Source organism: Cydia amplana, chromosome 4 (assembly GCF_948474715.1).
Source record: "Cydia amplana chromosome 4, ilCydAmpl1.1, whole genome shotgun sequence".
In the NCBI taxonomy this organism is placed as follows: Eukaryota; Metazoa; Arthropoda; class Insecta; order Lepidoptera; family Tortricidae; genus Cydia; species Cydia amplana.
Genome location: NC_086072.1, coordinates 6743855 through 7007409, shown reverse-complemented (window position 1 = coordinate 7007409; position 263555 = coordinate 6743855). Strand labels below are relative to the sequence as shown.

General features: G+C 40.4%; 5 protein-coding genes and 1 long non-coding RNA gene across 7 annotated transcripts in view; 2 read left to right on the top strand and 4 right to left on the bottom strand.

Annotated features, from left to right (window-relative positions):
- LOC134647506 (insulin receptor-like) overlaps positions 1 to 34388 on the top strand; it is a 136140-nt gene extending 101752 nt beyond the window's left edge. The window contains 21 exon segments of the mRNA XM_063501857.1: positions 1 to 100; positions 103 to 116; positions 1081 to 1242; positions 2738 to 2894; positions 3749 to 3893; positions 5174 to 5385; positions 6113 to 6287; positions 7008 to 7207; positions 8235 to 8414; positions 10820 to 11010; positions 12504 to 12660; positions 13392 to 13586; positions 14323 to 14477; positions 14937 to 15107; positions 16214 to 16462; positions 25050 to 25138; positions 26562 to 26793; positions 28460 to 28678; positions 29164 to 29244; positions 30500 to 30746; positions 34171 to 34388. The exon segment at positions 1 to 100 is cut by the window's left edge and continues 18 nt beyond it. Coding sequence (XP_063357927.1) covers positions 1 to 100; positions 103 to 116; positions 1081 to 1242; positions 2738 to 2894; positions 3749 to 3893; positions 5174 to 5385; positions 6113 to 6287; positions 7008 to 7207; positions 8235 to 8414; positions 10820 to 11010; positions 12504 to 12660; positions 13392 to 13586; positions 14323 to 14477; positions 14937 to 15107; positions 16214 to 16462; positions 25050 to 25138; positions 26562 to 26793; positions 28460 to 28678; positions 29164 to 29244; positions 30500 to 30746; positions 34171 to 34388 — 3549 coding nt within the window.
- An 823-nt stretch (positions 34389 to 35211) lies between these two features.
- Positions 35212 to 37037, top strand: LOC134663227 (uncharacterized). Its single transcript, XR_010098130.1, has 2 exons — positions 35212 to 36749; positions 36958 to 37037. It is a non-coding gene; the product is annotated as an uncharacterized LOC134663227 (long non-coding RNA).
- A 2171-nt stretch (positions 37038 to 39208) lies between these two features.
- LOC134663224 (gamma-glutamylcyclotransferase-like) lies at positions 39209 to 41347 on the bottom strand. The gene is made up of 3 exons (XM_063519612.1): positions 41218 to 41347; positions 40428 to 40561; positions 39209 to 39635 (listed from the first exon to the last, which is right to left on the bottom strand). The coding sequence occupies exons 1-3, from the start codon at positions 41341 to 41343 to the stop codon at positions 39227 to 39229; spliced, it is 669 nt and encodes a 222-aa protein (XP_063375682.1). The 5' UTR covers positions 41344 to 41347; the 3' UTR covers positions 39209 to 39226.
- A 7389-nt stretch (positions 41348 to 48736) lies between these two features.
- On the bottom strand, positions 48737 to 145301 carry LOC134663170 (voltage-dependent calcium channel subunit alpha-2/delta-3). Of its 2 annotated transcripts, XM_063519526.1 has the most exons (26): positions 144573 to 145301; positions 123281 to 123362; positions 105783 to 105893; positions 74601 to 74820; positions 68339 to 68470; positions 67397 to 67674; positions 61703 to 61816; positions 61269 to 61464; positions 60746 to 60882; positions 60459 to 60539; positions 60101 to 60181; positions 59946 to 60020; positions 59847 to 59861; positions 59507 to 59617; positions 58998 to 59211; positions 58519 to 58564; positions 58166 to 58338; positions 57634 to 57724; positions 56623 to 56655; positions 54260 to 54373; positions 53483 to 53741; positions 52718 to 52969; positions 52220 to 52334; positions 51318 to 51612; positions 50824 to 51010; positions 48737 to 49650 (listed from the first exon to the last, which is right to left on the bottom strand). In XM_063519526.1, the coding sequence occupies exons 1-26, from the start codon at positions 144668 to 144670 to the stop codon at positions 49546 to 49548; spliced, it is 3615 nt and encodes a 1204-aa protein (XP_063375596.1). In that variant the 5' UTR covers positions 144671 to 145301; the 3' UTR covers positions 48737 to 49545. The 2 variants fall into 2 exon arrangements, with proteins under 2 accessions (XP_063375596.1, XP_063375597.1); XM_063519527.1 differs by lacking the exon at positions 56623 to 56655 and having other exon boundaries at positions 144573 to 145299.
- Positions 145302 to 147305: 2004 nt separating this feature from the next.
- LOC134663169 (protein patched) lies at positions 147306 to 184531 on the bottom strand. Its single transcript, XM_063519525.1, has 16 exons — positions 183624 to 184531; positions 174984 to 175176; positions 160365 to 160510; positions 159706 to 159917; positions 159321 to 159525; positions 157697 to 157966; positions 157474 to 157608; positions 157237 to 157366; positions 156864 to 157111; positions 156353 to 156544; positions 155980 to 156123; positions 155016 to 155894; positions 154184 to 154366; positions 150642 to 150884; positions 149834 to 150142; positions 147306 to 149323 (listed from the first exon to the last, which is right to left on the bottom strand). The coding sequence occupies exons 1-16, from the start codon at positions 183774 to 183776 to the stop codon at positions 149021 to 149023; spliced, it is 3945 nt and encodes a 1314-aa protein (XP_063375595.1). The 5' UTR covers positions 183777 to 184531; the 3' UTR covers positions 147306 to 149020.
- Positions 184532 to 230539: 46008 nt separating this feature from the next.
- LOC134663214 (ubiquitin-protein ligase E3C) lies at positions 230540 to 256839 on the bottom strand. The gene is made up of 20 exons (XM_063519602.1): positions 256615 to 256839; positions 256408 to 256535; positions 256002 to 256205; positions 255386 to 255505; positions 254851 to 254977; positions 254374 to 254527; positions 253354 to 253571; positions 252158 to 252539; positions 251435 to 251724; positions 248668 to 248894; positions 247180 to 247372; positions 244975 to 245089; positions 243987 to 244105; positions 242197 to 242308; positions 241583 to 241715; positions 234770 to 234982; positions 233252 to 233346; positions 232690 to 232850; positions 231654 to 231784; positions 230540 to 230713 (listed from the first exon to the last, which is right to left on the bottom strand). Exons 2-20 carry the CDS (start codon positions 256531 to 256533, stop codon positions 230546 to 230548), a joined length of 3288 nt encoding a protein of 1095 aa, XP_063375672.1. The 5' UTR covers positions 256534 to 256535; positions 256615 to 256839; the 3' UTR covers positions 230540 to 230545.
- Between the last annotated feature and the right edge of the window lie 6716 nt (positions 256840 to 263555).

Below are 263555 nucleotides of genomic sequence, written 5' to 3'. Positions count from 1 at the left end.
TGCCTCGGCGGCTGCGACGGCCCCGGCCCGGACCAGTGCCGCGTGTGCAAGGACTACTCGCTCGGCTACGGCAAGAACCGCAAGTGTGTCAAAGACTGCCCTCCAACATGTATAAGGTATAACTAAAATTATTCTTTAAATTATAAGGTGCACTCAACTTCGATAGAGCGATTATCGCTAATAACTACCAACTCAGAAGCTTTTCATATTTTGACAATACTTACGCTACTACAACGCTAAACATGGCCTTGCTTACTGTTACCCACTGACAATCCAACCTCTAGACTGAGCTTAGGCCAATTCTTTCATGAAACCGATGCTGCCAAAAATACGGGGGTGCGGGGGGACGAGGTGGGCGAATCCCGTGCCGTGATTGGTCCGTTCAAAGACACGGACCAATCACGGCACGGGATTGACTCGAAGATGGAGTAACGCTACCGTATGTATGGCAGAGGGGGTAGCGCGACTATGCTATGTCTAGAGGTTGGATTGTCTGTGCTGTTACCCTAGTAAAAAGTGCTTCTAGTTTAGTAGAAAACAATCCACCTCCAATGCACCTTACCAAGGACTACTAACGAGCTAGGTTACGGCAAAAACTGCTTACTTTTTCATCAAACTATGACAGATAACAATAGAACTGAAAAAGGAAAGGTTTTTTCAGAAATCCATTGATCCCATTTACTTCTTGGGCCTAGATCCCGTGAGCGTTTTCCAAAAAAAGTGTACAAGTCATTCATGTCTTCAAAATATTGACTTCTTGGGCTCATTTTACTCAGAATCATTTGTACATTCACGCCTCATACATAAAAAAAATGTGTCCAAAAATTTCCTTTCCTGATCGTCACATTCTTGTATGAAATTTTTTTTATTTGTATGAACGTGACGCACTGGAAAAAAAATTTTTCATACAAAATTTTGGGACACATTTTTTCATGTATGAGGCGTGAATGTACAAATGATTCTGAGTAAAATGAGCCCAAGAAGTCAATATTTTGAAGACATGAATGAAATGTACACTTTTTTTGAAAAACGCTCCCATACATTTTGACCAGAAATAATGTAAACAAAATGTACTTACAGCTGTATCGCCGCTGCGTGAGCGAGTTGGAATGTCGCGCCATGAAGCCGCTGAACGATGACGCCAGCAACCGGCAGGAGATCAACATCCTGGCGTACAAGACGCTAAACGACTCGAAAGAGGGCGCCAAGTGCGTCTACATCTGTCCCAGCGGATTCCAGGAGGTATACACGATATATTATAAGATATAAACGGTATTTGCGTCAGCCGTATCCATTACATCAAGATAATAAGGGCTAGAGCACATCGGCTGCGTGTGCGTAGACGTGCACGGGTGCGTGCGCTAAAATGTTTGAGCCGCGCACGCACACGTCAAGCAAGCGGTGTGCCGTCTCTCAGGATCTATATATTATAACGCTCACTTAGTTTACTTACTGGGCACTTTCTGCAAATCCTTACCTAACCCCAGCTCATCCACAAAACCCAGCTAAGTTTTCAAATCTCGCGTAGTGGACACGGAGACCCGTGGCGCTTAGCCCTATAGCAGGGAGTGGGGCGCTATCCAGGCGCATTAGGAGCAGGCCATCCTTCAGTTCGTAACGCGCCTCTCTTCCCGCGCATGCATCACGCAACTCTGCACTCTAAAAAAAATTTGGATGGTCCTATCAATATCTTGACAGTCGTAATCAAGCATCTTGATTCCATACGAGCCTAACAAGAACTTAGACTCATCAAATAAGGTAATTCTGATTGCTATTACTATATCTATGTAACTGAACCAATTAAGATCTTGTTCAATATTTACATGAAAAATAATTATGCTAACTAATTGATCCTAGCAAGATCAACTAAGAGCTGTTAAGGACTGAATCAACCTACGTTACATAATTATACCAATAAGTTAATGATATATGCAAAGTATACAATTGTTAGGATTAATAACATACCTACTTTATTAGTTCAATCACAGATACACTTATTGTTTTAAGTAATCAGCTTTCTTTGATTTATATAAGATCGTTATTGTTGTAATTAACTTAACGTCAACTAAGAGAAAACTGCTCTTAGTTGGTCTTCATTTTTTTAGGGTTCCGTAGCCAAATGGCAAAAAACGGAACCCTTATAGATTCGTCATGTCTGTCTGTCTGTCTGTCTGTCTGTCTGTCTGTCTGTCCGTCTGTCTGTCCGTCCGTATGTCACAGCCACTTTTCTCCGAAACTATAAGAACTATACTGTTGAAACTTGGTAAGTAGATGTATTCTGTGAACCGCATTAAGATTTTCACACAAAAATAGAAAAAAAAAACAATAAATTTTTGGGGTTCCCCATACTTCGAACTGAAACTCAAAATTTTTTTTTTCATCAAACCCATACGTGTGGGGTATCTATGGATAGGTCTTCAAAAATGATATTGAGGTTTCTAATATCATTTTTTTCTAAACTGAATAGTTTGCGCGAGAGACACTTCCAAAGTGGTAAAATGTGTGTCCCCCCCCTGTAACTTCTAAAATAAGAGAATGATAAAACTAAAAAAAAAATATATGATGTACATTACCATGTAAACTTCCACCGAAAATTGGTTTGAACGAGATCTAGTAAGTAGTTTTTTTTTATACGTCATAAATCGCCTAAATACGGAACCCTTCATGGGCGAGTCCGACTCGCACTTGGCCGCTTTTTAGAGTGTGTCGCGAAGGCTTAAATGACCGTTGTCCTCAGTCTGGCGACACGAGAAGGGCGGAGTGCGTGCGGTGCCCCGCGTCGGGCTGCAGCCGGCAGTGCAGCGGCGGCAACATCGACTCCGCCGCCGCGGCCGACCGCTTCCGCGGCTGCACCATCATCAACGGGGACCTCACCATCACGCTGCCGGCCACCGGTGAGACCCTGTTCTCGAATACTTTAATAGTATTTTATGCAACCGTTGTTTAAGAGGGGTCAAAAAAGGGGAGTGGCGTGAGTAACAATTTGAGGCGAAGCCGAAAATTGTTAATAAAGACGCCACGAGTATTTTTTGACTCGTTTAAACAACGTTGCATACAATACTTTTTCTACGACCAAGGACTTACTTTGAAATAAAATTGTAAATTTAACAAATACTTTTAATTCAAGAAGTAGCAAACATGGAGGGTACGGGCGGGAAAAGAATGAATGAATGAAATTAAAAATAAAACATGTCTAATCATGTCACTTATTTGTCAGAGATGACATTTAAAATAAGGTTGGCAACACTGTATTTCATTCAATATTTTTAAAGTGGTAATTACACGAAGTATCGTAAAATCGCCAAAAAGATACTGCGTGTATGCACAAATTCTTTTTTGGGGCATAGACTAAAGACTTGTCTTGACAACTATAAGGTAGGGTTTTAAAGGTGTGTGCACGACCCTTTAAATGACAAATAAAAGTACGGGAGTAGAAAAAAGTATTATCCGATTATCACTATGACGCCGCTCCGATGTGTGAACGTGACAGCGTTATGTACGTACTCGTATATAGCAGAGTCCCGCGCGTACACCGAAGCGGCGTGTGGATCCGCATCCAATGTGAAAACCGCCTTACACTTATTGCCATGAAACAAATTAGTACCAATAGATTGATTATATGTCGGCTTCGCTTGCCTTCTCTCCAGTATCGGTTTAATAGTCTCCGAGTAATCCGAATACAATCCAATGAATTGTAAATCGGTTGAAATATCCATAAATTACTTGCTAAAGTAGTATTTTATCACAGGTAACATCGTGGCTACTCTGGAGGCGGCCATGAGCGACGTCCGTGAGATCCGAGGACGGCTCAAAATATTCCAATCTATGCCCCTTGTGTCGCTCATGTTCCTGGACAAGATCGAACGGATCATAGCCAATCCTAAAGCTAACAGGTGAGTGCGCTAAACATGAATCTAGTATAACTGGATTGGGCATGAGTGGTGGGGATAACTGACAGAACGGGATAGTCTTATGTATCTTTCAGTAGGAGTAGCAGCGAAAGCGCTATTATTGTTTGTCCTTGTCACAGTCTCACATCTTGTTTTATTCCCCACCGTAAATTGACCACTGTGATTGGTCGAATTCATTTGTTGCCCACCATAACAAATAAATTCGACCAATCATAGCGGCGCAATGCGACGCTATGATTGGTCGAATTTATGTTTTGTCCCTCACGGAGGCACGCGTAGACCACTTCTATAGGATGCTACCTTCTATGGCGCTAAAGCTCTAATGCTCTACCAGAATGTATAAATATTATGTAGTCTGCTAATTGGGTACAAAGAGTAGCCAGCGGTCTCAGTTTTTAAGATTTTTTACCACACCGGCTCGGAAAGGCTTACTTTGCACTTCAAAAACGGATAGCAAAGTTGCACTTTGCTATCAGTAATTCACATGTGAGGCAAAGTAATCAAATGCAAATTTTTGAGTTGTTTTCTTATGTTTGCTGGTAGAATTGACTTGATGAGATGATGATTTTGGGTGATAAATATTTAATAACATTCATTTGAATTTGATTTGGTTTGATTTTGTTTGATATTTTACATTTATTATTTGCTTCGGGTTGGTGTGGTGAAAAATTTTGTGTTTCACTCGGGGGCAAATTTTGTTTAACCCTCGTGCTTTGAAACCCTTGCCACGCTCAAGATTCTATTTTTCGAATCACTCGCTACGCTCGTGGTTCAATTTTGGAATCTTTCGCTTGCTCGGGTATCAATATTAGCACGACCAGTTAACAACTTTGCCCCCTTGTAAAACAAATAACTATTACATAAAAAAAACATCATAGCCGTTTTGTTGCCATCTCTTACAAGTTGTCAAACATTTCACATTTTTTTTTAACGTACGTCAAACTATAATTACGAGATTAATGCGCCGCCGCTTAAATCGAATTGTTATTATACTTATTATGTATTTGCCCGTTGGGTTTAATGTGCGTACCCAACATGGTTGACTTGAATTGAAAGTAATTCAACCTTCTGAATTAAATGTTCACATTTGAAAACATCTCTAAAGATCGGTTTTCCTAGGATAGCGGTGCCGTCATATAGCGGCCGTCTCCATACTAAATAATACGGCTAAATATGGATGTCGTAGTATTTGTATGGAGACGGCCGCTATATGACGGCACCGCTTTCGGAGGAAACCAAAGCTTAACGGTGTCATTTTTCAGCACCGAAGCGTTATCGATATACAACAACCGCAACCTGGAACTGCTGTGGGATTGGGAAAAGCGGAAGGCGGAAAACAAGACGCTGGAGATCAGGGGGACGGTGGCCATACAGTTCAACCCCAAACTGTGCCCCAGCGAGATCAATATGCTCAAGAACATCCCCTACAAGAACGAGCCTAATATCGAAAACGATAATGGCGATGAGGCGTTTTGTAAGTACATATGTAATATACGCGTAAAGTAGGTACACACTTTAACCAGAGTCGCGCGATTACTACTCACATTTTCCTTAAAAACTAATATATAACTATATTTTTTTAGTTTCTTAATTGTGTAGTATTTGAGTTAGAGAAGAAACTAAGTGGGACAACACAAAAAGAAAAATGTTAGTTCAAGTCTGTCATATTATGCCAGCTTAAGTTGTTATTCAGGCGAGTTTAGAAAGAGACAAATGAATTGGGTCTTCGTTATGACGGTACGTCTACTCTTACCACAGATCACCTCAACGATGGAGCATTAAGACAATTTGGAGGTCATCGGACGTAAAAAGTACAAAAAATGTTCTTGGAATGAACACGGGCTGTTTTAGCATAAAATGGTGTAGGCTACCACTCGGTGCACTGTGGTGCTCTTGAACTTGCATTTTCCGAATAAAAATATTAAATTTGCACTGGTGATATCGCGATCATTTATTTATTTCTTTAACAATAAAACATTGTGTTAGAAAACTTATGAACTAATTACATGCTTAATAATTTAATTAAACTTAGTATGATGGGACATGTCAGCAAATAAATAAATTTTAAATAATTAAAATTAAACAATGAATAACAAGTGACGATCTTCGGAAACACTTTTTTTAAAGGTGGTATCTGTGTAGTCTGTGATTGCAACAGTGATATCGGTATCGTGCCATATTGACGACGCATTCCATTACAGGTAACCAGGAAGTCCTCACGTTGGCGCCGACCCGTTTCGAAACTGACAGAGTGGTCCTCAGCTGGAACCCGTACTGCGTCCCGGACTCTCGTAAACTGCTCGGCTACTCGCTATATTACATCATGACCGACCGTAATGTCACGCTTTACGAACAGCGCGACGCCTGTTCTGACACGTTGGTATTTTTTTGATTTTAAAGCTGGTCAAGCAAATCTTGTCAGTAAAAAGAGGCGCGAAATTCAAATTTTCTGTAGTACCGTAAAATGGGGTGAGTAGGGTCAAAACTGAAATTCAAACCTCGATAACATTTTATTTTTACATATGAAAACTGAATGGTGTATATAATAAGTGTTCCGGACGTTTGTATTTTAGTTTTTATTTTATTTTGGGTAGTTCCATTTCATAACTTTGACGATAAAGAGGAAAACCCACCTCACCCCGTAGTGCCTCGTATTTGGGGTGAGAGGGGTTTTCATACAAAGGTGATTTTGGAAGATTGTTGGATCGATTTTTTTTTATTATGCGTATTACTATAGCTCCATTTTAAATTGGAATACATTATTTTTGTAGCAGTAGCCTTAAAATCCCTTCTCACCCCCCTCTCAAACCTTCTCTCCCCATTCATAACCCACCTCTCCCCGCGAAACCTACTCACCCCGTTTTACGGTACGATATCACTTCGCGCCTACATTTTTCAAATTTGCCGCCTTTTTCTACAGACAAGATCTGCTTGACCAGCTATATATCCCACTTCTGATATTTGAATAATGATCTCAAATTGTTTAAATCAACTTGTGTTGCCATTCTGTCCCGTTGTCCAGGGGATACTAGTGACACAGTTTGTTAGAAATGTTGTACTACGTTCTACTAACATGCTTGAATGAATGTTGCTTAGATGGAACGTGATCGACTTCGCCATTGAAGACAATCGCACGTCGCCTCTGAGCGGCTGCGACCGGCAGATGCTGTTCAAAGTAGTCGCCAACCTCATACCGGACACGAGATATGCGGCCTACGTGAAGACCTTCACCACGCGCATGGATAACACCAAGGGGGCGCAGAGCCCTATCATATACTTCAAAACTTTACCCGGACGTAAGTTTGGTTTAAACTTTAAATGAAAATTTTAAATAAATAGAAACTGCATATATGCTCTTAAACTGCTTATTAATACATAGTTCTGTTATGTCTGATCATACTATGAGGGGAATAGTTAGGTCATGGGCGTTTTTTTGTTGTTGTCCCGTACACTTTTTTTTTCAAATTTGGGATTTTTTATGTTATTTCTACTCAGAATTACGAGCTCTTTCTATCCTAATAGGAGAAAAAAAGTGTCCTAAGGTTTTTATTTCCATTACGTCACCATTTTTCATAGACTTTGTATGGCGGTCGCGGAATGGAAAGATCGAAAAATGTATGGAAATTTTGGGACACTTTTTTTCTCCTATTAGGATAGAAAGAGCTCGTGATTCTGAGTAGAAATAACATAAAAAATCCCAAATTTGAAAAAAAAGGGTAGGGGACAACAAAAAAAAACGCGCTCATACCCTCATAACAAAGGTTATGGATTGAAGAAACTCTTAAGATAATAATCGTACCCTCAAGTTTGACACCTGAAGTGTGCATGCACTGTATACGGTGCCATATTATGTTTTGTGGGGACGGGAATTGTCAAACGTCACGTTATCACAGCCATATTTTGTGGGTAATCTACTGAGCTTTACCATAGAGAAAAAAATACATTTCATTTTATGAGTTCATCAAACACATTGTAAAGCCATAGAGAAAAAAAATACATAGAGTGCTCACTCCATACATCAGTTTTAGTACCAAAAAGACTATTGGCATCTAGCATCGAGTAGCGGAACTATCAGTACTGCTACTTGACAATAGATGTATGTTGAATAGATGTGATGTCTTATGCTGTTGAGATAAGACTTTCCGGTCGGTGCTACCTCTATTGTCAAGTAGCAGTACTGATAGTTCCGCTACTCGATGCTAGATGTAGACACTGAAATTAATAGTCTGAACTGATGTATGGATTAAGCACTCTATGTATTTTTTTTCTCTATGGCTTTACAATGTGTTTGATGAACTCATAAAATGAAATGTTTGATGGCAGGTCCCAGTCCGCCCACGGTGAGTGTGCGCGAGGACTCGCGCGCGCAGCACAACGTGACCGTGGTGGTGTCGCCGCCCGTGCGGCCCAACGGCACCATCATCGAGTACGTGGTGGAGGTGCAGGCCAACAGCTACAACCTGCCCAAGATCATGGCCAGCAGCATCGACTACTGCAGCAATCGTGAGTTTGTAATGTGACGCCAGTACTAGTAAAACGAAAAATATTTTTGATCATTTAATCCTTTTTAATTCTGAATACAAGTGTATCATGGTATAATAATATACTCCGCCTGGTACTCTTTTCCGAGATTCGCGAATGACCTAACTGTCACTTGCCTACGTCATCATGCTGTTTACAGGTTCTCAAACTTTAAAATGTGGGAGAATTTTAACCAACGGTGAAAATTATTTTAACGGCATTAATTTTAAGTTATTCATGTAGAAACATAGTAAAATAAAACAAATCTATACTGCACTTTTAGATGATCAAACGAACTTCTCGAGCGAAGTTCGATCACTATTATATGAGTCGTTTCATTCGAAGATATAACATTTACCAGGTAGTCCTTTAAACCTACAGGCGACTTTTGCACTATATTAAGAGACAGTCATTTGACTATTGAACTGATTTTTAGTTCGTTCATTCGTTCCCCTACCCTTCCCGTTCGTTCCACCATCATAGCTGCTCATTATCTTTAGAGAAAATGCAAAACTTTAAAATTTGGGGTCATATTAGGGTGGGAAGGGTTATTATATCTTCGAATGAAACGACTCATATAATAGTGATCGAACTTCGCTCGAGAAGTTCGTTTGATCATCTATTATATTTCGTTCGTTTCATTCTTCAGATATAACATTTACCAGGTAGATGTTTAGAGTCTTAAAGTTTTGCTTAGGTGGAATGAAACTATAGATAGGTTCAAAATCGTATTTTTATTTAATTTTTCGACGTGACCCTATTAGTCAGTCATCTAATATTAACATTTATTCGTATTAATAAATAATCTAATTATGATCAATAATCTTATTATTTAAGGATTGTCACTTGTACTCGGCAAGCAAACAGATCTCGCAAAGAGTCCTTCATCCGATAGTGGCCTATTATAGAACCGCGCAAACGACGTGGACGCCGCGGTCCAGCCCGCGGTGCGGCGGATAGTGTCGACGCTGACGCCGGCGCGGCTCGCGGCCGACGTGGCGGCGTGCCGCGCACTGTGCGCGCTAAACACTCTCATGTCAATGCCACTTTCCGACAAAACATTTTTAATCCATCTGCTGATGGTCTGAGAAGTTGCAGGCCTATGTGGAGGTTTGTATGTCAATAACAAATTTCCTATACTATCAACTCTCATATTTTTTGTTACAAAAATATAATCTCTGAGAGTTGTAGCAGGGCATATAGACACGTTATCTTTAAAATATGGAAGGAAGAGAACGGGTTGTTCTCGTCCGGCAGCTGATGTTTTAATTATGTCAGTAATTCCAATTTTGACACCGTTTGGGGAAATAACAATATTTTCGATTTTTATAAGCGCTAATGTTTGAACCCTATGCGCTGTGCATATGGCCAGTAATGTCACTATTTTTTTCGACAGTTTTTCACGGTAATATTTTAACTTGTCTTTAGCTGTGCGCTTCGACATTTTTGTAGGTAATAATGTCGTAGCCGAGGAGCTAAAGGGCGCGTGCGCTCGTCGCCGTGCACGAAAAAAGAATGAGCAGCTATGATGGTGGAACGAACGGGAAGGGTAGGGGAACGAATGAACGAACTAAAAATCAGTTCAATAGTCAAATGACTGTCTCTTAATATAGTGCAAAAGTCGCCTGTAGGTTTAAAGGACTACCTGGTAAATGTTATATCTGAAGAATGAAACGAACGAAATATAATCACTCCTACTCTTACAGTTCCGAATAGAGCAGCCAACCATTTTCGCAACAAAACATTAATTACCAAGCTTACGACGTGAAAAGTTTGGAAAACACTGCGACTGCTGACACTGAGCGAGAAGGAAATAACAATTAACACGCGTTCGACAAGGATGACGGTCAGGGACAAAATGGCGGATTGTCAAATGTGACAGCGCTATCCTGTGTTGCCAGTAGTGTAAACAGAATTACCCGAACGTCTGAAATTTCTTTCGTGAATCGGAAGATATTGCTAACGAATAATTAAAAATGACGTGTTATTGTAAAACTTAATAAAAACATATAAATACAAACATATAAAAACATATAAATGAAAATTATAAAATTATAAAGAAATATTTTAACTTATTAACCATAGATATAATGTACCCATGTAACATGTTATGTTGAAATAAAGTGGCAATGTTATTGTGACGTAGGCAAGTGACACTCTGGGAAGAGAAGACCATGTTTTATTAGACCATGAAGTGTATGAACTTTTCCGCACAAATACCTATTCGTCCTTTTTGAAATCTATAAAAAATGTTTGTTCCCTTTGTCATAACATAGAAACTAGTGGATTGAACTTCATGAACACATACAATCGTACATACACATACCTAGACGGACCTACATACTCTAATAATACGCAGTTCGACTAGAATACCTTCATTTTTCCAGCGAGCCTGCTAGCCAACATCATAGCCGCGAAATCCGAAGTGCCCCAAAAGGACGAGACGTCGATGACAGGCGACGCGAAGAACGGCACCTGCCAGTGCCGCGAGGAAACCGAGCGCTCCACCAAGTTCGACTCGCGGGCGGAGCAGGAGCGCATGGACACCATCGCCTTCGAGAATGATCTCCAGAACTTGGTATGCTGTAACTTCGAACTTTCGACGACCGGTCTGGCCTAGTGGGTAGTGACCCTGCCTGTGAAGCCGCGGTCCTGGGTTCGAATCCCAGTAAGGGCATTTATTTGTGTGACGAGCACAGATATTTGTTCCTGAGTCATGGTTGTTTTCTATGTATTTAAGTATTTGTATATTATATATATCGTTGTCTGAGTACCCACAACACAAGCTTTCTTGAGCTTACCGTGGGACTTAGTCAATTTGTGTAGTAATGTCCTATAATATTTATTTATTTATTTATTATAACTTTATTATCCGCAAACCAAACTGACGACTGGGGTCGTGAAACTTCAGTGGTCGTGGCAAGAGAGAGATATGACTTCGGTCACAGGTTGGTTGGTGGCCACTATCATAGAGAGACAAGACAAGAGTGCTCACTCCATACATCAGTTCAGACTATTAATTTCAGTGTCTACATCTAGCATCGAGTAGCGGAACTATCAGTACTGCTACTTGACAATAGGTGTAGCACCGACCGGAAAGTCTTATCTCAATAGCATAAGACTTTCCGGTCGGTGCTACATCTATTGTCAAGTAGCAGTACTGATAGTTCCGCTACTCGATGCTAGATGCTAATAGTCTTTTTGGTACTAAAACTGATATATGGAGTGAGCACTCTATGTATTTTTTTCTCTATGCCACTATAGTCAAATTATTGGCACCTCTTTCATATAGGGTGTTTGCTCTATAAGCCAAAACAGCTCAATGAGCAAGATACAAACGAGCTGTGCTTTTGTTGTTTAAATAATTAATCGCCATTACATGGTTGACACGCAAAGTCGTGGTTGACCGGATTTTTCAATATATTTGATTTTTCAGTCAATGTATGACTGCTAAATACATTTTATATAACATCATAAACCCTGTATGAAGCGTCAAAACCGCTACTTATGGCCAGCATAAAGATAAACTGTTTTCTTAGAAAAAAATATTTTCCAACTAGCTGTAAAAATTATAAACTGAAATAGATGTCATATATTAAAGAAAAAGCGACGAAGCCCTCTAGTGGTGAAGACCGGATTCGAACCGGCGTCTAACGCCTTGAATCCCTTAGTTCTTGGTTATATAATATATCACATCTATTTCAGTTTATAATTTTTACAGCTGGTTATAAATATTATTCTTCTAAGAAAATAGTTTTTCTTTATGCTGGCCGTAAGTATATATTTAATAAAATAATTTGATTTGTTCCCAAAGTAGCTGTAAAAATGTTAATAATAACGTCAACAAACCAATTTCATTCAAATTTTAATTAAATTTGTCTCTAGGAAAATAATCTATTGCCGCTGTTTACCTTTTCTTAGTCGCTATGCTCTTTGTAGAATACCTATTGTGGTAAACCCCTAAGCTCAGTTAATAAATTGAATATTGAAGAGGCTCTTGTGCATAAAGTATTTTGTTGTAAATTTGTTTGTAAACGCGTACATATAATAATTATTTATTATTATTCCCAGGTATACGTCAAACAAACGAAAACGACAAAATCCAAGCGAGAGACCAGGATTCGGCGGTCGATCGACAACACCGTCGTGAGCAGCATGCTCGTCCTCGTCACGCCCCCTGAAGGCGGTCCCGACACCATCTGGAAGAAAAATAGCACAGACCCCGAAGGTAACTTTACGTAAATCCAGTGACGTAAAACCCGTCGCATTAGAGTCTTTTCTGCACCGTTCTGAGTTCAAACTTTTCTATTGTTGTGATTGTAGTTTTCTACTGTTGTGGCACAATCTCACGATTTTACAGCATCGGAGGTGATCATCGATATGCTGACTGTTTTGAATGAGATTAAAGCTATTTTCGGTTCACCCTACCTTTTACTTTACTTTAGTTTAGTTTAGTTTCTTTATTGGTAAAAAGTATTTTACAGGTCACACAGGTACAATTGAAATAAGATAGTTATTTACAATTCTAGATAAAAATAATACATTGGTCAAAGTTTACAAATCTCTAAATAATGAATAATGATCGTGCAATAATTGTTAATATAGTAAAATTTACATATTCTCTTTCATAAAGTCATCAACAGAATAACATGCTTGGTCTAGAAGTAGACATTTCAGTTTTTTATTGAATATTGAGTCGCTTTCTGTAAATTTAATGTCATTAGGAATTTTATTATATGTTTTTGGCCCGATAATACTTAAAGACTTTCGGGCCTTCGCGAGTCGTTGTGTAGGAGTGACTAGCATGGGCAATCTGCGGCTGTTTGCGTCGCGGGTGCAGGTTTTTGTGTATGTTTCAAGGTTTGCCCTAACGTATTTGCATGCTTCTAATATATAAACGGCTGGTAGTGTTAGTATTTTATGGTTTACTTTCTACATAAAATATATTGTTGTTCAAAGGTTTTCTACAGACGCAACACTATTCACTGCCGGGCTCTACGCGCGAGTTGACCATCGAGAACCTGCGTCACTTCTCGTGGTACACCGTCAGCCTGTGGGCGTGCCGCGCTCAGCACCCCAACGAGACGCTGACGGAGTTCAAGAAGACGCGGTGCTCCGATCGAGCCTTCTACACCTTCCGGACCACTGAACTCAGTGAGTACGCCGGTCTGTTGGTCGGAAACCTGCGCGACTTATCGTGGTACACCGTCAGCCTGTGGGCGTGTCGCAGTCAGCACTACATCTAGACGGTTGTGGATTTCAACAGAACATACTGCTCCGGCCGCGTCTTTTACACCTTCCGAACCACTGAGCTATGTAAGTCTGTTGATCGGAAACCTGCGCGACTTATCGTGGTACACCGTCAGCCTGTGGGCCTGTCGCAGTCAGCACTACATCTAGAAGGTTGTGGATTTCAACAGAACATAACTGCTCCGGCCGCACCTTTTACACCTTCCGAACCACTGAGCTAAGTAAGTCTGTTGATCGGAAACCTGTGCGACTTATCGTGGTACACCGTCAGCCTGTGGGCCTGTCGCAGTCAGCACTACATCTAGAAGGTTGTGGATTTCAACAGAACATAACTGCTCCGGTCGCACCTTTTACACCTTCCGAACCACTGAGCTAAGTAAGTCTGTTGATCGGAAACCTGCGCGACTTATCGTGGTACACCGTCAGCCTGTGGGCGTGTTGCGGTCAGCATCCCAACAAGACGCGCTGCATCGACTTCGAGTTCGAATGAAAAAACCTAAAAGTTCTTAATGTCTTTCACTGGCTTCACTTCACTGAAGAACGTAAAATGATATAATTTATTTGTAAATAATAACTCACCTCGTAACGGACGTATGTTTTACGCTCTCCTAGTCTTTTCTAACATTTCAAAACCTTGCAGCATCCGTGGACATGGTCAGCAAAGTGCGGGCGTACGAGCTGCCGTCAAACATGACGCTCCCGGATGTGAACGTGACGTGGGACCCGCCCGTCAACCCCAACGGCTTCGTCGTGGCCTACTCCGTGTACCTCGTGCCTGTGGAGGACAACACGAAGGTGAGACTTGCAGCTATTGTTAACTTCCTCAGATAAGAGCGGGAAGTCGAGATGCCGTCAAACATGACGCACCTCACGCTCGTCATAGAGAAAAAAATACATAGATTGCTCACTCCATACATCAGTTTTGATACCAAAAAGACTATTAATTTCAGTGTCTACATCTAGCATCGAGTAGCGGAACTATCAGTACTGCTACATCTATTGTCAAGTAGCAGTACTATATAGTTCCGCTACTCGATGCTAGATGTAGACACTGAAATTGGTATCAAAACTGATGTATAGAGTGAGCACTCTCTCGTCTTACTATATTCTCTATGCGCTCGTGGAGGAAGTAAAACATTATGAGAACGCTCAGATTCTTTCCTCTACACGAAAGGACTATCATGTAACGCTATATGATGATATAGCGTTACATGAGATATATGATGATGCGTTATATGATGTGAGATGTCACAGATGCAGTACGGGGTGAAAAACCAGCGTTGCGTGCCACAAACGGACTACGAGAGTAACGGGCGCGGGATAGTGTTCCACAGCATGTCGCCCGGGAACTACAGCATTACAGTCACGCCCATCACCGTCAGCGGCGCCGGGAACGCCTCGCATCCAGTGTACTTGTTCATTGCGGTAAGTGGCTTCTTTGTATTTTTAAATAAGTAGGGCTAAGATGGCCGGCTCTTTATCATTTGTCACCATGGCTGTCACGTTCTAACAAATATGGAAGTGCGAAAGTGACGCATAGCGTGACAGGTGATAAAAATGCGACCATGATAGCTGGTCTGGGAAACTGAAGCTTTATTGGCGGTACGTCTTTAGCTTCCATGTCTTCTTCATTTTCTTCGGCATTTTGCCACGACTCATGGGAGCCTGGGGTCCGCTTGGCAACTAATCCCAGTAATTGGCGTGGGCACTAGTTTTTACGAAAGCGACTGCCATCTGACCTTCCAACCCAGAGGGTAAACTAGGTCCGTATTGGGATTAGTCCGGTTTCCTCACGATGTTTTCCTTCACCGAAAAGCGACTGGTAAATATCAAATGATATGTCGTACATAAGTTCCGAAAAACTCATTGGTACGAGCCGGGGTTCGAACCCGCGACCTCCGGATTGCAAGTCGCACGCTCTTACCGCTAGGCCACCAGTGCTTACGGTACGTCTTTAGCTCCCATGTAAAATTTCAATTCCAGTAATATAATATACTGAGTAGCGTAGTGCATAGTTTAATTTCAATCTAAAATTCAAAATTTAACACAATTTCGGGATCAGTTTACCTACTCGAAAACAATGTTACATACAAATTCGTATTATTATTGACTAGCGAGCGGCTACGCGCGGGTTAACAAATTATACATAAACAATCCTCTTGAATCACTCTATCTATTTAAAAAAGCCGCATCAAAATCCATTGCGTAGTTTTTTGAAGTGAAAACTTTAGCGGCGCTGTGCACTTTTTGAGGTGGGGAAAAAATGTTAAACTCGCGACAGATCACGTGACCGTAAGACGGTCAGTGATGTGCAGGGGTTTTAAGTAATGCGACGAAATAACGCTAGATGGCGTTAACCTCAATTGTACATAGTGCTGCAGACACTTTGCATTGAGTTTTCACTTCTGCCGGCACTCCCGGAGTGCAACCCGTTGTTTTTTTAAAGATCTAAGCATACATAGGGACAGACAGACAGTGGGAAGCGACTTTGTTTTATACTATGTAGTGATTTCAATTTACTTTCCCTACAGGAGCGTGCCGCGGAAACCGGCTACGAATGGATCTGGGGAGTGGTGGGCGGTATCCTTATAGTGGTGGTGGTGCTGGCCGGCGGGGCGTGGTACGCGCGGCGCGGCCTGCTGCTGCCCGCCGACGGCAACAAGCTGTTCGCGTCCGTCAACCCGGAGTACGTGTCCACGGTGTACGTGCCCGACGAGTGGGAGGTGCCGCGCGCCAACATCGAGCTGGTGCGCGAGCTCGGACAGGGATCCTTCGGCATGGTGAGGACTGTTCGCATACATAGTGGTGGTGGTGCTGGCCAAGGCAACAAGCTGGTCGCGTCCGTCAACCCGGAGTACGTGTCCACGGTGTACGTGCCCGACGAGTGGGAGGTGCCGCGCGCCAACATCGAGCTGGTGCGCGAGCTCGGACAGGGATCCTTCGGCATGGTGAGGACTGTTCGCATACATAGTGGTGGTGGTGCTGGCCAAGGCAACAAGCTGGTCGCGTCCGTCAACCCGGAGTACGTGTCCACGGTGTACGTGCCCGACGAGTGGGAGGTGCCGCGCGCCAACATCGAGCTGGTGCGCGAGCTCGGACAGGGATCCTTCGGCATGGTGAGGACTGTTCGCATACATAGTGGTGGTGGTGCTGGCCAAGGCAACAAGCTGGTCGCGTCCGTCAACCCGGAGTACGTGTCCACGGTGTACGTGCCCGACGAGTGGGAGGTGCCGCGCGCCAACATCGAGCTGGTGCGCGAGCTCGGACAGGGATCCTTCGGCATGGTGAGGACTGTTCGCATACATAGTGGTGGTGGTGCTGGCCAAGGCAACAAGCTGGTCGCGTCCGTCAACCCGGAGTACGTGTCCACGGTGTACGTGCCCGACGAGTGGGAGGTGCCGCGCGCCAACATCGAGCTGGTGCGCGAGCTCGGACAGGGATCCTTCGGCATGGTGAGGACTGTTCGCATACATAGTGGTGGTGGTGCTGGCCAAGGCAACAAGCTGGTCGCGTCCGTCAACCCGGAGTACGTGTCCACGGTGTACGTGCCCGACGAGTGGGAGGTGCCGCGCGCCAACATCGAGCTGGTGCGCGAGCTCGGACAGGGATCCTTCGGCATGGTGAGGACTGTTCGCATACATAGTGGTGGTGGTGCTGGCCAAGGCAACAAGCTGGTCGCGTCCGTCAACCCGGAGTACGTGTCCACGGTGTACGTGCCCGACGAGTGGGAGGTGCCGCGCGCCAACATCGAGCTGGTGCGCGAGCTCGGACAGGGATCCTTCGGCATGGTGAGGACTGTTCGCATACATAGTGGTGGTGGTGCTGGCCAAGGCAACAAGCTGGTCGCGTCCGTCAACCCGGAGTACGTGTCCACGGTGTACGTGCCCGACGAGTGGGAGGTGCCGCGCGCCAACATCGAGCTGGTGCGCGAGCTCGGACAGGGATCCTTCGGCATGGTGAGGACTGTTCGCATACATAGTGGTGGTGGTGCTGGCCAAGGCAACAAGCTGGTCGCGTCCGTCAACCCGGAGTACGTGTCCACGGTGTACGTGCCCGACGAGTGGGAGGTGCCGCGCGCCAACATCGAGCTGGTGCGCGAGCTCGGACAGGGATCCTTCGGCATGGTGAGGACTGTTCGCATACATAGTGGTGGTGGTGCTGGCCAAGGCAACAAGCTGGTCGCGTCCGTCAACCCGGAGTACGTGTCCACGGTGTACGTGCCCGACGAGTGGGAGGTGCCGCGCGCCAACATCGAGCTGGTGCGCGAGCTCGGACAGGGATCCTTCGGCATGGTGAGGACTGTTCGCATACATAGTGGTGGTGGTGCTGGCCAAGGCAACAAGCTGGTCGCGTCCGTCAACCCGGAGTACGTGTCCACGGTGTACGTGCCCGACGAGTGGGAGGTGCCGCGCGCCAACATCGAGCTGGTGCGCGAGCTCGGACAGGGATCCTTCGGCATGGTGAGGACTGTTCGCATACATAGTGGTGGTGGTGCTGGCCAAGGCAACAAGCTGGTCGCGTCCGTCAACCCGGAGTACGTGTCCACGGTGTACGTGCCCGACGAGTGGGAGGTGCCGCGCGCCAACATCGAGCTGGTGCGCGAGCTCGGACAGGGATCCTTCGGCATGGTGAGGACTGTTCGCATACATAGTGGTGGTGGTGCTGGCCAAGGCAACAAGCTGGTCGCGTCCGTCAACCCGGAGTACGTGTCCACGGTGTACGTGCCCGACGAGTGGGAGGTGCCGCGCGCCAACATCGAGCTGGTGCGCGAGCTCGGACAGGGATCCTTCGGCATGGTGAGGACTGTTCGCATACATAGTGGTGGTGGTGCTGGCCAAGGCAACAAGCTGGTCGCGTCCGTCAACCCGGAGTACGTGTCCACGGTGTACGTGCCCGACGAGTGGGAGGTGCCGCGCGCCAACATCGAGCTGGTGCGCGAGCTCGGACAGGGATCCTTCGGCATGGTGAGGACTGTTCGCATACATAGTGGTGGTGGTGCTGGCCAAGGCAACAAGCTGGTCGCGTCCGTCAACCCGGAGTACGTGTCCACGGTGTACGTGCCCGACGAGTGGGAGGTGCCGCGCGCCAACATCGAGCTGGTGCGCGAGCTCGGACAGGGATCCTTCGGCATGGTGAGGACTGTTCGCATACATAGTGGTGGTGGTGCTGGCCAAGGCAACAAGCTGGTCGCGTCCGTCAACCCGGAGTACGTGTCCACGGTGTACGTGCCCGACGAGTGGGAGGTGCCGCGCGCCAACATCGAGCTGGTGCGCGAGCTCGGACAGGGATCCTTCGGCATGGTGAGGACTGTTCGCATACATAGTGGTGGTGGTGCTGGCCAAGGCAACAAGCTGGTCGCGTCCGTCAACCCGGAGTACGTGTCCACGGTGTACGTGCCCGACGAGTGGGAGGTGCCGCGCGCCAACATCGAGCTGGTGCGCGAGCTCGGACAGGGATCCTTCGGCATGGTGAGGACTGTTCGCATACATAGTGGTGGTGGTGCTGGCCAAGGCAACAAGCTGGTCGCGTCCGTCAACCCGGAGTACGTGTCCACGGTGTACGTGCCCGACGAGTGGGAGGTGCCGCGCGCCAACATCGAGCTGGTGCGCGAGCTCGGACAGGGATCCTTCGGCATGGTGAGGACTGTTCGCATACATAGTGGTGGTGGTGCTGGCCAAGGCAACAAGCTGGTCGCGTCCGTCAACCCGGAGTACGTGTCCACGGTGTACGTGCCCGACGAGTGGGAGGTGCCGCGCGCCAACATCGAGCTGGTGCGCGAGCTCGGACAGGGATCCTTCGGCATGGTGAGGACTGTTCGCATACATAGTGGTGGTGGTGCTGGCCAAGGCAACAAGCTGGTCGCGTCCGTCAACCCGGAGTACGTGTCCACGGTGTACGTGCCCGACGAGTGGGAGGTGCCGCGCGCCAACATCGAGCTGGTGCGCGAGCTCGGACAGGGATCCTTCGGCATGGTGAGGACTGTTCGCATACATAGTGGTGGTGGTGCTGGCCAAGGCAACAAGCTGGTCGCGTCCGTCAACCCGGAGTACGTGTCCACGGTGTACGTGCCCGACGAGTGGGAGGTGCCGCGCGCCAACATCGAGCTGGTGCGCGAGCTCGGACAGGGATCCTTCGGCATGGTGAGGACTGTTCGCATACATAGTGGTGGTGGTGCTGGCCAAGGCAACAAGCTGGTCGCGTCCGTCAACCCGGAGTACGTGTCCACGGTGTACGTGCCCGACGAGTGGGAGGTGCCGCGCGCCAACATCGAGCTGGTGCGCGAGCTCGGACAGGGATCCTTCGGCATGGTGAGGACTGTTCGCATACATAGTGGTGGTGGTGCTGGCCAAGGCAACAAGCTGGTCGCGTCCGTCAACCCGGAGTACGTGTCCACGGTGTACGTGCCCGACGAGTGGGAGGTGCCGCGCGCCAACATCGAGCTGGTGCGCGAGCTCGGACAGGGATCCTTCGGCATGGTGAGGACTGTTCGCATACATAGTGGTGGTGGTGCTGGCCAAGGCAACAAGCTGGTCGCGTCCGTCAACCCGGAGTACGTGTCCACGGTGTACGTGCCCGACGAGTGGGAGGTGCCGCGCGCCAACATCGAGCTGGTGCGCGAGCTCGGACAGGGATCCTTCGGCATGGTGAGGACTGTTCGCATACATAGTGGTGGTGGTGCTGGCCAAGGCAACAAGCTGGTCGCGTCCGTCAACCCGGAGTACGTGTCCACGGTGTACGTGCCCGACGAGTGGGAGGTGCCGCGCGCCAACATCGAGCTGGTGCGCGAGCTCGGACAGGGATCCTTCGGCATGGTGAGGACTGTTCGCATACATAGTGGTGGTGGTGCTGGCCAAGGCAACAAGCTGGTCGCGTCCGTCAACCCGGAGTACGTGTCCACGGTGTACGTGCCCGACGAGTGGGAGGTGCCGCGCGCCAACATCGAGCTGGTGCGCGAGCTCGGACAGGGATCCTTCGGCATGGTGAGGACTGTTCGCATACATAGTGGTGGTGGTGCTGGCCAAGGCAACAAGCTGGTCGCGTCCGTCAACCCGGAGTACGTGTCCACGGTGTACGTGCCCGACGAGTGGGAGGTGCCGCGCGCCAACATCGAGCTGGTGCGCGAGCTCGGACAGGGATCCTTCGGCATGGTGAGGACTGTTCGCATACATAGTGGTGGTGGTGCTGGCCAAGGCAACAAGCTGGTCGCGTCCGTCAACCCGGAGTACGTGTCCACGGTGTACGTGCCCGACGAGTGGGAGGTGCCGCGCGCCAACATCGAGCTGGTGCGCGAGCTCGGACAGGGATCCTTCGGCATGGTGAGGACTGTTCGCATACATAGTGGTGGTGGTGCTGGCCAAGGCAACAAGCTGGTCGCGTCCGTCAACCCGGAGTACGTGTCCACGGTGTACGTGCCCGACGAGTGGGAGGTGCCGCGCGCCAACATCGAGCTGGTGCGCGAGCTCGGACAGGGATCCTTCGGCATGGTGAGGACTGTTCGCATACATAGTGGTGGTGGTGCTGGCCAAGGCAACAAGCTGGTCGCGTCCGTCAACCCGGAGTACGTGTCCACGGTGTACGTGCCCGACGAGTGGGAGGTGCCGCGCGCCAACATCGAGCTGGTGCGCGAGCTCGGACAGGGATCCTTCGGCATGGTGAGGACTGTTCGCATACATAGTGGTGGTGGTGCTGGCCAAGGCAACAAGCTGGTCGCGTCCGTCAACCCGGAGTACGTGTCCACGGTGTACGTGCCCGACGAGTGGGAGGTGCCGCGCGCCAACATCGAGCTGGTGCGCGAGCTCGGACAGGGATCCTTCGGCATGGTGAGGACTGTTCGCATACATAGTGGTGGTGGTGCTGGCCAAGGCAACAAGCTGGTCGCGTCCGTCAACCCGGAGTACGTGTCCACGGTGTACGTGCCCGACGAGTGGGAGGTGCCGCGCGCCAACATCGAGCTGGTGCGCGAGCTCGGACAGGGATCCTTCGGCATGGTGAGGACTGTTCGCATACATAGTGGTGGTGGTGCTGGCCAAGGCAACAAGCTGGTCGCGTCCGTCAACCCGGAGTACGTGTCCACGGTGTACGTGCCCGACGAGTGGGAGGTGCCGCGCGCCAACATCGAGCTGGTGCGCGAGCTCGGACAGGGATCCTTCGGCATGGTGAGGACTGTTCGCATACATAGTGGTGGTGGTGCTGGCCAAGGCAACAAGCTGGTCGCGTCCGTCAACCCGGAGTACGTGTCCACGGTGTACGTGCCCGACGAGTGGGAGGTGCCGCGCGCCAACATCGAGCTGGTGCGCGAGCTCGGACAGGGATCCTTCGGCATGGTGAGGACTGTTCGCATACATAGTGGTGGTGGTGCTGGCCAAGGCAACAAGCTGGTCGCGTCCGTCAACCCGGAGTACGTGTCCACGGTGTACGTGCCCGACGAGTGGGAGGTGCCGCGCGCCAACATCGAGCTGGTGCGCGAGCTCGGACAGGGATCCTTCGGCATGGTGAGGACTGTTCGCATACATAGTGGTGGTGGTGCTGGCCAAGGCAACAAGCTGGTCGCGTCCGTCAACCCGGAGTACGTGTCCACGGTGTACGTGCCCGACGAGTGGGAGGTGCCGCGCGCCAACATCGAGCTGGTGCGCGAGCTCGGACAGGGATCCTTCGGCATGGTGAGGACTGTTCGCATACATAGTGGTGGTGGTGCTGGCCAAGGCAACAAGCTGGTCGCGTCCGTCAACCCGGAGTACGTGTCCACGGTGTACGTGCCCGACGAGTGGGAGGTGCCGCGCGCCAACATCGAGCTGGTGCGCGAGCTCGGACAGGGATCCTTCGGCATGGTGAGGACTGTTCGCATACATAGTGGTGGTGGTGCTGGCCAAGGCAACAAGCTGGTCGCGTCCGTCAACCCGGAGTACGTGTCCACGGTGTACGTGCCCGACGAGTGGGAGGTGCCGCGCGCCAACATCGAGCTGGTGCGCGAGCTCGGACAGGGATCCTTCGGCATGGTGAGGACTGTTCGCATACATAGTGGTGGTGGTGCTGGCCAAGGCAACAAGCTGGTCGCGTCCGTCAACCCGGAGTACGTGTCCACGGTGTACGTGCCCGACGAGTGGGAGGTGCCGCGCGCCAACATCGAGCTGGTGCGCGAGCTCGGACAGGGATCCTTCGGCATGGTGAGGACTGTTCGCATACATAGTGGTGGTGGTGCTGGCCAAGGCAACAAGCTGGTCGCGTCCGTCAACCCGGAGTACGTGTCCACGGTGTACGTGCCCGACGAGTGGGAGGTGCCGCGCGCCAACATCGAGCTGGTGCGCGAGCTCGGACAGGGATCCTTCGGCATGGTGAGGACTGTTCGCATACATAGTGGTGGTGGTGCTGGCCAAGGCAACAAGCTGGTCGCGTCCGTCAACCCGGAGTACGTGTCCACGGTGTACGTGCCCGACGAGTGGGAGGTGCCGCGCGCCAACATCGAGCTGGTGCGCGAGCTCGGACAGGGATCCTTCGGCATGGTGAGGACTGTTCGCATACATAGTGGTGGTGGTGCTGGCCAAGGCAACAAGCTGGTCGCGTCCGTCAACCCGGAGTACGTGTCCACGGTGTACGTGCCCGACGAGTGGGAGGTGCCGCGCGCCAACATCGAGCTGGTGCGCGAGCTCGGACAGGGATCCTTCGGCATGGTGAGGACTGTTCGCATACATAGTGGTGGTGGTGCTGGCCAAGGCAACAAGCTGGTCGCGTCCGTCAACCCGGAGTACGTGTCCACGGTGTACGTGCCCGACGAGTGGGAGGTGCCGCGCGCCAACATCGAGCTGGTGCGCGAGCTCGGACAGGGATCCTTCGGCATGGTGAGGACTGTTCGCATACATAGTGGTGGTGGTGCTGGCCAAGGCAACAAGCTGGTCGCGTCCGTCAACCCGGAGTACGTGTCCACGGTGTACGTGCCCGACGAGTGGGAGGTGCCGCGCGCCAACATCGAGCTGGTGCGCGAGCTCGGACAGGGATCCTTCGGCATGGTGAGGACTGTTCGCATACATAGTGGTGGTGGTGCTGGCCAAGGCAACAAGCTGGTCGCGTCCGTCAACCCGGAGTACGTGTCCACGGTGTACGTGCCCGACGAGTGGGAGGTGCCGCGCGCCAACATCGAGCTGGTGCGCGAGCTCGGACAGGGATCCTTCGGCATGGTGAGGACTGTTCGCATACATAGTGGTGGTGGTGCTGGCCAAGGCAACAAGCTGGTCGCGTCCGTCAACCCGGAGTACGTGTCCACGGTGTACGTGCCCGACGAGTGGGAGGTGCCGCGCGCCAACATCGAGCTGGTGCGCGAGCTCGGACAGGGATCCTTCGGCATGGTGAGGACTGTTCGCATACATATGGGACATTATCTATGAAAAGGGACCTTATTGTCGATGGCGCTTAAGATCGGTTTTCCTAGGATAGCGGTGCCGTCATATAGCGACCGTCTCCATACTAAATAATACGGTTAAATATGGATGTCGTAGTATTTGTATGGAGACGGCCGCTATATGACGGCACCGCTTTCGGAGGAAACCAAAGCTTTACGCCGCACAGTGTCGCACGACATTATATTTACATCGGAGCTTCTTTAATAATGGCGTAAGCGCCATCGATAATAAGGTCCCTTTTCATAGATAATGTCACATATTATTGGCGCGCCGAGAAGTAAAGATTAAGTACAGACGTGCATAATCCTTTACCATCGTATTTTCTCGGATACGTTCGTCAGTCAACTGCAGTATTTTTGTACTGAGACTGACTGAAATAGCATAAGTGTAATGTAAGGCCTGAGTGGACGCTCGAGTTGGGCGTGCCGCGGGGCGGGGCGTGCGGCGTGCATGTTAAACAAATGCAAACGTATAGGAGCGGCCTTAGTACACGCTGCTCAAATTACTTGTGAGCCCGACGCCACGCTGCACGCCTCGCCGAACGCTCCGCTTCGAGCGTCCACTCAGGCCTTACACTAACACGTTCGTGAATTTCCGTGATAATACGATGGTTAAGGATTATGCAATACATCTGTACAGTCGGTGCCCTAAGTGTCCACTTTTCTATACAGTTAGTACGGCGACGTGGTTATTTAGGGTGGGGCGCTTACTGTACGTGCTAACATTAAGGACTATAGTTGCCTTGATGAGGACAGAGGATATGGAAACACAATTTCTTGCAGTCGAAACTCATTTCCCAAACGCATACCTACCTCACTAAGACCTAGTTTTCATTTCTAGATTGGAATGTCAAAGGGCCTATCTATGCCAATTTGCTATCGTCTGAGACACTATGTATTTATATTTTTGTACTAATTTAAGTTTGGCTTACGGGTCCAGTTATTTGTATTAATCTCGTTATTTTTATTTTCAGGTATATGAAGGCATAGCGAAAGGCATTGACAAATTAAAACCAGAAACTCGATGCGCTGTGAAAACTGTCAATGAACATGCCACTGACAGGTATTTATTCAAAATCTGATATCTATCTAATCTATCTAATACCTTTAAACGAGCAATTCTTGTATATTTATTTATATATGTATATATTTCGGGGATCTCGGAAACGGCTCTAACGATTTAGTTGAAATTTGCTATATGGGGGTTTTCGGGGGCGAAAAATCGATCTAGCTAGGTCTTATCGCTGGGAAAACGCGCATTTTTGAGTTTTATATGTTTTCCGAGCTTTGCTCGGTCTCCCAGATATTAGTTATTAATTCGACATGAGCTATGTGTATTCATCAGAAAAAATGCATATTTTCAATGATCTATGAATTTTACCATTTTAAGGACAAACAGTTCAGGAAGACCAATAACAATCGAAACATTTCTCGTTATACATCAGATTCCAGGGGGCAAAATTTAATGACAGGCAGGGAGTTCCTATATCGATAAATTTAATCAGCTCAGCTTCGTTTGTAACTGTAAATTAATATTATTACGCGACATTCTGCGTAGGGGGCGCCACTACCACAATCCATCACAATCTGAGGGTCTATCACGAAACAAGAAAAATCGAAATTTCGTTGTCTAACCTCTCTATCACTTTTGCATATTCGAGCGATAATGAGGCAGATAACTAGATTAACGATATTCGATAGGTATAAGAACTCCCTACCTGTTATTAAATTTTTGTTCCTAAAATTCCGTGTCATTACGTGTCTCGTCTGGTATGAGTTCAAGGTATATTTCCTCGTAGACGTCAGCGCCACTGTCAGAAGAAAAGGTTATTCTCGATTCCCAACAGTAGAACGTGTTATGCACAAAATATATTCATAAGACGTGCCTGCAAACTATTTAACGAAAATGACAAGCTCTCTAACATAGATATATTTACTTGTTCCACTAATACTTTAAAACGTGCTTTTCTTTAGGTAATAATGCATGTTTTCCTTTCTTTACGCTCTCAAATGTTTAGTTTTGGGTAACATTTAAAATTGTAATCTTTAAAAAAAAACAGACTGTTGATTTTATGTAACAAATGAAACTCTAGGTCTAAACTTAAGCAATATTGTATATATAAGCATAGAGAAAAAAATACATAGAGTGCTCACTCCATACATCAGTTTTAGTACCAAAAAGACTATTAGCATCTAGCATCGAGTAGCGGAACTATCAGTACTGCTACTTGACAATAGATGTAGCACCGACCGGAAAGTCTTATGCTGTTGAGATAAGACTTTCCGGCCGGTGCTACATCTATTGTCAAGTAGCAGTACTGATAGTTCCGCTACTCGATGCTAGATGTAGACGCTAAAATTAATAGTCTGAACTGATGTATGGAGTGAGCACTCTTGTCTTACTATATTTCTCTATGATATAAGTACTGTTTGTAAACGACTGTATGTTTCTAAAATATAATAAATAAATAAATATATTTGTACAGGGAGCGCATCGAGTTCTTGAACGAGGCTTCAGTGATGAAGGCGTTCGACACGTTCCACGTGGTGCGGCTGCTGGGCGTGGTGTCCCGCGGACAGCCCACGCTGGTGGTGATGGAGCTGATGGAGCACGGGGACCTCAAGACCTACCTGCGGTCGCACCGCCCCGAGTCCGACAACTCGCTGCCCAAGAAGGAGTCGGCCGGGCCGCCGCCCACGCTGCAGAACATACTGCAGGTGACATTTTGTGGATATTTATTGAGTTTCGTGGGCAACCGGTGGCCCACATGGCGCTGAGAGTCACTATTTATTTTTCACCTCAGCAGCTCGAACAAGGGTACTTTGCTACTTAAAAACAGAGAGCAAAATCGCATTTTGCTCACTGTTTTTAAGTATCAAAGTACCCTTGTTCGAGCTGCTGAGGTGAAATAGTTATTTGTACAACAAGAGATCAAAGTTTGATATTTCTTCGAGTGCTTATTTTGAGTCCCGTGCAAGCGAAAGATTCTATACTATCTAATTTAGAATCTTGAGCGTAGTAAGGGACTCAAAAGCGCATCACTGAGTGAGACAAAATGAGCAAAATGCGATTTTGCTCACTGTTTTTAAGTAGCAAAGTACCCTTGTTCGAGCTGCTGAGGTGAAAACTTAATTGTTGGTATATTTTAAGAAAACATGAGTGAATAGGTAAGTGATGAAAAAGGAATACATTTTTCGGGTTCTCTAATATGTTCTCACTGCTGAGGTGAAAAGTTGTGTGAACTAAACGAGATCAAAGTTATTTACATCTCGTGCGCTTTTGAGTCCCTTACTACACTCAAGATTCTAAATTAGATAGTATAGAATCTTTCGCTTGCACGGGACTCAAAATAAGCACTCGAAGGAATATCAAACTTTGATCTCTTGTTGTACAAATAACTATTGTCGGCATCAGAGTTGAAGTCACGCATAGAACAAAATGTCACGTAATAAAATAAATAAACGAAATGTACCTAATGAAATGACAGTAAAATAAAGCTTAACTACAACAAAGCATCTTGTGACGAATCTGCATCTTAAAAAATGACCAAGGAGACATTTCTGTGAAACTGTCAAGAAAATCGCGACTTATTGTAACCGATCAAGACGATTTCGTACAAAATCCTATTTTATCACCTTTTTAAATCTTCTACAATGCCATGTCGTCAGCATACAGTTTTATATGTCGGCGGCCGATCGTAAGATCAGGCATATTGTGAAATTCCTAAACATATCGTGAAACGTGAAAATCTTTGACCCGTTCCCTGGGTCGACGGAGCGCCGGCTCCTATTTCTGGGCAGTTTGCCCTTCGGGCATCTAAAGCAACCTATCCTACCTATATATTGGTTTAATGTCACTATCGTCAACACATTACACAGGAACATTATGATCTGCCTGATCTTACGATCGGCCGCCGACATATACATAAATGTCTACGACACAGGTCACACAGGACAGTGGAACCATATGGCAATGAGGACAACATAAGAAGGTGATTAAATATAACTGTGGACAAAGTCGCCCTGAACCTTGTAAACAACCTTTTATATGTTTTGTATTTCGCGGTCGGAGGTCGCGGGTTCAAACCCCGGCTCGTACCAATGAGTTTTTCGGAACTTATGTACGAAATATCATTTGATATTTACCAGTCGCTTTTCGGTGAAAGAAAACATCGTGAGGAAACCGGACTAATCCCAATACGGGCCTAGTTTACCCTCTGGGTTGGAAGGTCAGATGGAAGTCGCTTTCGTAAAAACTAGTGCCCACGCCAATCACTGGGATTAGTTGTCAAGCGGACCCCTGGCTCCCATGAGCCGTGGCAAAATGCCGGGACAACGCGAGGAATCTTCATCATCTGATGATGATGTTTCGTATTTGTTTCAGATGGCTATAGAAATAGCCGACGGTATGGCCTACCTATCGGCCAAAAAATTCGTGCACCGCGATCTAGCGGCGCGGAACTGTATGGTCGCCGGGGACCTGACGGTCAAAGTGGGGGACTTCGGCATGACCAGAGACATTTATGAGACTGATTATTATAGGAAAGGCTCTAAGGGCCTGCTACCCGTTAGGTGGATGAGCCCCGAGAGCTTAAAAGATGGGGTGAGTTATTTTAATTACGTGAACAATCTTTTAATATTGTGTGTTTTTAAAAATGCTTACTTATGGCATTTATTTATTAAGGACAATGATGAGATTGTCGATTGTCAGGAAGTAGATTTAAACTCACTGTAGTATAGTTTCAATAAAGCCACATAAAATCTTAATTTCAGTTACAACTGTGTGTTTAGACATTTAAATTTGTAGACTGTGAGTCTGACCACGCTAACATTGCACACATTCCATACTTGACGTAAAGTGTCATCCAATAGAACTAGCTAACTATGTAAACAAAAGTTACTAGTAAATTGACATTTAGGGTCAATTTTAGTATGGCGGTTTGTTTACATAGTTAGCAAGTTCTATTGAATGACACTTTAGCACTTGGCATGAAAACTTAGCGTGGTCCGACTTTAGACCGACAGCGTCATTGCTTTTGATTTTAACTAAATAAATGGGTGTTTAAAACTATTTTGTTAATATTTCAGGTGTTTTCAAGTAGTAGTGACATTTGGAGTTTCGGGGTCGTCTTATGGGAGATGGCCACGCTCGCCATGCAGCCATATCAGGTATTTGCGAACATAAAAACATATAAATATCCCTGTCCCCTACTCGATTTCGTAAAAAACCGAAACGTTAAATATAGCGCCGGCAGCTGCGTGCATACGAAACTGTCAAAATTTCCATACGAGCTAACTATAACGAATTACAATTACGTAGGCAGGTACATGCGCTGGCTATGTGCAGCTTATTTTGACAACCTCACCCGCTTAACTACTTCTGTTGCACCCCTAGTGTGTCGATAATGTGATTTGATCTTCTAAGTCCCACCGTCCTCTGGTGCTAATTACTTTAGTGCAGCGGTTCTAATAAAAAATTTGGACGGAACCCTTTTGGAAAGCGAAATACTTGATGGAACCCTACAATACGGTGGCGGCACAGTAAAATTTTTCGAGGCAACTAAAGCATAGTGCTCTAAATTCTTGCGGTACCCGTGCAGGGGTGTCGCGGAACCCTAGGGTTCCGCGGAACACACTTAAGAGTATGGCTGCTCTAGTGTGATCTAAACCATTTTTAACAGAAACAAATTCAACCTTATTTTCTATAGTATTGATTTCAAATTCAATAGGGATGATGACACATGTTGAATTGTATAACAGTAAAATAGATAGCAAACGAGCAATTTATCACAATAATGTGGATATTAAAATAAAATATTGAAAAATTACAAAAATACAGGACCTGAAAGTTTCCAAATTTAAGTGTTTTTTTTCCAAAAACGATAAAAGTAAGGATACCATTCGATTCCTTACATTTCATCCAAAAAAATATTGTATAGCAACTATATACATAAACGCAATATTTCACCGACAAAAACGCAATTTTCTTGTTTTGTCCATACTACAACGTGGGCGATGACGTCACGGCCTCTGGCCGTTTTGTATAGGGCGTTTCGCGAGTGAAGTGCGACTGTCGGCCTTCGACTACAATTTCTGACTTTTGTGTTACTTTAATGCAATGGGTCCCATATAGACATTTGATCCTAAAAACAAACCCGATCGATTGATACCATAAAAAAAATTAGTCATTTAGCCTATTGCCTAATAGTCTCGTACGAGCTTCATGAGGGTAAAGCCCTTGCTACACGGTCGCCGACAAGCCCCTCAGACCGCGTGACCTTGGTCTGGACGGACCGTGTAGACAGTTGTTTCCAACAAAATTTGACCAATACTGACCAAGGTCAGACCAAGGTCAGACGGTTAGAAGGCTTGTCGGCGACCGTGTAGCAAGGGCTTTAGGAATATAATCGGTGTGCGTGTACAGGGTCTGTCGAACGAGCAAGTGCTGCGGTACGTGGTTGAGGGCGGCGTTATGGAGCGGCCGGAGCACTGCCCGGACCGGCTGTACGAGCTGATGCGCGCGTGCTGGGCGCACCGGCCGCAGCAGCGGCCCACTTTCCTGCAGCTGGTCAACGACCTCTGCTCCACGGCCGCGCCCTACTTCCGACACCGCTCCTTTTTCCACACGCCGCAGGGGCAGGAGCTCTTCGCGCTGCAGCGGGCTGCTCAAGGTCAGTACCTGGGCGTTTTTTTTTGTCCCCTAAACTTTTTTTGAAGCACGAGCTCTTTCTATCCTAATAAAAAAAGTGTCCCAAAATTTCCATACATTTTTCGATCTTCCCATTCTGCGACCGCCATACAAAGTCTATGAAAAACCGGCCAAATGCGAATCGGACTCACGCGCGGAGGGTTCCGCGCCATCAACAAAAAATAGAGCAAAACAAGCAAAAAAACGGTCACCCATCCAAGTACTGACCCCGCCCGACGTTGCTTAACTTCGGTCAAAAATCACGTTTGTTGTATGGGAGCCCCACTTAAATCTTTTTTTTTTTTTGTATTTGTTGTTATAGCGGCAACAGAAATACATCATCTGTGAAAATTTCAACTGTCTAGCTATCACGGTTCGTGAGATACAGCCTGGTGACGGACGGACGGACGGACGGACGGACGGCCGGACGGACGGACGGACAGCGGAGTCTTAGTAATAGGGTCCCGTTTTTACCCTTTGGGTACGGAACCCTAAAAATGGTGACGTAATGGAAATAAGAACCTTAGGACACTTTTTTTTATCCTATTAGGATAGATAGAGCTCGTGATTCTGAGTAGAAATAACATAAATGATCCCAAATTTGAAAAAATAGTGTAGGGGACAACAAAAAAAAAACGCCCACCTACAGTACCGACCTAATTATTTATTAGTTTTGATTCAAGGGTCACAGCTCTCGTGCTTCCTTTTCGCGGGCAGGATTTTATGGTCATTATCTCTCCCACTTATTTTCCCCGAACCAAAAGTAAAGGCTTGTAATAGTAGACCTTCCGTCACATTCGATTCCTGCTGATCGCTGAAATTTATTATTTATTTTAAGCCAAAATATTAACTATATCGTGCATGTTTTTGACAATCATGTGGTCATGGAGTGGGTTGTATAATTTGTTATTAGAGTTAGATTTATAGAATGCGTTTTTTATTATTACATGGTTCCAGTACAATGAAAAAATGTATTTTTACTTTATACAGAACTAGCGACCCGCCCCAGCTTCGCACGGGTTAACAAATTATACATGAACCTTCCTCTTGAATCACTCTATCTATTAAAAAATACCGCATCAAAATCCGTTGCATAGTTTTAAAGATCTAAGCATACATACAGACAGACAGCGGGAAGCGACATTGTTTTATACTATGTAGTGAAGTAAAAGTGCAAAACCAAACGACTGAATTCTTGCTTAAAAAAAAACATATAGCTGGTCAACCAAACCTTGTCAGTAAAAAAAGGCGCGAAATTAAAATTTTCTATGGAACGATATCCCTTCGCGCCTACATTTTTAGGGTTCCGTACCCAAAGGGAAAAAACGGGACCTTATTACTAAGACTCCGCTGTCCGTCCGTCCGTCCGTCCGTCCGTCCGTCCGTCCGTCCGTCCGTCCGTCCGTCCGTCTGTCACCAGGCTGTATCTCACGAACCGTGATAGCTAGACAGTTGAAATTTTCACAGATGATGTATTTCTGTTGCCGCTATAACAACAAATACTAAAAACAGAATAAAATAAATATTTAAGTGGGGCTCCCGTACAACAAACGTGATTTTTGACCGAAGTTAAGCAACGTCGGGCGGAGTCAGTACTTGGATGGGTGACCATTTTTTTGCTTGTTTTGCTCTATTTTTTGTTGATGGTGCGGAACCCTCCGTGCGCGAGTCCGACTCGCACTTGACCGGTTTTTTTTAAATTTGCCGTCTTTTTCTACTGTCAAGATCTGGTTGACCAAGTATACATCCAGGTCTGACGAACGCTTCCCGAATGTGCCTGCGAATGGCTCGCCAACTGGGATAGTTCAACTGATGCCCAGAGCGGTTCGCAAACCGCCAGATCTGGAAGAACCTTTAAAAACAAAGTAAAAAATGCTGATTCGTTCTCTTGGCCAAAATCGCGTTTACGTAGAGCGCTTCTTTTTTCTCACGTCATGCCTCAGAAGGCTCCGAGCAGGCCCCTTGCTGATCTATCGTAAGTAACTATATTTGCATGGCGGTAACGACGCTCACTATAGCAACTATTGTTTGATAGGCTTGACTTTCCCCTTCTCACACATTTTACTAAGCAATTAAATCAATAAAGGATATTTGTATTGCTTAAATACGATACGCTATATATACTAAATTCATTGGTAGTCAACCCTGTCGAGTTGACAAACAAGTCGAACAACGGACAATCTGAGGATCTACCGCGAAAACCGTATTTCGCAAATTGCGGGAATTTTCCTCTGTCACTCTAATTACGCCTTCATTGGAGTAAAAGAGAATGATCCCCGCAATTTGCGAAATACGGTTTTCGCGGTAGCCCCTCTGGAGACAGTTATATTGGATTTGTTTAATTATCATCTATAGACGTGATGCCACTTTTTTATTTATAAATCAAATACTTAAATAATTTGTGTTTTTGATATTTACTAGCAAGTGTGGTGTATCGGTACACGCAAGTGGTCACTTGGAATTTGCTTGATGTATTTTACTAATGTGGACGCATGTTATATGTGCCACCATCATATCTGTTTCATTATTATTTGCTAGTATATATTCGCTTACTTTCTAAATAGTTGTTTCTAATTAGGGCTGTGTAATGTCACATCATGTATCTAAATCACAATTGAAGAGCCCTCGTTGCGTTTTATTCAATATTTATTTTTAATCGAAAAATATATTATTATGTTATACGTTAAATATATTATTATGTTATTTCTAATTAAAAAAAACAAACGAACATGTTTGCAAACGCAAAGTACAGATGTAGTGCATAATGGTTTTCCATCGTATTTCCTCGGAAACGTGCGTATTTATCATGCTTCAGTAGGTATTTTGTGTACCGATAATGACTGAAATAGCAAGACACGTTCGTAAGTTTCCGTGAAACGATGGAAATAGTTATTACAGTACATATGGGGCTACTTTTCCGCACTAGTGCGTAAAATAGCACTTTTCGTGTGTACCTATGTCAAAAGTTTAAAGGGCCATATGTACTGTAAAACGTTGTACGATACACGTGCGAATAGGTAATTCGCAACTTGTGTCGATTTAAAACACTCCCTTCGGTCGTGTTTTAATTTATCGCCACTCGTTTCGAATTTCCTTTTTTCCGCACTTGTATCGTAAATAACGAATGCACTACATACTACATCTGTAATTAATGTCACTGCAAACCTTACGCCATATACAAATTTCTAAAGGTGACATTCCATTCCCAATCACAGCTGCACTACTGTTCATTTTACTATGGAAATTGATAGTAACAGCGACGCGTTCAGTACCAGTAGTGCAGCTGCGGTCAGAAATGGAATGTTACCCTAATATGGAACGTATCTCCGGAAATGTGATACCTGGTTACCTGTATGTTGCGAAGTTCCAACCTGTAAATAGTATGAATGATGATTGTTGTGGTGCAGACGAGGAGCAGGAGCTGCCGGGCGTGAACGTGGGCGCCGTGGCGACGGGTTCGGGCTCCAACCTGTTCGGCGTGTCCGGCCGCCTGGCCTCGTGGGTGCGCGAGCTGTCGTCGCTGCGCTCGCACGCGTCAGACGACGCGGCCGCCGAGCCGCTGCAGCCGCAGCCGCCGCTCAAGCCGCAGCCCGGCCCCAACGGCGTGCTGCGCGACGGCTGCTAGCGCCACCCCGACCCCGCCCAACCGAATCTACCTCCGGTCCGTCGGCCGAGCCGACCGACTTCGAATCCTAGCCGTAAGCGTAGTTAGCGAATTATTCGACGAGCCGCCGAACCCGCGAGTGCGCGTCCCCGTCGCTGTATATATTTTTTAAACGATCGTCGATTGTGCGCGTTTCGAGCCGAGCTATTATTATTACTGATGTCGCGCGTCGCGCCGCCCGAAGCGGCCCGCTTCGTGTCGCGCGAACGCTCCCGATTTACTTTTATTTATAGTGTAAATTTATATATATTTAAGGGAAATTTCTTAAATCTTCTCTGCATTTATAACTGTAATTTATTGCATACGGAGTGTGCCGACTTGCAGAGGCGACGTTATCTAGAATAAAATCTAGTTAATTATTTCGTTAAGGTTTCGTTACTGACGCGTCGACCCGCGTCTGACGACTCGTTTTCATATCAGGAAATTAATATTTTCGGCGATATTTACGCCGGTCCGTCGACGGACGCGAATCCTATATAGTTTACCTCAATCAATAGTTGTATCGGTGTCATATTTGACATAGCCTATTAATGTTAAGTTTATCGAGTAAGATGTAATTTTTATATTATTGTGTAGGTGTAAGGTGGTGTACGAGTTGTGTTATTAATTTCCTGATATCGAACACCCGGCCGCTGGCCGCCGTGCGCGATTGCCGCGACTCCACTAAGTATAATTATTGCCTCCACATCTTTGGGATGTTTCTTGTTACGTAGTACATCATTATTTCTGCATCTTGTGCTTTTTGTTGTTATAAGTGACAAACATTTCCCGCCCATACTGACAATTAATAGAATATTCAAGATGTCACAAAACGTTTGTTCAAACAAATTGTTCTAATAATTTAATATTGTAATACTCATTGTCTGATCCTTAGTTTTTCATTAAATTAATGGTATCTATGGAATATAATGTTATCAATCGGATTTACCAGTAAAGACTTGAATTATAATTGAATTCTAAATTTAGCCTATCTAATTATTGTTACTTATTATTTGTTATAATAATAGTTCAAATTATAGCCGTATGTATTGACATGAATAAATCTACCCATGTAATTCTTAATAATTTCCAGGCTAATACTATATACAATTATGTAAATAATTACTATGAAAACAATGTGTTCTATATCAATTATACAATAAACATTATTGTAATTTATAGTCATCTTTAAGTAGTAATTGTGTTATTATTGTTGCATATGAAAATTTACATAATGTATAGTAAAGTAAGTCGCATCGTGCAGCACTAATGTAGTCGTAAACAACTCGCTCTCTGCTCGGAACGTGCCAACAGAGCGTACTCTTTGTTGAGAGGTACTACGACATTAACTATACTCGTATAATATATATCGCAGCTGTTTCATTCGCACGTTTTGAGCAGTCTACTTGTAATTTGTAGTCGCGCGATGATCCTCCGTTTCTCGGATATTAACTTAATTAAGTGTATACGAAATTATAAATCCGACAGAACAGAGGACGGCCGCGTTAATCAATGTTTGTATCTGAATATAATGTGGACTTGCATAAATGTAATTTAAATAGCAATGCAAAACAATGCAAATATCTATACTTATAGTAACTTAAATTACGCAATATTATTGTGTCATGGTTTTTTATAGGTGTCAAGTATATACAGGTCTGAAATTATTGAAATGAAACAACATAGTATTCCAGTGTAAATCCCGGATTGTACTTAAAGCTCGCAAGCGAGGTGTCGCACGGCGAACCGAGTGCCTTCATACGTCCAGGAGCGGACGCGGAATCGCCACCGTGGCCTCACGCGGGCCTCCGGTTATATTCAACACGTTTTATACTTAATTAACTAGTTCAAAATTTCAACATTATCGGTAATCACGCCACAAGTTAAAATATAGGGACATCGGATGCAGCGCCTGTGAGGCGCTGTGCTAGTGTTCTAAGTGTAAACGAGTGCCTTGAAACATCCAGCCTTAGCGGAATGCAGGTTGGCTGAGTGCGCGGCGCGACCGCGCGGTCCGGACCGTGCCACGGGAATACTATTCAGTAAAGGTTGGGTGGGCATGGGGCATATGTAACGAATGGCTAGCAGTAAATATTGTAATGGTTTATATGATTCCGTTCGATGCACCGTGGCCTTTCATATCGCACCCGCGCGATATGGCGGCGACGGCGAGCGTGCGTCTTTGTCGGGCTCAAGGCACGTTGCATTCGTCCTAGTTTAATAGCTCACAAGAGTTTTGATTTCAAATTATTTTCCAAAGTTGAAATCCAAATAATTGTTTAATTTTAGAAAGTGCATAGTGCCTTTTGCTCAATTTATGCAAATATTGTAGGTAAGGTCAATGTAGCTAATTCCTTCATAGGGGCTATTCCGTCCACGAGCGTATATTTCTTTGATTTTTAATCCATAAAAACACCTGCTTGATTGCTGAAACTAAAAGCAATCGCTGCTTTGTCGATGAAATTATCAATTTTGTTCGTTGTTCGAGAATCGCTAGTATAGACGGAATAGTCCCTATGACGGAATTAGCCATATTGACCTTACCGATTAGCTTAGTGGTTTAAATGTAGAGCCATGTTTTCGTTCCACCTTGTATTGCCGACCAGAGGCGCCGCGCCGGCGCGAACCGACGAGTGGCCCGAGCCACTCCGCCTCTCTCGCTCCAACGCATGAACGATCAGCGCAGGTACAGGTACAAAAAAGAGTAGAATTTAAAAAGTGGCAATACTGTATTGTCGTCCCTTTCAAATCAATCTAAGAACACACGGGGCGACACTACAGTGTTGCGACTTTTTAATTTCTACTCTTTTTGTCAGACTATAAGGTAGTGAGCGCTGTTGGTTGCCGGCGCCAGAGGGCGGAGTGGCCGCGCGAGCTCGCACAACGTTGCCTCACACCGCGTCCCCTGCGGCCTGTCTTAAGCGGGCCACTCACACACCTGCCGCAGGGGCAATATTGGAATTGGACCCTTAATTGCCTCCTTAATTGTGATGTGTGTGTAGAGAAGCAGGGGCAATTTTTAGATTGGGCCTGCAGCAGGGCGGCAGGGGCGCAAGACCTTCCTAGCTCCCTAGATTGTATCTACCGCCCTGCTAGGTTGTTACATGTGTAGTACGATTGGGTCAATTCCAGTCAGTTCATTGGCGACTACCGATTGCTTTGATAACACAGGAGCCATTCTCGTCGACGTGCGTTCAGCGGGACTATCACTTACACACTGAGTGGCAGGCTAGTGTGTAGAAAACAGCCTAAAATTGCTCCGACCGCCGTGCGACCGGTATTGCCCCTGCGGCAGGTGTGTGAGTGGCCCGCTTTATCAAGTTATCACTTGCGCTCTTGTTTTCGACAGTATTTGGTATATTGTGATCCACCTTTTATCGTAGCTGCTGTATACATACCTCATTTTAGTAATTATATTATGCGCATAAATTATTGACTGATAATTAATATGATAAATATTTCCAAATGATTGTGTTCCTTGTGTGATGTGTGTGTGTTTGTGTAATAATGGTGTAAGTGTCGGGGTAGCGTTGTGCTCTATGCTCAATTTAGATACAATTTCACCAAACTTTTGAGGTAGTGTTCGATGAACGGGTCATTCCGCCGATACGGAAGCACGACGAGCGTGTCTGTGTCTGCTCTTATAGACTGAGCGCCTACCGCGAACCACGTTCGACGTGTTGCCTCCCTGTCACACTTACGTACGAATTCACAAGTGCGACAGAGAGCCAACACGTCGAACGTGATTCGCGGTAGGCCCCCTGAATTAGAGTCGCGTATCTGCCACTCCGCACCATTAACATTATCTGTGGCGCTGATAATTGAAATTATAATGAGTTTACCTACCGATAGTTACACACTACAAATATAAACTTTACTGCCGCTTTAATGGATTCTTTTAGTTGTTAGTTACTTTAGACTATAGGGATTCGATATTTTATTTATAAATGGAGAGACAGCAGCTTATTTAACTTTAACGATTATTTTTAAATAGCCTAGTTGTACGCATTTGGCAGCGCGGGTTTCAGACTGAATACGACGAACGGAAACTAGTATTGTGCCCGTAACGGTGGAATGACACTTATTATTATTATACCTATTTAATTTAATGACAACCGAGTACCTATTAATAATAATTTTAATATTTATATTAATAAAAAAGTTGCTAAAATAATTGTTGTTTTCATTATGAATTATGGAAGGGAAGTAGGAAGCGCTGGTGGCGGAGGTCGCGGGTTCAAACCTCGGGTCGTACCAATTAGTGTTTCGGAACTTATGTACAAAAAATCATTTGATATTTACTTACCAGTTCCAGTGAAGGAAAATATCGTTAGGAAACCGGACTAATCCCAATAAGGCCTAGTTTCCCCCCTGGGTTGGAAGGTCAGACGGCAGTCGCTTTCGTAAAAACTAGCGCCTACGTCAATTGTCAAGCGGCCCCCAGGCGGAAGATTATGAATTATGATTGGACCCAAACTTGTGTATCATGAATATGCTATATCACATTGACTAGCAGATAATAAAAAGAAAAATAGCACAGTACCTATAGAATCCGCTGGGGGGACGAGGCCATAACGTTCAACACTATAGGCGCCCGGTTGTGCCTAGTAGGTACGCTCATTCAGTGAAAGAACCTGAACTCACGGCGGCGCCTTATTGCATGTAACAAGTAAAAAGTAAGTAAATAATAATAAGTTGGTAGGTATATTGTAGTATCTATTATGCTGTTTTGCAGAGTTCATAGAGTTTAAAACTTATAGATCAAAAGAGAGAGAAAAATTATCTTTTTTGTTCCGTGTTCCACCCAAACAACTTCCACTTCAGTCTTGTTTTATTATCTCAGAGGTCCACTTAAAATCTTTTTTAAATTTATTAACCAGTTTCAATGGTTCCCTTGGTATACGTCCCGGCACTCTGCACTCGCACGGCCTTTGGCGAGCGTAGCGGTCCAGGAGACACCAAGTTCTGATTGCCCCCTCTTCCCCGTTATGTTTCAAACGCTTCAAATTCTTGATGTAGTAGTCAGGCAACCCGTGTTCCTTGGCGCCGTATATCATGATTTCCTTCAGAGCCCAAGAGGGCCACCGCTCGATTGGGATCTCCTCGTTATCTGCTCGCGGCAGAGGATTTATTCTTTGAATGTAACAGCGGCATGTGAAGTCTCCCATGTGAGTTGTATGGACTAGGATATGGTTTACGTAGTATTTTTTCACTTCTACACCTTCTTGACTGTGAAGGAAAATAGGTAAATGTTTTCAAAATACGTCTCTTCGGACGACAAGCATATATACTATATATAGGCTAAAAGATAAAGACGAACGACTATTTGGACGACGGAAGACTCATTCCTTCTGGATAACTAATCGTCCAGCTCTGTTAAGAATATGGAATAACAATGCCACTCATACAACTGGTTTTCTCTGTGGAAGAAATGGTCTACATAGTCACCAGTTATCAAACTTGGTTAACTGGGTGGAGCAAAGGGATTCTGAAGAACTATTATGACAGGACAAATATTAGCGCATTCCAAATGTCAGACACTACTTCCCGTGACCACTATAAGCAGGACTAGTCCTGCTTAGTGGTCACATCTAGATGTGACCGAATATTCATTATTCACATTTTAGGTATTCATCTTCATCAGCGCGCACGTCTTCATGCTTTATCTATAGCTTTTTAATTGGGTTGATATATACTTTTAGCTAAAGTTAGGTAGTATGTATGTATTAGGTATTTGCCTATTGATTGCTTGAAATAATTTTATTTTGGGGGTAAAATGTCTAATAGGTCTCAGTGGTAACAAAATTGAAATAATTAAGCCAGGGACACACTTATCCCACGTACGCAACGTATGCAATGCATTATGAATCCTGGAATTTGTATGCTTAGAAACATACTTGTCATACGCAACGAAACGCATCACAAGTATGTTTCTAAGGCTGATCTTATAATAATAAATTGACTAGTATGTGACATGCATTTGTTTCACTAACATCATAGATATGTCTGAGCTTTACGTACTGATCGAGGTGGGCCAAGTCGTCTTTGTGTAATCTCCACATTACGCCCCAAGTGTGAGCATTAGCCGTGGGCACCAGTGTTGCCGTTGGTCCGCCCCAAAAAGACGAGTATCTTATGAAATCCACGCGGTAATTCTGTGCACCAAAACGTTCTATTTATGTTCTATTTATTATTTATGTATATTATAAGTACTATAGAAAGCTGAAGCAGTTGATTTTAATGAATACCTAAATTTTATTGGCAGTTAAAGCTTAGTCATCATCATCTTCGCGTTGTACCGGCTTTTTGCCACGGCTCATGGGAGCCTGGGGTCTGCTTGGCAACTAATCCCAAGAATTTTTCGAAAGCGACTGCCATCTGACCTTCCAACCCAGAGCGTAAACTATGTCCTTATCGGGATTAGTCCGGTTTTCTCACGATATTTTCCTTCACCGAAAAGGGACTGGTTAATATCAAATGATATTTCGTTCATATTAGGTAAGTTACGAAAAACTTAATGGTACGAGCCGGGGTTTGAACCCGCTACCTCCGCATTGAAAGTCGCACGCTCTTACCGCTAGGCCACCAGCGCTTTATCAACATTCAAAGCTGTAAACTTGCGTACCTATGCTCAGTGCTTTATACATGGATCCATATAGTGTAGCCACAAAAAGTACCCCTCTAGCGCACATCGCACATAGGTACAACAATGTAAAAACACTTGTATTACAAAAAACGAAGTATTTGATAAGTAGACTCCTTTTTCATGTTTGTGTATTTGTTGTATTTAATATAGGTAACAAGTCCTTACTGCGACCCATCCTATAGTGACAAATTCTGCTGAAGGGTTGAGCATATGGATTCGAAAAGCTAGCATATTACTGCCGTACGCGAAGTACAAAAATGTGTCAGGCTTCTTTATTTCAGACTTGATCATTTGGAATAATATGTAATAAATGATGTTGAATTAAACCATTAATTTATTAAGTAAAACTAAAAGATAATTAGTTGTCATCTTAAGTATGACATTCAAAGTAGGTATGACATTGTTGTGACCAAAGAAGTATGGAGTGTAGAGGAATACAAAGAGTTTATGACCAAGAGGGCAATTCGAAGGTACTCGTACCTACACTGAGATCAGAATCATAGAAGGTAGGATACTTCCTATAAAAGTGGTATACGCGTGCCTCCGTGAGGGACAAAACATAGGCAATGCGACACTATGATTGGTCGAATTTATTTGTTGCCCACCCCACCATAACAAATAAATTCGACGTTATGGTGGGCAACGTGGGCAACAAATAAATTCGACCAATCATCATACTATTACAATTTATGGTGTGGAATAAAAAAAAGTGAGACTGTGACAAGGACAAACAATAATAGCGCTTTCGCTGCTACTCCTACTGAAAGATCCCGTTCTGTTAGTTATCCCCATCACTCATGCCCATAGACTAGGAATCCTCTAGACTGAGTTTAGAGCAATTATTTCATGAAACCGATGCTGCCAAAAATACGGGGGTGCGGGGGGACGAGGTGAGCGAATCCCGTGCCGTGATTGGTCCGTTCAAAGACACGGACCAATCACGGCACGGGATTGACTCGAAGATGGAGTAAAACTACCGTATAAGTGGCAGAGGGGGTAGCGTTACTATGCGCAGTCTAGAGGATTCCTAGTCTATGCTCATGCCCAATCCAGTTTAATACTAGATTCTTCTTCTTCCTCGCGTTGTCCCGGCATTTTGCCACGACTCATGGGAGCCTGGGGTCCGCTTGGCAACTAATGCATGATCCAGTTATATACTATACTTGGTCAACCAGATCTTGTCAGTAGAAAAAGGCGGCAAATTGGAAAAATGTAGGCGCGAAAGGATATCGTCCCATAGAAAATTTGAATTTCGCGCCTTTTTCTACTGACAAGATTTGGTTGACCATCTATAGATTCTTGATCAGAATGCTATCTGCCAGCGTATTATGGATAGCTTTATCCATCTTTATCCACGTGATAAAATAACTGTCACTGTTTAACACCGTGGGAAAGAAAGTGACGGACACCGTTTTATCACGCTGTCACGTAGACAAGAACGACCATCATATCCGTACTGAATGCCATTCATTCCATTGTCATTCGTTATCGTGCATTTCGCTCGTACCTTTCGTACATGTAATGGCGTAAGCGAGACCCACGATAACATAATGAAATTATTGAGATATTATTCTGTTTCAGTGTAGGTACATACTCAAAGCCAATACCGAAGTAGGTAGGTAGGGTAATGTAATGGACCCTATAATGGACGTGGAACCGGTAATGGGACATAAAACCACAAATCCTCTAAAATAAGTATCTAAAAGTAGTTTATGAACACTGGCAATATTTTACCATAAATAAGAGTCATAGAGCTGTTTAAGTTTGAATTTTTATTAATTTCGGTTACTTTTTAAGAAATTGGCGTCAACCCAAAAGTTGTCGTGTCACCGAAAAATATAACTAGTAAGAATTCTTAACAACTTCGCTAAGAGAGGTGAGTTCATATATTAAATTGTAATTAATTATAACTTGGTGTAAACTAGAATGTGTTTTGTTAATTGCATTTACCATGAAATAAGGTATACAACACACTATTTTGTATCTCTAGAGATGTATAAAAAATAATGGTATTTTGCCCAATCCCATTATAGGAGCTCTAAAACTGCATACCTCCTATGATGGGATAACTTACAATTTACATAATGATGCTTGCCATGGCGTAATTTCATGTTTAAATAATACAGAAGTAGGTATAATGTAGTTACGAACTATGTCAGGAAGTCTTCTCGGACTTCGGATATAGTATTTTATGCAACCGTTGTTTAAGAGGGGTCAAAAAAGGCGAGTGGCGTGAAGCCGAAAATTGTTAATAAAGACGCCACGAGTATTTTTTGACACAGTTAAACAACGTTGCATACAATACTTTTTCTACGACCAAGCACTTACTTTGAAATGCAATGAAATAATAATAAGAATAGATGATGATGATTGTTTAATGTCCTAATGTGATAGGTTATTCAGTGCGTGGGATTCTTAAGGGGAACGAAAATTTTATTATTTTTGCGCCACGACGCACGGTTTAGGAGATACAGCCTTATAAATATATATATATATTTTTTTGTTTTTTTTTTTAATATTAATTAGGGGTTTCTTACAGAGGAATGAACATTTTATTATTTTTGCGCTACGACGCACGGTTTAGGAGATGTAACCCATAAACATTTTTCTTTCTTTTTTTTTTTTTTGTTTTGTTTTTCGTGTTTTTTTAAATATTACTTTGGGGTTTCAAAGGGAAACGAAAATTTGATTATTTTTGCGCTACGACGCACGGTTTAGGAGATACAGTATTATAAAGTTTTGTTTTGTTTTTTTTATTTTTTTTTATAATATTAATTAGGGGTTTCTTACAGAGGAATGAACATTTTATTATTTTTGCGCTACGACGCACGGTTTAGGAGATACAGCATTATAAAGTTTTTTTTTTGTTTTTTATTTATTTCTCTTTTGTGTTTTTTTTAAAATATTAATTAGGAGTTTCTTACAGAGGAATGAACATTTTATTATTTTTGCGCTACGACGCACGGTTTAGGAGATACAGCATTATAATTTTTTTTTTTGTTTTTTTTTTATTATTTCTCTTTTGTGTTTTTTTTATATTAATTAGGGGCTTCTTACAGAGGAATGAACATTTTAATATTTTTGCGCTACTACGCACGGTTTAGGAGATACAACCCATAAACATTTTTCTTTCTTTTTTATAATTTTTTTTTTGTTTTTCGTGTTTTTTAAATATTACTTATGGGATTCAAAGGGGAACGAAAATTTGATTATTTTTGCGCTACGACGCACGGTTTAGGAGATACAGCCCTATAAAGATGAAAACTGATGATGATGATGATGATGTGACCAAAACATGTCTATGGTTCACTCATCTGGCAGAAATGACAATTAAAATTAGGTTGGCAACAATGTATTCCATACAATATTTTTTAAGTGGTGATTACACGAAGTATCGTTAAAGTGCCAAAAAGATACTGCGTGTATGCACAAATACTTTTTTGGGGAATAGACTAAAGACTTGTCTTGACAACTATAAGAGAGGGGTTTAAAGGTGTGTGCACGACCCTTTAAATGACAAATAAAAGTACGGGAGTAGAAAAAATTAATATCGTTTTTACAAAATTTTATTTAACATGCCTGTTAGTTAGTGTGGTTCAAATCTTGGAAGTTGAATTTGAGCCACTTTCGGATTTCCGATTGAGTTGAAATTTTGGATACGTAAGCAAATCGGATGACAATGCAATATTATGATAACATGGACCTGATCTCATGATGGAGACAGGAGGTGGCCATGGGAACTCTGTAATAAACGCAACCTTATTGTGTTTGGGTTTGTTAGAATTGTCTTGATGAGTATTAGTTGGCTGTGAAAAGAAAAATACATTCTTACATAAAAGCTTATACCAAATATGACTAATAACTAGTTTTTTGCCAAAAATTTATTCCCTGTTCCAATATCTTATACTGATAGGGTATGTCCATTATAGGGGGCCCATTACTGGATCCACGTCCATTACCGGGGTACCATTACTGGAGCTTTGGTGTCCATGACTGGAGAAAAAAGGCATAGTTTTAATTTGTAAATTATGTGGAAACTAATTGCAGTATCTTTGATATAACACGCCTGAAACATAAAAGATGGATAGGATTTTCATCTTTAAACACGCTAAGCGGTAGAACTTTTGCCGGTATCAGGGAAATATCACAAATACTCCAAATTTCCTCTTAAATGTCCCATGACTGGTGCTGTTACTATATACAGGGTGATTCAGGACACGTGAGCAGGATAGCGTTAGAAACGATAGGTTTTTTAAACTTCTCTATTTTGCAATATACAGGGTGTAATCTAAAACGTGATACAAGATAATCAAACCTGAATCATTTCATGATTTTGAACAACTTTTACTATGGGGTCAACTTTGTAAATTAACAATAAAAAAAATCTTTGCCATACATTTTTGTCTACCTCTCCTTGACCATTTCTATGGAACAGCTCAATTTTTTTTTTTATTAAAATTGACCCCATAGTAAAAGTTGTTCAAAATCATGAAAAGATTCAGGTTTGATTATCTTACACACGTTTTAGATTACATCCTGTATACTTAATTAGGAATTTAAACAGGTAGGTCAAGGTTGTACGTCTAATACCTATGTTTGTTACTACCATTGACATTGACACTGTTAAATTATGACATTTGATTTTTCGATTTAAACCGAAAAAATCATTTGTTTTTCCGGAATTTTCATCTCTACAGAGCGCTTCCTGTAACAGGAGCAATAAATTAAACTGTAGGCTGTACTCCTCAAACTGACCAACATTTGTTCAGCAACTTTCGAAAATAACTCATGTTTTGATTTTTATTACACTTTAAAGTTTATTCGAAGACGCAATGTATTGCAAATTTTGTTATGTTTAAAGCGTGACAAGCAACGTCAAACACACTGATGTCAGCGTACATTGAAGGCAATATTTATTTTGTATGAAAAAGAGGAAGACTAAAGGATTCATAATTTTTAAAAGTTGCTGAACAAATGTTGGTCAGTTTGAGGAGTACAGCCTTTGGTTTAATTTATTGCTCCTGTTACAGGAAGCACCCTGTATACTGCAATGATACTGCAAATAAAATAAAATAAATTAATACTGCAGTATACTAGTCCCAATAAGTTTTTCATATATTTGTATTGTATATATAGTCTGTGGGTAGAGCGTAAGTAAAAGAACCAAAGGAAACAAAAAGGTTAGGTTCAATAAGACTCATGATCACAATGTTTATAAGAGAACTTTATTGTTTTAATTACCGTATATCTATAGCATGATCTGGCAATTAACAGAAGAAGAGTAAGTACTTCTCTAAAATTCCACTAATGAACCATGTTCACAGAGTGGCCGTGCCCAATATTAGAACTATACCAATCGTACAACTTATTACGTAAATACAAGAAATAATATTAAAAACAGTGACTTCAAAATTGTTGGCCACGTGCCTATTTCTAAAACAGATCTAAAATAATCCTTAAAAGTTTTGTAATAACTTCAATTAAAATATTATAATGGGATAAAGGAAATAATTTTATAAATCGAGATAATGTGAAAAACAGCTTTTCTTTTCCGATCAAAACGTACAACACCGATAATGCGATACGTAAAAGTGGCATAGTTTTTGAGATCACTGTTCCACTTGTAGGTAAACTTAACTTAGGTATTGAATAAATCACATAGAATAAATTAGTAAATTGCTTACACTATAAGTTTCATTTGGTGCCTGAATTGATATGTTCGAGAAATAAACGCGAAATAATCACAATTCTGTCTAGCTATTTACGTTTTGCGTAACTAAACGAGGTATTCGTTTTGTGTCTATATTCTCGTAAAACTAAATCCCGCCAAGTGCCAGTAAAAAAACCCACTCCGCCCTGCGCCCGGCGGGCTCAGCTATGCTATGTTAAGTATACGCTATATTATTATCGTTTAATACTTAGACGTTATAGTAAACACTCGAGACGCGTTCGACTGCTATGGAAGACTCGACGCTTGCTAGAAGCAATTCAATCACCAGTCGTTCGCCATTCGCCACTCACCCGTACAACAAACCTCTACTACGCCATTATATCGACTCCTTACTGTATTATTTATACAAAATGTACAATTTCTCAAAATCGCCCTCCAACAATTGTCTTTATATTTTGAATATGTGTATGTTACGATACGTGATATGACCGATCTAGTCGATGATACGTTCGTGTCGTTCTCAGCCACCTTGCTTCACATACCTACCTTAATATATAAATTGCCAATTTCTCTTCTTGGTACTTACTTAGCACGGAAAACATTCAACGCATTCGAAGAAAAAACGGTTAAAAGGTAGGTTAGGTAGGTAGGTAGAACAGATCGCTGTGGCCAACATCTGAAGGACAAGTAGTCGCTCACCATTGTCCTCGGGATTAGCAACATGGTCAGCCTTAACATTTGGACATTGTCATAATCATAAGTACCATGTCGCTTTTAATTATTTAATATGCATATTTAAATTGTATTGCCGTGCTGCAGCGACAAAGTATCTACATGGTATTTACAATATCCAGGGTGTTCAGGATTTCCAAAGATGATTTATTCATAATGCGTAAACTCACAGGCGCCGTTTTTTAAACCCCTGTACAGGCGTTTGCAAAACTTTCACCAGCATTCACTCAAATCTGTGATCGGAAATAAAAGGTATAGACTGTGGTTTGGCACTTCCAGTGTTTTAACTATTTTATACATGTCTATGGCTTTTGTACTATTTCAAATGTTTGGAATTATACATACAACGGACAATAGCAAGCTGCGTACTCGTGTACTAGATTATAAATATATGTGTACTATTTGATATGATATATAAAATGTCTATATCCGATAGGTAACTAGGTATACGGGATCTCAACTTTAATTCTATTTAGCTTCACATTTATATCAAATACAAACAAGTGTAAGTATGAGCTTATCAAGTTAAAATACTGCCAAACGTCAATCTTTGTATGAAAGTAAAAAGTGCTGATTTTGAAAAATATTCTTGTCATCAGAATTACGGAATAAAGATGAAATGAAATGACGATGTTATTATGCTACATTTAGCATAATAATTGTACTGTATAATCCATTGATTATACAGTACAACTTAAAGTGGGTACGTGATAGTCGAATCGAAATGACGTAGTTTCATTAATTTAATTATCGAACGACTTAAATCTTAGCAACACACGTTCTAATTGTAGTAGGCCATTTAAGTTAGTAAAATATTTACAATAAAAATATGGAACTGTTTACAGATTTCCCAATTACAGCATTATTTGAAGATTAGGCGAGAAAATCACTAACAACTAGATACTAGACGTATGAAAGTGGGCCCATCGCAGTGTCGAGGATAGCGCCGGCTGCGGCTCGTGACCATTTCATCAGTCTACAGCAGAAGAAGCTAAGCGGATGAAGTGTTCACAATGATCTGAACACAAACTTTGTTCTTAAGAGAAAGATCCTGTGCAGATTATTTTGGACACCTATATCGCTTAGCCACTTATGTGACAGTAGCCGTACGTTTATATAAATTAACAAACCTTATCCTTGCATTAAAGGTAGATCAAAAGTTACATTATATTAAATGGACTGCCAGTGCTTTAACTGGTACCACATTGTTTCACGGGGCCTAAAGAAGCCATTTTGGATTTCACAAATTACAATCAAAAGCGGGCTCTACTAGTATGCAATCACGTAGATGTAATTTTCTAAAATAGATAACAACAGTCACTATACCAGCGTGTCCTCGACACCACGACTAACAGGTACCTAACACGCAGAGGCACACATAAATTCAGCAAAAGAACTGCCTACAAATAAAATATTTCTTATTTACATCAACCCTATGCAACTAGTCAATAAGTTTAGCAATATAAATATGTGAATGACAGATATCAAGAAATAAATCGAGTTTCGGATCAACATAGGTAAATTTTTCTAAAACAGTTTTAAACCATATCTTTATTTTACATTAATTTATCTTTCAATATCTATTAACATTAGCTATAATTTGTAAGATCTTCAAGTTTGTGATAATCTTCGATTTAAATTTAACAAGATATTCGTTACCTACCTATTACTTCACGCGGCGGCGTCGGCCGCAATATGAAAAGTGACAACTTAACCGAGAGGGAGAAATATTTTATTTATTACCGTTTCCTAAATCGAGTTTCGTCCTGTCTCAAAACAAGGTCAAAAGTTCATTTGGTCGGACCAAAACTTCAGTCAGTAAAATAGATCAAAACACGTGGTTCCGCGCGACGTACCTTAGGAGAGCTCGAGGGCGGAGCCGCGGTACTCCGCCGGCCCGCCCGGGAGCGTTCGCCAACTGTCCTCACACTGGAGCACTGAACAACAATACCTCGAAGCTCCCGAACGAGTTGAATGTGCGTTAGTAGGATATAACAAAGGGGCTGGAACATTTAGCGGGTTTGTCCGAAGAGCTCGTGCTCCGGGCTCGCGTTCTAGCAAAGATGTAGTTAGCGGGGGCGGGCGGGCAGTCACGTGCCGCGCGCCAGCCACCGCAGCGCCGTCACCGTCGCCAGCAGCAGCGCCCAAGGCGCCCGAGTATTCGAGCCGCGCCCGCACGAAAGGATTTCGATTTCCTGCACATAAAGAAGTACATAATGTTGAATTTTGATAAGACACGTATGAAAATTCTTCTGTTAGAACGGTGTCAAAAGGTATGTCAATAATGAATTGACACTGTTATCTGCAACCTGTGAGCAGGCCATAAGGACAGGGGTAAGTACCTATGTAGTAGTAGTAGTAGTAGTAAACTCTTTATTGTACAAAAAGACATATTAAAAATAACATACAATTAGTAAGAAGTACAAAGGCGAACTTATCCCTTTGAGGGATCTCTTCCAGTTAACCTTTGAGTAGATGAGAGGAGAAAGTGAAAAGAGGGTGAAAAATGCAGCAAAATGTACAACAAGGTACCAGAAAGATAAAGGATATAAATACATACAAAATGTATAGGATAAACATACATATATTACACAAAAAGGAATGGGGAAAATACACTAAAAATTGGAAAGAATTAGAAAGATATAAAGCAACTATACAATAGAAATATAGACAAATTAATCAGTCAGATCAGATAGCCATAGCTTCTTTAACGTCTCCTTGAACGACGCAACCGATTGTGCCTGCCTGAGCGAAACAGGCAGCTCATTTCACAGCTTCACTGGACGCACTGCGAAGGACTTGTTGTATCCTCGAGATTTATGAGGAGGGATGGCAAGTGATAAATTCGCGCTCGAACGCAGACGGTGGCCACTGCCTTCAGCCAGAAATTGAAATTTTTGAGAGAGGTATAAAGGAGAAGAAGGTGTAAAAAGAATATTAAGGAGAAGAGAAAAAGTGTGAAGATCTCTACGGCGGCGGATTGGAAGCCAATTGAGTTTTTGACGATAGTAAGACACATGATCGTACTTCCGTAGGCCGAAAATGAATCTTATACAGACATTCTGTAAGCGCTCTAACTTGTCCAGGAGTTCTTCTGTCATGTCAAGATTCACAGCGTCGCCGTAGGCATGTTAATTAATGTTTCGGAACTTACGTACGATACATAATTTCAATGTTTACCAGTCGCTTTTCGGTGAAGGAAGCAATCATGAAGAAACTTAACTAGGTAATCCCTGAGCTGGAAAGTTACATATATCAGTCGCTTTCATAAAAACTATATTATTGAGATTGTGGTCGAACCCCCAGAGTGGTGGCAAATAGGCGGAACAACGGTGGAAGACGGCGGTAGGAAATACGCATTGCCGTACCTCTGGGTGATATGAGACGCAGTGCCTCGGGCGGCGGCGCATGGCGTGCGCGGGGTGGCGGCGGCACACGGTGCGCGGCGGGGCCTCGCGCGCGCGCACGTCCAGCCGCTTGGCGCCGCAGGGGCACAGCGTGTCCACCACCAGCAGGATCAGGTTGCTGTGTGGGATCTTTTGAACGCTGAACGGTCTGGGGAGAAAAAAGGAGAGAGCGCGTTATGGATTTGACTATCGTTTAATGATCGTTTAAGAAAGAAAACTATTCGTAGGTAGTTGAATGGTTTCGCCAGTTGTAATACTACATTTGTAACTTATTTGGCCACGGTTGTCTCACACTTACAGGTTATGCTAGTTAGGTATGCTTTGTTAAAATAGTCATATGTATATTTAACAGATAAATTTTGAAGAAGGACGCCGCATGGCAAAGGGTCGGGTACGTCTGTCATGTAATACCTATATAGTACGTTGAGGGATAGGTATCTGGTCCCGGTCCGTACCTCTCGCAGCCGGAGTTGTGGCAGTTGGTGAGCTTGCCCTTGAGCGGCTGCGCCGCGTTGAGCCGGGTGGACTGCAGCGTGAACAGCTCGGCGCTGGTGTCGCAGGGGCGCACGGCGGCGGAGCGCGCGGCCTCGCGCGGCGGCTCGCGCGGCGCGCCGGGCCGCTCGGCCGGCCTGATGTCCGCGCCCGAGCCCGCGCCCGCGCCGTACCCGTCGATGATGATCTCGTACTTGCCGCGGTCGCGCTCCTCCTCGTCGGGATCCAAGTCACCATCATGTTCGTAGTCTTCGTAGTCTAAAATAGGGCAGCGTATTTATGTTAATATTGAACACGATCGCTTTTTTTCGCAGACATTGCTTTTTAACTAGCAATACTTCTAAGGTTTCTACGCGGTTTAATATCATCAATTTGGAAAGTGTCTAAGATAAAGCGGTCTAGAGCTTGATTGATGTTTTGTTTGATTGATTTTCTGATGCTTCCGACGAACTTTGTTTTGTAACACTATGTATAGGTTACTGAAATACATATAAGTATGGCACTAAATAGCTTTAACATGTTATTCAATGACTGGTAGTGTGTAGTGGAAATTATTCCATTGATTTTATTTTACCTTCATTAACCGATGTGTCAGCTACAAAAAATTAACGAAGCTGTAGTATTTATTATATGAATAAAGCAAGACTGACTACCAGCGGCGGCGCGTCAAACATATCCATAGGCAAGCCGGGGCTAATTTGGCTTACATATTTCCTTTACAACTCTGCTCAAACGTCCAAAAACAGGCAAGCCGGTGGGAATTGGCTTTTATGGACGCGCCGCCACTGCTGACTACAAACAAGTCACATAAAGTCCACAATATTGACTCCACATATTATAAAATAAAGATGGTAAACCAACTTACCCATATCATCGTCTGCGTAGGGGTGACCGTGAGCTTTGGCCGACTGCCACAGCGGAAACCAGACCGCTATTAAACTGGTGAGATATCCTCCAAGCCATGATAGAGGCTTAATCGGCTGCAATAACAAAATAAGATTAATATATGTATTTGTATAGACTGTCTATGTCTGTTGGCGACATTACTGTGAAGCGTCAGGGCCTTCAGGCCATAGATAATACTTAACACATTCAGTGCCAGCGCGAGCTACGCGCTACGAGCGTAGCCGATAACGCTGGAAAAACCGTATGTAGCGAAAAGCGCCTACGAACAGTGAACTCCCCTAGCGAGTCGCTAGCAGTTAATGTGTTTTGGTCAAGCGGTGATTAACTTATTAAATACAATTGACCATTAGGTAAATAGTGGCTTATGGCTGTCATACGAATAAAAACATTGTTTATTTTTAAAACAACCGATGATTAGGTACACTACCCAATGTAACTAGTACGGATTCAAGCTTACCGTCAGTTTATTTCCATCTCCACTGAAAGGATTCCTGGAGTCCGGGCAGCGTCCCTGACGATCATGAACTGTCACTTTCTTGTAGATGCGGTCCTGCACGAGCGAGTCCATGATAGTGCCGTCCACCTGCCCGAAGAACAGGCCGGTCTGCGCCGCGTCCTCCGACAGGATGATGAAACCGTTGTCGTCCAGGATGTAGCAGTCGAGCGCGTCGCCTGCGCACGTCTTCTTGCAGACTGTGCCCGCTGTGCACTGAAAAGTCGTAATAATGCAATTAAGGTTTACGTTGTCACTATTATTTTAAACACTTGGTTATATAATAAACCGAAATTAATTTAAATTTTTACTGAATGGGGTTTAGGTACTGAGCAGCAAGTACATACTAAATTGTAAATGGTCGCCACGCATACGATATACTCGTAACAAATCTAATTAACGCCTTTAAAGTCATGCGCGTAAATATCAATTTCATTTCATTAAAAACCATCCCAAAAAAGTGAAATAGGTAGCGGAGGTAGTGACCTGATGAGCACGGTAGCAACACGACACCCCTAACAAGGCAAGTGAGGTACTTATGTCGGTTACAATTACAATAAAGTACGTACCGTGGATCGTTTAAAAAGGGCTTGGATAGCAAGTCCAGCTGGAACCGGCTGACGACAGCAGCTAGGACGCAATGACCAAACGACTCCGCTAACAGGACAGGGCAGGACTAATAGAAATGTATCCCAGGTGTAGTACCTAGCAATGCATGTATGTACGAACCGTGGATGTAACGTTGAGGAAGTGCTTAGCGAGCGAGTCCAGTTGGAACTGCAGCCCGACTACAGCCGCAGGGGCGCGGTGTCCGCGCGACTCCACGAACACGGCGTGCGTGGCCAGAACCAGCGGCGGCGCGGCGGCGTCGGCGCCGTCGCGGAACGGCACGGAGAACACGAAGCTCTCCGGCTCTATGTTGTGGTGCTCGACGGCGCGTCGGTACCACTCCGAGTCGTACGCACGTGCATAGCGCTCGCTGAAGTGGCTGAAATTAATGTAGGCACGTTATTGCAAAGGCTGGGAAATAAATCGTAAACTCAGTCCTTAAGGTATTCAAAATGCCCTGCACGCGCTTTATTCTATTAAAGATAAATGTTCAGAAAATTTCGAACACCTCGCTCGTTTTGTAAGTGCTGCTATTGCCTGAGCCTACCTACTAATTACAAGAGCGGCCGTCTGATAATAGCTTCAATAAGGCTAAATAAGACATGACTGTCTATAAAATTGTTAGTTTAGCACGGGTGATTCCGTCTCATTTACACAGTAAAAGGGCAATAACGAGAGGTTATCTTGATTTTGACTGATAGTGAATTGGTAATGAAGCTACATAGGTATAAAAAACATAACATATTCATACAGTAAGGGCAAATAATACATTCTGTGTCTATGTAGGGGTGTTTTGATCAAGCAGCAGCTTGTCTCGATGTCTTAACATTTTCACAACTGGATGTTGGTACACCACTAATTCGATATGAAATAACCCAACTGTGTAGCTTAACGTACGGTTCAGAGGTGTCACCAGTCCTCGTGCTGTTGTTGTTGTCCGTCCACCGGAAGAGGCCGCTGCGCGTGGCGATGAACGACATCGAGACCACGAACTTGTGGAACCGCCCTTGCCTGCAAAGACGAGCTACGTGAGACAGTGGTCGAATTGGGATTTTAGTAGGTATTCGTCTTCGTCGACGCGTCGGTAATGTACAGTCCGCTACAGAAAGAGGTCACCCCTCATGCATAGAAATTTGTTTGCAAGGGGGGTCGACTCTCTCTGCAGCTGACTGTACATCAAGTACCTACACGATTTTTTCGAAGGCCAGGGTTTAATTGCGAGAGACTTAGGTGACTAGAAATTAAATGGATAAGGAGGTTTAATAAATCTTAAGACTTCATTTTAACATTTGGCGACTAAATATCACAGGAATCAACAGGTAAATTAAAAATAATTTGTGTCCATCTTTCCCTGGGTGTCATTCTGAATCCCTAACAACGTTTGTCCTAAAGTCACTTGCCCTAACTGGTTTGTCCTAATGGGCATGTGCCCTAACGATCATTTGTCATAACGATTATTTTCCATAATGTAAGGTTCTTGAAAATGGTTAGGTTTAGAACTTGCTGCCACAAAAGTGGGTTAAGTTAGGGTTAGAACTGCGACCCTCGCAAAAAAGAAAATATGCTTAATAACATTAGGATAAACAATCAATAATTAGGGAAACCAAAATTAGGGTTTTTACTGTTAGGACAACTGATCATTATGACAAACAATATTAGGGAATGCAAAGATAGGAGAAAAGACTTTAGGGATTCAGATATAGATCCCTTTCCCTCCGTCTTGACAAAGTTATCTTGCTTCTTTGCGTAATTTTCCGAAATATTGCGTAAAATCTTAATTAACAATTACATGTGTTGATACGTTACAATATTGTTACTTATTTAATTATCAAGCATAGCACCCGGGTTAGCACACTTGTATGTATTACACACTAGTATAGGTGATCTAGCAATTACTACTCAAAGTACAACCTAGGTACTTATATACAAGTCTGATAATGGGAAAATATGTGAACAAATAATGACAATATGACGTTAATAAATCTGCCAGACCTGGTGCTACGCAGTTACAATGGCTGCAAGTTGCAACAAAGGACCCTTATAAATAATCCTCGGAAGCTAAATGTTTGTTATTACACGATTACTTATTACCTTTATCCTTGTTAGCGTGTACACGATTAGTCATCACAGGAACGGAGATGAGATACGATATCGATATAGGAAAGGTATAAGTTTGAAGCAAGAACATAGAGGGTATCATTCAATGGTTGAAGTTAAAATGATGTTTTTAAATTAGGTATTACATTTTCACCTCAGCAGCTCGAACAAGGGTACTTTGCTACTTAAAAACAGTGAGCAAAATCGCGTTTTGCTCACTGAGTGAGACAAAATGAGCAAAATGCGATTTTGCTCACTCAGTGAGCAAAATGTGATTTTGCTCACTGTTTTTAAGTAGCAAAGTACCCTTGTTCGAGCCTCTGAAGTGAAAACTTAATTGTTGGTATATCTTAAGAAAACATGAGTGAATAGAGGTAAGTGATGAAGAAGGAATACATTTTTCGGGTTCTCTTATATGTTCTCACTGCTGAGGTGAAAAGTTTTGTGAACTACACGAGATCAAAGTTATTTACATCTCGTGCGCTTTTGAGTCCCTTACTACGCTCAACATTCTAAATTAGATTCACTCGCTACGCTCGTGAATCTAGTATAGAATCTTTCGCTTGCACGGGACTCAAAATAAGCACTCGAAGAAATATCAAACTTTGATCTCTTGTTGTACAAATAACTATTATACGCCTTGGATAGGTATCGTATCTCAGTAGGTATCCGTTAGTTAGTTCAGGTTAGTTACAGTTTATCTTAAAGTAAAATAAAAAACCGTCCACTCGTTTACCATATCATTAGTTACATTAGTATCTTTTCACATACATAAACGATCAATTACAGGTATTACATACTGAATGTACAGACTTCAATTAGACGATTTTTTATTTTACACATTTTTAATAAAAAAAGAAAAATATATCAAGCGTCATAAGAGACAAGTAAAAACATGTAAAGGTGTTGTAGCAGTGGTATAGCAGATCGTAGCGTAGCGCCTATTATATAAATTAGTAGGTACCTTGCTAATTCAAAAACATACATAAAACAATCGTTTTATCCGCCGCTTGGCTACTTCTGCGCCATTTAACACGGTGACTCGGTGCTGTTTGCTATATTATATTTATGACATCATGAAATGTAGTACGACCATGTTGGCATGTAGCAGTATGTTACTCTAACATATCTACTGTCGTTATGAATATTCTTTGTTACTGTACCTTGTCAGCAGTGCCATTAAAGTTGCTATCGGGCTATTTGTGTGACAAACACATTACACATTAGTGATCAACATAAAATTAACATAAGTGCGTAAAAGACTTAAAATAATTAGTGCAATATTATTTTGAAACGTGTGAAGTGCTAAGATTGGGCTTTTTGCGTTTTTATTGCCTGTCTTTTCCTTTAGCCAATTATTTGACCCTATCAAATTCAATTACTTACTCGGGTTAAGTCCCGGGTTAAAACCCGGTTCAATGTGTTTCTTGGGACTCATGTACAATGTAACTTTTTTTACCTATCGCTTTTCGGTGAGGAAGACTCATCAAAATAAGACCTACTGCCGTAATTCGAACTTAAAGATATTCACAAAAGACGACACGTACTAGATCCATTCTAGTTACGTATAGTTTAAATTTCAACTAGTTCTCTTTTGCAGCGCAATTCGAGCAACCAATGTCACTTTTACGTTAGATAGTGTATCTAACACTATCTAACGTAAAATCTGTTAGATGTGAATTGGATCTCTAAGTCATATCTTGTGGAAATCGTTCAAGAGTATCTCCAGAATCGCGGAAATGTCAAATTTGACAGGTTAGATCTTAAACATATCGTTATCGTATCTTGGTGATGTCTAAAAGATATCTAATAGATGTCTATTTCGAAATCCGAATCGGGCCCCTAGTTTCCCATTTGGGTTGGAAGGTAGGACTGCAGTCGCTTTCGTAAAAACTTTTGCTTTAGACCAATTCTTTGGATTCGGTTCCTAAATCGGACGCCGGGGTCTTTTAGGATACAACCACGAAAATGCTTCTATGAGAAGGAATTGGTGGAGGATAGGTATATGTCAATCATTTTTGACCAATACTTAGTGTTTCCGTGTAATTGAATTTAATACAATCAACATTATGTAGTTCAGACCCTAGCATTTGTTTTTACCCAGCTGCACAACACTTTAACCGGGTTATTTTTTATGTGCCATTAAACATGCTTGATATTAGTCGACTACTTACTGGTTGTGGTGGCTCGCGTGTCCAGTGTGTGCGTCCAATTCTTTTATTACCATAGCATCTCGTACGAGTGACTGAACTAAATTCTTGTCACCTGAAAATGAGAAAAATAGGTACCTTTAGTAAAATATTGCTTGGTTGAACCTACTACCAACGATTTATTGATTGTCGAACAATTGTTCGATTGTTCAATTGTTGTTACTGAATTCAGTAAGCACAGAATATTATATATGACGCTGTATAGACCCATCTAGTTCATCTGTCAAACTCGAAGGCACGATTTTTTTTTACATTTTATACTTATCTTTTCTACTATTACTCTAAGGAGTAATAGTAGAAAAGACCTAATTTGTATAATACATATCTTAAACTTAATATTAAGATATTAAGTTTAAGATATTTTACAAATTAGGTTTTCCGAAATTCTAGGATAATGAGAACTGCCGTGCATTATTTTGTTAACGGGTGTCAGGAATGAAACCCTGCCTAATGTTAGTACCTAATAGTTACCTACGTTAGTAGGCCAGTCACTTACAGTAGTAGGAGTCCCTGTCCTGTTTCTTGTGCATGTTGTGCAGCGTGAGCGCGCGCGGGCGCAGGCTCATCCACTTCCAGCCGGGGCGGCCCGCGCGCGCCAGGAAGTGCACCAACTGTTCCTCTGCAGAGTTGAATGTCTGCTCGGACGTAGATGCGTATTCGCAGTACACCCTAAAAGTAATAATAATTTTAGTCTCAAACGAAATAAAACTTGATTTAAATCTAAATAGCAAACTCCCCTTAGGGCTCTGACAAGAGACTGTACGACTTGCTTGCTTGCTCTAAATACGTAATAACGGGTATCCGGTTCCAAGAACTTAATTTACTATACTATAAATTTAATTTACTTACCATTCTGGGTGAATTTTCCAGTTATCTCCTTTAAAATATTCGGTAACTGAAAGCAAAACAAAGTTTTTATTTGTCGTATTTAAATAAAACACATAATTACATTACTTACTTTCTTAGAATTGCTGTTCTAGAATTAATAAAAATACAGGGTTTTTGCCGAAAGATTTGGTTTTGTTCTAGTTTCGGCGCGGCCGGAAAGTTCGTCAGTTTTTTGGCTGAAACCGACCTACTGCCGAAATCTGATTTTTATTCCGAAACCGAAACTTGGGTTGGTTACTAATAGCGAGCAAGTACGAAATCCTGTCATACTGCAGTCAAGTCACCGTTGGTAGGACTGTGCTCGACTTAAAGTTCGTACAATTCGTACATGCCGTAGCCATCGGACAGCACTCCGGCGAGCGAGTACGGTGTTCCTTCTACTGGGCTATAAAAATAGCACTGCCGCCGCGTGGCGTGGCATGCTTCCGTACTGCACTCACCGTTGATGGGACTGTGCTTGACCTCCTGCTCGGCCTGCAGCTCGTACATGCCGTAGCCGTCGGGCAGCACTATGGCGAGCGAGTACGGCGTTCCTTCTACTGGGCTGTAAAAGTAACGCTGTCGACGCGTGGCTACGCGTCGCATGCTGCCGTATTGCACTTTCACGCCGATCTCTGTTTCACCCTCGCGTTGTTCAATCATGTCGTGTCGGAGCTGTAAACAATGTATAACAATGTTTGTATTTTCTTCACTAGGATGTTTTATGTGTGTACATACGTGACAAACGCTTCCAATTCCATTAGTAGGGAAATTATAAAGTTAACTTAATTAGAATTATTTTTATAGCCGTTAATTTTTTTTCGATGCTCTTGCAAAGAACATTTATAGAAAGAAAAATACATGGTAAGCAACAACGTCAAATTTTTCACTAGGTATATTTATTCGGATTAAGTATTTATTTGTAGTAGTGATGATACAATGAGATGTATACAATAATGTACACACTTACATCGAGCAGTAGAGACGTGAGGTTGACGCGCGAGTTCTCGTCCGCATCCACGAGCAGCTCCACATCTGTCAGGTCCACGCTAGAGTACAGCGGACGGAGCGTCTCAGTGTACTGGAAAAGGCTTTCACGTTAACAAACACAGTGGTACCGAATACAAATATTACGGATGAGAAATCAGTGCTTTTTTCAATAACTTATATTTTATCTTATTTTATTTGGCCGACTCTGTGTAAAAACGATTATATTAAATGTTATATTAAAGTGATATGGCCGCAAAAAGCTGATAGAAAAGAAGAAATTTAATAAAATGCCTCATGATGCATACTCTGCCGGTACTTACTTCCTCATTGGTATACTGAAACAAAAATAAAAAATGTTCAGTTTGAAATAAGAAGTTTTTCAAAGCATTTTAAATAGTTTTTCGTCGTAATAAACTCACCAAAGGTCTGAGATCCGGATGATACAACACATGCCCGTTGTTATCCACCATGAATGAGTATCCGTTTACTCCCAACTGAAAACACAAGTGACCATTTAGCAAATAATGTATGTTCAATTTGATGTTACAAGAATGATCTCAAAATCTGTGTTTACCTTATATGGTGGAACGAGCTTCTTTATTTGATCGACAGGTACATCTGTGCCCACCACACCGAGTAAATTAGCTTCTCGATGCTGAAAAAAGAATCATTATAAATCGATGTTCATATTTGATAAAAATTGTCTAAGAAAACACCATAAATGTAAGGAAATAATAATCACTACGTAGTATAAAACAAAGTCGCTTCCCGCTGTCTCTCTGTATGCTTAGATCTTTAAAACTACGCAACGGATTTTGATGCGGTTTTTTTAATAGATAGAGTGATTCAAGGGGAAGGTTTATGTATAATTTGTTAACCCGTGCGAAGCTGGAGCGGGTAGCTAGTTAAGAATAAAGTTAAAACAGTCTCACCGTATGGTTTCTCCTGTCGAAGATCGGCACTGTTACTGACGTCATCAATTGGCCCATCCCATCGTCGTCCAGGTTGCTACTCTGAAATTTACAATTTTCCTTTAACATCTAAAGAATAAAGAAAGGTGGAATAAATTTCAAAAGATTGTGAAAGAACTCGAACGTTGATCTTATGCAGAATATAACTGGAATTTAACGACCGCTTGAGAAAATGTGCGATTTAGTTATCAGTGTGACATTGCCATGAGCGATAACTTATGCAACGGTACTTTTGATCTGGAACTTACCCTTCCGCCGACGTATACGGGGCTCCAGTGCACAGGATGCATAGTCTGGTACATGACGAGCGGTCGTGCCAGCACCTCAATCATGTGAAGCACCTTCGGTCTGATCTCCGAGTGCTCGTTTATCGACACGTAGAATCCTGATAACGAAAAGTTTATGCGTTAACATCATACACTTTATCGTCTCGGCTTATATCAGAGAGTCTGCAATCTCTTGAACTACAAAAGTACAAACCAACTTACTTGGAAGAATTTATCATAATGCGTACCAGGGATTAAACCAGTGGTGGGCAAACTTTTTTCAAGGGGGGCCAGAAAATTACAAAAAATCCGTGGAGGGCCGAAACTGCAGAAAAAATGCATTTTGATTTTGATTTGAAACAGTGACGTCGCGAGCCATAGGTACCTATACTAATTATTTCGCAGGACCGGCAGCGGGCCGGATAAAATTCTTGCGCGGGCCGGAGCTAGCCCGCGGGCCGTACTTTGCCCATTACTGGATTAAACAATTTAAACAGTTACAAACCTTTGTTAGTGCAGGCCATGTCCTTCATGCTGTGGCTGGAAGCAGCGTCGCCACCCACGCCATAGCTGAAGATGCGCACGGGCATGTGCGGCCAGTTCCACGTGCGGAACACGCCCTTCACGCCCGCCGCGCCGCCGCCCGCGCCCACCACCGCGATGGCTTGGTTACATTGACAGCCTAGCCCGGTGCGGTTATACTAAAGGAAATTTAAAAAAAAAACTTAGTTCTTTTGTACTGCTCAATTAAAAGCTGAATTTTATGGAGGTGGGGTAAGGTTGAAGTAAGCGCTAAGGCTATATTTCTTGGTATACAAAGACAACCGAACGATAGCCAAGCCGAGCCACAATACTAACTAACTGAAATACTATAAGAACTAAGATATGACGATCAGAGGAACGTTTAAGTAAGTATATTTCATCTAAAATAATAATTACCCTATGCAAAATTTCGAATCCAGCAGTGAGCGCTCCAGTGAGATTGGCCGCTCCGCCCGTCGCCTCGGCGCCCCACAGCGCGGTTTTCAGTTCCCTTATCGTTTCCGGCACAGCCTGTAAACAAAAATGGTTTATTACCGTTTGACAGCTAGCGATAGGGAGATATCAATAGACTCTGGTCCAATCCATTAGTGACTATTTGATTTGGAGTTTTAATATTGTATACTTGAATTATCTAAATTATCTTATAAAATCATAAAAATCGAATTGACTATTGTGATAAATAGATAGATAAATTTCGAATATTTTTCTACCGTTTCGCCGGAAAATATAATCTCTGTCGTAGTACAATATAGATTTTTGCACATCCTATGTCAATTTTGCAATTCATAAGCTGTTCAATTCTATATAATCATTTTGAGCTTAGACTCGATCGTATAAAGTTTAGCTAAATACCTTAAATCTAAACATATGGTTTATCGAGAATTTTAGGTAGATACTTAAAAATAAAATATTTTGACGTTCGACAGAATAAATAGACCCTAATTAACTGGATCTTTTCTGATGCTACTCTTTATGTCTCATTGAACTTGGCTTATTTTTCACAACCATGTTTCGGATGGGTAAGATTTAGCTACAGCTAATAGGTTATATGATTCTATCAAACTGGCTCGTCTTACGGGCCAATTCGAGCATTAGTCACTTATGCTATTATCTGATTCCGATACTATACTGATCTGTCAGTGTCAAAAGTGACTTTTTGGCTGTAGAAAGAAATGCACAACTAAAACTCGAATTGGCCCGTTAGATGCAAACTGAATAGAACCTGAAGTCAATAATTACATACATAAGCATAAATAACAATGATCTAGCCTATCGGATACCGATACGCTCAACGCTCAAGTCGATACAGAGGTATCATTATTCATTCAAATACCTATCTTACCTTTCCTCACAATACACCTACAAGTAATTCCAATGAGTTTCAAGTAAATACAAACATAATTGAACTTATACGGATAACGCATGAGTACACAAGGCTTAAATTTAGCTTTATAACAGTCAGAATATCTTATTTGATTCAATGTTTAATTGTGGAAGAGGTCTTGTTTCGTAGCACATAAAGTTTAATTTTAAGCATAGGTGAGAAGGTTACTAAGAGGTTGCGTAAGTTTGAAGAGATGGAACCGAGTCAATGTAAGTCGAGGATGTTTGCCGCGAGGTTATTGCTGGATCGTATATTAGCGAAGTTGGCAGTTCGAGTGGAGCCGCGTTTGAAAGTACACTTGAATACTCGAACAAGTTAATTTTGTACGGTTTTCGTTTTATTCAGGATGGGAAGTAGGTATTTTAAAAGAACCGTGGATAAAGTCGGTAGCAAACGTTTTTACGCGAAAATATTGATGAAAATTATTAGCATTCGCTCTGGTTTCTTTTACGGTAAAATTTCACACAGAGTTCGTCTGTGCTAACTTTGCACCGACTTGAACAAAACACAGTGAGATAAAGTGACATTATAAACGTCATATTTTCATATAAATTTTACATTAATGTAAGCATTACCAAAGTTTGTCATTGCAAATGCCATACTAAGTTAGCTTTGTCGGTCTGACTATACTTAAAAAATAAATTTTAACCACTTGTCCATTTTTGCTACTGATTGAAATCACAGAGAAAAATAAGCGACAGTTTAATAGCAGATTGTTGAGCAGGAGCTCGGAATCTAATCGTGGTCATGTAGGTACAGTCACCATAAGATATGTAGGAGCGGCCGAGGTTCTCAAAAATATCTGAACACGCACTCTAACCTTGAAAATAGAGGCCGCTCCGATATACCTGATGGCGACTGTCTGGGTCACTCCTTCAATATTTCAAGAAGAAATATTCGAGAAAAATGAAGGTGGACCTTTTTTTTCTCGGTAACATTTTCAATTAGCTCCGTTGACGGGATACTAATTTGTCGGAAATACGATAATGAGCGCTCGTCAGTGCAGCCCACTAGCTGTCGAGGCTTCCGGCGCAAACGACATAAACCAACAATGAAATTTTGTTTTTACTTGGTATTTGTGAGTTTTGGTCAGTATTTACACAATGGATAAATATTTTTATTTGACTATAAAAGACATGTTATTTATTTTCATAAAAGTTCATGCCAAATAGCTAGTATAAAATAACAAGCACTAGTTGTAACTAGTACTTGTTATTTATACGTACTAGCTTGTACCTACTGGCACCTCGAATTCAACTAGGAGGGAATTCAATGACGTACCGCCCGCATTCGGTCCCTTTTTGCGACGTATTGTCTATGCTTTTGTATAGCCAGTAGTATCGACTTATTTCCGCTGAGAATAAGTTACACTTTACGTGAAAACAACACAGCTATGTTAGTCTATTTAAGCCTAAACATGGCACCACAAATTACAAGTTTCCAGCGATAAGGGCACGGTGGTATCCCTACCCCCTACTTATAAGTACCTGTCACAGCTACGCGCTCTTTGTGGCAGAGAAACTTGCCCGGGACTTTCCGGGAATAAGTGTGATGATAGCCTTGCTTAAATTCTGCTCTGTTTGCTGACGCCGCGGGCGCAAGGCGTTTGCAATTTGCATTCAAATTTAATGCTTAATTAGGTGCGTTCTTGACTTCAGTCGTAGAATTTCTTAGTTAAGAGATTCGTGTTAGTTACCTACTCGTATTACGAGCCCTTTGTTTAATTTATGTATTTATCAGTAGGTATTTTAACGCGCATCAGTTGTCAGACCAGCGACGATCAGCATGAAGCGAGTAGTGATGAGCGAGCTTTTTGTAAGGTATCCTGAGTGTGCTTTTTAGGGTTCCGTAGCCAAATGGCAAAAAACGGAACCCTTATAGATTCGTCATGTCTGTCTGTCCGTCTGTCCGTCTGTCCGTCCGTATGTCACAGCCACTTTTTTCCGAAACTATAAGAACTATACTGTTGAAACTTGGTAAGTAGATGTATTCTGTGAACCGCATTAAGATTTTCACACAAAAATAGAAAAAACAACAATAAATTTTGGGGGTTCCCCATACTTAGAACTGAAACTCAAAAAAATTTTTTTCATCAAACCCATACGTGTGGGGTATCGTACCCATAAACCCATACGTATAGGTCTTCAAAAATGATATTGAAGTTTCTAATATCATTTTTTTCTAAACTGAATAGTTTGCGCGAGAGACACTTCCAAAGTGGTAAAATGTGTGTCCCCCCCCTGTAACTTCTAAAATAAGAGAATGATAAAACTAAAAAAAAATATATGATGTACATTACCATGCAAACTTCCACCGAAAATTGGTTTGAACGAGATCTAGTAAGTAGTTTTTTTTAATACGTCATTAATCCCCTAAATACGGAACCCTTCATGGGCGAGTCCGACTCGCACTTGGCCGCTTTTTTAGAAAACTACTCGCCAGTGGTGTTAAATTGATAATAGTAAGCGATTAGCAAATATGCATTTCTTTTATTGATATTGTATTTGATCTACCTACACATATCTTGCACAAAAGATTAGTTGGTCTCATGTCACTTGCCGCCGTTTCAACAGCGGCCATAAGGCGAAAGATGAACACATATTCTAAAATAGCTACCTGTCATTTAATTTCATTATTAGCACGTCGTTTCGTCCTTCTAGCACTGATAATCACTACATTGTATAAAATAAAGTCGCTTCCCGCTGTCTGTCCGTCCGTTTATTGCGGTTTTTTTTAATAGATAGAGTGATTCAAGAGAAAGGTTTATGTATCATTTGTTAACCCATGCGAAGCCGGGGCGGGTCGCTAGTTAAATATATGTGATAAAAATTTACCGACAATCATAACAGGGATAAGTAACCAATCAATTTTTTTTTGTTATTAAAACTGATTGTGAAATTTTCGGAAAAACCCTAGACTAATTGTTGGAATGGCAGCTCATCAATAATGCGGGAAGGCTGGGGCAACGTTACACGACTGATAAAGCAATTTTGTCAGAAGGGTGCCAATTGCGTTGCTATTTTTAGAATACATTTTCCCCTTTTCTTTTCTCCTACTCCTGTTTTATTTTAGGAAAACGTCTTTAATTTTACAATGTTTACCATTTTTATTATTTATTGATACTGGTACAAGTATTATTTAATTTTTAAATTATCATTACAATATTACCAATGAACATGTTCAATGACTTCAAATTGCATTCATAGTTTTATAACTATACTATAACGTTATCTATGAAAAAGGACCTTATTTTCGATGGCGCTTACGCCATTATTAACCATGCTCCGATATAAATCAATGCCACGCGACGCTGTGCGGCGTAAGCGCCATCGACAATAAGGTCCCTTTTCATAGATAATACCCCAGTTGTGTAGATTTTTCTAAATAATTGTGATAGACTGAACAAAAATAGGCATTTTTGCTATGGGGTGGTCGATAAAAAACAAGACCGACCATGTATTTGATGTTACGTGTTTAAAATAATGCCCAAACCCGAACTTACTGCAGTACCTAAGCCATCCTAAGCTAAGTATAAATTCCAGTAAACTATTAGTCAAACAAGTATAGCTCAAATTTTCAAAAATTTGAAAGTTAGGTTAATGAAAACAAATGGCCCGTTTTTATAGCTTTCGATTTTTTTGCATAGGATGTATTTAATTTATGATTTAACGTACATAGTTCCTTATGCTTGACTAAAGAGAGCTTTGAATACAGTTTGTATAACATGTAGCTTTGCTTTATTTTATACAAGAATAATAAACCTTTGCAGGGATGATAAATGATTAGAGATGAGATATTATATCAAAGTATTTATAGTGTCATTCAATAGAACTTGCTAACTATCTAAACAAACCGCCATACTAAAATTGACACTGAATGTCAAATTACTAGTAACTTTTGTTTACATAGTTAGCAAGTTCTATTGAATGACACTTTACGTGAAAATAGGCGACAAGGTTAATAGGATGAATAAAAATTAAAGTCTACTAAATTGTCAAATCATTGACAGAGGTTCGATTTATATTTGAGTCATTAGTGGTTCATCACTACATAGTATAAAACAAAGTCTCTTCCCGCTATCTGTCTGTCTGTCTGTATGCTTAGATCTTTAAAACTACGCAGCGGATTTTGATGCGGTTTTCTTTAAATAGAGTGATTCAAGATCCAAGAGGAACCTGTACCTGTACGAAGGTGGAGCGGGTCGCTAGTGATTTATAAATTACGTTTTTTAAAGAATCGAATTATAAATATACAATGTACATTATTAACATTATTAACTCTTTATTGAATAGGGCCGCCAAAGTTTAAAAGTACTTTTGTGGCTGCGTGTAGGTACATACAATTAGTAGGTAGCCAAATGCAGGTATTGCGTGCGGCACCCGGCATTAGCGATACGTATCTATCTAAGTAACATCGGTCTGCCTCCTTTTCCTTCGAAACAAAAATTACTCAGTATTTAACCCGAGTAAAGGATTGAGGTTATGCAATCATTACGTACGATAACCATCTATACATCATGGGAAATGCTATCGAAAAGCAGGTTGCATGAAAATAAACGGTACATTTCCTATTTGTCCCTGCCCCATGAGATCGCCGCCATACATGAGACGGGGGAAAAATGGGAATTATTTATATGAAAAACCTATTTCCATGTGTGCTCGGCGGGGACTAATGGGAATGCACCAAATGAACTATCAAAAACTTACCTGAGCCAAAATCTTCGTATAACACGAGTGTATCTCCGACACGGTATCGCTATACCGGTACACGTTGACGAAGTCATTTGGGCCGAGAGTGTCCAGTAACCCAGAGACTGTGGCCTTAGCCAGCCTCCAGTATGAAGAGCCGAGGTCGTCCGAGTCGTCCAGAAGGATGACCAGGTCTTTGGGAGAAGTGGCCGCCTCCACGAACCAGTTGGACGAGCGGAAGTCGTAGAAGTCGCGCGCGTGGTGCGAGTAACCGTCTTCAGGTGGCCAGGACATGGCTGGTGGGAAAGGAGATTATTATTAGTGTAAAATGATAGAGAAAGATTAATTCCAGAAAATAATATTTACAGAAAAATATGGATTAAAAGTTGCAGACAATGACCTATAGAGTAAGCATGTAGGTATTGTAGGTCAATGTGTCAATAATCTTAATGGTGGTGTAAAACTGTAAAAAAGTATGCCATTGAGTGCTTAAATCACATAAGTGCGTGCTTATTATGTAATTCATTATGTATACTGGCCACTCATTTATTGCTGCGCATTAAATGAAAAATAAAAAACAAAAGTCACTAGAGTTAGACCAAGAAAAGTCTGCAAGGATTTTGATAGCACACACAGTGCAAGTGTTATTTTAAACGTCAAACTTCTATGAAATTATGACGTTATAACACTTGCACTGCGTTTGCTATCAAAATCGTTGCAGACTTTTCTTGGTCTAACTCTACAGCATTTTTCATAACATAAATAATTTCACAAAGTTATAGTTAGGACCTGATTCCTATTAAAGATAGCGTATAATTTGAATTGGATTGTTGTCCACATTTTGCGTACTCAAATGGGTATCAGTGGGTTCCCATGTTGCCAGTTACATTCCCATTCTAATTCATTTTTAGCATTAGTACCTAAGTAGAAATAAATTCTGGTTCATGAACAATTTCTTACCTGGATATCGCCTCATGAAGCCAGTGGATGAGGCATAGTACTGCCACGAGAGCGAAGGGTCGATCTCGTAGTTGTTCACGAACAGAGGGTCGAGGTGCTCGGACCACGCGATCTGATTCTGTACGTCGCCGTCTGTTAGACATAGGATTTTGGTGAATAAGATAGATCAAAGATGGAGGAAATTTGACGCGAAGTGGATCGCAATTTTGTAATAGAACAATATACATATGTCTTTTGTTAGAAAGTTTGAACTGGAACTGGACTGCATTAATGAGTGAGTTACACCTGTCTATAGTCTGTTCTTTGAGGTATTTGTAAGTAGAAACAGTGTATGAAATGGCTGTCGACACTTAAACTGAACTGATCCCGTATGGTATAACCTAATGTACATAATACGGTTCAAAAGCTACCGATTGATAGTAAATATTTGATTAGTAAATATTTGATAGTTAACAAATCTACATAAATATACAAAACACCAGAGTTATTTTATGTCAGTAAAATGAATATTTAGCAGTAAGTATATCTTAGGCACTGCAACGAGCAATTAGATTTTTTCTTAACTGCCCATTAAATGAAGGGTAATTGGCAAACTTGGTTCATTGGGCAAACTTGATTGCTTTCTCCTAGACCAGCGGCTGGAAAAATTAATGGCTCCGGTATCGGCTTACTATGGCTTGTCAAAAGAATTTGCCCTAATCGAATCCCATCATATATCAAAATAATTCTGATTCCGATTCATATCACATAACTGGATAGCGTTATAAAAAGTAATAAATAATTATCAATATAAGATACAGCAAATAGGTTCCTCCATTTCTATACTTGCATGACCTTGCGAAGATATTAAAGATAAATAGTTTACATTCGTTTATTTACCTGCTCATATTGGATAAGTGTTGATAAAAATATTTATTTTATTCGGAATTGCGAAACGGGATGGAATAAATCCAATATGAATATGCGATTTCCCTGTATGCCCATTGTATGCCTCAAGTATTACAAAGAGAATATAATCAAGGCACTACGTTTCTCAAGTATGCCTTTATGTCAATATGATTTTGTTGTCAACGTGCGAGATAAGTCTAGAGAGGACGTCATAGAAATTCAGATGAATTTCAGTGATTTATGGTCAATTTTTTCAAAAAAAAATATTCTATGACTGACAGTTCATGTACGTTTCTAGAAACAGATTTGTCATATATTTAGTTGTATCCTCCAAGTATATGACAGATCTGTTTCTAGAAACGTACATGAACTGTCAGTCACAGAATAATTTTTTTGAAAAAATGACCATAAATCCTTGTCATATAGATATTTAAAAATTAAAACGGTGATCATTTTTATAATGTGAAAGTTTTTAAAGCCTTAAAATACTAAGTAAGTACCTAAACTATGAAAAGACTAGTTTGTGAACTAAGTGATTTAAGTTTTATGATTTTATAGTGATTTTGATGTTCGTGAGGTGTTTTGGTTGGATACTTGTGTAAATAATTATTACTCCAAATTCTCCATTCTGAGGCTGTCAGCCGTAAGTAAAATATTTTGTGGAACACGGGTGGTGAGGAAACTGCTCTAAGTTAGCCTTTCGTTTGTTTTTTTTCCTTATCACTCTTATTTTAACATTACATTTTGATGGTAGTTAGTATTCGTCTCAATTCGGATTGTTTCTTAGCAAATGTTTTAAAAAGTGCATTCATGTTTCCGCTAGGATAAATTCCTCCTGATTTATATATCCTGGCATTTTGATGTAGAACACTGAAAATCAGTTCTGATTTGTGATGTGGCAACAGTTCCGTCCACTAATAGGTTGGAATATGTCAATTTGTCCATAAATTACCCGTCGCCGCGACGCGGCCCCGCTACGTGTCAACACTGTAGGTAAATTACGTCCTGGCCTGTTATTACCAACTTTACCGAGCCCGCTGTCTCAAGCAAGCCATCATAGGGCTAACTTCCAGATCCGTAACCACCATGCATAATTGGAAATCAAATTAAACTGGTTCTAACGAAACGATACTCGTACGCTAGGTGTGGAGTAAGAACTTTAGTCCTGGGGAGGTGGTGGTGGTGTATTCAATTTATATTAAAATTTTCTCTAATTTCCCGTAGCGTCGACGTGCTGTCTGATTAAAGGACTGTTTGGAATTTCGTAAAACTCTTTCTGAAAGCATTTCGCCGACGCCGCATAACTGAATATAATTTACTAGCCTTTGAAAATTTCCTCATGTTTATTTTATGGAACGGGAAATCTGTACGATTTCATGAAACTAACCAATTGTTAATGTCACTCTAAAGTTGGTGCCGTAAAATTTATTAATGCCAATTATTAGTAAGCAAATGCAAAATGAAATCCTCTTAGTAATCTTAGTATATAGGGTAATTGTGTCTGTTTGCCGTCCAGTGCCTGTTTCCGTCCACTTGGCGGAGTTGCTACAAAGAATTGCGGAAAATTTGAATATAAACAAGCCTTCTCACACATGTTTGGATTTGTTGCAATCCATAATGTCTAAGCAATATTTTTACCAAAATAAAAGTGTTATTTGACAAATAGCGGCTTTAAAAAAAATTATGTAAGTGGCGGCATTGCATCCAGAGCTTGAAAACGTCATTTTGCAAGAAAAAAAAAGTGTTGGCGGCAAATGTTCACGGTAAGTTTATTAATTAATTTAACTAGTTTAAGTTACGTTATTGGCACATACTGCAACTTAAAAGTATAGTAAACGCAATTTTAAGTGTTTTTTATAGTTTTTTCATAATAATCTTTGATAAATTTAGTGGACGAGTACTGACATACTAATTTTGAAAAATATTTAGTTTCCGACCACACGGACGGTAACTGGAACAGCTAGGTGAGTATTTGTGATGATCGTTTTACTTCAAAAGACTTATAAACTACTATATATTTTCTCTTAAAATGATGTTTCTTGCTTATATGATTATACATTTTAGTTTTCGTCCACGATTTTGTCAGTGTTGCTTGATTAAAATCATGTTTAAAATACGTGGTCGAAAACTAAAAATAGCTTTAAATATTGTTTCAGTTTCCGTCCATGTACTATGAGTGGTGTAGACGAGATTTATTATTACATGATTACTGAGGGCGAAAATAGCAATTCGTGGATGAGTTTCGATTTTGTTCGACGAAATGAAAGAATTGAACTGAGTCCGACAATGAGACGATTCCACGAATTGCTATTCCCACCGGAGCATAGTGGTTTGCCCCAAATATGCGAGGAAATAAGTTAAAATAGGCAATAAATTATTTAAGCATCAAGCATTACTCGAATCTTAATATAAAAAATGTCAAATCTTACGATTTTCCCTCCTTAATATCTCGCGCACGAGTGTGGAGCGGGCTTTAAAATAATTGAAATGTCTATGATTATTAAGCAGTATTTACACGATGTTACAAAATAGTCCTGCAAGAATGAGACATATAATTGTCTCCCTATCTCGCTCTATATCCTACAGCATGAACTGATAGCTGTACCAGGCCGTGTGGATGCTGGTTTAATAAGTATCTGTTTTTCGCTCTCACTTAAGCCCCGCATTCACACTCCTACCTTGTAGGCCGCCTCGTACTCCGCCTCGTTGGGTAGGATTGTGTATGGGGGTTGTAGACTACGAGCCGTCCTACCGTTTAGCCGTTTGTAGGACGGCTCGTAGTCCACAACCCCCATACACAATCCTACCCAACGAGGCGGACTACGAGGCGGCCTACACGGTAGGAGTGTGAATGTGGGGCTTTATAAAACTGCGTCCTTAAAAGCCATCTCTTTCTCGCTCTCACTCATGGGTGCGGTTGTCTGTTACACGGCTTTAATGGACGTACATACGGCGGATCACCTTACACACGATCGAACGTGCGCCGGACCGCAAAGTCACGGTCCGGGCGTCTGTAAGGCCAAGCGCGCACCACGATTTTAATTTTTGCGAGACGATTTTAGAATCGCGCTGTAATTTATCGCAGAAAATAGCTGTATTCTTTTAATATAGTTTTTAATTCAATGGCTTGTTAAAATGTATAACGCCTTTAGTGTTAGAAATTTTAATTTGTTTTATGCTGTTATTAACATTAATATTTTACATATTATTTATCATAAATTCTTTATAAGGCACATACACGACACGAGCTGTTTTTCTAAAGAATTTCAGTGCCTAAATCTCTATGGTCACTTAATTAATTCAGAATGAACTCCCTGACGACTATGACCATACATAGAGATCTTTTCCTACAAAAAAATAAATTATTGAATGACCATGTATATTGAGACTCTGAATTTCTCAAATAATAATATTATCTAAAGTTGATAAATAGATTGTATTAGATTGTTAGTAATTTAAGAAAAACGAGTTAAATATCTGTAATTAATAAATTAAAAGTGGGTAGGTATTATAATTATAACTGGTGTTTATCTTAATAATGCATCTGCATTCGTTTTTCCTATACATAAATTAACACAAGAAAACAAATAACTATCATATATTTAAGTGGGTATTTCATGATAAATTTTACTGTCCAGCTACTCTGGCAGCTCCGATAAGTTGATGAAAACTAACGCAACGACCCTATATACAACAAAACTAAGTCGGTACTAGTAACGTACATAGCTTAAAAATAAATGATTCCTTATTATATTGATATTATATATTATAAATGCGAATGTAACACTGTTTGTCGGTCTGAGTCCTGAGGAAGGAAATATATATAAATATTTATCACGAAAATAACCATTCTACGCGGTCGAAGTCACGGGCAGAAGCTAGTAACTAACTAAGAATTATCTATATAACATAAAAACAAAAAATAAAGATAGGTATAATTGATTTTCAATGCAATAATGCACCCTACAGTACTTTTTCATACAGTGGACGAAAACTGACTCATACGTGGACGAAAAGTAGCTCACAGGCGGACGGAAACTGAAATAACCCTACTTTTTCATAATATATTTTTTATGAAATAAACCGTAAATATTATTTAAGGTCACGTAATATTAACCTAAAATAGACAATATGAGCAATACAAACAAATATAGCACATTTAAGTAAGACTACTTAAATATTTTTTTTTAGCATTTCAAAGTAGACATCTCCTATAATTGGACGGTATCTGACACAATTACCCTATTTACGAGTACAGATTATCATTATCAATATAAGCGCTTTTATGAATCTCTTCTCTCGACCACTGGCCGATCAATTTTCGAAACATACTTAATACATGTACTTAAAACGAGGTTAAATGAAATAAAAAGCAATTAGTTAATTAGGTCTCATTATGTAAAAGTTCTCTATAAAATGCTTTAAATCAATATATCAATGAAAACATTTTTTAAACAAATATAAAGAAATATTTAGTATAATGTTGTACAATCCTAATCTAACGGCCAATAGACAAACATTCATGAATTGGAAGCAACGCATTAGCGTCATCGGTTAGTCTTTTGTTACATCCATCGATGACCTATTTGGTGAGCCGTGGGTACGTAGTCAAAGGGTCGCGTTCTTTGTCTCGGTGATTTCACCCCTTGACCTTTTACGGAAGCGGCTTAAGGATAATACTAGTATATAAATATAAAATACACGTCAAGCTCTATATGTAAACATGTTTTATCGTAGCAACAGCTACCTGTTACTGTATTCAGTAATATATTATTTATATTATTTGATTGTCAACAGTAAACACGCTTATCTGAGGCATGTGTAAAGATTTTTATGGAAGTTAACAAACGAGATCTTTCTTACTGAAAAACACCAAAGAATTGAAGGACTAAAATAAAATTGTTCGTTACCACGGTAGTTTTCAGGGTTCCGTACCTAAAGGGTAAAAACGGAACCCTATTACTAAGACTCCGCTGTCCGTCCGTCCGTCCGTCCGTTCGTCTGTCACCAGGCTGTATCTCACGAACCGTGATAGCTAAACAGTTGAAATTTTCACAGATGATGTATTTCTGTTGCCGCTATAACAACAAATACTAAAAACAGAATAAAATAAAGATTTAAGTGGGGCTCCCATACAACAAACGTGATTTTTGACCGAAGTTAAGCAACGTCGGGCGGGGTCAGTACTTGGATGGGTGACCGTTTTTTTGCTTGTTTTGCTCTATTTTTTGTTGATGGTGCGGAACCCTCCGTGCGCGAGTCCGACTCGCACTTGGCCGGTTTTTTGTGTAAATCGCGTGCGGCCAGCGTGCCGGCGTCGACGTTCACGTTGAACCAGTGCCTGCCGTTAATAGTAAATAATAATGGTGCTTACTTTCAACGTTGATGTAGGGTGGCATCAGCACCGCGCTGTAGCTCGCGTTGACGGCGATGTGGTCGAAGTGTCGGCTGGGCGCGAGCACGAGGCGGCGTGCTCGCGCGGCCAGCGTGCCGTCGTCCGCGTGCACGTTCAGCCAGCGCGCGTCGTAGAACGCGCCCGGGCCGTCCGCGCCGCCCGACGATAGCGCCGCCGCCTCTGCCGAGTCCATAATACGCTGTGGGCAAACAATTATATAAATGACTGCTAAATTCGGAGTCTTCAAATGATCGGAAATTTATGTAGGACTCCCTTTATTAAGGTACTTACGCAACTAACAATACAACGTAAATATACACAAAAAGGGTGCAAGGCATGGGAGTTTTAAGCATACTAAAAAGCCTACACAAACCCTTTTCCCTTTGACTTTTTGACTTTACGAGTTATCCGGTCAATCAGGTAGGGGGTTAAAGTTAATTAGGCATGATGAACACCAACAAGTTACAATTTGAGCGCAACAATTTAAGACTAGCATAAAAACGACGGCGGTTCATTTAGAAAATGTATATGGCTCTAGAGAGTTTAAACTTTTTTATGTGGGTATAAATATCAATACAAAATTTAAAAAAATTAACTTCTAAATGATAGATAGTAATTTATGTAAATTTATTTAATTTTTATAATACATTTTATAAATATTTAGGAGGGTATTATATATAAATATTGTATTGTAATCTCTACAATGGTTCAAGAAGTTACTCATAGTAAGCATTGTCAACCGCAATCTTTTCCCCCTTTCAATTGGCGTTATTGCTTTTACCTTTCAGAAACTTGCCCGCAACTATATAACGGTTGCAGTAGGGTTGGATCGACAGCGAATCGATGGTTTGACTAAACGGGAGGGTGGAAGCACAAAGAGTGGCCGATAAAGGCGAAGACAATTGTCGGCAATTAGTCGAGTCAATGTCGATCGTGGGGCTCAGCGCATTAGTGACCGATGAAAAATGACAAATCGCCCCCCCGGAAGCCGCGTCTTAATGGCCGCTCTTTGAACATTTAATCGCAATTCATGCTTCAGCTACCTTTCTATTTTCATGTTTGTGTCAGAAATTACTTTCACGATTACTATATCGCTCAGCGACGGGTTCGGTGTTACACTAAGGCCTGAGTGGACGCTCATGTTGGGCGTGCAGCGGGGCGGGGCGTGCGGCGTGCATGTCAAACAAATGCAAACGTATAGGAGCGGCCTTAGTGCACGCTGCTGAAATCCCTTGGGAGCTCGATGCCACGCTGCACGCCCCGCCGAACGCTCCGCTCCGAGCGTCCACTCAGGCCTTATACTTAGGCGCTCAAATAACGAGGGTGAGATACTTAATACAAATTAGAACAGGCAGGCATATTCAGCAAGCGGGGTTTTGTTACCATTTCTATTAACTGTTTAAAGCTTGAACACGCCAAAACGTGGGCACACATTTTTGCTTATAATATTTGTAAAGGTTGGTTAAATTTTATTTATCTACTTAAATTAAAATCGAGGAACATGTGATACCACAATAGTTGTCAATTCTATAATTCGTTTTCATGATAACGAGCTTTAAACAATGGCGGAGCAAAATCACTTTGCACCAATAGCCTTGGAAAATTCGATTAAGCTTTGGATTCCTCCGAAAACGGTGTCGTCATATTACGGCCGCTATATAGCGTTGACTGACGTCACTAGAACGTTGTCTATGTAAACAAGATGGCGCGGTTTCCTAGACGGCGTTAAGATGACGGCCGTCATGACCTTGTCGATAGTTTCGTGAACGTTTTATTAGATAGCGGTGACGCCATTTTGAATAAATGACACGAGATTTTAATAAATGATTCCGTACTACGATTATTTTCCTCTTCTGATGATATTTCATCCTCCAAGTAAATTATAGATGATCAAGCAAATCTTGTCAGTAGGAAAAGGCGCGAAATTCAAATTTTCTATGGGACGTTATCCCATCGCGCCTACAATTTTCAAATTTGCCGCTTTGACCTTGGTGGATGACGGTGTGTTATGACGCCGTGGTACTTTCCACATGTCGCCACCGTAAAGACGGCACCGTTTTCGGAGGAATCCAAAGCTTTAGGCTAAATAAACTTGTGAAAATATGAATATTACAAGAATAAATTCGTTTTTGTATTTTTGAAATATCGCGGAGACGTTTATGAATGGAAAGACAGCCAGAAAGCAGAAAAACACGAGATTGTAATGAGAAAAAAAAGAAACTAGGAACATACAGCATTCTTACATAAAGACCGAAACCTATATTTTCTTATGTTGCAAAAAAGGTACAAATATCTCAAATTTATGCACAAAAAGTGAAGTCAAGTTAGATTAAGAGCTAGCAAGAGTTTATCTGCTCCCAAAATAGTGGTGCTAAATGAAATTTGTATGCAAAATGTAAAATATAAAAACGTTTGATCATTTTTAACGTATTTGATGGCGTTAAGTGTTAGACGATGGTTCTATAGAAATACAAACTTCAAGCAATAACATAATTTAAATAAAAAGTTTGACTTGTATGAGTTGCTAATACGTTCCCAAAGATTGCAAGATAAAAATAATGCTAAGTATCTCCATTATTTATTGGTTAAGCAAGCTACTTGTGATTGCATCAAGCTACGTCGTTAATTGATTCGCATAAGGGACATTGACTATTGGCGGATGGTAATAAATGAAGGCGGATGGCAATGGACTGGGTCCATATCAATGAATATATGAAAAAGACACCTGTTAAAGTTATATTATCAACTTATTCGGAAATAACTCTGACTTGGACTACTTAAACATACGGTAATCATGTCGTGCAAAGTGCCGGTGTCCTGGTCATCACAAAGTCTGTGACATGTCAAATCCTGAGGCTGAAATGAAAGTCTAGTACAGTGAAACCTGGATAAGTGAGATCTCAAGGGACGAGCAGATTTGTCTCACTTAAAGAGGTATTCCACTTACCCAGGCTCTCAGTTAGCCAGGTACAAATAAATTTCTGTCTCATTTACAGAGGGTCCCACTAATAGAGGTTAGAATAGAGGTTATATTTCAGTTATAGAGGTAAAATAATCCTTGTCCCTAAATATTTTTTAAGTCTGTTTAAATATTTCTTTGAATTTATTTTCAATGATTCTCCAAAGGATATATTTTTTCAATTAAATTTGATACGGACTTCATTGCGTCTTAGAAATATATTAAATGAAAATTTGTTTATTCGTGTTACTATCAAGATTTCAGCTTTCGTTTCGATAGTTTTAATTACATAAAGTACCTAAAGGAAACTTGAAGTCGTTTAGACACAATTAAGCAAATGCGGAATTTGTGGATAGACTAAGATTTAGTAAGAATACGGAAATTGATCAATAAAGTCCAAGTTAGAGAGGTCATAGATTGACGTTATCTCAGATACAGAGATAGAAATCTAAATAAACAATTAGGAAAATGTGATCTTATAAATATAGTCTCAGTAAAAGAGGTAAAATACACTCTCTGTCTCAATTATAGAGGTAAATGTGACTTTAAAATCACAACAACTAATCCCAGTTATAGAGGTTCGTTTTTTCTCACTAACAGAGGTAATTCAGTGCTAAAGTGTCGGGACCGCACCATGAGTCCCAGCTATAGAGGTTTCTCACTTATCCAGGTCCCACTTAACCAGGTTTCACTGTATATTAGCATGATGAACTATAATATTTTCAATTATATTCAATATATATTTCGCTCCATTAGACCTTTATTTTCTCTTTATTTGTAATTTTATGTGCCCAAGTTTTGGCGTGTTCAAGCTTTACCCCTGAGCGATTTATTCGAGGCGACCTGAATCAGACAAAATAATTAATGGTTCGACCTTGAAAGAAGCTCGCGAATAGATAAGCAAAGGTTGGCCAGGTCACGTAGCACCGACATTTGGCAACCCTTTGATCCGAGGCTGTTCGATAACGGACTCAGTAGGCCTAACTAACAGCAGGTAAGCTTACCTAAACAGCACGTTGAACTTTTTTCTTTCTGTTACGAGTTAACTTATAAAAAATAATATATAATTGAGTACAGATTTCCTTTTGAAAAACTTACATTTCCAAGTGTTTTATTTGCATCCTTGAATATCTCCTTTATTTAATCTCTCTGCATCTACTTTTGAATGTGTATTAGTTTACTGTTAGACAGACTTTATTTACAAATCACGTTGACCTGATTTGCTAGTACCTAAATGCAATTTAGTTCCGAAGCTACGATTTGCTGGCATCGCCGTGAGGAGTGTTTGGCAAGTGAAGTGTTGTCTTGAGTGAAGTGCAGAGTGTCTGCGGCAGGGTGACTCTACGCTATAGGCATTGTACCGATCTCACAGCATTAAATACATCTCAAAAGCATTTGCTAAGAAATTTTCTCCTCGTCGTTTTGAAATGTGCCTAAAGTTACTACTTAATTATTGAGATTGAGAGATTGTTTTGTATTTGGTTTGTTAAGAAATGTAATTTAAGAGTAGGTAATTGAAATTTAAGCTTGTTGAATACAAATCCATGAAACATGTCAAAATTTGCATCAAATTACTTTGCCACTTTCGTGGATAGAATAATGAATAAACAGAGCCTTTACGTACTGGTGTGGTGCAAAAAATGTTTTACTTCCTTGCCTCTGTAAATATCTTTTAACAGGATACTTTATTGTCCAGGCAGTATGTTGAATATTCCTCTCTGTGGGCCGAGTGTTTCTTTGAACGCGTGAATCCATATTTCCGAGACGTATGGGGGGAGCTAACAATAGTCTGCCTGACGTCTGGCTGGGGCGAGATGTAAGTGTTTTGTTCGGGAATTTCCCAGCGCTTGCTACTTTTTATTCCCCTTTCTCTTTAGGCGACTTGCACGGGCATAAATGCAGGTAGTAATATTGCAAATTACGACGTCTTTGCTTTTGCTTGCGGCAATGTTTTATAAGGTTTCAGATTAATCACCTGTTGTTACACATTGTTCATTTTACACAGCGATTTCGTGAGCGATTATTGACACGTTATAGGTAAGTACTTACTTTGAAGCACTCTTTTAGTAATTTTTATGCAGGGAGCCTCTGGGGTTGATCCCAATTAAAACTTATTTAGTATGTCCAATATTCGCCACTTAAAACTTGGCTAAGGGTTTAACCCCGTATACTAGGAACGTAACCTATTTATGCAGTGGAGTAGGTGATTTGTTAATTTGAACACTTAGCTCATTAACTTTCATATATGTATATTTCAAAGTACATTTAAATCTGCTACTTAGTAGAATTCATTCGAGTTTATATGTGTGTCCTTTAAATCCATAAAACTCGTAAATAACTGGTTAAGCTGAAGAGCGGACCTGCTGGTGGCATCACAGCGAAATCGCAGAGTCGCTCGCGTGAGCCTAACGATCTCCAGCTGGTTGCCTGCAGTAGGTAGGCTCCCTGCCCCGCAAGCCATGATGCGGCACAGCCCTGCTAGCACGAGGCAAAGAACACCTTAACGAACGACCTTGTCCACTTGCCAAAACGTTATTCACGTGTCTTCCGCTTACATTTTATAATTACGTGGAAGTTTGCCAGGGTAGGTTTTTTGTTGTTTTGGCACTTTATATAATCATTCCACGTTGCCCAAAGTTTATTTAGAGTCTCACATCATATCAAAGAAGGTAGAAGGTATTAAATTACCGGGTAGTTAATGGTCTAGTAACTTTGCCAGTCATTGTGAGATCAATCATCAACAATAGGTAGGAAATGGGGATCGGCTAAAACCGTGTCGCTAATGAAAACGCAGTCACACACACACACAGGCACATCACACATTATAGGTATATGTACTGCTTTTTATGCATTACTAACCGAAATTTTGTGAACTTCTAGGATATCTGGTCCATGAGAGACCTTATCAATCCATAGGTAATATTTTGCCCATCACAATCTATTTGATGAGTACCAACATCGAATACGAGAATTAAGTGTGTCTTAATAGAAAGTAAATATAAAATCATAAAACCTATGCGTTAAAAGTGTATACTTGACAAATAGTTCGAGATTTCACATTAGTTAGGGCTCAGGACCGCTTCGGCCTCAGTTTCATTTCGGCAACTTCTTAAGTAGTTCTCATTCGCATTTGGTCTACTGTTCCGATTCGCCAGCATTCCTATATCGTCACTTTCTTATCTCGCCCGCTTTCTTACGTGGGCCACTGTAGTAACTTGGTTATATTCCTAATTAGACTACAGTGCCGATTCGTCAACACTCCTAATTCGTCCATAGTGCTTACTCGTCAACATTCCTATTTAGACCACAGTGCCAACTCGTCAACTACATAGTGTTTGTGTGCCACGATGTACGTACAGGTCAGGTGTAGAATCGGTTGATCTCAACCTGAAAAACTCTTGTGTTTCAGCTTGATAAGCTTCCTCTACAAATCCAAGTAGTATTGATTGGCTATATTCGTTGTCCATCTCTGAAAAAAAAAACACTTGTAACTACCTATTTATCTGTCTTTCTTAGATACCTATTGAGCTAGAAAAAATATTTTATTTGAATAAAATGTGTGCTGCTTCTGACAGTTTAAGTGACAATCAGTATTAATTCTACATTCTCAATTCAAATAAAAGAACGCGGACGAGTTGGCACTTTGGTCGAAATAGGAACGTAGACAAAAATGGTATATTGACGATATCAGATATTGGACGAGTTGGCACTATGGTCAAAATAGGAATTTAGACAAAATGGGGTATTGACGATATCAGAAAGTAGGCAAGTTAGGAAGGTGACGATTTAGGAATTGTAGGCTGACGACATGGCACTGTGGACGATTTATGGAGATGACGAAATGAAACTGAGGCCGAAGCGGTCCTGAGCCTTAGTTAGGTACCTATTGTTCTGTTATCGTTTAGGTACTTGAAAATAATACGTATAATATTAGAGTATTTTAACACATTATAAAGTCGTTATTTTAGTTTAAAAGCACTTCAACAAGACATAAGCACTTCGTAGCTACCATATGTTTGAAAAGCAATATTACTTTGGGAGCACTTTAGTCATGCTCGCAATATATACCATTATGTAAACTGCCACCTTATCTGTGCGAATGTCCTCGCGACGTTAATTTCAAAGTTGCTGAGTAATTAGCAACACATTTTGCAGGCTCTTAGAATACAGCCGTTTATATTTAAAACGGACAAGAATTCTTAAAGCGGCGAAGATTTTAAGGTAGCCAGGAAAAGTAAAAAATACATTGCATAGAATCATAAAAATAGAAACAAAGCAAACTGACAGACTGATTCAACAATCTTATTCTTCTAGCCATGGGTAAATGTATTCTCCTAAATAAAAAGCTCCCACCAGGACCCGTTTATAAATGAGGTGTTTTTAGCTGTGACACGAAATAGCCCCATTGGAAGAGCGGACTTTACGCGCAAAGTAGAGGCGAAGTAATTAAAACTTGCACTCCGCGGCGCCGCGCCGCCCGCGACGCCCGACCTGCCTAATAAAGGGGTTTCTTCGATAACATTGCAGGTATCTGGCACTTGTATCATACTCAGCAATGTTTAAAACAAATAATATATACTCATAGTATAAATATAACGAAATTATCTGATAGCACTGGAGAGGTATTTGTACAAGTAGCATAAGCCTCAAGTTTAACTACATATGTCACCGTCCGTTTTTATACACTTTAACGTCGTTCTTAGAGAAGTTATTATCTCCTTGTGTCATGTGGCATGCAGTTGCGATGCCGCTTTCCGTCCAGGGTGATGACATAACATTAGAATTTCAAGATCAGTAACTACAAGTATTTAATATATTTGTTCCATTACGACCCAATCTCTCGACACCATTCGATCTCCTCCATAAAGACGCGCGCTGAAAGGACGTTCTTGAACAATACCGTGTTCCGTAAATGCGGCGCTGCTTTATTTTGTTTCTGCTACAGTTTCATTAAGTGCGAAATGTTAGCGTCGTTTTTTCTCAGGGACTCGCCCGCAGCGAGCAATCCCCACGATTTTTCAACTTTATTGTCGAGCTAAATTTTGTGCGCTTTGAAGACTCCTATTACCAATCTAATGGTTGTGCTACCGCAAGATACCGCAAATTTTACAAGGTGTGAATTCACAGCAATTCAAATTAAAAATCTTACAAGAAAAGAGAAATCTTGTAAACGACATTTGTAAAAAAAGGATCAGTGAAACGCCATGAATATCTGCTACTTTGTCGTGTAGGTCCTTAAACAATTATATTGACATTATTACAAGGCACGGATAGCCCGCCCCAATAAGCACGCAAGCACAGGGAAAAAAATATAGGGTGCAAAGTGCACGAAAATAAAATTTCGTCTTTATCACGAATAGAGGGAGTACGTGAGCAATGGAGCCCCGCGTTTGAGCTGCCGGGGAGGAGGAATGCGGTAAAAAACGAGATAAACTGCTCAGATAAACGCGGCGGCTTTCGGGAATATGATTTCGACTCACTGCCACTCAATGTGTCCTCCATTATAAGACAACTTTCCACATGTAAAACGTAGTTTTACAGTGTCCTTTAGCTTTAGATGTTAGAAGTAGGTACTTGTTACATATGTAGACAGATCTATGATTCTAGTGCGTTGACACTATTTGGGTCATTGCACCAATTGAGCATTTTTGTCTAATTTCCATGGAATTTTGGAATAGGTACTGATTTTATACCTACAAGAAAATGTTCTGTGATAATGATAATTCTTAGAAAAATGTAATAAAGCCAATATTCTTGTCAGGGTACATACAGAGTACCAGACAGTACCACATATTATGATAATTTGAAAATTCAGTTCGGGCACTGAAGTTTTTCTATCAATGAAAATTGGATTTTGCTGGCACAGAAATTCGTTTTCTTACAATAATTTCTATTTAAACAATGTTTAATTAATAAATATAAAAAATAATCATGAAGTATTTAGAAATAATCACGTGCATATATGAGATCAATGTCATATTTTTAAAGCATTGTAAAATAAAATAATTAGTTTAAGTGTCTTTTTTTTGTTCAGTTTATGAATTTGCCTGGGTTTTGACCGAAAAATATAACTATAAGAATAAAATATATTGTATGTATTTTTAGAAAATAGAAACTGATCACATTGATAATCGACAGTTAGACAAAAATTTACAAAAGTTTAAGGCAAAAGCATAAAACTGGTCGCAAATCTTTTCAATAGGAACATAATATATAATGTTATAAAGTTATGTTTGGCTCAGCAGTGTGTTTTAACCAATGCTTATTATTTCTAATATGTTAGTTATATTAAATTATTTTAATATTTATAATCCTTACATATACTTAAATCCTGAAATAGAATTTTAGTTTCAGTAGGTTCCTACGTAGACTACGTACCTAAGTAATATGAAAAATTCTCCATATTCAATTTACAGCATCCTAAAAATAACGCCCTGCACTGCGCTCAGCACTTACGTCAAAAGTTAATAGGCTTTGTATAATATCCTTACTACTTATAAGTCCCCAGTCGCGCAGACCTCTATTACTTTGCTGGGCTGTCTTGTGCAAGTTCGCACTTCAAAGAGTTATTCCGGGAGTTTGCATAAGTAGTACAGTCACACCCATTTGATGATTATTTGACCACTTTCTTGGTTGTACATTGCAATCAGTTTGATGAATTTAAAGGTTCCTCAGCGCTATTGAACAGGAAAATACTTATACATTAAAGATTTATTTTTACATCATCATCATCTTCCTCGCGTTGTCCCGGCATTTTGTCACGGCTCATGGGAGCCTGGGGTCCGCTTGGCAACTAATCCCAGTAATTGACGTGGGCAATAGTTTTTACGAAAGCGACTGCCATCTGACCTTCCAACCCAGAGGGTAAACTAGGCCCGTATTGGGATTAGTCCGGTTTCCTCACGATGTTTTCCTTCACCGAAAAACGACTGGTAAATATCAAATGATATTTCGTACATAAGTTCCGAAAAACTCATTGGTAAGAGCCGGGGTTCGAACCCGCGACCTCCGTATTGCAAGTCGCACGCTCTTAATACCGCTAGGCCACCAGCGCTATTAAGATTTATTTTTACAGAATTTGTAATAAAGAATAATAAAGGTTGTATATTATTCTGCGGGATAGCACAAACTAAAAGCAACCTTTCTTTTAAAAATCTAAACAAATGATAAAAAATATGAGTAACATTACAGAGTACTCCTCAAACAGATAATACTACTCAAATTAGAATGGTGGATAAAATGGGAACGTGTGGCCTCAAAAATTTATTTAGTGAAATTAGTGTAACAGTATGAGCATCGCGTCAGTACCGGCGCTGCGGGCTGCGGTCACGGGACATGATGCAATGTGTCTCCGCCAACCGAGTAATGCGATTACACTACTCGCCGTACTCGCGCTGTCGTTGCTCCGAGGCTTTGCCTGACTTAATATTTTGATAATAACATATGTGCAGATCGGTTGAGACTGTTAAAATGAAACAATTATTTAATTATGTTTAGGCTGTTGTGAGTCATACTTATCAATTTAACCTGTAATGGTTATAAAGTCAAACTTCAAATGCACGTTTTTAGCAATAAGTAGGTACCACAAGCGCGACATTACTTACTTATTATGTACATATAATTTTTTTACAGCCAACCATTAGAAGAAATTCATTCAGGGATTAAAATGCATGCTTTAAATTTAAAACAAACGTCGATCAGTAAAATGAGCTTAATCTATATTTTATGTAATTTGTCGACCAAACCTCTGTATTTTTTAGTATTGTTTATACGAAAGTAATTTCCGTTATAAACAGAGAGATCGGACAAATTGGCGTCATTGCACGCAATAATGTGGACATGACTCCAAAATTGATTAAATAATTAATCATTTAATTAATTTCTTACCTGAGGTTTAATTTTGATTCCTAATCAATAAATAACACAAAGATTTCTTATAATGTAAATTTATTAAAGAAAATAATCAGTATGTTTTCCAAATTATCTGTAGGTACTCATTTTTTTATATCAAAAATATATTTAAGTGCTATTTATTGACTAGGGAACAAAATTAAATTTGGGTAAAAAAATAATTAAATTATTAATTATTTAATCAAATTTGGAGTCATGTCCACATTATTGCGAGCAATGACGCCAATTTGTCCGATCTCTGGTTATAAAAGAATCTAGGTCTCAAGCCATTTCAAGACATTAAACGTTCAACAAATTCCCTATTTCTAATCTGACCACATTCTTCAGTCCGCCCCTTTTCTGTATCGTCTATTGGAATATCAATGTATTGTAATTCCAGCAAGATACATAAGGGATGATAGTATACCTTTATGCCAGGGGGTACAACCCAAGCGAGCGAATATTTGCATATTTTTTCAGTTTACACGACGCGCGTAATTTTAATACTTTTGTCAAACTGTTTAAAAGAGAAATATCACCATTTCAGTTACTTGTATATTTTTTACTTGATAAGCCAAAAAACCCAACGAAATTATCAAAGTAGGACTATAAATTAACTGTTTTAGATAAAAACAAACGCTGCGAAAACTTTTAAAGACAAATTACGTTACAACACATAATTTACTACGAAAGCTCTCTTCTCTACGGAATGCCTGCTTTAATGCCAATTTTTCATGTTTCCGCAGAGATAAAACTTTGCAAGTAGGTTACTTTTGCTCGACATTACTGTCGAGAATTTATCAAAGTACTAAATAAATATCTCTTATAACGTGCGACATCAGTACGCATACGCTTGGCATTAGCAGAGTGGTCGCGGGGCGCTGCGGCGTGCATTTTGCACTCCCGTCAGTAAGCCTCGGGGTGTCATTGCAATCGTTCGCCGAACATAGGCGAGTCGAAGACTGATGACCAGAATTCGCGTGAGCTCTATTATGTTTAGTTGTTACCGATCTGGCTGTCAAGTTACATTGGATAGCTTTGGAACTCGAATCACCCACGCTCTCGAATCGACAGGAATACCTACTAGGCTCTGTATTGACAACTATGAGCTTCACCAATGTGGCTGCGACAGTGTCCCCGCGCGAACGATTTAGAGTTGTCATCTAGTTTGGTGTGTTAAATGCAGGGGTGAAACTTGTGTCTGTAAAATGGCACTTCGAATGTGAAAAACGCCACGATAGAACTACTTATTTAAAAGTGTTTTCTTTTTTTTTACTTTTTCTTCCATAAAAATCACTTTTTGGAAGCATAGGTAACTCACAGTTCCATTTTATTATTGACAATAATTAAAAATGGTTTAGATATTTTTTCAATAAACAGGAAAAGAGAACATGCTAAGATGATGGTACACATTTGAGATGGCAAAAGTTCTATAGGTAGGTATTTAATTATATTGGATCTGGTTGCCTAGCGCCAGCTAGCGCTAGTGTTGGTTGGTGGTAGTTGCAAATTGCTAGCATAAAATCCGTCTTCCATTTATCCTACAAGTGATTCCTCCCACATTAATAAACCCTACTGGCAGCGGTCACTAAAATGCTATTATATACGAGAGCAAAGGTTGTCGACCTCCGTTTCCGACCCTCGCCGGCAGGGCTTCCCTCCTGCTGATATAAGTGTGTAGTGTATGAAACTCTCGTCTAACTTGAATAAAGTATATGCATGCATGGTTTTAGGTGGCTTTAGGTAGATTTTGTAGGTAATTAATAAACTTAATTCGACCCCATGCAAATTTTTAGTCCTATTTTATAATAATTTGATAACGTAATTCCATACCGAATAGCGCTGAAAGTCCCTTTCAACGGCCGACACTTACTGTAGTGTCGCTACGTTGCTTTTTCAGCTTAGCTCGTTCTCACCTCCGGTATTTATACTCAGTAATAAACTTTAAAAATGTAAGTGACAATAATATTATACCTGTCATCTGGATCAGCGAGGTATGAGGTAGGATGTGTAAGATGCACTGGAGGGCGTCTAAGCGGTTCACTCTAAAATTGTACTTCGATAGCTTGAATATCAGGCCAATTCTAGTTTTAGTTATAAGATCTGTTTCCAATATGTCTGATCTCTGTGTCTAAAGTGACGTTTTTGGTTGAAACAATGTTACTTTTGACACTGACAGATCAGTATCATATCGGTATTATATTGTAAACAGATCTAATAACTAAAACCAGAATTGGCCTGTATATTGTTCCATCCATTAGATACCAAGCGCGTCGCCATATCCTACGCCGTAGACCGTAGCGTCCGTAGCAGTATGATTCGCCAGTGTGTCAAAAATCGTCCACGAGTCATTATGCATAGAGGTGTGCCATTTTTGTGCGCCACATTGAAAAAGAATACTTAAGTCAGTAGGTATTCTAGAGGAATACTTACGAATATTGATTACTATTATTAAGGCAGCTTAAGACTATTCAATAAGACTTCGGGTTTAATAATAAAACTTGCTAATCGCCTAACATTCGAGAGAAACGGAGTAATGTTGGACCGATGGTTTTGCAGTTAGTATGCGGCTTAAGACCACATTAAATTACAAACTGTTGAATTAGGTATTCACATAAACTTTGATCTAAGTGAGTATAGTGGGTAAAATATCTAATGAACCCATTGGACGAGACGGGAGGGCCGCGGTGGCTCGGAAGAGCTCCGCGCGGCGCTGAGAGTATTTCAACTCACTGAATCGGCACTTTAGTTAATGTAGTATGAACGTGTGAAGTAATTCTATTTCTGTCGGTTATACACGTATTTTCAACTAGAGCGTTATTTTATTAAACAGCAAGTATGAGAAAAATCTAATAAATATTTTGCAAGATAAGATGTATAGTTTTGAAGTATAAAGTAAGTAATCTGTAATTCTGTTTACTCTTCGATTACTTATTGCTAATTTTAGGTAACCTTAGTAAGCAAACTATCCAGCTTTCAAAATTAAAAGTGTTTTCCAAAAGTTACTAAACAAAGTAGCAAAACGTTTTCAATATCGATAACATAACAAGTTATTTATAGGTAATGTAGAGTTATGAAAGTGTCACAGTAACAGTACCTAACACAGGTTACAGGTTAAGTAAATACTACATATTCAAAAACCTATAGGTATCTAAACCTTATAAAATAAAAACAATATCATAAAACTTGGATACAAGCCTGGGATCTACTAACGGAACTCCTCAATTCAATACTTAAGACATTTTTATTTTATTTTACACGCTCGCGATAAGATCCGGCATCCGGATTATCTGCAATGTAAAAATCAGCCAGGCCGGCGGAAGTTCGGAGTACTTGAAACGTAGACAATTGCATTTAACTTACAAATCTTTGATTGCATATTGCATGGAACTGAGCGCGAACCGGCTAAGATTACATTCACGAGGTGCCCGCAGTGAGGCGTTGCTATTAAACTTTATACGAAGCCTCCATACCCCCTCCCCACCGCCGAGCCGCTGCACTTTATCATGACACCAACAAACTAGTTTTGCGATTTGTTGTTGCACTTTATACATATTTTGTAACTGTGCTATTTCCCTTTGCATTGTCTGCGGCGCGGAGCAGTTTTAGTTAATGCTGAGGATTTATCCTCGTTTCATGACAGTAATTATAACTTACAATACAATTGTAACTTATGAACTTGTTTCCTTGCTGTTAAATGTATGAATTTCCCACTTGTAAGCGTAAACAGTAACAAAAGGAATATTTTAAAATATCCCCAATAAGCCGTTAAATAAATGAGGCATGTTTTAAAAAGAAAAAATCACCACAACTCTTCAAAAGTAAAACCCCTTTCCGGTTAATACCAATACTCGAAAAGTTTATTCGAAGGACGAAATTCTTCTCCATAATGGGGGTTATTGATAAACCGCTCCGAAGGGTTTCGGGAGTGACATGCAATTTCTAAAATGGACGCGTATAAAACTCTCATTGAGTACAGTGCGTGTTACCTAAGCGTCCTATTACTGCAGGCGGTCCGGCGCGCCGCTGGAATATTGAGTAAGTAGCCTGCGGGAGTCGGCGAGAGCCCGCGCGGGCGGCTAGCGGAGCGACGAGCGGAGCGGACGCGGCGGGCGGCGGGAGGGAGCGGGAAAGTACCACCGTCTCAAGACTACGAATCAATAAAGTCCACTCGTATAAGTCCGGGCGGTGCAGCGCTGGATATGGGTCACGGTGCACTCAGCTCGTAGATGGTATTTAATAACCCCGCGCCCCGGCTACTTGCCCGACAGATATTACTCGATCCTTTGGAAATGTTCGATATTACTTCCGCCGCGTCAGTGATGTTTAATCTGTTGAAGGTGTTGACAGCGAACCGAGAGAGGATTTTAAATGCTCTTTAGAATAGTTACGTCGTCATAAAAACTGACTGCAACCTCTTCAAGTTAGACTGCACTATTCGGTACCTACTAAGGAAGCGTCGGTTAAGTTTTCAGACGTGTTGTAAATGGCGTCGGAGATGATTGTCATAGCAATTTCCGGCACCGATTGCGGTCCAATGACGTGAATCATGTCGGGATTTCTTGTCACAAACAGCTGCTGTTTCGCAATTTGCTGATGGCGGTATTAAGGTCGGCAAGTGCAGTGGTCTAGTTGCGCCGCCCCCGCGCCGCGGCATGCCTCCGGAATTTGGCGGTGCGCCTTGCACTTAGCTTGCTACAGAATTTAAGCGCACATGTATACCGTCTATAGCGCCGTAACATATTACAAGCGACGCAGATTGTTCTTGTGGTGGAGTGGCACCAAAGCTTGCACGTACAGGTGTTTCTACATTGAACCTGAATAGTTTAGTCGATTAAGTCGATGTTTTCTATGGGACGCATTTTATTTGGAATTTAGGGTTGGTCACATAGAAAAAGTTGTTCAGTATTTCACCTCACAAAATATAATTAAAGTATCGAAAACCCCCGTATTTGTAAAATTTTGAAAATCGTGAATTCATTATCGTTCCATTTATTATTATTACATATATTTACTTACCTACTTATATACAGTAATTCGCCCGTGTATCGTACAACGTTTACAGTACATAATTATGGCCATTAAAATTTTCGACGCATGTTACGTAATGTGCTTATTATCAAAGTGCTTATTATGCAAAGGGTGTCATAATGGAGCACTAGATGTACCTACTGTAAAAATGATTATTGAATTGAACTGAATAAGACGTGCGTATATGGATAATATATAAAACATTAACAAATTAGTAGGTATTTCAGACTTTGAAGTCCTATTGCCTACAATGATAGACGTGTATTAAAAAGACTTTGCAGACTTAAGTTACGATCTTACTTATGTAAGGTCACCATACCGTTATCGGTATGAGAAGGTATTGAGAATACTGAAATCTCTACAAATTATACGACTTCCATATATGATTAAACTCGACAGTCTGCTGAAGCGTCAAGTTCCCGCGCTTACACTTAAATTACATGAAGATTATGGTTGTTTGTTGTGTTTGTTGTTGTTGTTCACAGCAATGTTGATTAAAGAAAAAAAGAACATAATATAAATATTTGGTTTCAGAAATCAAAGTAGTTTATGGTTAAGTACCTATACTTTATGCAAATTATTTAAAATCAGTGACTTAACTGATTCAGTTAAAGAATTGGAAGATGGATGGATTGGATGGCTATAACTCTCTTTTGGCAGTCGGGTAAAAAAAGATGATTGTCATTCCTGGTCAAGCAATATTCAGTGGTTCACTCCCCTTGTAAGAGCACATCACTATGTAATGAAATATACCTGCGTCAAGTATTGGAACTTACTATGCAGTATAAAACGTTATATCAAATTGAATTACGCCACTGAGTAAGTAAGTACGTATTTATTTATACATTTCAAATGCACAGTTTCATATGGAACAACGTTCATAATAAGAGTAATTTAAATAAGAACACCATTCGCATTTACATTAATGTTGGTTTGTTTATTACCATAAAATAATGCGATATTTGTTCAAACAGCGTAAAACAGCAAACTAGCTGTAATTTATATTTACGATAAACCTATGCATGTGCTCAATGTCGCTTTGGAGGTGTCAAAAGTTGCATTGTTAAATTTTAGTGTAAGTATAGTACATATAAGTCTGTTTATTTAGTTCCGATCACAATGCTATCCTAAAACTATTGTCACACCTCCTAGTGGGAATTGTCTTAGCCCGTTTCTACACTTGTAAGTTTTACATACGTAAGTAGGGACAAAGCTATTTGTTAGAATGAGATAACGATATTCATCTCTCATTCTCTAGTATAGCTGTGTCCCTACTTACGTAAGTAAAACTTACAATTACAAGTGTAGAAACGGGCTTAGGACATAGGCTATATCTACCACTTTGTAATTTTCCCTGTAAATATTATTGGCCTGTATCTGTTTTTTCCCCAATAAAGAAAATAAAATAAAATAAAAACTGATGACGGAATTTCCGTTGCATTAAATTTCTGCAGCTTACTAAATGTGCTTAAAATTTCCTAGGAAACTGCCCGATATAGATTCATGTTTGCGTTAATTAACTGGCTTTGTGTTGAAATTACTTCTAGCCTAGATAACCATCGAGGTCCTCGCGTTATTAATTACCCGAGCGTAATGTGTGCCGTGCTGCTGAAGTATGACATTGTCACTATTGAAATTGATTTAATCACGTATCAGCCACTGAATAAATTTAAGCTTAAACAAATACCTATGCTTAATACCTTTTTATTTCTAACTACTCGCCACAAAAAATATGCCCTTACGGAAAATAAACGTTGTTGCACAATGTTTAGATACATATACAACTTTATACCTAAGATGGATTAATCACCTTGTAAAGGGTTCGATCCGTGAGAAGTTGATGGACGGAAACAATTGGTACAAATTAAGCATCTATCGTTTAATCATAAATTATATCTAAGCCTAAGAAGACAGAACAGTACAACCAGCGTAACAGTTTCCACCAAAACACAATAAAAGTAAAGTTTAAATAAAAATTTAAAATGCTAAAAGAAAGTAAAATATTAAAACAATCAAAACAAATAAAATAAGCATAAAAGTAAAAAAAAAACAACAAAAACTTAAAATGCCAAAATAAAAGGAAAATATTAAAACAATCAAAAATAAAATAAGCATAAAAGTAAAAAAAAACAACAAAAACTTAAAATGCCAAAATAAAAGGAAAATATTAAAACAATCAAAAATAAAATAAGCATAAAAATAAAGAAAACAAAAAAATAAAATAAAGAAATTCCGCCCTGTGCGGATGGGATTCGAACTCGGAATCTTCTGCTTCTATGTCCACTACTTGTACCACTCGGCCAGTAACGCTAGACTGTGGCGAAATAAACGAAGTGTATTTGCGATGACGAAGGGCCTCTCAATTTCCAAATTGTTCTTTACTTTACAGCATGATCAGCAAAGGGCGTTCCCTAATGCTGCGGACAAAGTGTCGTATGATAAATATTTATTAAAAATACTATGTACAACAAGTTAACGTCCTAGACCCAAACACGATCAGTCGCGGAACACTTACCCCGTGACAATTGAACACACTCGCACGCACCACTAGTACATATTGCCGTAGTTAATGCACTGTATGTCCGTAAAATCAATTTGTCGTCACAATTTCACAATTTACGTCTCAATAACAACGGAACATTACAGAGCTCTTTCATCGACCTGCCATTTTTTTTCCTACGGTCCATGTTTTTTCTGCGACACCCTCCATTTCAAAATAAAAATGTATGCCGTCACTAACTAACCCGTTATCCGTTCATGTTCGCAAATTGCGACTAGATGGCGTTACTAGGGTCATGTAATGTGATGTGATGCTATGCACGGGCATTACATATCCCCTCTCCTCTAAAGAATCCAACCGGATTCAACCAAAGCGCTTCATATCACTAGAGTGCCAGGTTCCTAAGTCTTTACCTCTAGGACTTTGAAGCTTATAGACATCTTCTGAGATTTTCTTAGCAACTATGGCCTCATCAAACTTAGGCGCCAGTTTACTCATAAATTTTTTGCCCGCACAAGACAGATTTTTAGTGCGCTTCCATACACGGTCTCCCTCTTTGTACTCACAAGTGCGGCGTCGCAGGTTATAATGTCTTGCGTTTGTCTCATAGGATTTCCTCATTCTTTCGCGAACTTCTTCGTATATTCTATTACGTAGAGCCAGATTTTTTTCAAATTTTTCTTTATTGAAAATCAGTGGTTCTTTCGACTCGAGGCTATAGGGTCTAGTTCCGTGAATTCCTGTCTCGCGCCCAAAAAACAGGAAGGAGGGTGTCCTCTCCGTTACTTCGTGTACCGACGTTCTTATTGCGTGGCCGATGTGAGGGATATACCTATCCCACTCTCTATGATCATCTTTGACATAGGAAGCGATAGCCGCACCAACCACTTTGTTCACACGCTCGGTTGGATTAGCTTGCGGATGATAGTAAGGGGTATACCACAATTTTGCCCCGTAGCTTGACACTAGGTCCTTGAACTCATTCGACACAAACTGCTTACCGTTATCGCATATTATCACGTTCGGCACACCATACATCAGAAAAATGCTCTCCTCCAGTATCCGGGATATAATTGCAGATTTACCATTTCTTAAAGGAAAGAGTAAACAGAACTTGCTGAACCAGCAAGTGATTACCAAAAGCATTGTATTCCCCTGTTTAGACTTAGGAAAGGGTCCCATTAGATCCATGGAGATCATCTGGAAGGGTTGTGACACTTCTCGCTGCTTTCCCATCAGACCTGATGGCCTCACTTGAGAATATTTATGTCTCGCGCACACTTCGCATTTCCGAACGTAGTCTTTCACATCCTTGATTAATGTAGGCCAAAAATAATGCTGTCTTACTCGATTTATAGACTTTTTCACTCCCAGATGTCCTGCTGTCGGACTATCGTGGCATTCTTTCAAAACTTGCACTCGACGACTTTCCGGCACAACCAGCTTCCAATCATCATTTTCATCCGGAAATTGTTTCAATTTAAGGTATTTCCATAAGTGCCCTTGACTGATCACCCAGTCTGGGTCATTCGTCTTTTCCAACACCTTAGCCTCCTCTGCTTTGTACCATTCATCCTTGTCTTCCGGAGCTATTTCCAAAGCATCTATGTCATCCACGATGGCCCTAGATAAAGCATCGGGGACAGTGTTGTATTTCCCTTTGCGGTGTACAATTTCGTAGTCAAATTGCTGCAAACGCATCGCCCATCTTGCTAATCGACCATGAGGATCTTTATTGCGGTGCAGCCATTGAAGAGCACTATGGTCTGAGATAACCTTAAAGTGGCTTCCTTCTATGTACGGCCGAAATTGCTCAACGGCATGTAAAACGCTCAACAGCTCTCGCTCAGATGCTGAATAATTGCACTCCCTTTCTGACAGCTTCCTGCTAGTGTATGCTATAGGTGTTTCCATGCCATCGATAACCTGGATTAAAACACCACCTGTGCCCTTACTGGACGCGTCACACTGTACTGCGAAAGCCTTTGTAAAGTCCGGTACCCTTAGTACTGGAGTAGAGGTGAGAGCAGTTTTCAAGTTGAGAAACGCCTGCTCAGCTTCCTTGTTCCATAAAATTTGCTTACCCTTTTTCCCTCCTTTTGTGAGGTCATGCAATGGCGCAGCTACAATGGCAAAATTCGGGACAAAGCGGCGATACCAACTGGCAAGCCCTATAAACCGTTTTAACTCGGTATAAGTGACTGGCCTCGGATAATCTACAATGGCTTTCACCTTTTCCGGATCTGTCCTTAATCCCTCCCTGTCCACAATGTAACCTAAATATTTTAAAGATGGCCTTGCAAAAACACACTTCTCCAGATTTACGGTAAGACCTGCCTCTCTCAACTTATCCTTCACAAAACGCAACGACAATAAATGATCTTCAAAATTACTACTGGATATTACTATGTCATCTAAATAGGTGAACACCTTACCCTCAAACTCCGGCGGAAACAAGCGATCCATTAGTCGCTGTTGCGTTTGCGACGCATTAGTAAGCCCAAAAGGCATGACCTTAAACTGGTAGAGTCCTTTCCCTGCCAGACCGAAAGCCGTTTTTTCTTTACTTGACTGCTCCAGTGGTATCTGCCAAAATGCCGACCGTAAATCAATGGTTGACAAGAATTGTGCATTCTTCAAACTATCTAGAATAGTCGTCACTCTAGGTAGTGGATATGAATCTTTTACGGTTACCTTGTTCAAATGACGGCTGTCCAAGCATAACCGGTTCTTACCTGATGCTTTCTTGACTAATAGGATAGGTGAACGCCATGAGCTAAATGAAGGCTCAATAACATCGTTGTCAAGCATTTCTTCAATCTCCTTCTCTAGCTCTCTCATTATAGGTGGAGCAAAGGGATACTGCCGCTGGCTGGTGGGTAAATTACTACCTGTATCAATCCTATGCTCAATCAATGATGTCCTACCCAGACCTTTACCTATTTCATTACCCATCTCCTTCACCAACTCATTTAAACGACTCTCTTGGCTGTTCGTGAGTTCTTCACGAGAAATAATGGGATGCTTTATATTTATTTCCGAAACATCGCTGATTGTCTTTCCCGTCTGAACCGACAAATTAAAAGCATCCCAGAAACTCATTCCCAAAATTATGTCATGCTTTGACCGCTCCCATAAGTAGAAAGGCACCACTCTATAGTTGCCGTTAAATTGAATTGGTAAATAGAACACAGTGTCCACTAAGTGGCGCGTATCATCAGCCGTCGATATGTGTTGATTCTGTACCTTTTGCCCAGTTAACCCGGAGTTTAACAGCCTTTTACTGAAGTTCGGTGATATGACCGAGATCATAGCACCACAATCTAAAAAACCAACGAACGGCTGATTCAATATTTTAATTTCCGCGTATAATCGTCGGTCACCATTATTTCGCTGTATACTACAGATTTCTCCAGTTTCAAAAAACCTGGATATAGTAGACAGCCATTGCTGCCAGTCATCAGACACTGAATGACTTAAGGTTTCGGGGTCTGATTGGCAGGCATCGACTCCGACTGCTCGTTTCCCTCTCCCGACTTGCTGCATGTGCATTTCTGAACGGTGTTACCGAAGCGTCCACATTTGTAACAGAACAATCTCTGTCTTGGCAAGTTACAGTCCCTAAACCTGTGCCCCGGGCTCCTGCAATTCCAACATTTCGACTGGGACGATATACCTTCGACTTTGCTTTCCAAAGCAGCCACGTCTTTGAGCTTACCTTGCCCAACCTCCCCGGAACCTCGATATGCCAAGTCTTGTTCTAAGGACTTATCATCCTGTATAGGCTCCCTAAAACTCTCGCAACTTATCTTGGTTTTTTCAATGACCCTTAACACGGATGTCAACTCTGCTACTGAACTAAATGTATCACGGCATATCTCCTTTTGATAATATGACTGAAGATTTTTCCTAAGAATTACTAACTTCTGAAGTTCTGAAAGCGGAATCGGCAATCTGTTGAACATATTCTGCATCGTCGATACATATATTACGACTCTCTCTTGCTTACTCTGAGTCCGTTTCTTTATCTCTTCCAAAAGCTCGTCCTGGTAATTTGGCATCTGAAATGTGTCTATGAGCAGTTCTACCAATTCCGACCAATTAGATACTGCGTACCTATTAGCCCTAAACCAAATAAGGGCCTCCTCCTCAAATAAGTCCACGGCGTACCGAAATAGATCCTCATCATCTGCATTACGAGCTTCTTTAAGCTCCGCAACTCTCTCCAGAAACGCATTAATACTAATAGTGCCCCGTCCACTAAATTTAATACCCCAATCCTTAATAGGCACCAACTTTCTCCTATGGAACTCATAGTCTAGTGTGGATGATCTCTGTAACCCTTGAGAGTAGGAAGGATCTCTCAGGGTAGCGGCTTGACTCCCCACCTGTACCTCCTTAAGACTGGCGCCGGTCTTAAACGTGGCATGTCTCTTTAGAGTCGGTGCCGTTTCAGACACCACGGTTTTGGCGGCCGCCAGTTCGCCGACATGGAGCTGATGTTCTTCTTTTAACTTCGCAGCCTCTTCACTAGAGGCCGCCTGACCCACACCTAAACGCTCCAGTATTTTGACCGCCTCCTCTCCTAATGACCTATGTAAAAGATCTTTATCCTGCTCCGATATGCCTGCCTCGTCTTCGCTGCTGTCTACCTCTAAGGACTCTAAAGACGCAATTGCTTCGCTAATGTCATCGAGTAAAGCAGAATGCTTGTCAATATCTGCGCTTTCCGAAGGTACTACCAATTTAGCGCGGTTGGCGAGGTGTGTTAATCGAGAGTGTGTCCTCCTGATCAGTGCGGTGTCTGGACTGTGCGATATCTCTGAAATAAGTCTTACAAGTGACGACAATTTATCCCTACAAATGCATATTTCTTTACTTGGGTCCTCGAGGCAACCTACGGGAACCTTGATGGCAATAGAAGATTCCCCAGATGCCTCCTGTTTCAGCATCGCCCGCAAAAACTTCCGCATCGTCGCCACAGTCTGACAATCCGATACACCCCGGCAGGCCAACTCGAACTCTAATTCATCTTTATGTAATGCGTTTACATCCATGATCACAAAATGTAAAGACTTAATCTACTAAAATATATGTCGCTAACCATAACCAACTATATCCGATCAACTATACCCACCGGGCGCCAATGTGAAGGGTTCGATCCGTGAGAAGTTGATGGACGGAAACAATTGGTACAAATTAAGCATCTATCGTTTAATCATAAATTATATCTAAGCCTAAGAAGACAGAACAGTACAACCAGCGTAACAGTTTCCACCAAAACACAATAAAAGTAAAGTTTAAATAAAAATTTAAAATGCTAAAAGAAAGTAAAATATTAAAACAATCAAAACAAATAAAATAAGCATAAAAGTAAAAAAAAAAACAACAAAAACTTAAAATGCCAAAATAAAAGGAAAATATTAAAACAATCAAAAATAAAATAAGCATAAAAGTAAAAAAAAAACAATAAAAACTTAAAATGCCAAAATAAAAGGAAAATATTAAAACAATCAAAAATAAAATAAGCATAAAAATAAAGAAAACAAAAAAATAAAATAAAGAAATTCCGCCCTGTGCGGATGGGATTCGAACTCGGAATCTTCTGCTTCTATGTCCACTACTTGTACCACTCGGCCAGTAACGCTACACAGACTGTGGCGAAATAAACGAAGTGTATTTGCGATGACGAAGGGCCTCTCAATTTCCAAATTGTTCTTTACTTTACAGCATGATCAGCAAAGGGCGTTCCCTAATGCTGCGGACAAAGTGTCGTATGATAAATATTTATTAAAAATACTATGTACAACAAGTTAACGTCCTAGACCCAAACACGATCAGTCGCGGAACACTTACCCCGTGACAATTGAACACACTCGCACGCACCACTAGTACATATTGCCGTAGTTAATGCACTGTATGTCCGTAAAATCAATTTGTCGTCACAATTTCACAATTTACGTCTCAATAACAACGGAACATTACAGAGCTCTTTCATCGACCTGCCATTTTTTTTCCTACGGTCCATGTTTTTTCTGCGACACCCTCCATTTCAAAATAAAAATGTATGCCGTCACTAACTAACCCGTTATCCGTTCATGTTCGCAAATTGCGACTAGATGGCGTTACTAGGGTCATGTAATGTGATGTGATGCTATGCACGGGCATTACAACCTACCTACCTAACCCTTGTAACTAGGAACAGCTGTAAAAAGTAATGAAATAAATGCATTTGTATTTGTAAAATCACGAAGAAATTTAGCTTCTCAGGCAAGGTCACTACCGACCGTGAAAGAGACCGTTACAGTATGCATAGTTAGCAAGGCATAATTATGTATCGTAATTTTAAACAAGGGAAATTATTAAGTCAAAATGTAATATGAAGTCCCATTTTTTGTCTGGTTGAATATAGCAGAAGGAGTGTAAGGTAGGGAGAGAGGTCAGGGGGTGGCCGTCGTCCCACGGGCACTGTTTACATTATACCTATTACATTATTATGATTTATCGCTCAATCGATGCCTCCACCGCGCAGCGAAGCCTCCGTAATTTCGGCTTCATTTTGCTAACGTTTATGTAGATACGTAAAGGAATTTGAACTACGCTTCAACACGTTAAGGTATCACAGCCTTTGATGTGAGCGACGCGCAACAGAAATAGCGAGAAATAAAATCAGTTTGCTTTCGGTGGCGGTTGTATTTTCGACTGTGTCGATACGCACGTAAAATACGTATTATTGTAAACCATTGGAAGTAACGGTAGTGGATTTGGAAGCGATGGGGATAAAGTTTTTGTTGGTTTGGAGAGAGGATTTACGATATGGATATATTAATCTTAATCTTTCTCGCTCCAGTACCACTATGTGAGTGGGAATGAGATGCATTTAAATTAATATAGTTCAATATAGGGTGCATTGGGGTAAATCCAAAAGCAGGGTAATTTAGAAAATGGCAAATATCTACTAAACTAGAAACACTTTCTACTATAGCAACAGTACGCAACATGCCATGTAAGTGTTGCTAAAGTATGAAGTGTTTTTAGTTTAGTAGATATTTGCCATTTTCAAAATTATCCCGTATTTCGCATTTACAATGTAAAATTTAAGTAAGAATTGAGTAACATCTATCACAATAAAGGCAATGTTTACACTGCAGTAGGTATGCGCTTTATAAATAGTTGATCGTGAGGTATATGATAGTGGTTTGCAGCAAAATGTCGAGCTGCATTCTTGTCAGGGAAACTATGCACATAGTAAGCGAAACTTAAATATTTCGCCATGAGAAAATATGCAATTATGAATATCTGGTATTATCGTGGTCACATAATTAGTGAAATTAAAATAAATGGAACGTACCTTAAAATTAATATAGGTTTACATAAAAGGGTATCGGTATCTTATTTACATGGTGAATAATATTGTTTTGAAAATATTATGATTAAGAATTGAGAATGGCACTATCCAAAATAGGTTTGAACTCGGTAGTGAATTTGCATGGAATTTACGCTGAAATTGTGATATTGAGTGGCAATTTTGGCCTACATTTCGGCTTTATAGGCCATAATTGGACTAGGTTTTAATGGGTGCTCAAAATGAAATTTACTTATAAATTACTAATTTGTAGCATACTTCTTAAACTATGTACCTACCTTTGGTGATTATATAATTTACGTTAATATTATACACCGTGTTTTTATTGAATTCCGTTAACTTCTGGGTAGGTTAAGTACGTTTAAGAGAACTAAATGGCATAGTTCATTTAAAAAAAATAATTTTTTTTTGCTTTTTTTACAAAAAAAAAATATGTTTAAAAACTAATTAAATGTAGCATATAGCGTTGTTGTAACACGGGCATTACATTTAACTCAACCAAACAATTGAAATCTGTGACATATATATCAATGTCATTTCGAACATCGATCGACCGAGATTGTACTTAAATTTAGTAGCAAATGTATGAACTCATTCTAAACACTAATCAATATATAAACCGGCCCTAAGGCAAGTGTACACGCTTGTAGATACCTTATAGCAAAAAATAAATTATTGATTATCTCCGAAATGGAGTTAATTAGCTCAGGAATGCACCCTAGAAATTAACGGAAATAAAAAAAAACACGGTGTATAGGCGTACACGATCAACGAGATGCTGCTAATTTTTAAAGGAAGAATTAAATAATGTTTTCTCAATATGACTTGGTACTTCGGTGCCGTTAAGCAGTGAGTCTCGTGATTTGCGGGTGATTTTTTATTTTATTTATCCTTTATTTCCAAAATGTTATTGCAATTTATTTGATTTAAATTGATAAAACGAGTTTTATTTCGCACAGCGCAGGTGCAGCTATATAACTATTAATTAGCCTCTAGCCTTACCTACGCTTGGATAATTTGGCGTTATTTTTACGTCGAACAATTAAGTTGCGTAAATTTGTAGCGTAGCTACCTACTCGTATTAGTCACTGAGGTGCGAGAGAGACAATTAAGTTACGATGTGAGTTGATTGCCGTACTGCGTTTTCAGTTTAAATAGATTGGATGGCTACAGTTACGATTAAGTACCTACACGTTTCCACGTCTTATCTATACGCAAAGCTTGAAATTATAAGGACAGCACGGTAACTAACTCAATGTAATTATTACCTAATAATAATAATAGATAACTGGATTAAATAAATTAAGTTGGAATTATCTTAACAAACAAGCAACATTTCATTATGTGTTAATCTTCACGTGCTTTGGTGAATAGAATCGTGCTATATATTTTTACTACCTATCATTTTTCTTGGCTGTTGCTACTTTTACCAGAACCTGAAAGTAGGTGCTCACCCAACAATGCGTTAAATTGGGAGTGCAGAGTCAGAATGCAAATATGGACATAGAGGAACGAGTGCATTCAGAAAGATTCCCGGGCCGCGACGCTCAGAATATCCCTCTTTGAGTCGGTAAAGCGCTATGCATGCACGTATGTCGACGGGAAAGCTTAAAATTTACATTATATACTGAGTCTTCATGGTTTAAATTATGCCAGTAGGTAGCGATTATTTAACTTTCTCTGCACTAAGATGTTTCATAGGTAATGTAGGTAAATACGGAGGAACGCAAAAATAGTGAAATTACTAATTTTGAAATTACTTTAGTTTTTTTTTGCGTTCCTCTAAATTTTTCATGAGTATATAACACAGAGCTCGTAAAATATGTGACACTGAATTGAATACAGATACCAATTCCAGAAACGTACTGGGTACTGACTGAATGCACTGAATTAAGAGATGAATTATAAAAAATTGCATTTATACTAGGAATAGTTTTTATAAGTAATTCAAGTAAAGAATACGAGTATAAACTATAAGAAACAGAACATGATGTAGAGAACAGAGAAGGCAAGAATCACCTGAATTTAAAAAAAGGGTAATTCCAAGATAGGTAACCTTGCTAGGCTTTAAAAATGGCCATATGTACCAAAAATAATCATGATAATGTATTTACTTGTATGTTGCTTCAGTGAAAGCTAAAAGCTTAAACATCAATCTTCCCGTGGTCCAACAGACGTCGCGGTCGCGGCCTCGGAGCGCCGTAATGAACAGCCAATGAAAGATTTTGATCACCGATCGAATTTACTCGAATCGAGGAAATGGTTGCAAGTTACCTATTGAATTGAGGTGCTTTGATGGAATTGCGTGCCGGGTACAAATCACAAAACATTCCAGGCCCTTGGTTAATTGATTCCTGTAGGCCTTCATTAGAGAGGGCGGCGTGCGAATCGACAAAAACGGACTTTTACGGCAAAGCGAACGCCAGAGTTCGGACAAAAACCGCAAATGACATTCGGGAGGTGGCGCGGATCGAATAATTACATCGCGTCCCCGTGGCTTACGCGCCAACTTGGCTTTCACACTCCAAACACCACTCCATCCTGAAACTTCGCACTGACTTCGCCGATTTACTACATGTTTTACCAAAAAGTAAGTACAAGCTTAACAAACTTTGATGAAAGTAAAGCATGTCTGGAAGTAAGCACACGATGAAATCGAGCTTTATTGCTTATTAGAATCGGATATTTGTTCGCTTGCATTATTGTTTTTGAGACTCTCAGAGCAGATCATTGAAGTGTTGCCATATTTTGTTACATAAGTTACGAGTACTTAAAGAAACCTATAAATTTACAATTACCCTTCCTTTTTGTTTGTCTTTATATATCAACATCTGAAAACGCCTGAGAAGATTCGAAAGCGACGGCTGGTTGGAACAGCGTTGTTCCCACGAAATTGTCAGTGCCGCGTCGGTTGGAAAGTTGAACGAGATACAGACGCATCGGCAGCGGTACGTTGTTGGAAATTTAAAAGAATTCCAATATCAGCGGGTGTGTCGGAGAGCGTCGCTAGATAACGGCAAGTTGGGCGCACACGCTCTCACAGCGAGCACACTGAGATTACTATCAAGAGGGTTAATACTAAGCTCGTTACTGAACACGCAACTTTAATCTGGGCTCTAGGCTGGCCATTTTGGCAACATGATATCCGGCTAATCAATGTTGGTGATTGCGTGAGATCTTAATCTAAAATTTTGAATATGTATGCTGTTAGAAACACATAATGATGATGTCTAACTTTTGGTTCGTTAGAACCGAGAAATCAAATCGTTGCCCTGAAGGGTTACTGGGTAACTGAATTTTAATTATACTCGTAGGATAGAAAATTGACGGTGTTTTCTGCTTTAGATGATTCTTATTGTCCAATTATCTCACGATTTTCTTTATTTACGTTTTTTACCACGGGATAAGACATTTTTAACTTTTGACTTGGTTGAAAACAATCGCCAAGTCCTTCAACCTACACAGCTAGTTTAATTCAAAGTTTCGACAATAACCCATCGTGCTGCAGTTACAAACCAACTGCTGCGATATGTTAATGTAGCGCTGCCCGATGTCGCCGCAATATCTTAGTACTTCGCACTCCGCAACTGGGTCGTCAGGTCGTAACACTCCTATTGAGCCTTTTTTGTAGTTTTAGTGTAACTTTAGTTTACGATTTTTTCTTATTGTCGATTTAAATGTTTAGGTGCCTGTATATTTTTATTGTATGTACCTACGTATTTCTAAGGAGCGCGGTTGTTTTACGCGGTAAACATGAAAAATGACAAATGCGTTTACCGCTACACCGCTACGTTTACCGCGTAAAACAATATAGTGTGACATATGTCATTTTTCCTACAGTCCGTTGATCGCATGCCTTCACAGACAATCCAACCTCTAGACATAGCATAGTCGCGCTACCCCCTCTGCCACACATACGGTAGCGTTACTCCATCTTCGAGTCAATCCCGTGCCGCGATTGGTCCGTGTCTTTGAACGGCCCAATCACGCCACGGGATTCGCTCACCTCGTCCCCCCGCACCCCCGTATTTTTGGCAGCATCGGTTTCATGAAAGAATTGGCCTAAGCTCAGTCTAGAGGTTGGATTGTCAGTGCATGCGTTCAAAGCTGGGTTATAGCATAAGTTAAACGCGCGATTAAAACAATAATATGGAATTATCCTTTTTTAATTAGACGATGTTAGTACTAAAACATAATTTCCTTCGGCAGTGGGGTAAGAAATGACCCGAATAATTTTTGAACACAAGCCAAATGTATGAGATGCGAGTATATCTATAGAAAGTCCCCCTTCCCCGTATTCTAACATAGATTTTTATTCTTGTATATAATACGAGAAAATTAGTCTGGAAAATTAGTAGGTACTTCTGTAATAAATTAAAATGTAAGTATATAAAAATCCCAGCAAATATTCACACATTCAGTTACCTATTACATTCTGGGCAGCGAGCGGCGAGTCCAATTATACCTACGTTTTAAAAATAAACTATCCATTATTTATGGACCGACGAATGTATTTTACCAGCGTCTATTTAAGCCGCGCAAATTAATTCGAGGCGGTGAGTTATTCCGGAATGCATATCCCAAAGGGCGGGATCCACACGGGATTAGCAACGTTGGTAAATTCTAAATGAACCGGCGCTGCGCTTTCCGCACTAATTCAATTTGGTAAAGCGGGACTCGAAAAATATGCTCCAGCTTAAGTTAAATGAGAATCATGAGAACGTAGGTATGATCTGAATATTTAAAAAGGAATATTAAGCGTACCTAAGGGCGCGCACTTACGCTAATAGAAGACTTGTTTGTTTGCATCGTTCTTTCTTCAGATACAAAATATACTTAATTGAAGATTTGATGTGCTCTCACATTAATTTATTTGATTAATTTAATTAATTTAAGGGTTATTCTCACAAAATACATCTGCGGTCTAATTGCCGCGACCCATACAAAATGTATGAAGAGTCGTGGCTATTAGAACCGTAGACATATGCTCAGAGAATGACAGTTAAATGTATTCTGATCTGATGCACTATATCTTATTGAAAAATGTTTTGTGAATTACACCTAACCTTGAGTTAAACCAAGAAAAGTCTGCAACGATTATTGATAGCATACTCAGTGCAAGTGTTATTATAGGTCATAATTTCATAGAAGTTTAACTCTAGCTTACTGGTTGAATGATTTAAAAAACATACATACCTAGATCAATATTATGTTTAAAATGGGTTTTTTCACAAACAAACCCTAACTAGTTCGATTTCATATCAGACGTGTAAAAAAGATGTAGGTAGGTAGGTAATGAACCAAAAGTATGACACCGACTTCCTTTGTTGGTAAGCACGCTAAAATGTTGTCCGGTAATTATGTGGCTGTAATGAAACCACATAATGTGTAAGTACTCGTACTCATGCCACTTACCATGACGGCGTTAATTTTGAAGTCCATGTGGTTCTTGACCTCGGCGGCCAGCTCGCGCACCAGCAGCAGCCCGTCCTTGCGCGCCACCTCCACGTTGTACTCGTGGTATTTCTGCACACACGAACATACATTTAGCATTAAACTACAATACTTAGTTAATATACCGGCCAAGGTTAACCCTGTCTTTGACGAAGTACCTATCTACAACTACATATATAGTTTTTCTTAAGAAACGAGAACGCTTTGGAGCTGAAACATCCATGTGATACGGAAAGCGATTCGAACTTTATAATATTTTTAATGTGAAACGGTTATAGCAAGAAATAAATATTGAAATATGCCTCCGGAGCCGTATTCTGATTATCATAACAGGTTTTGAATTTGATCTGGATTTATTTAAACTTTTCGCACAATTTGTACAAATGGCGGACTTAGTAATAATGGCGCATATGTTATGGATATGATTTGCCGGCATCAGCAGTGCCACTTTAGTTTGGAGCAATGTCAATTTTGACATTAACATATCATAATATATCTGGACCAAATTAGAATATAATTGAAATTATTTATTCATTAGCACAAACACGAGAAAATTATACAAAATATAAAGACATAAAATGGAAAAGTGCCAAGAAATGGTCTCATCGCAGCATGGTCTTAAATTCATAACCTGTTATTACAGTCAGAATACGCCTCACGGTGTCCTAACCTAACATATCAATGGGAGGGCGGTTACATAACGTAACGTGCTACGGCCTACGCCGTAGCACTACGAGACTACACTATGGGCCCGATTCTGATTTTTAAATAGACATCTACTAGATATCTTTTAGACATTACCAAGATACGATAACGATATTAAATATCGTTATATCTTAAAAAAAATTAAGATATAACCTCTCAAATTTGACATTTTCGCTATTCTGGAGATCTAATGAACGATTTTCGCAATATCTAAATAGTCTCGCGTATTTTTAGATCTCAAAACGATTTTGAAACTATCTTAAAACGATAATTTAACTTAAAAGTGACATTGGTTGCCCGAATTGAGCTGCAAAAGAGAACTAGTTGAAATCTAAACTATAACGTATCTAGAATGGATCTAGTACGTGTCGTCTCTTGTGAATATCTTGAAGTTCGAATACGTCAGTCAGAGTGGAATTAAAAAGTTGAGGTGTAGTGTAGGCGCTCATATCGTGTACGGATTTTTGTATAGGCCTGTAAATTAACCATGAAACATAAATTTATATTTTAGGACAATCTTACATACGCCGCGATCGACCTAGTCCTAAAAAGTTGGTAGTTACAAATACCTACATAAGACAAATACCTACACAAGAAACAACAGATGACAACCTTGGAAACCGGAGTTGGAAATTATATCTACATTTATTTAGTCCAATAAGCAAGACTCGGAGAAACGCGCTACAGATTTAGCTATAAACACACAAAGTCGCTGGCGATAATATTGCACGTTCATTATCGCAACGAGCATCACAATAATATTTCAGAGCAAATAGACTAGGCCCTGTAATATCTGCGTAGAGCAGGCACGCGTTATTTATCGCTTTCACGAGCACAGATAAACATTGGCAGGCATGTAGCGTTCGCATAATTTGCGAAAATGACAACAATCGTGTCGCATCGCGCTACATTATGCGCTGAGTTATTGGGCCCGGCGTCGCAGATTAAATAATAGTGTGAATTAGAGATGCCACGAATGTTCGGTAACTATTCGGTATTCAGCCTATTCGGCCACTTTGCCGAATATTCGGTATTCGGCCGAATGTTGACTACTCTTCGGCCGAATACAGAATATCTGTTGCCCCTACCTAAACAGAAAAGTTACCCAAAAAAAAACAAAAATGAGGTACATTTAATAATTTAAAATATATTATTGGAAAGTTGTTAAATTGGAAGACTCTTTTTTAAGCATTTGTTGATTATGAAATATTTTATTATTATCATGGGTCTGATTTGATTGACTTCTACCATTAGTTCTGTTTTACAAAAAATATATCTTAGCAAACGTTGTGCTTTGCTGGCGAACAGTTTTTATAATAATTGTAACTCACAATGTTCGCATCTCATGCCGAATATTCGGTCGCCGAATATTCGGTATTCGGCCGAAAGAGTGGCCGAATATTCGGTATTCGGCCAAAACCACTATTCGGGGCATCTCTAGTGTGAATGTCACTATATGTGAATATCACGAATACCTATGTAGGTATGTACCTATTTTTATTGTACTCTCTAGAGGTACATACTCGTATTGTCACGACGCAATCGCTTTTTAGTGTTTTATCCCATTTTTCTCACGGTCACTGTAAGTAATGCCTGATATAAATATTTTCAATTAGGTATTTCTATAATGAAAATGTACCTTTACTAGAACTTATGAAGACCAGTAACTGAACTAAAAGACGGAGAGAAAATATTTTATTGTTCTGATTTTTCTCGGTTTACCACTCAAAGTTGTAGTTATTACAACGTATTCAATGATAATTTCTGTTTTGGATAGGGTATTTGACTATATTCAAAATAAATTATTTTACATCATGCATGAAATAAATCACCAGAAGATTAATAGAAAAACGTAGACAGCAGTTATTTTTAGACACAATTTCTATTTTATAACCCGTATAAAACTATAAAGAGTAGGCTATTTGATTGTGACGTCATATGCTAGGGTTTCATACAAATTCCATAATAGCAAAATCGTTTTGACAGTTCATAAAAAGAAACTGATTTGACTAGTAGTCAAATACCCTATTAAAGTCATGGTGTATCTCCTATGTCATCATTTATGTAATCTGCGCGAACATGGCGCCGCGATGCGGCCGAGACCTGTCAAATTTAAAAATGGCACGAACAGTCCAGAATTTGGCGGATGCTGCCTGCCAAATTATTGTTATTCGCCAGAGGCGCCCGCCCCGTGCTTCGTTGTTATTGAATTCTGGATTGCGCCCCGCGCTACTTTTGTTGTGATATCAAATCTAACGAGATATACTTAACAACGATAATACAATATTTCATCCTTTATTGGGGATTTTGTGCATGTATTTCAACTTAACTGTCCCGTAATCATGTACCGTAAAATGGGTTGAGTAGGGTCAAAACTGAAATTCAAACCTCGATAACATTTTATTTTTACATATGAAAACTGAATAGTGTATATGTCGGAGGCAGATCGTAAAATCGGCCATATCGAGATATTCCTAGGCATACCATGAAACGCCGCCATTTCATGATCTGACCAGCGACTACCAGCCATATCGTTCAAACATCAACGTTTGACGATTTGCCTAGCGACGTTTAGGCATATCAAATAAGTAGGGTGTGATATTCCTAAGCATATCATGAAACGCCGGCATTTCATGATCTGCCTAGCGACGACCAGCCATATCGTGCAAACCTCAAGGGGTGATATTCCTAGGCAGATCATGAAACGCCGGCATTTCATGATCTGCCTAGCGCGACCACCAGCCATATCGTGCAAACCTCAATGGGTGATATTCCTAGGCAGATCATGAAACGCCGGCATTTCGTGATCTGCCTAGCGCGACCACCAGCCATATCGTGCAAACCTCAATGGGTGATATTCCTAGGCAGATCATGAAACGCCGGCATTTCATGATCTGCCTAGCGACGACCAGCCATATCGTTCACCTCAAGGTGTGATATTCCTAGGCAGATCATGAAACGCCGGCATTTCATGATCTGCCTAGCGACGACCAGCCATATCGTGCAAACCTCAAGGGGTGATATTCCTAGGCAGATCATGAAACGCCGGCATTTCATGATCTGCCTAGCGCGACCACCAGATATATCGTGCAAACCTCAATGGGTGATATTCCTAGGCAGATCATGAAACGCCGGCATTTCATGATCTGCCTAGCGACCACCAGCCATATCGTGCAAACCTCAAGGGGTGATATTCCTAGGCAGATCATGAAACGCCGGCATTTCATGATCTGCCTAGCGCGACCGTCAGCCATATCGTGCAAACCTCAATGGGTGATATTCCTAGGCAGATCATGAAACGCCGGCATTTCATGATCTGCCTAGCGACCACCAGCCATATCGAGCAAACCTCAAGGCTCAAAAGGAACGTAAACTTGTATTAAAAGGTACGATCTGGCAACATTGGACTCGGACGCAGCGCCATATAGAATGCAGCGCCACCAGTGGCAAAAAATGCAATTATTTTACGATGCGATCGGTATGAATGAAGCTAGGAATTCGACGAATACATTGCTCTCATCGATCTGCCGAATCTTTTATAAGACAGATCGTGATATGCCTGAGTTAATTTTAGTTAAATCATGAAATGGCGGCATTTCATGATATGCCTAGGATTATCTCATCAATTATTTTACGATGCGCCCGGTATGAAGCTAGGAATATCAACGAATACATTGGTCTGACCGATCTGCCGCCTCTTTTATAAGGCAGATCGTGATACGCCTGGGTTAATCTTAGTCAGATCATGAAATGGCGGCGTTTCATGATATGCCTAGGAATATCTCGATATGCCCGATTTTACGATCTGCCGCCGACATATATAATAAGTGTTCCGGACGTTTGTATTTTAGTTTTTATTTTATTTTGAGTAGTTCCATTTCATAACTTTGACGATAAAGAGGAAAACCCACCTCACCCCGTAGTGCCTCGTATTTGAGGTGAGAGGGGGTTTCATACAAAGGTGATTTTGGAGGATTGTTGGATCGATTTTTTTTTATTATGCGTATTACTATAGCTCCATTTTAAATTGGAATACATTATTTTTGTAGCAGTAGCTTTAAAATCCCTTCTCACCCCCTCTCAAACCTTCTCTCCCCATTCATAACCCACCTCTCCCCGCGAAACCTACTCACCCCGTTTTACGGTAGGTGTGTTTAAATGCGTCTGACGGTTACGTATTGTTCAGCCAAAGACGAACTAGAGATGTGTTCAGAAATCTGAAATAACACCAACTTCATTTCAATTATAGTGCGTTCGCTTGTGTATATGTACCGTAACATGATACGATACGTATGTATAGGTACGAGTATGACTACGCCTTCCTTTCTTTCGCAAAAAATGTACCTAACAATCGTTCACAACCAATCTGCAATAATCAGTAAACTTCGGGCCGAAAGAAATTACCGGAGAATATAAAAATAAAATTATAGTCGGGCCCGGAATCATTTAACGGAAAAACAGCTGCCGTTCACTCAATAAAGTTCGCTTTAAGGGCACCTTCGACCGCGGGTGAAAAATAGCGACGCCAAGGCAAGGAGACGCCGGGCCCTGAGCCCACTCCCGCATATTAGGTACATTGTTCTGAACGACACTTCAGACCCGCCCTAGACCCGGGTTAATCGATAGGCCACTCTATACTGGCTTGACCCTTATTGATAAAGCTGTGATGTAAGTTAAATTCTGTACGAAAGCCTAGTTTTTTACATTACTTTGTGTATCTTTAGCTTGGAATGCTAGATAGGAATTTTATTATTGAAGAAGGTTACGGGTTTGGTCATGCTGCCCCTCAGTTTATTGGCTTCATAGTCAAAATGGCATAATCGGAAAACGGCTTTTGTAATTACGTCATGTTGTCTGTCCGAATATCCATCCATCTGAAACTCATAGGAATGCTACTGATATTACAGTCCAAATGTAGTTATGTTATTAAAAGAAATACCTATACCTATGTGTTTCTATGATACTAAACATTGAATATACGCATGAGTATGAGTGTGACTGAAATTCACAGAGGTAACATCAATGTGAGGTAGACCGTTTAATAGATAGTACTTACACAATAAAAAAAACCTTTTTTAAAAACATAAAACATATTTATTCATCTTTACAAATTCAGGTTAATAATTATACACACAATATACATACTTATATTACTGAGTGAACTTTACAGGTATAGAATTTGAAAGAATGAGGAATGCCTATCCTGTAGTTGGCCTGATTCCTACACGAGGCGATGCCTGTCCTGTAGGAAACCAGCTTACATCCGAGTTACAAATATTTGCACGCACGAATTGATAGAGAAAGCGAATTTTTCTGAATAATTAAGAGACGTTCCGAAGCAAACTTTGATTAATAAATCTCAGAAAGCGAAAATACTTAGATAAAATTAAATATATATAAGAAAACCTTTTACAAAATATATGTAAGTATATTTGTTTCGGTGTGGAGTAATCGCAGTGAAGCGAGGCGGCGGCGCCAGCGGCTGGTCGTTTCATAACACGCGCCCGGGCGCCGGCCGCGGTCGCGGGGACACATCGGCTAACAACGAACCTAAATTCAATTAAGGCAGTTAATTTAATCCGCTTTGTACGTCAACACCACCCTCACAAGATTAAACCTGTTCACAAATATGCCCTTATTTAATTACTTTGCCGGTATATGTAAGAAATCGCAAAAATTTGGTCAAAACATAACGAAAGTTAGTAGCTACAGTTGGGTAGGTAAAGTAGAAGTTGGAATAAATAAGGCCTCCGTTTGCGTATACGCGTTGTTTCTTGTCGGCGCCGGACAGGATTTGCCACTCGAGCCGCATTTGTGCCCGCTCTCTCCGCACAAGGGAACTCCATTTACTCGCAAAAAATATGCACGGAAAAGGGTAGCTCGGACACCCGCCCGGACCGCCTCGGAAATACGATGTCAAAGGATATTTGTACAAAACTTCCCGTTGAATACTGCTTGTATTATAGCCGCGCATATACCAGTGTTTTGTATTTGCATAAAAAGATTCATATAAACAATTCCGTAGCGATTTTCGGTAGGTACTTGGCGGAAAGGATGGCGAGAGAAAAATAAATAGAAGGGTCTAATTCTATCTACCTATATTATGCTTCAAACAAATTACCAGCTAATGATAATTATAATTACTCTTACTATTCTACTCCACAGTCTTCTGACATAGACTGCTGGGCGCTAGTTTCAAATTATTATTTTTATTAATTACTTATCCAATTTTGAGAAATGTACTTGCTTGATGACAATGAAAGTGTACGTTATAATAGGTACGTCATAATTTAAATTTATCTTCAAATACTTAATATAATTGAACGCCAATTATAAACATGAATGCACGCTTTAATAATATACATTATACAACAGCAAATACAAATCCGCATATATCGATTTGCTCAAGCTTTTAGCGTCATTTGTAAGTCCATTCGCCGGTAACAGTCAAGTCGGTGGCAACAGTTTGCATTTGCACCTGCCGCGACGCATTACGGATGACTCGCTTTGATTCCTCGATCGATAAACCATAGTTGCGGGCTGTTTGATGTGGGGCTCCGAGGGGTAGGACCGCGCGACCTTTGATCCCGCCAGGTTGCGGTGAGTTCATTGAAACTTTCCCTTTGCGCTATATTTATAATTATAAATACCTGTACCAGCTATTATTGTTCGATATTTTCTATTATTATTTTGGTCGGTATAAGTTGGAAGTATACACTGACCTAAATAAACCTGTAATGTTTTTACCTTTAATTATTTGTGATTGCTATTTGATTGACTGGTTGTTAATGTTGTGGCTTGTGAAGGAAATAATCGATGTAGAGTGTGGCTACTGAAATATTACACAAATGTTTGGCGGGAAATTAAAAAAATCTTGGTCTGGTCACACTTTGTGTAGTAGGAATTATAGTTTTGATACTAGAAAATATTTTTGATTTTCTGTGCACACGTGAGGTACCTAAGGAAATAAGTTAAATATACGTTGACGTGCACTCAAAGTCAGCTCACCTAATTCCTACCACTATGTAAAGTACAGTCAACGATAAACACATATGTTACCACTTTCTCATTTTTCTATTGTAACAAGGCGAAAAATGAAATGTAGTGTAAATAAGACCTAGCTCGATAATACCGTAATATTATTCCATCACCAAAAAAATTATATTAGTACTATGCCAAATATGCTAAATGCTATATGTATCAAAATATTTATAGAGCACCAACCTCCTAATTTGTTTACATTTGTGTAGGACATGTAAACATTGCAGTTTTTCGTTAATACAACGCTACACGTCGACCTCGCACATTGTCGTAATTATTTACGAGATTAAATCATAGTTTGCGGACCCCAGTCAGAACAGACATTATTACAATTATTTAAAATAAACCCCTTATAAACCGCAAACCATTTTAATGAATAACATAAATTGACAACTGACTGTTAGCTTTTTTTTTAATCATAGACAAATGGTGATACAATAACGAAATATCTGTCAACAATTTTTGGCTAGCCAGACCTAGCTGCATTATTCTTTGACAGATTTCTAAATTAACAAGACAAAACCGCTTCTACCTACAATCTACATTGTTTAATGAATATAACTATTAGTTATATATTAGATAGGTACAATATACTATAGTAATCATAATTTATCTGTGTAGATCCAACCTCACTGATCCCCAAAGATAATAAGTAGCAATTGTTAACTAAGTAGATTGGTAGTCTAGCAGGTCTCGCTAAAGTAAAAGTACCTTCGCAAAGTGTCATCCTCGACAATTAAGAAATTCACTCCAGCACCGCCAAAACGCCCAACTTTTAATACCCAAGGCATTAATTAAAAATGTGTTACTAATGAAATTAAAGTATCCGAAGGCGCTCGCTCGCGGGCGGCTCCTTGGAATTTCATATTGTTGGATTCTGCACAGAGATTGAGCGCGCTCTGGACCGTTTTACTATCTATACCTAATCTTATTGTATTACATCTTTTGTTTGCTTTTATAATAATTAAAACTTTTTAAAAATATTTAGTATATTTAATAAAAAAGTTTTTTTTTTAATTTACGAGGTAATGGGCGCAGCTGCAGCTATAGAGTGACTTTAATTCGTTTGAGAATTATATATTACCTACTTACTAAAACGATGTATGATATTGAGTAACAAAAAAGTAAACTTAAATCTCGTACCTAATATTCAACAGGCTGTAAATAGTTGTATTTTTTTTTCTGAGCAACCATTCTACTTCTTTTCATCCTGTGTTAGTTTCAGCTGTGCTGTAGGGCTCTAATCATACTAATCATAGTCTTCCATCGACTCTGGTCCTGGGCAGTATCCAACCATAACATAACAGTACAAAAAGACACGGTACAATTTAGATTATCTTGGATTTAAATTAAGTACCAAAAACTTGTAGTTACATGTAGAGGAGCTGGCGAAATTATACGAGTAGTATATTGAGTGAGGGATTCGTTTACATTTTATTGATTTCATACATCTGTAGGTGTGCAGCTAACGTCAACCTAACACACTATATATATATATGCATGTGCATAAGAAATTAATAAAAACTAACTCATTTTCGTGACACAATTGAATCAATTAACTTAAGACTAGTTACAGTTCATAACTATGTACATTTTTAATTACAGTTCATAACTACGTATACGTTCCATCCAAATAACTTCTTACAAACTTGATTATTGCAATGGCTTTTGCCCGCGACTTCGTTTGCGTGGAATTAGTGACGGCAGCTAAAGTAATAATGCCTGGATAATGCCAATAGCAATCATTCAATCTGCGCATTGCTTACTTCAATTATTAGGCAATTCATTAACTCTTACAATTCCTCTTCCCCGGGACTCAAACTATCTCTATGCCAAATTTTAACTAAATCGGTTCAGCAGTTTAAGCGTGAAGAGGTAACAGACAGACAGACAGACACACTTTCGCATTTATAATATTACGGCGCAATTCGGAAAATGAATAAGAGATTCACTAGATATAAAATAGTAAAGATATGTGACGGTCCACGGCAAAAGGTACCATTGCCCCGGCTGAATATTGGAGCGGCGTTAATAATAGCGTAAGCCCCAGCCGCCATAAGGTACCTTTTGCCGTGGATCGTCACATATCTTTACTATTTCATATCTAGTGAATCACTAATTCATTTCCCGAATCGCGCCGTTATTATAGATTTCGTTTGGACGTACCACATTCTAAAAAGTCGCTGACTGAATATCATAATATATACTTATATGCGCACTCAAATACTTTTCAATTGAAATACATTAAGGAAGGTTCGTTTGAGAAGTTAGACGGGAGGACGCTGCGGTGTTTTGTGAGGCCGGATGCGCCGCCAGCGCTGGACGCACCGAGTTTAACCTAATTCTGTTCTCTTCTGTGCTAGCATGAAGGCCGGAGTGCCTAGGACGCGTCTTTGTGCGCAACTAGGCCAAGGCAACGAGAGTAAGCTAGTACTAGTAAATTATGTTTGCAACAAGCTCCGACACACACATACATACTATTAAAGTGTTAAAACTCAGGGCCCGATTCGGATTTTGAAATATATATCTATAAGATATCTTTTAGACATCACCAAGATACGATAACGATATTTTTAGGATCTAACCTGTCAATTTTGACATTTCCGCGATTCTGGAGATACTCTTGAACGATTTCCACAAGATATTACTTAGAGATCTAATTCACATCTAATAGATATCTAACACGATCTATCGTAAAACTGGCATAGGTTGCCCGAATTGAGCTGCAAAAGAGAACTAGTTTAAATCTAAACTATAACGTATCTAGAATGGAGCTAGTACGTGTCGTCTCTTGTGAATATCTTGAAGTTCGAATACGGCAGTCAGTTGCGTACAAGTTAATAATTTTCCGATCGCATCTTTAAAGTGCAGTGGCATTATTACCAATTAATAGTAATATCTAGTAGTAGTAGTAGGAAAATACAAAATATGAATGAGTTTGTTTTGTTCTAAATCGATCAAAACAAATGTAAGTAACTTATTAACTTTAACGAACTTTAGTACTTATGTACTTACTAAGATTAGAACGTTTGAGGCTAAATGTAATACGCTCAAATAAAATAATAACAAAGTGTAATATCGAGGTGATAGAGTCAGTGCCGAGTATCAGCGGAGGTCTTCGTATTAGGCGCTTATTCAGAATCCTAAAAAATATGATTTTAATATCAGTGCATGCGTTTACGCTTGCACAGAGATATCTCTCACTAAAGATAGATCAAACCACACGAGATGCGTATACACTACGGTACTAGCTCATTACGTAGCATACAAATACGTAGTCATGTATAGCTGTAATGTAATTTATAGATGTGTAGACTGTAGTATACCTAATGTATTGACTTATAATATGTGACAATCAGTTCTACACAGCGAGCTAGAACCGTTTTATATACCATACTAAGGTATGGTAAGGTATGGTGGATGGTAAGCCATATCAGGCGAGATTCAGCCTAGTATTGAAATCAAATGTTAGGTTCTTGAATACGCCCCGCGGTATCGGTAGTGGGTAGTGGGCGGCGCGCTAATATTGAATAAGTTCCGATGCGAAAGTTTCTCCGCGAAACATTATATTACTTTAGGGCCCACGATCTCCCGCAGAATTTTGATTGTTTTATAACTAATATAAATAACGGAATATATCAACAATGTTTCTGTGATCGAATGTATTTTTTCCTAGAATGATGACTCTATTATATTAAGGGAAAATATTAAGACAATATTGGTAAGATAAGATAAGATAATCTTTATTGGTACAATACAGGTACACGTCGGATACAATTTTGTACAACATACAACATACAAAATACAAATTACAAATTACACATTACATTGGGTAATGTAATAAAATACGAACAAACTCTGAACGTAAACGTAGGTACCTATAGGTACTCGTAATCTCGCACGCACTAATGACATATTGGATTTAGGCAACAGAATAACGCGAGAGGCGTATATGTTCATGAATGGCGGAAATCTCACACACACTGGTAATAATAGTATGGAGATAAAAGTTCTAAATTTAAAATGTCGCTAAGTTTCATGTCTAGGTTTAGGACTTTCCTATATAGCATTTATTTTAGCTAATCAAAACTTTAAGTGAATAATTACCTACTTTTGAATAGCGAGAATCTACAGTACGTATGTAAAATACTGCGGACATAGTATAATTTTATTATGAAAAGAGAATACACAGTAAGTCTTGAAACCTATTTTGCACAGATATGGTTTCTATATTAGTTCTGTATTAATAATAATAGTTATTGCAAATTCAGACAAGATTATAAATACTTTTATCGTATCGACTTTATTGAAACTTAGCTTTGAGTGTCTCGGTTCGCTACCGCATATTAAAAGCCATTCGTGTCGAGCTACAAAAAATAAACTGTGACTCGCACTTTTTGGCAATGGCCGCGAGGCTAGGCATATTCCATTTTAAACTCCCTTGTCAATCTGACAAGCTGTCACTGTTATCCACTCTACATTCTAAAACGAGTTTTTGTACATACAATACATCAACTTGAACCTATTGTGGATACCTAGGCATTTCATTAAAGACACTGTTCAGTTTTTACGTAGTGTAAATGTAAATGATCTACTTTAAAAATGTAACATGACAATACGTGTCAGTGCATTTCACTCGCACCAACACATAGCTTAAGGCATAAGTATTACAATCGAGGCGCATTCAGATTTAATATATCATATAAATATACGTGTACGAAATGAAGACTTTTTTTCTAAAATTGAAATGCGCAAAACTCATTAGCAGTGTTCGTACCTAATAATAATACGAGTAGGTCTCTAAACTTCTCATAGGAAGAGGTGCGTGAAATAGAAAAGGAAATAGGTCCACAGGTTGATAAGAAATCGAAAAAATGACGTTCCCGTGGCTATGGGATCATCCATTAATTACGTCACACCAATTTCTAGGTTTTTTTACCCCCCCCCCCCCCCCGCCCTCCTTGTCACACTTGGTCACTTTTTGCAAACCCCTCCCCTCCTGGTGTGACGTCACATTATAGGCAATTTTGTTTTCAACGAAATCGACAATATTAACTCGACATTATTTTTTTAATAAAAAAATATTTTTGATATATAAATATTACACTTAGGAGCAAAAAAATCGACTCAAATCTGTGTTGGATTTAAAAACGAAATATCTCCGAAACTAATTCGCGTATTCTTAAAGTAATAGTACCATTAAAAAGCTGCTAAATTTACCTTTTTAAAAATCACAAAATTCCTGAAGTATTATTTCAGATACTGAAATCTGAGCTATTTTAGCAAAATGGGGTAAAATCACGTTCAATTAACGTCCTGAAAATGGGAATAAAAGCAATTTCGTAGAGAATAAAACCATTTAATTTTTCCTGTTTAATATTTTGTATTTCCGCCGCGAGCCTTCTTGACGCATGCAATCCGGTTCTTCATGGATCTTATCAGCTTCCTGATGGTATCCTGCGGACAAGCTTCCCATTCCTCGACCAAAGCCTCTTTCAGGGCCAAAATCGTGTCAGGAGCGGGATCCCGGGCTCGAACCTTCCTTTTTAGATAATCCCACAAGTGCTCGATGGGGTTCAAGTCCAGACTCAGAGGTGGCCATGCAAGGGTGGGGATACCAACCTCAGCAAGGTATGCCCGCGTGACTCGTGCGGTATGACAAGGGGTGTTATCTTGCATGAGATGGTACCCCTCCTCATAAAATCCTGCATAGGGGACGACATGATCTTGCAGGATATCTGTGATGTAACGATCTGCGTTCAAACCACCTCCGCGGCCCCCACCAGGAATGAAAACCAGCTCGGTCCTCCCCTCCATGTATAACGCCGCCCACATCATGACGGATCCCCCTCCGTAGGCGACTGCCTCGGAGATGCAGCACTGCGCAAATCGTTCTCCAGGTCTTCGGTACACCCGTCTTCTTCTGTCACTGCCATGGAGACACACCCTGCACTCATCGCTGAAGAGTACGCGGCTCCATTGTTCGTACGTCCAATTTTCGTAAGTGGTTACGAAATCCATACGAGCGTCCCGGTGCCTCCCTGTCAGTTTGGGCTCTGTGGCAGGCCTTTTTGGGGTGAGGTTGGCTTCCTTAAGTCTTCGACGAACTGTCCACTTGCTGACTGGTTGCTCTCGGTTCTGCATCAGCTGCTGCTGGATGTCAACGCCGGTACGCTGTCGATCACGAAGACTGACCGTAACGATGAAGTGGTCCTCTCTCCTCGATGTGCACCTGGGACGGCCAGATCCAGGTTTGCGAGCAAGGTTTCCAGTCCGAATGAACTTTTGGTTGACTCTGGAAACACCAGACTGACTTAAATTCAGCTGTTCAGCAACTGGACGCTGCGTAAGGCCTTGATTGAGCAAGACGATAACTTGGCCGGCTTCAGTTTCTGTCGTGTCCATTTTCTTGCAGGTAATTCCAGGGAATGATTGCGGGAGATGTGCACAGGTCAACTTCTGATAAGAGACTGATAATTAAGAAATAACCGGATACACCGGTTTTTATGGCCCTCAAAGGTGCGCAACTCGTGCATAATCAAAGCAGGTAAAATGTTGTTTTCTACAAAAATAACAATAACCTGAAATTTACCAAACCGATTTCAACGGTTGTTAATGTTTTTGATAGCTTAATTAATAAACAATAATACTGCAATTTCATTTTCACTGAAATATTCAACGTTTTCAGAAAAATTGAAAATAACTAAAAAATGTGACTTGAGTCGATTTTTTTGCTCCCGAGTGTAGTAATTTTACAACACAACGAAAGTTACATCCAAAATCTTATTGTTTCACTGTACAGCGAATAAGAAAATATAAATTTATTTTCGGTTACTGATGAAGTTAAAGTGACATCATATCACAACATGTCACATTTTCTTGACCCCCTCCCTCCCCCTAAACGTGTGACGTAATTAATGGATGACCCCTATAATGTATGGCCATGAAACAACCGTTGTTGTGTATTTGATATCGGACTCTGCACATGGAAAGATGTCACATCTCTCCAGTCGAATAACATAAATAAATACGGGTCAAAATTGACATCAATTTTTAAGTTCGAATCGGGCTCCTGTATTCACAAAGGCTCTTTCTCACGTGCTACGAGCATATTTCTATGTCGTAGCAGTGCTACAAAGATTCGAAAGAAAGATCATCAAAGATTCTTCATTGGGCATTTTGTTTAGTTTTACACATTCTTTAACACCGAAGCAACATATTAACATTGCATTGTCCAAAATCTTACAAATTATATTACACCAATATTAAAATCACGTTCACATTAAAGTTTGTTTCTGAATTGGTCTCGTAACACCTGAACGTGACCTACTTATTAAACAAACGGCTCTGAGTGTTCTCATAAGATGGTAACCCAAAGCGATAAATCATAGAATAAATTACAGACATTTAAGAGATTGCAAGAGCAATCGAATTAGGATAATAACTCCAAATCCCCCAGGGGTTTCCACAGCATCAACCCCTATTATTGTTTACGCGACGGGAGTTAAGTTAATAAAAGAGAATGACGGGAGGTTTGACGTGCCCAACTTTGTCACTACTAGTGATAAGCCACTTGTAGATTTCTTAAGAGAAATTTATACTTATATTATATATATATATATATTCCATCTAGTAAGCGCACTTTAACTTTAAGTTGGACATATTGAAGAAAGAGACGCAACTAGTTGCAACTCGATAACAAAGCACATGATGATGATTTCTTAAATATAACTAGAGTATTTTTTTAACATTGCAATAAAATTAATACATTGGTGAAAAAAATAATAATTAGCACATACATAACATGATGTCGTTTTAAAAGTTCTAATGCTATTTAAATCGCATATTAAGCTCTCTATGAAACATTAACTAAATGTAACAGAGTTTTTTCGAGTGATTTCATATGACATTTCCGCTAAGACTGATTGAAGTCGGAAAATTTCTAAACATTTAGTTATATGTACATAAAAAAATCCGCTCATTTTTATTTTAAATGTAAATTAAAGTTAAAAATCTCATGACGTTTTTTTTTAACTTGACCACAACTCATTTGAAGTGTATTTACCAGGTAAGGAAATATATGAAATGTTTTACAAATTGCCCATCACTAGTCACTACATAGCTACTTTGTGAGCTCACATTAGTTGCGGCGCAAGTCGGAACTCGCGCCTTTATTGCCCCCTTTATGTGTTACTGAACTTTTACGTCGTGAAAATTTACGTTATAAATTTTATGTGACATTGATGATGATTTGATTTGGGGTGCGATTAATCGCCGACTTTCGGTGTTCAATTAATTATTGTAATCGTGTTCCGACGGTGGCGAGCGGCTGCGACGATTCGAACACGCAAAGTTACATTCAAATGTAACACCGAAAACGACTGAAGGAACAAGGTAGCATTATATTGTTGCTGGCAGCTAATGACACATCACATCACGTGTACCTACAATATCAAGGCACAAGTATTAACCTTTTCGACGCCGTGTCAAACACAAAAGCTGTCACTCAGACGCCACGTCACCGAAGTATCAAAACTAAAATTGAACTTTATGCATATGCACCTAGGTCTATGTTGCTCTGTGGTCTATAACCGATTAATACGTCTTTGGCGTTGGACCTCCGGTGCGTATATATCGGTAATTGGCGTCCAAAAGGTTAAAAAAGTTTAAGTGGGGTTTAAAGAGAAAGACTGGTCTGATATCATACGATATTCTGCATACATTGATATCATACTAATATTTAAGCATTAAGCACTAATAAAAGACTTGTGAAAGAGCCCTAAAAACCCAAAATTCATATATATACCTAAATTGAAATTTTTATCGTTGTTCTCGGTTTCTGGTAGTTTTTTTGATGTAAGTAAGTATACTGAATAAGTATAAGTATCTGACTGTGCCTCTTCCATAACAAGCAGCATTCCGCAGTTAACACTGTGAAAAAGCTAGCTCGTGCATTTCCTAACACTTCACGGGTAGTATTTCTCAACTGGCCCCGTGTTTGTGCGGTCCGGTCGGACGCGCCGGCACAACGGGACGACCTACTTGCGCCGGGCCGTGCGGCGCAGCGCGCTTTGTTCGCGGCCACGGCGAAAACTGTTGGCGCGTTCCAATTTTCAAAGTACAATCTTGTCTGTTTATTTCGAGTTGCTTCAAAACGCTTGCACGAATATAACTGTGTACAAGTTCAGTTAGATACACTGAGATAAGTGTCAAAACATTATCATGTTTTTTTTAATTACAATGAGCCTCTTACTGTTAGCAGCGCACAAATTGTACTTCCTACCAAAAAAACATAAATTTAATAGTACTTCCTTATTAACTCAGTCTCTACAGCACTTTGTCAGCAGAGGCATGTTACCTTGCACTGTTGCTTCAAGCGTGCTTCCATGGCACGAGGGTCAGGGAGGCCCGGTGAAACAGTTGTCCGCTGGCTACCGGCTAGTTCGTATAGGATCCGAACCCCGGCCGTCCTTACTGGGGAGGCTGTCCTGCCGCCAGTGAAAAAGGCCTGTGTGTTGGTCGCTCGCTGCGCCATACTGCTTTTCCCTTGTCTCTGGCCATACATGGAAAACGGATTGGAACGTAGCGTTTGACTATCGTCCGACCCCCGTACCAGATAATCACTCTAGGGACAATTTGGACTTGCCCTTCAAAACTGTGTAAGTAACTAATACTAAAATATTACACTAAATCTACTAGCGGCTGGTACTTACGTTTTGTATTTGATTCATTTTGGTGAAGTGCCTTCCGAATTCCCATAAATCCACGCCGAATTTCAACGCCCAGTTTTTGACTCTGAAACAAGAAATGAACGCCATTATAAAATGGGAAACATGATACAATTCTGACATTCCGCTTCACCGATAAATGTGTTTTATTGCAAAAAGTCAACCCTCCTGGAGCTTTGAAATGCGATATCAATTATCCATATAACGGGCAAAAGGATGTGAGGAAGCGATACGAAGGCCCTAAAGGAATCTTTTTAAACATTTCTCATAATTCTGTCACGGGGAAGTAAATGTGATTGGGGAAAGCAGGTTAAGCATTTTTTCCGGTTCGGTGGGCACCCCTTATTTCATCTAAGCGTTCTGAAGTACGCCTGACAAATATAAATGTATAGCCATCATTGTGATAGGATGAGTCCAGATTTAATTAACGTTTCAAATAATAGGCTGGGGTCGTGCGATTGAAAATGTTTTTATTAATTTTCAGTGTCTTGTTCGGCCGTTTATGAATTTTATTAAATTGTTAGCAATATGTGTTAAATATTCCTACAGGTCTTTAGCTTATAGGTACATAGTTATTTTTGGCGCCATTTATGTCACAGACATGTGTGTGTTTATGTGGGATAAGACAGTGAAGCCGAGAGGGTAATGCAGGTGCTGGGCATCCCTGCGTTTCCTTAATTCCGTCCCAGGCGGTGTAATAGGATATATCTCCGGTTTACACCATAAATCGTCTGCAATAGACGCTATAAGGCCAATGATGATGTCACAGAAGTGATTCTCTCAACTGGTAGGCAGCAAAAATTGGTAAAATTAATGAAATTTCAGTAAGTCAATAAAAAAAGCCAAAAAGTAGGCATTATAATTATGATATAATTGTGTGAAACCTAATAGGTAGGTATGTGTTTGTACAGATTATTCAAGCATGAATTGCATAAATTATCTAAGTTGAATTTTCAACAGAATACTGTTTTTTTTTTGGTTTCTTGACTTGTATTTTCACTCCTATTCTAGTTTTATTCCGAGGTTGCCAATAGTCCCGGAATGGTGAATATTTCACCTTGAGAGGTAGGCGAAGAACTTGAGAATGCGAATATTTACACAAGTGAACAAGCGCTGGTTGACGTTTGCGTTCTTTAAAATATGGAGACCATCCTCGACATTTTTCTCCAGAATCTTTACGTCTAACTTTTTCTCCTCAATTTATAATGACCATGCCTTAAATTGATTAAAACTTTTGACATTATAAATTCGTTAAAACAAAATCATGTGTTGACCGAAAAATCGTTTTAGTTTGAGTGCATTTGTGTTTTTTATCTAGTGCAGTGTTAATATGATAGTGATAGAACTACTTAGGCAATAATTGGTCGGTACACTGGGTACCAACCTAGACTTATGAATAAAAATGAAATCTTAGCTTAGCATGCAATATTAACATCTAGTAGAGCGCCACTTTTTATTTTAGTATAAGCGGAGGCACAAATATAAGTTATTTTTTAAATTCAATTAGTCTTTTTGTAGATAAAGTTGTAGGTACAAAATATGTCGTTGTTAATAAGGACATGTATTTCAGTAATAGATTAGGTATATGTAATTAAAACTGCTAAACCTAGTTAGCCAATGCAGACATGTTAGTAGTACGTAGGTATCTGTGTTTAATTAACTTAACAAGCTTTGTTTTCTTTTAAATTTAGAACAAGGGAAAACACAATAAAACTCCTATAACAGCACGCAATGACTAAATTGTCAGAAGTTCTTCCTTCAAGGTTTCCTTATTTGAAATTTCAAGTGGTTCCACAATGTCCTCATTAGCAATCACGGAATGTTTCGCGGGCATTGTTCGTGAGAGTTCGGCCGTCACCGCCAGGAGTTCGGAATTTAAAATGTTACAGTTGGACAGCAGGTGCGCGCAAGCGGCTGCCGTTGAGCCGCGCCTAAATGGAAACACTTTAGGAGAACGGCTTCTAAGACTGTTATGGCTGGATCGAGGCAAATCGAATTTGTCCAGCTACCTGTAGACTCTTAAACTAGATACAGACATTGTGGTAGAAAAGTAAACCAGGCACGACGGACCACCGACACTCTGGGCCAGTTGCACCAACCACAATTTTAGCTTACTCATCAACGTCACTCAGCATCAAATTATAAAAATTACCATATAATAATATTTTGCGAACTATTTAACTGTGACGGTTTGGTGCAACCGACTTTTGTTTATTTTTTTGTTATTAATTTGCCAACACACACAAGATACAGGAGCTAGATTCGAACGTATATACTCCGGTCAGAGGGCCTACCGCAAAAGATCGCGCTGTTGCATATTCAAAATAGAAATACCGTTTTCGCGGTAGAACCTCGGTCCTAACCGGGTGAAAGTATGAAACTTGTATTTGTGTAGCTTATGTCGGTATAATAGAAGTGAAAACAACTTGTCAAGTGAGTGCCCTTGCTGCCATTCAGAAAAAACCTAATCCCACATTAATAAAAATACTAGCTTTAACGAAAATGACTGCCATCTGACCTTCCTACTCAGAGGGAAACTAAGCCTTTTTTCCTCACGATGCTTTCCTTCATCGAAAAGCGATTGGTCAGCGAAATGATATTTCGTACATTAAATCCCAGGAACGTCATTGGTACCAGCCTGGGTTCCAACCCGCCACCTTCGGTTTGAAAGTTGCATGCCTTATCGCTACGCCACCAACGGTTCCACTAAATAGCGTATTAGTATTTATACTGTAAGTATTAGGTACTTACATAATTATCCTTAGAGAAAATTGACTCTATCTTTAAAGTAGTTAATTAATTATTGTATATGGATGGTAAATTATATGTTGCCCATACAAAACATAACTCGTTTAATTAACATTATTGTGGGGCGTACAAAGAGTTTGTAGCAAACATATAAAATTTGTAACAATAGATATATCGCCGACGTCCATGTGATTACCGAGTATTTGAGGTAGTAATTTGTAATATCAAATACCCTATCATTATCGAACACTCTACAAACAATGTACTTAATAAACAGTAGCTACATAATTATAAGGTAAAGGGAAACGTCAAACATTCCTGAAGAAGATATCTGTGAAAATAATGTAAATATAATTAAATATACATATTATAATTTCTATTCCTGTATATTTTGTAAACTCGCCAGAACGTTGAGAAAAGTCTTGAAATAAGTGCACGCCTATTATGGAGCGGCATTCGGCTTTAAAAAACTGTTACCTATTATTGACTTCATATGTTATTCTCAGTGCATCTCTGTCGCACTTATTTTTAATGCGAGCACGATAAATATAAAATATCATATAACGCTACTAACTAGAACATAAACTATTTATTGCCTGCATTTAGAAAATATTTTCGACAATATCAAGATAATATTATAAATTCGTACAGAAAATTAATTATACTACTTAATAAATAAAACTATTAAATCAATAACACAGTTTTTAAATCTGGGTACGCTTCCTGCCACATCCAACCTACACTATTAACACAGTACAGTGAGTACCGGGAATCCACTCGACGCGCAGCGGGTATCTGTTCGTAGTCGCTTTCCTCTGCAATGCGAGAAAACGTTGGGATCGGCTACGAGCGTAGTGCTACAAAAACGTTGGCATTAAATGCGTTAATGCTACGCCGTAGCTCGTAGCGGGAATTCCCTTCAATGTTGCGAAAGCCACGTAGCTACAATATATGCGATTACGATTACACATCATACATAGCAGGAAGTTATAGAAGACCAACATTTAACATCGTGTTTATTTTTCCTTTTTCGCTTCGCTTCGTATCAATTTTTTAGACGGAAAATCGATTAATCATCTATGCATAGGTAATGTAGGTATTATTACCCACATACCTATAAATACCTAATCATATCATGATATCAAGTACACCATAATATCATATTTTTATGATACAATTACCGTATGATTATATGTAATACATGTGTTTATATTTATGTTGGAGTAATCGGTTTAGAGTGGCAACTCAGGCCCGGTTCGTAAACCAATTTACGTTCCACCTGAATTCTTACGGGAGATTCTCTCAGATTTTTATAAGTGAGAACCTGTAATTGGCTCTGTAAATATATTGTAGCTCTTAGACATGTTTATAGCTGTTGGTTTTCTATGTATGTAATAATAATAAAACATAAAAATAACTTAAAATTTTAATTTGGAAACTTATTCGCGTAGGGATATATGAAAAATGTTTATAAATGACAGTGATTGATAGAGTACAATGTAAATATGAAAATATTACGCAGAGAGTTGCATGGTTTAATTTTCTTTTCAAAATTGCAATAATGAAAATTTCAAGGGATTTATCCCTTCAAAGGCATAAACGTTTGCCTTTGTACTTGCTTTTTCATCAATTCTATTTACCTTGTGTTGTGTAAATTAAAATGTTTAGTATTAAGATTACATTATTACTGAGCTAATAGGTACTGTTCTTCCCTGGATATAAACGTAAAATACTTGTAACGAGTTTGGCGACCAATGATAAGTGAAGTGATACAACTGCTGAAGACCACACTAGATGGCATTTCAAACTGTTTTGTGAAGTTGTTTTTTGTTAGACGATAATAATTAAAAAGTTATTTAATATAGTATATAGTCCTCCTCACCGCATTTGATAACGGCGACGCTAAATAAACATTATGGCTGGCTAGGTCGAACTTGCTCGTAAATACTCTATACAAGTGCCTAAACCTAATATAACTCAATAATTGCCACTAAACTCGGCGAATGCAGCCAAGAATCGAATGTTTACAAAGTACTGAGTGCAAGACAGTGTCAAAGAGCATTGTGCATGTGCATACATCATTAAACTGCCGAGTGCAGAAGGGATGCATGGCTTTGTTACAATTGTCTGTTTGTTAATGTTTAGCAACTGACTCGCAAGTAGGGTAAGTTTTGTAGTAAATAAATTATATCAGATTTTTGTCCAATATAATATACTTATTTATACCTAAAACTTCCTTTCCTATAGCCTAGCCTAGCCTACAACTTAAGTCTAGCACATTTATTGCTAGAAAGCATGCAACTTATATCTTTCTAATCTAGTTTTGTCTATTTATAATGTTCAAGTAAGCTTGTTTTTTTATGTTTGTGCCTCTTTTACATGCAACGGCGCTCTATCACAAACGTAACTGCTTTAACCGAATATATCTTTCATAGTTATCACGACGTTATATGTACTAACGTCAGCTGACTTCAACTATAGAGAGGCCTGCTAAAGTTAGTTCATTAAAGACAGCGGGGAACGATGATATCTCGGTTGCAGCGAGTCGATAACGGTTGTTTTATTAATCAGTGTCGGCGAGCTAGCAGACGGGGCGTCAGACGCGCTGCGCCCTTACGTAAGCCAGCCTCCGTAGTACGCGGACCACCCGCCTGCGCCCCCGGCGACCCCTTAAAACCCCTCCCCCTCCCCGCGCCCTGCCCTCTCCAGCTAGATCAATACCGAAGCCGGCGCCTTTGACATGTGACCCGCGTGCCGCTCAGCAAATATTTACGTTGTGGAAACAGATCATAAGTTCTACAGTTCGACTCGACTGTTTGTGCGGCCCGCGTTCGCAAACGTGCGATAAAAACGAATATAATTGACAATCATCTGTTTTTATGACTTAATTAATTTTGCTATTGGCTTTTAGGAACGAAGACAGCTGTCTTAAGTAGACACTTGTCTTAAATAATTAAAAAATATAATGGTTTGTAACTATTAGGAATCTTAATAATGCAGAGGGGTGTAGGAGTATATATGAATACTAGACGCACATAACCGGTCAGTGGTTGTGTTACGAGTATTTACCTAATAGGCGAGCAACGCCTTCGTCTCGTCTACGTCTAATAACATTCCGGGGTGCGTAGCCAACATGACGAACGAAACGCAACTGTCACTGTCGCGCTAGTGGGGAAGAGTGATAGAGAAAGATGACTACGATGTCTACGATACGCTACGGAGCGTTAACGATTGGCACGTTGACTACGCGCCCTGAAGTCATTTAAGCGCTTAGGTAAGTCCATTGCCTGCTGTTTATGAATCTACTTATAAACACGTCGCATACTGCTTGGCTGGTGATCTGTTTTTATCGAGTTGAACTTTTCATCTACCTATCTACAAACTACATGGATGATAGTTATATAAAAGGACTGTAGACATTTGTACAGATTTTTGGAGAAATATGCACTAAAAATGTAAGGACAACCAGCACTAAAAAAATAGTTTCGTGAAAAATCGAATAGTCCCCAACGCGGCTAGGATACATTTGTAGGTATTAAGTTAAGTATAGACCGTTGTATGTTGACCGTCAGGAATAAGGGTCTTATCCAGCTTTAGGTCATGGTAAAAAAAAATCGTTGCATTTAAAATGGCGGAATTACGAGGTTATAAACACATTAAAGTAAAAGAAATTTAGAACCGACAATTATCGTACCTAGTAAGTAAATGAAATTATCAGGTTTAAATTAAAAGTCTTTTTACTTTTTATATTTATCTTGGTCGGTTTAAAATTAAAATGTCTATAAGAGCTGATCGATGTACCCAGTGAAGAAGAGGTGCCAGCTTGCCAGGTCAACGACCTTTTTGTGGAAGTTAGCCTGTATCCTCTACGGGGTAATCCGTCGGGCGTCCCTGTGTCGCGCCGGCCCCTAGGGACCCGATTCGGATTTTGTAATAGACATCTATTAGATATCTTTTAGACATCGCTAAGATACGATAACGATATGTTTAAGATCTAACCTGTCAAATTTGACATTTCCGCGATTATGGAGATACTCTTGAACGATTTCCACAAGATATTACCTACTTAGAGATCTAATTCACATCTAATAGATATCTAACACGATCTATCGTAAAACTGGCATAGGTTGCCCGAATTGAGCTGCAAAAGAGAACTAGTTGAAATATGTGACTATAAAAAGGGACCTTATTGTCGATGGCGGTTACTCCATTATTAACAATAATGCTCCGATATAAATACAATGCCGCGCGACTCTGTGCGGCGTAAGCGCCATCGACAATAAGGTCCCTTTTCATAGATAATGCCCCATTTAAACTATAACGTACCTATCTAGAATGGATCTAGTAAGTACGTGGCGTCTCTTGTGAATATCTTGAAGTTCGAATACGGCAGTAGTTCTCATCACTCACGTTCGAATTGGCTGAACCAGTATAAAGTTGATCTTTGGATAGTAACTGCAGCTTACTGTTGCGACATTACTGCTCCGGCTGCGGTCGCTGTTACTATCAAGTTCCTTGATAACATGAGTGAGGCATTGAATGTTCTAATCGCGGCAGTATTGCGGCTACGACCGTCACTCATTTTATTATAGCTATAGCGGTTCGCCAAAAAACGCTGCAAATGGTGTTAAAGGTCTGAAAATCGGTACGATTGAGCTTTAGGACATTTGAAACAATTTGACCCGAAGCACCAACAAATAAAAAACACGAGAGGAGTTATGATGTCATCTTTTTTATGTATGGAATTAAAAAAAAAATTGTTTAGAAACCTATCGTGTGTGGTATTAAATGAAAGGGCTTTCTGAGCCGATTCCAAAAATATATCACATTACCACATTTTATAATTTTTTTTTTTAAATTACAATAAAAATAATTTTCAAAACACACCAAATATGGGATTCTCCAGATACAATACCGTTCAATATTTTTTTGTAAAATATACCTCAAATTATACCTAATATCCTCATATCTAATCCTAATAAAGCAATTTGAAAATATTTACATTTAGTATTTTTTTTTAAATTTTTCAATTTCACAAATGTGGTAATGTGATATATTTTTGGAATCTGCTCAGAAAGCCCTTTCGTTTAATATCACACACGATAGGTTTCTAAACAATTCTTTTTTTTAATTCCATAAGATAAAAAGATGACGTCATAACTCCTCTCGTTTTTTTTTATTTTTTGGTGCTTCGGGTCAAATTGTTTCAAATGTTCTAAAGATCAATCGTACCGATTTTCAAACTTTTAACATCATTTGCAGCATTTTACTGAATTTCTCGTTTTACCGCCAGTGCTATTAAGGAAATTGACAGCGCTTGCATATAATATAAGTCTAGTCTAGGTCGCAGCAATAATGCAATAACAGTAATTACAGCTGCAGTTGCCACCCCAATGTCACATTAAAAGAGATGTCTTAGACCATTACACATATTTGTAACAGATCTAGAAGGCAACCTTCCTATATTATAAATCCCTATATTATAAAAAAAAATATCTAAAAGGGAGTACTGAACTCCTATATCAATGTTGCAGAATATATGATGTTATTGATAGATAGTATGTTTAGTTTGATGTCCAAATTTCATAACAGATGGCGCTGTTACAAAAGCAAACTAGGTAACCCTAGTTCATCATGGAATGTATATGTCGTAGTCAGATTGTATAATCCGCCGTATTACATTACGGCTAGCCGTTTTACAAAACAGGGGCGTTTTGAAATGCGGCGGTTCGACGATTAGCCGGATTGTCATTGCGATACGTTCTTCAATAAGGCGGCCTACGTTTAGCCGCATCCTATCTACTATTTAGATTGTAGAGTGACCAGTTCTTTCGGTCGTCTACGTAACTGGAGTTTGACAATGTTTGCAATTTAATTTATTTTTACCATGGTACCACCGCACTACATGTGTTTCTTTTCCAAAACATTTCCTTGACAACTTAAATAGACGGAGCCCCGCAAGCGGGGCTCCTATTTCTGGGCGATTTGCCCTTCGGGCATCTAAAGTTACCTAACGAACCTAACCTACTTACCTAACTACGCTTTTTTCCCCAAAGTGTAATGTTTTCACGGACGTCTCACTAAATCAATAGGTAGGTAGGTTAGGTTCGTTAGGTAGCTTCAGATGCCCGAAGGACAAACCGCTCGGAAATAGGAGCCCCGCGAAGCGGGGCTCCGTCTAGTTAAGTTACGAAGGAAATGTTTTTTGAAAAGAAACAGTTCGACGAACTCCAGATTTGATGGACACCTCAGCGTTTTTCATAGTTCGTTGTTGTTATGTCAGGCAGCGCCACGAGTGTTAAAAATGGGAACTAAAAACTGTCAAAGCGGCGGCTAATGACCATGAAGTTATATTTTTTAAACTGGAGCGAGTTGTCACTTTTTTTGCCATACTAATTTGAACCTTATCACCGAGACAGAAAGTTGTTCGTACCAGACTAGAGAAAACGGTCCACTTGAGATAGAAAAACCCGAGCCCTGTGTCTCACTCGCACATGTTGCCAATGTTAAAAAGATACCACTGTGGTAGAAATTATATCATTAAACTACTGAATTTAATTACCTTCTTATACAATTTTAGTGCTATATTCAGATTACAGTTCTGATATATTTTAAGTAATTTGTAAATAATTATGATGCCAATATTATTAACTGATTAAACCAAGCGCATACACAGCAAAAAAAACCTAAATTTTAGTATGGTAGGATTTGTAGTAACTTTAAATATTAATTGGTATCCCCAATTTGATGACATTTCTTCAAAACACGTGAATGCGAAATTTCTTAAAAATTGTGAAGAAATGTTGTGTTAAAGGTTGTTGGAGTGAAATAATTGCTAATTGTGGAATATTGTTTCACAAGAAAGCCACAATGATTACATTTTACTATAAAAATACAAGACAACATTGTCAAACTCATTAGGGTGACTATGATGTCGGCACGTTGTGAATCGGTCTCACAGAATTCTTATTATTAACGTAGGTAATGTAAAAGTAAGTTTAACTTAATAGGTATGTCTTTATTTCGGCATGTTTAATTTAAGATTTGTTATAGAATACCTAATTGAAGGAATGTTTACAAAAACAACATAACTGCTTAGAGCGGTTGTCATTTTTTTTAAGAACATGTTAATCGTTTCAGGTGTCAACCAGTGTAGTCAGTTATGTTGTTTTTGTAAACATCCCTTCAATTGCCAAAATTAAAAACCAAAGTGCTTAACTCCTTAAACATTACAGACTCTCATTTATACATAATATTTTGTTATGGAAAAGGTGTGTCAAACTGTTTATATATATGCAATCGATTCTTTATAGGTAGGACACATTTCCGTCAATAGAAAAAAGGCACCAACTTTAAAAAAAACGTCATATTTGCTAAACAGATCTTCAATGACGCTTACACTTAAAAAAAGCTGAAGTGGACAAAAGGGAAGCCTACCTTTATGAACATACCATGAGTGAGTGCTAAGGGAGTGTTCAAGTATTATGTAACGCAATTTTTGGACACCTCCTCCCCCCATGTAACGCGCCGTAACGTTTATCTGTACCCCCCCTCCCCCCTAGTAAAACGTTACGTAACCACCAAGTGACCATTTTTTTACCTAAAGGCCACAATTATGTGGCGTAAAGTACTTACCGTAAAGTGGCGAAAAGTTCTGAAAGGTTAAAAAACAATGTTACGTAACGCGTAGTTCAAACCCCCCCCCCTCCCGCCCCTGTAACGCCTCGTAACGTTTTACAAGACCCCCCTCCCCCCAAATTCGTTACGTAATACTTGAACGCTCCCTAAAGAGGCCGACTACAAATGAAAGAAAAAACCCGACTACTTAAAATTTCACTTTATTTAGAAAATGACACACCCTACTGATATATTTCATGTTATCCTAATATCCCACATACAGATGTCTTATGGTCACCCTAATTAGAACGAGATGCAGGGCTCTAGTTTGACTTCTCATGTGGACACACTTTTTGGTCAATGTACTCGATCCAGTTTATTAACTCTAAATCCGTGCTAATGACTCGCTGTATTACATTACGGCTAGCCGTGTTGAAGAACGTATGGCGCCGAATTAGGGCTTGCAAATATTCGAAACTTTCAGATATTCGAATATTCGACTTTTTCTGACGACGTATTCGAATAATTATTCGAATATTATAAAAAATAAGAAAAGGAACGAGAAATCGGTTTATTATCGTTTTATTCAAAAGCTTTTTCACATATTGCTAAAACTAAGGATATTTGGCAGAAATCCACTTGACTAGATTTTATCATCCTACTATTTATAAGATGCCCACATTTATAAAAACAAGTAAAACGCCAAAATTAGACGTATTTAATATTTCTGGATAAAACTTATTATAAATGCGTCGTTGCGTGAAATAATATAACTTTAACCATCCAAACACTAGGTATATCTAGGTATGTAAGATATTTTTTTAGTAGGTAATTATTTTCCAATTTAAATTAACTTGTAATCACTCAGAGGCCTGTAAATTTAATTTCATTGTATTTTGAATCTTTATTGACTTTATTTGTTTTGGCAAGTTATTATTCTTAATGGTCGGCTAATTATATAATATTGGAATATTTAAGGGAAAAAGTTAGTTGAGTACTGGGTGGATTATTCGTCAGCTAAAGGTGCATGGTTAGATTACCAAGTTGGGCAGGTTTGGTATGATTAAATTTGAGAATTGCGATAAGTGGCAAGGTTTAGACTACAAAAATTCGCTTAACGTACGCTTGTACTGAATAAACAGAATGATCCTTTAACTTAAAACTTACGCACCGTAAAAATAATATACTTTTTGATTTCGTTTTCTTTTAAATTGAGTTAGGTTAGTTGAGCGAGGAGTGTATTCACGAAGTCTATCGAGAGGAATACAGTTAAAATATTATTTCCTTCGTATTTGGGTACCTACCGTTCCTCATTCACTGTAAATACCCGTAAAACACACAGAAACTGTAACTACAGCGGATGACATAGATTTTTTTATAGTAATAAAAAATATTCGAATATTCGAAACCTGAGCGGCCGAATGTTCGAATATCAAAACAGGTCGAATATTCGACAAATTCGAATATTCGAATTGCAAGCCCTACGCCGAATACATTCCGGCGGATTTTTATTCAGCCGCATTCAATCCGGCTAATCGTCAAACCGCCGCATTTCAAAACGCCCCTGTTTTGTAAAACGGCTAGCCGTAATGTAATACGGCGGATTAACCGATCCGACTGCGACATATACATAGGAAACTGTCAAATATGTGAATAAATGATTTTGGTAACGTAGCAACTTGTACGGTGGTCTGAAAATAAAGAAATGAAAAGGCCGATTATGTATTAACAATTTGATAAGGTTTTGATCTTATTTTAATACATCTTTCGAACCTAGCCGCCGCCATACAATTGAAGACGATATGTTGATGCCGCTGCATTCAAACTAAAGAATAGAATATCTAAGAAATATCTAACTTAATAACGAAACATTAAGTAAACTATAAACTTGTTATAGCAAAGTTAAAGCAATTTGATCACAAGGAGTGGATTTTAATTGGCGGAGGCTGTATGCTTCCCACATTGTCACTTTACGTGGGATGCGTGGGCCGGCTCGTTATCAAACCAATCCAATGGTAGTTAACCTTTGACCGTTTAATATTGATGTATATCGTCAGGTGACAAGCAAAACTCACTAATTACTATAAAATATTTAAACAAAAATCAACCTTCTTTTCGTACTAATATGGTTCACTATGGCTATGAACTTGTGGTGGTACTTAGTGACTTTTGCTTGTCATCTGACGATATGTCACCGTAAAAACCCGTGCTTATTTTTAGATTCAATTTCTGAACTGAAAGCAGAAATCCACTCGTAGGTTATGGTAATTTTTTTTAGATAGTTTCATTTTATTTTATTTCTATTTATGTCACACTATACAAGGGGATAGGATTAATCAGCGTTCTAAGGAAATATTGGGTTTTTAATTTGAAATATACCTAGAATGTCTATCCACACAATAATATAAATAAATAAATAAATATTATAGGACATTATTACACAAATTGACTAAGCCCCACGGTAAGCTCAAGAAAGCTTGTGTTGTGGGTACTCAGACAACGATGTATATAATATACAAATACTTAAATACATAGAAAACAACCATGACTCAGGAACAAATATCTGTGCTCATCACACAAATAAATGCCCTTACTGGGATTCGAACCCAGGACCGCGGCTTCACAGGCAGGGTCACTACCCACTAGGCCAGACCGGTCGTCAAAACAATGCAACACTTAATACACACACACATATCCAGTGTCATATATTACAATTTGGGTGTGATTAGCTACAAGCTTCAACGTACATAAGTAGGTATTATGAAAATGGCATATTAAAAATAGCACTTACTAATCTTTTTACCAGTACTAGGTACATAACATAATTAATGAACGCAGCACTAAATGAATAACAGACATTTGCTAAAGACTGCAAACATCTGACTGTTACTGCAGTTTATTTAGGTATCATGCTTCCTCTGTATCATGTAATTATGTGGCTCAAGAAATTCAAAAGCAACGATAAAAAATAGTTCTATCGTTTTTTACGTTCTCCTAGACCATAATTAAAAATACTATGCATTACAAATACACTTTGCAATTAAGTTCTCGTTTGACGCATCCTTTTCTTGTCCATTTGCGCTCGTTCGCTTGGTATCTCGCACCCTCTTTCGCGAATTATTGTAGTGCAATTCTCTTTTATTCGCCGCCTTTTATTTTGCGTTTCCCGGCAAGTGTTTTTCGCGAGGCTCTCAGCAATAGGGCTAATAAGGAACTTTTTCCCTCATCGTCGGTTAGCCGAACAGAACAGTAATTTATCACGAATTGATCCATCCACGGAACCCTCAACTGTCACTTGTGAACTTTTTCGTTTAGCAAATCGCAGCGTTCAGACGCCGTCACGTCATTACCGAAATTCATCTTCTTAGAGGGAGGGAGGTGAGGAGACCTGTAATTGGCTGTCAGTAAGCTGCTTAGCGGCGCGGACGGAGCCTGGCCTCGCCATGGCATAGAGAAATATAGTAAGACAAGTGCTCACTCCATACATCAGTTAGACTATTAATTTCAGTGTCTACATCTAGCATCGAGTAGCGGAACTATCAGTACTGCTACTTGACAATAGATTTAGCACCGACCGGAAAGTCTTATGCTGTTGAGTGCTACATCTATTGTCAAGTAGCGGTACTGATAGTTCCGCTACTCGATGCTAGATGCTAATAGTCTTTTTGGTACTAAAACTGATGTATGGAGTGAGCAATCTATGTATTTTTTTCTCTATGGCCATGGGGGAACGTCGATTGTTGACGGCACCATAAAGGCCACAATTAATCGTGTCGGCATAACACGCCGCTAGTCACGGCATTGTTTCAATACTACAGCACCCCTAGCACATGATTGGCGCGACAGTATCTCGCGGCGAGATAGACTACCCGTCTTTTTCTAGCTGTGTTAATAAAAGAGGGACGGGTAGTCTATCTCGCCGCGAGATACTCTCGCGCCAATCATGTGCTAGCCCGGCAGGCAACGTAAACACACATCAAACATAAATAAAACCCGGTATTAAACAATAACTTGTCGGTCACAGCAGCGATAAAATTCACGACACACGCGTCAATTTTGTCCTAGTCAAATAAATTTTAAAAACTCATTACCCGATGGCTCTCATTACCCCCCGTTCCCCTATAATTATAACCAATTAACTACTGTGTGAAGTATAATCAAACTTGGATACCTAAACCGATCTTTAACAACTTAAGTATTAAAATCTGACTACTGAAGAGATAAAAGTCTGCAATAAAATGAAATCTGTGATGAAATGAAGTTACCATTCAGTTTATTTTTCTCGTAACGTTACATACAGGTACAATGCATAGCTACAGTTTACATAGGCGCATATACTATAAAATAAATTAGGTACTTGGCATTGACAACGTGAATTGGGCCCCTTTTTTATACCACATCGGTGGCAAACAAGCATATGGGCCGCCTGATGGTAAGCAATAACCGTAGCCTATGGACGCCTGCAACTCCAGAGGTGTTACATTATGCGCGTTGCCGACCTTTTTAAAAACCTGTACACTCCTTTTTTGAAGAACCCCATACTGTAGACCCTCGGGAAAACCCCTGGTCTATTCACGGATATGCATTAAAATTTAGATACATACAATACGTATACTAAATTAATTTCCTTTACTTTCTGAATCCATTTCCAGATTTATACTTACCAGTAGCTGACATAAGTACGTATTTATAAAGTCACAATAAAATTAATAACGTTAAAGTCACCACTGTCCCAAATTGGTGATTCATTAAAATTGTAGGTTACATGTATGGGTAAATCAACTTTATCTTGTCACTGGTTGCCATGGTTACGGTCGCCGGGGTCACTATTAAAACCTTGGACGATATAATCAAACGGAGACGCCATGTCTGTAATTTTCTGTACAAAACAGTCTGCCGATTTTTGCGGGGGAGGGTAACGTCAAATGTATGCGTAACGTAAAAATAGCCATGTCAGATAAACGTCAGTCCATACATTGTGTATGACCGTTGGCCGCCTATTTTCGACAGAGGGGAAAGCCTGTTAACCCTTTGACCGCCGTTGGCATGTATACAAGACAACGATTGAACTATACACTGGCGCCGCTGTATTGTATACAAGACACAAATTCAGCCGCTCGGTAAATGTGAAAAAAACATCAATTGTATTTTTTTACAGTCGTGTTAATGTTTTGGGTCTTTGATTTTTGAAATAATTGCATTTAAAGCAGATATATAAATCCATTCTTTTATAATAAGGCTATCACAAAAATTGCTCCAGATTACAACGTTTTTCATGTTCCTCCTCGCCGTTGTCTTGTATACAAGACAGCTAGGGATGGGAATGTTAACTCGATGTGAGAATATTCAAAATATATATCAAATCGCAAATTTGTTTTTTTTTAAGCATTTGAACACCTGTTAAATGCCAATTGGTGGTAACTCGTAACTAGAATACATTAATCGAGAGAGAGACAGGCATAACTAGAGCTGAAGTTCAGGGAGCTTCTTCAGCTGTCGAGTCAGACAAGTAAATCTGTCCTTGTGGTCTATTTGCAGAACAAATGATTCATTTTGAGATGATAGTGTAGTGGGGAGTGATACCCTGCAGTGACCGCTTCGCACAAGAATGGTACAGGCGGACGCTCGGACTGGTCAGTGTCGCCTAACTATGAGAATGTTATATATTTGAAATTGACGAAAAATTTACATGGTAGTGTAGAAGTGGAAGGTAAATGTGCCTTTAATATACTTCTATTAATAAAATTAGAACGTCATATACGGGAACTCGAAGAGGCCAAACGGTGTGGTAATCGAGGTCTTCTGGAGGGGGGTGATGTGGTGATGATGATGATTGTACATATTTTATTACTAACAAATTTTGTAAATTCAGCTGTAAGCGCTGCGCGCCGTATGGACGGTCTAACGATCGGCCCTCGGCTGCAGCGCTGCAAGCCATGTATTGCGCTCGCCGCCCGCAGGCGCATTGAGTCTCTAGAGACGCATGGTTGTTATTCTTGCTGTCAATATAAAATATTTTATTCGCTAGTTTTGCTTTCGCTCTTTCTCCTTCCTAATTTTATTAATAGAAGTATATTAAAGGCACATTTACGCCGATGCGGTAAATTTCCGTCGGTATGCAGCCCTCTTGCGTACCTTTTCTTGGTTTGCTCGGTCCAGGTATCTGCGAGTCTACGGATCCATCATTCTCGGTATCGCTCATTTTCAGTGTTCCACGTGGTCACCAGTGTAGAAGTGGAAGGTAAAGCGCTTACGCCATTGACCTAGAGACTATTATTACTTAATCCGCGCGGAAACAGTCCTTGTCGGTCTGCACTGCAGGCAGTCCATGCGCGCCATTGTCTTGTATTCAAGACTTCTCGTACAGCCTAGTGCGGTGATATTACGTCATGAATCGATATTGTTTAGTGGTTGTTTTTAATAATAAAGACCTTTATTTTTAACATGTCGTGTGTAAAAAATATGTGAATTTTTGGCATTTTCGAAATAAATTAAAGTTGGTTAAGAACAAAGCCGATCGATATCACTATTTGCAATCCCTAAACTTTTTATTAGTTGTTTACTTAAAATTTACTCAGGCGTGTGAGTGAGCGTCTTTGCAGACTAGGTCCGGCGGCCAAAAGGTTAATGGCTACTCCGTTTAGTTGTATCCTCCAAGATTAAAACCCTGGTTTTATGGTATTAATCAAACATACATTTTTATGGCAATTGTGTGCCCTTTCGATAATGGGTAATCGATTTAACATTTAGCATATTAGAATAACGTAGTACAGTCAGCAGCAGAAGTTGCTAAGCTGGCCAGGTGTTCAAAATGTTCTTGACGCGACTTTGTTGTTAAGAGAATAAGAGCGTGTCAAGGTAATTTTGAACACCTCGCCCGCTTAGTAAATTCTGCTGCTAACTGTACTTAGGTATAACTTTTCTTTTAACAAACTGTGCCACTACTGTCCCACGGACAACTAGACAGATTAATAATACAAAAAAGTTGATCCACCCAATATTTTCTTTAGTACTTTCTGAATTCAGCCCCAGATCAGGCTTGTCTCACTCCGCGATTTCGTCGCTTTGCTACAGGTAGCTAAAAGTACATACGTTCGGCCCCAATTTTGGGGAAAGCCATAAGCCGCGCGTTTTGTTAGAGAGTGAGTCTTCTGTACTTAGTACTATTATTTATTCTGTGCCCAGATTAAAAATCTATAGGTTATTGACATACATATTTAAAGAGTCGCAATTAATAACTTAAAGACACTTCTGTCCCAAATCGATGATTAATGAAAATTTGAGGTTACGTAGGTGTAGGAGGGCACTGAACTTTCCGTGTACATAATTGCGTCCCATTTTTATCGCGTGTCTCTATTCAGGTTGTAGTCGGGCCTTCTAGTAGCTTTGAAAGCCATCAAAAGTGATTTCCATGGATCGAAATTACTATCGGTATATTTAAAGTTTCACTTTTAAATAAAGGTCGTCCCATATGATTCATATGAACGAGACTTTAGATGTCTTATTAAAATAATAAATAAAATTACAAATGGTATCAAGGTTAAAAGGAGAAGTAAAATTAAATTTGCGAAGGAAGATCTGAAAGTATGTTAACTTAAGATATTTTTTATGAGTCAACGGGCCGACAAAAATTGTATTCAAAGATTTCATAATTAAGCGACTTGACGTCGATTCTGATTAATTAATTTGTTAAAGTTTCGATCCTGTTATGATACGACCTTGACATAGTGCATCTCACTCGGACTATTTAGGGCGATCCAGTTGTCTATAGTCTAACGCAGCTAAGAATACAATTTTGACAGTTATGAATTGACCCTTATATATGATGATATGATGACACTATAATAGTGTTATAAGGTTTTGTACGTGTACGTGTAAAAGTGCCCTTGTGGCCTATTTGCTGAATAAATGTTGATGTTGATGTTGATAGGTTAAACTGTAGGTCTTAGCTTCGTAAATATAAGGGTCAATTTACAACTGTCAAAATGGACTTCTAAACTTATAGCAGTTATAGCGACTATAACGACACGACTTCTGAGTGCATTTCGCATGCACCAATCACCGTGTGCGATCCTATTTTAACGTATTATAAAAATAAAATATTGTACGTAGGACATTATTACACAAATTGTCCCATAGTAAGCCTAATTGAGGCCCGTGTTGTTGTGGACAACCATAACAATACGTATATGTACCTACTATATATACATATAATATATACACACGAATAAATGCCCTTACCAGGATTTTAACCGAGGGTCATCGGCCACATAGGCAGGGCCAGGTAGTCACACAGGTAGTCAAAATTTTATTTCTATCATATTTTTAAAATCTACGTATGCCTGTCGGTTCTCGGTTCCCTTATAAACGCTTTTCTGCTTCAAGTACTAAAGTTCCCATGTCATGGGGTTGGTATTAGGTAACGCCGATAATATCCCGGGGTGGCGTGACTTACGTAGCGTAAGGTTAATTAGCTGTCATTAGCCTCGTAAACCAACAGTACTGGTCGCAGCCGACATATATCTAAATAGACTCTACATATGTATACCTACGACCGGCCTCGAGGGCTGCAAAGTACTCCAAGAGTATTGTTTTCAATATAATGTTTGTTTAAATCTTAGGTAGATAATAAGCACTGCGCTAGGTTTTGGTATGACCTTGACACGACTCGCACCTCGCACTGCATCTCACGCGCACCAGTAAGTGCGAGCGAAATGTCTAATGACACGACTTTATGACGCATGCGCGCGGGGACCGATCAGCATGAGCTCTTGTCAAGGTGGTATCCAAACAAAACCAAATGCTAAATTAGATAAATCAGAATCGGCCTCTTGTTTAAATATTTCTTAGCACATAAGCGAAATAATTAGTTCAACACTAATCTTATTAACACGAGACGTCACTATTAGAGTAAGTATAAATTAAAGGGAAAATGAAGTGATAATGATTTAAATATTTGGTTTTCATGAGTTCTGCGGGCTACGGTTCCATTTTTATCGACTATCACTATTCCCGTCACTTTCGCACTTACATACTTGTTAGAACGTGACAGGCATGCGACCGTGCTACTAGGGCAGTACTTAACTCCGAGTACTTAAAGTAAACTCCCATCATGGCAGTGCATTATTACACTTTTCTACTTAAGTACGATATTGGTGAGAATGAAAAAGTCCGCCCATTAATGTCCATTTTGATAACGATATATGTCTGTGACCGCCCCCCACCGGTTGCTCCACTAAAGGCACTAAATGATGCATCACGGTAACCTTACGTTAATCGTCAGTGGCTTAATGGCGTGTTCATATTTATAATATTTGGGCGATCAAGGAAGCTCGGGACAGGACCGAGGAATAATCGATTTTCAGCTTAGTTCGCCGCCAAGTAGATATAAATATAACAAATATAGTTGGTACGTATATATGTGGATACTATATATATCTATCTAATACCTTTAAACGAGCAATTCTTGTTTATTTATTTATTTATTTATATATGATATATATTTCGGGGATCTCGGAAACGGCTCTAACGATTTCGATGAAATCTGCTATACGGGGGTTTTTGGGGCCGAAAAATCGATCTGGCTAGGTCTTATCTCTGGGAAAACGCGCATTTTCGAGTTTTAATATGTTTTCCGAGCGAAGCTCGGTCACCCAGATATTACATACATTTAAGTGTGTGATTTGCTTTTTGCATGGAGGCTCGGGAAAATAATTCTAATTAAGAACTAAGTAAACATAGCTAGATCAAGTTTTCCCCTTACCGTACACGACACGACCCGTCGTAGTCGAGTACACTCGTAAATTTTATTCAACTCTTTAGACCATCCTTTGAGAACGCGATAACAACACAATGACATACCTATAGGTATGTAATATATCTGTAAATATGTATAAGAATTAATAAGGGTTATGGCAGAAAGGGTTATCAATGTTACCATCAATGTTTTCATTATTTAGGTTACTTATCTGAAACGCCCTTAACACATTGAGTGCCGGGCACCCGCTCGGTGGGCGCTCTGTTCTTAGTCGTTTTCCTCCGCAAAACCGGAAAACGCTAGAATCGGCTACGCGCGTAGCGCTACGATATACCTACTTACTTACACATAGTTGTACCTATAGCAAACAACAGCATGCCTACAAATATGCAATATGTAAGTAGGTACCTATTAGTTTATCTGCCTAAAGTTCTTAACTTACAAATAAAAACCTACTTATAGTAGATTAGTTAAACCCCGATGTGCCTGCAGTTTTAGGTTTACGTAGTCAAGTCTCAGTCACACCTGGTCCAAAATGATTAACCAATACGTACCTTTCAATAGTTAATACTTACTAATTACCCATTGTGTTTAGAAATTACTATGGAAATGATGATGGTTAATTTAATAACTACGAGCTAATAATTACCTATTCTTGATCTAATTATAATTAGGTATTACATGCTTACACTTGCTTACATAATTAAAAAATAGGTAGATATTATCTAAGACAACCTACCCTACGATAACGTAGGTACCCTAATAAATTCGATATCTAGGAAAAGTAAAATACCTATGCGTTTTTAAAAATTAGTCTTGGCGTGTAAATTAAGCTTCTCAGCTCAAATTCAGATAAAAACTAAGTATAGAAATATCCTCTGCCATCCATTTAGGGTGGATGTTTGTATTATCCTACAATAATCTGTATACTTTGCGTGTAAAGTAATCCTGTGAAAATCTCACTTTACAGTTTCTCAAATAGGTTTATGATGTTACAATGTTTGTCACAAGAATTTTTTTAAAACGCTGCCTGAGATAAAAAAAAACATTCAATTACTTTAAGGCACTTTAAGAGGACTGTACCGTATCTTCTTTGGGCGAATTTGAGAATCTGTTGTTAAGGGGCCTAAGTAAATAGTGAATCTAGTATCTTACTCATTGTGGGGTATGTCCTCTAACTGGTTTGCAAGCGCGGCGACCGCTAGCAGAGGCATGAACAGCGCCAGAGGCGACATGCTGCCTCTCAGCGCCATCGCACTCCCCACATCACAGGCACCAGAACCACACAGCACTCCCGCTCACATCTAACACGATCGCACTACACTCCCCTGGTGTCAGAGCCGGTATGTTTGTGAGTCATCGAGTGTGTAAAATATCAGGTTAGATCGGACCGAGACGGTGGTGCGGGCGAGCCGCGGGCGAGGACAAACGTGCCGCGCGGGAAGCACGCCGGCAGCGCGCCGCCGCGCCAGCCGCCGCCCCCGCCGCCGTCCGCGCCCCGGAGCCGCAGTGGCGTTGCGCGCCGATCATACGCCCAATAACACAGCCTACTACTTATTACTGAGATTTATTTGCTCAGAGGGTAGATGGTCGGCGACCGGAGCGGTCCTCGGTGATGATAATAAGCTTAATTGATCCTGAAACACCTGTAAGTTGGGAGTAAAATTTGAGCGGGCATAGAGGGTTGTGGCCGCGGCAGGGTCGGGAGCAGTGTGGTCGCAGCAGCAGCGCTCGTGCTCGCCGGAACGCACATGCGTGGGCACGCCGCCAGGAAATCCTTTATTGATTCCCGCGCTCCCGTTTTCTAAGGAATGTCGCAGGCGGCCGCCAAAACCCGCCCGTCATTATATTCCGCACTAAGCTGATCACGCTCTATGTAATTTTCTTTTCTTTCATTTTAATACTTTGTTTAGTCTTTAACAACTTCAATTATATTGAAAGTCATAGATAAGAAATAAAGTTAGGACCCTAATTGCTAAACAGACGCTAATTATTAAAAAAATAGATGGGTATTTAACTTAAACTGGTTACGGCTCACAATTAAGCCAGCTCGGTAGTATCTAAATCAGGTGTTTGTTTAGATATTTCTTCAGGCTAGCTTAAATGTTATACTGCCTATCTTAAGTTGTTTAGTTTGGCTTGTACCTTTATCTATCAAAACAATATGAAGTTTATAAAAACTAAATGCTTTATGTAAGAGAGGACACAGTTTTTTATGATTATTGATTTAAACAAAAGTTAAACTGTTATCTTAGATTAGCCTCCTTTTTCTTATATTCATTCAACGTATGAAAATAATACTGAAAACGTGTTGGATGTGTGCACTCGCTCGCTCTTCTTAGAGGACTGTCATACGAGCCACTGGATTTCATATGAAATTGGCTTTATATTGGTGTTGAATTTTCATTTCTGAACGAGTTCCTAGGAGATTAACCGGCACGACTGGTTAATTTTCATGGCCGGTGTTAATAGTGTTCCCAAATTACTTATCTGCCCAGGCAGCGCTTATTTTGGTCAATCCAATTATTTCACTCGGGTTTTATAGTTCTAATACGTTCCTTCGCATTTTGAGTCTTTTAAGATCGCATTTTGAGTCTTTTTAGAAGATGGTAGTAGTAAAATAAATAAAAAATAGTATGTCCAAAAGCAGCTCTGTTTTTCTTGAGGATTGAGGATCCTAGGAAAAAAAAATAAAGCAGAAAAGATTAATATTTTGACTGGGAGATATTTATAATATTTTTTCCAGTTTAAAATATTATTGTAAGTACTTATAGCTAATTTTGTATTCACATAACTAGATTAAGGAATGATATTCAACATGTTTTATTATGTCTATTGTTAAATGACTGCGAAATACATCACGTATTTGCGATAACCTGTTATTATGTACCTATTGTTTACCTGTATTATTTTACTATATTTTTACAATATATCGTTGACCGATTTCAATAGAGAAAAACAGTGTTATCTTAGCGCATTAGACTAATTAATAACAATTAATATATAAGCACCATCGCCATCTGATATATCAGAGCGGCTAAGATGCTCACAAATATCTGAACACGCCTCTATTGTCACGGCGTTAGAGTGCTGTACCAGTCCTTACCTATTCATTTCATCATTGTAGTTAAGGGCAATTTATTATTTCACATTATTTAGTATTATGTATGAGCCTCGAATTAAATACTAGTATTATGTATGAGCCTCGAATTAAATACTAAATATCGGGTTTCTAAAGTTTGAGTGCTGCCGCTCCTAGACAGCACAGTCAGAAATCGACAATATTGTCGTATGGGGCTATTCATAAATTACGTCATTTCAAATTGAGGCGGGGGGTCCATCGGATGACGGTAGCATGACGTAGGAGGAAACGGAGTCATTTTAAGCATGATTTTTGGATGATTTTAGGGGGGTGGGTCAAAAATCGTCATAAATAGATGACGTAATTTATGAACAGCCCCTATTCGCGGAGCCCGATTCAAATTTAACAATTTGTTATGGTTTTGACACGGCCTTGAAGATCGTCTTGGTGATTGGCGCGTATCTCACGCACGACTTCCACATCTTTTCGCATGCGCCAATCAGCGTAAGCGATCTTCAAGGTCGTATCAAAACCAGATCAAACCCACAACAAACTGCCAAATCTAAATAGGGCTCGTAGATTAGGTATTATTGCAATATAATTCCGTTTTTTTTTTTGTAATTGAATTATGGTTTTATTAAGCTGTTATAGATCGTGGCATTCACGACGACGCGCAGATTTGTCAAATCTAACCTTGAATAGCATTACCTATTACTTAAATACCTACATTTGTAAATACACAGGTATTTATCATATCATAAGGCACACAGTAAAGAAAATTACTGAGAAATGAAAAGAATGAGGGCTAAGTTTAAATTATTTTATTTTCTCAATACAGTGACAGTAAACTTTCGTTTAAAGTTATTGTCACGAGTTGCGTTCAAGTAAAAATATTTTTATTAAAATCTCATATCAATTATAGTAATATACGTTGTCGTAAAAAAAAACACTGGGGCAGTAGCTGCTGGCACATTAATGCTCAATAGGAATTAATTCAGACATTATGATGAGGCTAATCACTCGCCACTGAAGTGTTCTACTGTTTGAATAAGTTACCTTTATCATCAATGATTTAAAGTCCCAGATGCAACACTTCCATGGCGACTAATTGCTAATTTATATAAGCTGTTCGTTGGGTCAGATACCTATAAGAGCAAACACAACTCATTTACATTACAACCTATAGTTTTTCGACAATATGTCAGTTAAAATTGTATAAAAATAAACTATACAATGGTACACTACTCGTCGTAGGCACCTCACGTTCCCCCTTGCAGACGTTTTGTCCGGCCGCGAATAACCAGTTATTACAAAATTAAACAGATTTCCGAAGTCTCATTGTAGCGGGGAGCGTAGCTGCTTCATATACAAATATGTGTGCGTGTATTTCAACAGTTGCCATTCGCTAGTATTAAAATAACTTTTTATTCGCAGCCAAACATCGTCCACCTATGCTAAAACTATATTTACAGAATATCATTATGTTATATGCGTATAAATTAATATAATCTAATAAGTACTTTGCACAAAATGTCACAACGTTATTGGTTAGTTCTCTTGAGGTTGGCGCCGGCCGCGGCCGATGCCCGCGCGTTTATACTTACCTTGTACTCTGAATACTGTGTTTTGATCGTTAAATGCAGTCTTCACAATTTTATATGAACGTTTACCTAAAGATCACAAATTACAGTTAGATATCTAGGTAATCTCATAAATAGCTTCTTAACCTAACGCTACCAGTAACTAAATAATTTGTACAATAAATCTGAGATTTCTTACAGACTTCACTGGTGAAAGAATAATCATAAACGTAAAATAAATAATATCATAAATTACATAAAAATAATATTTGACCACAGTCTTTAGAGAAGGTATAAAATATAACAAGAAGCATTATGGAGACAAATGGAAATGTCTTTAAAATAGGAACACACAGAATTAAAATGATATTTGGTCTTTAAAGATTCAACCTCGAGTTCACACTGAATCACGCGTCACCGCTACAAACACTAGTGCCTTCGTGGAATGCCTTCATCCAACAATATCGCAAGAGCCACGGGGAGTTTAATTAGCAAATTCCTAACCGTGTGGCCGAATTAAAATATTGTAAAGTACATTTCAAAGAACACAAAAACCATAAGTACGACCATATTATTAAGCCAACGGTTAAATTTCTTAATTTTAACTCCCCTTGGTCTCAGTAATAAAACGGCTGCTTAAATACAAACCAGCACTTTCAAAACAAATTATTGTAGCCTCCACTGTATCTAATTGTTATTTTCATGAATTGTTAACTTAAAATTACAATCTTCGTAATACTGCCTCAAGGCTTTGAATACAAACATCGTTACGCACCTTAAGACGTCTTACGATCCGCAGACACGATTAGTAACTTTAGAAAGAGATATCGTTTCCTACTAATAACGATCAGATCCAAAGAAAACAAATAATGCTATTATAGTCTTACTTCACAATTATGAAACTACACACTTGAGGGTATCAAGTTGCTTAGTTCGAATGTTCAATGCCTCGACGAGTCACTCTCGTGGCCCGAGTCTCGTCCGTTCTCGCGCGGCGAGGCGCGGTGCTCCCTTTCATCTCTATACCGGTCTCGTCTATCCCTGGACCGATCCCGGTCTCTCTCGCGGTCTCTGTCGCGATCCCGGTCCCGATCTCGGTCCCTGTCGCGGTCTCTGTCTCGGTCGCGGTCACGTTCGTCGTCGCGGTCCCGGCGGCGGTCGCGGTCGTAGTAGTGGTACGAGCGTCGAGATTTTCGGTCACTGGGTGTCACCACTTCCACCTTTATGTTCGCTGTGGCCGTCACCTGCAAAAAAATATTTATCATTAGTAAAATGTTTTCCATAACTGTTAAGTGGTGTTATAAAATGAAATTAAAATTAATTTATATATTTTTCTGAAATATTCGTATAAAGCGCGCTCGTTATAGTTTGTAGCTTTCTAATAGACTCCGAAGGCTAATCCTATTGTCTATTGTTCAGTAAAACTGCAAAGAAGGGTCCTAATTATTCTATTTGGCACCTGAGCGCGGGCTAGTCCAACGCTCAAAAAACCAGTGTAGGTGCGCTCTCCGATAACGCGCCTTTGTTACGCATCTCGATGACACTTTTTAGACTGGTTCTGTAGCGTTCGACTCGCCGGCACTCAGTAACCGAAGTACCGATTTTTTATGCAGGTGGTTGTGGCACGTGGCACGAGCGGTTTTTCTTAACAATAGACAATAGGATTAGCCTTCGGGGTCTATTAGAAAGCTACAAACTATACCTATGTTAACGTGCTATAATTACATTCATGTCTCACTAATTACGTTTCATACCTTAGTCGTAATAGATCCAGAGTGCGAAGTCTTGGTCGGCGTGGAGCGGCCGCTATTCGAGTCACTCCCGTTGTACGTAGTCGTCTCCACCACCACCTCCGGTTGCACCACGATGGACTGCATGGAGGACTGCGCGGACTGCCCGGAGCTGTGCCAGCTCGGCTCCTCGGTGATGGTGGTAAGCGAAGGAGCGCATGAGCGAGGTGACGGCTTGTTGCGAGATTTGTCAGAGTTCGATTTTCGACTCGCTATGGGCGAGCATTTCGGGGACGGAGTCGATAGTCGCTCAGGGTGCTCTAAAGGTCGAACCTGATAAAAAATAAATATATTTTATAAGCTACAAGCTATGGTAGCATAATTAAAGATTTAGGAAAAGATCTGAGAGGGCTTTAAATAATTTTGCCTTCATTTTATATAAAGTGCTAGTTTTTTAGGGTTCCGTACCCAAAGGGTAAAAACGGGACCCTATTACTAAGACTCCGCTGTCCGTCCGTCCGTCCGTCTGTCACCAGGCTGTATCTCGCGAACCGTGATAGCTAGACAGTTGAAATTTTCACAGATGATGTATTTCTGTTGCCGCTATAACAACAAATACTAAAAACAGAATAAAATAAAGATTTAAGTGGGGCTCCCATACAACAAACCTGATTTTTGACCGAAGTTAAGCAACGTCGGGCGGGGTCAGTACTTGGATGGGTGACCGTTTTTTTGCTTGTTTTTTTTGCTTGTTTTGCTCTATTTTTTGTTGATGGTGCGGAACCCTCCGTGCGCGAGTCCGACTCGCACTTGGCCGGTTTTCTAAACTCACCTCAGCAGCGGGCCCCAACAGCGCCAGCACGATAGGGAAGAACAGGAGTCCGTTGATCAGGCCGAGTATGACGAGCGCCAGCAGCAGCCTCAGGAACAGACGGGCGACGAAGCCGAACTCGCTGGTGGCGAGCATGGAGGCCGCCAGCGCCGCCGCCAGCGCGCCGTGCAGCACGGGCGCCAGCACCGCCTCCACGGCCAGCATCGCGCGCCGACGACGGCAGCCGATCGATGTTACGAAGGCCTAAAGGAAAAATTTTAAGTTAAGAAACGACGCCAGCATCGAAAGCCTACGCTTCTGCGCTCGACTAACGAGATAACAAGATCTGGGTCTTGAGTCTGAGACCGGCCCGGGCCCTGACCGAGGCATCAATAGAGACAGGAAGCCAATAAAGTAAAATTTGGTAAAAAGCTGCGTAGTTACCTCATAAATCGCGTATAGTAATTGTTGAGCATTATTAGCCCCTGGAGCGCCCCAGAATTACCGTAGTATGGAACTCCTATACTAGTTACTAGCACACGTGTCTTGTTAGGGCGCTCCACGGGTTAGTAATGATAGATGTAAACTATTTTGTAATATAAGAGAGTAGAGACTGCACGATCCCACAGTCAAACCGTGTAAACTGTTTTGTGGGACACTGTACTTGTATAAGCTGTATATTTTTATGTTAATAAATAAATAAAAATAAAATAAATAAAAATTAAAAATAAAATCCGACACGTCATTTTCTATGACGGCTGATCGGTAATCACGTGGTGCATTCCATAGAAAACGAACCACTGGAAGCTCCAGTAGCGTGATCCATCCTTAATGTTTGATTTCGAAAACGGATTAAGTAAAAGATCATTATAATAATGATCATTTTTTTATAATAATAACATTGAAATAATACTTCCTTACAGTGAAAGCATATAACTGGAAACCGCCTTTGGGAACATTACCGTTCAAATTCTCGGGCCAAATTAGCACACATACACAATTACGCCTACATTTAAATAAGACGATACGTTTACAGAGCCTGTCTCTATTACACTATCGTACACAGCTAAGTGTAGATGAAATGCATATAATGTCAATAACTACCAATCAGCGACATTAATCCGCTAATAACCTTCTTGCTGTACGTACTGGCCGCTGAGAATTCGCGGTTCATATTTGATTAGAATATGACTTGGACAGGGATAGGTTTATGCCATACATTGAAGAACCAGTCAAATAATTCACGTATAATAATTTAATGCAGATTAAAAGATAACTACTTAGTTAAAATGTTGATATGAAATTAAATGACAGACTAACTCAACATAATTAAATATTCATTGTTGTATAAATGTATTCCGCTATAATAAGTATTTTGTATATTTTATTATCAATCTGTATGGCAGTGCGAAGTCACGTTCAGAGCCCGTACCATGAGTCACTGACAGTGTCAAAACTGACATTTACGCTATCGAGAACGTAATTTACTTTCTATACATCTCGTTTGCACTAATATGCGAGTACGAGCGAGATGTATAGAAAGTAAATTACGTTCTCGACGGCGTTTGTCAGTGCCAAACTGATGGTAGCCGTACTGGTATAGTCTGTCCGTTTTTCTAAGATCAAGTACGCCATAGTAAATGTATGGCGAACTTGATCTTAGAAATCGGACAGGCTATACAGCCTGCAAAATTTACATGGGTAGGTACACGAATCGGGTCAAAAACATTTGAACAGGCGGAGTCACAATAAATCCCCACTTTCAGTTCCAATGGAAATATTTTATATGTATATAGCCGGTCAAGCAAGTTTGTCAGTAGAAAAAGGCGCATAATTACAATTTTGTATGGGACCATAACCGTTCGCGCGCTTACATTTTCTAAATTCGCCGCTCTTTTCTACTGACGGAAATGGCTTGAGAGAGAACCTACATATATGTGACAGTAGAGGGTGGATTAAAATGATCAACATTTTGAGATAATGTGTGTATTTGTTAAATTAATTCAGTGAAAGCGTGATAGAAAAAAATGTATCTACATATAGGAGACCGGATATGATTATCTCACGGGTTATCTCATGAATAGAACATTATATATCTTGCCAGGCATCCACTCAATTTCATGTCTCTCTAATTGGACAGCTTTTTTCCATAGTTCTCTGCGAATAGCATATTGTGGGAATTTGAATGGAAAGTAATGTAAAATGACAATACCAAATTTGATTATTAATTTGAAATAACTAGGTAGTTTTTTTATAGCTCCATCTCATGAAATAAAAAAGGAAAATACAAATCTGTAAGAAGGAATTTATTACTACATTTATAATTACAGTGGAATCCGTTTATTATGACTCCGCTTATACTGACCAACCGCTTACTATGACGCAATTACTGTGCGAAGTTTGGTTTTCATATGAAATTCTTTGTGACAAAGTCGGATAAGATAACTTCGACCTATAAATACTATTTTTATGGAATTATGTCCGGTTATACTGACAAATTCGCTGGTTTTCGTGGCCGGCCCCACATCTTTCCCTGCGAGGACGTCTGTGGCGTTTAAATTGTTTTAGTTTTTACTCTCGGTGAAAGTTGATAATTGGTATAAGGTTAATAAAACTCATCTCTCACAAAATTGTTTGAGATTAATTTAGAAAAAATAAAATAAAAAGTTTATCAACTATGCTTTATATGACATCCGCTTAGTATGACATGTTTGTTACTTCCCTTCAATGTCATTATAAGCGGATTCTACTGTATATAGAAAATACCTAAACCAATCATAAGTTAATAAAATAGTCTACTTCATTTGGCATAAAACCATCCCTATTATCCTCGCAATTTAAAAAGTCGTATGTTGTTATGAAAGTCGTATGCAGTTGTTACGTTTTAGCTTAGCACGGTAGTATTGAAAAAATGTCGTCATGTTTATTCCAAATTTTACTGAAGTTATCTGTTTACTACAAGTGAAAAGTGATTCCACTGTCCTTGATATTAACTAAAACACCTTCTGCACCACTTCACGACACATGAAGACATTTTTAATTACAAAAAAACGTAGTTTTTATAAACCAATTTAGCCATCCGTCACTGACTGTCATCTCGGCCGCACTGAAGTTGCCAATCGAACACTCTGTAAGCACCGCCTACAATCGAATACTTTATGTTGGGTCATAATTGAGCGGACAGAATACTTCCATGGTTTATATGCGTTCACTGCTTCCTTATCATAAATATTATAGTATGCATTTTTACACACTAACACACACACACCCACACACACCCACACACACACACACACACACATACACACAGTGTAACTCTCTGTACAATTTGTACCTACCAATATATAGATTAAGAAACTAGTATAAGTAACGAAACTGGGTCCTGTAACACAGGGTTTCCTAGATCAGGACACAGGGACGTGATTTACTGTATGTCTAAATAAATTTATACAATAAACTTTTTTCATTTTTTATTTTCAATAATGAAAAATACAGGATACGAGTGGACTAGACGCGAAAATGTTGGAATCTCAATATGTAAAGGTCTCCAAGTGGATACGTACCAGGCAAAGGTGAACGGTGAAGTGCACGCCCCTGCCGATGGCGAGCACGAGCAGCACGGCGGGCACGGCGGACAGCTTGACGCCGAGCGCGGCCATGGCGCCCACCAGCTGCAGCACCAGCAGCGCCAGCGACAGCGTCACCAGCAGCGCCGCCCACGCGTTCAGCAGGAGCACCATTACCGCCTGAGGAGTGAACAAAATATGTTATTAGAAAAGTAATTAATAGTTATTTGTACAACAAGAGATCAAAGTTTGATATTTCTTCGAGTGCTTATTTTGAGTCCCGTGCAAGCGAAAGATTCTATAGTAGATCTAATTTAGAATCTTGAGCGTAGTAAGGGACTCAAAAGCGCACGAGATGTAAATAACTTTGATCTCGTGTAGTTCACAAAACTATTCACCTCAGCAGTGAGAACATATTAGAGAACCCGAAAAATGTATTCCTTCTTCATCACTTACCTCTATTCACTCATGTTTTCTTAAGATATACCAACAATTTAATTTTCACCTCAGCAGCTCGAACAAAACTTTGCTACTTAAAACCCTTGTTCGAGCTGCTGAGGTGAAAATTATATATATGCTTGTACCCATAGTACAAGCTTTGCTTAAGGGGCCCACAGATTACCAGTTCGCCGGACGATATCAGTCTGTCAGTTTTTCGGAACGTTTTGCGTTTAACTGGCAGGCTGATATCATCCGGCGAACTGGTAATCTGTGAGCCCCTTTAGTTTGGGGCTAGGTTGATCTGTGTAAGATGTCCCCTAATACATATTTATTTATATTATGAGGTCGTCAAATGTAATAAAAAAAATGTATATCAATGAGTACTTACAACGAAAACTGCAGCTAAAGCGCACCCCAATGCGTACATCAATGACGTCCGCAGATACAAGTATTGCTCCCAGAACAGGAACGGGATCCCAGATGGAAAGTTGGCCAGCCCCTTTGCTTCAAACTTCAAGCACAGCTCGCGCACAGACATTATCAAGTTCTTTATGTTCTCAGTGTCCGTGAGGCCGGACAGGTAGAATGGGAGCTGGGTGTAAATAAGCGGCGACGATTTTGGAATATTTAAATTTTCGTCTTTAGGAAGGTGTGTCCATCTCTTTGGTTGAGGTTTCAGGTTTCCTTGGGATGCGCCATAAGCCAGAGCATCGTTAGTGGCCCACGCAGACAGGTAGTTGTAGAAAGCCTTCGGATTAATTATGCCCTCCTTGTCGACTAGTCGGTGGCCGTTCTTCACTTCCTTGATTAGGGACTTTTCGATGGGATTGTCGACGTGTCCGGTTTGTACTAGAAGTTTGTATGCCAGTATGCCCTCGTCACTTGCATTACTGTGGAAAAACTCGGATGTTATACATCCGTTGGCGAAGTCTCTGTCGAATGCATCTTGAAGATCTAACAGCCAGTCGCGGAACAAACTCAGCCAGAACTTTGTAAGTCCTCCGTTGTCGTTCTTTATGATGTTCGGTATCCGTACAAACTGATCGTGATACTCGTAAAGAAGCTTCTGGTTGGTGGGATATTCGAAATCGCCTTGCGTGATTGCGTACATATTATAAAAGCCGAAGTACTTTTCTTGCCGTGACAGAAATTCGTGTTCATCAGTGTTTTCAGGTACAATGTCAGTTAGATCGAGTCCGTCTTTAACCTTTGTCGCTCCCCAGACACTTGCTAAGATGACAGCGATCAACGCTAGCATTGACGTCACCTAAAATGGAAACAAAGTTAGATCAATGATGAAAACAGGTAGTGTATAGGAGGATTTTAACTAGGGCTAGATAAAATAGATGAACCTTAACATCAGGCCGCATGATAAATGGCGTGTAATGAGTCTTCGCCCACTTGGTGAGAGACAGGCTCAAACAACACGGTTTCTTTGCTTCAGCGCCTCCATTGTCTGGGTCTAAAGGCTGTCTACTTGTATCTTTCACAGCATTCTGGAACAAAAATAAAGGTGAAATTTAGGCATAAGACTGGCGATCACAAGAGTTTAAGGTTATGTTTAATTCAAGGCATGTGTGTGATATATAGATGGTCAACCAAATCTTGTCAGTAAAAAAGGCGCGAAATGCAAATTTTCTATGGGACGCGATCCCTTCGCGCCTACATTTTTCAAATTTGCCGCCTTTTTCTACTGTCAAGATCTGGTTGACCAAGTATACTAACCTTGTCAGTCTTTCCACTACGTGTAGTGGATCTTCCACTCGTCCGCTTGACTCGAGTGGGGAGCGGGCTTTCTGGCATTATGCAGCACAACAAGTCGGAGCGGGCAGCCGATCGCCGTCGCAGATCCAGAGAGATCATCGCCGGAAATACCAGCAACATCGATCCTAGGTTGAACAGTAAGAGGATAGCAGCCTGTAATAAAAGAAAAAATCCTTGAGAATAATTAATACGTTACGACTTATACTTACACCAAATATTATGGAAGGCTGAAAGCGCAATACATTAAAGGGTATTTTGCGAAATGGCCAAGATTTGAGAATGACTATCACCGTCGATTGCCAGATCGTTCGGAAAACGAAAAAATCACGAGGACACATTGATACAGAAATTGCTGGTGATGTGAAACCTTCCTATTACCTAAACCTTCGTATTACGTTCAGCTCAATTAGGCTCCCAGGAGCAATCTGTGTTTGTGCTCTTAAACACGCCAGTACGCGAGTTGATTACGTACCTGAAGACAGAAGGCACGCAGCGCTGGTATTGGTAGAAGCGCAGCAGCCAAGAACGCCATGGCATTGCAAAGCGACGCCAGTAAGACGCTCAGCCCACTTTTCTTTAGCACCAGGCCGGTTCTCTCTTCCCGTGGCACGTCTCCCGACTGTTCCACGTACGTGTGCGTGAGGAGGAACATATCCTGCACGCCTAGACCCAACGCTAGGAAGGGCACGATCTGTGTACTCGTTGCATTGAATGGAATACCTGAAAATTAATAAATACCAGTTACATATATACCTCCATATGGATATTATGTCTGAGATTAAATTATAATTTGTAAGGGAAGTAATTGTAACAAATAGACTCAAAATAAATAAAATGATCATCACCTAATAGGGCACAAAAGCCTAATCCAGCGGCAACAGACATGGAAAGTAGAAGCACTCCGGCAATGCCTACTCCTGCTTGAGAACGGACGGGATCCTGCCATTGCATCAACGTAACGGCAACATAAATTAACTGAAAATAATTTAAATCAAAAATAAAACAAATGATTTTAATAGAAACAAAATAAGGTAGTGTTGTACATGCACGGAATTTTGTTGTAAATATATGCAAAAGCTTACCATGATCATATATCCTACAACAATGTTCTTAAGTGATAGTTCGGAGAATTTCCCTAGGATGTCGTTTAAAGTTGACGTGGAAAACGGATGAAAGGTGTACATAGGTGATGCTGATGCTGCAGTTTTTCTTACTTCCTGCAACGGACAAAACGAAAAATATTATTTATTTGTTGTTACATTGCAAAATAAAAGTTTTCGAGCTTGGTTTTGAGACAACACTTACAGTTGCAAACTTCCGTTGCCAGGCGTCGAGTATACTAGCGGCCTTCTCCTGGTTCCAGCCGACGTGGTGCACCTTGTGGCTCTCGGACCAGTACTCAAACATCTCGCGCTCGCCCATCAGCTGCACGACGGACTGCAGGGCGCGCGCGCTGCGCAGCGCCGACGTGTTGTTGCGCGTCACCCCGCCCACTATCAGCTGCTCCGGCCAGTGCATGTACGCCGCTGCGAACCCGTAGCACCCGTTCGACAGCACGGCCGCCACGTCTGGAATCTAAACAACCGAAAACTTAAATTTCCTGACACATTAAAACGTAATAATTACCGGGCACAAGTGTCACCTGCTCCGGACGACATAGTTACGAACAAAGGGTGTCGCAAGATTTACGAGGTTTCCTTGGAACTGTACGTTTGTGTGTATCGGGTGGCGAGCATTATTGATAGTGTCATTGTGACTGCGATAGCGGCGGCAAACGAGGCCCATTGAAGCGTGTACAATGCGCCCGTATAATGCGGGGTCCGGCTGCGCGGGCGCAGGGAACAATGCGCGCCCGATCTGCGCCGCGGCCCTTCGCCGAACGTGGGTGGCGGCAACCCGCGCCGAGGCGACCTCACAAAAACGGGCCCTACCTACTCGACACATTCGACTGCGTTTCCAATGCAGCCCACGAGCACTTCGATCGTCCATTTATAAATTATTGCACAACCGAACAAATGCCTCAATAAGTTTAAATTTTGCTTTAAGACGTAATTCAGCGTTTCCACTTTCCGGACGGTAATGTCATTATGCAGCGTTCAGTGTGTAATTAGCATCGGAACATAACTTTCTCGGATCGCGACTGCAGCGAGCGACGGCGACGCGCCGGCAGGTAGCCGCCATCTGCCGTCGGCGACCGCTTTCATCCCGTCTTATAACCGTTTCCAAAAATACTTTATTATTATGAAAAGTATTTAAGGTTTATGCGTTTGACTCGATAAAGTTATTTTATTTGTCGTGATTCTACATGTTTTATTTATGCGCCAGTAAAACCGTCGTAAATTGAAGTCTTCATAAAAGGACCGGGAGTTGTCGTAATAGTCCCTAATGTGGGTCTCATGGTCTCACGGTGGCGTAACAAATCACTCGTACAGAGTTTGATCTCATTCATATTTAAAGTTTACAAAAAAAGGGATTTTAGAGTAACGTAAATGTTACATTCTTGTTGAGTAAACAGGTTGCTGGAAAACGTTGACGGGACTCTCGGCGCGATTCGGAAAATGAATAAGAGATTCACTAGATATGAAATAGTAAAGATATGTGACGTTCTACGACAAAGGGTACCATTGCCCCGGCTGAATATTGGAGCGGCGTTAATAATAGCGTAAGCCCCAGCTGCCATAAGGTACCTTTTTCGTGGAACGTCACATATCTTTACTATTTCATATCTAGTGAATCACTAATTCATTTCCCGAATCGCGCCGTATATTTTATATAAAATACTTACATACCTACTATGAGAAGTTTTCGATACTTTTTTAAAAAGAATAATCTTATTCTTAAGCCAGCACAAAATGCATTCTATGAATACTATTTGCCTTTTATTTGATGTAATAACACAGATATAAGTACTTATACAAAGTGAAAGTACCTGGCCGTTTTTGTTGGGTGCAGTGTCTGGACAGTGCGTGTCGGTGGGGTCCAGGCACGGCTTCTTCATGTAGGCGGACGTGATACCAGCTCGCTTCATGTACGCCTCCATCGTGCTCAACGGGAACTGGATCTTCAGACCTTTTACTTCTTCTAACACCTCTTGTGGGTTTAGCTGGGTCCATTTTAGTTTGTGTTGAAGAAAACTGGAAATATAATGTTGGTTGTAAGTCAACGTAATTGAAAAAGGTAGGTATGTTTCGTACGATAACTCATTAAACGGTATTTTGGAATTTTTATATATGTTGGACAGTTTATGGGTCCCGTTGGATTAAACGTATTTACATCATAACAATACTATTAAGATGATTAAAAAAAGAACTTACGGTACAGATATCGGATAATCCGGGCCTAGCAATTGGGATCCTTCCCAGAAACAATCAAGTGGGGTGATAATGGCGCACGGGATGATGTTTTCGAAGATCTTTTCTATGTGATACTCCTCAAAATCGGGTATACTCGGACTGTAGCAGAGATCTTTGAGCCTCCACTCAGTATCATACATATGAACCGTTACCCTGGTTGCTGCTTTAACCACCTGTAAACATAAATATTAAACTTTATGTATCCGAACAAAAGATTGACGTAACTGATGGTGACCGAAGAGCTTCCTCGGCTTCCTCGCACAACGCATCAGCATTGCGATACAACGAGGAAATGCCGCCAGCATACTTATCAGTTTTAGTACCAAAAAGACTATTAGCATCTAACATCGAGTAGCAGTACTGATAGTTCCGCTACTCGATGTTAGATGTAGACACTGAAATTAATAGTCTGAACTGATGTATATGGAGTGAGCACTCTTGTCTTACTATATTTCTCTATGGTCGTAGTAGTTATATACAATGTCTCAAGGGCCTATTTTAGATTTAAGCTAGTTATTAATTTAGTTTAGTAGTACCACTGTATATACATATCTTTTATGTAAATAAATAGCGTCAATAAAAAGAAAAAGAAGATAAAATAGGTATTTAAGAATGCTAACCTCTAGATGATCAAGGAGTGCTTTCGCGTGAAGAAGTGACGCATCCGGGTCTTTAGCAGTCTGGATGATGAGCTGATGCGTTGAAGAATCTGTTTCGCCCAAGGCCTTTGCGATATATTTCAGTTCCGCTTCTAATCTGCCACCCTCTGAAGCAAAACAAATAAAACTAGTAAGAACAATATGCAAATGAGTTTAAATTATTATACACGCCGATGAGCTTATCTACACCAAAGTAGACAATGCCGACAAATTAACATGTAGAATGCACTACCGCATAAAAAGTAAGAAGTTAATGAAAATGCAATCAAGTTTACATTGAAACATTTTTTCTTTATCGTAAAACGAGACAAGTCTCGAATGCCGTGGCCCATTAATGTAAATCGTCGTTTTAATGCGATAGTCGTTATAGGCACAGACAACTTAATTTAGTTATTCGTGAGTTGTCACAACGTAATGTAGGTAAAGTAAGAAATAATGCGCAGCGGATACCTATCTTTTTATTTACATACGAGTTTGGTCTTCCGAGTAAATGAAACATCTACACGACAATAAATCTAGGTTATTTACTTAGTCATTATACGGCCACGATGTTGCCATTTCTCATTGGATATCTGTGGTAGGATTACTGATGTGCCAAAGGAAACTTTCCAAAACTGCGAAATGTTTCGGAAATTTAACGTAGGAAAAATCCGGAAAATTTCTTACATTTTTGTATGAGAATTGAAACTTTCCAATTTTAAATTTAAATTTCCCATATTTCCTAGTGAAACTTTCATGAAATTTCCGAGAATTTATAGAATTTTATGGAAACTTTCCGCAACTTGCACATCTGTAGGTAGGATCGACAAAAAATGATTCTAATTTTAGCTATCCCATCAGCACCCACGGCTTATTGGTGAGTGTCGACACATTTGTCAGGGAAGGCAGCTGCGATAGTTAGCGCTCCGCTCGTGATTTATCTACAACGTGGGGACTGCTATCTGGTCCACGCCTTCGCACCACTTACATGGCATCCCCGGCATTATTAAACTGAGTGAAATTCAACCCAACCAGTGAAACTGTCAATGGTTTTAAAAAGTTATAGATTTTCTAATATTAGAAACTGCACTCCTTGTTCCCACTGTGGTTGATAGGTATGTAGGGGAAAATGCTATGTACAAAAGAAGTCGCCGAAAGTATTTACAATTATATTTACAGTGTTATTTACATCAATTTAGGTATATACAACAAATCAACGAATTATTAGAAATATGGGATTTCGTCTTAGGCAGATCTTGTCCGTTGCCAAGCGACGGCCGGTGGCGCATCGCGCAGGCGCGCGGACTTAGGCGCGTGTAGAGTGGCGAGCCGAGCAGGCCGCCACATGTTCCCCCTGGCCAGACCGTGGCTACGGTCGATACCTAGCGGGGAACCTGACTAGTCTTCCACTCCTCGTCCGCTTCTCGTTGTCAGTATCGCTGTTGTCTGTCTCAGGCGATTGCGGTGCCACTTCTCGCATGACAAATGCCGGCTTGAGTCTGTCGATCGACACGTTATTCACCTTGCCCTTAATGTCAATAGAGTAGTATTTCGACTGTCGCTTAATAACTCTATATGGGCCTTCGTACGGTGGTTCAAGCGAACTGCGGACACGGTCGACTCGAAGAAACACGTGGGAACATGAATCTAAGCCACGTGGGATGTAAAACGGTGATGATGAAATATGCCAAGATGCGGGTCTGGGTGTGAGTTTAGCCATGTATGAGCGTAGACGTGTGGCGTACTCAGTGATATCTGCCACTTTGTAGTCGGGTAGAGGTGACAGGAACTGGCCGGGTAAACGAAGCGTCTCGCCATAGACGAGCTCTGCCGGGGTAGTCTGTAAATCTTCCTTTACGGCGCTTCGAATACCAAGCAGGATGAGGGGTAGAGCTTCGGTCCAAGTCGACGAAGATGAGTGGCACATGATGGCGGATTTGAGCTGACGGTGGAGCCTCTCGCACATGCCGTTGGCGGCTGGATGATAAGCGGTGGTGCGGAGGTGGTGAGCACCAACCATCGTGGTCAGAGCCTTGAAGAGCTGGCTCTCGAACTGACGACCACGGTCTGTGGTCACCCGCAGCGGACATCCAAATCTGGCAAACCAGCCAGATACCAGGGCTGATGCACAGGATTCAGCAGTGATGTCTCTGAGTGGAAACGCCTCAGGCCATCGCGTGAATCTGTCGATGACGGTGAGGCAGTATCTGAAATCAGAAGACGGGGTAAGAGGCCCTACGAGGTCGAGATGAATATGAGCGAACCTCGAGGATGGAGAGGTGAAAGTGGAAAGTGGTGAAATGGTATGACGAGTGATTTTGCATTGTTGGCATTTCAAGCACTGTTTGGCCCACTCTCTACAGTCTCGGCGAATCCCTGGCCATACGAATCGTTCTGAGACCAGTCGCGCGGTAGCTGAGCATCCTGGATGATGAAGTTGATGTAGCTGGTCGAACACTTGTTTCCGGAACTCTGGAGTGGCATATGGACGAGGTTGTCCAGTAGAAGTATCACAGAAGACAGGTAATGTACTGCCAAGTGTAAGAATCTTCTGCAGTTTGAGTGAGGAGCCGTGGAGGATCAGGTCTTGCAGCTCTGGATCAGCTTCCTGAGATTGTGCAAGCGCCTGGTAGTCGATAGGGACGGCGATTTCCTCGACGCGAGACAAGGCGTCAGCGACAACGTTGAGAGTTCCAGGTAAGTATCTTAAGTCTGTTGTAAATTGCGAGATAAAGTCCAGGTATCTAAATTGCCTTGGCGAGCATTTATCTCGGTTAGTAGAGAAAGCAAAGGTAAGTGGCTTCTGATCTGTATACACTATGAAGTCTCTGGCTTCGACCATATGCCTGAAGTATCTGATGGCTTCATACACAGCCAGGAGTTCTCGGTCGTACGGGCTGTACTTCGATTGTGGCTTGGTAAGCTTGTGCGAGTAGAATGCCAAGGGTTGCCAGGTATCGTTCACAAGCTGTTGAAGTACTGCGCCAATAGAAGTGTCAGAAGCGTCACTGAAGATCGCTAGCTGAGCTGAAGGATCCGGATGAGCAAGGAGTGTTGCTTTAGACAGCGATGACTTGCAGTCTTCGAAAGCCTGTAGCAATTCAGGAGTCATGTTCACTGGATGCGATCCTTTGATCTTGGGTCCAGACAGAATGGAGTGAAGAGGTGCCTGAAGTTGTGCAGCGTTGGGTACGAATCTGCGGTAGAAGTTTATCATACCCAGGAACCTTCTGAGTTCCTTGACTGTTTTAGGGACGGCGTACTCCTGGATAGCTTGCACCTTAGATTCCAAAGGCTTGGTACCTGAAGCTGTCACACGGTAACCAAGAAAAGTGACTTCGGATTGGCCAAACAAGCATTTGGAGATGTTGATCCATACGCCGTACTGTGTCAAACGCTCAAACAGTTGACGGAGATGACGTTTGTGCTGTTCCAGTGAAGATGAGAAAACCAGGATGTCGTCTAAGTAACCATAGCAGAAGTCTAGACCGAGCAGAACCTCATCAATAAACCTCTGGAAGGTCTGCGCTGCATTTCTTAGTCCGAAAGTCATGAATGGGAACTCAAGCCAAATGGAGTGATAATCGCGGTTTTGGGAATGTCGTCAGGGTTCACGGCTATCTGGTTGTAAGCCTTGACCAGATCGATGGTTGAGAAGATAGTACAGCCGGATAGTTGGTGAGAAAAATCGTGAATATGACGAATAGGATATCGGTCAGGGATCGTTCTGGCGTTCAGTGCCCTATAATCACCGCAGGGTCTCCAGGTGTCATCTTTCTTCTTCACCAAGTGAAGTGCACTGGCCCAGGGACTTTCTGATCGACGGGCTATACCGGATGCCAACATATCCTCGAACTCCTTTCTGGCAGCTTGCAGACGCATAGGATCAAGGCGGCGAGGTTTGCAGGATACTGGCGGTCCGGGAGTAATCTTGATGAAGTGCAAGGTGTTATGCTTCGATGGAGAGTGTCTACCTGGAGGTCTGGTGATAGCGGGATACTCGCGTAAGATTTCATGGAATTCCGTTTCACCGGTAACGGTTTTGACGGAAGCAATATGATCGGACGACGTGTAGGGCATAGCGGCTACCGATAACGATGTAAGATTAGCTATTAGTCGACGGTTTCGGCAGTCTACCAATAGATCGTAATAGATGAGAAAGTCGACTCCTATAATCGGTTTTGACACGTCGGCTATAGTAAAGTTCCATGGGAACGCTCTTCGTAGACCCAAGTTGATAGTTAGCTGTATCGGTCCATATGTATGTATGACAGAATTGTTGGCTGCAGTTAAATCAAATTTTGATTGTGGGCAAGGCGTCTTGACAGCCGACCGGGGGAAAACACATAAATCAGATCCCGTGTCAACGAGGTACCTTATTTTCGTAGTCCGGTCGGTAATGAATAGACGGCCAGATTTTGAGGTAGGGCAGTCGCTGGCCGCTACTTCCGACCGCCCGGGGAGTTTTCCGAGTCGAAACTGCAGGGCTTACTACATTTATGTGCTTTTGCCCAAAGTTGTAGTGATAAAAACAGTGCGGATGGTTAGACGGCGGCTGCGGCATCCTAGGTCGAGAGTGGCTGTGCCTTCGTGGCCTTGACGACGAGCGCGAGCGCGAGTGCGTACGTCCTCTTCTGTATTTAGTCGTTAATAAAGCGACTTGCCTTGTAAGCTCGTTGACTTGCTGCGTCAAGGCGTCGGTAGGCGAAGCGGGCGCGTGGCAGATAGGATGCGCTGGTGCGTAGGTGGTAGCAGCACCAGAAGTAGTCGCCACTTGCGGAGCACGGGGTGTTGGAGGAGCTAGCTCATAAACCTTATCTGCTAGATCGGCGAGCTGTTCTAAAGGCTGCTCAGACTGCGACGCAAGTATGGTCTGAACATTGTGCGGTAAACGGTCGCACCAAATTGTCCGTAGGAGGTCCGAAGTTGCAGCGGCGCCGGCCAGGTTTTGTAAGTGGCGCAGAAACTGGGACAGGCTGCGGTCGCCCAGCTCCTCTTGAACAAGCAGCTGCCGCGTCCGTTTCTCTTGCGACGCGGACAGACGTTTTATTAATTCGGCCTTTATTTTGGGATATTTCTCGGTAGCGGGAGGGTTAGTAATTACATCCTTTACCTCCATTGCATAGCGCGCCTCTAATTGCCCAGCTACGTAATAAAATTTGGTATCGTCAAGTGTGATTTTCGATAAGTGAAACTGAGCTTCGATCTGGGCGAACCACAGGGCGGGCTCGTCCGCGTTAAATGGAGGCACGCGGACGCCAACCCTACATACCTGCGCCTCCTCGTTTGCGTCGGCATAATCTTCATGGAGATTTTCTTTCGACATCTTGCGTTAGTCGGTAGTCACCAATGTGGTTAGTAGGTATGTAGGGGAAAATGCTATGTACAAAAGAAGTCGCCGAAAGTATTTACAATTATATTTACATCAATTTAGGTATATACAACAAATCAACGAATTATTAGAAATATGGGACTTCGGTCCCCAGGCATAACACCCGCCTGGAGAGAGTACTCTATATTGCCCTCTCTCTACCTTCCCTAAAACTGGAACGACGAACCACTTTATTCCTCCCTGCTTAAACACCAACATCCAAAAATCTTATCTGCCTCTCTGTTGCTCGAATAAGCAAGAGCGATAGCCCACCTATGTATGATGAACTGCATAACAATGCACGGTATGTGATATTATTGCAGCTCTGTTTCTCAGTCACCCATCAAATAGAGGATAGGTAACGCAGTCTTCGCTTACTAAGTTACATAATTTGTTTGTTACGATATTCCAGGATGTACTAAATACAAAACAAAAAATCGTAAGCAAATATGTATAGGTAACGGAACTAGGGTTTAAGAATATTTTGTGGTCAGTTCTTTCTTCTGCGAAATAAACCAGCATAATACAAGCAAAGGCGTCAGGCATATTATACAACCCAATATTAAGGCTGGTAAAAGTACAGACGTCTTCATAACAAGTCAATTCATTATCTTGAAGGCAGGTGCCTTTTATACGCACAGCAGGTAAGCTAAAATTGGGCAACGAAAAAAATTGTAGGTGGTTTGATAACGTCGATGTTTTTAGAGGTTCATGCAAAAAAGACGTGAAAGTCAGACAAATATACACCTTATTTTAAGCCTATAAGAATTTCGAGAATTCGTATATAGGTGGTTTGCATTATCGGGACGACAATTCGTTCCAATTAACACCCAGCCATTGATTTATAGGTCGTTTTGTCACATTTTTGCCTGAACTAAATTAGGTGTGAGAAAATAAGCACAACTTATGCAGACTTCGTTACGTAAAAATAAAATCTGACTTGTGATTCTGTACAACTTGTTTTCAAAGTTTGAGTTGTTTACGTTACACGTAGGTATACAGCGTACTATTTTCACGATGTGCGTGTGTTGTTTGGGGAAGCGTTACGAGGAATAGCCGTTAGCGCGGTGTAACTGTCTCAAGCAAGCTTGCATTCTCGTAGGATCTGCAAGCGAAGGCAAACAAGTTCTTGGGAGAAACCGCGTAATATGGCCCTAAAATTCTTAAGAACTAAATCAAAGAGGATCCCCTCAGTGGCCTGAGTCTTAGAGTCGCCTGTCCTAGCCTGTAAGCGACCGGAATGATACCCCTGTTTAACGCCCTCGCTTCACACGGGGAATACGCTTTTTATTTTGGTCGCTAATTTATAGGGTGATGCCACGAGCGTTCAATCGATCGCAGCAGTCGACGGCTTAACGAGAACTGGTGATGATAACCATTTTTAGACTTCCTTCTTTATTTTGTGTAACTTAAGTACGATATTTATAACGACACGCCGGGTGTCCGCCTATTTTACAAATTGACGACAGGTGTCAATTTTTATTTAAAATACATTATTTTTGTAACTACCTATAACCAATCAAGCAAGACTTCATGAAACTGAATGAAGCATATACCTACCTAAGTCCTCACTCAAATACAGCCTCCAATTGATCATCTGTCATATGTATGTCATGATAAGTTCGGTCGCGGTCGTTAGCAAAACACTTTGTATAAATTAGCTTCATAAGCATTACATTTTACAAAAAATCAATGTTGACAGCCGGGTGTGCCGGAGATTTTTTGTTTATCTGCGATTAAAACATTTGTGTGGACCGCTCTACGTCTTACTGCAATTTTTAGGGTTCCGTAGCCAAATGGCAAAAAACGGAACCCTTATAGATTCGTCATGTCTGTCTGTCTGTCTGTCCGTCCGTATGTCACAGCCACTTTATTCCGAGACTATAAGACCTATACTGTTGAAACTTGGTAAGTAGATGTATTCTGTGAACCGCATTAAGATTTTCACACAAAAATAGAAAAAAATTTTTTTTTTGGCGTTCCCCATACTTAGAACTGAAACTCAAAGAATTTTTTTTCATCAAACCCATACGTGTGGGGTATTTATGGATAGGTCTTCAAAAATGATATTGAGGTTTCTAATATCATTTTTTTCTAAACTGAATAGTTTGCGCGAGAGACACTTCCAAAGTGGTAAAATGTGTGTGTGTCCCCACCCCTGTAACTTCTAAAATAAGAGAGTGATAAAACTAAAAAAAAAAATATGATGTACATTACCATGCATACTTCCACCGAAAATTGGTTTGAACGAGATCTAGTAAGTAGTTTTTTTTAATACGTCAAATCCCCTAAATACGGAACCCTTCATGGGCGAGTCCGACTCGCACTTGGCCGCTTTTTAGGGTTCCGTACCCAAAGGGTAAAAACGGGACCCTATTACTAAGACTCCGCTGTCCGTCCGTCCGTCCGTCCGTCCGTCCGTCCGTCTGTCACCAGGCTGTATCTCACGAACCGTGATAGCTAGACAGTTGAAATTTTCACATATGATGTATTTCTGTTGCCGCTATAACAACAAATACTAATAACAGAATAAAATAAAGATTTAAGTGGGGCTCCCATACAACAAACGTGATTTTTGACCGAAGTTAAGCAACGTCGGGCGGGGTCAGTACTTGGATGGGTGACCGTTTTTTTTGCTTGTTTTGCTCTATTTTTTGTTGATGGTGCGGAACCCTCCGTGCGCGAGTCCGACTCGCACTTGGCCGGTTTTTTGTTTTAAGGTCCATTCCATGGAACATACAATAGGTACGTAAATGAAGGAACTTAGGAATAATATTGTTTAACGATTTTCGCACACTATAAAACGGAGATTTCATCACGTACGCTGCAAATAATATCGTGAGTTTTCTTGCTCACACTCCTGCATCTAGGTTTCTTGTACCGTTTTGATACTCTTTCGTAAATAGTAGTTATATGCCCGATTTAAACATAAGACCTACGCCTACGTAAGTACGACTGCAGTTACGAGTACCTACATATGTATATAACGAATTGTTATCAATCTCTGTTATCCTTGACCCTGCCACGCAAAACCGTTGAACCAGGCCAACGTAACGTAATGGCTGTTCAAGTGCAAGGCAGGGGCGCTCAACCTGCGGCGTGCTTCGTTCCTAAACATAGCTCACTCGCCGGATATTGAGGATTATCATAAAGCAAGTGGAATGGGATCGGCGCCCGCACAGGGCGCCTCTATTTTAACACCTACCGGAGTCGTGGGCGCAAATTACGACGCCAACGTAACTCTAGCTGGTTGGAAAGCGTGAAGATTGATTTAAGTATCGGATTGTCGACGCCATTAATATCGATCACATTGCAATTTAAATTAAATGGTTTAGGTATGGGGAGCAGGAAGTGGTAGAGCATGTTGCGTACACTTTTTTTTATTAAAGCGGATAAAGCCTTTTATAGGTTAAATATGTACTTCAATTTACCAACCCATACCGCATTAAATTGAGATTTCAACCGTTGCATAACATGGAGTACAGTGTAGCTAGAGGCAGACGATGTAAGATCACGCTAGGCTCCGCAATTATCGCAACATTCGCAACACAGAGCCTTTTTTTATTGCCACACGAACTTTTCTGATTCTGTAACTGCCAGGGCACAATCTCTGCAGCACATAGATACTCAGTATTATTGACTTCATCACGCAATACAGGAAACAGTGCATAAAGCGACAGTTAATGACCGGGTTGCAGATCAGCACAATGTGTAATACGCCGGATGATAAAGCTGTTTGGATCGGCTTTGCAGACTACGTGCGCGACCGGTGATAATGACGTTTTGTAGTGTGATCGATCAGAGACGATACGATCGCAATGAATGACGTCCGCCACAAAGAATAGCACGGTGCGGCGAGCGGGGGGCGCTACGTGCGCTCGCGCATGTTGTGTTGCGCGGCCACCCGCGCGCCTGCGCCCGGCCCGTGTGGTCCGGCCTTCCGCCCGCGCGCCCGGTCAGGCCCTCTATGCAAATTAGCCAGCGTAGACAACAGATGGATGGCGGAATAAACAAATCGCGTCCTTTGCGAGAGCGACGCCGGACCCGCGCCGATCCATAAAGATACAGAGGGGCTAACGCGAAAACCGTTTTTCGCAAATTGCGGGGATCTTTCTCTTTTACTCCAATGAAGGCGTAATTAGAGTGAAAGAGAAAGATCCCCGCAATTTGCGAACTTCGATTTTCGCGGTTATAGCCCAGACGCTGGAGCACACCATCCATGCTCCCTGATTGCAATTTACCACTTGTTGCTTCCGTTATTAATTGGTCGTTCGTACAATTGTTATTATACGGGGAATTTAATAGTATTTTGCATGTTACTTACGGTAATAATTCCGTAGACTGTGGTTGCAACTGACCCTTAGAATTTTCTCATAGTGCAGAACGAAAGATAAGAATGTCTCAAGTGAAAGCTAAGGAATGTTTCTCTCGAAAGTGTTCATCAATTAATGATCTACAACGAATTAAGGTCATGCTCGCCAAATAGGTAAAATAGAGTGGTCATGATAGTTCTTTCTCTAAGTCCTACGTTTTTGTTTGCACAGCAGTTTAAAAGAAACCGGCATTAAATTACTTATAGGGGTGAAGCTGAAGATGTCAGAAAAACTAACATCATTATTGCAGTCTAGGAATACCTTATTCAATTATGAGTTGTGCAAATGGTGTTGGACCGCGTCCTTAATTATCTACCTGCCATAGAATACCGTAAGTCCCGTCACGTTCCGCACATAATACTCATTCTCCACGGTGGGTATGCCATCTCGAGCTTGACGCGCCCGCTGCGCTCTCGATTGAGCCATCACGCTCGGCCCGCGCTCGCAAAAGAACCAATTCCGAGTAGGGCAGGAGCGAAGCGTAAAGGCGAATGAGGAACAGACCGCGTCACAGCTAGGGTTGCCAGATGGTCGGGATTTGGCGGGATTCTCCCGATTTTTAGCATGTGTTCTCGATACCCGACAAAATGGAAACTGTCCCGAAAAACAGCTGCACGTTATAAAACAATAATTTCAAGTTCCGAACTGTCATCGAGCGAGCGAGCGACCCGTGTCGAGCGCGTCAGCGTTATAAAAACGTCTATGGGCAGAGCAGCTGACGTATAGTGACATTAATGTAAAATATCGTTCTTTTTAATACAATTAATTTAATTTGAATGTTTTTTTTCCCGACTTGAGTCTCAAAATCCCGAAAAATTGTTTTTTTTTTTCGATAATAGCGCCTTTCGATGTGGCAACCCTAGTCACAGCACGACGTCTTCACACAAAAGCGGGCCGGACAATCGGATACCTCGTTTTTTGTGAGTCAATAGAAATCTTATACATTTTTTTAGTTTTATCATCGGTCGTAATTTCACGTGGGTATATTTACGGGCGGCCGCGGGCCACCTAATTAAGTTGTTAGGCGACTCCGAACTCCGAGGCCTTCGGCATTGTTTAACGGAGGCTTTGTTCCGCGATAAGGCCCTCAATATGTATTGTTTGAACGGTAGCAAAGACTTAATATAAATGATGTTTGAGAATTTATTTTATAGGTGAACGGTATGAACACGGTATGAATGAGCTATATTTTCTACTGCATCGCTTGTGAATTAATTACTAGCCAGAGGCTATTAAAGATCCGATGGTCACATTTTATACATTCCACACAATTGGATAAAAATTTAAAAATAATAAATATGTACGTTTATTCTCGGTCACTGTCACTATAAAACCTATAATATCAAATAAGTATTCGACTCTAGCTAGTACCTTGATTTTACTATTTGTTTCATTTAACGTTTGCCTAATTATAAGGTATGGATTTCAACTTTGTTAATGTATGTATCATAAAACACTGTTAGACCACCCAGATATAAAGAATTTGGGCAATAAAAAACATACCGGTTGTTTATTATCAGTCGTGTTCAAGGACAGTCTCCAGAGCTCCGAGTCAAACCTATTGAAACTTGAAAGCGATTGTAAATAACGCTATAGAAACGAAACTATTGTTTGTTGCTTATGTTTATGCAATGAAGAGTTGTTTTCCTAATTATGTTTTTACTACAAAAACCCGTTATCGTCTGTTGTACACTTTTAAAAGCTTTTATTGAGAGAACTAGAGATAAGAAGGCAAAGGCAAGCCAATATTGATTCTGTTACAAACGCCTTTATGCCTGTATCCAACTGTAGACGCTGCTATAGATGCTACATGTGCTACGCCGTAGCAGATGGCACAGAAATAATAATCAAGTGCAAGCTTGAAAATATTAATATTATCCTGAGTGTGTATCGTATTTCTTTTAATTACCTACATAGGTAAAGGTATATGGATATTTATTTTATTATTAATTTATTTTTAATAAAAGTAAAAACATTCACACCCCTAATTAGGTAAATCGACTGAAAATATTCTGATAACGGTAGAATATAGATTCAAAGTCAAGAGCCCGCATAATAAAATACGTCAGAACGAACGGCTGCATCAATAGTTTATTAATTATAGAAGCTAGATTATCAAAGTAATGTAACCCGATAATCTTAAATTTCATCTTAACTCGTTCAAAATAAGTCATACTAACATAAAACCTTAAATACCATTAATGGGTAACAAGAACAACTTTAAAGTAAGCATTATGCATATCTGCCTACCTAGAAAAAAAGTGAAATAACAAATGAGTACAATGAAATGGCTAAATAACAATGAATCCAGTTATATTGCAGATAAAACTTAATATATTCATTTATGCAAACACACAATGCCACTATCTACTAATAGCTCGCCAAACGAAAACCAAAAACTGCCAAATAGAGATACATTCTATACACTTTTTTGCTAGGATCAATATATGAAGAAACCTTTTATTATAAACCCTGAAGGATCAGTGACAAAATTATACGTATTTTTCTTAAGTACGTATGTACATACCCTACTTAAAATAATCAAACAACTTGGCCAATTCGTGTTACCTAATTGAACACACAAAGTGAACTCATAGTTGCAAAGTATCTTGTCACCAAATCTGCACGTACTGGCTCATTTGAATATAATGTATGGATGCGCCGGTAATTTAATTCATTCAATAATCGCCGCCAAAAGAATAATGAATGACAAGTTCTTATAGACACGACACAAACGTGACGTGCTGGCTTCCGCGGCGATTTAATACATTTTTCTATGAAACATGTCATGGCATGGAAGAAAAACCAATTAACTTATATTTTTAACATGAACCTATATAAAAAACATTTTTTTTTTTCAATATTTTGGTTTGCGTTAACCTTTATCTTGGCAAGGCTCAAAATATCTTAAATGTAATTTTTTTAATATAAACAATAAATATTTTTTTAGTTTTTGGTCACCTATTGAGCATTGTAGACTATAAAAAAATCCTAGGTTTTCCAGTTTCGGAAAATCATATGTATCATATTTGATACAATGCCAATCCCTCGACAAACCAGTTACCTACTTTTTAGAAGAAAAATTTGGATTATAATAAAAATAAAACATATAGTGCAACAGAAATCATCATTTATTGCTTATTAAACACAATCTAAAGCATCAGATGACTATTAAACCTGTAAAAATCAATTATATCCACGAATACCTGATCACATGGAAGAAAAATTTGATCCCGTAAAGTTTCAAAAACTCGTCAACAAAAAGTAGTCTAAAATAGGAAAAGTAAACAAATAAATAAAGGTTAAAAAAAATATTTTTTTTTTACTTAGGGGGCATTTTTGGGCATACACAAATTTTTCCGCGCTACGAGCTACGGCGTAGCAATAATGCTACAGCGTACGAATATACAGTTAAAAAACATCTAGTACTTTTAAAAAATCAAAGTTCAGTAACTAAATAATACGACAACTAATATGACAAATTTGAAATATGTGTTGTAACCCCACAAATATAAAAAAATATTTAAAAACATGTAAACCTATTTTGATGGCAACTTGACAATGTATTAAATGTAATACAATCCTTTTGCCATGTACATTTCTGAGTTCTTGGCAATGTATCAAATATAATACATAACAGTTTCATGTAAGATTCTGTGTATTAAATGTTTTAAAATTCGATCGCAATGGAAATATTTATACACTAACAGATAGTTAATGCATCAAAATGTAGATTATGGGAAAATACATATTAATCTAAGACATAAGTGCTAACTTCCAATACGAAACGAAATTTGTTGTTTCCGCGGCGCCATGTTGATTATTACTAATTAATTTACAATGACATTGGTCTCCATTATTTTTTTCTATAATAAAGGAGGGTAGCTCGACATATTTATGGCAGAATTATTTTGTTAGGTATTAAAGTTAACCTGCTAGAATTTTTAAAGTTCCAAGTATCACGGGTGTTACAATGCCAAGATAAGGGTTAACTAGCAAATGACGTACCTATTGGAAATTGGAATGTCATCGACAGTTTATTACTCTACTCTACGTGGTCTTGGCCCAGCTTAATGCACTAGTTATCCCTAAGCACCTCACCTACCTACTACTCTCTTTGCATTTGAATGGGCTTCTAAGCGGCGGGCTTCTATATTTTTGCTACAGCAGCGGACGTTTAAATTGTAATTTGGATGTTGATGGATGCACTAATATTGGATGTTAATGGATGCATTTATATTCGAGGGGCAGCAGTATGCGGCGCACGTCGACGGAAGCGGGCAGGACGCCGCTGTTGGTATTCCTCCGATGCACATTGCGCCACTGCGCTTATCTTGATGCGTATGGTTTTTTGATAGTTCGTACTTTTGGGGAATAAAGTTATCGTACCGGCAGGTGCGATGACGTTTTATTGGATTGGCGAGTGCGTGTGACACAATGCGTTAAAACTGTGTAGTTAATAAGAATGTTATGTTATCCTTGGTATTTTCAACTACGGGGAATGCAAAACAATTGTTGATCGTTAGATGCTAATAATATCACAACTGACGTTTCAGATAAAAAAAGTTGATAACAAAAAAAAATCCTTTCCAAAATAATTTCTAAGAACTCAACTGGTCTTATTGTATTTGAATTTGATACTTCAAATACAAATGTATAGGTAGAGAGGTACAAGTAAATTCTGGAAACTAAAAGTTATTTCCTAAAAATAATGCAACTTGAGACCTTACTCATACAATGTATGCAGTTCAAATGAAATGAACACTGAGCAAATAAAAAATAAGTACATGAGTAATGTGTGAAATATTTGTTCGTTAGCCTTCCGAGTATTGGTTGTATAATGAATAGTAAAAATACCTTGAACCCAGAGCTGATCGACGCGCGAGTGTATCTGCGCAGACTTGAGGCCGACACAAAAGGTGGAAAGCACGAGGATGGCCACGAAGAGCACCTTCCCCGCGTCACCCTGCAGAAAGCACCCGAGCACGAAGAGCTGCTCCTGCAGCCACGCCCGGATCCACAGCGACGTGCGACCGCCCTCGATGTTACCCTGGAAATTAGACAACCTTGAATACTTGTTTGTTTTACATCGGCCAAATTCAATACTTTCGCTGCTTTGAAAAGGCAAAGAAAGCATGTAGCCGCGGAGGCGCAGACGGAATGAAAGCGGCGCGCGGCAAATTGCGTGGTCGAGCGCATGTATGAACGGCCTTGATTTGCCGCTCGCCGCACCGCGCGCCGCTTGCGTCCAGTCCGCGGCCTAAGAAACGATCGAAGCGAGTTTGAAGCGTCCATGCAAATAATAGGCGACACATAACAGACATAGTACTATTTGTACTGCACTCTTATCTTATTAAGGAGCCCACAGATTACCAGTTCGCCGGACGATATCAGCCTGTCAGTTAAACGTAAAAGGTGAGTTCTGAACAACTGACAGGCTGATATCGTCCGGCGGACTGGTAATCTGTGGGTCCTCTTAGAGATATGTGGTGTCAAAATCAAGGTGAGTTGAATCTGAACATCAGTAGGTACATAGTATAAAACAAAGTCGCTTCCCGCTGTCTGTCTGTCTGTCTGTCTGTATACATATATGCTTAGAACTACGCAACGGATTTTGATGAGGTTTTTTTTAATAGATAAAGTGATTCAAGAGGAATTTGCATTTTCTTTATACGCGTAACTGTGTTTACACACATTGGTTATTTAGGCTGCGTTTCCACCAGAGATGTGCGAGGATGCATAGCGTGGGGTGTGTATTTTAGATAAGCTAGAGCTGCGCTGAGCAGGATATGTAAATGAATTGGTTCTTAATCTGTCAGCTCCTACGGCTACGGCATATATGAGCCAGAACGCTTATGGTGACGTCATATCGTGGGATTGGACAGGAAACACTTCTCTCAATACGCATCATCGCACATCTCTAGTGGACAGGCAGCCTTAGGCAGAAAGGTAACTTCTATACTGATATTGAAATTACATACATATATCAACTAAAACTTAAGACTATATTAGCTGAACAATGTCACTAAGTTTCTAGTTAAGTACCTACCTATATACTTACCTATGATCCCCTGATAGGTAACGTCTTTAGCCGAACGATCTTACGCGGTACGGAACCAAGATGAAAGTTTTTTCTGGTGATTAAATTTAAATGTTTCCTCAATAGAGGTATCATTGGCGGTAGACGTAATAATAAAACATAAAATTGGAAATAATTTCCAGATGATTGTGATTAATGAGGCGCTCCCGTGGCGCCTTGCAGGACTCCAGCCGAATACAGACTTCATATTCCTATTGATAACCAGTCCCAGGCGAATTGAACGTTCAGGCAGACCATTATTTCCTTGATCTCGAACTACGCAACAACTATACGTTACGGGAGAGTGCACTTATATTGGTCCGCCTGCGCGTTCGGTTCGCCTGAACTCAGTTAGCGATTGGAACAGCCCTGACCGCTTACTAATTACATAATAATAACTCAATCGGCGACGCCGGTGTTGAGCGGCGATTACGCCATCCGGCCTAATGGCCAGCTCGGTATCATCAACATTTACGAAGAAAATATTAAGATAAAAAAAACTTCGTTGTACTGCGTTTTGTACAACAGATCGAACTGATTAGAATTGAAATACTGTTGAAAGTTTATTTTAATTCTTGGTAAGAATACGACTTTCTTTCTTCAGTAGGTATTCATTTGATTTTGAATTCCTAAAAACCGTTTAATAATTGATAAAAATTGACTAACTGTGGTAAATTTTCAACATACCTATTATACCTACAGGTTTTTAGACTTTTTAGTCCTGCAACGGACCTTTTGAATTGTTCTAAAAGATTAATATTTAAAAAAACCGGCCAAGTGCGAGTCGGACTCGCGCACGTAGGGTTCTGCACCATCAACAAAAAATAGAGGAAAACAAGCAAAAAAATCGGTTACCCATCCAAGTACTGACCCCGCCCGACGTTGCTTAACTTCGGTCAAAAATCACGTTTGTTGTATGGGAGCCCCACTTAAATCTTTATTTTATTCTGTTTTTAGTATTTGTTGTTATAGCGGCAACAGAAATACACATCATCTGTGAAAATTTCAACTGTCTAGCTATCACGGTTCGTGAGATACAGCCTGGTGACAGACGGACGGACGGACGGACGGACGGACAGCGGAGTCTTAGTAATAGGGTCCCGTTTTTACCCTTTGGGCACGGAACCCTAAAAAACTACAGAAATTAGGAGCAGCACTTTAAAATCATTGTGTTTTAGATACGCTACAAAATTAGACTCAATCAATAATCATGAATGAAGTGTCACGTCATTATGGCGGCGTTGTCATAACATGCGCGACCGCAAGGCCAAGGCGTGCTGCAGAGGGCGATGCACACTCGCGTGACTCGAACAGCCCTCAAGCTCTGCTTGTATACCTTCTGTACTAGTTCCGCAAACCCTAACATTATGTGGTATGCAGATGTAGGCAAGTATTATATTATAGATACCTCTTGTTAAAGAGAGGTGCGCCGTGCCCCCGAAGGCCACTCGGGTAACGGATTACTATTGAATCATACCTTATTAAATTACCCACATATAAACCACGGGAACAGCGCCGCACCACTCGCGAGGCCGAAATGCGAACCTGACAGCACCAATTACACCATCGTTAGCGACTTGAGCGAATTCCGAGGCGTTTATTTTCAATCGGCGCTATGCGAGGAATGGGGAACGAGTTCGCTGAACTGTAGTACGCACAGTTAATGAAGTCAACATCAACAAATACGGCAATAATATTTTAATAGAAGATAGGTACGTCGAGAGACTCGAGAGTCAGGACAGAACGGTCGATAGTGTGCGGGCGCAGTGAATGTCGAGCGCGCTGGGTGGGCGTGACGTCACGGCCGGAATGCGCCTGGGCCGGTGCCCCGCTCCCCGCGCCGCGCGGCCCACGTGGAACGTACGGAACTGCACCGACACTGCGCAGACCCTTCATTCAGGTACCAAATACGGCAACCCTAATACGACGCGAAACGCTCGTAAGGGATCTACTACGCCAACAGTTCATATCTGTGATAGTATCGTATACGACATTCTCGTGTCGGAAGCTACTTGGGGCCAAATTGGTTTATTATGGAGTGTTAATCTTTGGGATATAGTTCCAGTGACAATGCTTACGTCGGCGCTACTGACTGGATAAGTTACTATAATCTATAAAACAGAGGCGACATTGCGGTGCGCGGTACTTCCTGCAGATAAGGATTAAGCTCCAGGAGCAAATACCTAACTATTACTGATAGTGACGACTTTGTTTCTTACAGAGATGTTCTAATATTAAAGGATGAATATTATAAAAGCAATTCACTCAGTCATCATGCCATGAAGTTAAAACTAAAAATATTTTTGTCACACTATAATTATACACTATTGAGTAAACAGAGCACTTTATCATCTCACAGGAAACCGTCAAAAGATAATTTAAGAAGCGGTTGCCCAGTGACACGCCAGCCGCTTTTAAGTCTAGCCTTTCTTATCAGAGGTCAACACTATTGTAATAATTAAGCATCTACTTCAATAAACATAATTACTCTTAAAAGTGTCTATTATAGATTTCATAACAGTAGATAGCCATTAATAAGCAAACATTCTTTACCTAGTCAAATTTTAATGACAAACGAAACGACAATTACAAAACCTAGGACAACATAATATTTATTAGTCACAACCTATTTTATATTTGAGACCAAGTTTATGTAATACATATATGTAATTGGTTGTTTTGTTTGTTTACAACTTTACACCTCTGAAAGTAGTAATTATAAAATTCTTTACAATGTTCGCGTGTACTTTACGAACTGATACGTCCTTTTGCAATCACAAAATGTCCTTCCCCAGAATTAATCTTTGCGGCAGGTGCTTGGCGTCTCGTTTTTCTTATCAAGCTCTTACATTTATTTATGTTCTGTTTAAATACAAAGTTCCCCAACGTATGATGATTTATCAATCATTCACGTCATGTGGCATGTTCATGTATTAGTTTAGCAAGTGGCTTGGAGCGGAGGTTGATTGGCGCGATCTTTGACATCCGCTGGCATCAATCGAGTTGGCCGACACGGCGGGCTCCGGCAGTGTTCCGGATCTGCATATAATGGGTCGTGAGTGTGGGCTCTATTATCCCATCAGAATGCACGAGGTATCGTGCGCTTAGTTGCTTCATGGTACCTACTTACCATACCCTTAAAGGGCGTAGAGAATACGAGTGAGTTCCAGTTTTCCAAGGTTCAGACTATTATACAACCATTTCAAGTAAACAGCAGTGCAGTGCATTAAACATTTAACTCTGGGCCGTAAGACTTCTCATTAGGAGCCATCAATGGAGTTGCCAATCGGTGATAATGTGAACCCACCCAACACACAAGAGTTTCTCGAATACACAAGCTCGTATTGGAATGTCTTAACTCTTTTTGTTCGCTATTGAAGGGTTACTGGATTTATCTGTTCATAGACCGATTCACTTGCAGAAGTATATTCGTTATTTCACTAAAAACTTGGTTGCAATAATACCGAGTCGCCATCAGATATTTATCGGAGCGGCCAAGGTGCTAACTAATATTATCTGAACACGCCTATATCGTCATGGTTAGAGTGCGTGTTCAGATATTTTGGAGCACCACGGCCGCTTCGATATATGATGGCGACTGTATTAATTTTAAGGAACTATAAAGAAACGAGCCACTTATATCTATTCGCTTCCTCCATTGGTGTAGGAACTGTAGGACCGTAGGATACTTAAGCAAGCGGAAGCTTTACGTGTCTTACCTAGACAGGTAAATAATTAAGTGTATCAAGTTATAAATTACCGACAGCCGGAATAAAAAAAAAACGCTTAAATTTGTTAAATTAACATGTCGAACGCGGAAAACAAGTCAATATTCTTGAGAAAGTTACCTAGTAGTGGGCAGCGGAACCGGTTTGAGCAGCATATGATAGCGACCTTATCAGTACCTAACGCACTAGGTTAGTAGTGAACCTGGCTGTAAAATTACGGAAATAAAAGACCACCAGTGAAAGTAATTTGCCCAGCTGGTGTGAAGCTACTGGCCCGGAAGCGGAGATATGAGGGTAACAGTCGACGAAGTGCAATGAAGTGTGTACGCAGTCCCATGTTTCATGGAGCCGGTGGCCTAAACGGCTCACGTGGCGTCATCTGATACCTGAATTGCTTGTGGCTAACCCACATGCCGCAAACCTGCTGTTTTTTATGGGACTCCATTACCTTATTAGTCGGATGATAAACGATACCAATTATCATCTGGTCTCTGCTAATTTCGGCCGTTGTAAATGTAGATTTTGTTAATCTTTATAATCACCGAACATTTTTACAGTTATTGGCTTAATAAGACCCAAAAAATAAATATCTGTTAATGCAGTTATTAATATTTTTTGCAATACATCTTCTAACACATGTTTCACCTAAATTACGAACTCATTAATGTGTAAAGTAAAAGATAACGGAATAACAACATGTTCAAGATAATTTTGTGTAGGTATTATTTTTAAGTAATAAACGTACAAGATTTTCATACAGCTGACGGTATATTTTTAACATTTTCAAAAAACCTTTAGTACAATCGAGAATGGCCTGTTTCTCTGAATCTTGGACAATCTCAAAAAGTCTCCGGCGCAGCTGCTGACCGTCGCCGTGAATCGCTCAATGTTTGGACAAAGACAAAATATCTGTGGGAAAACCGAGTGGGAAAGAGATAGAATATAAATCATAAGGAACGAAAAGAAACTACGCCTTCCCCAAGCAAGAAAGGGATACACGATCGGAAACCACAAGATGTCTCAATTCCACGACGCAAGCTCTGTGCGGTCCGACCAGACAAGACTTAAAAACTTTGTAGAATCTTGCGCAGCATTCTTTTTGTTTATTTTCGGTGAAGTTATTAGGAAGATATGATTCAGGTGGTATCGTTTTGTCAATAAGAAAATCATTTTCGTATTTTTTTTTTAAAGACCGAGGTTACTATACCATATAATTACATAGTATATGTAATTTAAGCTCAACTATATTTAAATTACGTTGCCACTATTACTACGGCTATATTATTTTATTTTTGTAACAATTGCCCACTGATAATAAGTTCCTTCTGGCTGCAACGATCATTAGCTCCGAGCTAAATAAAATTTCTCTTCTAGTAGAGTAAGTATGGCATGGCATGCGCCGGCCGCGTTGATGTCTCTATCGGCGGCGCCCGCGCCGGTGCGCGTGCGGCCCCCCTCCCGCGCCGCCCCTTCGCTGCGCCTTAATTGCTTCATCTTGCATACGATCGACCAACTTCCACCTACATTATAGCTCACCACGAATTACAGCTGTTTTTGTTTTGTTTCCCTATTACAAAAGTGGGCTTTCGTTTGAATTTTTTTTCGTGCCGGTTTTTTTGGTTATTATTAGTGTCCGACCGAAACATGTTTTTTTGCCGAAACCGAAACCGAAACCGAATGTTCGGCTTTGGCTCTAGTTTCGGCCGAAACCGAAACCGAAACCGAAACTTTTGTAGACTTGTTAAAATCGTTGAAAAAATGTCATAAAACCGCTTTTACACACATATTATGGGGCTGTCAACACCCAATGTCCTTGAAATTGATGTTACTTAAGCAGTTTTTTATGAAAATTACTAGAGTTAGACCAAGATAATTATGCAACGATTTTGATAAGTTGATAACACACGCAGTGCAAGTGTTATTTTAAACGTCAAAACTTAAACTTCTATGAAATTATGACGTATAAATAACATTTGCACTAGTTGCACTGCGTATGCTATCAAAATCATTACAGAATTTTCTTGGTCTAACTCTATTCATTCACCAGTCAAGCTAACATGTAGACACAGGGTCAACCAAAAACGCGAGCGCAGCGAGCGCGAAATTTTTTGTTAACAATATCGCAAGGCCGGGTACCGATCTTTACCTGGGCCAAAAAGTCCGAAGTGCCCCATTGAGGCGAACTTTCATGCGAAGTCAAAGCCGTGCTTAAGGCTTCAGGATAAGTAGTTGAGCACAGACTCCAACCAATGTACATTGTATTCAAAAGCGAGACCGCAGGCCGAGCATGGCGCAGCGAGGCCAAAGGCTAAGCTGAAGTAGAAGACATGTGGAACACAAACCAATGGTAAATTGAGGTAACCTCTTAAGACTGCGTCAACCGTCCAGTGGCGCCCTCATTAGTGGAATTGTGTTTTATAATAAACCAATTAATGTCTGTACCTAATATACATGAATCAGTATATGTAGGTATTAATATTGTTGTCCTACTTATTCCCCAACTTTTGGTCTTTGTCCGAAGTACCATTTCGTAAGTTTCGGCCCGGCCGAAAGGTTCGGCCGTTTTTTGGCCGAAACCGAAACTACAGCCGAAACATGATTTTTTGGCCGAAACTGGCCGAAACCGAAACCGAAACCGAACCTTCGGTCGGACACTAGTTATTATTTACTCAATGTTTTTGAATTTGAATTGATTCTGTTAAAGAGTACTGCCGCTTTTGATTTTAGTGTTAAAGGAAGAAATTTGTTTTTGTACCTATCTTGATAGTTTTATGATGTGAATTGTGAAGTGATCACGTAAGCAAAAATTTTTTTTTAATAAGAATGTTTTGCACAGGCTCTACAGAGTCTACAGGGGTGTGGTCGGTGTGGACCACCGCGGGGCGGCGTTTACCGCCTTCTAGGAAGGCGATACCTTCCCCGAATCGTCCCGTAGGCAACAGCGGGACAATTTGTGTGCATATAAACAATTTCCTGGTTATTACGGAATGGGTATGTACCTATATGTATCCATTTTTGGAGTTACATATATGATATGTAGGCACTGTTTTAAAGTTTTAACCGTAGACAACATAGATAGAAGTATGTACTTTAAACATGTATATGTCTTTTAATACCACGTCAGTGGCATACAAGCATACGGCCTGCCTGATGGTAAGCAGTCACCGTAGCCTATGGACGCCTGCAACTTCAGAGGTGTTACATGCCCGTTGCCGACACTTAAAAAATCTGTACACTCCATTTTTGATGAATCCATTCTCTGGGGAAACCCCGGCAGGGATCTCAATTCCATTTATATTACAATAGCAACGTTTTAGTGGAAATTTATAGTTAGCCATTTAGTTAGGTATGAAAACATACTATCGTCTAAGATTTTTTTATTTTACATTTTAGCTAGGTACCTACTTATACTATACCTATATACACTTTTTAGATCCTATTAAACATAATATACCTAACATGATATTGACGTGATTATTATCGCATAAGTCATTGACAAACAAAGACCTACTTAAGTTATTTTAAAAACTGCTGTTTAAATGTTAAATCGACTAACCACTAGACGGCGCCACGCTAGCGTTGCCGCGTTCCTCGACTATTGACATTCAAAGAAAAACAATCACACGTGGTACTGGTACAATATGACTTTAAGTTGTCTGCACAGTTATGTTCGTGTTGTTGACGGTGTACCTTTTCAAGTTCTGAGAGTGCTAGTGCTGCATCAACCCAGCTGGTGCGGATATACAGATCGGCGCTGTGGCGCGCCTCGGCCGCGGAGGGGCTCTCACGCGTAGCAGGCACTATCCGAGGATTCGAAGGAGCCTCGGAATCGGGAGCCACCATGATCTCGGGGCCAGGCTTGTCACCAGTATCCTCATGAAGACGGCCGGAGTCCGTCTGGCGGCACACGCTGTCATATCACTCGCCGCCACATAACCATACACTTGTACACCGTAATTCGTCACTTTTATCTAGCACTGTACGGTTCGAAACATGGGACGGCACCGAGTTTCGTTACAATAGTAACGCACGCAACACACACGTGTGAACACTGGCGCGAGTCGAGCAACACTGGCTATTTGTTGAGCCGCCATCATGATTCTGTAGGTTATGTTGCCGTTCTGGAGAACGAAAACGAACGAGCGGAGGCGGAAACGCCCGAACCACTCGCTTGGGGACCACACACGTAATAGGGCTATCTCGCTCGCGCACTGAAGGGGTGGGAGGCTGGGAGAGAGGAGCAGAGGGTGGATGAAAAATAAACAGCACTGACTGTCGACGGATCATTAACTGAAAATGCTGCAATCAACAACAGGCCCCGGTTAGAAAAAGTAATTAAACATTTTAATTTGATGACTAAATTTGTAGTTGTTAAATACTTTGTTTTAATTTCTTGATGCGGACAGAAATACTTTTTGGATGAGACAAGTGCTCCATGCACAGTTGACTGTCCAAAGTAATGTTTACGTGTAAACAAAAGTTATTGGAAGTCCAGTTATCACAAAGAGAGGGCGTGTGCTAGCCAAACATGCCTTCTGTATACAGATAATAAAGGCGGATCAAACATTCGGACGCACCATATCATTTTGTTTACAGAGTTTTCTGAGTAAAAAGTCGGGCGAGCGCCCCCGGCGGGGCGCGGCGGCCTGGCCCTTTGAAGTAACCGACATAAAACGCCGCCGGCGGTGATTTAACTAATGAATTTATATAGCGGGCGTGCCCAGTGCATGTCGTTCATCGACTATCGTTCACCTCGGCTTCGGACACTTCTAGGCCCCAGAAATATCAGCTACCTCGCAGAAAACATCTTAAGTTCGCAAGAAACGGCATTATAATTAAATGGTCCTTCGAGCCGGATACTTTTGTCTGGCTTGGATTTGGCTGGTCTAAGAACAATGATTAATACCACAAAAACTAGGCGAGATTTATCAATGGTTATTTATTACTCAACTAAGAATCAATGCCTATTTCCTATGTCCTCATTACATTCAAAACACGAATGTATCTACTATTCTCCTATCATAAACCAAATGGTTCCCTTGGAAACACGATCAATTGAAATCAATTGAACTTTTTCGACTACGCGCCTTGCGTGCGGTATGAGCGCACGTCAGTTTGACGAATGTGTCGACGATGAGGCAAAGTACCGCGGTACACCTCCTGAATCCACAACCCGTTTTGGCAACACGCGTGCTGAATAAATTCTCCGAAACAATTAAAACGTATACAGATAGAGGTTGATTTTATCGTACACACATTTAAATATCGGCACCCGACACGGCTCGACAATGAATCTTTGTTTTTCTTTCTTTTCCTTTACTGCGTAGTGCGTATCCTACAATTCAATTGTATGTAGTACGAAGTGTAATATATTCCCTTTAAAAAATAGTTGCAGGAAAGTCAGAGCTCCTTTTCTTCATGAGCCTAAGTAAAAGTACTCAGTTGACTGAAACAACTTAAACCTACAACTAAGTAAGTAACTATTAGGTACTTACTTGCCACTAGACACCAGCTGCGCCAGCCGAAGGCGTATTGCTGTCAATCGATTTAAAATAGGAGACAGAATGCCACGGAGATGCCACAGAGGCCGTTAATAAAGTCCGCTAAGGGTGCACTAAATTGAGTTTCAACAATCGGATTAAGATCTCGAGCCACACCTGACGACATCTCGATTTCACGCGCTCCTTCTAAGAATTTTACTGATGGAGGTGTAAATGTCGCTATTGAAACTATTTCGCTTAAAGAAATGAATGCAGCGGTAGATAGATCGATCTGTGATATTGTATAGGCACCAACAAATATTTGAAAGAAAATCTAAAAAAAAAGAAAATCTAAAAAAAAAAGAATGATTTTATTTCGTAAGAATCGTAAGTCAGGTATTGAAATAGAAACTTTGGTCTCAATGGGTTCGTTTTAGTCGAACATTTTGACACTTCGGCCAGAACGCAGCAGGGTGCCACAGCCATATTCTAAGAAGCATGCGTGAGGTAAGCTCGGGCGCGGATGATTTGTTTGTTAACGATAACATTTCAATTAAAAGGGGTTTTCAAAAATAATGGTACCTTAATAATCTTATTAAACATTTTGACGAATAAGAGATTGGAATAATATTTTAATGTTTATAATTATGACTATAGGGGAGACAGGCTCAATTGAATCCTAAGAAGAAATTGACAACTATACCCTACTTGTAAATCTGCGTGTATGACCATCATCATCGCTGCACTGTTGAAAGGTAAGATTTCAAATTACATTTTTCAGGTGACATCGCGACTGCAACAGTGTTAGTGTTGCAACACGACGATACCCCGCTGCTGCGTTGATGCGGTTGCGGACGATGTTACTGAACATTTCCTTGATAATTGGAGCGATGGATTGAACATTCTACTCGTGATAGCAATACGGCACACAATTGATCTCCCATTCCCTGCTGTACCAGTAACGCTGCATCAGTAATGCCGTACTGCAGTCACAATCAGAATGTCACCTTTATCATTAGTTTTATGGGAGAAGAGAGGGAGAAGAGACCTAATAGAAATCTTGAAGTCATGAAGTTTACACACAATAGACCCTGTCTGTCCTGCCTGTGAGTGAGGTTGCCAGTGCTGAGTGTTAGGATCAGCAACGGGCATGTAACACTTCTGGAGTTGCAGGTGTCCATAGGCTACGGAGACTGCTTACCATAAGGCAGGCCATATGCTTGTTTGCCATCGACGTAGTATAAAAAAGGTTTCTAAATCCCGGGATTCGAAGAATATGATCATAGTAGGTACCTATAGTTTTGGAGCCCCAATTTTCGTTTAGAATCTACTTTCAAGTACCTAATCTATCAACTTTATTATGCATAATACTACACGCAATACATAATGACTCGTAAAATGTATCCGTTGTGAAGATGTTACCTAAATGTTTAGTTTTACTTAACGCATATTATGTTTGTAGCAGACATTATTATACAAGCGGCGTATAGACATAGACGTATTTTAAACACTGATCACCTCGAAAAGTCGAACGTGATGACGTTGATGAATTTATGTGACAACTATAGTGTGCCCGCTAGAATTTTAGCCTATGATTATATAGTAAGTAACGAAAATTAAATTTTACTAGAATAACCAAATTAATTAAGAGGATAGTGGAGGACCGCTTACATAACATACTAACGTAGTCCCCATTTTTAGGGTTCCATACCCAAATGGTAAAAACGGGACCCTATTACTAAGACTCCGCTGTCCGTCCGTCCGTCCGTCTGTCACCAGGCTGTATCTCACGAATCGTGATAGCTAGACAGTTGAAATTTTCACAGATGATGTATTTCTGTTGCCGCTATAACAACAAATACTAAAAACAGAATAAAATAAAGATTTAAGTGGGGCTCCCATACAACAAACGTGATTTTTGACCGAAGTTAAGCAACGTCGGGCGGGGTCAGTACTTGGATGGGTGACCGTTTTTTTGCTTGTTTTTTTTGCTTTTTTTTTTTGCTCTATTTTTTGTTGATGGTGCGGAACCCTCCGTGCGCGAGTCCGACTCGCACTTGGCCGGTTTTTCTCTCTTGATATTGACATTATGGAAAAAAAATTACACAGTTTGATGTACACAGTATTAACCATTGCTATGCAATGCGTTTGATTTCATTTACTTTAATTCTGTATTATTATCAAACGCCACTTGCACCATCCCACTAACCCGGGGTTCGCCGGTTAAACCGTTAACCCAGTGTCAAATTGTACTGGTAACCATGGTAGCTCCGGGTTTAACTGAATGGTGCAAGTGGAGTATTAGGACTATTAGGAGGGAAAAAAATTATAACTCCTATAATCCCTACTATCCTACTAATGTTATAAATGCGAAAATAATTTGTCCTAGTATCCTGGTATCTTACTTCAAAGTGTCACTTTCCCACCGCGACGAATAACAACCGTAATTCCAATTGTAGGGGCAAGTGTTGTACACAATGTACACTGGACGAAACCGTCTACATATACATACAGGTAAACACCTGTGGACACCATTGATATCTTGTAAATTTTAATAGTAATTAACAAAGTCACTTCCAGGATTCTAAGTTCAGAGAACCGAAGTTAACTCATTGACATGAGGTGCTCGCGTCAGCGCTGTCACCGCGCAGTTTTATTGGCTCCGTAAAGTATGCGCACGAGAGGCCAGAATACAGAGAGCCTGGACTTTATCTACGAAGGTGTACGATGTCGAGACCCTCAGGCCCCACGGCGAGTTCATGCGGAAAACACACTCGTGTATTTTATGATAATATGTATTAAGCAATCGATTTTATACATTATACCTACATGCAGCAAAAACTGAACTTGCTAGGAATCAATGGCGAGGTGATATATCGACATCGTGAAATTCGTGAATAACCCAACTCAAATAATGGAGGGTAAATATTCTAACGGTACCTAGATGTACATAGATGTGCACCTCTACTAGGAGAATGGAAAAATCAGCACGGGTCAAGTAAGCTTCGGTACCTCAGTTAGAGCGCTCAGGCCGGTGTTTTGAAAGGCTGGAGTTTTTTTATTTATTTTTCATCATCTTCCTCGCGTTGTCCCGGGATTTTGCCACGGCTCATGGGAGCCTGGGGTCCGCTTGGCAACTAATCCCAGGAATTGGCGTGGGCACTAGTTTTTACGAAAGCGACTGCCATCTGACCTTCCAACCCAGAGGGTAAACTAGGCCCTTATTGGGATTAGTCCGGTTTCCTCACGATGTTTTCCTTCACCTAAAAGCGACTGGTAAATATCAAATGATATTTCGTACATAAGTTCCGATAAACTCATTAGTACGAGCCGAGTTTGAACCCGCGACCTCCGGATTGCAAGTCGCACGCTCTTATCGCTAGGCCACCAGCGCTCCTCCATTTATTTTTCCTTTATTTAATTAAAAAAATTGTAATACCTACTTCCGTAGATAATAGATTCAACCTCCCTTTTCACCCTCTTAAGGGATGATGTCAGTAAGAGAAGCTATTAGTCTTTGTCCATACCAAATTTCATCTAAATTGATTCAGCGGTTTAAGTGTGAAGTGGTAACAGACAGACAGTTACTTCCACGTTTATTATACACCGTGTTTTTTTTTATTTCCGTTAATTTCAAGGGTGTATTCCTGAGCTTACATCAAGTAACTTTCTCAAAGACACCGATATTCTAATTAACTCCATTTCGGAGATAATCAATAATTTATTTTTTTCCTATAAGGCCTCTACAAGCGTGTACACTTGCCTTAGGGCCGGTTTACATATTGATTAGTGTTTAGAATGAGTTCATACAATTGCTACTAAACTTAAGTACAATCTCGGTCAATCGATGTTCGAAATGACATTGATATGTCACAGATTTCAATTGTTTGGTTGAGTTAAATGTAATGCCCGTGTTACAACAATGCTATATGCTACATTTAATTACTTTTTAAACTTAATCTTTTTTTGTAAAAAAAGCAAAAAAATTTTTTTTTTTAATTTAACTATGCCATTTAGTTATCTTAAACGTACTTAACCATACCCCGAAGTTAACGGAATTCAATAAAAACACGGTGTATGTGTCTATTAAGGGGCCCACTGATTAACAGTCCGCCGGACGGTATCGGCCTGTCAGTTAGAACAAAAAGTTGACAGTTCCGAACAACTGACAGGCCGATACCGTCCGGCGGACTGTTAATCAGTGGGCCCCCCTTTAGGTATAAAATATAATAATGATGGGAATCCAAACATGATTCAAATTTATACTAAAAGACTTGAAACCTACCTATTACGAGGTTCAAAATGTATTTCGTAGGCACCTAAGTTTTGCAACTTATTATGCACTCATAAATATTTTCGGCATGTTTCCCATTGTTTGGGTTAGGTATGGTTTACAAAGTCGGGATTGCCCAAAAGTAAGTCAACAATACATACAGAACCATTATTATTCAAACAGTTCAGCGAATACGTCAGATCATAAAAGTGTGTTTACAAGGTGTATGAATGGCAAAAACAATAAAATATACGTTTAGCAGGCGACGCGGCGAACGGCGCGGGCGCCGCGGCGTCAGTGCGTAAATCAATTCGCTCAAGCATTTTAATTGCTTCTTCGGTTTCAGCGTGGTTCGCACCTACACGACATCTTGATAACGAGGCTATCGCACACCGTTAAGTGCAGTATTAATCATCGTGTAAACATCGCGGATGGAGTGATTCTGTCTATGATACCTTTAGACGTATTAAAAAATAAATGATTTCTGGGTTTATTACTATTTATGAATTTAACATAGATAAGTATGTATAATCTAGACAGGAAGCGAGTTATTGAGTTATCATTATTTTCAATATAATTTCTTTAATTACTTTATTGATTTTCAGGTAAATGGTTCTAGCATGATTACGCCTAAGTAATTCAATCCCGGTGCACCTGAGTACGCTAATCTATCAAGTATCAATAGGTAGTTCCTATCTTTTCAGTTCTTATAGATAAATTAGTCTAATATTGGTTCAAATGATCATTATTTGAAATTAGTCCCTATGAGTTTAATATTTCGAAAGAAATGGTACTTCGTATGTCCATTGACAAACTAAACACACGCATATATGTCTAGCCAGTGTGAGCTGCAATCAGTTCGGGCAGCGAGCCAAAATAAACGTTACCAAATTATTTACAATTTATCTCTAATAGCCGGCATCGTGGGTGGCCCGCCGCGAGCGCCCGCCTAATTGGATAAATTGCTGACTTAGACTTACGATAAACAGAATTAAACAAATTGTCGATCTTGCAACGTAATAATGTAAGTGTAACAGCAACTAGTCTGCTGCCAATAGGCCCGTCACTCGTGCGGCTCCAGATGAAATTAGTGCTTCGAGGAAGGAAATGCGAGCTCTCGTGATTGATGTGATTGCTGTTGTTACGAATAGGCTCACGCAATGCCTTCTTTTTACATTGTTTTGAAACGTTTAGAGACTTTAGGTACGCCAAATTGCTGACACTCTTAGCAAGTCTAACATTTCATTAATTAACTTTGATTGCTCAGAACCAACACCAAAAAATGCCGATGTTCTACCGCCAGGCGAAATAGTGGTAAAAAAAAATGTTGGTGCGGGAAAACCATGGGAAAACGTATACAACATAGGCATTTAAATTGAAACTGCTCATAGGATAACTGCGTACCTAGGTTACTGTGAGGAGGTAGGTAGCAACATAGCGAAATAAAAACTTAATCAGCTTGTTTTGACGGTCAGAGCATTGTTATACGACCATTGTCCAAAACAATATGCCTTCTACGAAAGCTTTGTCACATAAAACCAAATCATCTAACTTAAATACTCGGTAAGTAAATTGAATACCTACATGTTTAAACTACGGCGCAATTCCATGTTATATTTTGACATCGTAAATTTTGTGACATAATGGCGGGTTGAAATTTGACATGCCACCTGCGCACAGTATAATGAAATTGAAGTCGGTTAAAAACTAAAAACAATAACCTCTCTTCAAATACTTAGAATCCGCGTTCAGTGTAAAATCCTGGAAAAAATGTAGTAAAGCATATATGAATCAAGTGAAAAAAATGAAAAAAATCATCTGATTAAGTCGAATACACCATTTCTCGGCCCTTCTTAACCTATGGTAAATTCAGATTCGGTCATCATTAGTAAGATAATGATTTTACAAAAGTGGCTATGATAACTTGAAAGAAAATAGCTATGTATTTTATTATAATATCATAGTTTTTTTAAGTGTCCCACTGGTGGAAAAAACAAAACTCAGGTCTCTATCTTGGCTGCATATTCGAACAATTTTCGGCAGAACGCGTTCATGTTATCTTGCAAATAAAATCACATATGTATTTATTAAGACCACACTCATAGCCTATAAAGTATAGGCCCTATACATCCTAATGAGACGCCTTTACTTCCATCTAGTATGACGTTTATGCTTCATAAATTACGCAAATTGGTGCCATCCATTTGCTCTGCTGGTACAGACTGAATAGGTCTGATCACAAACGCTGTTGATTCCTTTAACAAGTATCAATGAGAAACCGTTGTGACCGTATAATGCCTGCTAGTAGCTACATCTCCTCCGTGGGTGGTCTGACGTCTCTATGCGGCTGTTCGGGCTATGAGCACGCATCTTAATGTCCTTATAATTCACTACATCTGCCACTTTGCCCCACGCCGTAGGGTCGCCATCGTGTGGCGTCAAGAGGTCAGGATATTCCTGATAAGCGTAAAAGTTCGAGGGGAATGATATTTTAGATTAGGGGTATTTGAACATACGCATCGGATTCATCTCAGTTGTAAAGTACTGCTAACTGTAGGTAGGTATGTCGATCCTACTTGGTAAGACATTTTTATAGGAAATATTTACAAAATTTTAAATACCTTAAACGCACCGCTGATCTAAATTTTACAATCATCTGTTAAAAGTCGCATATGGTAAAAATTATACTTTCTGAGTTGAACCGTTACAGAGAAGCCTACCCTACTTTTTTCATAACTGGGAGGTTCAAAGCTCAATCTAACTAAAACCTCAAGGAGTCATGGCAACCCTACGATATCCATAATGCAAGTTGATATTTACCCTTAATGATAGAGAAACAGTTTTTGTCGTGTACTTAATTAATAGTTAATGCTGGCGATGTCCATGACGTAGCCTGGTAGGTAGTGGATTATTTTAATCAGTGCCTGAGAGTAGCATGTCACGTTGGGAACCGGACGCGAGTGCTGGGTAGCCGCATATCATTTAGAAAATTCTAGGAAAATTCTCTTAAAGTCACACGTACCTAATAGGACTAATTATGTATACCTACATTACCTACTTATTATTTCAGCGTTAATCGCCTTTAGGTAAAACAATAGCACACCCACATCCACAGTACCCACACCACAGTATGCTTTGGGCTGTGGAGTAGGTATCTGTAGAATCATATTTTGAATGAATGAACCACAGATGAACAACATTTTGTGTTGATATCTGTTATATACAGTTGCAGTTTATGCAGCATACAACCCTTGCACAATCTGTATTCAGCTACGAACTCAGAATTCTAAATTATTAGAGACTGAGATTGTTTACAACACAATTATAATTTTTAAGTCCTTTTTATTATTTATATTCTATAAATTAATGAGGTGCAGAGAAAATAGTAAAATTTGCACGCTGGTAGAAATAAAAACCGGCCAAGAGCATGTCGGGCCATGCTCAGTGTAGGCCGCTTTGAGAAGGGAGCTTTAGTAAATATCATGTGCATAACAAGCAACAGGGAGTACCTTTTCGTAGGGCCTTGTACGTCTTTTTACTAAGAAGGGAAAACTTATTTTTGCGATAACTCAAAAACGGCTTATTAGATAATTCGAGCGTACATGAACTTAGGAGGCAGCACAACCGTCAGATTTTTGGCGCGAAGCGTAAATGTGAAGTTTATGCTTCCGATGTCGCCCACAAGATGGCAGAACCTACTATGAACAAGAAAACCTACGAGAACGGTAGATGGCCGCACTTGCTTATGTACATGTTTGTTTATGATTTAGGCCACAAGATGGCAGACCCTCCAACGCGCACGGTCCCTATAGCTTTAATTAAATGTCCTTTTTTATATAAGTTCAACTTTCACGTATTTTTTATATTTTGGGACCCAGGATTCAAAAGATTAAGGGGGGTGGGCCCACTTTTTTTCGGAGCGATTGTTGACAAAAATATTGACTTTACGAAAATATGCTAGTTAAAGACCCTTATTTATTTTGAAACATCTATACTACAATACCTTACACCATAGCGTGGAAGCTATAAAATATCATCCTCACTTTACATGCAGGGAGAGGTAACTATGGGCCCGATTCGGATTTTGTAATAGACATCTATTAGATATCTTTTAGACATCGCCAAGATACGATAACGATATGTTTAAGACCTAACCTGTCAAATTTGACATTTCCGCGATTCTGGAGATACTCTTGAACGATTTCCACAAGATATTACTTAGAGATCTAATTCACATCTAATAGATATCTAACACGATCTATCGTAAAAGTGACATTGGTTGCCCGAATTGCGCTGCAAAAGAGAACTAGTTGAAATCTAAACTATAACGTATCTAGAATGGATCTAGTACGTGTCGTCTCTTGTGAATATCTTGAAGTTCGAATACGGCAGTATAACCACCTCGCCTTACCCTTTTTTCGGGTTAAACCTAATATGTTGAGGGGTGACAAATTGACAATGGATAGGTCGTTCAACAGAAATAGGAGTCTCTACTTCAACGACCTTTTCTTTGTTATACTGAATATTTTCTGAAATAATGGCTCGGTACCGTAAAACGGGGTGAGGTGGGTTATGAATGGGGAGAGAAGATTTGAGAGGGGGGTGAGAAGGGATTTAAAGGTTACTGCTACAAAAATAATGTATTCCAATTTAAAATGGAGCTATAGTTATACGCATAAAAAAATCGATCCAACAATCTTCCAAAGTCACCTTTGTATCTCTCTCTCTCTCCTCTCACCTCTCTCTCTCTCCCCCCAAATATGAGGCACTACGGGGTGAGGTGGGTTTTCCTCTTTATCGTCAAAGTTATGAAATGGAACTACCCAAAATAAAATAAAAACTAAAATACAAACGTCCGGAACACTTATTATATACACCATTCAGTTTTCATATGTAAAAATAAAATGTTACCGAGGTTTGAATTTCAGTTTTGACTCTACTCACCCCATTTTACGGTACCTAAGAAAAAAAAATGTCCACCAACAACAACCAAATTTTGAACCATGTACCTACTTACTTTTATTGGTCCATGTCAGTCAGTCATCGTGTACGCTAACAAATGAGATAAAATCATTGCCACCGGCTTTCAAGCTGCCGGGTGAGCCACCCGGCCATTACCTAAAACCCGTGCTCCGTAACAAAGCTCTTTATAAATAAAAACATAAACAACCATATGGAGCAATAAATTTGTTTATTGTACAATAAAAATAATGCAGCAAGCGTGTTGGGTGGTCCTCAGCACAAAAAGCAGGCAAGATCCGTCGGTATTCGCCATCTACCAATGAAAAGTTACAACAACGTTTCGAGTCCATAGAGCGATAAGTCCTTTTACTCTCGAGTGTAGCATAGACATGTCCTCGCCCGTGGGGCGCTCTGTCTGCGCCGCGATCAAAATCATCACAATATTTTTTTAATTAAACGGTCGCGAGAATGGGTAATTTGTCTGTAGGAAAATAATTTCCGCTGCTCAATGCGGCAAGAGCTTGAATGAGCGTCGCGTATCCATCATCTGTGCGAGCCATTATAGTAGTATTGAATTGTAAGTTGATACGATAATAATACGGTACCTGCACTACACATTAAAATTATCTGTAAACTCTGAAATCAGGATGCTGAGTAACTACGTAATTGATACTTGCAATAAGAAATCGGAGGTCCATATACGACTCACCAACTTTTTTGCAGATTATCGCATCGCAGACAACGATTCGCAAACTTCTTATTTGGTAGACAAACTTTCGGGACACCTACCTACATTTTTTCCATCCGTTGGTCTTATGCAATCACTAAATATAATAAGTAATAATCTGTATCGAGCGGATTTGGCGATTCAATAGGTTTTTAACTGCTGACACAGCAAACTATATAATATCCATTTATTCCTGTTTTGACTTTAGCTCTATCTAACTGACCTAAATGACCTGGACGTGGGAGTAGAAAGGGTTTTTGACAAAAACTTTTTGTATAACGTACGTTAGAACTCTTCCTTGTTAGTTTTGCATGGCTTGTCGTTTCTGGCACTTCACTGACTTCTGGGCCCTCTGGCATGGCACGCTCGCATCATTCGCTCGGCTCTTTTGGGTTTACTTCTATTAATAAACCCATATATTTATTCTACGTGATACACATCTAATGTATTTTATCATCATGTCTTATTATCAGCTGAAGGTTGATTTACGTTTTCGCCTGTACATGCACTCTCACTTTTCAACGACGACTTTTCTGCAGATAATATGAAATTCTACCAAACGTTACTCCTCTACGAGCAAAACGAAGAGCATCATCTATTCATCTGCGATACTAATACTTGTATTGTATTGCAAACTTATCGACTGACACCTATTAAAATGTATTGCTAATATGTATTATAATTATAATAAATTAATAAATCATTATTCATTACCAACATTGCCAATTAATATTGACTTTTTTGTCTTTCTTTTGACACACATGAAAATGTAGTGTAAATTTAAGTTTTTTATTATTTATTTTGTCCTCAGAGCAACGCGGCCGGCCCAGCGGGCGCGGCGTCAAGTGCGGCTGACAGAACTCGTCGAAACAATCGAGCCATTGTTTTGTTCCGACCACGCATTAATTAAATAATAGTTGTCGTTCCACTTAATGGCTTAATTTCAAGCTCGCTGCTCCACATGCGGCCCTGCGCGGGCGAGCTTTCAGCCCGTTGAACTCTAATGTATGTATTTGTACTTGTTTAAAAAAAAACATGATTAAAACGAGTGAATTGACTCAGAATATAGGGCAGCTATAGTAAATAAATAAGGCTAATGAGTAATGATATATCCCTCGGATAAAGAACGGTTTTGTTTCTTCTCTCTGCTGACATATTTGTAAATTGAATAACTTTTTTAAGGGGAACCTCGAGTCAGAGTCCCAAATAAAAGAAACAAATTGCAAAAACATTATTTTGGCTATGTTATAATTATTACAAAGGTATTTTTAGTTGTTGAATAATAGTTGGATAACCAAACACTACTCAGAATTTTTATCTTTATACAACATACTTTTCCCCTTAAAAATATTGATTTATTGTATAGGAAACAGAATGAATCATAAATCTCCAGCAAAATGTATATAATTGTCGTCGAAGCATATTGGGCAGGCTCATTATCTTTTTCCACTCCTCCCTACAGAGTTTCGTTTACTTCCCGGACAAATAAACCAGTCAAATTAGTAAATCAAACAGAAGTCAACCTCAAATGGTCGAAAATGCAACCGCGAAGGATAATAGAACGAAATTGCATATTTCGAAACAGGACTTCCGAGAAGGGCGCAAAAAGTTAAAAAATTGCCGGAAACGCGTTCCTTCGTAATCGCACGTCTAAATTGTGTGCTAATGTCTCTATAGACGGCAGATTGATGGTGCGATTCGGCGCGGCGTTCCGCTTCTCGGTAGCCGCGGTGAGATGAAAGCGCTGAGACAGCGCCTGGCTGCCACGCCTGGCGCCCGGCCCTCGAACTCTTCATTCTTTCTGTCTTCATTTAATCCAAAACGAATGTTCCAATTAGGTACACACTGGACTGCACTGATCAGGTTGTATGAGTCACTTGCTTCAGCCTGATCTTAGGTACTAATATTTAAACCGCACTGCCGATTCAGAACATAATGCTTAGGTGCTTAAGCGTAGTTCTTACTTATCCTAAAAAAATGAAGTATAGGGGGATAATAAGAGTAGGACTACGTTGGACGTTGGTACTACGTTGCACGAGGACTGAAAGTAAGGAAATTGTTGCGCTTGCAGCGAATCTTGGCGGCCGTTTTTAAACAACCTTCTACGGAGAATTTTCTGAGGTTATCCTATTTCTACAAAAATAAGGTTTGAAGTAGATAAATAAAAAAAAACACTGTTTAAGATCTCTCCTAATTACCTTTAATTTTGTATGGAAATATTCTACGATTGCAAAATATGAACAAGAAACATTTGCACGATCAGAGAAAACTATCGATATTTTTTTCTCAAAACTTCATGGTAGGAGTTTAACATACCTATGTAATGTAGAAAGGGCTATTAACTACTAAGGGAAAGCAATACGGCTCTGCCAATGTAAACTGCAGTAGAAATGGGAGAGGACACTTGTTCATTTAAAACTGTGATATGGTCATACCGGTTTCATTTAGAATCAATCTTACTTACCTAGCTCACGGCGAACATAACCCACTATTAACAAATAATAGAATAGGCGAAATCCTATATGTACCAAATAAAGATATGAGACGCTGGCCCCGAGAGGCAGCGGCTCCTCGTCCCCTTAGAATTAAGTAAATGTAACATATCTGGAACACTACTAACATCTTTAACTCGATAACACTTGTGACATAACAACTCCAGCTTACACAGATCTCTCAGACACAAGTTAGCTGACACAATCCTACGGGAATAAAAAGATGTAACTACTAATTGATAATAAACGATTTCTCATTCTCATTCTAAAATCAATCTTAATAAAAATGTCTTCATTTACGACGGCGATTCGTATAAAAACCGACATTATTTTCGTTTGGATTGTTTGTCTAATTGATGGAAATAAAATAAGTCATCACGCAAGAGTTATGGTGAGTACATTGGGGTGATTCGGAATTCGTTGGTGGTTTACGACCTGCCGACCGGGTTCCTTTCCTGTTAATGAGAACACGTTCTCGGAAAGCCTGAAAAGGAATCGGGAATAAAATATATTGGAATAATTTTAGTCGGGTTTGGTTTGATGCGCCATATTTGTATCTTGACCGCGAGTGATTTGCCTAACTGGTATGATAAATATTTTGACAAGGGAAATATATCATGCCTTTTGGATTGGAAATTGTTTAGGCATGCGTATTACATAGCTTAGTATAATGGTATAGCTACGAACGCTCTCTCTTTCTGTCATGAATATTTTTTTAAACCTAATTAAAAACTGTTCGCCTCTTGTTGTAACTTATCTTTGTTAAGATTTTCTACGATTTGCTGGGAAAACATATGCAACATCCGATCTTAGTTCTCTTGCGTTGTACATGTCTTCAGTCTTCTAGTACTAATCTTTGTTTTGATTGCAATTAAGAATAATAGTAGAATATTTAACCAAGGGGAAAAAGGTACTTATTTCTGCAATATATTTTGATGGGATGCCTAAGATAATAATTCAATTCAGAAATGGGTGCTTTCACCCGAGTTAAACACTCTACTTTTCATTTCCAATATGTATTTCATAAGGTGAAACTTATTTTCACGGAACAATTATTTAGGTAAAGGGATTCGTTGATTATGGAATCGGGAGCTAGAAGTATATCAGAATGGAAATTATACGATGAGTACATTTTTAACCGAATTTTCTTGGCTAATCGTAAAAAATGTACTTGGAAAGTAAAACTCCCTAGCTGCCTAGGGTCGAAAGTCGAAAAGTACCTATTACTTTTAACCCGCTTTATAAATAAACAATGAACCACTTTCAGAGCAAAGGAAATTTAAAAAATGCATTACCGACTGTCAGACGTTAAATACTTAATTCACCAGATCGTCGTAGGTCTCAATAATTCAGATAAGTATGTACCAACCAAGAAACGTATTAAAAGAGGCCCAAAGAAAAGTCAACTGTGTCATCAATGACCTATAGAGTTTTGATGATTGGTTATTAGCGAGCAACATTGTGCAGCGATCAGCGGTGCCATTCATTGCCGATCAAAGTGATCGACCGGCGGGCGCGGCGCGCAGGGCTGCAAAATTCGGCAGCGCTCGCGCACGCGCGCCCTCCAGGTGTTTCGCAACTGCGGTTAGCTTTTTAGAAATTAAATACTAATATATTAAAATATAATTATTGTTAATAACAATATATTGTTGTTGCGTAAGTATATTACAAATCTTGAGAAATAAAAAAACAAACGGCTAAGAGTGACTTAACATCATATTGATGACCGAGCGAGCGCGAAGTGCTAGGGAATCTTCTTCGTTTTGGCTTTGACATTTATAAATGCTTTCGTAAGTCCGGTTGTTCTCCTTTAATATGTCCAATTGTTCACCTTTCCCAAACCAATCTCACAAATTAGCTATATATTGCTTGAATAAGAAACATCTGACATTTCGTTGAATAGGTATCTATGTTTCAATGCCTAATATCATTGTGAGGGACCGATGGCGACGGTCAGCCACTCAGCCAGATTAAGTAGTTACAACGTCGTGATGATATGCCCAGAGGGACTAACATGATCGCCCCTTTATCATCTGGCACCATGGTTGTCAAAATTGAGTCCTAACAAGTAATATAAAAGCGCGACCAGCCTATGCATGAGGAAAAAGGAAGCAGATAAGTGTATTTTAAGAAAGATAATCTTAAGTCTAGAGGCAGCGAATTCCATAGCCAAAATGCTAGAAAAGTAAAAGAATTGTTCTATATTTATGAAACAGGCGACAGAAAGAATCATTTTTTTAAATTTTTGTTCATAAAACAAAGCTGTAAATGCTACAAAGCGGTATAACATGAATTTTACAGCTATATTGAGCTGATTGTGAACCGTGAGGAAGTTTTAATGGCAAAACCACATATTATTCTTGTTCTAAATTTAAATTAGAAGAACCAACACAGTTGGTCGAGGTTGATCGTATCGTATTTTTTCAAAGTTGTTAGGTACTTCTTAGGAAACTCCTATTTTTAAAGGACACTTAATCGAGTATGTATATCTACCTATGTACCTATAGTCGTGGTATACCTAGTCTTTAAACAGGGTACGTAAATTAGTTGAAAATTGAATTGATTTTGCTCTGAAATACGAGTATACCTTACCAAAGTAATGTAGAACAAGTGATTTATTACATTTTGTATATTTTATAGTATGAATATAAAACGCAATGTAATAAATTTAATGCTTTATGCACAATACTCAGTTTTACTGCGTTGCGTACCTACTTATCGAGGACCATTAACATTTAAACATGAATGATGTGTCTCGGACCCTGGCCTACGACTCCGTTGTCTTCTTGACCTTTTGCTCACACAAATGCGCGATTATCCAATTTTATCACACATACCACACACGTGGGTTTGGTTTGGTGATTACTAAAGGTCCTTCTAACTTCTAACCCAAATGAATCACATATCACTCCACGTTGCCGATAGGGCAATGCAGTCAATGAAGGCGCTTTGAAATATTAACATATATGTACATATGTAGCATAGTGTTGTTGTGTTGTGTTCAAGCTCAATCTAAACATTGTTCTTGTTGTAAATCTTTAGGTTTTACGGCAATCACAGCTAGCACAAATACCTACTTTAATTTCACGTTGAATTCAAGCGCATATAGGTAAGTTTTAATATGAAACGGGATGGCTTGAATCGTATGACTCATCGTATATCAGATCGTCTGTCGGGGATGTCAATCACAGTGTCATATCGATGAGCAGTCGACAGCGGGCGGCGGCAGGCCGCATGCCGCGGTAGCTAGTTCGCCACGAGGCCCGATTGCGATAGTGGTGAAGCCGCGGGCCGCGAATGCGGCGCCCCTGCCACGTGGGTGGCCGACGCGTGTGGCCGCGCGCTGGGTGGCCCACTACCGCTCGCACGCACGCACACAGCCACGCGCACAAACACAACCGTGCCACGCGCAAATAAACACAATAATCAACTAACGATACTTTACTCCGTCACCGGATAGAGCAATCGCTTGGGGAGATTATTGCAGGAATCGCGGCAAGTGACACGCGCGAGTCGCTCGCGCAGCGCCGCCCGCGCCTGGCCAAGCATTCCCATCTCTTACCAAGCTCAGACGAGTGCAATACTCAGCCCATCCGACTAAACGATAGCCTCGAAATCCCTAACAACTATGCATGAACGGAGATCATACTTATACTGGTTTGCCTGACGTTTCGTTTGTGATCATGAATAATGTCCCGGCGCGTAGCCCACACTGCCCTCCGCTAGCTCACTGGCTTGCTCAATGACGGTAATTTACTAATCCGATTACATACACTACTTTATGTCCAAGCGACGACCAGTTTTTATAGACCGTTAATCCAAATATGCTTTATATAATCTCAAGCAAAATACAAGCAGTATTTACAGTACTGCCTTTAATTAAATGCTTATAAATTATAGACATGGTCACTAATTCTATGAATATAAATAAATGCATAATAAATAAATAAATATTATAGGACATGTTTTACACAAATTGACTAAACCCCACGGTAAGCTCAAGAAAGCTTATGTTGTGGGTACTCAGACAACGATATATTTAATATACGAATACTTAAATACATAGAAAACAACCATGACTCAGGAACACATATCTGTGCTCATCACACAAATAAATGCCCGTACTGGGATTCGAACCCAGGACCGCGGCTTTACAGGCAGGGTCACTACCCACTAGGCCAGACCGGTGGTCAATATAATATATTAAGTAAATAATATATGGGTGAAAAACATAAAAAAACTCGAAAATGCGCGTTTTCCCAGAGATAAGACTAGATCGATTTTTCGCCCTCAAAAACCCCCATATAGCAAATTTCATCGAAATCGTTAGAGCCGTTTCCGAGATCCCCGAAATATATATATATATATAAATAAATAAATAAATAAACAAGAATTGCTCGTTTAAAGGTATTAGATTTAAATTATCTTGAACTACAATATGGGCGTCCAGGGCCAGTAGTGAGTATTAGTACTATACCTACTATCATTGTGAATTTTTATTAAAGTAAAACTTTTATTTTATCGCCCCAAATGTTTTGGTTAGTCTTTAGCATGTCGCATTACAAAATTACAGCATTAGTAAAATTCTACTTTATTTCTAGTACTTAGAGTTCATAGTCTTTAAAATAAGCTGATATTTGCTTGTAATTTCATACAAAATTTTAAAGACAGTAGACCTTATTCATTTATCTAATACCTTTAAACGAGCAATTCTTGCATATTTATTTATTTATATATATATATATATATATATATATATATATATATTTCGGGGACCTAGGAAACGGCTCTAACGATTTTAAGTTAGATACTTTCGACTGGTCTCAGTTACTTACAATTACATGGCCGCTCGTTTTATTTCGAACATTATGTTTAGTGTTTAATCGTATCTATAAAGAGAGTACCGTTGTAGTTAAAGTGCAAGACAGTAGCAAGAGGAAAACACAGCCGTGGATAGACAATTACTTATATAAATTATTAATGCGTAGGGATTACTTATTTAGAGCATGGAAACGCAACCAAAATGTATGACTAAAAGGCTGGAGTACTGATACTAAATTTAGGAACAAAGTTAATAAATTAGTATTTGAAGCTAAAAATAAGTATAGACAATCCGAAATTTTCAAATGCAATGGGGATTTTAGAAAAATTTGGTCGAACATAAATTCTTGGCTGGGGAGGGGTAAAATGAGTCTAGACGAGGTTATACTTAAATACTTAGGCAAAAATTAAAATACTACTCAAATTTGTACTAACTTTACAAAAACATTTACGCAAGAAATACGTGAGATAAAACACGTCTGTAACACAAAATTTCTGGACAGAAACAATTATGTTATACCGTGTGACGTCAGCTTTAAGTATAGTAAGGTGAGCCCTGCGGACGTGGAAAAGGTTATCAATACATTGTCCTGTGATAAGGCAGCTGGAGCTGACGGCATACGTGTTAAAGACATCAAATATCTGCGAAATCAAATTAGTCCTATTATGTCCAACCTAGTGAATTCCTGCCTAACTAGTGGTACTTATCCCGACCAATTAAAAGAAGCAATTATAAGGCCCATATTTAAGTCAGGGAGCCACTTAGAATATGCTAACTATAGGCCGATAGCTATATTGTCTGTAATTGATAAGATTGTAGAAAAAATTGTTGTTAAACAAATTAGTTCATTTCTGGAGCGCCACAAAATACTCTCAGACACGCAACATGGATTTAGGAAAGGGCGCAGTACTGTTTCGGCCTTATTGGGCTTCGCTGACTATGTAAATGAATGTCTAGACTCCGGTAAACAATTAGTAGCCCTTTATATTGATTATAAAAAAGCTTTTGACACCACGACCACGATATATTATTACAAGCGATGGATGAATGTGGAATTCGCGGTCCCACAAATAAGTGGTTCAAACAGTTTCTGACCAATAGAAGGATACGCACGAGCGTCGCGGGGGTGACCGGGGAAGCAGCGGTCGTGGAGCTCGGGGTGCCGACCGGCTCGGTGTATGGTCCCGTGGGATATGCGATGCATGTCAATAGTGTATCCAATGTGGTAAATAACTGTCGGGTGTATATGTATGCAGATGACATGTGCCTACTTTATGCCTCAAAGGACGTATTCGAGATACAGAAGTGTGTTCAAGAAGACTTTGAAAGTGTCACGAAGTGGGCACATGATAACGGAATCATCCTGAATTTCTCCAAAACTAGATGCATGCATATACACTCGCCATACAATCATAAAGCAAAAACGATTAACTCACAGAGCTTGGATATATTAGGACACACATATGACTGTTTACATGCTAATAAGCGTAACTGTAACTGTGATAAGCTGGTATATGTAGAAACGTTTAAATACCTAGGTTTAATAATTGATAAGAACTTTAATTGGAAGCCACATGTCAACGATATATGTAATAGATTAAGGTCTGTACTGGCAAATTTTTATCAACTGAAGAGTACATTAAATAAAAACACATTACGAGTTGTATACTACGCGCTTGCCGACTCCCTAATTAGTTATGGTCTTATTGTTTATGGCCGAACATTTATAACTTACATTAACGATATTAAAAAACTACAAATTAGATTAATTAAGTTCCTTGTTAGCAAAAAATGTAGGGAAGAATGCAACAAAGAGTATGATAAGTTATTCCCTTTATGTAAGATCTTACCGGTACACAAGTTGAATATTTAATAGGTTTAGAGCATTATTATAGTGACGATCACAAAATAAAAATTAGCAATAAGTATAATACAAGAAGTGTAAGAGAACAAAAACTAATACAATTAAAAACTACAAACTATTATGGCAAAAGAATGTCAAAACATATAGTACCAAAAATATTCAACAACATTAGTATACTAAGAGAAAGTCCCAAAGTAGGCAAAAGTGTATTAAAGTCTAAGTTAAAGGGTTTTCTGCTTAGTAATGAGTTATCGTCAAATAGCTAGTTAAAATAAATGCTCATTTGTTTGTTGCTTAATTTAGAGATTATAATGTAAATCACAGAAACAACTGTAAAATTGCTAGAATTAAGTAAATGGGTCAAACACGTTTTAGAAAAAGGTCACTTATGTGGACAATACAATAAAAGTTAACGATTCTGGTACATATCTAACCCTTTTTTTTATTATTGTTTTGTATCTTGAGTCTCAAGTACTCGAAAAATGTAACCCCTTAGATTTCCTTAACCTTGCGATGTCTACAGGAACGAGGTAACCATACCATACTATAAAACGGGTTTGACCCAAATAGGTTAAGTTATTAGCATAAAAAAGAGCGTACCTCGCCATCAAACTCCACAGTTTGGCGAGTTTTATGTAATTTATAAAATGTATGTTAGTTTATCATGAATAAAAAATTAAAAAAAAAATAAAATTCGATGAAATTTGGTTACGGGGGCGAAAAATCGATCTAGCTAGGTCTTATCTCTGGGAAAACGCTACTTTTTGAGATTTTTTATGTTTTTCGAGCAAAGCTCGGTCTCCCAGATATTTTATACCTTTAAACGAGCAATTCTTGTATATATTTATTTACCTACTATTAAAAACACGATTTTAATAGGTACCCTGAATCGAATATTTTTCCGAAAAATTTCAATTCGAAAAAAAGTTTCGCTTGCCTCATAGTTTCATAAACCACACAATTTTTTTAATTGCATACACCTGTAAATACATATCTTTAGATATTGGGGCCACGATTACCATTACCATTATTCATTATTATTTATGAAATTTAAGTATGTTAGTCTATAACAGCGGTCGGCAACCTTTTAGCAGCCAAGGGCCACATAGTAGTTAACGAAGTTGACGCGGGCCGCACTTTGTTAATATTTATGACTTTATCAGACATTGTCGTTTGTCAATATTACATACAAAATAGCCAGGGAGGCTCGCGGGCCGCAAGTCACAGGTTCACGGGCCGCATGCGGCCCGCGGGCCGCGGGTTGCCGACTGCTGTCTATAATATACATATATTATGGTTTAAGAACTTTATTCTCAAAAAGAATTTACAAAATTCGCTTACTTGAGAATACAATTTTTATAATATATCTTAGGACTAACGTGCAGACAAAGTCAAATAAATAAGTAATCATTAAGTACAAAACATTAGTTTGGTTACAAAGTGGGTAGAAATACGTTACTAACCGGCTCGGATAGCTTAACTCGTGCAGTTAAATATGGTGCATTCCCGACGCTTACCAAGCGCATGCGAGTTTACGCCATCAAATATAAGTGTGACTTCCGATTTAGCGCAATTATTCGGAATAGTGAGTCGCTTTATACTGGTTTACCAATCATGCGTCCGTCAACGGATCAAAGGGAACTCGTCGCCTGACGAATGTCGGCGAGCTACGAAGCAATTGGGCGCAAGTCACAGAGTATTAGTATTTGTTAGAAATAGCTTAACAGATTACAATTATTTGCAATATTTTATTTATTATCGTTTTTAATTATTATTTTATTTTATTTATATGTAAATACATTTATATAATTTTATTTTTATACATTGTTCTTTTGTTGATATAAGTATGTATATTATTTTTATATAATTTTATGCAATTAACAAATCAGAGATTAAGGTTATTGCATTTATAATTTTAGTTTGTTGTTATTTATATTTATTTTGATATGTTGTTATGCAAAAAAAAAAATAAGTAAATAAGATTATCGCCTTTAAAATTTTAGTTTATTGTTCTTTATGTTTATTTTGGTATATTGTTTAGTAGTATAGTTTGTATTAGTAGTAACTATGAATATTTTGCAATTATAAGTTTATTAGACATTCATAATAAGATTTGGTTGTTTTATGCAATAATTATAGTTTATTAGATATTAAGATTACGTGCGTGATTTTTTTTTTTTTACGGATACATATTGTACATTTCAAAATATTTAAATTTGAGCACCCAATTTTTTTTTTTTTGTTTCGATCGAATTTCATTTAATTTGATTATACGTGCATATTATTTGCTTAACAAATATTCATGCACAATCTTATTTAATTATTACATTATTTATTACATAGAATTTTAGATGTTTTTTAAAGCTAGCTATGGATTTAGATTCCTTGATATATTTTGGTAACTTGTTATAAAGTTGGGCACCTTCATAAATTATACTTCTTTTACCATATTTTGTCCTTGCTGGCCGTAAGATTAGGTGATCAGCGTTTCGTAATTTAATTCTTTGTACGTGATGTTTTTGTGTAAAGCCTATATGTGAGTGTATAGTCTTATGAAGAATTTTGCGGACCAATAGACACGTATAATACACATATGATTGAGTAATATTCATTATTTTTAGGTCTTTATAGATCTTTCGAGTTGGTGTTAAATAACTGTAGTTAAATAATGTTTTTATTAGCTTGTTTTGCGCTCTTTGAAGGTCCGTTAGATTACTAATAGCTGCTGCTCCCCATATTTCAACTAGATAATCAATGTGCGGTTTTATCAAGGAATTATATATTAGATATTTTACTTTTTGTGGAAGGCAGCGTGATATATTACGAATAGCGCCCGTGAGAGAGATAAGTTTTGATTTAATTTTTTGTATGTGAGGTTTCCAGGTTAAGTGGCTGTCAATGATTAAGCCTAGGTACTTTTCACTAGTTTTCAAATTTATATTTTTATTGTTTATTGATGGTGGCGTGTAACTTTCAATTTTTTTATTTATTGCCGCGAAAATGACGTAATTAGTTTTATCAATATTTATGGTTAGCAAGTTTAGTCGGAACCATGTGTTTAGAAGATCGAGATCTGTTTGGATATCTATGAGGATATATGGGCCGTGTTACATTAATTTATTTTTAAATAAAATAATTACCTTCGCATCCTATTACCCATTAAACAATAAGGACCTGTCCCTTATTTAAAACAAGCCTGTCTTATATTAATGGTGTTCTGAGAGCTATTGAAAGGCATAGGTATGCAACGCATATTAGGGATCTTTGGTTGTACCTATATCCCCTATCTGGCGTTATGCCATAGAGAGGGACAAACGATGATCATCAGCTGATTAACTTAGCAGACGTTTATTGAATAATGCCCTTGATTGTCACTAATAGGTACATGTATTTTCACTTGGAACCCCATCTGCAGACTTGCCCTGAACGCCACACGTTTCGCGATAGGTTTCCTCGAAATATAACTTTGATTTTAAATATTTTAAAATACTTACTCAAGAAATGTAAGCTCTTAAAAGTTTAATGTTTCCTTTCAAGGTACGTGATCAAATCACTACATCATCTTTCGGCGCTGTCAAGGGCTGCCATTTCAATTGTTTATCGAGTACAGTCGAGTCGAACTCTCAGACTAACCGATATAAAGAGCACTCGCCGATTAAGCTTAGTTGTTACAGATCTCATGGGCACAATTAGACTAGTTGTTTTGAGCGTCTGACTCGACAAGCTGATGGAACACAGAACAAGCTCTGCGGCGGTCATTACTGCGAATTTTGACTTTTTATGACTCCATTGTTCGAAACGGCATGTTTTATTATACGGTAGCCTCCCAGGAGTCGCGAAAAACGTAAATACAGGCATTTATACTGGTGTTTGACTTCGTGCCCGCGCCCGTATTAACTCTTTCGTCAAGCTCTTCATACCTTACATAAAAATTACATTATATTGACCACTGTACACGCGAACAGACGAACATACTACATATATGTAAATTTTAAAACAAAGTAAACCGCCGTAATAATATGTGCAATCTTACGTGCTCTTGGCTTCTTTATAAAATTAAATTAAATTAAATAATTATTTATTTCAGAAAATAGTTTCCATAATATTAGTAACTTATTATTATAACTCTTAACCTATGTTAGTGACAGTATCTATCTATATTATATAGTATATTTATAGTAATAGTATAATCTAAACTATTTAATTAAAAGTTGTATATAAACATATACAATGTATACACATAAAGTAGGTCCATTAAACAATTAATTAGCGATTGCAGTCTATTAGAATGCCAAAGACAACCTTAACCTCTCTAATGACAGACCACCTGCGCCTCTATTACAAAACTAATAATTCAGAGCTCAGAAAATGGACGCACATAAAAACAATTAAGTTTGACCGCTTTACCATAAAAGATTCTACATGACCAATCTCGGAGCAATTAAAGAGTCTAATAGCAGGAAAGGATAGTGACTATTAGTGACGTACGTGCATTGGGGTGACCATTAATACATGGCCATTTTATAAATGCACTTGGCTTGCATACAAGCTCATTTTAATCGGAGTCACGAGTATGTTGGTAGAAAGAGAATTCAGTAGTGATCCTAGAAGCCTCCATAGATATATGATAGAATAAACATTTGAAAGGAATGAGTATTTTTAAAGGAGTGCTGTTTTTATTTGAAAACTTGCACGTTCCTAGCAGGGATGTTGCGAATATCCGCATCCGCATCCGCAACCGCGGAACTTCCGCATTATTTTCAACATCCGCATCTGCATCCGCATCCGCATAAAATCGATGCGGATTTAATGCGGATGCGGATGTGGAACAGGTCAATACAGTAACGTCTTAGCATCGGCGTAAGTGCTAGACTGCTAGGTAATTTAGTCATTAGCCAAAAAAACCTATTAGAAATTAGCAGTCAAGCGTGAGTGGGGCTTAATGTACGGAACCCTTGGAACGCGAGTCCGACTCGTACTTGTCCGGTTTTTTGAAATAAAAATTACTAAAATGTAATATTTGACCTTTTTTATGTACCTATCTTGACATCCGCATCCGTATTCGCATCCGCGGATGTGAGCCTCTAAAAATCCGCATCCGCATCCGCATCCGCGGATGTCAAAAAATCGGCATCCGCAACATCCCTGGTTCCTAGTATTATTTGGAACACTAACTAGTTCATAAAATCATAAAGGACGCGAATATGCAGAGATTCTTCGTTTCTAAGCAACCTTCCGAATAATCGCTCTACCTACATCCATATTGAATCCAAGCCGAGGGCAGAAAGCATTCTATAGATTTTTTACACTTTATTAGGTCTAGAATTTGGCTAACTAAAGTAGATGCAAAATAGCTGTGAAAAAATCCACTGACAAAGTAAATATCCATCCAATCCAAGGACATGGATATTCATGCTAAGATGTTCTTTAGTGCATTTTTAAAGAAGGCAAAAAAATACGCATTTTACTTTAGCGATTGGATAAAATAGGTACGTAGGCCAACTCTTAGTAATACTCATTAATTATTTTCTTAGTATTATTAGGTACTCCAAAATTCGTTAGACTTTGCTAGAATATAAACTGTAATTAAGCAAGTTCAAGCGCGGAAGCGAACAGCACGGCGGCTCCTGTTCCTTGCCCGTTTATGAGCCTTAAATATCAAATTAGCACTTGCACAACGGGGTTGCATAAGCTCACGTCGTGGGTGGCCCGTCCCCGTCCCCGTAATCAATTTGTACGGCCTTCGGGCACCCCGGCTGCGCTGCGATAGACACGCCTTTCGTCATGCATCCTGTCTGCACATATATCTAATAACATTTTTCTAAGATTCGTGTGAATGTTGGCAAAGAATTCTTACCATAGATCTCAATTTCTCAATGTCAGCCAGTGAAAGAGAGAGTTGGGATCGCGCGGCTTCTTTGTAAGCTTTATGTTGATTAGCGTGATCAAGTTTCGCAAGGTTATTATTTTTACTCTCAATGTACAACAAAAATAATTAAAACCACACTTATCTTCGCTATCATCCTAAGAAAAATAGGTACATTAAAATAATATGTTTATAATTATTTATTGTCATGTTCTCAGTCTTAAAAATCAGTTTTAAGAGCCTCTTAAAACTTAATAGGTTATATTTATTTGCTTTTTAACTTCCAAGTCAAGGTTTAAGACAGTTTGTCAAGAAAACGTAACATTGTAGCACATATTAAAACGTAATGAGAAGCGCAAGACCACCCAAGTGGCCGCAGAGGTTTACTTATATGGTTATCGGAGTTTTGCGAAAACAATGCCATTCTCGGTGTAGGATGACTCAATTAGTAGGACGGAAGATAGCGTTCACAATAGGTTGTAAATATCTGTGGCTTCAGCCACTGGTTGTTTGAGCCATTCCATACAAAAGATTTATGTTTATATTTTAAGTGCCATTATTTGCAATAGTGGAAAGCCCTACTTAGTCCAATGAGAATTCAAACTACATATGTACTTCATATTTTGTATTTATTTTTATATCAGCTGCGTAATATTTGTTTCTTAAATTAATATGGATGATGAATTACCTATGTATTAAGTAGCTTGAAAAGCTTTCCAGATTGTAACAAAATAATTTTACCTCAATAGCATAGGTACACTCATACAGAAACTTGCCTTACAGGCGTGGCGTTGTCTCACGGAAGTCACGGAACAACCAAACAGTGACTTTGTAAAAATTGAAAGTAAACACGGAATAATCAATCATTAATGGATAATTGTGACCACACCGCCGCTTACAGAAAAACTGAAAGTTTATTAATGAAAGGGCAGGATGTCGTGCCGTTCCCAGCTACCTTTTTGGATTTTTTCTCGTTTCGTTCAGCGGCGGCTGTACAAACTTTGCCTCGAGCGCGACATCGATAATTCACTCTTCAATCTTCATTTTTATCTGATACACTGTTTCCATTGTCGATTGTATCTGTTTTGGCCTTTATGATTCAAGTACACATATAGTAGGTTTCCACGTTGTCCTGTGCTACGTGCTATGGATACAGGCCCGATGGCCGGTGGTGTTACTAAAGAACACGAATCTATGTTGTCGTATGCCCGTGGACACGTGTCCGATGGCCGCGGTGGTGATGGGCAAGGGCATGCTTCCTGAAGGTATTACACACTATGGCGGCAGCTCCCCTGTTACGAAAGGCCAGCTCAAGTCTAGTTACTAAAAGGCACGCATCCATGTTGTCGTAAGCCCGTGGACACGGGTCCGATGGCCGGTGGTGATGGGCGTGCTTCCTGACGGTATTACCCGACAGCTCGCCTATTTACATTAATCCGTCCCGGTGCCGTCGTCGCGATACTGCGTGAGAATCAGACTGCCCGACACGGTATCAGGTAATTATGTCCAGAAGTTTTTTCGTTGCATAAATGTTCCTACTCAGCGTCAGGAAATATAGCTGGTCAACCAAATCTTGTCAGTAAAAAAAGGCGCGAAATTCAAATTCTCTAAGGGACGATATCCCTTCGCGCCTACATTTTTCAAATTTGCCGCCTTTTTCTACTGTCAAGATCTGGTTGACCAAGTATAGATGTACATATATGCCCACAAATAAGTATTTTAAAAATATTAACTACCTGCTAAGCTGAAGTATTTACTAACGAAAAGAAAAAACCTCCACAATATAATAGTAGATACTGTAGATAGTTATGTAACTGTAAATAAATGAATATGTTTCATTTCCAGTGCTCTTTATTAGCCAACGATACCATATGTGGACAAAATCAACACGGAAGTTCTAAACTGAATCGTGGGAACAGGCATAAAATGCTAACGCTGTTTTTCTTATTCATTTGTGTCAATATTGCACATTTCACAACACCTATGTATTTCGGAGGAAGCTGTATTTTTGGAACACATTGAAAAAAAAGTTTTTGGCGAAAATTTCATTTTTGGTACAAGTTTTTATCGCTGATCGTTTTTTCTTTTCCACGGGCAACTAACTCTAAATCGAGACAATTCTAAAAAAACCTCAGACTAATTATATAAATAGGTAATTCTGATTAATAGCAATGTCTAAGGTATTTTCTCTGGCTTCCTATTAGTCCAACCATTTGCATTCTTAAGATTAGAATGAACATTTAGTCGACAAAGTAAAAAACAAGCTACAGCTTTCGTAAACAGCCGGCAACAACTAAGCGCTCGCCAAACAAATTCGCATTTTTTCTCGTTATTTGGCATCGATAGCGAGAAGCAGGCGCTGTGCCAACACGGTCTGAAAAACTGTTAGCACAGGGAGTGTCGGGTGTGTGCTCGCGCAGTTAGCGGACTCTTGTTACCCGGCGCAAACAACCACTGCTCCTGTCCACTGATTTGCATCGCTGCGTGGTGACCATGCCAGAGGCTTCTTTAGAGACTCGTTCTTTTTGTGATTGTGGCCTTTCACAATGACTATCTTCTCAAATTCTTGTGCATTTGTGTAGGAGACCATCGGCATCGCCAGCTTTTTGATTTGCATTACTTATTGGTGATTCGCTGCGTGCTCTGGTAGTGCCAGTGGTGATCTTTCTTGGGCTTTGAGCTTTGATCATTTTTCAATAACAGAGTTCTGTAGATCAGGATCAGTTGTAACAGAACGAAAAACTATATGCTATTGAATATTTATCAATTATCAAATTCGAGCCACATCAGAGTATTCGAACTTTGTCACTCTCTGATAACGCATTCCCAACATTCCAGGTAAGTTTACTGAAAAAACTTAAGCGAGATTGAAAGAACGACGCAAGCCTAAAAAAGTATTTATTTTATTTGAGATCTCGAGTACCTGCAGTGTTTGGGCCCAGTATCGTTGTTCACCTACCGTGGTCGCATTGTTGTATGAGTAAGCTGTGTACTCAGGATCTCGCACAGTAGCTGTTTGCGCTACCTGTGCTACGCCCTACCTGCGCCGGCGCACCCGCTCTTATCATTCCATAAAATACAAAATCCAAAGGCACCAAAAACGGATTACGAAATCAAGCAAACCGAGAGCAATAAAAAAACAACTCTCCAAATCCTCTTCAACGAAGGATAATTAAAATTTTAACAATCTACCATTTTAATTAATCCCGCGTTTACTTGACCGCAGGTTTATGTCGGAAAGGAAAGAAACAAATCATAAATCTTATTCCTGAGACCAGTAAAGCGAAAAAAGTAACACATGTCTGGACCGTGTTTTAGAGAGGACTAATTTCCTTTAGGGATATATTTTTTTTCTCTTTGGGAAATAACAAGTTCGAGATACCACCCACGACGATATATGGAAACAACGCGCTAGGCTTAACCCGAGCTGATTATTTCTGCTGGGATTAAGGGCAACACCGTATAGAGCTCAATTGTGTGCAAATCAGAACTAAAATGTGACTAAATTTTTTGCCATATAAGTTGATATTGTCTAATATTATTAAATGTTATAATTAGATCAGAAAATATTGAACTAAAAAAATTGAAAAGGGCCGATTTCCAAAATTGAACTACCTTCTGCATGTTAAGTAGGTACTAGGTACCCAGTCCTTGTAAGCCTCGTCATTCTGATACTTTTCGTTTATGAAATTGTGCTTAAGTATACCTTTTTAAATAACAAATATGTATGTAGGATTGACATAGCTGCCGTGCGATGTTCGATACCTACAACATCTAATTTCCAACAGAAAAATACCCTACATGAAAAAATAATCGACTTTTCCTTTAACTTAGGCAATATAATTAAAGTAAATAGTAGCCACATTGTCATTAGTGTTACATTACAGAAGTACCAAAGTAGATGAGGTAATAGTGATTCTAGTTTTACATTTTAGTGTAGTAAAAAACAAGTCAGATATCGTAAATCGTAATATAGTTTTACTGATCCCTATTAGTATTAAGTACCTCTATATGTAGGTAAATGAGAAAGTAATTTTGTTTGTCTGTTAGCTGTTCACATCGCTGAACCGATTTAGATGAAATTTGGTATGAAGGTACATATTAGTTTGAGTTTTAGGCAATCATCATCATCATGCCAGAGTAGACGAAGTCGCAAACAGAAGCTAGTATATTTTTTTGTCTTTCACCAGACTTCTGATGTATCTCACTATCTTGGCGAAATGTAGGTATCTGATTGCACATTAATTATTTACCAAGTACTACTCCGGCCCGTAAATGTCCTGTCTCCGCCGTACCACGGCTTGGCGTCGTTAACGCCTTGTCTGGCCCGCATTATTCATCTCCCGGCTTTCATTTAACTGTCACTTAAAAGCAATGTTCAGATAGTGTCCCGCTTGCATTAACCGCCGTAGTCGAGGCTTGTTGTTCTATTGTGAGCTTACATGTATGCAACGTGAACTTATTATGTATGCTCCTTAATATACCTACACTGACCCTGATTTACTGAATTAAAGCTGATAAAGGGAGCAGCGTCCGTCTCAAATTAAAACCTCACAGGAGCCAAACCTTTAAAGTACCTTACTTACCTACTTATGTTTTTTACATCCTGCTTTACTAAATTTTGACAATTTAAGTCATGGTGCATGTTTGCCCTTATTTATATACTAGGTTTTGGCTCAGGCGGGTCAAACCATGCGGCACTTCTGAACGTTGTGCGATCATATTTATTGAGATATTCTTCGTATTCGGACCTTGCTTGACCAAATCGAATTATGATCAATAAAATATTTTACAAATGTTAAGATATTTACAGCTTGTAATAAATCGTCGAAATATTGCCGAATATTGGAATTTTCAAAAGATTCCAACGGTTCGGCCGCGACGGCGGTCGCCGTACTTATATACAGCCGACGGGATAAACATATGTAGATAGACGTCGTTTGTGCTTACCATACATTTGTCTAAACCATCCGTTTTTTACACAAATCTGCCATTTGATTGCATTTTACGATGGTAGGAAACGCTGCGTTGCTGGCGAACAGTTTTCATAATAGGTAATTGTAACTCAAATGTGTTCGCATGTCATGCCGAATATTCTGCACTTCCGCCGAGAGGGGCCGAATATTCGGTATTCGGCCAAAACCACTATTCGAGGCATCTCTAATTTCGAGGTCCTCCGTCATAAACCGTCCTGGCTCAACAACGAAGTCTGTGTGCCAGCTAGGGTTGCCAGATGATCGGGATTTGGCGGGATTCCCCCGATTTTTAGCACGTGTTCCCGATTCCCGACCAAATGAAAATTGTCCCGAAAAACAGCTTCACGTTATAAAACAATAATTTCAAGTTCCGAACTGTCGTCGAGTGAGCGAGCGACCCGCGTCGAGCGGTAATGGGCAGAGCAGCTGACGTAAGGTCAATAATGTGAAATATCGTTGTTTTTAATACAAAATATTACTTTAATTTGAATGTTTATTTTTCCCGAGTTAAGTCCCAAAATCCCGAAAAATTTATATTTTTTCCCGAAAATAGCGCCTTTCGATCTGGCAACCCTAGTGCCAGCACAGTACTTGGTAGGCTAGGTACTCACGGCAGCAGTGCCAGTGGCAGAAGAACCAAGAGAAACTACTCTTGTTTTGGACTGCGTTTTTGTAGTCTAGTTAGGATATATGTCTTTGGCCAACCGCGACATGCAATTCTCTTTGACCAGACATCTTGAAATATGAGGGTCGCCCCCCAACGCACCGCGAAAAATAAAAATCTGAACACTTTATTATCATCTCCACTTCGTTTACAAACACAAGATTTATAATCAGAGCCGGATAACTATAATGACTCTACGTATCTCATTTTAATATAATATAAAGTTAAATTAAGTTCTTTTAGTGCGTCGCGCCGCAAAGGAAAGAAGTGCCTTCGAATTATAAACGCCTCAAACTAATTTACGATGACATAATTTTTATTGCTCATTGTACTATGAAACCTTAATCAGATTTTACACAACGTATGTAAAGTTCGGCGTTAATAAAAACTATCCGATTCATTTTCATTATACTCGTAGGGTTTTGTTGAATCGGTCTGTATAACAAATAATAAACAGATAGACAGCCGCTTTATATTTAGGAGTAGTGTATATCGTCTTGGGTGGTCTGTCGTGGGTCGCTGGCGTCGGCAGACAGAATAAGGCCGAGATTTGTATGATATCGCGCGCTCCGATGGAATTGAAATAGATAGCGAGTACGGATTTATCTCGCGCGGCTTGTCGCGGGATCTAGTGCAGCGGCGCGCCTAGATACGTCACCTCGCAACATTATCAACGTCACACGGGCCTGCCCGGCGTGTCGAGCCGCACCGCCCGTCGCCGTCCCGCCTAGAGTTGCTAGATGTACAAAAAAATCTGTACATCTACAGATTTGGTACCATTTGCCGAATCTTGAGCGTTGCGAGGGTTAAATAAAATTTGCCCTCGAGTGAAACAAAATTTTCATCACGCCAACCCGAAGAAAATATTAACTGCAAGATATCAAGCAAAATCAAACCAAATCGTGCTTTGAACCCCTCGCAACGCTCAAGATTCCACTTTTCGAACCAAATCAATTTTGGAGAATCAATATTAGCACAAGCGGTTAAAGAACAGCTTTGCCCTCTTGTAAAACAAATAACTATTATTTCAGATAACCAAGATCCATACAATCAATTGATGTTTAATATTAATCAAAATCTGTACTACTTAACTAGAGATCTACAGATTTTGTACTGGCAAGACTCCACGCCGGTCCGAGCGATCATTGGTATCGTTTGACAAGCCAAGCACCGAAGGATGTGACGGAGCAAGGCGAAAGTGACATGACTAGAAATTAATCTTTACTCTACCGTGTAATGACTTGGTACATACTTTTGTACACCTTTTAATTGTTTTTGTTAACACAAATATCACGAGGATCTTATCGTGTTCGACATTATATCCCCGCTTACTTTGTCGTCCCACTCAAAATTGTTGGGTAAAATTTGTGTATAAATAAAACATTAACAAAATGCTAAAATATATCATTGTAACCGTATACAGAAACAAGGCATTAAAAGCAATCGTTTAAGCAGCAATTTATTCAACGATAATGTTTGCTTTTACTGCGTTTACAATTTTATGTGCGACATATAGAGATAAAATATTATAACATCTGCTAATAGGGCTTTAGAGGAAATTAGTAAATAAAAGCTAATTGATTTATAAAACAAGTAGTAAAGACATTTACGTAGATAAGCCGATCTATAAGATTAGGACTTCGTTACTTAATTACCTTTTTCTACTCGTCGACTGCAATGCTTGAATTAAGACTTCGTATACCAAAGTTAAATCGCATACTTTTTTCACTATGGGACCCCAACTCAACTATAATATTCATTTCGATACTTAGGCAACTATAATATTCATTTCGATACTGTTTAGGCAGCTATAATATTCATTTAGATACAGTTTAGTCAACTATAATGAAATTGACAAATCGAAAGCGCGGAGCAAGTACCAGGGCCTCATGAGTTACGAGAAGGTGTCGTTGACCAACTTAACCGGCCGGGGGCGCGGGGCGCGGGGCCGGGTCGCGTATGAGTATGAAGGTATCGCGGCTGCTCGCGCATCTTAGCTGTATACTTTTGGTTTTTTTACCTACATATATGATTCTTCTACTAGTTTTAAGTATTTTTTTTGTTGACTCGTAGAAAAAGTATTGTATACAATAGTGATATAATCAAGCTTTTCAATCTCGTACCTTCCTTAGGCAACTCAGCAAGCTTCGTTGCCTAAACACGGTACTCGACTGAAAAGCTCTCCATTATATCACGATTGTATAAAATACTATTGTTAACTGTTCGTGCACCGTAATTATATGTACTCTCTGACCGTAATATCAGTTTACGAGCATTGAAATAGGTTTTAAGCGGCAATATTTCTGCGTAGCTAAACCTAATCATTACAGCTAAGCTTCCTCATGCGTCGTCTGACCTAACAGATTCCTGTAATTACAGGCCGTAGAGGGGTTTACGAGCTCCTAGGTATAGAGGCTTTACTGTGGGCCCTGCCGCTCGGTCACCTTCCGAGAACCGGGCATTGACATAGATATCTAGGGACTGGCTTTACGGGCAATAATAATGAGGCATGACAGGGGCCAGTACAGCGGTGTGAAATCGCTACAACGCGATTGGTTGATGAGTTCGCATCACGCGCGCGATTGGTCGCAACTAGTCGCTTTAGACTGCACGATTGGCTGGAATTCGTGGGTAGCACCGCTGAACAAGTACGATATTTAGTGCCTCATTAGCCCGTCCTTAGATATTATACGTCAATGGAACCGGGACTGTCCCGACAATGTTCGCGACCACCGGCGTTGCCGATTGTTATACCGTCAGGCAAATTATAGACGGCACTTGACACCTTAATTCAACGCACGTCATCTTCACAATGCGATATTTAAGTCGTTGCATTTAACATTGTTAATTACTGGCTTTAAAATGGTGTAATCTTCTTAAGTTGAAAAAAAAAAGGATGAGCATTGAGTACCTATTTCACGCATTCTGTGACTGCGTCCTACCTAAAATATTTTACGATGTGGCATACTTTAAATATTTATGTTTTGAAGTATGTAGTTAATATAATGTTAATATCATCGTGGCCATGGGCTCCCTATTATTACCTAGGAGTCCTAGGACCTTTAATACAATTATTTTCTTAAAATCCTGCACTTTTAACAACGCTACTATCATAGCAAATGGCTTGTTGTATTTATCATCTCTATATTGATCAGATTCCTCTGTAATAAGCAACTACAATATGTTAGACTGCAGGGGTCTCCAAACATTTTTACCTGAGGGCCATATTGCGCCTCAGAATTTTCGCGCGGGCCTCCGTCGGCGCTGTTAGGGCTGAACATCTGGAGCCTGGCTCCCGCGGGCCGAATTGGAACGCTGTCGGCGGACCGGACTGGAACGCTTCGGTGGCCGGATTTGGCCCGCGGGCCGGGGTTTGGAGAGCCCTGCGTTAGAGCACCGGTTTAACAGACCCACAGCCTGATTGTAGTTTACTGCAGCCCATTCTAATGGCGCTGCGCTGCCTACTTGATTGCGATTTATTTCTTGACAGAAATCTATTTAGTTGCTTAGGTAATATTTAGGTTGATAGTTGACAAAGTAACCAATGTACCTTGTGACTTCATTCGCTACAGAAATTTCCAGGCGGGTATTTTTTGTGACAACGACGTATTAAGAGACCCGAATTGACCCGATATAGCAAGACTCCACGAGGTGGCCTGATGAGATCGAAATGCCCGCTTTCCTCTACAGCAGTGGTTCCTAACCTTTTCAGTCCGGGGGGTACCTATGACTAACTAGGGAACCTGGTTTTACCCCTCCTCCCAATGCCCCCAATGGTAATAAAAAATAAAACGTGTACGTTTGTTGTATTGTTATATTAGGTTAGCTTATTACCCCCGTAAAATACCAGTTTTACCCCCACGGGGGTAATTAACCCCAGGTTAGGAACCACTGCTCTACAGGCCCCTTCTCGCAATGGTGAAATGCATAGTGCTTCCACTAAATAAGAGTGGAATTCCATTTTACTCCGGTCCACTTAGTCCGTTAGATACAGCCGTTTCCGCTCGTTTCCCTTTTTGGTGGAAAGCGGGCATCATAGCTGATACGCCCACCATTTAATAGACAACGACGTCATATCTAAGTACCTACATATTATAAAATTATGATATAGGTTAGGTGTATACCTATTACCTATTTAACCTATTCCTACTATCAAAAAATTAAAAATCGGAATTAGGGACCTATAGGTACGAATAGGTTTAACCTAACGACGTCGAACAATGACTATCCTGAATGTCTAAAGGTGGATACTGGCGCTACGACTAACTAGGTATTACGAAAATATTATCTTCATTTCATCCGACAGGAAGAAAATCGAAAGAAACATCTTTCGGGTCTTTAAACTTTGGTAAATCGTGCATTGTAGGCCTGTAACAAGTTCAGTGAAACCAGGCATTGGCAGCACATTCTTATTCAGCCGTCGCCGTCTCACGGCGGTGACTTTCCATGTAATATTGCAGTTTGGGACAATGTTGCAAATGAATTGAGCATCGAATTGGCAGGACAATCGGCACGGAGCGTGGTCGGAGTGGTCGCGCGTGCCCGCGTGAGTGGACTGCTAAAGCGATGCACGATGTTGCTAGATGGCGGTAAAAGAACACGCAACATACGAAAAAAAATTGTAAATTACCTTGTTTTAATGAACCAAAATATTTGCATTCCTCATCATCTACTTCAGCGGTCGGCAACTCGCGGCCCGCGGGCCGCATTCGGCCCGTGAACCTGTCACTTGCGGCCCGCGAGCCTCCCTGGCTATTTTGTATGTAATATTGACAAACGACAATGTCTGATAAAGTCATAAATATTAACAAAGTGCGGCCCGCGTCAACTTCGTTAACTATGTGGCCCTTGGCTGCTAAAAGGTTGCCGACCGCTGATCTACTTTATACAAAACTCAACAATTTTCATAATTTCTTCATGCCAAAATAGGTACGGATGTAGCGCATCATTATTTTCCATCATAGTTTCACGGAAACGTACGAATGAGTCTTGATATTTCAGTCAATCTCTCTAGATAAACTAAAAAGTACCTAGTACCTACTGACGTTAAAAAATGTAGGCGCGAAGGATTGTCGTACCATAGAAAATTTGAATTTCGCGCCTTTTTCTACTGACAAAGTTGTTTGATAGGCTATATATTATTATTATGTGCTACCACCATTATAACGTGCAGATATGATAAGAACGTAGTAGAATGAATGAAAACGGGAAGTGTGTGGTACACCTATCCATGCCGTTGGCGAAAACGGTGGAAAGGCGGATAACCGGGACCTGGCAACACAATGCTTAACTTACTTAATATAGGTAGGTACTTACGCGCCCGGCAAAGGTGAATCCCGGTGCAACTGACTTATTTAGCTGCTACTTTTAGTTATGTAACATAAACTTGAGAAATATAATACCTACTGGATGATTTTGGGGTCATTGGGGTACTATACTTCTGGCCGATCTCTCATTGTGACGTCATTGGTAAGTCTAAACACTAACCATTAGAAGGAATCTTTACGACGGCTAGACTTAATTTGACCGCGCTGTGAATATTGATTACCAGATTTTGACAACGATTTTCACACATCTGACTTCATCTAATTTCTTATTCGTGTAACGATTACCTACATTATGTCCAAAGTGTTGCTGTGGATGGACTACATAATACTTACAATCTAGGAACCTTCAGAGATCAATTTGAACCGGTGACCAATCAACTCTCTAGGCTCTGGATATGGTAAATATCGGTTTGTCTTACGAAATATCTAGTTTGTCAGACATTTATTTATGAATATCAAGAATGCTGGGCCCGCTGAAGTGCGAACTAATGTGTAACTAATTTTAGGTGCCATAACATAATAATCCAGGCGTGTTATTCATATTTATACGTACGCATTAATATTATTAATAGTTACCTATATGGGGCGGTCATTTGATTCACATTACGGTCGGATGGGCCGTCGTTTAATCTTCCATTGCTATTGAACGTAGCAGAAGCTATTCCAAAAGATCCTATGAACTTTAGAAAATCTACTGTTTATACGACATTTTTAATAAAGAGCAAGCTCGGTGGCCGGTGACTCACGGCTGTCAGCCCCATACTTCATCTCGACGTCTACAAACTCTTTCAATCGTAGGCCAACCTAAAGGGCACTAAAGAAGAGTTATGCGTTTCATCACACGGTTCCACAATCCTCAGGACCGGAAAAGGTTCTTTATCTGGCACTTTGTTAAAGTATATAACAGTCGATTTGCGTGGGCTTTTTTAAAAGTACTTTTGAAATTTGATATTTATTGCCAGGTCAGAGGTTTGTGGTGCCACAATTGGTCAATCAGTTTCCATTGGTGATTAACTGTAATTTATGAGACGTTGAGTAATTGTCAATGGTTACAAAAGTACCCGGTAATGATTATTATGCTTATGCCGTATAAAACGAGAATGGTTTGAATGACGTCAAGTAAAATCGGCTTCAGCTATAGCTGATGAATTGATGATAAATAAAGGTAGGTAACTCTAAAGTTAAGCTGACATGGTTAAAAGTTTGCATCTTATGATTCTTGTGTACACTCATGTTAACTTTTCTGCGAATTTGGGGAGTTCCCTAAGATCTGACTTCCCCTTTATTTTTCCAGCCTTTATTAGGTATCTCGCCTCTTTTTTAGTTCGCCATCGTACACTAAGTACCTAAGTACGTTGATTATTATTCATGCCAGTGTCAGATCAGTAATGTTATGTACTAAGTAGGAAGGTAAGCCACATCAAAAGCGCATAAACGGCGCGCTACCGCGGGTGGCGGCCGCCGCGGCTGTCCCGCGAACCTCATTCATCAGCGCTGATTGATTGCAACTGTCCAGCCGCTAATGGCGGCGACTGGCCCCATACTCCCTCCCGATGAATGCACCTAAGCCAATATTAATGCCTGTTATTGATCACCGCAACCTCCAAGTTCACGGTTACGTATTAGACGCACAATTTATTAAACATTGTATGGCCGAGGTAAATGAGCCGGGCTAGGGGCTCGTTAACGTGTGTATTGGCAATAAATCTTTAATTGAATCCGTATCGGCTCTTCAATCTTCATGAATGATCGCGTTCATTACAAGCTAGCTCCTCTGGCCGTGTTTATAAATAGAAAACTTCCTTACAGAATCCTAACCTAAATAAATGCGTGCCTTTCAGCTTATACTGGTCATTAAGAGTTTGATTGCATAACGAAATCTGTTTTATCACTCGGCAGTCTGGGCCATTTACAGGCTCAAATGTAACCGGTAGTTTTAGTACCTACTCTCTACGAGGTAATTTAATCATATTGCGGCGGTGTAAACGTCTTTATTTAGTAAGACCGACAAGGCACCTATATCGTCGTACGGCCTACCATACCAAATTTTCCTATTTTTATTTCGAACCTTGTTCTACATTAAGTACGAGGGGTATTCAAAATATTCTCGGTATGAGAATGAAAACAAACAAGTACGAAAAGTTTGATATTTTTATTTTTCAATATACTCCCCCCCTATGTTCATACACTTAAAAGATCGATCAATTATTTTTTTTAATCCCTCGTAAAAATATTTTTTATCTTTCGTGTAAAAATGCTCCTCCACTGCCGCCTTCAATGCTTCATCGTCAGAAAATTTATTTCCACGCAGATCCTTTTTAAGATTGGGGAGCAAAAAGAAGTCGCTGGGGGCTAAGTCCGGACTATACGGTGGGTGAGTAACAGTTTTAAACCCACGTTCAACAATAGCTGCCTTGGCAATATGAGCAGTATGGACGGGGGCGTTGTCATGCAGAAGCAGAATACCTTTGGTTAACTTTCCTCGCCTCTTTTCTTTAATTACATCCTTTAATTGACGTAGAATGTTAGCGTAGTACTGTCCTGTGATATTTACACCTTTTTCTTTATAATCGATTAGTAATACTCCTTCACAATCCCAAAATATCGTGGCCATGACCTTGCCAGCTGAAGGGATGACCTTCAACTTCTTGGGATGAGCTGAACCCTTAATGTGCCACTGCATGGACTCTTGTTTACTCTCTGGGTCATAATGATGAACCCAGGTTTCATCTCCAGTAACTATTCTTTGCAGCACCTCATCAGGATTTTCACCGCACAGGTCAATAAAATCGGAACAACAAGCTACACGCATGTCTTTTTGAAGCCGAGTCAGCATTCGCGGAACCCATCTTGCACTTACTTTTGACATATTAAGATGGTCATGTATAATATCATGTACGGTACCAATAGAGAGATTGGTTACTTGTGCTATAGATTTTACCTTCACTCGACCATCTTCCAATATAAGTTTTTCCACTTTATCAATATTTTCTTGTGAAGTAGCTACTACAGGCCGGCCAGGTCTAGGGTCATCTTCAATACTCTCCCTTCCGCGTTTAAACTCGCTTGACCACTTTTGAATGGTAGATAAAGAAGGAGCAGACTCACGGTAAACACAATCCATTTCCTCTTTTATGGTTTTTTGATTTTTACCCTGTTTTGTCAAGAATTTTATCACGCATCGATGTTCTAATTTAGTTAACATTGTCAATTCGCACAGGATGTTCATGTTTGTTCAGCAATTGCAGAAAAACAAAAGACTATCTCGGTTCGAATTATACTTTTTTTTAATGTCAATGAATAAACCTTAGCGGCCAGTAACGAAAGAAATTTTAGAAGAGGTCGTAAGATATCAATACCGAGAATATTTTGAACGCCCCTCGTAAATGGGATGAAGCAAAGTAACAAAAAAAAAGGCTACTTTGTTTGGTTTATGAGGGGTTCTAATTAGATTAAAACGGAGTTTACACACGTATCACATTGGATTTCGCATTGGATCCAGTTCGGATGCACATTGGGCCTTACGAGGAATACAAAATCGCCTACTTTTAAGCCTAACATATACCACGCAGAACACTCTAGATCAAGTTGTATTAACGACTTCATACTTAGGTATCTGGCCAAACATTTTTAAGTGGATGTTGTAACGAAACATTGTTTTTTGCCATAATTAATCTTATTCAACGATGGATAAAGACTTCATGTTCAAAAAGGTATTTTTCTTGCGTACTCCAGTAATAAATGGTACGTCAAAACATACGTATGATAAATAAATACTTAAACAAGATATTTCTACTTAGGTAGGTAGTACCTACCTACTAGGTACGTATTTTCTTGTGGCGACCTAATTTTTAAATGAAGAATTACTAATACATTTTATTGATACCTACGTACGAGTAAGTTGCTTAAAGAATGGAAAGAATATTTAGCTGAACTGTACTCTGGCACATCCACTGTCAGTAGATAAAGGAGCAAAATTAAAATTTTCTATGGGAGGTCAAGCTTTCACGTCTACATTTTTTTTAATTCGCCGCGATTTTCTACTGAAGGAAATAGCTTGCCAGATTATATTAAAATAGTCGGGACGATAATTAAATTTTTCTCTTGCCCAGCAGAAGCGGGAAAAGACATGGTTCACTTATTGGTTTTTGAACCCACCACCAGCACTAGCTTTAGGCGGTTATCACACCGTCGCCGCGGCAACCGTGTTATAAATTGTGCAACTGGACGTAAAATGTCTACCCAATAATGTCAGTGATCCCAAGACAATTGTTTCAGTCACCTTCGCCATCAGTAACTCACGATATCAAGTATGTACCGCACGTAACCGCCGCCGTCGGTTGACCTACTCCATACTAATCCCATTAGATTGATCCCATGATAAACTTCCGTAATAAATACCTCACCGATCCGAAGATTAAATTTACCATTCATGAAATGCTGTCGTTTTAAGTTTCACTTTGCATACTCAACGGTTTTATGTAAAATATAAGACTGATAGCATTTTTATATGGATGCTTTTTGAGTACATATACCTATATATATGGTAGATGCAACGGAATTATTATGTATCCAACATGTTCCATGTCCATATCCTCTACCCGCCCAGAGACCTGAAAAGGTCTCCCCATTCCATTCGAATTCGGATTCAAATTTTAAATTTTAGACACAGAATTACATTTTGTCTCGGCAAGTTTTGGTGTATGGGCGGTTAAAGGATAAGTATCTACATACATAAATGTACTCTAAACAAAACTCGTAGGTACATAATATCTTTTAGAAAAGATTATACGTAGGACATGGATTTTTTGAATCTCACAATAAAATATTGAATACCTATAAATACTTCATAATTGTAGGTCGTAAAACGATGACGTTGCCACAAGACAAATATACCTAGCTCCTGGGTCTCGTCCACTCGTCCAGTGTTTACGATACGATCGTCCGTCACGCAGACCGTGCGAGCTTATCACTTTGATCTTATCCTTCACTTTTCTCGCTAAAATGTCATTCAAGTTTAGTGTATGTATCCATGTATAGGTACTAGGTACATTAAATTTTAACGCCGCACATTCACCGAATCTCGTTTGACACTATTGGCACAGTATAATAAAGAGTACTATTGGAGCCGTTGAGCGGTGCAAATCGCACTCGAGCACAATTAAATTAGCGATTCTTCTATTTTTAACCTTTTCCAATTATATTCATGCACTTTTTGACCATTTTGTTCCGGCTGTTTCATTGATATCGTAATAGCAGCGTTTAAAAAGTAGCTCCCCTGATGGGCTTGACTCTCCCCAGTCTCCATTCTATCAGCTTCCTGTACCATGAGCCGTCTTTACGGGCCATACCATACCCAAGTTTCGCCATACCGGCGATTCAACAACGGAATTCCTTCGCATCTGCGATAAACCTTGCACGTAGAACAAGGACGTTGCCGCAGGACGAATACGGAGTCTCAACCGGTGGTCCCGATACGATCGTCCATCAAGCGGGGCTATTATCACGATTATCTTTACACTTGCTCACAGCGCGTTACGATGAGCAGATACCTACGTGTTTACGGCCTGGTCTTTATTAAATGACGTTGGAGATGGTGTAAAGGGCTGTTAATCCTTTGACCGCAAGATTTCATATCACAACAACAGTAGGTAAGCTCAGTAAGCTGTGCCCCTTAACTGAGAAATTAATTTCAACTTTTGACAGCTACGGTTAAGCTAAAAAAAATGTTGTACCTAATGAATAATACGAACTTATCAATCTCCTAGTCTAGTGAATTAGTTATAGTGACCCTGTCAAAGCAGGACAGAAGGTCCTGGGTTCGAATCCGGAAAAGGGCATATTTTTTCAAAATACAAATACAAATGCATTTATTTCATTACTTTTTACATTTCATTATTTTCATTGTTCATTATTTTATTAATTTTTTTTCATTTTTTTTCCTTATGTGGTTCGTAGTAGATACTCTGGGAAATTATGAACACGGGGTAAAAAGTTGAGAAACCCTAAACAACACAAGCCTTATATTCATAGCTCGGATAAGCCGATTATCGTTAACACAAGTAAGTACGGTAACAGAAAAACACGCAAACAATGAATATAATTAATTAATTAAAAAAAAAAACACTGTAAATAACACGACTAAAAATCTTGATTATTGTTGAGTAACAAGTATTTTGCGATGGTTTTGCGACGATCTGTCCGAGCTATGCAGTTATATTGTACGAAAGGTTTTTGTAAAAAAAGACATGAGTGAAGAGTACGACAACTTTATTAAATAGGTACTAAAATATATAATCTAAAATAAAAACGCAAATTTGACACAAATTGTCACGGATATAATATACAGGTACCAGACCGACACGGTAAATATAACTATGCATCTATACCCAACCATTGAACTAATTAACGGCTGTGTAGTTGAGTCAAGCTTCTTGACCCCTTTTTCAGTTTTAAATAAAGACCCAAAAGAAAATACCGAGTGTTAAACTGAGATAAAATGAGTGTTAAACAGAAACTGCAGAAACAGCAAGCGTACTGTCTGCCTAGCGTTTATGCTTAGTTTAAAAAACAAATTGTGTACATTTCGTGGTCAATACAATATATTCAAGGAGAGTCCGGCAATTTTACTCACCGCATTGAACACAAAACTACAAACCAACAGTTATAACACGATTTTTGAAGATTTGTCTGGATTTTGATACGAAAAGCTCCGTAATTCATATTGGCTCCTTTTTTTGATATGTGCAAAAATTTTGCCTCAACTAAACAACCGTTATGACTATGTACAATTGCTTTCGAAATTTCATAATAATAACTTCCTTTTACACTTCAAATAAAACAGTATCAATCCAGACTAGCTACTTACACAAATAGGGCGTTTTGTCATTATATTTACACGCAGAAGTAGTTTCACATAAAACGATTTTAAAATTATGGTCTTTCGAGTCGTTACTAGCCAAAAGGGACCATAATGCGATATGCGATAAGTCTCAACGAATTTGTATTGGACATTATTAAATAATAATTATTAATTAAATAAAACCAGACAAATATATAAATAAACCCGCCTCTTCGTGATGATACCAAATATTTTAAATACGTCAAGATATTTATTATAAAATAGGAACATAAAAAAATAAACATACTGCAATCGTAAGATTATATGCATGATCTTAAAATAATGTGAGTGATCGGGTAACATTTTACTATTTACACAATAAGACACTGAACGTCATTAGATATAATATTATCACATTTAAATGTACTATTCATGAAAAATCTTTCAAAATAATTCATTAAGTTATTTGCACGCATACAACACAATTGTTGTCGGACCTGAAAAGAAAAATATATTATAAGTATTTAATGATATGCAAATATAAATCGATCTACCAAAGCTGAATGCATCGCTCGAGTCACATAAAATATATAGGTATATGATAATATTTAAATTCACATTTCACACTACAATGTTCAAACTATCCTATGACAGGACTTCACTTATACAATGATTTTTTGGTTAATTATACAGCTAACCTCCAGCTAACATAACTATTATAAATATTATGATGTTTACCATTGCTAACATTAGAACTTAATAATAAATAACTTACATTGACGGGAAAAGTAGTTCGATTCATTCTCTTATTTTTAATAAATCTCCGTTGCAACATTCGTAACTTTCCATTAACAGAAATAAAATTCAAAAGTTTATTTAATCCAACATCGCATTAAGGTCGTGGTTAAAAAGTATGTAGTATGGCAAGTAGGTACTGAGATAAATTCGCAGTGCTCTTTTTCCGGCTTTAATAAGTAGAGGACTTGCAATGCGTGTTAACAAAATTTTGTAATATAATAAAACTGGAATTCACTTTCAAATGAAATTAATACTAAAGAGACTTCCGTTTGTAATACATTCCCAAGATATACTCTTTAAAGTAACTTGACCTATTTACTATTTTGGTAATAATATATAGTTCTTTTCCCTACTGACAAATGGTTGTCAAATTGAGTGAGTGGCAAATTATTGCAGTTATAACTTACTTTTTTTTACCCCCAACGCAAAAAGGAGGGAGTTATAAGTTCATCCGTTTCATTGCGTTGTAGGTTTTTAAAATAAATAAATAAATATTATAGGACATTCTTACACAGATTAACTAAGTCCTACAGTAAGCTCAAGAAGGCTTGTGTTGTGGGTCAGCCAACGATATATATAATATACAAATACATAAATACTTACATAGAAAACACCCAAGACTCAGGAACAAATATCTGTGCTTATCACGCAAATAAATGCCCTTACCGGCATTCGAACCCAGGACCGCGGCTTCACAGGCAGGGTCACTACCCACTAGGCCAGACCAGTCGTAAAATTGGACTTAACTCACTTTAGCTGAGCTCGAAGCCGGCGCCGGCCTGTATGGCGTAGAGCAGCTTCTCGTGCAGCTGCTGCTCGGAGTGGAACTCGGGCAGCTTGAGCAGGTTCATGCAGGTCGAGGACGACGGCAGCCGGTCGGATGCGCCCGCTGACTGGATGCAGAACGGATCTGGAGGTGGTGTAAGGTGTTATTGTAACTCACTTTAGCTGAGCTCGAAGCCGGCGCCGGCCTGTATGGCGTAGAGCAGCTTCTCGTGCAGCTGCTGCTCGGAGTGGAACTCGGGCAGCTTGAGCAGGTTCATGCAGGTCGAGGACGACGGCAGACGGTCGGATGCGCCCGCGGACTGGATGCAGAACGGATCTAGAGGTGGTGTAAGGTGTTATTGTAACTCACTTTAGCTGAGCTCGAAGCCGGCGCCGGCCTGTATGGCGTAGAGCAGCTTCTCGTGCAGCTGCTGCTCGGAGTGGAACTCGGGCAGCTTGAGCAGGTTCATGCAGGTCGAGGACGACGGCAGACGGTCGGATGCGCCCGCGGACTGGATGCAGAACGGATCTGGAGGTGGTGTAAGGTGTTATTGTAACTCACTTTAGCTGAGCTCGAAGCCGGCGCCGGCCTGTATGGCGTAGAGCAGCTTCTCGTGCAGCTGCTGCTCGGAGTGGAACTCGGGCAGCTTGAGCAGGTTCATGCAGGTCGAGGACGACGGCAGCCGGTCGGATGCGCCCGCGGACTGGATGCAGAACGGATCTGGAGGTGGTGTAAGGTGTTATTGTAACTCACTTTAGCTGAGCTCGAAGCCGGCGCCGGCCTGTATGGCGTAGAGCAGCTTCTCGTGCAGCTGCTGCTCGGAGTGGAACTCGGGCAGCTTGAGCAGGTTCATGCAGGTCGAGGACGACGGCAGCCGGTCGGATGCGCCCGCGGACTGGATGCAAAACGGGGGCTGGAGGTCCTGTACACAAATTTTTAATTTCAGTATAATATATGTGGGTAGTTGACTTCATACTTGTAGCAAAATGGATTTATAATCCCTGAAGTACTAAAGGTCTAAATTTGCCAAATAAAAAACAACTTTGAGGGTTCAAACTTAGAAATGAATTTTGATTGTCATTTCGGATTCGGACACGATATGTCGTCTGTGGGACTCAAGTGGTTTAAAGAGCTTGGAGGAGTAGTTGACTAGCTTGCAAATTCAAATAACTGCCCGACCGGTGGCAAGTAAGCGGCTATTAGGGAATGAAGGATCAACTATTATCTCGCGCAAGGTATACTTTCAGTCAAGGACTTTAAGAGTTTACTGTATTCTGAACATTTCATAACGATAAGTATTTAACTATCAAATTAGGTTGAACTCTAAAGGGCACGTCAGTAATACTTTTATCGTGACCGTACGTATGGATGCAGATGCCGTGTGAGTAGAATAAATTCACATATCAATCTCTGATAGCTCACAGTCCAGTGTTCAAACTGCTGATCAGAAGAAAAAACATTATGTAGCGAAGATAAAACTAGCTTAGTGCTTCTCGCTTGTCTTCGATTTTCAGGGTTCTAATGGATAGTTATTATCGATTATCCTGATAATTATCGCAGTAATTATCGATTTGATAATAACCTTTATAAAATGCGGTATGTTTAAAAACAAATCGCGCGTAAATTGGAACGTTGATTATCTTATATTTCAAAGGTTAGTAAAAAAACTAATCAATATTAGTTCAGTCTTTTTTTTATCAAAGAATTCAAAGAAAATAAACATAGCACCATCCATACCTGAGATAATTATACGATATGTATCGGATAATTATCAAAGACTAATCATTTTGGGTCATCGCGCCAGCCAAGTAAGTAAGTATAATTATCTGGATAATTTCGAACCCTGTCGTATTGAGACCGACCTTGAAACCCAGTAGCGGTGGCCTCGAGCAGCTGGTGACGAACTTGAGCAGCTGCCGCCGCTGCGCGTCCTCGAAGTTTTCCACCACCTTCCAGAACCACTGCACCGTCGGGTGCGTCGCGGAAAACCCGCCTGCCAAAAACAATAGGGAGTATTACTGCAATGTTTTGCCGCCAGAGTGCAGCACTAGCGCCTTAGTAAACCATAGAGTAACTTATACATCAGTATGTATAAGTTACTCTATGGTTTACTAAATTGTTATTTGACAAGTTTTCAGATTGCAATATGACATTGATACATCAAGGCGGTTTGTTTACAAAGGACCTACCGGGAAACGCGAAATCGAAACTCGGCTATCTGCCTCTTTATCGCTCGAATATGCAAGAGTGATAGAGAGGTTAGATAATTGTTTGCGGTAGACCCTTAGATTGTGACAATTATTGTGGGAGTGGCGCCCCCTACGCAGAGTTTCGCGTAATTAACTGTTTAAGTTCAACTCGTATGACATTCCCTTGGCGGACGTCGGAGCGTCAACATCTCCAGCGTATCTCGTAGAGAGGAGAAACACCTGCCGACTTCTGTATAGCTTATTGTATTTGGAGGTTTTCAGAGAAAATGGTAACGTTTACTTTTTTTCGAAATATGTACCATCAAATTTTGGATTATTTAGGCTCAGAATCACGAGCACTGTTGAATGAGACAGAGAAAAAAAATTATCCCCAGTTTTTCATACAAATTTTGGGTGTCAGTTTTGTAACGGTCCATACAAAATGTATGTGAAAATGCGTTACTAAACTGACATTTTTTTGGGACAAATATTTTTTCTTTTTAAATAGTTCCTCCTGATTTTGAGTAGAAATAACCCAAAAGTTGATGGATTTCCGAAAAAACAAAATGGTACACTTTTAATTGAAAATGCCTTTTTACTTGCGTATTTCTTTTTGTGGAGGAGTTTCAGAGCCACCCATATTCACTACCGTCCTCAATCATTATTGAACAACGACCTTATCTACCTGACAATAAGAACGACATCTCACCAGCATATTGCGTGTGCGCCCTCAGATCGTCCAAGTCTATCGGCACCTCCGCGCCCGATATGAGCAGTTGCAGTTCTCGGCATGAGAACATTCGAAGCCACTCCGCGTTTACTACCGAGGTTAGACCGCGTTTGAACGCGTTACACTGCGACCTTATTTGCCTAGTAATAAGAAATAAAATTATTTGTAAGTGTCAACCATAACATAGAGAAAAAAATACATAGAGTGCTCACTCCATACATCAGTTTTAGTACCAAAAAGACTATTAGCATCTAGCATCGAGTAGCGGAACTATCAGTACTGCTACTTGACAATAGATGTAGCACCGACCGGAAAGTCTTATGCTGTTGATATAAGACTTTCCGGTCGGTGCTACATCTATTGTCAAGTAGCAGTACTGATAGTTCCGCTTTTCGATGCTAGATGTAGACAATGAAATTAATAGTCTGAACTAATGTATGGAGTGAGCACTCTTGTCTTACTTATTTCTCTATGACCATAATTACCAGACGTATTTATATGAAATAAATTGGTAGGATGAAAGATTTAGAAATATTGTTACCTGTTTAATTTGTAATCGGCTACGAGATGAATGTATTCTATCCTATTTTCAGACGTTACTGGAATGTTAGATCCGCCAGGTTTTAATTCTTCTATCTGTAACAAAAGTAACATCATTTTAATCAAACAATTCCCTCCTGGGTGTCTAAATGTAAAATATACGGGAACTATTAGTGAGCTAGTAACGCCGTCTTGGTATGGTTTATAGTCCTCGCAAAACTATTTTTTAAACATTACCAGTATATTAGGCTAAGCATGAATGCGCCACAATAGTATCTCACGCGCGAGATAGACTGCCCGCCCCTTTCCAATAGGCTACATGATTAATTTTTTTTATGGTATCAATCGATCGGGTTTGTTTTTAGGATCAAATGTCTATATGGGACCCATTGCATTAAAGTAACACAAAAGTCAGAAATTGTAGTCAAAGTCCGACAGTCGCACTTCACTCGCGAAACGCCCTATACAAAACGGCCAGAGGCCGTGACGTCATCGCCCACGTTGTAGTATGGACAAAACAAGAAAATTGCGTTTTTGTCGGTGAAATATTGCGTTTATGTATATAGTTGCTATACAATATTTTTTTTGGTGAAATGTAAGGAATCGAATGGTACCCTTACTTTTATCGTTTTTGGAAGTTAAAAAAACTTAAAATTTGAAACTTTCAGGTCCTGTATTTTTGTAATTTTTCAATATTTTATTTTAATATCCACATTATTGTGATAAATTGCTCGTTTGCTATCTATTTTACTAGATTTTGTTATAAAATTCAACATGTGTCAACATCCCTATTAACAGTCAGAAAAAGATGGGTAGTCTATCTCTTGCGCGAGATACTGTCGCGTTGCATCTACAGATGAAGTGATCGAAGTACAGCGAGCGAGCTCCATTCATTATTTTGCAGCTAGCTCGCTCGCTCGCATTCACAAAATGGTCAAGTAATTTTGTGGCGTGGTGTACCTTTTCCACTAGGCCATAACATAGAGAAATACATATAATAAGACAAGAGTGCTCACTCCATACATCAGTTAGACTATTAATTTCAGTGTCTACATCTAGCATCGAGTAGCGGAACTATCAGTACTGCTACTTGACAATAGATGTAGCACCGACCGGAAAGTCTTATGCTGTTGAGATAAGACTTTCCGGTCGGTACTACATCTATTGTCAAGTAGCAGTACTGATAGTTCCGCTACTCGATGCTAGATGCTAATAGTCTTTTTGGTACTAAAACTGATGTACTCGTATGGAGTGAGCAATCTATGTATTTTTTTCTCTATTCTTTATTCTTTAAATAAATACAGGTATAAGTTTACAGCTCTAGATATGCCAAAACACTTATACTGTTAATACATAGTCATTATAACTATTACATATGTAGAGATTAAAAAAAGGCCTGAAACTATACTAATTTACATAGGTACTCGTAGAGTTAAAAACTACTTTGTAAATCCTGATACTATACTAAAATCAGTTAGGATGTTTTTAAACTATGGTAGTAAGATCTTATTTCGCTCACCCGTTGTTCCCCTAGCTCGTCGCTGACTATCGTGAAGTCCAGCCCCAGGTCGGGCACGTCTTGCCGCCGGTGTGCCTTCAACATAAGCAGGCCGCGGTACAGCGCCGGGTCCAGGGAGGCCAGCGCGTGTACGTCCGGCTCGCGGGAGGAACACAGCTTCCCGAGGAAGAACTCGGCTAACGGCAGTTCCACTAGTAGGTTCTCGTATAATGCCTGAAATAGGGATGATGACACATGTTGAATTTTATAACAAAATCTAGTAAAATAGATAGCAAACGAGCAATTTATCACAATAATGTGGATATTAAAATAAAATATTGACGCGCTGGTGGCCTAGCGGTAAGAGCGTGCGACTTGCAATCCGGAGGTCGCAGGTTCGAACCCCGGCTCGTACCAATGAGTTTTTCGGAACTTATGTACGAAATATCATTTGATATTTACCAGTCGCTTTTCGGTGAAGGAAAACATCGTGAGGAAACCGGACTAATCCCAATACGGGCAATAGGGTAAACTAGCCTCTGTCGACCCTGGATCTGCCGCCGCGGATCAGGGTCGAACCCACCCGGGGTTCACTGCTGGGTGGGTCGTACACCCCGGAAATGCTAGTGGTCGCGACGGGCGTCGCATTATTTACCAACAACCCCGGACCACTAGCAGCCAAGTATGAGGGCCATACCTGGTGTGTCAGTCCCAACCGCCGGGTAATCCTTTTCCCCTACCTTTGTTCCTGTCTAACATCCCGTGATCCAAATAGTCATTTCCCGTCTCTACTCCTATCTTAATCCATTCTCTCTCTTATCCCCCCCCCCCTCCCCTATCTTCCATCCTTTGTTCCGCTACCCTACCCTATTACCTCTCCGCCAATCCAAGGTGTCATACGTACCGTGCCGATGGATGCGTGGCTGGTGGCGAGACCAGTCGTTAACGGCGTCTCTACGAAACCGGGACGAATCGTAGAAGTATTCTAGTCCTTCAGTCGGCAAGCGGGGCTCTGCCGTTCTGTGACCTCTTTTCCCTAGCTACTCGTGGGACGTTTATGGATAATTTAAAAGAAAAAGCAGAAGATAGTTTAGACGCCATTTCCTCGGCTCTGGAGTCGATCCTGGCCGATGATCGTGTCGGAGCGAAGGAGGCTGTAGAAGCCTCCAGTACGCCCGAGGTTTGCTCCCAGGGAGGGGAGAGTGAAGCTGTGGTCGATAGAGACGTCGTCGTCTCTGGCACGCCCGGCGACAGCTCCTCTGCCAAAGAGCCGCGTAAACACAAACGCTTGTCGGGTGCTGCTCGCAAGAGGTTCCGCAGGCTTATGGGCGACGGGGTAGCCAAAGAGCAAGCCCTGTCAATGGCCCGTAAGCCTAGGGCGGACATCCCTGTGGAGAAGCCGGCCACGGAGAAAGGCCCTGTAAAAAGGGTCCGCTCTGAGGACGATTCTCCACAGGGATCAGCGAAAAAGGCCCCGAAAATCCGCGCTGATACCTCAGGGGAGCTTCGGCATCCTAGCTTCCGGGAGGTAGCGGGGTCCTCACGAGTAGGGATCCGTAATTCGGACCCTATGAGTGAGGATCAAATGAAGTCGGTCCACCGGCACCTAAATCTCGCCATGGTTAAGCAATGGGCGAATGCGAAGGGCGGTGCACCGCAGTTTCTGGGCTTCATTCACAAGACAGGCTGGATACTTGTGACCTGTGTCAACCAGGTTAGCAGGGACTGGCTTGTGAAGGAAGTCCCGAACCTTAAGCCGTGGCCGGAGGCGAAACTCTCGGTCATCCCTGAGGGTGAATTGCCCAAACCAGCCACGGCTATCACCTTCATTCCGGAGTCCGAGGCGGCCTCTGTGGAGGAAGCCTTGGCGCTGTTCAGGGTCCAGAACTTTGGCCTGAACACAGAACTCTGGAAAGTTCTCGGGGAGAAGGCTGAGCAGGGTGGCAGGGTGGTCACTTTCGCTCTGGATGAGCCTTCTGCCGAGACCCTTAAGGCCAATGGTGGAGAAGTAGCCATTGGCTTTAAGAAGGTGCTGTTCCGGCTAAAAGGGGGGCCAAATGCTCCCCCAGCACAGCAGACGAAGCAGCAACCTCAGCCCCTCGCTGAACCTACTCCTGGGCCAAGTACCATGGTACCTGACAGCCGAAACCCTATACCCCAGGGCTCCCGTGGCCGTGGGGGCGGGCAACCGGCAGCCAGAGGCACAAGGGGCGCGATGAGGGGCATGGTACCCGGACGGGCCAGACCCACAACCTCAGCAACAGGAGGACCTCAAGGGACTCCTAGTGCGAGAGGCAGGGGAGGGCCACAACGGGTCACCAAAAGGGCCAAATAAAAGGCGTTGGCCCTATGGCACCCGCGAGGGTCCTGCAAGCGAACATCCATCATGCGGCAGCTGCCACGGCCATTGTTGAAAGCCGGCTTGCAGGACACGTCGACCTCGCATTACTTCAAGAACCTTGGGTGCGAAACTCAACCATACTAGGACTGAACTCGGTTGGTAAAGTTTTATACAATACTAACGGAATTAAGCCTAGGGCTTGTATTGCTTTTGGCAAGAACATTGACTTTCTACCTGTTCCAGAGTTATGCACAGACGACCTGGTAGCAGCGTATGTAAATCTCAAGGGATGGAGCGGGCAGAGGATTATACTTTGCTCGGCATACCTCCCTGGAGACAGGAATGACCCCTCTGCGGAACTCACAGCCGTGGCCGACTATGCCCGCAGACACAACGCAGAAATTCTGGTGGGATGCGACGCTAACGCCCACCACACCAACTGGGGAAGCACTGACATCAATGATAGGGGTGAGTTACTACATGACTTTCTTCTATTCAATAACTTCCAAATTCTAAACATAGGATGTACACCCACCTTTGTCACTAGGGTTAGGAAGGAGGTTTTAGACTTGACTTTTGCATCCTCAAATCTAGCCAGGCATATACAGAACTGGAGGGTAAGTGATGTGGAATCGCTGTCAGATCATAAGCACATCTGTTTTAATATATGTTTTTCTCTCAGTGTTCAAACGGTCACCTTCAGGGATCCCCGGAGGACGGACTGGGAGGGCTACAGGAGCAGCCTAGAACGTAATCTGGAATCCGCAGCGAAGGTGATAAAAACGAGGGAGAGTTTAGAACTTGCGGTAGAGGTGGTCTCAAATGGCATTGTAAGTGCCTTTGAAGAAAACTGTGCTCCCAAGGTCAAATCAACTAAACGTGTGGTCCCATGGTGGAACTCCAACCTCAGGAGGCTCAGGGCCAAAGCACGCAAGTTATTCAATAGGGCTAAGAGGACAGATGAGTGGGAGGTCTATCGGAAAGCCCTAAATGAATACAGTAAAGAGATTAGGAAAGCTAAGAGAGCGTCATGGAGGAGGTTCTGCGAGGACATTGAAAATACGCCTCAAGGAGCGAGACTTCACAGGATACTCTCCAAAGCTAGAAGTAATCAAGTGGGCCTTCTCAGGAGGCATGATGGCTCCTTCACTGCTAGTGAGACGGAGACTCTGGAGCTCTTAGCTGAAACTCACTTTCCAGGGGCAGGACAGTCACACGAGCCCCAGGTGGTCAGGGGCCTGCATAGGCCCTGCCCGGAGGACTGGAGGCAGGCTGCCCTCGTCATAAGACCCGGGATAGTGAGGTGGGCCATAAGCTCGTTTAAACCCTACAAGACGTGCGGCCTGGACGGAGTAAGCCCTGTGCTAATGCAGCGAGGAGCTGAAGTCCTAATCCCGCATTTGGTTAGAATCTTCAGAGCTAGCTATGCCTGGGGACATCTACCAGAACAGTGGAACAAGGTCAAGGTATTATTTATACCGAAGGCTGGGAGGAAGGATTACGCGTTAGCCAAGTCCTTCAGACCCATCAGCCTCTCCTCGTTCCTCCTTAAGACCTTGGAAAAGGTAATTGATAGGTACATCAGGGAGAGCTGTCTTCTGAGTAAACCCATACACGACAGCCAACATGCTTACCGTAGGGGCAGATCTACAGAGACTGCCTTGCTGGAGCTGGTTGACAGAGTGGAAAGGGCTTTGGAAGACAAGGAAATAGCCCTATCGGCCTTCTTAGATATTGAGGGCGCTTTTGATAATACACCCATTCGGACACTGGTGGAAGGGCTTAGGGCCAAAGAGGTGGACTCCACCACTATCCGCTGGGTGCAAAGCATGCTCTCAAGCAGAATGGTTAGGCTGGACTTGCTTAACACCACACTCGAAGTGGCCACTGTGAGAGGCTGCCCGCAGGGGGGTGTCTTATCTCCCCTGCTCTGGACTCTTGCGGTGGATGGACTTCTGCACAAGATGGCGGAGCTCCGAATCGACACACAGGGGTACGCTGACGACCTTGTTGTGACGGTGAGGGGCAACTGCCAAAGTACTTTATCAGACCTTATGCAGAGGGCTCTCAACACCATAAATACATGGTGTGGAGAGAATGAATTGTCTATCAACGCAGATAAGACAATTATAGTTCCATTCACGAACAAGCGGAAAATAGACAAACTCAAACCGCTTGTCATGAATGGTAAAAGTATTCCGTTCTCAACAGAGGTCAAATATCTGGGGGTAACACTGGACCAGAAACTGACCTGGAACAAGCATGTGGACGGAATTATACAAAAGGCTAGATCAGCCCTGGCAATATGCTGTCGTTTAGCAGGCAACCGATGGGGTCTAAAACCCAAAATTGCCTTATGGCTGTACACATCTATAGTGAGGCCGATAGTGTCTTACGCCTCTGTAGCATGGTACAGGAAAACGACGCAGAAGGTAACAGTGACGAAGCTTGGCAGCCTGCAAAGAACTGCCTGTGTCATCGTCACTGGAGCCATGTCATCCTCCCCGACGGCAGCCCTAGAGGCCATACTAAATCTACCGCCCCTTCACCTGCATCTGGAGTTGGAGGCGAAATCTAGTATGCTTAGAATAGCGGGCGCGAGGAGAGGTAATTGGTTATCGAAAACTCTGAGACTGTTTAAGGAATCAGTGTATGATATCCCTGTTCTTGGGATGCCATCCGACACTATGGCACCCAAATTTTGTCCACTCAAACATTACTCAGTGGAACTCCCCAAAAGGGAGGACTGGTCAAACAGTCAAATTAAGTGGAAAGAAGGAAGCCTAAGGTGGTACACTGATGGCTCCAAATCCGGATCTGAAGTAGGCTGCGGAGTATACGGTGAAGCGCCTAGGAAAAGCATCAGCTTAAACCTAGGACGTTTTTGCTCTATATTCCAGGCGGAGGTATACGCCATCCTAGAATGTGCGTCAATCAATCTGCAAAGCAACTACGGTAATCACACAATCTATATCCATTCGGATAGCCAGGCGGCACTCTTAGCCCTAACCTCTGATGTCACCACATCGAGGCTGGTTGAGAACTGCAGGCAACTATTGAACAACCTTGGAGCCAGGAACAAAGTTGTTCTACGTTGGGTCCCAGGGCATGCGGGTATCGTAGGAAATGAAAAGGCCGACGAGCTCGCGCGAGCAGGGGCTAAAGGGATAAACTACAGTCCTGAGCCGTTTTGTGGTATCCCCAAAAGCCTAACGCGGCTCACCCTAAAGACCTACTGTCAATACACAACAATTCAACTCTGGAGGGAAACAACAGGTTTGAACCATTCCAAAGCGCTTATCAAGGCCTTCAGCAAAAAGGCGTCCTCGAACGCCTTAGCGCTGTCTAGGAACCAACTGCGCAACTTGGTAAGGGTGCTTACTGGGCACTGTTGCCTAAATAAGCACATGCACACCATGGGGAAACGTGACATGGGGCGGTGCAGACTCTGCATGGAGGCAGAGGAGACGCCCTTGCACATCCTCACAGAGTGCCCTTGCCTAATGCGTACTCGTGACTTAATCCTGGGCGGGCACATATTGCGCCCGGAGGAGGTAAAGTCTCTCGAGTTCAAAAAGATCCTGCAGCTATTTGAAGTTGCATGTTTGGATCGAGAGTTGTAGTAGGTGGCGATCACAATAGATCAGCGATGGTCGCAGTGATACATAGGCTTTGGAGCCTTATATAGCCCCTAACAAGAAGAAGAAGAAGAAGAAACTAGCCTCTGGGTTGGAAGGTCAGATGGCAGTCGCTTTCGTAAAACTAGTGCCCACGCCAATTACTGGGATTAGTTGCCAAGCGGACCCCAGGCTCCCATGAGCCGTGGCAAAATGCCGGGACAACGCGAGGAAGATGATGATTACAATAAAATATTGAAAAATTACAAAAATACAGGACCTGAAAGTTTCAAAAATTTAAGTTTTTTTTAATTTCCAAAAACGATAAAAGTAAGGGTACCATTCGATTCCTTACATTTCATCCAAAAAAATATTGTATAGCAACTATATACATAAACGCAATATTTCACCGACAAAAACGCAATTTTCTTGTTTTGTCCATACTACAAGATGGGCGATGACGTCACGGCCTCTGGCCGTTTTGTATAGGGCGTTTCGCGAGTGAAGTGCGACTGTCGGCCTTTGATTACAATTTCTAACTTTTGTGTTACTTTAATGCAATGGGTCCCATATAGACATTTGATCCTAAAAACAAACCCGATCGATTGATACCATAAAAAAATTAGTCATGTAGCCTATTAAACTTATGGTAAAAATACTAATTCACAGGAATGGAAAGCTGTGACAAATATATAGCCTAATTGTAATCCGACATATTATTAATCGTACGGATTTCCGTAGCGTACTGTAACTGTAAATATAGCTATTATAGCAGACAGCTAACATAAAAAGCTTTAAAACGACATCAAGCTAGTAACAATATTATCTTAGATCATTATATAATCATGATATCGTTATTATATTCATAACGCTTACCTTTCCAAGCATACGTCCAACGAAATAGTAATGCATAGGGAAGTCGTCATATAATAAATGTACCCCGGGATTGGGATACAGCATGTTGTCTTTCGTCAGCCTGAACAAGCCTCTATTGGGGTCGTAAGCCGATCTGAAACAAAACAATAGATTCAAAATGACGTTTTTTTTGTGTTATGTAATTTGTAGAAATGTAGTGTGTTTATGTGATGTTTTATATAATTAATGTAATTTTGGTGTATCTGACATTTTGATTAATTTATTCTCTCTATTGGTTCTTAATAAACTAGTTAATTAAATTTTTATGTATATTGTTTTAAAATAAATATATCTGTGATTGCACATTACTTATTTCAAAAAAAAAATGACGTTATGACATAAACCGCCAAAAGAAACAACACAAACGCCAACGAAACTCGAAATAGAAGAGTTTTTTAAAAGGTTTCTAAATAAGTAATTATAACGCATTTTTATGTCACTTAGCGCCACTTATCCATCCCACTAACAGGGGTTAACCGGTTACACCGGTAATCCAGTGTCAAATTGTAGTGGTGACCACGGTAACCAGGTTTAATTGGTTAACCCGCGGGTTAGTAAGTGCAAGTGGCCCTTACTTGAGTAGCTCTGAAAGGAACTCCCTAAATAGTCCACCGCCGTCGACGCCCGCCTCCTCGGCACCAGCCTGGTTGATGAGCTGCACGCGCAGCTTCAGCTTCATGTCAGGCTCTGAAACAACACACCACCCTGTTTATCGAGTCATTATAACAGTAGCATGTTGGGGCACCTGATACGGCACGATACTTACATAAAGACTATAATTGAAGGAAGAATAGAAAAAAACCGGTCAAGTGCGAGTCGGACTCGCGCACGGAGGGTTCCGCACCATCAACAAAAAATAGAGCAAAACAAGCAAAAAAAACGGTCACCCATCCAAGTACTGACCCCGCCCGACGTTGCTTAACTTCGGTCAAAAATCACGGTTGTTGTATGGGAGCCCCACTTAAATCTTTATTTTATTCTGTTTTTAGTATTTGTTGTTATAGCGGCAACAGAAATACATCATCTGTGAAAATTTCAACTGTCTAGCTATCACGGTTCGCGAGATACAGCCTGGTGACAGACGGACGGACGGACGGACAGCGGAGTCTTAGTAATAGCGTCCCGTTTTTACCCTTTGGGTACGGAACCCTAAAAATAGAAGCAGAGGAAGGCCGAGACGTGCGTTTTGGACCAAGCCAAAGAGAAAATCAACGTAGTGACGTATCAGGAACTCTAAACAGTGGCAGAGAGAAGAACAGAATGGCGATTACTCCACCGACAAGAGCCAGGCTCTTAAAATTGTGATGATGGTGATAACAGTAGCCTCGTTAAGCCCACCAGTTTAAGCCATTGAAATTTGTATCAAATTATTTGGAAACTAGAGTTGATTTTCCTTTGTTTGACGTTTTAAGTAAAGATCATAGAAGTTTCAGTGTAACCTCAACCTATCCAGGCTTTTCATTTATAACTTTCTAAAATGGAATATATCCTTTAGGAATCACAATGGGCAGGACGAGGCTAATTGGAGTGCAGTTTATCTAAGACCCCAACATTAATGTGATTTTTAGTGTTTAGTTTATATTTTTATAATATGTATGCTAGTTTTAAGGGCCACTAGTTGCCTGAAATAAAGAGATTTCATTTCATTTCATCAAATAAACGTACTGGTCTACAAGGCACAACAATCGTATATCAAGTCAGAAATCTGATGCATTTCTAGACTTTCTTTCCGCGCAACCTAAAAGACACGTCCTAACTTTTTTTTCTATTGTAAAAACACTTCGTAATGTAAATTATAAAGTATTTCTGGTCGTTTATACACAAATGTCCTATCCATGGAATATACCGGATATACGTCAATCCATAAATTTTCATCGGGCATCACTTTGAAAGGTTAATTAAAACCAAATACGTAATAATATATTCCTACACTTAAAATATTTTGTATATTTCATGGGGATATCATGAGTATTGTTAAAATTTAAATTGTTGTACAGTATCTGTTGCTACGTCATTATTCATTAATTTAATTATTATTCTAAACGCGTAACTACTTGTAACGATTCTCAAGTGTACTAATTAGTAATGCAAATAACGATCAAAGTCGACTTTTGTAGATTTTGTTTCATTCTCTACCTAAAATTATTAAAACTAACCAGAAATGTGGGTAATAAAACAGGTGTAGAGAGAGACTCTTTGTAAAGAAGAAAAGAAAGATTTTAATGGTTTGAGTTGGCGACCCAAAACCACAAAGCTTTGAATATAGATCAGTCTCAAATGGCCAAAATCAACGATATTAACAAAATGTTTATCAGTATCAGTACCTAATCATTTGTTAGAGGTAAAAAAACATTTGTTGGCTTACCATTGTCAGGACTGAGTTTGTCAAAAGCATCTTCATATAGATGCGTCCGTCGTACGCTAATGTTTATTGAAGGTCCCTCATTGAAGTTTGACATCTCATACCAGTGGTCGTGCTTTTCTCTGGAATAAAAAAAAGTAAAGAATTAAGAATATAATTATCCCATCAAAAACATTACATGTAAAAAGGTGCAAGTCTCGCAACGCTTTTACTACAAAAAAGTTTTGAGATGTAATGTGAAACCAAGTCGGTTATTTTAATCAGTGCCAGGGGGTGTTAAAACCGTATCAATAAGATATCTTTAATTTGTAATACGTATAATGACTTGGCCATACCCATACTATGTATACACATATCATAACTAAACATATCTTCATTCATACTCACATCGTACATCGTAGTGTACCTTTACTTTACCTACTATTTGTAGGAACTGCAACAGTAACTTTGTAATATCATAATATATTTATATGGGATTACAAACTTACTTATGCAGTTCTTAGATCTTTAAAACGTGACTGATATTGCAATATTTTTAGGTTTACCCTTTATGTGGCCATTAAACCCTAACTTTGTACCAAATTTTAGCTCTCTGAGTTTATGGGAAGTACTAATTGTATTCTGATGATCATGAGTGAATGAATGTCATAAATGCGAAACTTTGCTTTCGCTTAACTTCGGAACTAAATGACCTACAGACTTGAAATTTTGGATTTTAAGTATGTGATTATAGCTTACTGGATGACGAAAATTTCTGCGTTCTGGTCTTATCCAGAGGTTCTCAAATAGGGGCCTGAAAATGCGGCGAAATGGTTCCAGTAAAGGATGGTACGGCAGTGTTTGCTTCGCGCTCGACTTGGCGGGGGCACTGCCGTGCCCCCAGATTACATTAGAGATAAATTCAAACATAATTAAAACATAACAGTAGTTGTATTCATTTTATTTCATACAAGTGCAAAGAAGAATTATGTATGTAAGTATGTAAACTTACCTAACAAGTAATCCTTGGAAAATAAGGACTCTCGTAGCAAATGGAACGACAAACGGGATTTCTCTTAGAATAGTGACTGTTCGGAGCTCTTTGATGGTTAGCGGTGGTCCCTCGTCTGCAAGATATTGTCAATATTAGAACCACATGCATATTGCATACAGAACTTTGTAGATCAATGTCATTAGTTCAAGATCGGAGCTAGTGACATCGTCATATTTATTTCAAACTCGTACATCGGGCTTGGCCTACGTCGCCTTCAATATCAGGTAAAAATTAAAGAAAATCTCAAACAAGAAACCCGATAAGGTGTATTCGGGTATTTCCGAATGACGAATAGTGGCGGATAATTCCGAAAGCTGACTCTTACTACAACGTAATATGAGTGATTTTACAATGATTTTCGGGATTACCCGATTTCCGGAATTAAATAAATAATAGAAATAAAAGTTGTTTATTTCGGACCAGCATAATCCATAGGAGTGTTAGTAAATTACCCGAATAAACCGTATTAGAACAAATTAATTTTTTTTCAGATATAATTTTAATTTGTTTTTATTTCAAGTAGAAACACTATAAATTATAATCTGAAATAAATGTCATAGACTAAGAAAAAGTGCCCCGGGCCTCCAGTGCCCCAGGCTGGAGCGCTTCAGCCTAGCTATATAAGGTTCCGTAATGTAAACTGACAATCAAAATACATCCGCAGTTGACAATGTTGACATGGCCCTTCTAATGATTTCCACGACCGACGACTGGTCGTCCACCTTGTCCGACTTAGGGCTCATTTAGACGGTGCGAGAACTCGCATGCGACTTTTATTACATTGCGTTATTTGATCGGTGGGCTGAATTGATGTAACCTCAATGGTCCGCAATGTAACTAAAATGGTATACGAGTTCGTACGCCGTCTAAATGTGCCTTTAATCTTCCGGTTCGGAGTTGCCACTGAGAAACCTTTCTGCCCCAGCACTCCCACTTACATGGTATGATCTTTTTACGCCGACAAGCACGGAATTGAGCGTTTTCCAAAAAAAGTGTACATGTCTTCAAAATATTGACTTCTTGGGCTCATTTTACTCAGAATCATTTGTACATTCACGCCTCATACATGAAAAAATGTGTCCCAAAATTTTGTATGAAAAAAATATTTTCCAGTGCGTCACGTTCATACAAATAAAAAAAAATTTCATACAAGAATGTGACGATCAGGAAAGGAAATTTTTGGACACATTTTTTTATGTATGAGGCGTGAATGTACAAATGATTCTGAGTAAAATGAGCCCAAGAAGTCAATATTTTGAAGACATGTACACTTTTTTTGGAAAACGCTCAATTCCGTGCTTGTTCCGCTCAATAGGGATGTTGACACATGTTGAATTTTATAACAAAATCTAGTAAAATAGATAGCAAACGAGCAATTTATCACAATAATGTGGATATTAAAATAAAATATTGAAAAATTATAAAATTACAGGACCTGAAAGTTTCAAAATTTAAGTTTTTTTAACTTCCAAAAACGATAAAAGTAAGGGTACCATTCGATTCCTTACATTTCACCAAAAAAAATATTGTATAGCAACTATATACATAAACGCAATATTTCACCGACAAAAACGCAATTTTCTTGTTTTGTCCATACTACAATGTGGGCGATGACGTCACTTGTATAGGGCGTTTCGCGAGTGAAGTGCGACTATCGGACTTTGACTACAATTTCTGACTTTTGTGTTACTTTAATGCAATGGGTCCCATATAGACATTTGATCCTAAAAACAAACCCGATCGATTGATACCATAAAAAAAATTAGTCATGTAGCCTATTGATCTTACCCTAAACTCGTCCGTCTCTCGGCGTGCGCACTCACCCTGTTCCCTGGCGCGGTGCGGGTGGTGCGGGCGGCGCAGCTGGCGCGGGTTGGGGCGCACGTGCGTGCCCGCCACCACGAGCACGGCGGCCGCGCCCTCGGGCACGCAGCCGCGCGCCGGCCACGAGCCCGCCGGCAGAAAGCGCAGCCTGTGACCTTGTCACGAACCGCGCGAATCGTCGAGTCGAGTCAACTCGATTTTGAATTCGAATCAGCGGCCGAATCGATTCGAATTGAAAAAAAAGTGGACTCGTCACATCGCTAATCTTTTTGGGCCGACAATGTAACACGGACTTTGATCTTACCCTAAACTCGTCCGTCTCTCGGTGTGCGCACTCACCCTGTTCCCTGGCGCGGTGCGGGTGGTGCGGGCGGCGCAGCTGGCGCGGGTTGGGCCGCACGTGCGTGCCCGCCACCACGAGCACGGCGGCCGCGCCCTCGGGCACGCAGCCGCGCGCCGGCCACGACCCCGCCGGCAGGAAGCGCAGCCGCGAGTCGCGCACGTACAGCGCGCGGAGGAGGTGCGTGCACACCTGGAATACGGATTTTTATTTTTATTTTATTTATAAGGCACACTTTACAGACGACATTCAATACATGATTACAATAAAAGTGGTAGGCTTTGTATAGAAATGCCACCCAAAATAAGTGAGCACAGCAAGAACAATAAATAATAACGAGCAAAAACTGTCGTGAAATTATAAAAAAAAACACTACTACTTAACTACTACTGTTATTCTTTTTGAGAAATAAAAATATCTTTAAACCGACTTAATTATTAAATTACATAAATGATCTTAACATGTTAAATTGCTTACTATTGACATGAGGATGATGACACATGTTGAATTTTACAACAAACTTTAGTAAAATAGATGGCAAACGAGCAATTTATCACAATAATCTGGATATTAAAATAAAATATAGAAATGTTACAAAAATACGGGACCTGAAAGTTACAAAATTCAAGTTTTTTTTTTTAACCTTCCAAAAACGATAAAAGCAAGGGTACCATTCGATTCCTTACATTTTATCCAAAAATATATTGTATAGCAACTATATACATAAACGCAATATTTCACCGACAAAAACGCAATTTTCTTGTTTTGCCCGTACGACAAGATGGGCTCTCAGAGACCTTGACGTCACGTTCATTTATCGTTTTGTTAAGGGCGTTTCGCGAGTGAAGTGCGGCTGTCGGACTTTGACTTCACCGCCTCATGTGTAACGTTTAACAGGTGTAACCAGGCAGGCGTCCAACTGCCGGCCAGCTATATCGACGCGCCAACTAAATTCCGGTACTGCGTGCAGACAGCCGGCTAGGATTCCAGATAGGCCAGTAATTCTACCAACCCGAGGCAGACTTGTCGGAGCGTTCGGCACACACCACCGAGGTTAGATAACTTGAAGGCCGCCACATGTGTAAAACGTTTACTATCAAGTCTTACCTTGAACAAATGTGACCAGGCAGGCGTCTGACTGCCAGCCAGCTCTATAGGCGCTCCGACCGCGTCCCGGTACTGTGTGTTGACCGCCGGCCGGAACTCCGGATAGGCCAGCTCTACCAGCCCGAGGCACACTTGTCGGAGCGGCGTGGCTCACCGCCTCATGTGTGAAACAATTACTATCAAATCTTACCTTAAATAAATGTGACCAGGCAGGCGTCTGACTGCCAGCCAGCTCTATAGGCGCTCCGACCGCGTCCCGGTACTGTGTGTTGACCGCCGGCCGGGACTCCGGATAGGCCAGCTCTACCAGCCCGAGGCACACTTGTCGGAGCGGCGTGGCTCACCGCCTCATGTGTGAAACAATTACTATCAAATCTTACCTTAAATAAATGTGACCAGGCAGGCGTCTGACTGCCAGCCAGCTCTATAGGCGCTCCGACCGCGTCCCGGTACTGTGTGTTGACCGCCGGCCGAGACTCCGGATAGGCCAGCTCTACCAGCCCGAGGCACACTTGTCGGAGCGTCCGGCATAAACCGCCGAGCTCTGAAAACTCGAAGGCGTGGACGCGGCCGCCGCCGCCGGTTGATAAGTGAGATACGCTGATGTCTGTAAAAGAAATGAAACGTTTTTTTTTTGGTTAGCCTGATTTAGTGTCCCACTGCTGGGCAAAGGCCTCCCCTCCTTTTCTCCACTCAACCCTGTCGTTTGTATTTTCCCGCCAATCCGATTGGAAAGTTAGTGAAAAAAAAGGACTACTTGGAGTACGGGGTGTCGTGTTCAGTTCAGACGCACACTGTACATTGTCTACCATGCACTCGCTGACGCATTGATAAGCTATGGTCTCAGTTGCTATGGGCTTACCTTTAAATCGTATCTGGACAGGATAAAGCAACTGCAGTTAAGAATAATCAAGTATTTGGTTGATAAAAATACGAAACAAGAGCTCAGATATAATTACGATCTACTTTTTTCAACGTGTGGTATTCTTCCCGTACAATGTAAGGTCGTGTATTTGAATGTTTTGTGTAGTTATTATAGTGAACAATTTAAAGTAAGAAAAATAAGTAAACGTACTACCAGATCAACTAAAACAATTAAATTATTGCAACCCACAGTTAAAAATTATTACGGAAAAAGAACAAGAGAATATATGATTCCAAAGATTTATAATGAGTACCCACTATTGCTTGACGAAAATAAGTTGAGAATAGGCAGTCTGAAATTACAACTCAGAAAACTGTTACTAGATAAGTACAACATCTCACATACATAAAACTTAGTCCCAAATGAAATGAATATATTTAATACTACATATTAAATAGCATATCAATTAGTTATATGTAAATAAAGACTACACAAGTAGGTAACTGCATCCCATAGTAAACCCTGGTTTGACCTAAAATAGATAGTAATCGTAACAAATGATATCAATACAACTAGCGCGAGCCGTGCGGGGCACAGCAGGTACTTGCCGAACGACAGTAGGTATATATGTTTGCGTCGAAACAGGGTTTATTACAGGCAGCTGTGTTGTTGATGTATGGTAACTACCTACCTAAGTACTGTAGTTATTTTAGTTTGAGTTTATTTGAGCGCATCGCCAACAAACTGTTTTACAGTTTGGCGAAACTTTAGTTATAAGTACACTGTACTTTGTATTTTGTTAAAAAAAAAAAAAAAGATCAAACAAAGGCCCTTGTAAGTTCATTCAACGAAAATAATGGTGGAGAAATGCTCAAAATTTAGCTTTATTTTATACATTGTTTTGTTAATCGTCAGACTAGTTTTCAGTCAAATTGGTGGCTCTTAAGGGCGGCCGTGTATAGCCGTTCATATTCAATAGTACATTACAGTACGTGTGACCAGTACAGATGTAGTGAATAATCCTTTCCCATGGTATTTTCTCGGAAATGTTCGTATTTATCATGCTACTTCAGTCAGCCTCAGTACAGTCAGCAGCAGAAGTTGCTAAGCGGGCCAGATATTCAAAATGATCTTGACGCGACTTTATTGTTAAAAGAATAAGAGCGTGTGTGTGTGTGTGTGTGTGTGTGTGTGTGTGTGTGATAATAATTTTGAACACCTCGCCCGCTTAGCATCTGCTGCTGACTGTACAAAAAGTACCCATGCTACTTCAGTCAGCCTCAGTACAAAAAGTATTACAGTACACTAACCATTATTAAAAATGGTGTCGCAGCTCATGCTGTCATCGTCGTCTATGTCCCTGCAGAACTCTGTGTCGTGCAGCGTGCCGATCAGCAGCGAGAAGAGCGCGCAGCAGACGGCCAGCGGCGCCAGCAGCCGCTGCACGCCGAGCGCGGCGGACTCGGCGCCCATGCCGCGGGACAGCGCGGACAGTCGTATTCACCATGCTACTTCAGTCAGCCTCAGTACAAAAAGTATTATAGTACACTAACCATTATTAAAAATGGAGTCGCAGCTCATGCTGTCGTCATCGTCTATGTCCCTGCAGAACTCTGTGTCGTGCAGCGTGCCGATCAGCAGCGAGAACAGTGCGCAGAAGACGGCCAGCGGCGCCAGCAGCCGCTGCACGCCGAGCGCGGCGGACTCGGCGCCCATGCCGCGGGACAGCGCGGACAGTCGTATTCACCATGCTACTTCAGTCAGCCTCAGTACAAAAAGTATTATAGTACACTAACCATTATTAAAAATGGAGTCGCAGCTCATGCTGTCGTCATCGTCTATGTCCCTGCAGAACTCTGTGTCGTGCAGCGTGCCGATCAGCAGCGAGAACAGTGCGCAGAAGACGGCCAGCGGCGCCAGCAGCCGCTGCACGCCGAGCGCGGCGGACTCGGCGCCCATGCCGCGGGACAGCGCGGACAGTCGTATTCACCATGCTACTTCAGTCAGCCTCAGTACAAAAAGTATTATAGTACACTAACCATTATTAAAAATGGAGTCGCAGCTCATGCTGTCGTCATCGTCTATGTCCCTGCAGAACTCTGTGTCGTGCAGCGTGCCGATCAGCAGCGAGAACAGTGCGCAGAAGACGGCCAGCGGCGCCAGCAGCCGCTGCACGCCGAGCGCGGCGGACTCGGCGCCCATGCCGCGGGACAGCGCGGACAGTCGTATTCACCATGCTACTTCAGTCAGCCTCAGTACAAAAAGTATTACAGTACACTAACCATTATTAAAAATGGAGTCGCAGCTCATGCTGTCATCGTCGTCTATGTCCCTGCAGAACTCTGTGTCGTGCAGCGTGCCGATCAGCAGCGAGAACAGTGCGCAGAAGACGGCCAGCGGCGCCAGCAGCCGCTGCACGCCGAGCGAGGCGGACTCGGCGCCCATGCCGCGGGACAGCGCGGACAGCAGCGGGGTCACTGACCCGCCGAACGAGGACTCGTGGCTCATGTGGCTCAGCCAGTGCCACAGCCCTCGCAGGAATATCGGCTTGAATGCGAGGGTGTATAGTAATCTGGAGATTAAGAAAATCGTTAAAAAATCTTGATTCCATTTGATACCTGCTAATAATGGTAGAATGCAGGATTGGGTAAGTTGGGATTGACCGCCCTCTAGGGGTTGACCCCTTCAACTAACAACAACCCCAACAACTCGACAACATAAGCACAGGGCGGACACGCCATACATCAAAACACATTTGCGTTTATATGTGTGCGCGGCACGTCTGTACACGCGTCATTGTGCATGTGTGGGTCTGTCGCTTTACTAAGAGGACGCCAGAAGTCCGCCAGATTCATGTCGCGGGGCGAGGTAATGCGAGTCGGGGCGGGGCGGTGCGTGGCCGTTCTATATGATAATACTATTACTTATTCTGTGACATAAGCAAGCGCAGCTACGATATACCCAAGAAAATCGAGTGATTGCTATGTAAATTCATCATAACTCACCTATATTTATGCAACGCCATCCTATGACTCAGCAGCAAATTATGGCAGATCTTCGACAAGCAATCCAAGAAGTCCTCACTAAGGTCACTCTCCGTTATCTGCGAGCACGTAGTCATGACGCATCTATCCGGCTCATTCAGTATTTCTATACAACGAGTGAGCAGCATCTGCTCTCGTACAGAGGTTGGGTTTGGTTCTGTCTCACTGTCGCTATCGTCATCCTTGTCTGCCGCAGTCTCTTGGCTGTACAAGGAGTCCTCGTACTCGTAAGTTATTTGTTTATTGCACACGTTGACGGTGAGCTGGGCTATTATTTTAAGGTAGTCTAGGACGATGGGATTGTTTGGCAGTCTTGTGTTGTTTATATTGCGGATTTCATTTGCTGCAAGGAAAAATAGTACATATAACCATAATAACCAAACAGTATAACCATTTTAATTGCTACATCGGTATTCGTATTGATATACACATTAGGGTGTCATTAAGTTAAAACAGACAGGTAGTTTTAAGTAACAATCGTTAATTATAAAGGCATACATACCAGGGATGTTGCGGATGCCGATTTTTTGACATCCGCGGATGCGGATGCGGATGCGGATTTTTAAAGGCTCACATCCGCGGATGCGGATGCGGATGCGGATGTCAAGATAGGTACATAAAAAACGTCAAATATTACATTTTAGTAATTTTTATTTCAAAAAACCGGCCAAGTGCGAGTCGGACTCGCGTTCCAAGGGTTCCGTACATTAAGTCCCACTCACGCTTGACTGCTAATTTCTAATATGTTTTTTTGGCTAATGACTAAATTACCTAGTAGTCTAGCACTTACGCCGATGCTAAGACTTTCCTGTACCGACCTGTTTCACATCCGCATCCGCATTAAATCCGCATCGATTTTATGCGGATGCGGATGCAGATGCGGATGTTGAAAATAATGCGGAAGTTCCGCGGTTGCGGATGCGGATGCGGATATTCGCAACATCCCTGATACATACAACTACAGTGTATGTAATTATTTTTATTTTTTTCTGACAGATGGGTTATTTTGATTACATTATCCGTTATAATCGTATTTGGCATTGAATAAAACTTGTTGATTATTTTCCACATAGGCTACAACTACAGCACTAAAATCAGTCCAGTATCCAGGTAGTTCTTGGGTATTCAGAAACACAGGATACATGCAAAAAACTTACCAAACCCTGGAGGTTCTAATGAAAGCACAGAATGCAGTAGCCACGAATCATTGAGCACTCTCTTGTTGAATATGGTCTCGTCCTGTAGACACTGTATGAGGGCCAGGAATGGGAACTTTCTGGTGTCCACGGACAGTGCTGGGATTATGTACATCTCCACCGGCTCGGGGTACGGGTTGCAGAGGAATGCGGATGCGAATTCTGACATAACCATGTTACTGTAAGATGAAAAATAAAATATGTAGGTAGTAGTAGATACAATGTTAAATGTCGTTTGTGTAACGTACTTTTATTTCCCTCTCTCATACCATACATGCGAGTTTAACACGTTTAATTTTATTTACATTAATCGATTCGGTTTTTTACTGATTATTGCAATTTCAGTGGTCATAAACCTATGAATGAATGACTACAGCAACTAATTGTTCCCCGTCAATTTATTATTAGGTATTATTATTATATGTAAAGCAGGCAAGCAGTTGAAATAACTAATAATGCCTGTATCTAGAGTCATCAACCAAGTTTTCAGTGTTGACTTGTTGAGTATAATTTGCATTGTGCTTATTTAATTTATTCTTGAACTCATTGACAATTTCCCAGTCAAAGGAGGTGGAAGCGTACTCGTACAGAGATTCCACGGCTTTTTCACTTTACTCGGGCATTTCAGTCTGCCACATCGTCGTACAGACATTCCATCATTGACGTATAATATCTAAGGACGGGCTAATGGGGCACTAAACATCGTACTAGTTCAGCGGTTCTACCCACGAATTCCAGCAATCGTGCAGTCTAACGCGACTAATTGCGACCAATAGCGCGCGTAATGCGAACTCGTCAACCAATCGCGTGCGTGATGCGAAGTCATCAACCAATCGCGTTGTAGCGATTTCACACCGCTGTACTGGCCCCTGTCATGCCTCATTATTATTGCCCGTAAAGCCAGTCCCTAGATATCTATGTCAATGCATTCCATCTAGTTTCAACTTTCGACTACTTATACACTGGATTATTTGTACTTACTCATATCCACTGACGTCAACGCGCGTGGTCAGATTGACAGGTCTCTGAATAAGGTCCAGCAGGGCTCCGCAAAGGGGCGTGGGCGGGTTGGGAGAGGGACCGTACAGCGGGGGCGTCTTCCGGCATAACAACTCCCGTAGCTCCGTGAAGTAGCCTGGAAAAGACATGGTAAATATTGTGGATCACACACAGCGAGCTGAAATACGTACCTACTTTATGAATGGAATTAATTGGGTATGCACTTTTGCAGCTGTGGGTATGTTATGCTATGTGGTGTTGGCAATAAAAGAAAGGTTTTCAAGTTGTTTCCTGTTTCTCCCGTCAGTCTCAGAGATCAGTTTATTAGCGTAAAATGTGGTGTTACTACAATAACAATTCGAACTTTCCGACTACTTTCTTCATAAGATTTTCTACAATATCTGGTCAAAACATTTGCATATTTATTTCAAGTATAATTAACAAACAAATTTGACTTACCTCTTTTTACTAAATACAAAAATGTTCCAGCAACATTGCTCATTACTTCATCAGAGTTCATAGAGTTTTCTGCTGAATTTACCGATGTGAATACTTCAAACATTCTGAGTGGCACAGCTAGAGGTACCTGCAAACGGCCAATTAATCAAAACTTATCTTATTAATGAAAAGGTATGCATGCTGTCGAATTTTAATCATTTAGAATGGCAAGCAAGAGCAATATTTTGTCTTACACAATATTTCATAAATATACTGTGAATATTTCATTATTTGAATGTTTAGGACTGCTATACTTGCTAGTAAGATTAATCGATATAATATTGATCAGATATATCATAGCCTAGCCATAGTCTAATAAAACATGGTCTTCTCTTCCCAGAGTGACACAAGCCGACGTCACAATAACATTGCCACTTTATATAGCGTTATTGTATATTATTATATAGGGCTGTTGCATGATTACTTGTGTCAGTCACGTGGTCGGAAGAGAGTACCGGCGGAGTATATTATTATAACATGAGCCTAATAGCCATACCTCTGATCCATCTTTTAACAGCCGTAGGTGTAGGACAAGTAGCCTTCTTATTTGAATATAATAGCCTCCATTTTGAAAAACTTTTCGCCATTGCTTTAACAACAATTGGGAAACTGAGATCTGTAACCATTTAAATTATCAGTACTTTGGCATCCAAATATTGCAGTTTTGCTACTTTCTCCAACACAAATTTTCTAGGTCAGGTTTCCTGCCCTTATTATGCTAATGTTCTTACAGCCTAAATAAGTTATTTAGTCATAAATTAAATTTTTAATACAGTTGTTAAAACTTACTGCATTTTTCTTTCAATAAACATTTACTATTCAGTGAACAATTTTAACAAACACAAACTCAATGCGGTTGCATTGTTCTGTCACTTACTTTCTATTGCCATTGTCACCAATCTTTTAAAAGTATATGAACTTTATGTGCTATTGACTGTGTTGAGGACACTTATTATGTATCCTATCAAAGCCTTCATAAGAACTAAATAAACTTTACTCATCCAGTAAAGAAATTGTTTACGATGAGCTTGAACTGAGTATTCAGGAACGATGAAGAAAAATGGTTTACAAAAGTGCAAAGAAAAGTATACCAATGAAATTTAAATACATACCAGTCTAGAAGAATCCACTTTTCCATCGTAAAAGAACAGAATTTTTACAACCAGTGCACACAACAGGTCAACATCATCAGCATTAACTTTAGGGAATATGTTGTCAAACTCCTCCCGCTCACTCTGCTTGCAATGTTTCCTAGTCAGGTAACTTCTCACATATGCTTGGATTTTAATGGTGCTATTAAGGCGTCTCCTATGCTCCTGAAACAATCATATCTATATATTAATATTGTGATCTATACAGTGACATATTTCAGTCATTAAGGAAGGAAAAAAATATAAGTAAACAATTTTTTGGGACAGGACATCATGTATTAAATTTTGAGTTAGATATAATATGAATAGCTGATTTAAAACAGGTTTTTCCCTAGCGTACTATGTAGATTAATAATCGTAAAGTTACCTCTCGTTTTTGTCTTTGTTGTTGAGTCTGGAGAATGAGAGCATCTCGGTTGGTTTTGCGCTGAGCACTGGCCCCAGACAAGTTTTGTTGCGGTTTACGCCGAAAGTCCCCTTCAAATGAATACATATCTGAAAATAAAAAGTCTACATTGCAATAAATGAGTCTAATAGTAAACAAAAATCAGCTGAATCTTTCCTTCACACATACCTCATAAATTGACAATTTTACCAACGCAGTCGCATACCTCACAAATGGTTGTTATTTTTTTACTAAGAATGTCAAAGACTAATTCAGTTCATATCATAATAAGTTAATATAGTTGATTCATGGAATAAATACAGCAATTACACCACCCTTCGTCACAAAATGGGACCTAGAATTACAAACATTTGATTGGATTGTGACTCTACTGTCACAATTCAGAGACCATGGAATGATTTGTCAAATTTGTTTTGTCATATGGGCTTGTTTCGGTCATTTTTAAAAATGTCCATATTAGAATTAAAGTGATGGTTTACTTTCGGCATGTTGGCAACTTTGTGCGTTTTAACATCCCCAATAACGGACATATTTTGTTATCTGTATAAGGCATACCAGTATATTAAAAAGCCTTGATATTTGATAAATATTTAACTAGTATTATACTGTATTCCTCTTCTTTTCTAATTAAAAACTATTTTATAACTATTCTTGTAGCTGTTGACGAAGCTAATTTGTAATTAGAGTATTTAAACTATATGATCACACATTTAAAAAATATAGATATTGTTCAATATTGCGATATATTCTACATATAGTCCGTCAACCAAATCTTGTCAGTAGCAATGTAAAGCAAACTAAAGTAGGGCAACACTCAAAGAGCAGTATTGCGCTAAGAAAAGCAGCAATGTACATCGAACCAAAAAAATTTTTTCCGCTGAGCGCGCCCTGCGTATGTCAATTCAAATTGTCACTCGCGGTTTATTGAAAAAATTTGAAACATGGACGGACAATTTAAAAGCGATGTTAAAACAATGTTAATCAAAATGATGAACAAATTTGAAGATATCAAAAACAACTCCCTATCGTAATGCTTATACTCTCTTTGTTCCCTATCTATGTCTTCTAAGTTTACTAAAATAAAATCATATCAAAATGCAGATAATTAGATAGTGCATATATTTGTTATTTACAATATAATATGCCACTTGTTAATGTAAATTAGTGTACTCTTCTGGATGAATATGACATACCTGTGTAATTTTTTTGATTGGTATATATTGTACAATAGGATTACATATTAAAAATAAAACAACTGATATTTGGGTGTTTATTTAATTTAAAGGTAAATAAGATAAGGGTCACTTTAGCTTACACTATAATTCAGGTCATTAATTAAAAAAATATAATGAAGTTACCAATGTTACCGGGTCACTTCAACCAAGCATAATACTCTGTAGTATTCTATTGCATCTTTGTAAATAGTCACAACTGATTGCTGAATATATTAGACATGTGGGCGTATGGACGGTTTCCAGGACACAATTTATGGTCTTGTTGGATAGATTTAGGCATACGTTTTAATTTTATTTATGCCTTTTAACCCTAAAACAAAAAAACTGAACATAATCTTAAAAGTTCGAAAGAGTTCTTCCAGTACGTACTTGTCATAACCTCAATTTTTAGTAATGTTTACCATCAACGAGCATGATTGTACATTGTAGGCCCCTTAGCTTTGCTTATTCTTATTTAATGTATTGGTATTTAATGGTGACAGCAGAAATTTCTCTTGAAACAGAAACGATTCAGAATGAAAACCAAATGTAAACAAATAAGGTGACGGCTGTCATTCACGATCCCATCACGATCCACATTCCACAGATAAAACACAGATGACACGCATTTTGGAATTATTCGAACACAGTGTTGCTAACCCGCGATTTTTCAAATTTGCCGCCTTTTACTACTGACAAGATTTGGTTGACGGACTTTAGTTTTTATATTTGTAGATCCTTATTTAGAATATTTTACAATCTTTCATATGGTAACATCTTATTAGAACTGTCAGTCAATTAAAATTAACAAAATTTGCGAAACAAGACGCGACGCGGACTTCCGGCCGAGCGTCAATCGCGGTCTGACGTGTTGAAAGTAGTTAAAGTTTAAATTTGGATTTTCTCGTATTTTTGCGCTCAGATCAGGGTTTGTGAGTGTTTGTGGTGTTGGGTGAGGGTGGTAAGTGGTGTTTTGTGTTTGTCCTGGTGGTAGTTTGTCGTGATAGTGTAGACATTTTTTTCAAACTTTGTGCGGGTAGTACCCGCTATGAGTGATGATACCCCCGGTGATCCGGGGGGGTCGGACGAGTATTTTCCTCCGGCGCCCCCATCTCCGGCAGCTTTTATTACAATAAATCAGGCTAATGAAATTAAAGACACGGAAATGAAGGATAAAAAGGTTGAACGTAGGAGAGAAAGACGTAAAGCTCGAAAAGAAAAAAAATCTCAAACTGGCCCTTACTCACGATCTAGGTCCGGGTCGATTACGTCTCCGTCTGAGTCGGACCGAGAAGTAAATACTCAAGTAGTTGTTAAAAATAGGTTTACGGGCTTACCAATGTTTGAGTCTCAAGAATCAGTGCTACAACTTGGACAAAAATCAATTCAAACGCAGAATTCGCTAACTACAACTCCCCCCTCTCCTCTACAGGCGTCCCCTCCGAAATCACAAAATTCACAAACTGAAAGTTTACCTGCAACTCCATCGCTAGCTGTCACAGATAGGAAACAGTACAAACTTAATGATCCTGGGCCATTTACCATTCACGTACAATATGACAGTGAATCCTCAGGTGCCACGCTGCATCCTGTGACTTTTGGGCAATTTCTTCACAGCCATCACAGGGAATTTCCGAATGTCATTGACGGATCCGTTAAGGGTATAGGGCGGAATAGGGTTTCGGTCAGTTTTCACTCTGCTGAGGATGCAAATAACTTTCTCCTCTCGAATACAATTGTCAATAAAAAATACAAAGCGTTCATTCCTTCGTTTAATGTGACAAGAGTAGGGATTGTTAGGGGGATCCCAACTGAGTGGACACCGGAAGACATACAAAGTTTTGTCAAGGTCCCTATGGGTTGTGGACCTATAATTAAATCTAGGCGCCTGAACTTCAAGAAAAATAATTATCAGGATGGTACGTATAAATGGGTCCCATCGGAAACAGTGGTACTCACATTTGACGGACAGGTCTTACCAAGCAGGATTTTTGCCTGTTTTAACTCCTTTCAGGTAGAGGTGTACACGTTTCCCACGACTCAATGTCACCAGTGTTGTAGGTTTGGGCATACAAAAAATACGTGCCGATCAGCCCCTCGCTGCTTCCGTTGCGGCGGCAGCCATACGGGTGACAAATGCGAAGACGAGAGCGATATTGCGAAATGTGTGAACTGTAAGGGTGAGACGGGTCACTGGGCTACTAGCAAGGCTTGCCCCGAATACAACCGACAGTGCAACATCAAGAAGACCATGGCGGAAAGTAACGTTTCCTACGCAGAGGCTAATAAAATGCATCCTACATTAGGCAAATCGTATTCCAACGCGGTCACGTCCTCGCCTTCTAGCAAAACCTCTTATAAAAAAACGGTATTTTCAAAACCCCGTACATCTCCACCTCCTCGCAAGGGGTATGACAGAGCTGCCCATATGGCCCTATTTAATGAAGAGGTAGAATCGTCACCTAATGGAACTGCATTGAATAACCCATATAGTTCTTCCGCTTCGGAAACTATTATTGCCTTACTCACGCAATTAATCTCTACTATTTCCAAATCGAAATGGTCCCCACCAAACAATCTGATGTCCCACGTTGCCTCTTTCCTTCCTTTACTCTCCTCTTTCATTTCAACTTTTAATAATGGATCAGTTGGTCCTTCAGTGGAACAGTCGTAGCATCCTCAGTAAAAAACATGACTTAATTTATTTATTAAACGCACATAAACCCAGGATCGTCGCACTTTCAGAAATTTGGCTTAAGCCGAATACTAATTTCCGTATCCCCGGATTCGTCAACATTCGTGACGACAGAAATGATGGATATGCCGGCTGTGCTTTACTTATTAGAGACAATATTACTTTTAATGTCATTCCAACGGGGGAACCTGTTGAAGGTTTACATATTGTTGCGATAAAAATCAAACAATTTACTCTCGTGTCCCTCTATATTCCACACCCTTCCAAATGTATATTAGACAAATTATTGTTGATATTAAAATCCCTATCCCCCCCCTTACTAGTGTTAGGGGATTTTAATTGTCATAATCAGGTTTGGGGCAGCGGTAAGACTGAACCCGAGGGTAGACTGTTACTTAAAATAGTGGATGAATGCAACTTGTGCATTCTTAACTCCGGTTCTGCCACCAGACGGACACGCCCCAACGAAGCTACTAGTGCGGTGGATTTATCATTATGTTCCCCCGATTTAGCCTCTCAATTGACATGGGAAGTACTAGACTCATCATTCGGAAGTGACCACTTCCCAATCATAATTGATTTTCCTCCTTTAGCACTTAAAAATAAAGCCCCCAATGTTCCCCTTCTCCGATTCAATATTCTCAATGCCAGATGGAAAGAGTTTAAAGATAAACAAGATGATTTTGGCTCATTATTAATTCCTATTTCTCCTGAAAAAATTGAGGACTGTGCTTCGTCTTTTACAAATACTCTTGATAAATGTGCAGAGGCTGTTTTTCCACTTAAAAATGCAGCATCTGGCAAAATCCCGTCCCCACCCTGGTGGGATCATCAATGTACCAATAAGGTTAAAGAAAGGAAAAAAGCTGAAAAACAATATCGTTATAATCTGACCCAGGATAACTACGTTTTTCTTAACAGGATATCGGCTGAGACCAAATTATTTCTCCGTTCTAAAAAGAGAGAAGGGTGGAAATCGTTCTGTTCATCGATTTCCCCTACCACTCCGTCGGGTGAAGTATGGAGAAATATTCGGAAATACAGAGGATCCAAAAAGGCGACTACCTATACCCATCCATCCTCTCCTGAGTGGGCTGACGATTTCATGGATATGCTCGCACCTCAGTATGCTCCGAGTGAGCTAGAAACAAATTTAGAGTATTGTTTGAGTTCCTCAGATCCACTTGACTCCCCATTTTCTATGATAGAATTAAAGAACGTTTTAAGCTCTGTGAGAGATTCGACTCCTGGATTAGATGGTATTCCCTATTCCTTCATATGTAATTCCAATGATCAATTTCTCCATTATTACTTAGATCTTGTTAATGCTATTTTTGTTTCCGGTTACTTACCCCAATCGTGGAGGTCTCAATTAGTAATGCCTATCCATAAGACCAACAAAGACCCAGCGGACCCACGATCATATCGACCCATAGCTCTGTCATCGGTAATGCTAAAGATTATGGAACACCTCGTAAAGAACCGAATAGAGTGGTTTGTGGAGAGGAATGATCTACTAGCGAAGTCACAGTTCGGTTTCAGGAAAGGCAAAAGTACCTCCGACAGTCTCGGTATATTTACTACTGATATTCGATTGGCCTTTTCTCGTAATGAATCAGTGGTCGCGGCATTCCTTGATATAACAGCTGCATATGATAACGTTCGGCCTCCCTCTCTCAGGAAAAAGCTTCATGAGCTGAGAGTCCCGGCGAGACTGATCAGTTTCATTATGTTAATGCTGTCTGAACGACATATCACATTTCGAGGCAACTGTAAAACAATTACGCCATCTAGGCGTGTGTGGAAGGGCCTTCCTCAAGGGTCAGTGCTTAGCCCTCTGTTATTCAATATATATACATATGATTTAGAACGAAGTATTGGACAATCGAATATCTTACAATACGCCGATGATATTCTTCTTTTCTCCAACGACTCGAAAATTGAAAGAGCAGCTGAATCAGTTTCAACATCATTGGAGACTCTTAATGTGTGGTTAGAGCAACATGGTTTGGACTTGTCCCCAGGGAAAAGTAATGTTGTTATTTTTACTAGAAAGCGTAAGATCCCCAACGTCTCTGTAACAGTAAAGGGTAACCCCATTCCAATAAAAACCAAAATCAAGTTTCTGGGGCTGATACTAGACTCAAAACTTACGGGACTATCACATTGTGAGTATGTGGCTGAAAAATGTGAACGAAATATAAACATTCTTAGATGCTTATCCGGAGTGTGGTGGGGAGCACACCCGTTTTCTCTAAAGATCCTATATAACGCTATTATTAGAAGTGTGTTAGACTATGGAACATACTTATTGGAACCGGCTAGTAGTGTAGGCATGGCTTATCTGGATCGTGTCCAAGCTAAGGCACTTCGTGTAATATTGGGAGCTATGGGGTCTAGCCCCATTAATGGCATGCAGGTGGAGTGCTTAGAACCTCCCCTGGATCTTCGTCGACAATACCTGTCTGATCGATATTTGTTCAGAGTTTTGCAATTTACAGCCCATCCTATGTATTATAAAATTAAGCTATTAGACGAATATGCTCGTAGATCGAAATATTGGAGAAACAAAATATGCCCATGTCTCGTCAATAGCTTCCGTAAATTTAATAATATTCGTGACCCGGCGGATCACTCTCTGAAACTTCCAATATTCGAACACCCGTATGAAACGGTTACATTTCGTCCCCAAGTGATCCTAGATTTTAACATCCTAAAAGGTGATCCGTTGGCGAATGTTCGCTCCTGTTCTATTTTGGGGGAAGAGTGGTCGGGATGGCATACACTATACTCAGATGCCTCCAAACTATCACCCCAGGGTTGCGTTGGGGTCGGAACCTATCACACTCAATATGGTATTGTGCAAAAGACGAAATGTCCACCGGAGTCTTCGGTCTTTACTGGGGAATGTCTAGGTATTCTTAAGTGTTTGGAATATGTCTTGTTGGGGAGACTGACTCGTTCTATTATCTTTTCCGATTCCCGTAGTGCATTGGAGGCACTACTAACTAACCCTTTTTCCTCTAAGTTACACAGCCCACTGATTTTCCTAATTAAAGAAGCTATAGTACTTTGTAACAAGAGAGGGCAGGAGGTGGTATTGGCTTGGGTCCCAGGCCACTCGGGTATTGCGGGTAATGAAAGGGTGGATCAAATAGCTAAAGAGGCAGTAGTATGTGGCGATAAATTTCCGTTTAAAA

Bases quoted from the DNA above. Each gene is read 5' to 3' on its own strand.
- LOC134663224 (XM_063519612.1), bottom strand. From the start codon at position 41,343: ATGATCAAGTCTGAAATAAAGAAGCCTGACACATTTTTGTACTTCGCG. The intron at 40,562-41,217 runs GTAAGGACTTGT...TTTGGTGCACAG, and splicing joins TCACTATAGGATGGGTCGCA to AATTACCGCGTGGATTTCAT. The intron at 39,636-40,427 runs GTACGTAAAGCT...TTTCCTTCACAG, and splicing joins GACTTGGCCCACCTCGATCA to TCAAGAAGGTGTAGAAGTGA.
- LOC134663170 (XM_063519526.1), bottom strand. From the start codon at position 144,670: ATGGCGCTGAGAGGCAGCATGTCGCCTCTGGCGCTGTTCATGCCTCTG. The intron at 61,817-67,396 runs GTAAGTTTTTGA...TTTTGTTTACAG, and splicing joins ATACGAAGATTTTGGCTCAG to GCTGTGCCGGAAACGATAAG. The intron at 60,540-60,745 runs GTAAGTTCCAGA...TGTAAATTTCAG, and splicing joins CCGTATACGTCGGCGGAAGG to AGTAGCAACCTGGACGACGA.
- LOC134663169 (XM_063519525.1), bottom strand. From the start codon at position 183,776: ATGGTGGCTCCCGATTCCGAGGCTCCTTCGAATCCTCGGATAGTGCCT. The intron at 155,895-155,979 runs GTTCATCTATTT...TTTCCATTTTAG, and splicing joins TCATGCGGCCTGATGTTAAG to GTGACGTCAATGCTAGCGTT. The intron at 149,324-149,833 runs GTATGAAACGTA...ATTTTTTTGCAG, and splicing joins CTGGATCTATTACGACTAAG to GTGACGGCCACAGCGAACAT.
- LOC134663214 (XM_063519602.1), bottom strand. From the start codon at position 256,533: ATGTATTCATTTGAAGGGGACTTTCGGCGTAAACCGCAACAAAACTTG. The intron at 255,506-256,001 runs GTATGTATTTAA...AAATGGTTACAG, and splicing joins AAGTGGATTCTTCTAGACTG to ATCTCAGTTTCCCAATTGTT. The intron at 232,851-233,251 runs GTAACAATATTT...TCTTATTACTAG, and splicing joins GCCGATTACAAATTAAACAG to GCAAATAAGGTCGCAGTGTA.